We start from the raw sequence: 234496 nt of genomic DNA on the forward strand, positions 1-234496 counted from the left end.
ATTGTGTGTTTCACAGACATGATCTCCTTTGAACTTCCCTACCACGTTAGGCGAGAAGGGCCGTTGTCCGCTTCATCTTATAGAGATAAGACTCGGCTACAGAGAACCCAGGCATCTTTCCAGGAGGGTGCCTCGGGGAGCTTCCGGAGCTGGGATTCAAACCTGGGTCTGTCTGACGCCAAGGCTCGTGCCTGTAGCCATGGGACATAGGTTGGCATTCTGGTTCCTCTCATTGTCCTTCCCGGCAGTGACCTCAGATGCCAGCTTCAGGCAGGAGGCCAAGCTGGAAGTCCTTTGCGTAAACTTGAATCTCTTCTTGGCGACCCCAGAGGATCAAATCCTCCCGACAGCTAGACAGTGAGCTCAGTGTTTTCAAATGCTCCGGCATTTTCCTGAAGCCTGGGCTTTGCTCTGAAGGTTTTGTTGTTGTTGGGCAGCCGTACCTTTGCCTCTACATGAAGCGATTGAAAGGTGGCTGTCACGACAATGTCACTACGGTGATGTAGTCCTTACGCATTGGGCTGCAGCCCACAGGATTGGCACTTCGAAACCACCCACAGCTCCTCGGGAGAAAGACTGGGCTTTCTACTCCTGTAAACAGTCACAATCTCAGAAACCCGCGGGGGGTCACTATGAGTCAGCCTTGACTCAGGCAACCACAGAAAACACAGTGCTGTCATTTGAATGACAAAGAGGGGATACAACAAAATCAGGGCCATCCAGCCCTCTCTGCCTCACAGAGACCCTCCAGCAGTGATTCTCAGCCTTCCTCATGCCGTGACCCTTTAATACAGTTCCTCATGTTGTGGTGACCCCCAACCATAAAGTTATTCTCCTTGCTATTTCATCACTGTCATTTTGCTACTGTGATGAATCAGGAGACCCCTCTGAAAGGGTCACTTGACCTGAACTGCTGCCCTACAGGCTAAAGGTTTCCTGAGGTGCACACCCGTATGAGAGCAGTCAGCTTCAATCTCGCACGGAGCAGTGGTAGGTTTGGACCTCCACATGAGCTGTTAGCAGCAAAAGACTTTACCCCTGCTACCCGTACGGCCCCTGGAGGGGAAACTGGCCAGAGTCAAAGGAGGGTTAGGAACCCCTGTGGCGCAGTGGTTAGGGATCTGGCTGATACCCAAAGGGTGCCCCTGTAAAGACTACCGAGTAGGAGACACTGTGGGGCAGCTCTATCCTGCTCAGAGTGGCTCGCTATAGGGTGTCCACGAGCCTGCAGATCTTTAGGGGGGCAGAGAGCCTCATCCTTCTTCCTCGGAGCAGTTGGTGAGCTAGAACCACCAACATCACTGTTAACAGTCTGTGTTAGTCTGGGTATTTTAGAGAAACAAATACATAGAAACTCATGTATAAGAGAGAGGTTTTTTTTAAATATATATAAAGGTTAAGTGCGCATCAATAAAACATCCCAACCCAGTGCTGCCCAAGCCCACAAGTCCAACATTAACCCATATGTCCAACAACAATCCACAAAGTCCTCCTCCATCTCACAAAACACACACTATGACGCTGACTGCAGGAGGAAAGCCGAGTCAGTGAACATGTAAGCATCTCAGTGCTGGCAGGGGTCTCCACACGGCTGCTCCAGCACCCAGGGCTGCATCGGGATTGGTCCATGTGGCTTCTCCTCAGGGATGTCTTGCAGGAAGTGAGCCTTGCCAGCTGAAGCAGGGAATTGGCAAAGGCAGCTGCACCCTGGTCTGACCATCAAAAAGCAAGAGACCTAAGAACTAGAAAGGTGAGGCTCACTGATCCATTTATCCCTCTGCCCTTCAATTAACCCCATATGTGTTTATCAGCCAGGTTGGCACAATAAACTAACTACCTCACAGTCCAACGCACGTGCCATAGCTTGAGAGCCAGTGCCTAAGATATGATAGAACTTCCTTAGAGTGTCTAAGCAGCCCTAGCAGCCCCTGCCTCATCCCCACCCACCATGGGACACTGCAACCCTGCCTGCATGGGGAGGTCATCTGGACCCTGGGCACGGGGCTGAGTGGCCAGTCTGAGCTTTAGAGCAGATACACAACACTCTCTAAGTCAAGAGTAGGTGATTGGCGTCTGAGCTAGGAGGCTTAGCTCCGCCTCCTTTCCTACTCCAGTCCCCCCAGCCTTACACAAACCACTTCACCCTTCGGGGTCTCAGCTTCCTCCCCCATGGACCAAGCATCTGGCCAACTCCTTCCCACCATGACTCCGGGCTTCCCAAAGACCTCACTCAAACTCCCAGGAAGGAAGCCATCCCCAGCATCTGCTAGACCCACCCTTCCTTGGGCCTCCAGTATTCCCCACCCCAGACTCCCTTCCTGACCCACACTTCACATTCAAGCATATTACCACCGAACTTGCCAACCCAGAGGCGGTACCGAGAAACTCATGTGCTAGGAAAGAGTCTTTGTAACCCAAAAGGACCGAGTGGCTTTGCATCACCGCTTGCAGGGACACGGCTGATGTTTGCAGCAGCGTGGGAGGATGACATGAAGCAAGGCTTGGCCTGATGACCAGGACATTGGCAGCCCTTGCCCTTGGCTACCTCTACCATTCAACCTGGCCTTGAGCTCTTCATCCAGCAGGAGGGACAGGTCCCGAGGAGCTCGGCACCCTTGGCCCCTGCCTCACCTTCAAGCCCAACTGCCGCACACCAAACCTGGCCATGGTGCGGCGTTCTCTCCTGCCCAGCTGGCCTGACAATGAATACAGCCCTTCCCTGGTGATTTGCAGCTGAGATGTGTGGTCAGCTATCCAAAGAAGACAGACTGGGTGGATTCCTAAGGCCAGCCTTGGCTCATCAGGGAAGAGATGTCCTTGTTGCTGACTGAGCTGAGCTCTCAGGGACTGGTCTTCCCTGCTGTCCTCTCCTCTCAGAACAATGAGCAAGAAGGTTTTCAGCAAGAACAGTTAGCAAGAAGCTCACTCGTGGAAGACATCTGCTCAGAATTTCTGTCTCTGCCTTTCTCTGCAGTTTCCCAGAAGGCCGGCATCTGAAACACGGAGGAAGGACCTCTGTGGAAATAATCACCTGATTGAAGACAGGACACAGATTAGGCCTCAGTGTTGACCCCACTTACTCCCCTCCCCCCCGGAGATTGCATTGTGAATGAGCAGGACGTAGACGTGAGTCCTTTCTCCACACCTTCGCATCTTCTCTACTAACCAACCACAGCTTAAAAGAGACCCAGATCTTCAGACTTGCTGACCAGTGACTGGGAGGAATTTGTCATCCCCTAACCCAGGGCTCCTCAAACTTTTTAAACAGGGGGCCAGTTCACTGTCCCTCAGACCCGTTGGAGGGCCAGACTATAGTGTTTTTTTTTAACTATGAACAAATTCCTATGCATACTGCACATATCTTATTTTGAAAAAAAAAAAAAAACGGGGCAAAAACATCCAGCAGGCCATAGTTTGAGGACCCCTGCCCTAATCTAAGGAAGGGGGAAAGATGAGGCTTTCAATTCCCACAAAAAGAGTGATCGTCTCAGAAAGTGACAGGAGCAGTTCTGCCCTGTTGGCATCTACTCGAGGACAGTGAGTTTGTCTGGTTTTGTTCATCTAAGGAAGACCAGAGTCGTGTGCTGGGGTGTCCTTGAGAAGATCCAGGTGTGGGGTGGATGGACCAGGAGATGGATCTCAGGTGGGCTCTCTGATTTATTGTGAAGCGCAGCTTTCTGTGGTCAAGAAGCATTGCCCTCCAGCCGTCTGCAAGGAGCCGGCTCAGGAGGACTGTATCTGCCCTGGGGTGGGGTGTTGAAGACCAGGAATGGACGTGGTTGAAGTGGGTTGGCCTGTGTCTTTGGGTATAGATGGAGCTCTTGTGGGTATGTTTGCCACAGTGGACTGGCTGCGGCTCAAGTGCACTTTCACACCTTCTCCAACTGTCCCCGGGGCCAAACAGTCCTCTCCTGGGCCTGCCAAGCTGGGAATGCTCAGCCCTTTCCGAAGCTTCTCGGGGGTGGAATTTCTGATGTGCCCACATGGATGTCCTGTCACTCACAGCTGGGAACGCCCCTCTTCCTTCCTTCTCCATGCCTTCACTCAGCCCGTGCCCTCCTTCCCCCACGACGGATGAAGAGCAAGAACTCTAGAGTCTGTTTGGCTCCATTACGACCTGGCTCCAGCATTTACGAGCCCAGCGAATCTCCGCAAACCGCCATCTTTTCACGTCTGCTATATACCTCCCCGTGGTCCTTAAATTACCAAGTTGTTGCGTCCAATCAATGAGACAGAAAGCCCTCTGTACAGTCCTGGCCACGCGGTCAGTGCTCCGTGCATGTGACCTGAGCACGGGCACCTTCCTCTTCGTAACTGCCCCCTTGGACTCGCAATTGCCTCGAGGAAGACTTCTTCCATCCTGCCCCTGTCTCTGGAAACATCGGAGAGAGTGAGGGGATAAACGGAGGCAAATACGGTGACCTTCCTCGGCCTTGCCACTGCCCAGGTATTCTCAGGGACCCAGCAATGGCCACTGAGCAGGCTTCTCTCCTATGGCCCCAGCTACTCTGCCTGGTGTTCACTTTGCATCCCCAGCTTCTGTCCACAGTGACTGACAAAAGGGCAAGGCTTACTTGGGCACCTGGAGACCCCTCAAAGGCAGACCAATTGGGTGGCAGCAGCTTCAGACTCCCTGGGAGCCACTGGGAGGTGAAGAGCCAGGCAGCTGGGAGAGATCCTGTTCTGTTTGCTTTTGCAACTGGAGCCAGCATCGCTCCTGGGTGGGGCATGTCTGCCATCTGCTGGCCGTAGACAGCACGGCATCTGCCTGCCCTCTGGAGCCGGGATTCAGGTGGCAGGTCCGAGGGGCCCTTTGGATGCCTGAGCCTAAGGAAGGATCTTCCCCGAGGTCTTCCTCCAATTCTGCCCAATTCTCAGGGCTAAAGGTGACCAGACACGGTCCCGCCCCGTGAGCTCCAATAGAAAGCATCCCCTCTCCCCCACTGCTGGGTGCCCTCCAGACAAGGCAAGACCAAGGCAGGGGTGACAGGCAGTGGTGAGGGTGACACTCAAGGAGCGGTCACAGTGGTCATTAGGATCCTCTCGTGCGCTTTCTGTGGTCACACCCAGAGTGCCAGGACTTCAGGTGGCCCTGCTCAAAAACCCTGGGTCCGGGATCGCCCCTCAGGAGGGTGCCTGCCATTTTCCTGTCGGCCCTCCCACCATCACCCTCCCACCTGGAACAGCAAACAGACTACACACTGGGCTGCTCTCAGGTCCGGCAGAAACAGAACGGGGGTGACCTCGAGGTAATGACACAGGGTCAGTCCCAGGTGACAAACACCTGCTCTTCCCTGGTCTGCATCCTCCCCCCTCTCTATTTCATTTTCCAAACATGCAGGCAAGTGGAAAGACCAAACCAACGAGTTCCCTTCACAGGGTAGGTGCACCGTTTCTTAGCATCACATCCTATTTCTTCTCTCTCTCTGCTTGTTTTCTCCTGTTCGCCAAATCACTTCCAAGGTGAACAGCAGACATGGCCCCTAAAAACTTAAGCAGTAGCATCTCCTGAAAATAAGACTCTTAGCTAGAGAATCATAAGCTGTTCTCACGCCCAAGGAATTCAATGATCAAATATGAGGGGTACATCCCCCAATAAAAAACAAACAGGAAAAGTTCTGCTTGTCGGAGCTTTAGTAGTACATACCCCCCACCCCACACCCACCCCTATGCCCACCCCGCTAGGTAAGTATCGAGCAACTTGCTCTGAGGTAGTGCACCCAGTGGCGTCACCTGGGAAGTTTCTCTCTGGTCATAGTGAATTTTTTCATGAAACCAGTTTTGCTTGAACTTCGTTTTTTGTGATGGCTGATTTAAGAAAAGGGTGTACAGCTGTGAAATTTTGTTTCCTGCTTGGGAAAAATGTCGCAGAAACTGTTGTGATGTTGAATGACAGCTTAGAAGGACAGCGTTATGGGAAAAACTCAAGTGTATGAGTGGTTTTCTCATTTCAAAAAAGGTGAGATGTTGATTGATGACAAACCTAATTCTGAATGTCCATCAACATCCCAAACAGATGAAGATGTTGACTCATAGTACATTTGGAGTTTGTTCCACCAGGTCAGACTGTTAATCAAGTTTTCTATTTAGAGCTTCTGAAAACATAGTGTAGCAGTGTGTGACCAAGAGGCCTGATTTGTGGCAGATGATGCACCTGCTCACGCAGCCATCTCAGTGGGACAGTTTTGGGCAAAAAACAGCACGCCTCTCTTGCCCCCACGCAACTGACTCACCCGACCTTGCTCCGTGAGACTTCTTTTTGTTTCTGCAAATGCAGAAGGACATGGAAGGACAGAAGAGGTGAAGAAAAAGATGAGGGATGAGTTGGAAAACTGTGTCCAAGAATGGAATCACAGATTTGAAAAAAAATTAAGTATAATGGAGAGTACTTTGAAGGTGATAAGGTTGTCTTGTAAATAATAATAATGTTAGCTTTGAGGGGGAAATCCATTTTTCTGGGGGTCCCCCTTCATATTACCTAATCTAAGTCCATATTCAAACAACAGGGGGTCCAGGGGTACACTAAACAACAGTCCGCCCACCCTTTGGGACCCCCGGGAAGCTGACATGGAAGTAGAGTCGAGGAAGCTGCTTGGTAGGGTGCCCCTCCCCATGCCGCGTGGATCCTGTCCGTCATGATTAGACCGGAACGTGTATTCTTAGTGCCATTTGGCGATGCCTCAATGTCTTCCTCTCTTTCCTCCCTATGTTACCTCTGCCCTCGTGCCGGGGCGGCCACGTGCTGGGCTGCGTGGTTTGCAAGGTTGGCAGTTTGAAATCACTAGCAGCTCTCGGGGAGAAAGGTGGGGCTTTCTCCTCCTGTGGGCAGGTAAACAATCACTGAGACAGGCAGTTCTACCCTGCCCAAAGGAGTCTCTATGAGTCAGTATTGCCTCGGGGGCAGCGAGTTGAGCCTATTTTCTAAAATGCCCTAAGAAGGCCTGCGGGAAACAGCTTGTGTTAAAAGAACTTAGCTGCCATCCAGTCAAGTCCGACCGGATGGCGGCTCCACGTGCATCCAGCGTTCAACCACCCTCCCGGGTTTCCATGGCTGTGCTGCTTGGGGGCAGCTGGCCATCTCACTTCAGAGGTGCCTCTAGGGGATCTGAACTTCCAGCCTTTTGGTTAGCAGTTGAGTGCTTCCCATTTGCACCGGCCTGGACTAGAGAAGGCCAGTTCACCAACAGCCTCCATTGACTGGACACCAGCAGGTCACACTGTGCTGATGTCAGCTCTCTGACAGCCATGGCCCCAAGGGGCACCCTAGAATGGCCTGACTCTCTCTTTGGACCTCAGAGGCTGGACAACTTTTGACAAGCCTCCAAGAGAATATCTTTGGGGCCACGCTGCTGTATCTGTCCCGGCTGCTCTGCCATTGTCACATGAAACTAGCCAGAGTCAGGATGTAAGGAAATGGGCAGGGCTGAGATCCCTGGAGACTTTACTTACCAAAAGCCACCTGCTGAATTCGGCCCACGGTCTTGGGTCTAAATGACCCCTGGCCTAAACAGACGGAAAGGCACCAGTTACTAAGAGTGAGGCTCTCTCTTTCTGGTAAGTGCTGTATTCTGAGAGAAACTGAGCAGGTCATCTTTCACATGTTCCACCCATGCGTCTCAAAGGAGGCCCTGGGCCACCCACCACCCTGGGCATGAAGTCTTAGAGACAAACCAGGTACCTGGGACACAGCCTGGTGTGAGCGACAGCAGGCCACTCAACCACTATAAAACTGCTGGGACGAGGACCAGGAAGCACACGAGGGAGGTGCAGTGACAGAATGATGGGGAGGGGTGTTTCTACCAGTGCAGTGGTCTGGGAAGGCTTCCTGGAGGAGGTGGCACGTGAATTGGGACCCAGGGGCATGCATAGGGACAGGGAAGTGAAAGTGCAGAGACTCTGAGGCAGGGGCAGCGTGATGAGGGCTTTTGGCAGCTCTGAGAGGCAGTGCGTGTGGCTAAGCATCATGTGAAGCAGTGGGGACAAGGGGCACGGCCCCTCTAGGGGAGATCTGAGGGCTTCATTAGAGCATAAGCGAATTTCCCTTTTCTTCGATGACCAATTGAACGTCATTGATGACATCACTGGAGCCTTCCCAGGTCTTGTTTCTCCCCAGAGGAGACCTGGTGGCACACAGCTTAAGCATTCAGCTACAAACCCCATCCGAACCTACGTGCTACACCATCGTCAGGAGGTAAACGAGGCCGGGAGTTTCCATAAAGACTGCAGTCTTGGGAAGCCGGCAGGGCAATTCGACTCTGTCTTTGCCGGCAACCCCCCAAAGAGCTAGCTGTCAGCCTCAAGGGACTACCGTCACCTGAGTGTGAATTCTAATCCTTTCCCAGCTGTGTGACATCAGGGAGATGGCCTGACTTCTCTGAGCCTCCGCTTCCTTATGGTCTTCATGAGGTAAACAACAATCTCCATACAAGCTTGCTAGAAACCCACCCCACGGTAACCCGGAAGATAACCAAGAAAGGCCGATGGAGTAGGAGTGTCCTACTCTGTACCACAGGGGGGGGCGGCCATGCGTTGCCATCAGCCACCGCCATGGCAAAGCTGCTGTAAGGATGAAATGCAGCAGGGGTTGGCCCCTCCTGGCCAGCGCTGTAACTGACCGTATTGCCAACCCCCATGCAGACGGTGCAGCAGAACAGAAGGGGGCCTCTCCAAATGGACCCACCGCTTCCTTCCAACACCCCGCTCACAGCTACAAACCCCAGAAAGCTCCCAGTGCCCCCAGTGCTGGTGTGAGGTCCTGAGAAATCTCCCCTCTGGCAAGGCGGAGCTCAAGAAGCACCCTGCTGGTACGGGGCGCCCGGACTCACCTCGCTGTCTTTGTGTTGCTTTCCAGTTCTCCGTGATGTCCTTCCTTGCATCCCTAGACCCAGGTAAGTGTCCTGACCTCCCGGGGGGCCTTCCATCACCCACATCGAGCTCTGAGATGGACGAAAGGGGACCCAAGCACAAGTGTGTGTGTGAGGAGCCTCAGAGTTCAGTTGGCTTAGGGTGTCACAGACCCCTCTGAAATTCGCCCAGAAATGTGTGCACACACAATGCCCAGACTGAGGACCCCAAGGAATGAACTGCTGCTGGAGTTGAACTGCTTCCTCTTACAAGGGGGCCACGGGGCCCAGGAAAGGGGGAAGGTGGCCAATGTCAACCCAGCAGCAAGTGGCTGAGTTTAGTCGAAGGGCCAAGGCAAAGCCAGGCTCTGAGAGAGCTGCCCCTTTGTTGAGAAGCCAGCGCTTCATCAGGAGGTGGGATTAGTGCCCAGCAGGCAGCCCTGGGCTGAGTGCCCACATTGGTCCCCTCCGCCTGCTCATGACTTTACTCAGTACCCCACATATCCACTGCCCACCAGCTCCCAGCCACATCTGCAGTCATACACACACAACACATAGCACACACAAACACACCACACACCATCCACAAACACATCAAAAACACACCGCACATTTGCATCCATCACTGGAAGTACACAACACACACAGTAAATATGTACACAATGCACTACAGATACACAGCACACCTGGCAAACACACTGCACAGTACACACAAGCACAATACAACCAACCCACACACATGCACAACACACCAAACACACAATACATTTAGACCCAACGCAAGACACACAATACGCACAGCACACAACACATTGATAAATGACAGACTTGACAAGCAACAACATGCATAACAAACAGCACACATGAACACGTAAATACAATATCCACACACTCCACAAACATACCAAAAATACAAACTCCAAACTTAAAGCCATCGACTCGAAGCCTACTCATAGCGACCCTATAGGACAGGGGTTGAACTGACCCCGTGACTTTCCAGGACTGTGACTGTTTATGGGAATAGAAAGGCCTGTCTTTCTCCCACAAACACACCCTACACAAACACAGAACACATCCACACAGAGCACATGACAAGCATGCAATTTATGTAGTCAATTGATACACAACACGCACGACAAACACACAATACACAGTACCCACAAATAATACACATCCAACACATACACACACATAGGACACACCAAACACACAGCACACATAGACACAGCACACTTGGTGAATACACACACACACACACACACACACACAGAGTCACAAATGTCTCCCAGATTGCCCTTCTCTCTTCTCTCTGCTCCGTCTGGCACCCACAACCACTCTCCTTCCTCCCAGGTCATCTACCCTTTGTCTCTGACTCTAGTCCAAATCTCTCTTGGCTTCCCTGAACTTATGGAGGGGCCTCACAACTCTAGCAAGGGCCTTGCTGGGACAGAAGGTGCTCAGGGCAGGGTCTGGCATCCCCTTCGGGTATGGCGTGGCCTGGTCACCTGCAGTGGACAGTAGAACCAAGCAGGCAGCACGTACAAACTGGGCGTAAGATCAAACCTTGCATCAAGGATTTATTCCGAGTGAAGACAATAACTGGGCCACATTCGATATGACAGCCAGTACTCTCCCCTTACAAAGCTCTGCATGGGGACGCTGACCTGTGTCCGCTCAAGGAGAGGGGTGCCAGGTCTCAGTCCAGCTCGTGTGCTCAGGGGACACTTGTGGAATCAAAAGTATATGTGTGTGTGTGCCATGTATCTGTCTTTGTGTTTATGTATATGTATATATGTGTATGAATATGAGTGTGTGTTTGGGTATGAGGATGTGTATGATTATGTTTGTGTATGTTTATGAGTATGGGTGTAGGTGTATGTATATTAGTATATCTATGTATATGTGTGTATGCATGTGCATGGTATGACTGTGTATATGTGTATGACTGTGTATATGTATATGTATGTATGTATGTATATAGATATGAATAGTATGTATATGAGTATGTATGTATATGTTTATCTATATGAATATGTGTATGAGCGTGTATATGTGTGTTATGTATATGAGTATGAATAGTGTGTGTATGAGTATGTGTGTATATGTTTATGTATATGAATATGTGTATGAGCATGTGTATGTGTGTATGTATGTATATGAGTATGAATAGTATGTGTATGAGTATGTGTGTACATGTTTATGTATATGAATATGTGTATGAGTGTGTCTATGTATATGAGTATGTGTGTACGAGTATATGTATGTGTATGAGCCTATATGAATGAGTATGTGTGGGGGGGTATGTATATGTTATGTCTATGAGTATATGTATGTGTCAATGTATGAGCATATGTATATGTACAGGTATATTTATGTGACATATATATTTGTAATTATCTATAGTTCTGTGTATGTTTGATATTTATATAGATGATTGACATACATCATCATGGTATGTGGGTTTTGAGAGGACCTGTGGTTTTCCTAAAAGCAAAAGAGAGTGTTCAACTCAATAGCCTACTGCGGTTCCTAGGAAAGCACATTGCAGCGAGCCCCACACTGGCGGCACGCCAGCCTGCCTGTGGGGCGTCCTGACAATCTCCAAAGTCACGGGCTTCTTGAGCCGCCCACGGCCAGTCTCCAGAAGCAAAGGCTCAGGCTCCTTTGGTGGTCTGGGGTTGTGCTCTGGGACCCCAGAGAGACAGAGCTGGAAGCTCTGTGAGTTCACACAGTGGGAGAAGCAGAGGGACCAAAGCTCAAGGAGCCCCACCCTCTTCAAGCCTCTGAAAGCAACCACACCCCTGCCCTATGGGGAACCTTATGAGGAGTAAGAGGCTCTTTCATCCCAACATATGTTCCCAGAGAGTTGTAGTAGAAATCGTTGTGACTGAGTTTATGACACCCCTGGAATTGTGCAGTGAGCAACCTGAACAACTGTAAGAGGTCACCAAAGAGAGAATAAATTCATTCCATAGGTTTATTGCCTGATTAAATAGACCAGATGGACTTGCCCATGAGAGTTATCTGAAAGACCAACTGCAACATCTTGGGTGACAGTGAGTCCCTCTGTCACTAGAAGCTGTCAAGCAGGCTGAAAAAAAATATTCGGTAGGGCCTGGAGAGTACTAATTTAAGCATCTTGAAATTCTAGGCTCTAGAAAATGTCTGCCAGTAGCCACGGATGGTTTGGTGAGGGGATAAAGGTCACCAGAAGCGGGCCACCCCAAAACTCTGGGGTTTCCCAGAGGCCTCCGTCTGAAGAGCAAGGTGCCTTGTAGAAGCTGGGCTCTTCTGCAAAGAGCCAGTTAGGTTTTGAAGACATCCCTGTGATGTGTCTGATTCATGTCACATGGTTGTGCTTTGATGGCATTTGTCCGATCCCTGCTGGCTTTCGACAAGCGTGCAGCTAGAGAAATGCCGCGTCATGTCCACGGTCAGCTGCTTCTTGGGTTGGTCCTGCTGGAGATGGCGTCTGGTGAGAGTCTTGCTGGAGCAGGAGGTGCCCGGGCAATGGTCCCCAGGGGGTGATGGAGGAGGTGGCCATCAAACAGCTCAGCCTCAGCCCGACTCCCCAAAGCAGGTGATGCGACAGCCGCCAGCCTGCAGAAATGCCTCTTCAAAGCTCGTGTGACTCTGCCCAGCAACGCAGGCTAAGCCATCCATCAGCTGCCCTGTCACCTGCCAGTGGGTGTCTCCGCTGGGCTTGCCCCGACAGCCGGATTGGAAGCGTCAAATGCAGGTCGACCGGGCCAGGGTCTGCCGTGGGTCCTTGGGGGAGCCGTCTGTATGGCATGATGGATGACGCCAACAGGGAGGGCATTCCAGGGATGTTTGTTCCGTTCCACACATCTGGCGAGTTCTTCAACTGGAGCAGCGGCGGAGTTTCCTTGGCAGGAACTCTGGAGCTTTTTCCGAGAGGCCCTAGGCACGGACGGTGGGCATCCTGGACCAGGGAGCGGGAGCCAGTGCTGAAGATTCCCGAGCGTGTGTTACAGCTGAAATCCCAAATCCACGGAGTTTCACGACATGCCAACTCACAAGAGGGCCCCGGGCTCACAAAAGGGCCAACTGCACCTGGAGTGGCCTTCTGATGGTGCTAGCCTAGCTGGCGGTGATGCTCTCTGCTTCTGCTTTCGTTTTCAGTGACGTGTAGACAGTGACACCGACATGGCAGGATTTTTGAAAAGGTAAATAAGGTGGTGTGTATACCGTGTTTATGTCGTAGTGTCTGGGACACAGAAAATCAAGCCTAACTCACTGCCATTGAGTCAAAGATTCTAAGACGCGCCATCTCTGGGGACAGAAAGTTTCATCTTCCTCCCATGGAGCAGCGGGTGGTTTCGAGCATCTGACGTTGTGGCCAGCAGCCCAACGCATCAGCCGCTGCACCACCAGTGAGAAGATGCTCAAGACAGATTGGCCCAATGCTGCAGTGATTTGGTGAGCGCTCCTCGTTCTTCCTGATGAAGTCTAGAAACAGACCCCGATAATTCGCCAAATGCCTAAGAAGTGCTTTTTATACCTAAGACAGCGTTTCCCTCCACCGCCCCCCCCCCTCTTTTCTTGATCTCCCTTTTCTGTAGACTGGGTAAAATTTCAAACCATCTGGTTTGAAACCTCCAAGAGGTTCCCCACAGTCTGTGGATGGAGCCAGATCTCTTGCCCAGCTCCGATTCTTCTCCATCCAGGAAAACATTTCTCGGCTCTTAGGAACCTCATCAGGGATCCTCTGTGAAACACTGTTGCTGACTGAAAGGGTGGATCCTCCATTCCACATCCCCGCCTAACACACTCCCCCCAAAACACCTGGACTTAAACCATTTGTCATATATATAGACTGCTAGGATCCACCAGCGGACCTATGGGAGAGAAAAATGGCCATCTGTCCCCATAAAGCTGACAGCTTCGGACAGACAGTGGGTAGTTCCAGTCCAGCTGATGGAGTCACTGTGAGTCAGAAACCCATAACACAGCAACAAGCATGCAGAGCTGACCAGGCACATTCCTCAAGTACAGAGGACCCACATTTCTCATCGCTTCTTGCCTGAATTCTCCACTTACTTGGGCCCGGGGTCTCGAGGGTCAAGCACGCAGCTGCTAACTCAAGGATCAGCCCTCTGAACCCACATGCTGCCCGTGGAAGAAAGACGGGGCAATCTGCTCCCACGAAGACGTACAGTCACGGAAGCCCAATGGGGCAGTGCCTCTCTGTCCTGTCGGGTCGCTCCGAGTCAGACTGGACTTGGTGGCAGCGAGATGTAGGTGGCAGAACAAAGCAGATGGGCCAAGCTCCTTACGAATCCCGAGAAAGCGATGGAGCCATCCGACAGATTCTACAGCCAACTCATGGGTCTCCACACGATGGCAGCCAGGAGAAATCAAACCCCGTGGCTCAGTTCATTGTTACTGCAGAATGCAAAACCATCTCTTCTTAAATTGTCATTTCAGAGGTTGGCAGTTGAGGCTGAGCTCAGCTGGGCAGTTCCAGTCTGGACCAGGCTCAGCTGATCTTGGCTGGGCATGCTCAGTGTTTGCCTGCTGCTGCTGGGTTGACTGGTGACAGCTTTGGCTGCTCTTGGATGGCTCTTCTCAAGGGTTTAAAGTCTCCACTGGGACCCCCAGGTGGTCTCTTTCTTCTTCTCCTGCAGAAAAGGCAAAACTTGTCCACGTGGAAGTTACAGGAGTCCAGGAGAGAGGAAAGACGTATGCACGGTTTTGTAAGGCCCAGGCTGGCCTCTGAAAGCTTGTCTTTCTACCACATACTGTTGGCTAAAGCAAGGCCAAGGCCAGCCCAGGTCCAAGGGGTTGGGAAGTGGACTCTGTCTCCTGGTGAGAGGAGCTGCAAAGTCACGTTGTAAGAGGTGTGGACACAGGGAGGGGTGGAGACTCTAGGCCACGCTGTAATTCAATCCTCCACGTTCTGCACTGGGTTTTCAATCTTCCCAAGCTGCCCCGGGGCTCTGATGTGGAACTTGAGGTTTCCAAGCTTGAACTTGGTCACATTTTCTCCCCGCCCTTTCATCTCCTCCCTTGGCTGGGCTTCCTCCCCATCCAACCCTGCCTGGAGGAGGCCCTTTGAGGGTAGACAACACAGGCAGTCTTATTTGTATAAATCACCACATTCCCTAATGCCTTCCTGCCAGGGCCATAGTACTGGACCTCCCATAGGTCCACAAGACAGGGCTCTCCAATAGTCAGTGGATTGGGAGAGGCAATACCAGCTTTGAATCAGAGAGTGGAGACACCCTCTAATACCTCAAGGCAGTGGTTCTCATCCTGGGGGTCATGATCCCTTTGGGGGTCAAACCACCCTTTCAGAGGGGTCACCTAAGACGATCGGGAAACACAAATATTTCACAGTATATAATTACATAGCATTTTGTGACGAATCACTAGACTTTCATGATGTAAAATTATGTTCAATTTGTCACATTAAAAATACATCCTGCATCTCAGATATTTACATGACGATTCATAACAGGAGAAAAAATGACAGTGATGAAGTAGCAATGAAAATAACTTTCTGGTTGGGGGGGTCACCAAACATGAGGAGCTGTGTGAAAGGGTCATAGCACGGGGATGGTGGAGAATGCTGTACCCTGGGGGTCCCCTCCTTCTGATCGGGAGTAACGAGCTAATGTCTAAGTGTTATATCCCGTTGTAGTTTCCCTGCCAGATGGCAGCCCTCCTCAACAAGACTGGAGGCAAGTCACAATCCTCCAGCAGGCACCGCATCCACCCCCTGTCACCTGAGAAGTCCCAACCTCCCACGGACATAAGACTCCTTCCCATCTCCAGATGCTTGAAGTCTTGAGGCTGAAAGATTGTGATTCTAAGTGGCTGAGGCACAGTTGGCTGGCTTGAGCCTCAACCGGGGAGAAATGATGGAGACAAAGTGTTGGGTGCTTATCTAATGAACACCTGTTGGAAAAGCAAACACCAGGCTGCTAATGAAGAAAGCAAGCAAGAAAGAATGGAAGCGATCACCCCATCACCACACCTCGCTCGCTCCCTCAAATGTCAATGTGACATCTTTCATGTCAAACTCAGGAAAACATCCTCTTTCTCTCTTGCTCCTCTCTCACTTTTCGCTTTATCATGTGTGTGAGATGGCAGGAAACTTTATTTGCTCCCGGAAGACAATGGCCTTATCTTCAACCCAGATCCTCCTCCCTGGCAAGGTGGCCTCCTCCGGGAGCATTTCCCGAGTGGGAGAAGCGGCAGCTCGGAGCAATAATGAGCAAGCAAAGGGAGTCTTCTTGACTTGATACTGTGATAAATGAGGTGACACCTTGGCAAGGAACCAGAGTTGGTGTATTCAAAAAAGAAATGAAAAGAGAGTTCCATTTTAATGGGAAATATGAAACAGCCATTGTGCAAAAAGTCGACTTTTCAAAAGCCAACGAGATAAAGACTATAGCGGAATGACTGAGCGCCGAGGAAGATAATGTGGTTGATAATCAGACGGAGGTGCAGTGCCAGCCTCCAAGCCATCAGCCGCTCTGTGGGAGTCGCCTTTTCAAGTCCGCTATCTGCCTTTGCTCCTGCTTCATTGTCATATGCATCTCTGGCGGCCTTCCTACAGCAGCCCCCGCCACCCTCCAGCCAGATACGGGGAAAAGTCAGCTTAACTTTCTTTCAATCCCCAACTTCTCTCCATGAGCCACAGGGCTGCCAGCGTCGCCCAAAGCCCGGAGACCAAGGAGTCCGAGCCCTGCCTTTTCTCACATCTGTTTGTCCTGCCCAACCGACACGAGGTTGATGACCGTAGGCAGCACAGGATGCTGTCGCCGAGCCAGGCCCTTTCAGAGGGCGTCCTTGGGCAGCTCCTAATGAGCAGGCTGGAGAGTCAGCAGAAGGTTCGCATGGATGCATCCAAGGCGGTGAGAGATGTCAACTGAGGCCGTCTAGCTCGTGTGGTTTCGTGATTATCTAGAGATAATCTGCCTGACTTCATCTTCTGCCACTCATTAGCTGTGTGACCTTGGACAAGTCATTTAACCTGCTTGAGTCCCAGGTTTCTCAACTTAAAACAGAGATGATCCTGGACCTTCCAAATTGTCCTGCGGCTGAACACAGGGCCTGGTCCACAGGAAAGGTTGCATCTGTGTTCGGGGTGATGTCGTGGGTCAATCTGTGATCACTCTTGGCTACAACTTGGGAGTCATTTGGTGCTGTGGCCAAGACGGAAGCGGCCCTGTGCTAGGCCTTCATGAAAGCGAGGCCCGAATGAGCAAAGCCCCGTTGAGAAATATCATCTCTAGAATCAACCAAGAAGACATTCACGTGCCACTGGATCTGACTCTGGGTAGATCACACATAAGACCTGGAAACCTCCTAGACACTGTTCCATGTCTCCCTATTCACAGGTGAGACCATTGAGGCAGTCCGTGGAGACTTTGGACAAGAAGACACAACATGACTTGTCCAAAGTCACAGGTCATGGAAAGCCACTTGACTTAGCCTTTCCATACCCAATAAGGGGCTCTTGAATCTGCCAAAGGCCAACACTGCCCTGCGGGCCTCCCATCCCTCAGAGGAAAATCCAGGATGTTCGACCCTGACCTTGCTCCTCCCACCCATGCCTGACCTGCCCATCTGTCCACCGGTGCACGGGGCAGGGACAATAGGGGATTCCTCCTTCAGGACTTTGAACTCTTAGGGAAAGAAAAGCTTTCTATTAAGGAAACTGTTGGCTTCTTGGGGGCTTGTGGGGGTTTTTATCTTACTGTTCCCTCTTTCCCTCCAGATTGGACCCCTGACAATTATGAGTATAGCGAGGAGTATTACGACCAGGAGGAGAACGCCACCAGTACATTTACCTACTCAGAAAACCCTAATTGGTACTACACAGAGGATGGTTCGTATGAAATCTGATTCTAGAGGTACCTCCCACGAGAGGCAGCACAGGGGGAAGGGAATTGATGCAGGGCCATACGCAAGGGCATCTCTATTCCTGCCTGACCAACACTGCCTGGGAGGTCTCACAGAGACAGTTCCAAGCATCCCTTCAGTTAGACTCCTTCACCCTGCAGCCTGGGGAGGCTCACAGAGACCAACTCTCAAGTGACAGATGACGTGAATGAGGCCCAAAGGGGAACAGACTCGGCCAACGTCCCCCGGTCCTCTCAACCCAGGTCTTCCTTTGGGTTTCCAAGTCGTGTGTGCCTTCCACAGCCTGCCACTGTGAGTCCGGGTCAGGTCAAGTACAAAATCATGCCGGGCTTTGTGTGCAGCTCAAGACTGGAGGCAGCGGACATCAGACGGCGCCATGAGATGCGGCGTGGACTCGCTTACCTTTCTACCTCGGCTCACCTCCATTGCCCTTTCTCCTCTCACACAGCAGAAGCATGCCTAGTGCTGATACGTGTGTGTGGTGGTGGTGGGGGTGTTCACGCACCAGGTGCCTACCACACTCGTGTTTGTGGCTTTGCCACCCAAGCAAGAAAGACAGGGAGGAAAAAGGGAAGCAGGGCCCAAGCAGAGCCATGCTACTATGCCAGGAGAGGAGGAAGGGAGGGAGGCTCTCAGCCACCGGCATCCAAGCTGAGTGAACTGTGCAAAGTGGCCCAGAAGGCAGGGCCAAGATATGGGTTATCGGGGGAACATCAGAAGGGACCATCAAAACAAGAGCCGGGCCCAGGGATCCTGGTCCCTGAACCAAAGAACAATGAGCACGAACAGAAGGATAGAAATTCCCAAAGGGAAGAGCCATTCAGACAGCCATGAAAAGCCAAAGGCGCAGATGAAATACGACAAAAAATCTAACTGAACAAGTAGTTGAAGAAAGATGAAGGGCCACCGGGTCACTTCCTCCTCGCCGTCGATCCCCCTGTCACCCTTTGGTCTTCTCTCCTGATGTTCAGAAAGCTGGCGTTTCACTGGGGGCGGGTGTTCTTTCCTCACTCTTGACCTCCACCCCCCGGGGCCCTGGGAGTAGAGGAGGTCTCCAGGCTTGTGAAATGCCTGCAGCATCAGAACAGCCCCGCAGCACCCCCAGCGAGACAGGGCGGAGGCGTGCACTGATGGCGGGAAGAGGAGTTTCTCAATGAGCAAGGCCCCATCCAAAGCCAGGCCAAGGGGAGACCGCCCGAGGCCTTCCCGGCAGTGCTCCCATGAAGCTGAAGTGGGCTCTCTGCTCTCGGAATTGTAGTTTTCCTCGCTCCCTAAGCACAATGGATGTTCCCGCTGCTTCTCTCCACTCCCTGGCTGCAGAATTTCTCTCGCGCTTGAGGCCACAGATGGAAGCTGGGTGAGCAAGCGGGGCCTCCTGCGCATCGCCAACACTGACTTCTGCCCGTGTGTCTTAGATCCGTGCCAGTCCGACCCTTGTGAGCATGGCGGGGACTGCCTGGTCAGAGGTGACACCTTCAAATGCAGCTGCCCGCCCCTTTTCTCTGGGAAGAGGTGTCAGAATGGTGAGTGCCTTTCCCCCAGAGTCCCTGCTCCCTCTGAAATGGGCAGGAGGCAGCTCTTCCTCTGACCCCTGGGGTTTAGGAAAGGAAGGTCCCTCAGAAAGAGTTGTGGCTGCACCTATGGGGTCGCATATAGCGCATTCCTCCACCTGGTCAATGGCAGCCTCCCTGAATCCTCATCCCAGGTGTGCTACATGGGATCAGCGGGTCCATTCTACGGGTAAGACTGAGGCTAACAACGCATGAGGGCTGGACTCTGCCCAAGGCGGATTCCAAACCCAGGACACTTTTACAGAGTGCTGAGACCAAGAGCAACAAAGCAATCAGACCCTCTGGTGAGATAGCAAGACAGGTCTTAGGGCATAGAGAGGCCAAAGCAGTGAGAGAACGGAAGACCAGAGGACCCAGGCAGGGGACTTGCTCGTGGTCACTCTGCTAGTTAGGGCAGCAGGCATTAGCACCTGGGGCCCACTCCACTTTTCCCTGTCATCCTTCCTTGCGGGAATCCTAATCACAGCTGTCTGCCTCGGGAACTTTTGTGGGCATAGTAGGAATCCAGAGGATAAGGCACAGCACTAGAGCCCTTGTGCACTACTTACACCCCTAGAGAGAACCTGCATTCTGTTCAACCGAACAGCCGTCTCACTGGGGTGAGGAGGTTGTTGTTGATAGGTGCTTTTGCATCGACTCAGGCACATGACTCCTAAAGACCCCAAGTGTGCAGAGAAGAGCCTGTCCACAGACTGCAGCCTTTATGGAGGCAGCCCCGTGGGAGAGACGGGAGGGATGGTGATGGTCCAATGGATATACAAGGTCTTCTGGTTGGCTTCTTTTCTCTGTACACTCTTCGTTGGTTACTCCAACGGCCACCCCTTTAGTTCCTCCAATACATGCTTCGGAGATAAATGTGTTGGAGGAGGCTGTCAGGGTTAACAAAACAGCTGGGAAAAAAAGAATGAGGGTTCACCCTTCCAATCCTCAGATGAAGCATCTATCTGTCAAAGAAACATGAAGTCTATGAGATTCAAAAGCCCAGTCATAGCTTTACTTGTTTATTTAAAATGTAAAGGGTTTTATTTTATAACGACGGGACAGAAAAAACAAGAAGCATGGGGAGAGATGGGGTTGCAATCACCAAGGACCTCACGAGCAGAGCAAAGCCTGGCCTGATGGAATGGAATGTTTCAGGACCATGGACAGGGGTCTCCAGTCATCCACCCACTCTCTCCCTCAAGCATCGTCCTGGTACTGAGCCTATAAGGGAGTCCCTGGATGGTGTACATGGTTAATCTGGGCTGAGCAGTTTGTCAAAAGGTTGGAGGTTCAAGTCCACTCAGAGACACCTTGGAAGGCAAATGCGATGATGCTCTCCTGACAAACACAGCCTTAGAGGCCTGTGGGGCACAGTGAGGGTTTCATGAGTTGGCATTGCCTCTGTGCCTTCATGACTGTGATCTACAGGTATCCATCCCTCTAAGTAAGATGTACCTTCAAATAATGCCTTCCTTCTTTGCTCTCCTTTCTCTGTGCATGTTCTATAGTGAAAAACATGTGCAAGAGCAGCCCCTGCGGCCGGGGTGAGTGCCTCATTACCCAGAGCTCTCCCTACCACAGCTGCGCCTGCAAGCACCCTTACACGGGCTCAAGCTGCACCACCGGTAAGTGCTCCCTTTCATGCCAACTGTTCACTTCCCTGGTCTGTATGTCATGCTGGGCTGCTAAGAATAAGGTCAGTAGTTTAAAGCTCCTAGCCCGCTCCATGGGAGAAGGAGGAGGCTTTCTGCTCCCATTACGATTTACAACCTCAGAAGCCCAGAGGGGCAGCTGTACTCAGTCCTCTATGGCAGTTAGACCCTGCTCCATGGGGTAGCTGTGAATCAGAGTAGACTCAGTGAGTTTGGTGTGGGCGTTCATCAGTATCTTTATTTGGGCTTCTGCATCCTCCTGGGTGGAAGTCTGGATGCATCTGGTGTTGTAATGGGAGCCAAGATGCCCTTTTAAACCAGAACTTTTTAAGATGAATCATCCCCGAAGAGCTTAGTGGCAAATGACTGGCAGGTGTCCATTCCCATCCCAAAAGAGTTGGGGTGGGCCCTGTCTGGGAATCAACAATTATTAAGCCACTGCAACGAAGTAGACACAATCCCAAGAGAGTTATATTCCTCTCATATTTTCTCACCAACACCACAAAGGAGTGTTTCACAGACAAAGAAACTGATGTTCTGAGAGGTTAGATAAATAACCCGTGGCTATTAACCAACTGGCTAAATCATTCATGCCTGGTCCTGGAACTAGCAAGGGGCAGAGTCACATTTCAACCTAAATCAAGAGTGTCTTCAAAAGTCTTGTCCAGCCCGTGACTCTGGTTAATCCTTGTGGAGGGATCTATCTACTCTTTATGGGTGACTGTCACCCATGTTGCTTCATGCGTGCTTGTTCATGTTCTGAGAGTCCATGTGTACATTTACTCGGATGTCAGTGGGTCAGGGTGCCCCTTTGGAGATTCGCCTTTTAAGAAAGGATGAGCGCCAGGAGAGTCATTATCTCCTGGTCATCCTAAATGTAGTTTCTACTCTTGCTGAAGAGCCTGCCTGCCCCCCGTTTGCTATGTCTACAGTCATTCCTGTGTGCAGGCCAAATCCCTGCCAAAACGGTGGTACCTGCTCCCGGCACAGGCGGAGATCCAAGTTCACCTGCACCTGCCCTGACGAGTTCAGGGGGAGATTCTGTGAAATAGGTATGAATCCGCATCGGAAACCCCGGCTTCCAGGGGCCCCTCTGGAATGTGTTTCATTGGCGTTTTGTTGTCAGATTACAGTTCAAGTCCAGTTCCCCAAACGTGGCCACTTCCCACCTAAGGGAAGCAGCTGTGTCTGGCTGCGTGGGGGAGAGAGGAGTAGACTGGGATGACGCACAGGCAAATGGGACACACCAGCTCAGTCACGGGGCTTCAACCTTCCACCAATCCTGGTGTGAGCCAAATGTAAGGAACCCTCCACCCACCTCCTCCTCATTTCATGTTAGATTTACGGGGATCCCATCAGGATACCTTCTTTCCGTGACTTTGCCGTGAAAGATCAGAGGGCTGAAAATGTTAGACGCACTCCTCTCAGCACTTGATAGGCCAGCACTCTGGGGGGCTGTGTGCCAGTGGAGGGGTGTTCCCGCAGCCCTGCCTGCTCTCTCCAAGGTCCTGACGACTGCTATGTTGGTGATGGCTTCGCTTACCGGGGGAAAGTGAGTAAGACAGTCAACCAGCACTCATGCCTTCACTGGAACTCCCACCTCCTCCTGCACGAGAACTACAACGTCTTTATGAAGGACGCTGAGGAGCATGGGATCGGGGAACACAACTTCTGCAGGTAAAAGAGCTTCCTGCCCAACGTCTGGATCCGGCCTCTTTACCGTGTAAGAACCTCGTGTTACCTTTCTCTGCTCCCGGTTGTTGTGGACCAGCTTAGAAATGTGAGTCCAGACTCACACACTCATCCGTTTTCCTTCTAGATGACCCTACTCAGGAGAGTAGAAGTCACACTGCTCCAACAAACAACCCGACCAATGCCAGTAGCTCAAAGACGCCCACGTTCATTTCTTGTCGATGTTAGCATGTGTAGTATGGGGTGACAGGGACCTGGGGCGGCAGAGGGGGGACTCTGCCCTGCAAAGTTACTCAAAGCTGTGGGGGTGGCAAGGAGAGCCCGGAGAACGGAGCAGGGATGGGCACTATTTGGCAGCAAGCTAGAAGCGACCCATGTGTGTGATCTTCACGCACATTTCATTGGTCAGTAGTCACATGGCCTCACACAACTTCTGGGGAGAAATATCTAGGAACCATCAGAACATTTGATGGACATCACAGTCTGACCCAAGGATTTCCAGGTTTCCCCCCAGGAAGGCGACTGTCTTCCCTCTCCCTGGTGATGACTTTAGTTGCATCTTCTGCTTCAGCAGCCTCAAATCTTGCAGATGGCCCATCCCACTACACTTGGGCTAACTGAGGTCAAAGGCATACATGCATGCTTTTATACGAGGGGCCAAGGCTCTTTGCATAGCTTTCAGCAGAAGTGGGGGTTCCCTTGAACGAAGCAGAAGTTACCTTCCACGTCATTCCCCCAAGCTGTTGGCTTTACGAAGCTGTCTTCGCGGTTGCCCTCTATGATGTTGTTCTCGGAGATGCTCAAGCATGGAATTATAAGTTCAGGCCACAGAGCCCCGTTTTCAGCATGCCTCTGTGGATAAGTCACTTTCCTGACAAATACGGGCCTTCAATGGAGGTCTCCTTTGTTTTTAACACCCTCTATGATCTGCTCTGTAGACTTGTGCAAGGCCACGGCACTTCTTCTTTTCATTAGAATTCATGTCTGGAAGTTGAAGGACTTGTCCACAAAACTACAAGCACTCATCTCCCCAGCCCAGGCTTGCTGGTCCATTAGAGAGCTCAATGGCATGTGGTCCCCAGCAGCTGTCTACCATCTTGGTGTGTGCCAATGAGGTCCCGGGGGTGTGCCGAGCCTTGGCACAGATTTTGGTTTTGTTTCTATTTCTTCAGGAATCCAGATGGAGATAAAAAGCCCTGGTGCTTCATCAAAGTGAACAGCGAGAAGGTGAAATGGGAGTATTGTGACGTGCTGGCCTGCCCAGCCCTAGGTGAGGCCACAGCAGCCTGCGGACCCAGGCCATGGGGATGTTGATGCTCCGTAGATGGCTGCTTTGGCATCTCATCCCTCTCTTCTCTACCCCCCAACTGCACCCACTTTACCAATCCTCAACCCAGGGGCAACCCAACTCCCCGACTCCCCTGCTTCCCTCTCGGGATGCTGAGCATGGCCTGGATAGACGTGTAAACTCAGACCAAGTGGCCTACGGTAAAGGCATGTTTTCTAACTCCAAGTCAGGGCCCTCGGCAGGTTGCTACTGATCATTTGCTGTTTGCTAGGCATCCTGCCAGGCCGTGGGCAGACAATGGTGGACAAATGTTCGCTGGGCCCCCACAAGCAGGGAAAGGGCAACATGATCTGAATTCCAGACTCACAGCAGGCTGCCTTGGACCACCTCTGTGTGGGTGCACCCCCTCAACTGAGTCACGGAGATAACCACCCTGGAGAACTCCTCTCCAGGCTTTTGCCTCTCCAGCCCCTCTATCTAGAACACCCCACCCCAGGTGGTTTCTTGTCCAGAGCCAACAATTTCCTGAGACCCAACTAAAATGTGCCCTCCCACCCAGAAAGAAGTCCTTCTTGTCTCCCAAATGAAGTGCTATCTCTTCTACCTTATACTTCCCAGGGAAGAGTCAACCACCCAGCCAGCACTCTGTCCTATGTGTCACGTTTTTCAGGGAAGATAGCTTAGCTCACTGATTATGCTTCACGTAGACACTCTGACCGCTCCACACCTACACACACACACACACACACACACACACACACACAGGAGCTCTGGGGCTACAGGAATTACAAGCACTCTGCTGCTAAGCAAAAGGTGGCCGATGCAAACCCACCAGCCATTCCATGGCAAGGACATGGGCCTGTGGTTTCCATAAAGACATACATCCTTGGAAACCCAGTTCTACACTGTCCTATGAAGTTCCTTTGGGCAAGAGTTGACTCCAGGGCCATGGGGTTTCATTTTGAGTGGCACGATACATAAGCACTTGGCTGCTAACAAAAAGGTTGAGGGTTCAAACCCACTAGCAGCACCATGGGAGAAAGATGGGGCAGTCTGCTTCTGTAAAGATTTTATCTTTAGAACCTCTGTGGGGCAGTTCTGCCCTATGAAGTTGCTGTCAGTTAGAATCAACTTGATAGCAGTGAACATCTATCTGCCTGAAGCACCCAGAATACTACGGGCATGTATGCAAGTACCCCTCTCCAATGTCCAAACTCACTGCCACTGAGACAATGAGCCCCATAGGGACACGGTACGACAGAGTAGAACTACTCCCCGGGATTTCTGAGACTACATTTTCTGGGGATAGCCTCATTATCCTCCTGGGGAGAGGTGGATGGGTTCAAACTTGTGACTCTGCACCTAGCAGCCCCAAACTTAACCCACCATGTCACCAGAGCTCCAAATTCAGGACTAGCTAAGCACGTATACGCCTGTGTTCTAGGAGTGACATGCATTGGAATAAGGAAAAAACAACATGATTAATCCTATAGAGCCGCTGTTCTCAATCTGTGCATCAAGACCCCTTTGGGGGTCAAACAACCCTTTCACAGAGGTCACCCGAGTCATAACAGTGGCAAAATAACAGTGATGAAATAGCAACAAAAATAATCTTATGGTTGCGGGGGTCACTACAACATGCGGAACTGTATTAAAGGGTTGCGGCATTAGGAAGGTTGAGGAACACAGCTATAGACTCACAGTAATCAATTTATTCAGCTAATACTAGCTGAGCACCTACTACGTGCAACATCTGACTCTGGGTTCAGCAGCTTACCAAGTGTCCAGAGCCCAGAGCCTGTGCATGAGAGGCTCTGGACACTTGGTTAGCTGTTGAACCCATAGTCATATGTCGCTATAGGTCTTTGGGGGCGGGGCTGGAGAGAGAGTGGGTAGCTGTGATTGGTCTTGAATGTTGTCCCACAGACATGGTTGATGCAGAGGGAAGCCCCGCGGAGCCCATCGGCCAGCTTCCAGGGTTTGACTCCTGCGGGAAGACTGAGAGGAAGCTGAAGAGGATCTTCGGAGGCTTCAAGAGCGTGGCGGGCAAGCATCCGTGGCAGGCGTCCCTACAGACCTCCCTGCCGCTGACCTACACCATGCCCCAGGGCCACATGTGTGGGGGGGCGCTGATCCACCCGTGCTGGGTGCTCACTGCTGCCCACTGCGCTGAGTATGTCCATTGGAAGCAGAGGCCGGGCGACTCGGATGGATGGGGGTGCTCTCCTTTCCCCATGAACAGCACCTTGGTAGCTCAGGCAGGACCAGGGGAACCTGATTTTAACCCCTTGGACCAACAAATGACTCATTCAAACCAGAGAGAAAATAGCTCCCACGCTTGCCATGTCGCGGGGCTTCTGACTTCGGCACCTCAGGACAACCTGCTGGCACATGGTTCCGACTTTTCTTTGAGTTTCTAATTCCAGTCTCCCCAGTGCCTACACTAGGAAGTGCTCTGAGCCCCAAAGTGTTCATTGTGTTCAAGAGGTTATTGGATTGTCATTCCCATTTCATAATGAGGACCCTGTGTCTTGGAAAAGGTATTCACCTTGCCTAAAATCATGCGCAAAGGAGGTGGGAGAGTAAATGGTGCTCCTAGATCTGCCTGCTTCTAAAGCCCATGCCCTTAACCTCTTCGAAAAGGAAATAATGTGCTCCCCACAATCTGAGGTCATCACTGACGAGCCTGCTGGGTCTGGCACCTTCTAGTCAGCCTGCTGGGGGCGTAAGAAGCAAGTATCCTCTGGGGCGCACCAAGACTTGCTAAGTTCACAGTCCAAGTTGGTCCCTCAAAGCCCGCATTTTGTAAGCAATCTTGAAAGTCTTCTAAGACAATGGTTCTCTGCCTTCCTCATGGTGTGACCCTTTCATATAGTTCTTCACGTTGTGATGACCCCCCAACCATAAAATTATTTTCATTGCTAATCCATCACTGTCATTTTGCTACTGTTATGAATTGGGCGACCCCTGTGAAAGGATCATTCAACCCCCAATAAGGGTCTCAACCCACAAGTTGGGAACCACCGTTCTAATGCATTAAGCAATTTCTCCTGGGAGTCTAGACATCCCCTGAGAGAGGTCAACCATGTAATCATGAGCACCTCCCAACAGTGTTATTTGAGGCGACAGCCGGGTTTTCTCTAGCAAGTCCCAGGGGGTCCTGGTAGGGCACTAGGAATGCGGGAATGTGTGTTATATTTACAGACTGATTCTATTAACTAAGCGAGAAAGCTGTTGACTTACACAATGAGGTTCTTCCAGAGAGATGGAAATAGAGGTGAGGACGCAGAAGGTGTGGTGATTGGCTAAAGTCACAGAACTCCCTTAGCAAGAGCAGCGCTAGGCTTTGGAGGCGGTCGCTTGCTCCCCCGGGCTATCTCCTGAGCATCGCATCTTCCCTTCCAGCATAAAAACCAAACATCTGAGAGTGGTGCTAGGGGCCCAGGACCTGCTGAAGACAGAATTCCACGAGCAGAAATTTGGAGTGGAGAAGATCTTTCAGCACAGCCTATATCATGAGAGAGACGAGATTCCCTACAATGATATTGGCAAGTTCGTCTATGAAAGACCTCCTGGGGGATCTCGTCCTAGGTTTGCTTTCTGGCAGGTGGTACCCTTGCTATTTGGGGGTCTCTTATAGCCTCTGTGAGACAGAGAATTTATTCCAGAGCTTTTTCATTCTTAAAGGTGGGTGTGTAATAAAGGTGGGTTGTAAATAAATGTGCACGCGACTAAAATTGAGAGGAAGCGATGCTAAAAATGTCATCTTGTGAAAAAGACCACAAAACCTTGGTCATGAACCCCCCGCTCTGTCACTTCCTAGCCAAGTTCCCTTCCTGGAGCCTCAGTTCCCCATCATATAAAATGGGGAGGCTGATGCTGATTAATGCCCAAGGGCAGAAACCTCCGCAGCCTACTTCCTCATTCTTGTGTCCTCTCCAACTCTTTACCTGATAGCCTGCTCACCCCTTAGAGACTACTTTAAAGGATTGATTAGCAATTATTTCTAGCGTAGTGATTATTGCCTGAGGTGATTCTAGATGGGTTGCAACAAGCCCCTTCCAACCCAGAAGTTGGTGCCTCTTTGACCAAACAGGGACTTGAGCCCCTTTCTCTCCCTCCACGCAGCTTTGCTCAAGTTAAAGCCGGTGGACGGACACTGTGCTCTGGAATCCAAGTACGTGAAGACAGTATGCTTGCCTGATGGGCCCTTCCCCTCCGGGACTGAGTGCTACATCGCTGGCTGGGGTGTTACAGAAACAGGTAAGTCCGGCGGTGGATGTGTCCTGAGACTCAGGTGTGCTGTTTCAGACCGAGAAGAAACCCAACTGAGTTTGCAAACAAAATATATTTTCAAAAGAAAGACTCTACCTCCATGTTTGCATTCTGGTTTAAATCTTGCCACCTCCAGGAAGTCTTCCTTGATGTTTAAATCGACCCATTTGCTACTCGTGGATTCTTGACCATTATTAGGCATTGTTCCCATATCCATGGAGATCTATGTCCTTCCACAGGTTTGAAAAGAACATGGGCTTGGGAGTCGGATAAACTTGAGTTAGATTCCCCACATTGTAACTTAGACAACAGAGTTCTAGTACTCAAATAATCGTAGCTGCCTCCCAGGTATGAAAACCATGACCACTAGAAATAGCACAATTCTATAGGGACATTAATTAACGAATCATTAATTAATAATCAGCCCCCAGAGGGTATGAGCCAGGTCTCATTTATCTTTTCCTCTCTCACGGTACTTCATACAGAGCTCTACATGTAGAATCTGCACTTAAAATTTTGTGAAATCAAACTGTCGATTCAATTTTTCTGATTTGGCACTAGCTAAAAATAACACTACTTTTCTCAGAGTTCTAAAGTCACTGTGTCTTCTTCTCCAATTGGAATCCTGGTGGCATAGTGGGTTATGTATTGGATTGCTAACCACAAGGTCAGCAGTTTGAACCCACCATCTGCTCTACAGGAGAGATGAGGCTTTCTTTCTGTTTCCATTAAAATTTGCAGTCCCAAAGCCCCACAGTGGCAGCTCTCCTGTGCCCAGAGGGTCACTGAGCTGGGACTGACTCCGTGGCAGGAAGTTTGGTTTGCTTGGGTTTTGTTTTGTTTGCTTTTGGGGGGCCTTTGTTTTTGTTTTCCTTGTTTTTAAAATTTTTTGGTCTCACCCAATTGAATTCAGAAGGATATTTCAAATCTTTTCCAAATCTTCAAATGCACGTCTCCTCAAATGTTGTCCTTCACAATGGAAGGTGAGAATGACTGTAAGTAGATCTATATTCATGAAGTAACTGGGATGTAATATACAGGTTTGACAGAAGGATTTTGAGAAAGGTGATTTCTGGGTCGTTGGACTTGAGGTCAGTCAGAATCCTTGTTTACAGTTTCCTTTGGGGAGCCCTGGGGGAGTAGTGGTAATGCATTGGGCTGCTGATGGCAAGGTCAGCCACTCAGTGGGAGAAAGATGAGGCTCTCTGTTTCCAGCAAGAGTTGACATCTTGGAAACTCACAGGGGCAGTTCTACTCCGTCGTCTGTGGATGCTATGGGTTGTAATCAACTCAATGTCAGGAGTTTGAGGGTTTTTTCCACTATCAAGAACCTAACTCTCTTGACCTCTATTTTGCTCAAGTCTTAGAGGAAAATCTTATGGCGTGCCAGGTCAGAAGGATGCTTTCTTTCATCAATAGACCTCTAAGACGTCCATGTTCAAAGTCAATGACATGTTTTGGCTGAGTTCATTATCTTAAATGGGGAGAGTAGTATGCATGAAGAGGTCAGTGGTCGATCAGATTCTGACCTCCATTTGGGAGCAGTGACTTCAGTCCTAGCCACCGAAGTTCATGAACAGCACCACCATCTGTCAGTGAAGGCAAGGTGTGTTGCCAGGATGCCTATGGTGCTAAGCAGGTCCCAGTGGACCTTCTGAGAAAGGCTCAAAAATTCATTTCAGAAAACGAGCCAGTGAAAATCATATGGCTCACATGGGCTCCAAGCTGTTAGGGGTCATAGGGATGACTCAGAACCAGAGAACATTTTGTTCTCTTGCGTATGGGGCCCATGGGAGCTGAGGTTGGCCTGATGGTAGAAGGGAGAAAATGCCTGCCCTGGTAAGCAGATGATCAACAAGGACCCTAGGACACTTCATCCATCCATCCATTCACCTATCTACCCAGAATCCGTTGTGTCGGCCCTTCTGCTAGGCACAGGAAATTTGGAATTGCTAAGACACCATCCCTGGTCACCAAGACCTCATGGTCTAGCTGGAAGATACAAATGGTTCTGTGTGCTGGTAAGTCTGGAAACGTGGGTTTGGTCAAGGTTGTTACAAAAGGTTCGCTATGCTGCTTGATTACACGTTGACTCCAGCTTTGGGAGATGAGCCTTCCTGCACATTCCCAGGAAAAATCCCTTCCTTCATGCGTGGCCTTCTCCTTCCCACATCTGCCCCTCTCCGTCTCTTTGATTTGGCCAGTATATTGGTATTTTTTTCTGAGTAATACCTGTTTATATCAGAATCTGCTGTGTTACTGTGTACCACATAGATGCTCTCCTCATTTGAATAGTTGGGTTGTTTTTCATATTTGTGTGTGTATGTGTGCTCTTGGTGAAGGATTACACAGCAAATAAAACTCCCATCTGGCAAATTCACCACGACCTGTTCGTGGTCTGAATTAAATTCTTTGCAAGTGTATCAACGTTCTCTTTTGCTGTGTCCCAGTTGCTCAGTTTCTAGGACTCTGGTCTCTCTGCTTCGTTATGTTTGCTTGACAGTCATTGCTGATCGCTTGGTCTCATCATGGAGCTTTCCATGGGACACTGCGTGGGGTGTGCCACCCACTGCTGACTCCTGACCGGGCGAGGAGCGTGCTGCCTCCCACCCTGACACCTTCTTTCCTCCGCCTTGCAGGGGATGGGTCCCGCCAGCTCCTGGACGCCAAAGTCAAGCTGATCGCCAATACTTTGTGCAACTCCCGCCGACTCTACAATCACATGATTGACGACAGCATGATCTGTGCAGGAAACCTTCAGAAGCCTGGGCAGGACAGCTGCCAGGTCAGAGACTCCATTACGCAGGGCACACGTCCCCGTCGAGCTCAGGTGGTAGGCGGATTCCAATGGCCAGAAAAGTAAGGCACAGATGGGGCATCTGTCCTCTGGTCAGTCTGAATCCACATCGGGCCAGGTGGCCCAATGAAATAACAAGAGGGCTGCTTTGTCTGCATGGTCGCACGCAATTCTCATTGCACAATGGTGAGGTAGATGTCCTTCATGTGATTTCAAGAATGCTCAGACGTGTTATCTTGGATGGTGAGTAGAAGAGCTAAAATTAAACTGGGTCTGCTGGGCACTGAAGTCTTAGCTACTTTGCTCAATTGTCCTTAAGTGGGAAGAAGGAGTTTGTGGTCTCAGGACTTGGCTGTAAGTCTGAAAAATTCCAATCCAGGTGCAAAAGGGTGTGGACATGTGTATGTCCAGGTGAATATGTGTGTGAGAGAAAGAGAAAGATTGACTTGACTTAAAAAATAAGTACCCACATCGCTCTGTGCTCTCTGTGGTTATAACCAACCTAGGGTCTGCCTGACAGCGCCCCCTATGCCCAGACTTTGGGGAATTCTGAGCTGTTGAGGCCAGTGATGGACAGGGCTTCATCAGATAAAGTGACCCCAGCACCCCACCCAAGCAGAAACCCATTCCCTCTATCAGAAGAGGTCACAGCAAACAAGAAACATCCTTCTCAGCTTCCAAGGTGCTCGGCAATTTAGACTGCAGCTCTGGTCCTCATGAACCATACATCTGCCACGGAAAACCCTCCCAGGGCACATTCCAAGTCTGCCCATGGGCGGACCCTGCCTGGAAAAGGGCCCAACACTGGGATAGAAATCACAGTCATTCTCTGCAGGGTCTGTGGCTCCACTGGGATCCTCTACCCCTTCCCAAGGAGTCATAGATACCTGCGTCCTAAAACCCCTGGACAACGAGTAAGGCAAGAGATGGCAGGCTTTCCAAACCAATTGCCGTCGGTTTGAAACCTTTACTACATCACGGAAAGTCGTTCTCCACTGCCAGGTGCCCAATCTGTGAGAGTGTAATGTGTCTCAAGATCATCAGGTGGCGGCTTAGCTGAAGAAGAGAAAGCTCCTTACGATAAACTCTCAGCTGCCACGCTCACATCGCAGCCAGTGCGCCCTACTTTGCACCCACGTCCTCGCCACCCTCTTTCTCACCACTGTGAGGGATTACCAGGCCTTATGACCTACTCTTTTCATTGTACAGTCGATCATCTTCATAGGAACCTGCGGAGAGGTGAGCGGCTATTGCCACCCACCGTTAACAGTATGTCCAGCTGAGCCCCAGAGCGCACAGCTAGCAGGTGATGGAGCCTGATCTGGAATTCAGACACTCTAAGCCCGTGAGCCATACTTGCATATAGAAGTCAGGCTGCCTCTAGGCCAATTGTCCCACCCTCCTGGCCCTGTGCATGTCCCGCTGGTTCTAGAAGTGTTCTGTCCATACATTAAACCATGACACAGGTCAGCGGCCAGAACAGGAAAGTCAAAGGCCCTGAGGCTACACAATAGTAATACTTGTAATAGTGGCAATATTAGACTCAAACATGTCGGCAGTCATAAAGATGACAGAGGACTAGAAAACTCTCGTCTATGACACATAAAGCTGTACATGAGTTAGAACTGACTTCATGAAAGCTATCGTCTATCTACCTAACTAGCTAGCTAACTAGCTAACTGCCTATCATCTATCTATCTGCCATCTATCATCTGTCTACCATCTATCTATCTATCTATCTATCTATCTATCTATCTATCTATCTATCTATCTATCATCTATCTATCTATCAAGACTCAGGAGGTAGGAGCATGGGGACTGCCCAGGTCTATCTCGCTGTGTCGCAGTCCTATGGCATTTTTCCCAAACCCTCACTCACTCAGGATGCAAAATCATACTCCTGTCCCCCCTTGAGAGGCCTGGGTCAGGGGACACTGGGGAAGAGCCCTGTCATTTTCCAGCTGCCGGGTGATTCCATCCCAACACACTCGGCATCCCCTTGCAGCCAAGGGAAGCCTCCTTGAATCGGCACTGCCATACACAACTGAACACACACCTCTTTTTCCCTAGGGAGACTCGGGGGGCCCTCTGACCTGCGAGAAGAACGGCACCAACTACGTCTACGGGATCGTGAGCTGGGGCGTGGAATGCGGACAGAAGCCAGGGGTTTACACTCAAGTCTCCAAGTTCCTGAGCTGGATTCAAGCCACCATCCAGAAAGAGACTGGCTTCTAAGGTGGAGTCTTCCACTTCAGAGCCCTCCCTCCTTCGCACCCAAACAAGGCTAGACTCTATGGGCAGGGTGAGACCCTTAGAGCCCCCTGAGGGCCGTGCAGTGGAGTATCCCAGGGCCACTGCTGCCAAGTGCAGGCTCCCCGGACCAGGATTTCTCCTCTTCGCAAAACCCCTCTGCCCCTGGAGGGACAGAGGCAGAAATGATGAATTCTACCTAAAAGGTGTCACGCTTGCTCTCAACAATTGTTCTTATGGAAAATCGGTGTTCAAGAAGACGGGCTGCACTGTGGATATTGGCAGACGTGGAATTACAGACAGAATGTCCAGCCCCAATGGAAGCTGTCGGTACATCTTTATGCCTCTATCCCAGCCACACAAAGCTCCCCAGTAGAAACATGATCCATTCATTTTCATGCGATTTTTTTTTTTTTTGGACAGAGTGGGTGGGAGGTAGCATCCGGGGGTCCATGTTCACAGCTCGCCCAAGCTGAAACCAGGGAAGTGGGTCTCTGCAGCTCTTCTCCCACTCTCTTGAGCGGGGTGGGGTGGGGTGGGGTGGGGGGGTTGCCTCTCAGTACAAAGCCTTCCTCTTTTTGATGTGCAGAATCTCGGTGGCATCAGGGTTGACATCGTCCTGCTGTTTGTCACTAGCGTCCACAGCCTCTGGCCCGCCCTGCAGAAACCAAACAGAACTCCCTGAGTTCAAACTGCGCCCTCTCTACTACCGTCCCGGCACAAATGGTCTAAGCTGCCTCCTCCTTGCTAGCTGCTGTCAAGTCATTTCCAACGCAGGGTGACCCTACACAGGCAGAGTAGAGCTGCTTCATAGGCGTCTCCACGCTGACCTTTCAGAAGCTGTTTGCCAAGCTCTCGGGGGGCAGGTTCGACCCAGCAACCTTACAGCCGAGATTCCAGGGCTGAACCAAGTCCAAGACCCAAGGTCCCCAGGAATGTTGAAATCGTTCACCCTCCTCCTCCCTGCCCCTACGCCAAGAAGAAAGGATTTTCAAGGTGAGCATGAAGAGGCCGCAAAGCCAGTCTCGCATTTAGATGGGGAGTCTTTTTTTCTGAACAAAGCCGAGTCACAGCCCCGACTGCTGGGGCCTGCCAGTCCCCGGCCCTTGCTGCATCTGTAAGGAGCACACAGTCATCACAGCCAGGCCGCCCGGGGCCCAGAGGGATGCCGCCCTGAACGGTTTGCCTCTGCGGAACTGAGGGCTGCCGCTTCAGAGAAAAGCCTGCAGGAAGCTTCACCTGACCGTCACCCCGCATGGTCATCTCAGACCCGAGCAAGCAAGCACCTTGCTCCAGCTGCATTTCACACTTCTTTAGAGCCGGCTGACCTTTGGCCAAAAATAAACTTTGAAAAGAAACAAGGCCTGACCACCTGGGCTCGGGTTTGTGGCTCGCTACTCACGTGAGCGCCGCGGAGAGCCAGACCCCTGGCATTGGCCAGCTCTGCCGCCCGCCGGGCCATCTCCACCCTGTAGGAGCCAGGAGGGGTCCAGCCGACACCTCTGGTCAGGTTCAAGTCCGATTTGTACTTAACCTTGGGGGAAGGAGGGAAGCCGGAGGAAGCGGTCAGAAGGATTGGGGATAGTTTGTCCCATTTTTAAAAAGCAGCCTTGAGAGGGGGACCTTCCGAAAGTTCAACAGGAAAAATGAAATGAAAAGAGATCGGATTTTAACCTAAATGTTCTGAAGCACCGCCACATGGTGCTGCCGATGAAGGCGGGACACAGGGGTCAAATTCATCCTGAGCAGGAGGTCCCTGGCATAGAAGACCCAAGGGGCTTGGAGCCAGGGCAATGTGCTGGCTGTTCAAATCATATGGGCCACAATGGGCTGGAAGGGCTTTGGGGCAGGGGTGGGGGTGGGAAGGAGGCTGGGAAGGGAACTGATTCAAGTCCAGGGTGCTACCGATCCTAACTCGCCAGTGGCCTTGGGGAAGTCCCTTCCTTCCTCTGGGCATAATATTACTCCCGGGAAAGGCACAAAGGCTGGGGCAGGTCACTACTGCGATGCCTCGAAGTAGCACAGCACGGTGACCAGGTCACATGGGGGTTCCCGTCCCAGATCTGCCGCTCGCTAGCTGTGTGAGCTTCAGCCTGGTTCCTCAGGTGATACGTGAGGGCATCATTGGGCTCGTGGTGAGGAAGACATGGCACCAGGCTTATGAAACATTTGGCGTGGAGCCTGGCCCACAGCAGAGACCTGGCCGATGGTGGGGCTGTGTGCCAGACTCCATTCCGGCTCTCAGAGACCGTGTGTTGTAGAGTAGAAAAGGCCCTTCGGCTTCCTGGTGGATTTCTTTGTGGCAGCAGAACCCCGGTCTTTGCTCCCGTGAAGCGGGATTTGGGTTCAAACTGCTGAGCTTTCGGTTAATGACTGGGCACTCCGCCACTGTTCCATCGGGGCTCCTATGGCAGATGGCAGCCCTGGCGATCATGACCCTGGCAGGGGACATGGTTACACGCTGGTGTGTTAACCGCCAGGTTAGCAGTTCAGAATCACCAGCTGCTCCTTGGGAGGCAGAGGGGCCTTTCTACTCTTGTTAAGAGTCACCGTCTCAGAAACCCACAGGTGCAGTTCCACCCTGTCCTCGAGGGTCCCTGTGAGTCCGCATCAGTGTGGCGGTGAGCTTGGGTTTTCTTTGGCTTGGCAGTGAAGCATGAGGTGTCTCGGATTCTATCTCAGACCAAGACTGGAGTGGGATGTGGGGGACCACGGCACCCTCATGAAGAGGCAGGTGGGCGGGGTGGGGGCAGGGGGCGGGAGGACAGGCACTCACATCACTCTGTAGCCGGTGAGCCTTCTGCACGTGCTTCAGGCTCAGCTGCTCTGGGTCGCAGGTGGGCTGGGGCAAGGGCTGCCTGTACTGCACATCGCTGGCCAGCTGCTGGCTCCGCTTGGCGTGGAGGAGGCCAGGCTGGTCTGTGCAACTGTGGAATTGGGACAGGGTCTTGGCGAAGTCCTTCTTGTACACGTTGTCACTCTGGAGTTGGCCGACATGGAAGAAATGCCGCATCTTCGGGTCCTCGTAGATGCTGCGGTGTCCAGTCTGCAGGCCCCGGGCCCGCAGGAAGGCCTCCTTATACCGGAACTGTAGGGCAGGGGAGAGGATTGACCATGGGGGTCCCTCCCTCCCGACCACCCGGGGCTTCTCGGCAGAATGTCCAAGCACAGGGTAAGGGGACAGGCTTCGGATTCTAGTTGACCTGGGTCTGCACTGGCTTTGAGCCAGTGACTGAATCTCTCTGACTCTCCATTCCCTCATCTGTTCAAATGGGAGAATTCCTCTCCACCTCATAAGAGCATCCAACTAGATGGGAGCATGAGCATCATGTCTGGTATGGGTCTGTGCTGCTGGGTGGTCCTGCCATTGCTTCATCGCTAGGTGCCATGGAGTTCGTTTTCCTGCAGAGTGACCCGATGGCCAAGGAAGGAGGCCCTTCCTGCTCTGCCCCACCCCATCGATCATTGTTGGAGCCCATGGACGTGGCCACTGCTCCATCCATCTCAGTGAGAGCCGGCCTCTTTTATGCTGGACTCCTCTCTACCAAGCAGATCTCCTCCTCCAGGTCCCTCCTGAGACCAGGTCCAAAGGACATGAGATGCCTGGTAGCTACTAATATTGTTGATTTTAGGAGCCCGGCCCAGTGGGCTCGACCATCGGAACTGAAGGACCCCAGTTCCATGTTGCTTTTTTTTTTTAATTTCCCTTCCATCAAAGACCACACATGGTCCTAGAACACGTGACTAGTACGTAGGAGAAAGCAACACATCCGATAGCAATCAACCGGCCTTGACCCTGGTCCACAGGTCAGCAGCTAGGATGTTGCAATGCCAAGTTGCTTTTAAGGAGAAGTTTCTAAACCAGTGGTTCTCAACCTTCCTAATGCCATGACCGTTTCATACAGTTCCTCATGTTGTGGTGACTCCACCCCACCCCCCACCAACCATAAAATTACTTTCGTCGCTACACTGTAACTGTCATTTTGCTACTGTTATGATTTGTTATGAATTGGGCGACCCCTGTGAAAGGGTCCTTAAACTCCCAAAGGGGTTACGACCCACAGGTTGAGAACAGCTGTTCTAAATGATTGCTCTGGATCTATGTACTTATCAAAGCGTGGACAGCCAGCAGAGCGTCCATCGATGAGGACAGATGCAGTGCTGAAGGGACAGCTTCCTCTGCGATGATAATGCTACATTGATGGAACAAGTGGCGTATGCTATATATTATTCTGTTTTCATGCCACATTGCTGGAGACAAGCATTCGATTCTCTATTTCACAGATAAAGAAACTTGAACTCGGAGAATTTCATTAACTCATCAAAGATCACACAACCATTTCCTAAGAACCTGAGTCAGGCTAGAGCCAAACATCTTGCTATCCTGTCACCCTGCACTTCTGCTAAAAGAGATCCCTTTACTGCAAATTGACAAGCATTTCCATTGATTTCCAGGTACGCACACATCAACTTCCAAGAGTGACTTTGAACACAACTTCCCTTAATCCAAAATTTCTGGCTACAAGCTTCGCTAATAGGGCCAACCTCTTTCATTTTGCTGAGCAGATAGGTTCAAGTTTTAAGGAACCCAGTGGAGCAGTAGGTTAAGCGCGGGGCTGCTCACCAAAGGTTCAGGCCTACCAACCACTCCAGGAGTCTTCTCGCATAAAGATTTACAGCCTCGGAAATCCCAGGGAGCTGTCCTACTATGCTCTAAGGGCCAGTGTGAGTTGGAATCGAATGGACGGGTTCCCGTTTGGTGCAGAAAGAATGCTGATGGACTCAGTGTACTGAGTTTCCACAGGGCTGGGAAAACCAGGACCAAACTTGTCAGCACCCCCGGGGGAGATGTGCGTCTTACGTCGCTGGCAATCTCTCTAGATGCACGGGCCGTCTGGAATGGAATGGCATCCAGTCTGAAGTCGTAGGCGCCGGCCCGGGTCTGCTCCCATGAGTGTCTGTAGAATTTCTAGATTGGGAGAAACAAAGGCACGAGTAAGCGGGGAGGACATCGCTTTGCCGCTTTTCATGTGGTTGGTGCTCAGCAGAAAAGGATGCAAAACAGGAACCCTTTGCCTTGTAGATCCTCAAAGTGGCATCGCCGAAGGCCATGGGGTCACCCTGGGGAGTCCCCTAGATGCAGAATTGGTGGAGTTGGCCAACGAGGCATCCATAGGCAATCTCTGAGCCCCCAGCCTGTGCATGAGTCCCTGGTCTTGTGGTCTGTGGGGAAAGCTCATTGGCTACCCCCTGTGGCTCTCAGAAGGTCCCTTGTACACGTCTCTGTGTTTCAGGGCCCCAGGCCTGCAGCTGCCAATGCCAGAGCTCAACATTCAAGAACCGTGTTTCTCTGCACGTTTGTAGCCCTGTTGCGGTATATGGAATGCATGTCTTTGGTAGCTCCACAGCCTTCCTGGAAGGCCGCTCAGCAGGGCTGCGAGGCCATGCCCCCATGACCCCCACAAAGCACGCCTCTTCTCACAGGCACCCTGTGGCGGCAGCATGAAGGGAAGAACCTTCACCTGAATTGAATGCATTGTCAAAATCCTGGTCGAGGGCCTGACCCGTGTGTTTCATACCTTCCTCTTTCATTTGTCCCCCTTTCAAGTTGGCCCCACACAGGCTCTGGGGCCTGTCATCATTTCCTCTGAGTCACCAGGAAGAACCGCGGCACTGATACGAGGCATCAGAAACTTTCCTGCCTTCGTGGAGCTAATATATATATATTTTTTTTTTCTTTGCCTCCAAGATAAGGGGACGGTTCCATGAAAGGCACCATCTGGAGCGCCCAGTGGAGGACGGTCCTTTATTCTGCCACTGAGCTGGGGGACAGCGGGAGGGAACAGCCAGATCATATTACCTGCAGCCGACAAAGGGATAGCTCCAGACTTTGACGGCTTTTCACTCCTTCCCACGGGCTGCAGCAAGTCACCTAGCCCTTCACATCCTACCTTATGGTGCCCTCGGAATGGAGGTCAAGACCGGGGCTTCTGTCCTCCAGGGGAGTTGGGGCCATAAGCAGTGGAGAGCTGGCAGACCAGAGGGAAAGCAACGGGTCTCCCCTTACTCATTTCTCAGCCTGGAACTCGTGAAACCAGGAAGTGCCCAAGCCCGACATGGTCACCCTCAGCCTCCTGCATCGTTACCTTGACCGCCCTCACCCTTTCTGAATCCAACATCTCCCACCACAGACCACAAGCCCAACATCGACTAGATTCCAGGTCCCTAAGGATCCTGAACCCCAGATCGATTGCTGGTGTGATCATCTGATCGGTGGATCGCAAACAGGACCAATGGAGTTAGATTTGCCTGGTCATCGCCAGTGGTCAGTAGCTGGGAAGGCAGGACTGAAAGGCCTCTGGGAGGGGAGTAGCATTAGGATACCAACACAACCACCAGCCTCTTAGGTGTCACGCTTCCTATTTTCATGAGTCCACATGTTTGGGAGAACCAGAATCATCACATCCTGGAAAGGGGACACGGTGGCTTTGGGACAGTACTTTCCACACCACCCCAACCTAGATAAACGCATCCGATCTTGCCTCCTCCCACTTTGGTCTCCAATATATGCTAGCTCCCATGTCTACAGGGGTCCACCAGAGACTGGCGCCAGATGAGGGTTCTCCCCAGTGTCTGGGCTCCCTTAGGCTGGGTCACCTCTCCCTGTCTATTTGCTTGCTTGTGCTCACTTCCTCCCTAAGTTCTTTTTTTTTTTTAATTCTGTTGAGGTTTCTGCCTGGCCACCGGGAGTCTTTCAATTCCAAGGGCTCTTTGATTCGGAACCCCGGGTATTCTTCTTCTTGATCACAGTGGGCACAGCTTTGCCCTCAGCCTCACACATTAGAGTCATTTGATTTTTAGTTATTTCAGCTGCCTTGCACATCTCAATGGCTTTCGTTGCCCAGCAAGGTCAGTTTCCCTCCACATCTTCCGCGCAGACCACTTGATCCAATTGTGCGTATCCTCCACGCCCCCCGAAGACGTGCTCTTTCAAAGGAGGTTCAGGAGCGCTCTGGATCCTGTTCCGGGACTCAGCGGAGTGGCATCCCTTCTCACAGGAGAGCTGCTTCTGTCACCAACCTGGGGGGACTGGGCTCCTCACGCCAGACCCCAGTGGAACTGGTGGCTTGATCCCTGTGCCCGTGGCCATGGCTTCGTAGAGTTCCTCCAGTGGAGGCCTCCCCTCTCCCCCATCTTGGGAGCAATAATGAGACCCAGGAATTGTCCAGGCTCTGCTGTGGGGAGGCCCAGCTTTCCCACATGGAGGTCAGCCCACCAGGGCTGCTGTTCTAAAATTATCCTTCTCGCCTCCCTCAAACACATCAAATGGTCATAATAACTCATATTTACAAAGCCCCGTTGCATTCACTACGTGGGATCCCACAGGGCTTTACAAATGCAACAAACTAATACACACACTAACTAGAAGGTGCCTCTGGCCGACCCCAGCGCAGCAGCCAGCTCCGGGGTGAAAAGTAGCAGCTGCTGATCTGCACGGAGCCGCAGGACACAATGGCCAGGCCAGGCCGGGAAGAATGGCCGGACTCTGGGAGGCCCTGTGCTGCCCCAGGCGGACACTCTCAGCCTGTGTTATTCGGATCTGACGGCGGCTTTTGATTTCTCCGCCCTGCTACCTGTTATCCCAGGATCACAGCTTTCCTGGCCGAGCGTCCGCCTATTCGACTACAACCAGGGGCCTCCAACCCCTGCTAACAACAAGCCGGGTTTAGGAGACAGCTTCTCGGTTATGCACGCAAAGGGCACACATCTAAGGGGAACAAAAGGGCTGGAGGCCACAGCTCCCTGCACAAAGGCTGCCTTCGGGCCCGGGCAGCTTCACTAGATGCGGCATCTTTCCAAACGGCAGCCCCATCCCTAGAGCCTCACCCCTCCAAATGGCTAAGAAGAGGGGCTCAGGAAACCAACGGAGCAGGTTCTATACCTGTGGGGGCCACGGGTACCCCCACGGAGCTCTTGGAGGAGTACCCTGAGTCAGAGTCTCATAGCTAGAGGGGGCCCCTCTTGCCACCTAGCCCAGCCTTACAGCCATGTGACAGTTGGGGAAACTGAGGCTCAGAGAGGAAAGCAGCCCTGGGCATGTAGACAGTCTGTTCTACCATTAGCCCACTGGTATTTTCTCCACCCCAAGACCTCCTTCCCAGCACTTAAAAACGAAGCCAAACCAACCCAAACACCCAATTGGAACTAAGCAATGGATCTGGTGGTTGGCTGAGCACCACCATGAATGTCACTGATTTCGTGGGATTGCACAAGGGACTAAAGCAGAATTCAGCAAGGGTGTGTTATCCGGATTTTTAAAAATAAACCAGTAATGAAAAGAGCGCAGGGTGGGGGCAGGTAACTGGACACACAGAGATGCATGCCCGCACACACCACGGGTCCACTTACATCACTCAGGTGAAGCGCGTTCAGGCGAGCTCGGGTGAAGTCGGGGTGGTCGGGGATCAGGGTGTACCTGTGCAGGGACTCGGCATCCCCTGACCTGTACAGACGCTGCAGGTAAGAGAAGGGCCTGGTAAATGTAGAACTCAAAGGGGGAAAGCAAGCTGGTGTGCCCTCCTGCCAAGGGCCTGCAGGAGGGGCTGGCGCCTGGCCCTGCATGAATGGAGGGTGTCCATGGGGCAGGGCCCAGGAGAAGTGGCTGGAGTTAAATCCCACTCCTTGCCATCAAAGCGATTCTAACTCATAGAAGCGACCCTACAGGACAGAGTAGACATGCTCGTTGGGGTTCCTAAGGGTATAAATCTTTATGGGAACAGAAAACCTCATCTTTGCTCCAAGGAGCAGTTGGTGGGTTCCAACAGGTGACCTTTAGGTTAGCAGTCCAAAGGGCTCTGTTGTAATATTCACCAATGTCTACTCCCCCTGTATTTCTGTTCAGGGCAACAGCGATTGGGCGGCCATCATGCAGGATGGTGGCATCAAGGGTTTGGGTGTTGCTGGTAGTTGTCCACTGTGACTCAATATGACCTCATGTGTTTAAAGTTATATGACCTTATGTGTTCGAAGTCAAACTGCTCCAGAGAGTTACCAAGGCCATAACTTTCTGGAAGCAGACCCTGGACTTTGGGTGCCTTCCTAGGTGCCTTTGGGGAGATTCGAACTGTCAACCTTTTGGCTAATAGTTGAGCCCTTTTGTTGCTTATGCCACCCAGAGACTCTGTAACATGATGAATGCAAGGGATGGCACCCAACTGCCTACCTGGAAAATGCTGCACCAGCAAATGTCGGGTTATATATATATTTTTTCCTATAACAGCAACAACAAGGGTGGTTTTTTGTTTGCTTGCTTTTCAATGCTTCTAAGGCACCACAAGCCAACATCGTGGCTCGCCCTACTTAGGTGTCTAAAAGCTACGGGTATTTCAGACAATCTGGGCACTTGACCTGAAGACATGCTTCTTCCCAGTGATGAGGCTGGGGGAGTCGTGGTTCTGGGTTGGGCTTCTGCCTCCCTGAAGGAGAAAGATGAGGCTTTCTCTTCCCGCAAAGAATTACACGCTTGGAAACCCACAAGGGCATTTCCACCCTGTCCTGCGTGGTCACTGCAGGTCACAATCAACTCGATGACGGTAAATGAAAGTCTCAATGTCTTCGTTTAACATTAATCGTCATAAGACACAGCGAACGACTCCTTTGGATGATAAAATACCTTAGCATGTGCTCAGAAAATTCATCTTTTCACCCCAGGATGACACAATTGTCCATGTCAAAGTTTATCTGCTGTGCTCTACTTAGAGGGGTGATTTAAGGGTGTGAGAGGTTTATGAAGTGTGTGAGTGTCCTCTAGTCACTTTAAAAATGATTTCTCGTGAATTCGGGGGCGGTTCACATCGCAGATCCTCCTTTTGGTGTTCAGCGATTTCAGTGACTTATCAAACCCAATTAGCTTATCCCTTTGATGTCTCGTATCCCTCGTGTGGAAGACTATTCTCTCTTTCACCCAAGTTAGTACCTGTCACCCTGTGGCCTACTGCTTCCTTTCCCCTCCTCTAACCTTGGAAAAGAAAAACATAATGTCAGAAATTCTCCCTCATGGCCAGACTCACTATGAGCTCAGCAAGTCTGCCCTGGGCAGCACACGTTCCGGCTCCGTGAGGATGCCAAGCTGTGGTCGCTGCGGGCTCAAAGGTGAATTGCAGGGCAACTTTTTTTTGGGGGGGGGTATAGTGTATTGTTTTATTCCTCAAAATAAATGCAGAAGAGAAGAAACCAAGTTCAATTGCGCTGAGAGTAAAAGCAGAGAGAAGCTTTCAATGCAGCAGTTTCCCTCCCCCCTCCCCCCCCACTAACTCCATCACGTTACACTCTGTCTCACTGCCGTTGGTCAGCAGCTAAAGGGATCTGAGCTTATGTTCAGTAAAGCGCCATCGATAATGCTTAGTACCGTGGTTGCAATGATTGTTGACAAAGTCACAGTAACGGACGGACCTTGACTGTGGATCCTTTATTTATTGGTCCGGGTGCTTGCCAAAAGCTTTTACCTGCTTTCATTTACGGAACCCATTTCAGCAGCCCTGGTGGTCTGGTGTTTAAGGACTTCGGCTGCTGGTCCAAAGGTTGGTGGTTTGAAACCAGCAGCCGCTCTGCGGGAGAAAGACCTGGCAGTCTACGCCCATAAGGGTATTAAAGACTAGGGCACTGTCGTGTCGAGAGAAAAGTCCTCAATGGGACGGAGTGACACAGTGGCTGCGGCGATAGGCTCCAACATAAGGACACTGGTGAGGGTGACGCAGGACTGGGCGGTGCTTTGTTCTGCCGTCCACAGGGTCATTATGAGTCAGGACAGACCCTGGGGCACCTAACAGCAGCAGGACACCTTTAAGGCCAACTCTACCCCATGCTAGAAAATTGCTAGGAGCTAGAATGGACTGAACAGCAGTGTTTGGGGAGTGTTTTTTGTTTGAATTCATCCAATCGTATGGTATTATCAGTACTCTTCCATTTGACATGATGAAATTGGGGTCAGAAAAGATTAAGCCACCTAACTAAGGCCATCCCGGCAGTACATGGTCATGGTCGGGTTTGGGACCACATCTACCCAGAGCAGTGTCTCTGGCAGTGACCACTGACCATCCCCTAATGCGCTTTGAAGACGAGCGAGGAGGAGGAACCCACCTCATTGCAGTGCCTGTAGCTGCTCTTGGCGTGTACCAGCTCTGGGGAGTCGACCACCGCGGTGAACTTGATGCTGTCTGGCTTCTTACGGTACTTGGTCTGGAAGTGACAGGGGCAGCGGTAGTACATTTGTCTGCATGGCGCTCCATCCTACCTCCTGAGGACCAATGTGCCAATGGCATCTCCTTCTCGGTGGGCACATACCGTCAGGGGCTTAGGAACCAAGCTGCCTCTCTGAGGGGCATCTTACACAGGTGCTGGCTCTCGTGAAGGCAGGGACTATAAAGTGTCATGGCTCACCACAGAGAGCTCAAAGGCCAGCAGCAGTCAGCACCCAGTGGCCCTGCTTGCGCGTGGTCAGCGTGGCCATTAAGAAATGGAAGTCAGCAGGGTCACCTGCCCACTGGGGATTCCCGAGCAAAGGTCCAAAGGTCATCAAGGCAGTAGGGAGTTCAGGGCATGCACCTATCCCTGTATAACTTCTAACATGATCGGAAACTACAGAGGGGACCTGGGAGGTACAAATGGCTAATGCGTTTAGCTGCTCTCCCAAAGGCTGCAGATTCAAATCTACCCAGAGACACTTTGGAAGAAAACCCTGTGAAAAATCAGCTGTTGAAAACCCCCGTGGGGAGTAGCTCTCCTCTGTTCCCCCCACCAGGGGCACTGGGAGTTGGGGTCCGCTCAATAGCAAGTGATGGAGAAATCATGTAATCTCCAGACAATGGGCCCTGTGTGTCCATTCAGCAGGTGGGAGGTAAATTTACATCCCCATCCATGAAAGCAATGGGTCCTTTTGGAGACTAATGGTACTCAGTGCATCTTTTGGGAGCCTTCCAATCTACCGTTCACCTCTCATTGCCCAGTTTCCACCGTGTCTTTAGTTCCCCCACAAGGAATTAACTTGGAGGGAAATCGGTTATAGGATTTGCTTGCCAATGGTCCCAGGAAAACACTTGCCATCTGGGAGGCCAGGGGATCCTCTTGGAAACCTGCCCCTCGAGCAAGCTCCCTCTTCAAAAGGAAACCCTGCTTGGCTGCTCTTGCCAGTCCCACAGTAGGAGGCGGGTGATGGTACCTCGCTGATGAGTTCTCCGGCCTTCTTTGCGCTCTCCATCTGCGGGGAACTCAGTGCCAACCAGCCTGCACCCTTCATGCCCATCAGGTCTGCTTTGTAGCGAAACTGCAAAAGAAAACCATTGGCTTTTTATCAAGAAAGGCCCCGGTGCCTACCCAGAAGCCCCTGGCTTGCAAATGCATTTGTCATAATGCTTCGTCCCAACCGCTCTGTTCCAAGCACATCTCAAGTGACCACCTCGGGAATTTAATTGGGGATCGCATCCAAGATGCCAGAAGGACGCGAGCTCCAGGGGATGAGCGAGGTCCTCAGCAGAAGGCGTGCATGGCCGCATGACAGAAGAGCCCAGGGACACTCTCCTCTGAGCATTTGTCGCTCCCGTTCACTTGCTTCTGTCTGGCCACAAGCTGACGGGCTGTCCACCTGCCAACGCAGAACCCTCCACACCGGCTCCGCAAGAAGCAGCGGGTGGGAGTCTGGATGGAATGTTCTATGGCTTGGCGACCACCTCGCTGAAATATGACCCTTTTCTCTCAATGACGCCTAGAGATGATAATCCCTGTGAGGGATATCCCCTCCGCTCTCGTGAAAACCTGTGAGTATACCTGCACTCTGCAATTGTAATGTGTGTGTGTATGTGTATACATGTGTATGTGTGTATATAATATGCATGTATATGTGTGTGAATGTACATATGTAAATGTCTATGCATATGTGTGTATAGATGTGTTAATATATGTCTGTGTGCCTGTTTGCATGTGTGTATGCTTGCATACATGCATGTGTGTATATATGTGTGTATGCGTATGTGTGTGGATCTGTGTGTATAGATGTGTTGGTATATGTATATATGTGTGTGTGCCTATTTGCATGTGTGTATGCCTGTATCATGTGTTTAGGTGTGTGTGTGTATCTGTGTGTATGTACATATCTTTGTATGTAAATATGTGTTATGAATGATAGCGGGAGTAAGGACTCTCAACAGTGGAACAAATTCTGATAAAAACCCAGACCAAGCCCGGTGTGACTGATCCCACCCCACTCATCGTGGTCCAACAGGACAGAGTAGAATGGCTCCTTAAATCTCCCAAGACTATCAGCCCTGATGGGAGCAGACAATGTCACCGTTCACCCCAGGGAACAATGACGGATTTCAGGTGTCAACCTTGTAGTTGACAGCCCACTGTTTAGCCAGCAGTGCCACCGGGGTGCCTTCAAACTTGGATACAGCTGGGTAATCATGAGCGTGCCCTTTCCATCTCCCATGCCTCAGTTTACCTCCTCCTCCCACTGCCAACATTCGTATTAATAAACCTGGGCCCCGCCCTCTGCTCTTTTGTTCTGTCTCCCCTTTAAGCGGGAGACGTCTTGTTCCCCAGGTAAGACAGGAAGCAATGCTGTAAGACAAATGGTCTGATTGGAAGTCCTCTAGCACACGAAACCTCGTTCCTGCTCCTTGATCTGCTCAGCCATCACCCACCACGGGAGCAGTCTGAGAATGCCGTCCCACTCCTCTTGATAGACCACTAAGTCTTTTGCAAGGTGGTGGGGGTAGGGCTGGGGGTGGGGAGAGGGGAGTGGGGGGAGAAGCTTTTGAAGGAAACCTTCCCTTTGAATCTAAATGAAGTTGATGGTGTTTCTCTAATTTAGAGATCAGCCCCGCTGTCACACAAAATATCACCCCAGAAGCCGGCCTCTCCGCCTTTCATTTCGGGATACCCAGCAGTACCTCACAGCCAGCCTCAGAGAGGGCTGCCTTCTGATCTACTGTCTGCCGCTTAATGTCCTTGTGCCCATTCCCCTCTGCTCTCCAGCTGGGGAGGGAGGCTGGCACTGAGGCGCAGGACCAGGTTTCAAAACCCCATGTCAGGGGATGGCTTTTTTAGACAGCAATCTTTCAGCCTACAACCGGCTCCGCTTCTACCTTGCCACTCGGATAAAGAACAGAGAAAATTGGATACATTTCTCAGTCACAGAGAATAATCCTTCACAGCCGGGCCTTGCTCCTTTCAGAAGCTAGATGAAGTGGGGAGCATTCTTTCAACTTGTCCTTTGTGGAGCAGAACAGTGAGACCAGGGTTAGTGAGAGAGCAAGAGGCGCTCCCTTCCCCAAAGAACCGGGCGAGCTGGATAGACTCTCCGCGAAATGGACCCTCCATTGATCCTGCAGCACCCACCCGGCCTAGCTTTGCCTGTTCACTCAGGCCTTGGGCACAACACGCAGGCCTCAGACTTCACCCTAAAGGAGGGGTCGATGGGAGGGGTGCCCAGAAGCAGCAGCTCCCCAAAGATGGCTTCCAAGAAGCCTTCTGCTTTGAGAGATACACGACTGCCCTGTGGGCTCAGCCTGTTCTCAGGCGCAAACAAAGCCTTAGGGCCCGGGGTCACCTTCAGCTTCAAGTGTTGAGGCTCCGAGCTTGGGAGTCGGTCTGAGTTTGAGCTCAGGACTCCTTACAGAGCTCCTCTGGTTCTCAGAGCAGACACCTAGGGCTGCACACAGCAAGCCTTCCCTTAGAGGGCTCAAGAACAGACTAGCTTCAGAGCACCTGTGTCCCCGTTCCAGCCACCTGGGGGAGCCAAAGAGCTCTGAACCAGGAGTCAAGAGAGGGGAGCTAAACTGGGTCCTTGGCCTGGTCACAGCCCTGCCCATTGTGTAGCCGTGGGCACATCAATTAGGTTGTTGGTGCCTGAGTTACTACATCCTCATCCTACCTCCGTATTAATTGAGATAACCTGGGTAAGTAAGTGAATATATATATATATATATATATATATATATATATATATATATATATATATATATATATATATATATATATGACATTGCTGTTGAATCTATTCCAACTCACAGCCTCGCTGTCAGACGGAGGAAAACTGCCCCACCGAGCGTCCCAGGATGCAAGTCTCGGAGAAAGAAACGTAAGAAGAATCGGTGCTGGTGCCGGTGAGGAATATTGAGAGTACCATGGACCGCCAAAAGAGCAAGCAGATCTGTCTCAGAAGAAGTGCAGCCAGAGTGCTCCTGAGAGGCCAGGGTGGCGCGGCTTTGTCTCACCTACTTTGGACATGTTGTCAGGGGAGACGAGTCCCCGGAGAAGGACGTCACACTTGCTAAAGTCGAGGGGCCGTGGAAAAGAGGCAGGCCCTCGACGAGATGCACGGACACCGTGGCTGCAGCCGTGGACTCCGGCCTGGGAAGGATGGCGAGGAGGGCGCAGGACGGGGCAGTGTTCTCTTCAGCTGTGCATAGCGTTGCTGGGGGTCAGACCCAACTAGGAGGCACCTAGCAGCAACCTAACAAGTCTGGACGAAAGCAGGCTGCCACCTCTCTCGGCTGCAGAGCAGCTGGTGCGTCCCAGCCATTAGGGGGGCCACCAAGTACTTGATCACTATGCCACCAAGGCTCAGCACAGGGTAGGAACTCTACAGAGGCCATTGTCCTTGCTATTGCTGATGGGAAGCTACAATGGAAGCCCCACAAGCACAGGCATCTGTGACTCTTGCTGACTGCTGTGTCCCCGGGGCCTAGAACAGTGCCTGGCACACAGTAGATGCCCGTAGGGATGTGTTGAGTGATTCCCACCTACAGAGGGCATGCATAGACCCAGCTAGCAGGTGTGAGGGGAGTCAACGTGGTCAAGGGAGCGAGCAGAGATCTACAGCAGGCTTGTAGGCGGAGGCAGGAGGTGGGGGGCAGCGGTTTGCGTCCCACGAGGTCCCCCTACCTCACTCTGCAGGGCGTGGGCTTTCTTGGCACAGGCCATCTTCAGGTCTTCGGGCAGCGCCGTGAACTCGTGGCACCTTGTCCTGTAGTCGTAGTCGCTGGCCAGGGCCTGAGCCTTCTGAGCGTGGACCAGGTTCACCATGTCTTTGGGCAGGTGGCACTGGGCCTGCGTGCCAGCCGCCTCCCTCCGGTACTGGTGCTCGCTCTGCAGCTGGCCCATCCGCCTGCAGTGCCGGAGCCGGGGGTCATCGCTCACGCTGCGGGCCCCAATGAGCTGCCCTCGCTCCTTCACAAAGTCGTGTCTGTAGAGAAACTGGGGCCGCGGAGGAACACCAGTCAGTGAAGGCGGGTGTGCAATGCACACCCTGGGGTCCCATCCACCTCTTCCCACTGGAGCCCCCAGGAAAACCACTCCCTTCTTCCGCCGCCAATTCCCAGCTGCCTCTGAGTTGATGTTCACTCCTGGGGAACCGCCTTGCCCGTAGGAGTGGAACTGACCCCCTGGGGTTTCAGAGGCAGATCACCAGGCCTTTCTTCTGAGGCATCTCTGGTTAATGCAAACTTTCCACCTTGCAGTTAGTGGCTGAGTGCCCAGTCACGGGTCCCACCCAGGGACTTCTTGGCTGCACTCAGGGAGGGTGGTTATGAGAAAACCAACATGAGACTTGGCCTGTGAGCGTGCCTTCTTCTCCAGGGCAATGGAGACGGGCCCTGTTCTTCCTATCATATTCCAGCCAGAGCCTCGGAGCCAAAGGAAGGACTCCAGGCCCCTTCTGGGTCCTGTGACCACGAGGGTAACAGAGGAATAGGTGCTGTTTCCAATCATACCCAGCAAATCATGACATTCAAAAGACACCCCAAAAAAGCTCACTGTGACCCTACAGAAGAGGGTAGAAATGTCTCTGTGGGTTTGTGAGACTGTCACTATTTATAGGAGCAGAAAGCCCCATCTTTCTCCTTCGGAGCAGCTGGTGGTTTCAAACTGCTGACCTTTCGGCTCACAGCCCAGTGTGTGACCACAACACCACCAGAGCTCCTCGCCCCAAAGATAGGATCCATTTTTCTGAAGCCCACATTTCCTGCAGTCTCTATATGGGAGACAGACAGCCACCTTCATACCCTACAGCTACGGACATCATCGCCAGAGTGGTGCGTGGGACCCAGGCTGGTAAGCTCTCCCACTGTGAGTGTAACTGCTGAGGGCAGAGAGGGAGATGGGCTGGGGACAGCCGCCACCACAGACTCTCTTTCTCATTGTGGGTGGGGTTGACCTTACAAAGGGGGCCGTTTCCTGGGTGTTGCGGTGAGAAACAAAGCGTGGTCTCCTTGTGGTGCTGGGTTGCCATCGGGTCGATTCCAACTCTTAGCGACCCCGAGGTGCTGAGCAGAACAGCAGCGCCGGGGTTTTCAAGGCTGTGGACTTTCAGAAGCAGATTCCTCCTGGGTGGGTTTGAACTGGCAACCTTTCCGTCTGTAGTCGAGTGTTTCACCATTTACACCACCCAGGGACTCTTTAGCTTCCGATGAGTCCAGTCTTTCTTTCCCTCCCTCCATCAAAGTCCCTCATCCATAGTTAATATATTCTGCAGGTGACATCCTGTCTCACATGGTTATAGATTTGCTTTAATTCCAGCAAACCAGTCATAGATGGTGTTTTACATGAAGTTAACAGAAATTAGGCAGGAAGGAAGGTCATAGCATTCCACTCACATCACTGGCGATCTCTCCAGAGGCCCGTGCTGCCTGGAAGGGGAGCGCTTCTGTTGTCAGCTTGTAGCCTTGAGCACGGAAATTATGCCAAGACTCCTTGTATTTCGCCTAAAGTAGGAACACATGTAGATCTTCTTTTAGAAAGGGTGGAAGGGAACAAAGAAAAGGAAATTGCACGAGTCGACAAAGCCTCCCTCCCCCTTTCATGTGCAGTGCGGTGCGGCATTCCTGAATCAATCTCTGACCAGCGAGAGCTGTCTGCTTTGTGGCAGACACCCTCACCAGCACCCGGGAACCTGACAGTGCAGAGGAAGGTCTCACGGGGCGTCTGACATGAGGTGTTGGACACAGTTGCTCTGGACACCGGGAAGGACACTGCCAGGCATGGCCTCGCAGACAGGTGGACGCAGCTTTGGAACACTCCCAAACCCCAAGCTTACATCGCTCAGATTGGCCGCGTTGATCTTTGCTCGGTCAAACTCGGGAAGCCCCAGGGTCGTGGTGTACTGGTGTCTGGCATCTTCTCCGGCTGCTTTATAGAGGCGCTGAGGGGCGGAGACGCAAGGGAGTAAGGGACGCGTGTTTCTGCAGGGCAGAGTCCCTGGTTTGAAACTGGGGAAAGTGCATTTGCAAAAGGCCACTTGAGGAAGGGAGGAACCATAAAGAGTTTGTCCTGGGTCAGGCTGAGTGCTTCCTGGTTCAGTCATGGTGGAGGAGACAAAAGCAGAACAGATCCACATTTGTGAAATGAGTGTGATCCGTCCTGGGAGAAATGATGGGCTGATAGGCTGCTGGGACGTAATCTCTCACCTAGCACACAAGGATTGTGTTATACACATGGCAACAAAATCCCTTTATAGGCATAGTTGGGGCCAACGCCACCCATACCCCCACCCCACCCCTGAAAGACAGAGGTCAGCTGCCTTGTTGTCCATGCGTTGCTCTCCATGGTGCTGGACATAACCCTATCTCCAGCACCAGCCTCCTGAAAGGGCTCTGGGTGCCTCTTCTGAGTCTCCCATTGCAGAGCTTCAGCCCGTCATTTTTTCCTGCTCCAGGTATCATTCTAGTATACCTGCATTTTACAAGTTCTAGGCGATTCCAATGTTTCCTCATTTGGCCATGACCGAACTGGTTCACCATGGTGCAAAGCCCTGGCTGAGTGACAGAAGTAAGGAAAGAACTGGATTCGCTTTGCTCAATTATGGGCCAAGGAAAGAAAAGTAGGTTCATTAATACAATGGTCAACTCATAAAACTTTAGGCTTTTCCTTGATGCTACAACCAAAAGACAACAGGAGGGCCTGGGGAAGCTACTCTGCTTGTCAGGAATTTTTTTCCCCTCCTCACTTGCTACCTATTCAATTCCAATACATGGCAACCCCATGGGTGCTGACCTAGAATCTGTGCTTCCCAAGGTTCCCAGTGGGTGACCCGTAGGGATTAGATGACGAGGTCTTCCTTCCAAGCTGCCCCTGTGTGGACTCAAACCTCTAACATTTCTAATCAGCAGTCAAGCATCTTAATGGTTTGACCATCACAGGCTCCTGCTTGCTGCAAGGGAGCCTCCCAAGTCCCAGCCTGCATCTCTTGTGAGGAGTCGCCCCAGATCCACTCCAGGAGTGAACCCATGCCACGGAAACCTTAGATGTCCTGGTGCAGTGAAAAGCCACCCACTCTAGCAATTAGAGGTTGATCTTTGGGTGGTGAGCCCCCAAAGGCCAAAGGCCATCACAAGGAGCGCCGCTGCTCTCCCAGACTCCAGCTCGCAGAGTAAGAACAAAAGGTGAACTCTGACTTTAATTGATAGGCACTGCGCAAGATCTTCTATCTCTTTGAATCTCTCATCCCAAGTGACCACATCTTACTTTTTTGAGATGGAGTGGGGAGGGGGGTTAGTATTAGTCTAAATATCCAAATCACAACTGACTTCTGAAAGTTAGAGATGGAAGAAGGCTCTTAAATAAAAGCTAAAGAGGATTCATAATTTAATTATCTGCCAACCTCACCTTCCATTTCAAACCTGTCAGAGAGGAAATCAGGACTGGAACCAACAGGACTGGAATGCTTTGATGAGGTTCTTTCATGAGGAAGTGTGAGCTGGCTGGCGAATGAGTAGCCTGACAGACGTTCTCTGTGTTACCAGTCCCTGGACAACCAGGACTCCTCCCTGTAATTCTCAGTCCCAATAACAACGTGGCAACAGGGGCCTAAATGCATTACAGCCAGGGCTTTAATTACTCACCCGGAGTTCTTGCTAAGTGACCGTTTGGACTCATGAGATCTGGGATGGGACCTGAGAATCTGCATGCCTGAGAAGCTCCCCCTAGCTGACCCATGACCCCACTGTTCAGGAACTAGAGTAAACCTTTATCAGATTCGAACTTCTGCAAAAGGTATGCTGGTGGTGCATGCAGTCAGGTTGATTCTGACTCATGGCGACCGCCATGTGACAGCAGCTCGTGGGTTTGAACTTCTGACCTTTTGGTTAGCAGCCCTGTGGCACACCAGAGCTTCTTTTGGGAAAGGTCTGGCTCCACACAGTGGCATTATTTCATTCCAAGCCTTCAGGTCCTCTCCGCCACCCCCATCCCCACCCCACCCTACAGCTAACACACAGTGCTTAACAACCTAGAAGGATTTGGAAAGCCTGTCCCAAAGCCACCAGGATAACTTACCTCATTGGTAATCTGATTGCTGAGCTTGGCATGAAGGAGGCTGGGTGTGTCCGTCACGGCTGTGTACTTGAACAAGTGGGGCTGCTGACGGTATTTACTCTGCATTCACACACAAGAGGAGATCAAGAAGCTCTTTCAATTCGAGTTATAGAGCCATGTTGGGCAAAGGCTAGTCTATCTCTCCAGAATCCAGCCTGTGACCTGCACTTGTGACCTCAGAACGCAATGGGAAGCAGCCGAAGAAAGGACCAGATGCTTGCTGGGAAATGTGATCTGATCAACCTCAGTGGCAGTGAGTCTATTGTGACTCATAACAGCCCAATGGGCCCTACAGCCTAGAGGGCTCCTAAGACTGAGCCTTTATGGGATCAGACTGCCTGTCTTTCTCCCAGAGTGGCTGGCGGGTGTGAACTGGGGGCCTGGCGTGAGCAGCCCAATGCCTCCCCCATCATGGTACCAGGCCTCCTTTTAAAGTTGAGGTTTACGCCTCACCTTTGCTCACAGGTGATGCAGAACTCCTCAGCCCTCATGGTGCAAGCCAAAGAGCTAAGCAACTTTAAAAACACCCACGCCTACCCCGAGGGACTCTACATCATGCGTGGGGCTCAGGCACCTGCATTTGAAAGCTCCAAAGGGAACCTGAAACGTCATGATTTGTTTGGAAAACCACTCGCTCTAGAGCTTTGTTTGGAAAACCAAAGCAGAAAGCGAACATTAAACTCCTACAATACAGCCGATTCCGCCTCCCAAGAGCGCCTCGTCACTTTGTCCGTGAATCCGTGCTGTTGCTGTGTGCGACCTAGGAGCTTCCGGCTGACAGTCGCCCTCCTGGCCAAGCCAGAACTGGCCTCTGGGGGTCCCTAGAGTCTGGCCTCGTTGGGAGCACACCTGAGCCTTCCCCACCCCACCCCCTCCAGTGACACTGATGGGCTCAACTGCAGTCTCTCAGCCACTCGCCAAGTTCTTCACCCCCGGGCCACCTGAGCTCGATAAGAAAACCTAGCTGGTTGTGTTGTTGTTGTTGTTGTTGTCAGGGTTGTTGAGTCACTTCCAACTCATCCTGACTCATGCCCCATACCGCTTCCCCAGTCATCACTAGAGTGAGTCTACGGTTGCGACCACTGTGTCGCTCCATCTTCCTGAGGGTCTTCTGCCTTTTCACGGACCCTTCTACTTCACTCTGGACGCTGTCCTTCTGCAGCGACTAGTCCCCCCTGTAATTAGTCTATGACCAAAGTACGTGAGACAAAGTCGGGTCATCCTCGAGTCTCAGGGGGATTCCAGCTGTCCTTCTTCGGAAACATGTCTGCTGGCGGTCGGCGGTGTGCTCAACATTCTTCAGCGCAACTCGGAGCCAGCCACCCTTCGATGGCCTTCCTGACTGATGCACGCTGACACCGCTCATGCAGGGAGGCCATTGAAAATGCCTTGTCTTGGTCAGGCGCCTCAAAGTGGTACCTTTGCTTTGGGCGCTTCAGAGAGGCCTTTTGCTGCAGATCTGCCTGATGTGATACATGGTTTGATTTCTCCACTGCTGCTCCCATGGGTGGCGATCGCGGATCCAAGGAAAGAGGAACATCCGCAACCTCCATCTTGGCTGCACTCATCACGATGCTGCGCAATTGATCCAACTGGGAGGATTCGGTTTCCTTCATGTTGAGGTGTAATCTCTGCCGAAGGCTATAGTCTTTGCTCGCCTCTCTAAGTGCTTCGAGTACCCTTGGCTTTGGGCAAGCAAGGTGGTGCGAGCTGCGTACCACAAGCTGTCTGTGACCCTTCCTCCAATCCAGGTGCCACATTTCTTCTACATCAGCTTGCCTCGCTCATTTAGGCTGGTCACGCCCCCCGCTCCCCGCCCCCGGCCTTGGCTTGACCATAAATAGAGTGCCCACTGTCCTCCAGGGGCGTGGGTGAGTAAGATCCCCCAGGAGTTCAAAGAGTGCTTTTCTTTGAACCTAAAGGGGATCCTGAGCTTGGAATTCTAAAATCCTGTGTGTGTGTGTGTGTGTGTGTGTGTGTGTGCACGCGCGCGCGTGTGTGCATGTGTGAGTGTGCGTGCATGCGTGTGCGTGCGTGCGTGTGTGTGCGTGCGTGTGTGTGTGCGTGTGTGTGTGTGAATTCAGACATAATCACCAAGCTTACAGCACCTATTTCATGCACGGCCCGAGCACGGCAGCACTTAGATTCAAGCCCATGCTGATAAAAACCAGCCAGGGTGGGGTGCGCGTCCTCCCCGTGTGCGTGCTTCAGAAGCTGAAGCTCAGAGAGGGTTTACGGTCACACCGCACACGAGTGCTGGCCTTCAGCTTTGTGCACCATCAGACGGCTCCAAAGACTGCTGGAAAGAGGCGCATTGCATTGAGTCTGACTCGCGTCTGCAGGTTTTCACTTCTGCCACCTTCGGGTCAAAGATACCCAGAACTATCTTCTGAGGCACCCCCTGAGCTTGAACCCTTAACCTTCCAGCTAGTGCTTAAGTATGTAACTCCTTGCACCACCCAAGGCCTCCATACCCAGTATGTGATTCTTCTCTGTGAACACGGAATTTGATTCCCAGGCTGCAAGGCTGACTTACATGTCGCCCAGGCTGGGACAGGAAAACCAGAGGTCGCACTCCGGCTGTCCAGACAACACTGATGGCCCCACCTCTCCGCGGCAGGCAGACATGCATACATGGCGCCCACCACCCACCCCAGGGCTGCCGGTCACCTCACTGATGAGTTCAGATGCTTTCTTTTTCTCCTCGATCTCCAGTGTTCCTGGGATGACACAGCCCACGCCGCGCAGGAAGTTCAGGTCCGACCGGTACAGGTTCTGTAAGGAACAAGACAGGGACTCAAGAAAGTGAAGGCTCTGAGCAAGAAAGCAGACAGATTCCAAGGGATTCCTGAGCGAACTCAAGGCCAAAGCCACCTCCACGTGATCACAGCCCACTAACACATCAGCCCTCCTCAATCCACGCTCCCGAGGAAGAAGAACACACAGGTTGGCCAGAAGGAAGCCACTCCATTGTCACTTATTTCCGGTATTTTCATATTACTATGGGAGTATTATCAGAAGTCAGTAGTCTTGGGACAAATGTGTAAACCGTTTTCACCGGATCTTCTAAAGCAAAACCAGCAGCGAAAGCGTGGCACCCATTCCCCCGCGTCTAAGAGTGAGCTAAACCGCGAATCAGGGATGATCCGACCAAAGCATGCCTCGGTCTGTATGTGGGGATCTTTGTGTGTGTGCAATTGGAGCTGACAGTTTAAAGGCCCCCCTAAATTCATTCTGTTGTGGAGTGTCCTCCCCTGAAGCCACTGACGTGCCCGTCCCCTGGGCCGGCCGCCTCCTAGGTGCTGTCACAGTGCGAGACAGGGTGAGACAGGCTCTGCTCCGGGACAAACAGGAACCCCTGAGAAGAGCATGGCAGCTCCCAATTCAGGACTCCCTGCAGCTGCTCACAGTTCCTGACAGCTGCTGTCACTGAGTAGACGCCACAGTGCAAAGGCTGGCACTCCGAGAAGATGACAGATACTGGATCTGGGAACCATGGGACGTTCAGGCACTGCCGAACCAGACAGGCTGCTTTCCCACTCATGCCAGAGCGGAAGGCCCAGCACGCGGTGGGGAGTAGGGGGAGAGAGCCCCATATTGCCTTAGAATGGAGGGAGCACACAGGGCTTGTGGTCCTCTGGGCCAACCTGTTTCAGAAAAGCCACGTAAGGAGCTAGCAACCACATCAGTGGAGCGACAGGCTGCAGGCTCCAGGAGGACCCAGCCATGGGTCTTCCTGTCCATTCCCTGCTTCAACATGGAATCCTCCCTGTGGTGAGCCAGGTCCAAAGAATCCTGAACAGTCTCTCCAAGAGGACTCGGCAGCCCAGGAGGGCATGAAGAGGAGCCTCCACTTCCACCAGCGAAAACGCCTGAACATGCAAGACTTCCAGTCCTAGGGGACCTTTGTAAGACACCAGAAAGCAAACCAAAACCGTGTACTTCCGGCTGGTTGTGCGTGTGTCAGAAAAGAACTGCCCCACACGGTTTCCACAGCTTGACCTCTAGGAAACAGGTCACAAGTACTTTTTTCTGAGGCATCTCTGGGTGGGCTTGAACCACCAACCTTTGGGTCAGCATTTCATCATATATGCCATCCAAGGACTCCTGCCAGACACCACCTGAGTTCAAAGCCCTGCACCCCCACCTCTCATTTACAGCCGGGTGATCTTGTAGAAGTGAATACACTTTGGGACTCACTATCACTCACCTATAAAATCAAGATAAGGGTTATCTACGCAGGGCAACCGAGAAGATGAAATGGGATGACGCTTAAAATGTCCCACATGATAGAATATAGGGTAGTGGTGGTGGGGAGTCATTGTGACTAAGGGCTGAGCAATAAGACCGGGCTGGGTTGCCAAAGATCCCAGTTCTACAGTTTTCAACTTGGAATCCCTGCCCCCGAGCCCATGGGAGGCCAATGAACTGGGGCCAAACTTGAGTGGAAACCAGTCCCAGGAAAGACTCCAGGTCTCCTTACCTCGCTCTGCAATTTGTGAGCTCTCTTGGCGCAGCGCAGTCGCAGGTCTTCCACCACGGATGTGTACTGCGGGAGTGGGCGTCTGTAGTCCTGGTCACTGGCCAGCGCCTGAGCCTTCTTGGCATGCGCCAGAGTTACCATGTCCAAAGGCAGATGGAACTGCGCCTTTGAGGGCTCAAAGCCTTTCTTGTAATTCACCTAGGGGGCAGACAAACCAACAGTGTCCATTTCAAAGCTGCTGCTTGCTTCTGTAGTGCAATTGCCCCCGGAAAGCCCAGGAGACATTTCTGGCAGGGCCAGTGTCCCCTGCTTGCAGGGACTGCACATTAAGCCTGGCTAGACTCCAGGTCCTGGAGGCCACTGATTTGGGAGAAGGCTCATGATCTTCACACACCCACACCCACACAAAACCCCCACAAGATTGCTGTGGAGTTCCTTCTAACTCATAGTGACCCTACACAGCAGAGTAGAACTGGCCCACGGAGCTTCCAAAGCTGTCAGCTGACCGGGGGCAGACTATCACCTCTTTCTCCTGTGGAGCCGTGGATGGGATTGAACCCCTGACCTCCTAGTGAGCAGCTAAGCACTGAATGACTGTGCCACCAGGGTTTCTGCGGTTCCCCCAAGTGAGGGGCAATATCAACATTCAGGGGAGAGACATAAAGCGTGATGTCTGTTCCCATCTCATTTTCCAGATGCAAGAAGATGCCGGCTCACCTGGGCTGGGCTTCCGTATTTCTCCCCTGCCCCTGACCTGAGTGGCGATCTTAGACACCTGCGATTCTGCTGTCGTGCCAGCAAACGAAGATCTCATTCAACGTATCCAACAACGTTCTATTAAATCTAGGATGGGCTTGGAGAGCCAGTCCTGCAGAATGGGTAGTGCCCCAACATATTTCAAACCCCAGCTCCACCCCTAGCTAGTCTTTGGAGACGGGCTTTGTCAAGGCCTGTGACCCTCTCAAGGCTTTCCTGGGAAGAAGCTGTCCAACCACTGCTTCTTCTCGCCCTTCTCCTCCTCCATCTTTCTCATTGCCTCTCCGAAGTTCCAGCTGGCCCCTGTAGTCCCTCACCCTCAGCAATGCCTGCTCCCCACTAACACCTATCACAAGACCACGAAGAATCCATGTGCAAGTTCCTCCCCTTGGACCAGGGGTCCAGGACAGACGGGGAAAGAGTGCTAGAAATGGGGAAGGGGAGGCAGAAAACAAAATGGCAGAGAGCACGTGGTGCTGTGGAAAGGATACAGCTAGAGAGGGGGACCACTGTGCTGGCACTGTCTCTTTCTAGCTGACCTTGACTGGGCCTTGGCTAAGGAACGGGTGGAGCCAGGCAGTGTCTCCGGCTCCTTATCAGTAACCCTGAATAAATAACAGAATCAAGCTCGAGTTATTGCTCTGGTTATAGTCAAACGATTGAGTTTGACCCTCCAATGAGACGTGGCATGGAAACGTGTTTAGTTCCTGGTTACCAGTTGGCCGCCGCCCACTCATCTGTGCCAGGAGGCAGCATCTACCCATGGGCACCAGGGACTGGAGGGCTCCAATCCAAGGCCGCAAGCAGGTGCCAACAGAACCAGGGAGGGAACAGAAATAAACACGTGAAGCAAGAAACAGGGGAGGCCACCTGGAGAGGAGGGTCCATCCGCTGAACTGCCTGTCACCTTGGGAAATCCAGTACCCGCTTCTGGCCAGAACTCTAAAACATTTATGCAACGTTTCCATTTGTATGGATTTGCCACAAATTCCATTTCCCTCCCAAGCACTCTGCGGACCTAATGAAATAGATCTGGATGTCAGATCCCTCCTTTCTCGGTCATTGCTCTGCATCCTAGAATGAGCCAACTGGACAGATGGAAAGCACCAACCATTTGCCAACTTCTCACTCCACAGAGGAGGGAGCTGCAGCCCAGGGGAGTTAGAGACAAGGGTCAATGCTACACTGCTGGCACCGGTCATGCCCACATGTGGGAGGACAGAGGTGATGAGGCGCTGAGCCTGGTGTGGTACCCCTTTCCCCGTTCCAGACTTACATCGCTCTGTAGCCAGGTGGCGTGCACCGAGTGTGCCAGGCTGAGGTCATCTTCCAGACTCCGGGAGCCCAGCATCTGGCCTTTCATTCTCTCGAAGGCCTCTCTGTATTTGTACTGCAGGGAAAGAGCGGTTACCATCTGTCTCCTGCAGAGTGGCTGGTGGTTTCAAACTATTGACCTGATGGCCACCAGCCCAGCTCATTCCCAGATAGTCCACCAGGCCCCCTGGAGGCTAACAGAAGTGGTCGAAAACAGACTGGACGGTCACTCGAGAGACAGGCCAATATGTACGTCTGCTCACATTCTGCTAAATTGTGGGTGTTCGGTGCCATGGAGTGCATTCATACGCAAAGCCACCCCATGCACACCAGAATGAAACACTGTGACCTGCACTCACCCACCCACCCCCGGAGGGGGGACGAACAACAGAAATGTGGGTGAAGGGAGATAGCAGCCGGTATGAGATAGGAGATGAATAATCATTTATAATTTATCAAAGGGTCACGAGGGGGCAAGGGGACAAGGGAGAGAAAAAGAGGATCTGATACCAAGGGCTCAAACAGCAAGCAAATGTTTAGAAAATGATGATGGCATACACATAGGCTTGATACAACCAATGTGTGGATTGTTATAAGAGCTGTAAGAGCCCCAATAAAATGATCTAAAAATAAAAATTTAAAAATTAAAAATAGATAAATAAAGGTAAAGAGGGGTGAGGGCAACAGCTCTGAGATGGGAAATGGAAAAGGTGAGTCCTGGGCACAAAGGTTTTGTTCTCTGGACGGTAACTGGGAGAGTGGAAAGAAAAGATGTGCAGAAGACCCCCAAAGGTCCGTCCTTTCCGACGCAAGCCTCCCCACGCCACCGAGAGGCTCAGCTATGAAGTGGCAGGACCTGAGCTCTGGCGGGGCAGGCAGGCGGGTGTGTGCGTGCGTTGTTAGCGCATGGCCCGGCTTTGTGCAAACATCTGGGGGCAGGGTCGTTTCCTCTGTCCAGGTGTGGGGTCACCTGTGTTGGCAGGGCAGTGTTTGGCTTTGTACCCAGAGCGAGGGGGTTTGTGGTTGTCACAGACCTCATCTGATTTCCCTGATGTAGTTCAGAGAGGAGGGGATTTTAGCCACAGGCATCAAATCTGGGTTGGGGGCAAAGGAGCGCAGACGGGTTATTGGGAGACACACTGTTGCTCACATCACTGATGATGTCACCGGAAGCCTTGGCCGCCTGGAAGGGGATGGCGTCCAGCCTCAGTCTGTACCCGCCATCGCGAAGTTTGCTCCAGGATTCTTTATACCGCGTCTGTTGGAAAGACGGGCAGCAGGAAAGACTTTGTGAGACCCACTGCCGCTTAATCTCTGTTTCACCAGACAGGGCTTGTCGTTTTCTTCATGGCTTAGCAGGGACCGCCATAGAGCCGGGGACCACTCAGGGCCGTCCTTGGAGGTAGAGCCACCACCGAGTGGCAGGGCAGCAAGGTCTTGGAAGTCAATGGTAGGTTAGTCTAAGCAGCAGTTTGACTGGGGAAAGGGAAGTCTGTTCTTGCATTTGCAGCGCTCTGTAGGCAAGGTCGGAGCCCTGGTGGCAGAGTGGGTTATGCTTCTGCACTGGGCAGCTAACCACGGGTTGACAGTTCAAACCCACTGCTGTCAGAGGGAGAATGATGGGCTTTCTGCCCCTGCAGAGATTTATAGCCTCAGAACCCTACAGGGACATTCTACTCTGCCCATAGGGTCCCTGGGAGTCAGAATGGACTGGATGGTAGTACATTTTTATTTTGTTTTATTTTATGTATGATTAAGCAAAGTCAAATGTCTCTGTTAAAGAGGGATTATGAAGGGGGAGGCGTGAAGCCCCCAAACAGGACACTGGTCCAACTGCTGTATTATTGATGTGTGTGCACGTGTGCGCGCATCTGGCAAGAAACTGACAGGGTGCAGTCACCGTGTTCCCATCAATGTCCCAATGAACTCTCAGCATCTTCCTTCTCTGACAGGTTTGCACTTCACCAAGGTTCCAGCTTTCAGGGGTTATACTGTACACATTTGAAGATGGTGCTGGCAGAGTACCAAGCCCCACACCTATATTTCCACACACCTGCATTGCTTCCAGGTATTTCCAGCTAGTACCCTCTCCACCGGCCTCACCTCACTGAGATTCATGGCATTGAACTTGGCCAGCAGGACTTCCGGGAGGTCTGCGGTCTGCGTGTAGTGGTGTTTTATATTTTCACCTTGCTCCTTGTACAATCTCTGCGGTGGGAGAGATTGGGATTAGAGCCAGGCAGCCCCCACCCCCAGCCATCAGCCCAGCTGCCACCAGCACACAGCTCCCCGCCAGCGCGGTGACAGGCACCGCTCTCCGCCCAGCTTCTTCCTGCTCAGAACATGACAGGCTGGAGTTTTCCCCGACAGTTACTGCTGCACTTGGAGGGGAGCTGGGGCTGAGACGGGTATCAAATGAGGAAAGGAGTCTTCGGAGTATCTAGCGATCTTGTGATTAGCTCTACGCTGTGTGAATCCCTCGATATTCAGAAGGCATGGGAGAAGGCGGCTTCCACAGGTGACAGCTTCCCCACATAGACTTTCACCCCCACCCCCATCTTCACAATTCCCTGGGTGGCTCTAGGGGTCTGGCTAGCCTAGCAGTTAACTTGTGACATTCTAGTAAACAATGACACCCGGAGTTCTCATCAGCCAAATTCCCCCACCACCCGAGAAGGTTTCCCATCTCAAATCTGATCCTTAGTTTCCAAATCCCTGCATATCCCAGCAGTGCCCCCTAGAGTTGGCTAGTATAGGAAGAAGCAAAAAAAAAGTGTGGGGGTGGGTGGGTGGGGGTGTCACTGCCCTAGGGTTGATCCTGAGTCATGTAAGACAAGGTAGACCTGCCCCTGCAGGTTTCAGAGACTAACTCTTCCCCGGAGTAGAAAGCCTCATCTTTCTCCCAGGAAGAAGCGCAATGTTTCCTTCTTGCATTCAAAAGTTTCTGTCTGACCAGCTACATTTCTACCCCCGCACCCCCCCAAAAATTCCCTCTGAATCTGATGAACCGATTTTTAAACATTAGAAGTTCCTAGATCTACTGTAGCCTTGTAGATCACTCCATCCCCGGTTCTAACCAGCACGTGGGCCATTTCAGAAGGCTGGTGCAAAGGGGACGGCTGTGGTCATTTGCACGATTGAGATGTGGGAGCAAGAATTTTCACACCCTTCTTCTGAGATGTGTAATTCCTCGGCCCCCATGAAAGGAGCCCTGGTGTCGTGGGTCGGGGGTTGGGATTCTACCTGTAAGACCATGGGAGAGAGATGGAGCTTTCTACTCCCACAAAGAGTTACAGTCTTGGAAACCCACTGAGTCAGCATCGACTGGAGGGTAAGGAGTCACCCCCATCGTGGCAAGTTGAATGGTTTGAAGACATTTAAAAGCCCTCCAACACTCTTCTGCATAGCCATGGATTTCTCTCTGCAGAAAGAGCAGGCAGGGCCAATTCCAGCCCTCAAGGTCACTGCCATTCAATTCCATGTTCAACAAAGCCTGACTACGTTTCAGTTACACACCATAGAGGGCATCTGGAAAGTGGTGCCCATCTAAGAGGGATAAATCAGGCCCAGATCATGTTCAAGTCTTAGGGAGTTAGACCAACACCACTTCTTGGGTTCCCAAGAAACCTAAGCCATGCCTTCGACAGTCCAATGACTCAGAATTGCACCTGAAGTGCTAGTTCTGGAGCCAAGACTAAAACCAAAGGCCCGGCCACATATAAATCAATGAGACATGCAAAATAGCAAGTCATGAGCCCTACTGTCAGGGCGGTGGGGTGGCAGAGCCCCACTTGGCTTCCTAGGTGCACTCACACCCCATTTGCCTCCTAATGAAGAAGCATCCCCGCTAAGGTGCGCCTCCACCGGGGCCCGGAAGCCCGTTCATTCGAGGACGACAGAAGGAGCAAGCCCCAGAGCCCCCGGGCTTCAATCGCCGTGTTGAAAGAAGAGCCCACTCCTGCAGTCCTAATGTATACACATTATCACTCACATCCACGGCTTGGGTATAGCTAATTCGGGCCTGGACCATCTCCGGAGTGTCTTTAATACTGGTGAACTTCAAAGCATCGGGATGCTGACGGTACTTCCTCTGTTGAGCAGGGGGAGGAAAAAAATAGATCAAAGCAGTGAGTTTTGTGCTGTTCTTTTCATGCCATTTGAAAGAGGAAAAATCACAGGATGCTGGAGATTAGAGCGAAATTGGGAGCGTAATTATCATTCTGCTTTCTGCAGCTTTATCTCCTCAGCCTCTCCGGGTTACTATTTGTTTCCATTTAAGAATAACCTCAAGTCAATTAACGTGAATGTATTTCTACCTGGTGGAAAGAAAACACCCAGAAATTCGGTGGTTCCGGGTAAAAGACTCCGGGAAAGAGTCTCAGAACAGGGCTCCTTACAGCCGGCTTCGACGCTCCCTCGCATTTGCGTACATGCGTGGCGTGCAGGGCCTACCGGACAGGAAAGACTGCACGGTGACAGTTATCATGGAAGTGGTCGGTTTTCTTTCCCAGAAAGGACACGGCTGGGATGGTCACAGCCTAAACCCTGGCTTTTCACAGGTACACTTCACATCAGAGCCTTACCTGGTTCGCTTAACCTATGTAAACCGAAAACCACGCTCACTGCCCTCTAGTGGATTCCGACTCATATAGCCGCTGTGGGCTTCTGAGACCCGGAACCCGGCTTACGGGGATTAGAAAGCCTGGTCATTCTCCCACCAGGAGGCAAAGATATCAGACAAACAAATGTCTGTAGTAAGTCTGCAACATGTGTCCTGCAAACTGCTAGCCAAAAGGCACCTCCATCTAGGCTCTAGAGCAACGGTTCTCAACCTGTGGGTCTCAACCCCTTTGGGGGTTGAACGACCCTTTCACAGGGGTTGCCCGATTCATAACAGTAGCAAAATGACAGTGATGAAGTAGCAACGGAAATCATTGTATGGTTGGGGGTCCCCACCACATGAGGAACTGTATTACAGGGTGGTGGCATGAGGAAGGTTGAGAACCGCTGCTCTAGAGGCACCTTAAAGGAGCCCTGGTGGCGTGGTGGGTTGCACGTTTGATTGGTAATGGCAAGGCCAGCAGTTCAAACCCACCATCCGTAGGAGAAAGATAAGGCTTTCTGCTCCCATGAAAACTTGCAGGCCTCGAAACCCACAGGGGCAGTTCTACTCTGCCCCCTAGAGTCGGCATGAGTCAGAATGGGCCTAGTGACAGTGGGTGAGAGGTACTTCTCCGGAGAAAGGCGAGGCGAGCCACTTCCAAAACAGCTGCCTTTGAGAACCCAACAGAGTCCGAACTGAGTTAACCACCATTTGTTTGTTTTTTAATGTAACTGATGGCCGTCAGTTAAGAATGCTGCATCAGTCTCAGATCATCAATTGTAACAGATGCCCCCTACGAATTCAAAGTGTTACCCATAGGAGACCTGGGCAGAGGGCTTGACTGTGGGAACTCATTGTATTTTTTGGGCCATTTTTCTGGACGCCAAACACGGCTCTCAAAGACCAGTGTACTTTTTTTTTAAAGGTCCAAGAACACACCACACAAGCCGAGCGCTGCCCAACAACGCTGTCCTGAAACAGGAGGCAGGGGCACGATGCCTTAGGGCCCGACCTGCATGGCCACAAGAAGGCAGGGGCCACATTTGCCAGGAGAAAGACCCTCCCAGGGGAGAGCCTGTCATGTGACAACCATCTTGTGACCAGCCACCACCTCTTGACAGTGTGGTGGGGAGGGCGAGGAACAACTGTGCAGAAGGCCACCCCGGAACTTTTCGGGGTACGCTCCTGTCCCGCATGGCATATTAAAAAGGCAAGTTGGTGGGTAGCAATTGAGCAGTGTTTGATCGTCATTATAATTCATAATGTCATTTGTCACCACTTTGTTTTTGCCCGGGCACTATGGGCCCCTACTGGGGTGTGTTTGGTGTGTGGTTTCCCCCTAATTACCGGCCCTAGCCCGGGTGTGTAGCTCTTTCATGTGGCTTTGCCTTTGGAGTGGAAATTATTTTAATTTTATCCTGGCACACAGCATGCCTCATGCAGCCGGGCCTGGGACTCGCTGTCAAGCATCTCACCTCGCTAATGAGTTCTCCTGCCTTCTTTGCCTGCTCCACGTTCAACGACCCGGTGGCCACCCAGCCAGCGCCTTTCATCCACTTGGCATCTGCCCTGTATTGGTTCTGACAAAGGGGAAAGGGCGGGGGGTGGGAGAAAGACAGACCATTGTCGGTGCACAGGCGTTTAAAGGGCTATTACCGGTGTCCGGCTTCACCGTGGTGCCCGCTGAGCCAGATTGGAGGCTGCTTTTGTCTTAGGGATGTGTGCACAGTCAAAGGTAAATGAATTTCCCCTTTAATTGGGTCCCCCTCCTCCTGGCCAGGGTGGCTTCGGGCTGCACCCAACCCCGTTGGGGTTTATAAGGAGGGGGACTCGAGCTTCTCCCTTGTTAAGGATTCCTTTCCACATTGTCTGCTGGCCCAGAGCCTCCTTGTTTCAAACCACACGCGGGGGGGAGACAAGAACTGAAGCTTCACAACAGAACACAGGAGGGGGACTATTGGAGGGACTGCCACTGGGACAGGGCCTCCGGGGCCTCCCACTGTGACATCCCTTCCCTATGTACCCCTGGGGGACGGGGCTTGGGGAGACGCATTTCTCTTTTTTTTCTGAGCCAGTGCGCAAGTTGTTTTCAGGGGAAGCCATTTAAGTGGACACTGTCATAAAGCCAGCACTGAACTGCTCTGCCCTGAAACAGCCCTGCCAGGATGGAGAGCGACACCGTACCCAGCAGGGAGCAGTCCGGCCACAGCTGACTGCCTCGGTGTCAGCTTCCTCACTTTCAGGGAGGTGAGGACTCCCTGAAGGGAGAAGGGGGCCCGGCGTTTCCATTCGTTGTAACATCATCTAGATGCCAGCAGCGTCAGGAAAGCAATCATAGCCCCTCACAAGCTCACGAAGATGCACTTACACATCCAGAAATAGGTACTTCCTACATAGAAACTATTGCCTTGAAGGATTTGGGGAAATGTTTGCATCCGAACCAACGCCTACACGCAGGCACGTGCACACGCGCACACACACAGGTATACATGGACACACACAAGTCCATACGCTTGCACACACGGGTTACCTCGCTCTGTAGTCCGTACACCTTCTTGGCCCATTCCACCCGCATGTCTGTGGGCAACGCGGTGAAGCGGTGCGATGCTGTCTTGTAGCCCACGCCCGTGGCCAAGTGCTGGGCCTGGCGGGCGTGCGTGAGGTGGGCCATGTCCAGGGAGACGTGGCACTGGGACTTGGCATCCTCAAAACCCTTCCTGTACTCCAGCTCACTCTGCAGCTTGGACATCTGCAGGGAGTGGCTCAGTCTTGAGTCCCCCTGAGCGTCCTTCGCCCCGATGAGCTTCCCGCGGGACTTCTCGTAATCTTCCTTGTACTTCACCTAAGTCGGGAGACACGCACCAGGACCCCTTGGCACCTCCTCCAGGGGTCGCTCGGCTTCCCACCCTCAGGGCTACGACCCAAACAAATCCCAGCATCTGTTCGGAAGGAGGGTCAGTCACAAAGGCTTCCTCTGCTGAACAGCGGAGAGAGTCCCTTTCCACAAAGAGGGCCATGCAATGTGATGACCCACGACTGTCCGTGTCCTCAGCTGCCAGTTGCCCGCTCTGCCCTTCACGCTCTGCTGTAGTAACAGTCTTCTCCCAACTCCCTCAGGAAAGCCTATCGTCTCTCCATATCACTTGGGATCGCTCTTTCCCAGCTTATCTTTAAGTGGCCCAATGCTTGCCAGGAGAGCCACCTTAGAAGTTTTTTTTGGGTGGGGATCTTGGTAGTGTGAGTGTTATAAATACAAAAGTAATCAATCACCCAATGAAAACGACACCAACATCAAATTACAATCATCTAGGGGGAAGGAGCTCCTGGGAGAGGACTGGGGCACACTTTAAATAGAAGCACCAGAAACCCAGCGAGGACAGAATCTCCCAGTGGTAGCTCCACCTCGGTGACCCCCTCCCGACAGGGGAGCGTGCAGCTGCCTGATGGGATCTCCATGACTACCCATCGTGACGGAAGCTGGCCGCCACATCTTTCTCCAGCAGGACCAGCAGTGTCTTGTGTTGTCCACAGGTGGGACCTGACCAGAGCAAAGGGACTGCTGACAGCAGCTGCCGGGCACTACTGACACCAACCAGCGAGGGGGAGCAGCGCGCTGAGCGTGTGCATGGTGCCCTCGCCAGAAGGAGAGCATTCTCATCTCCATGAATGGACAAGAGCCTGAGGCTCAACAAGAAGAACCTGTCCAGACCTTCCCAGACTGGAAATGACAGCGTCCCACAGTCTCTTGTCCAAGTTGGGACTGACTCACCTCGCTGGCCAGATCCCTCCTGGCTTTGGCTGCCAGGAAGGTCAGGGAGTCCAGACGCAGCTCAAACCCTTTTGCCTTCTGGTTCTCCCAGCTGCTCCTGTACCGCTTCTAGGGGGTTTAGGAGGGCGCAGGTCAGTCTCAAGGGAGAAGGCTTTGCTATGCTCTGTAAGTGACCTTTCTAGGACACGGATGAATCACACAGCCTTCTTGTTCCCCTGCCTCGCGGCCTCTTGGCCCAGGGCACCCAGGAAAAGAAGCAGAAATGAAGGCCCAAGTACCTTCTTTTTAGGGAGTCTTCCCCAAAGCTTCAAAGACATGTCAGAGGGGGAATAAGAAGGCTCAGAGGGCAAGCTTTCTGCAAGAGCTGTTCTCCATCCTCTGCACAGGCCCCGCCCAGATGGGCAGCTGTTCTACCTGAGGACCTTGTTCCATCCCAGCCGCTAGCCCATCTGGACCTTCCCCTTGCTCCCCACATGCCCATTCCGGCTCTTGCTTCCACACTCCATGATCACTTTTTTGGAAGGTCCCCCTCCCTTTTGCTGTGTGAATCCATCCCCTTACTGTTGCTCTTCCTGGTTCTGCTCTCCACCCATCATTCAGACCAGGACCCCAGAGACCCGATTGCTGAGCAGAGAGAGAGGCAAGACCACCACCTCCCTAGAAGACCCATGGGGGATACGTTAGGGCCATGAGACTTTTGTATCTCAGCATAATGGCTGCCCCTGCACACACTCCTCCACGTGCTTTGTATAGGAGGGGATTGGGGAGATGAGCTCCATGCAGCCTCCCAGCAACCTAATGATGAAACAGTGACTCAGGTGTTATTCTCGTGGCCAAAGGGTTCTGTTGAGCTAGTGCTTGTCCGAACAAGACAGTAGAGACAAGGGTCACCGCGCGCTCCCTCTGTACCTCACTGAGGTTTGCCGCATTGGCTCGGGCCAGCAGGAAGACGGGCTCCTCCTGGCTGATGGTGTACTGATGGATAGACTGTGCATTTCCTGCCTTGTACGCCACCTGTTGGGAGAGAGGACCGAGTCACAAGCAAGGAGGAGAGGGTGCAGGCGTGTCTTTAGGTTGGCTTGACATGCCTCTGCACTCCAAGTTCATGATCAGTTAAGCATGGATCCTTCCATGCTTTTTCCTTCACAACTTCCCCAGAGATGGATTTGGCATCCCCAGCCTATTCCTGCCGACACCGTCCACCACCACAAACATCTCCCTGTGGGAAGCTTACCGCTCTTGCTCTTCACCGCCACCCACCCCTCCGACCTGAGTCTCCTAAGAGTGGTTTTTCTGCTAACTCTGAATGATGCTAAAGCACCGTTTCTGGCTGCCATCCATGAGAGACATCATTCCTCGTGTCTGGGGCATGCCATTAGGAGGAACACCATGCTTGAGAGAGGAGAGGGCCAGGCAGAAAGAGAAAGCCCCTCACGAAGATGGATGGACACCGTGGCTGCAACAATGTGCGGATGGTACAAGACCAGGCAGCGTTTCCTGCTGTGGCACACACAGTCGGTCGCCGTGTATCGGAACCATCCCTGTGGCGCGGAACCACAACGTCAGCCTCCTTTCTGGGAAGTGCCTTGAAGAATGGAAGCCAGGCAGGCCCTGGCCAGCTCGGTAGCAGCTGTGGCACCTGCTTCAGTCCAGCAAATGGCGCCTGGACATTATGGTGAACATAATGTACGTGAGGCCCTATTGCTCTGCCACCCACATCTGGGCTCAAATGGGCTTGACCTGCACACATTCCGCAGGCAAATGCTTTCCTCCTCCAAGCTACTTCTCTACTGGCGCCAGCATGATGATGACTTTGATAAGAAACAGAAGACGGAGAACGAAGGAACTAGAGAAGTCGGGAAGCAGGAGAGGAATGGAGCCAGCCCTGCCTCCATTCCTGCCCGCCAGGAACATATGGGGCATGGGGGAGGGGGGCTGGGGCTGCCAGTTCCCAGAGACCACCTGGAAGTCTAGAGAAAGCCGTGTCCAGCCTGTTTAAAGAGAAGGTTGTCTGGTTCCTTCATCATGCTTGGGTTCCACCTGCTGTTTTCTGCAGAAGCTCCCAGAGCCGTGACACAGCAGCTGGGCGGAGAAAGGGCAGCGCAGGACTCACCTCGCTCTGTAGCCCCTGGCTCTTCTTGGCATGCTCCAGGTGGGCGCTGTCGGCCACGCTGGTGAACTTCAGCTCATCAACTTTCTGCCTGTAGCCTTTCTGTGTCCAAAGAAAAAGGACCCTCTGCATAAGGATGGGGCTGCCTCATTCCCCACCCAACCCCTAAGCACACAGGTACCCTTACACACACACACACACACACACACACACACACACACACTTTCTGCGGCCCAAGTATGCCAGCGCGGGGCTGTGCCAGCCGATCCTGCAGCCCAAACAGGGCAGTGCAACCCAAGACCGCCTCCCCTGACCAGCCTATTTCAGTCACTTCTCCTCCATGGGGGCTTCAGTGTTCTGTCTCAGTATACACTGTATTTCATTGTGTGCCCCAGATGGGTCCTTTTCCTGACTCTAGATCTGACATGGAGTCTGAGGGAAGTGCGGTGAGGGAGAACACACTTGGGCTGTACAATCGCGAAGACCTAACGATGGAATGCCACCTCCGCCTCTCTCCAGCTTCTCCTTGGCTAGGTCACTCACTAGACCCCAGGTCTTGATTCAGGTGCCCCATGGGGGCCACGGGCCTCGGGGAAAGAGCAGAGCTTCCAATGCCATGCTTTCCACGGGAGCCGGGCCCTGGTGATCCACTGGTTCAGCGCACCTCTGCTTACTGAGAGGTCTGTGGGTTGAACCCACCAGCTGTGCCACCGGAGGAACAGTGACAGCCCAGGAAAACCTGTGGGGCAGTTGGACCCCGTCCTCCCGGGTGACCGTACATCCGCACACAGCCACCACCGGGGCGCAGAGTAAGGACGTCCGCAGCACCGTGACCGACGGGGCTGTGATGACTGAGGCAACACTCGGGGTTAGGGGTGGGGTTTAGCGTCGAAACTCAACCTCACAGATCCCTGAGGCCATGTCCTCAGGTGCCCTTATCTCACAGCTGGAGACGATGGACAGAATTTCACACAGGCTAATTCTGTCCCGGCAGGGACGTCTTGTCCTTTCTAGAGATGCGTTCTCCTGTTTTTTTCCACTGGTGTTGCCAAAGACTCTGGGGAAAGCCACCAAGGAGGACAGCTTGTTGAAGCAAAAGCTTCTCAGGGTAGGGGGGTCAGAGAAGAGCTCACAGCGTGATTCTGACAGCCATCGACTGCTCCCGGCTACCAGTGACTGAGCCAAAAACAATAACAGCCGCTGCTGGGGGCACTGGACACTCCAAATGTCTTCCCTTTAGATAAAAAAAACATTCTAGGGAAAATATTCCAAAGATGCTTCCAATGTCCCATCCTAGCTCTACCATGTCCAACGGAAAAACATCCTCAGCACATACTGGAAGAGAGCCAGGTTGCCCTCCGTGGTTGGCAGTCCCCAGGAATCTCAGACCCTGCATCGCTAAAGTCAAAATACCTGCTCAGAAGCCCAGAATCCACCCTGTACTGGGCACCACAGATATTAAAAAAGGAGGGGGGCGGCAAAGAATTCCCCAAGGAACTTAAAAATGAGGAGGTAGCTGTGGAGTAAGGAATTTGGTCTTTGTCTTGGTTCCTGAGAGATAACCTCTAGAACAGGGGTTCTCAACCTTCCTCACGTCACGAACCTTTCATACAGTTCCTCATGTTGTGGTGACCCCCAACCATAAAATTATTTTTGTTGCTACTTCATCACTGTAATTTTGCTACTGTTATGAATTGGGCAACCCTGTGAAAGGGTCATTCGACCCCCAAAGGGGTCATGACCCACAGGTTGAGAACCGCTGCTCTAGAACATTGAACTCCCAACCAAGGTCTTGGAGAAGACACTAGTCTACAGGACAAGCCACAGCCTCTTCTGCCCTGAGACCAGAAGAACTAGATGGTGCCTGAGTTCCACTACAAACCATTCTGATCAGGGCCATAATAGATGAATCACAAGAGAATGGGAGAAAATTTCAGGAAAAAAAATTAATTCTTAAGAACTCCAGACTTCCTAGACCACCTGAGACCTGGAGGCCTCCCTGAGACCATCAGCCTGAGCCACTCCTTAAACCTTGAACTAGAACTCTCCTCTGAGGTCACCTCTCAATCAAAGTAAGAAGCTGATGCACAAAACAAAGTGTTGTCGGTGCTGTCGGTGAGTATAGGACGCCAGGACGTCAACAATGACTCTAAAGCAAAGAGGAGAAGATAAGGGACCGGGAACTAGAGCTGGCAACGGAGCAACCAGAAGACAATGAAACCGAATATTGACACCTTGTGGGAAACGTAACTAGAGTCACTGAACGGTTCGTGCCACACTGGCCAATGGGAAACAACTTTGCTTTGCTAACTTTGACAGAGAGCATGCCCAAATATGATCGCAAAAACAAAATAAAAAACAATTCAATGTGTCCACAAAGGCTGAAGTATCTCTGACAAGGACCCCGGATCACATGTAAGGGGTTTTGATTCTTGTTGGGTGAGGGGCGGCCGTGTCAGAAAGACCCACTGAGTACTGTCAGTTGGCTTCGGGAGAGCAAAGCAAGATGCAATCGATGCCGTCTATTTAAGGAGGCCCGAGCAAGGCTGTGGACCGGGATGCGCCATGAGCTTCCTGGTGGTGACAGACGGCAGTGCATGTGGAAGGGTAGCTCATTCTGTTTGGGACATGGACACCTCTCCTTATGTATCAGTTCATGTATGTCCTGTTGCTGTAATAAAACGGGAACGGCTCCCCCAGGGCTTCCTATACATTCTATTTGTCTTCCAAGAGAATGATCCAACCCAAGGAAGCAGTAGGATCCGAGAGATCAGAAATGCGGGCATCTGGGCGTATGGCTGGCAGCCCGCACGGATAGAGGAACTCGTAGCCGGCCACTCAGAAGTGTGGATGGTATGTGGCCAGCAGAGCCTGAGTAGCCTGGAGGATGTGTGGGCGCTGGCCTGAGTCCCAGTGGTTGAAGTCAGAGGAGGGGGTTCTGCCTGTGCTGCTACCAGAGGTGGGAGAGAAGCGAGCAGAACCAAGGACGACTTGTTTGGATTTGGACTACGTAGCAGAGAATACGATAGAGACTGGCAGACGTTTGGCTGGCAGATCACCTGCTTGCGTTCCCTCTCACACCTACAGACTGAAGCGGCCCTACCTAGCCCCCAGAAAGCTGGGGTGCTGGTGGTTTCTGTTGAACCACTCCGACTTCAGATGGTCTCAGAGAATCTAGCTCAGGATCCACCAGGGCCATTCTCTTTTCTCAGACTCCCTTAACCATACACTCTAGCCCTAAATACAGCTGAAGAAGCAGGTGGTGCAGAACTACGAACGAATTCTAGAATGTGCTTTGGGCATGCAGAAGGGCCCAGTGGACTCAGAGACACTGGGTACAGATCCCAATTCTGCGGCTTACCCGTTGGTGCCTGGACACTAAGTCTCATCCTCCTCGTGTGAACAACGGGGGTCTTAGAAAACAAATAGCCCCAGCCACCAGGCTGTTGGGAGGAGTCAAGAGCAGGGCATGTGTGACACACACACGAGTCAACAGATGACAGCACTGATTATATGATCACTGCCTGTCACTAAGGGGCATGATGGCTATTATCCTTTGCGAGAGAGATGCTGGCTCAGCCTTCCTGGCCTCAGGACAAGCATCCCCTCTGAAGACAGTAAACGGAGTCCCTGCGTGAAAACTATGTCTGAACAAAATGACCTTCAAGTTCTCTCCTGCCTACCATCCAGTCCAGCTTCATAAAGCTCCAGTGTCGAGCTGGAGGGAACCTTAAAGATTCCTCCAACCAACCTTCTGGTTATGTAGGGGGGGGTAGAGGGGGAGGGACAGCACAGTTCAGTGACTTTGACCCAAGTCATCAGGGAGTCTGGGGCATAGCCACAAGGAGAATGCTGACTTCCAAATATTGAACTCTCCGAGTCAAGACTCGCTCAAGAGGCTAAGTCTCCCCAGGTGTGAGTTGACGAGACAGGAAACCAGCAGCCAACAATTCCAACTCATGACAAACTCGTGGGTGCCAAGGTAGAACTGGGCTCCAATGGGTTCTCACTGGGAGATCACCAGGCCTTTCTTCCAAGGCACCTCTGGGTGAACTCACTTCTCTAAAACTTTGAGTTAGCAGACAAGGGCACCCAGAGATGCCTACTGAATATTGGTGTTGTGTGTCACCCAGTGGATTCCAACTCCTATTGGCCTCCTATGAGGCTGGAATTGCCCCCATGGGGTTCCTGAGGGTGTACTACTTAGGCAAGCAAGTCACTAGATCTTTTTCCCCTGGAGCGGCTGGGTGGCTTCAAACAACTAACCTTTCTGGTACCAACTGAGAGTTTAAGCATTGTGCTGCTGAACTATGGATTACAAACCTTCAAGTTAAATTATTCATTAGATGGAGCTTGTTCCTAAAATAGTCTTACAGTGACCACCCCAGGTCATTGTGAGGGTGTCTGTTACAAGCTAGTGAACTAGGGGGTGAGCTAGAGGTATAAAATGGAAAAGTCCTCTTGTCTGAATCCTACTCAGAATAAGCCAGCATGGAGGGGGTGAGGGGACCATAGGAAAAGATCGCACTGGTGACTCGGGAGCTGAGAAGACCCTGGGACCAGGTGCTTAGGCTCAGGTTACCTCGCTGACCAGCTGACCAGCCTTCTTGGCTTGCTCCAGATTGAGACTCCCCTCGGTCAGCCACCCGACTCCCTTCATCCATGCCAGGTCGGCCTTGTACTGCAGCTGCAAGAGAAAGGGCCACAAGTTCTAACCAGGCACCTAGGTGCAGACAGAGCAGAGTTTAGGAAAGAATTAGGAAAACCCTGCCCCACTCTTCCCTTGTCCTCCTAAGTGCCTCGTCTCCTGGTCTTTTCTGGTCTGTCTGGACCTAGCAGGTACTCACATTCTATCTTAGTACTGAAAACTTCCTGAAAATAGAGCATCTCGTACCTTTATCACCAAGGGTCTTCTTGGCTCACCTGCTAATTTCCCAACATTACTTACTATGGTCACATCTGTTTCCTCTGGACCCCCTATTACAAACACATCTTGATTTTCCCAACAGCGCTGAGCCCCAACTCCTCCCAATCCATCCTCCCTGGGCCAAGAACACCTCCAGCTATTCTTCCCAGACTTTTTAAAGAGTGCCAATGGCTCCTAAAGGTAGTCTCCAGCCTCCCCGCTGAGAGTTATGTAATAGACTCCCACGTAAGCTCAATGCGTTTTGAACGTATTACTGCATGCAGGTATAGGAGGTGCCCAGCCTTGGCGGGCGGGCCCACCTCACTCTGGAGCCCGTAGGCTTTCTTGGCCCAGCTGGTCTTCATGTCTTCAGGCAGCACCGTGAACTTGTGCAGTTTCTTCCTGTAGTCCAGGTCGCTGGCAAGAGCCTGAGCCTTCTTGGCATGCCTGATGTTCACCATGTCCATGGGCAGGTGAAAGTGGGTCTTACTCTCCTCAAAGCCTTTCTTGTACTCAACCTTGAGTGTACAAAAACAAGGCCCAGGTTTGACCACCTGCTCTTGCAGAGGTGTTGGGGAAAACATGGGAAAGATTTCCAGACTTTGGTGAAGAACTGGCAGTGTGGATAAGACTGCACAACGGTCAGAGAGGCAGGACCTGTAAGACAACAAGGGCCCGCAGCTTCCCACCCCCTTGTCTCAAGCAGAAAGGCCTCTCCCGAACCCTACTGTGTGAACTGCAACAGCACTCTAGCCATGGCTCCCGGAAAAGCTTGGGAGGCAGAGTAATAATCTTGGCCTCCAGAGCCAAACTAATCTGAGTTCAAACCTGGACCAGTCCTTTCCTGACGGGTGAATCCTGGGACGTTATGTCTTCCCTCTAAGTGCTTGCTTTCCTCAGAGAACTGTCGTAATAAGTAGATGAAACCGCTGCTGAGCGTGGTTAATACAGAGGCTCGTACAGAACAAGCACTTGATACACATAAGCCAGGGAGATAATGTTGATTAAGATGGTGGCGATGGCGGTGGTGGTAATTGGGGTGGGGATGATGGTGCTGGTGGTGACGATACTGGCAATGATGAGGGTGGCCGTAACTGTGGTGTGGTCCCAGGGAAAGGTTGTGTGCTATTGTAGAAGGAGGGTAGGGTCCTAAGGCAGAGTACTGAGGTCTAATTCTCTATCCTTCCATCACTATGGCTGACTACCATATGACCTTGGACACAGCACAATCTTTCTGACCTCAGGGGCTCCAAGGGCAAATCTGAAACACCTCTGTATTCTCCGCCTAAACTTAAGCTAAACGCTCCATATCGCTTCATGCTTTATGGCCATGCATGCCTTAGGACCTGTTCTGTCGGCACTTTCAATATAGAATCCCAGATGCAGTTGTCTGATTCTATTCAAGACCTGGCTGCTAAGGACTCATCAGGCAACTATATTCAACAGCACCGTCACAACAGAGCATGCCTCCTCTCTCTCTCTCTCTCTCTCTCTCTCTCTCTCTCTCTCTCTCTCTCTCTCTCTCTCTATCTCTCTCTCTCTCACACACACACACACACACACACAGCCCTCACCACCACCCCTACCACCCTCCCACCCCACCACCTCCTCCCTGAGTCCTAGGTAGAAACCCTACACTCGTGTGGTCATTTTTCCTATTCAACATTGGCTGGGAAAGTTGGTTCGAAACTAGCTCTCTCCTTTCTAGCAGAACTCTCTTCTCCAAAGATTTAGGGGAAGCAACATCCAAGCCATGGGACAAAGTTAGCCTCCAGCCACTAGAGCGATTTACAAGCAGCTTCACGCGGATTGACTGGACCCTGCACTGCCTGCTTTTCGTTGAGGAGTCTGAATGCCTCTCAGACTGGTGACCAGGGGATCCACTCAAGACACTGCCACAATAATCACGGGATGATTGTCAGCAACCCTGCCGTGTACAGTCGAGCTAGGGAAGAATCTGTAATGTGTTGTTCATTCTTCTAGCCCCACTATCTTACCCATAATCCTTAGCCAGTCAACGTGTATGATGAAATGAGCCAATAGAGTCGGATACTTTTGTCTCTTGCTCAGTAGATACTGGTCAACCTCAGGACCACACGCCTCATCAGCTTTAACAGAAAGGCTAGGCTTTGGGAAAAATAGACACTGGAAAAGCTGCTCATCTGATCCAGGAAAGGGAGAGGCTTCCGATGGCTGAAAGTGCCCAGCGAGGTAGGCCGAGGGAAAACTCTTAAGGCAACACAACTTTCCATCAAAGGCGGGGAAGGAGAGATGCATTTACCTCGCTGCTCATCTTGGCAACCTGCAGGGAGTGCAGAAGCCTAGAGTCTGTGGTCCCCATGGCTCTGCCTTTTGTTTTCTCGTACTCTTCTTTGTATTTAATCTGGAGAGAGAGAAGAAAGTCTACTGTGAGTGGGAGAGAAACGGCACCGTCTACGGGGCTCTGGTTTGAACAAGTACAAAGGGAATGATGGGAAAAGACACCTCCCCACCTTCCATGAATCCCAACGAAGATTAAAGTGGCCTGATGGTTACAACGCTAACAGTCATTGTTATTTTTTTCTGCAGGACCACTGACGTGTTATGGGCACCGTTGCTGATGCATTTCCAAGTTAATGAGAGAAAACTTACATTGCTGGCAAGCTCCCCCGAGGCTTTGGCACCCAGCAGAGACATGGCATCCAGCTTCATCTCAAAGCCTTTCCCCTTGGTCTTCTCCCAGCCTTCTTTGTACTTCACCTGACAAACAGAAGCACAGGTGAGCCAGAGTCGCTATCCATTTCCTTGCCAAAAGTCGAAGAGGATATTCTTTTTTTTTTTTTAAGAAAAAGCAAAGTCTCTTCATCTGTTTGCAGAACATAATCTTGGCTGCGGTTATCAAATAATAATAGTAATTATCAGCCCAGCTAACTGAGTGCTTGGTGGTGGGACCCAGCAGGGAGGTGGTGATGGGATCAGGCAAAGACAAGAGTCACGTGTTCCTCCGAGCTCAGAGATAAAAACCTAATCATGGGATCACGGACAAATCACTTCTCCTCTTTAGGCCTCAATGTACACCCCCGCCCCCATAAAGTGACTAGCAGATCATCTGCCTAACGTGAGAGTGCATTGCGTCCAGAATAGGAAAGCAGACTCTAAAGTGATAAGTGGAACACAGTCCTAAGGTACGGCTATCCCTGTGGAAAACCATGGAAAACCAAAGGCACAAACCAGTTGCTCTTGAGCCAATTCTGACTTCTGGTCATCCCAGAGGCTTCAGGGTAGAGCTGTGCTCCATGGTGTTTGCATGGCCAGGGCCTTTTGAGAGCTTCTCTCAACATCTCTTGGTGGAGATGAACTGCCAACCTTCTGGCTGTCCCTGCACTACCCAGGGGTCCCTGGTAATAAAGACTACCATTTATTGGCTCCTTCCCAGGAGCCTTGTGCCCATTAATCGTAACTCTATGCATTAAGCCTGAGAGACTAAGAGACCTTAAAGAGCTCACCCAGGGCGCCAGAAGTAACAACTGTCAGTGTTGACACGGAACCCAGGTCCAACCGAAACCAAAGCCCATGCTATTAACTGTGTCTTCACAATACCACCTGAGAGGGGTGATGCTCACCTGTGTACTACCTGCTGTCACAGATCTAGCATGTGTTGTTGTGAGGCGCCGATGCTCACGGTGGCCCTGTGTACAACAGAATGAAGCACGGCCAGGCCCTGCGCCAGGTTCGCAATTGTGCTGATGCATGAGCCCACGGGTGCAGCCACTGTGGCAATGCATTGTCGAGGGACTTCCTCTTTTTCACTGCTCCCCCACTTTAAGGGGCAGGGATGCTATTCTCCAGAGACTGGTCTCCCCTGGCAACACATGCGAAGGACACGAGTACTCATTGTCTCCAATGCGTATTCCGGCTGTACTTCTTCCAAGGCAGATTTGTTTGTTCTTTTGACAGTCCCTGGTGTTTGTAGTATTCTTCACCAGCAACATAATCCAAACGCATAGCTTCCTCTTTGGTCTTCCTCATTCAAAGTTTCTCTTTCACAGGGGAACGAGGCAATTGAAAATACCATCACTTGGGTCAGGCACACCTTTGTCCTCAAAGTAACATCCTTGCTTTTCAACAAAGAGGTCTTACGCAACAGATTTATCCAGTGCCATGCGTCCTTTGATCTCTTGCCTGCTGCTTCTATGAGCTCTGATTGTGGATCCAAGCAAGATAAAATCCTTGACAACTTCAATGTTTTCCCCATTTATCCTGATGTTACCGACTGGTCCAGTAGTGACATTTTTGGTTTTCTTTACATTGATTGTAATCCACACTGAAGGCTTCGATCCTTGACCTTCGTCAGCAAGTCCTTCAAGTCCTCCTCACTTTCAGCGAGCAAAGTTGTGTCATCTGCATACCGCAGGCGATCAGTAATCCTTTCTCCAATCCTGATACTACATTCGTGATCATATAGTCCCGCTTCTCTGAAAATTTGCTCGGCATACATATTGAATCAGTAGCGTGAGAGGATACAACCCTGACACAATAATAGTTGGCAGTTCTGTAATGCTCCATGTAGTAGTTACGCTGCACCAGATTTGGCCTTTACGCCTTCTAGTTTATAACCCGATGTGATCACCCTCCATTTCAACGTGATACCAATTTCCGCATAATGACCTTGTCTTTGGAGCCTAAGCATGTTGATAAGTGAGGAGTGGGTGTAATTCAATATGCCCAGTGCCTCGCCCAACATCCAGCACAGGAGTAGAACCCATAACTCATTGCCATCAAGTTGACTCTGACTCAGCACCTCCACTGTACGACTGAGTTACTTTTTCCCCAACACTATAATCTCTATGAGTACAGGTCCCCAGACTTTTGTCCCCTGGAACCACAGAGGGTCCCAACCATCAGCCTTCTGCTAGCAGTGGGACACTGAACCACAATGCCACCAGAGCAAAGGGCAGGAATTCAAAACAATGTTGGCTCCTTTTGTTCTTCTCCTTGGCCTACAAATCCCACTGAGAATGAGCAGCCAACGCACACGCCTTTTGTGGGTCCAGGAAGAGGCTGGTAATTAAGGTCAATGTTTTCCATACTTACATGTGTTACCCACAGCCAAGCACAGGCCAGAAGTCACCAGGATAATGGTATGCGTGTGTGAGTGTGAGTGTGTGTGTGTGTGTGTGTGTGTGTGTGTGTGTGTGTTCATGCTTTAGCTGCTATAATCAATGTTCCTCCGGGGAAGTACAGAAACGGTGGAATCCACATGTGCAGTCTGATGAGTACTTTGGTGACCGTCTCTCGTGGCTGGAACACTTCTCACTTATCAGGCTAGCCAAGGCGCTTATTTTTTTCCACATCTGTGCATAACCCTGCCACGGGTTCTCACCGGGCTGTGTCCTCACCTCACTAAACAGGTCAGCGTTGCTTTTGGCCTTTACCATCTGAGGTACATCCTGCGGGAGTGTGTAATTCAGCTTGTTTCTCTCATAGTCGGCGCGGTAGTTTACCTGTTGGAGTAGAAATACGTCATGAGTGAATGGCGGGGCTGGGGAGGTGGATGGGCAGGAGGGAAACCTCCAGAAAGCACCCCCCCTCCTTTCCTGAGATGGCGTTTCTAGATTTCCGAATGACACTTGGTGTTTTATCAATGTTGTGAATCAACCAATCGAATGTGTCATATGAAAAGCAAAACAGCCCAACGGCATTCTGAACACTGTGAGTTTGCAAAAGCAACCAACAAGTCTCCGTAGCGAGCTCTCTAACTCGCCTGACTCATACTGAGGGTGGTCCGGGCAAACTCTGAAAACTTGCCACAATACTAAACGTCTCCCTATATGCAGACTAGGTGCTCACAGTAACTCCCTGATGACTGACTATCCTGGGGGAGCCATCTTAAATGAAGCACACCCACAGGACAGCCACACGAAGTTTCGGTTACCTGTGGTAGAATACTATGGAAATGGAAAATGGCAGGCTTCACAGTGTGATGGATGAAACCCGTGTCAGTGAATTGTATGTATAACAAATGTTGACTTGGTAAATTATATTTATATGCACAATGAAACTATTTAAAAACCCTTATCCATTCATTTTAAAGAGAGAGTCACTGAGATAGTGTGTGATTTCTGATTAAAGAATACAGCATCCTTTGAGAAGCAGTCTTGTCCAAAAATTATAGCCTAGTCAACTCTAAACACCCCATGGCTACTGCAAAGGCAGAAGCCAGAGGGATGCCAGCAAAGCACTCTGGGATGCAATTGGCAAAACTCAGGCAGTGGCCAACTGGACCAGACAAACAACCCAGTTTCCTCAACAAGTAATTGAAAGGAAGCCACAACGTGGCATTTGCTTGGATCCCGACTCAAAAATACTTCCAACAAATCATACCATTAGGAGACCATTGACCTTCCGCATTACGAGACAACTGGGCATTGGTGATCACAGGAACGGTTTTTCAGTTTTAGGTGTGATATGTTAAAAAGTGTCAACGTATGGGTCATTTCTTATCATCTTTTAGGGATTCAGACAGAAATATTTATAGATGAAATGATGCAATTCCTGGCATTTCTTCAAAAATAAAATGACAATACAAGTGCATAGGCCTATGGCTAGAGCAAGGGGGTTGATCGTTGTTGAAGCTGCATGGTAGATACACGGGGATTTGTTTTGCTGTGATTTCCATTTCTGAATATATTTGAAGTTCTCCATAATAAAATGCTCTTAAGGAGGAGGAGTTATTTCATGTGTGCAAGTATGTATGTGTGCATATATATGTGTGTGTATGTGTGTATATGCATATATATGTATGTATGTGTGTATATCACATAGACCACCATTAATGAAAGTCAAATCGTTGGGGACCCAGTTGCCCAGGAGCCAAAAGGCAACCACAAGACAACCCGACACGGTTGGGCAGGGGCAGGTAACTTACACGGCTCAGCTGTTGGGCGTTGATTTTGGCCTGAACGAGCTGAGGAGTGCTGCTCACAGAGCTGTACTTCAGCTTGTCGATGCTTTGCCTGTAGTTGACCTGGGCAAAAAGAGACACAAAAAGGTCTCACTTACTCCTTTCGCTCAGATGTGCTTAGCTCCCTAGATGCACCGAATGGCGATTCTCAAACTGACTAGGAAAGAAATCAAAGATTCAGATTGGATTCCAATCAATGTCCCAAGCCCACAGACAGAAAAGCTGAACACTGAGGAGCCGAGTGATGGGAACAGACAGCTGATAATAAGGGTCAGTCGGATGACCAATAAGCATATGCAAAGACCCTTGTCCACATCGTCAATCAGAGGAATGGACATAAAGGCCACCATGATATACTCTTCCACACTCACAAAAACATTGACAGTATCTAAATGTTAGTTAGGGGCTTTCCGGCCACAGAAACTCCCAGGACATTATCGTTAAAAGTGCAAATTGGTACAGTAGCCACTTTGGAAAACCGCTTAGCATCTGGTACACACGCGTGTCCTATGCCTCGGCAATCCTCTGCCAAATGAAATAGATGTGCAAGGAAAACTGGAAGAATGGAGCAGAAAACTCATTCTGATGCGCTTGACAATGCTGCCAAATTGAGCATCACCCAGATGTCGATCGACAGCACAATAGGAAAAGAAAGCATGGTATACAGTGGGATCGACAGCACAATAGAAAAAGAAATCATGGTATACAGTGGGATCGACAGCACAATAGAAAAAGAAATCATGGTATACAGTGGGATACGACATAGAAGTAAAAATGGGAGACTAACTACATGGGGGGAAAAGATGAATTTTATGAACAGTGCTGAAAGAAAGAAGTGAGATATGTGAGTAGACATATGAAATGGTTACATTTATAGAAAGAACAAAGATTCCACAAAACCAAACCGCCTGGCTCAGGGAGGCATCGTTAGGTGGCAAACCTACAGAAAGGAGCAGAGATGGCTTCCCTAACGCTCCGTAGAGTGGTAATCTTTGTGTACAGCGATGAGGTTGGGATGTGGATAAGGTAGAGAAATCCCGTTGGTGAGTAGCTTAAACAAGCAGACATCTATTTTGTCTCTGTTTAGTAGTCTCAGAGTGGGAATCAGGGGCCTGGTTCTGGAGGAAGGCTTCATCTCACTGGGTCAGCGCCAGAGGAAGGTTCTTTTCTCTGAGGTTCTGCTTCCTGGGTTCTTGGAGGTTTTTGTGTCTCAGCCTATAACTTACTCCATGTCTCTTGCTAGCTTCCGTTCTACTCTTTTATAGCTCAGAAGAAATTGAGATATGATCTCAATCCTCTGCTACTCCAGAACAAACCCCTGCTGCCAAGTCCACTGGGACTCACGTGGCCCAAGCAGACCAAGCAGAGCTGCTGCATGGCGCTCCCAAGGCCACCACACACTCCTCCCTCGGAGCTGCCAGCGCACCTTCAAAGTCCAAGCTGGAATTCAAGTCCCAGCAGCCTGCCTCTCAAGACCGCTTTTCAGCTCTACATTCTCAGCCCAATTCAACCGAAGGTAGTCCTTGTTCTCCCCAAACTGCCACTTGCTATTTCATTACGTGACTAAGGGGCTCCCAACAGCCAGAGCCTGCATTGTTTGTACAGGAGAAGACATCCTGGGTGCAAACAAATCATTTACACTTTAGCTTCCAGAAGAGAACCATCCAGAAGAGAAAAAAAGAGTGCTCCTGACACTGGGGTCCAGGGCTCTTCATTAAACGTGGGGATAAAGAACAATATCACTTTGGCTTGAGAGAAGCTTTTGCATGTTCTGAGTTTTGGACGTGGGGGTCTGTCGGGAAAAGTAGGAACTTAAAGTCACTTCAATGTCAACTATTAATGAGATTAGAATGTAGTGGTTTCTTAATGCGTGTATTCAGAGGGATAATCGTTACCTCAAAAAAAAGAGTCTCTCGGCATTCAGAAATATGCTAAATTTAATGTGAGGGAAAGTGTATTTTTAAAAGGCATGTTCCTGCCCGATAATTACACGTTAAGTCTGCTGTGCGGTGCAATTACATCTCTCTGCAGGACATCATTAACAATCCCCATGATTAAGCAAATCAATGGCACATCACAAATGCTTGGCCCTTGCTTCAACCTACATCCTGACGGGCCTCTTTCCTGAGAACAGAGACTTGTTTTAATGCTATTAGTATTTCTACCACCCATCTGAAGGGACTGCTTCCCAAGTAGGGACCCATGCTTGCTCACTCAATGGCATAGTCCTTTGCCCACCAGACGGAAAGAGGAAGCACAGATGTTCCTGTAAATAGATTCTGAGAACTTCGTGAATACCAGCGTCTCAGGACTATATGCGCAGCCTGGGTCTGGCCCAAGCACTGCCAGCCTCGAGCCTACTTCTAATTCCTGTTAATATTTACATTTGGCATTTGGTCGGGTTTAATTCTTACCTCTGACTTCCCCAGGGCATGGGTATTTACTGGTTTGATTCACAGTCTCATGTAAACAAGTCATATTATCAAGGAAATCCGGACATGTAGGAATCTATCCCAACTTGGCTGTGCTGCTGGGCATAGATCACCGAATTCTACCGCAAATGCACACACTTACACTCAGAGGAGGTGCTCTGGAGCCCAGGGTCCCAGGGAATGGAGACCAGGAAGAAAGTCAGTAGGTTAGGCAGTGGTCAAGTCTGATCTTGGGTCACTGCAAGTGGGATGGGTTGATTACCTCACTTAATGTTGCTGGGAAATGGGAAACCGTGTAGGCTACTTTCCACCCTCCGGCTAAGCTGCCTGCTTGCCACCCCTTCCCACCCTCACTCCGGCTCTTCACTGCCTAGCACACTGGCATGGACACTGGCAAAACCCAGCTGAATCCCAAATTGCTCCTGCTCTCGGGGGCCTTACCACGTGGCCAAAGGGAGAAATTGGAAGGCCCATCTGTCAGCAGCAAAAGCCCAAGTCAATTGCAAAAAAAACACCCGTCATCATCAGATATTTTGTTGAATTGGGTACGAAATGATGTAGGAGACAACCCTTCCTGATGCAGAGGTGTGACGTCATGCCGTGCTAAATTACCCCAAGCATGTTTTAAAATAGAGGATGGCTTTTGTCCCCTTTCCTTGTCCTTTCTGTAGTTTCTCAATTTTTTCACAATTTCCTTGCAGCCAGATTTTTGTGACCCAAAAATTATCCACTTAATTAATTGAATCAGTTTTGTTTGGGACACCTAAACTATAATTAAATATCATCACTGCTGTGATCATTAAAGACACATACACTTAGTCCAGACCGGGGGGGGGGGGGGGGGCGGGGGGAGGGGGGGAATTGAGTCAGCATTACCACCTGCTCTCAATTGAATGCCCTTTTACGCTACTCCCTTAAATCCTCACATTGAAACACTGGGCTTCAAGGTCACCATTGTGGACACAGCTCCAGTTAGGGCAAGGCTCCATTCTGAGTGGGAAAGCACCCAACAATATCAGTAGTAAGTCCTTCCACTTGCCACAAGCATATCAGAGGACCCAGCGAACAAGGTAGGTGCCGGCTGACTTATTAATGGTGAACAATTTCACATTTTCCTAGCACATCAAAGATTCTGCTTCTAAGTTTGGCTTAGAGAAACTTCTAAGTCTCTCTCCAAAATTCATAGCGCACAGCCTCTGTCCAAGTTTGCAGCTCCTGACAGGGATGGCATAACTCAGTAAGCAAGGTAAGCACAGGCTTACTTGTGCTTACTAGTCTGCAGGGAGCGATTTTACAGGGGAGTCCCAGTGGGAAGTAAGCACACTGTGATCACTCAGTAGTGAGCTCACTTTGACCTGTGCTCACTTAGTAGTCTGTAGTGGACAATTTGATAAAACCCATGTGAAATTATTCACTACAGATTATTAAGTAAGCACAAGTAAGACTGTGCTTGACCACAGGCCAAAGATAAAAGAAAAAAAAAGAACAGCTATTGTTGCTATGTAACAATGCTTTTCAACATGTCCAGCAGATGGGGCCCACCACACTCCGAAGAGTGAAAATATTTTGAAAATGAAAATCAGAGTTGTCCTAAACATCTCGGAGTGTGGACTCCCAAGTCAAAGAGTTCTTTCCTCAGTCCGTTCCATCACCTACACGTTGCTACATCTTCTTCCCTGTTTTTGTTGCTGAAGGACGACTTAGGAGGGCAGTGAAAGGGAATCAAGCAGAAATTGCTAACGAAAGCGGGCTTACGTCCTTCAAGGGAGCCAGTTTCACGGTGGTTTGATAAGAAGGCGTAAGAGTGGCTGGATAGTTGTAGTCAACGATGTCGTGTTTATAATCCGCCTTATAGGCGATCTGAAACACAAGAAAAAACAAGTGACACTTGCCCCGTACACACAAGTCCTACACTTTCTTTTACTTTGCTTGAATGTGGTCAGGAAGAGCTTAAAAATGACTACAAACAAAATTAATTCTGTTTCATCACCTCCAAAGAAAATTGACTTGTGTTCACACTTTTATCTTGACTTAATTTCAAGTCTTCCCCTTCATTCATCCCAAATGGACTTAACTCTCATTGGGAGCGCATTTACTTCATCTTTCAACTCCTCACTGGTTTTCTCATAAGGGGCACTGACACACAGGTCCACAACGGAAGAGTGTGTTGACTCATCACAAGAACATAAATGCCCAGAGTCTCCAAAGCATTTCGCCCCTGACCCCACCCCCCTTCCACCACCACGGAAAGGCCAAATTTCAGATTCTCCAATAGAGGAAAATTGGCGTTTCTATGTGTTAATAATAAAATCTGTTTCGTTGAAGTATTTTTTACTTTGAAATCCTACAAATCAGATTGGCCAAACCAAAGCCAGGTTACACAGAGAGACACGGCCTCGATCTGTTTCGGCCACCACCTTGAACACTGCCTGGCCACAATAGGTCTTCAGGGAATGCCATGATGGAATAGATGGATGGATGGACCACACCAACCAACTCCAAATCCATCACAAGCGCATTGCAAGCTTTAAGAACTTCAACTAAGAATCAGGTGTACGTGTTTCTCCTGGACTCTCAGAAGTGGAAATAGATAGTTTACTCTTTTGAAAGAGGCTGCCCTTGCTTCTATCGCCAGGCATTTTGAAACTCATACGAGTCAGGCTTCACAATGTAGAACATTGATTTCGAAAAGGAGTGTGGGCAGTGGGGTGAGGGCGGGGGTGGGAGGCAATTAAAAATGTATTGGCTGGATTGTTCCTACCCCCCTCCTGCATCCCAACTGTCCTCAGGACTTGGAACAAAAGAACTCACGTTGCTCGCCAGACTTCCAACCTTCATAGCGTGGAGAGTCCGTCTGTCCATACCAACTCCTTCATAGTGGCCTCTCACGTGGTTCTCATAGTTTTCTTTATATTTGTTCTGCATGAAACACAAAACGTTCAACCGAAGCATTCGCTTCCCAACTAGTTGGCGATAAATTGTCCTCCTTAATGTCCAAAATCTATATAGGAATGGTCCAACAGAATCTCTTAAAGGAGTTAGGGTATCACTGTGTTAAACATAGAAGGCGAAACTACCTTCTGAATTTCTTTTTCTAAGAAAAACCATTTAAATGTTAAGGGAGCCCAAGAAGCTAGAGGGAGATGAGAATGCAAGCATGCGAGAAAAAGATGGGGTCTGATGAGCAAAAATGGAGCAGAACAGACTCAACAGACCCTCAGCGTGAGGGTCCTCTACAAGCCAAGGACCCAAGGGGCACCCAGGCTGCCTACAAAGAAGGAACTGACATGGAACGGACATGTCCTCTACAAAGTTAGAGAACATCAATTGTTGTTCATTTAAGTCCCCCAAGTGTGGTGTTTGGGTCACAGCTTCACTAGGAACTAAGACATGATCTAAGGGAAGACTTTTCCAATGAAGCAGTGAAATCCACTGCCCTAAAAGATCATTGGGTTTGGGGCGGAAGAGACCATTTAAACAATAAACTACTATTGCTATACATCAAACACTATCCGACTTGTCGCAGCTAATCTTCATAAGCCCTCTCCAAGGAGAGCGGAACTGTTATCAACACTATTTTACATAGGAGGCGATAGGGCTTAGACAGCTTAACCAACTTGCCAAAGCCAGCCAGCTGGCTAATGGCAGAGCCAAGTCTGTCAGCTCCAAAGCAGATGCACTAAACCACCATGCTTGTATGAAATAAATTGCCCGCCGAGCCTTATAGTGAGCCTGATAATGCACGACTGTGATGCACTGCTAAGCAGATGTAAAATCATACAATTAGGTACAGGATATACCCTCAGACCCTCTCTGTAAATCCTCACATTGTCCAGTTTTACTCAAGCATATATGCTGTCCATATGGGTGCAGCGATGCAGACATACAAGATGCAACAAGACCGCGCTACCTGTGACCCTGTGAGCTCCTGGTCAGGCATGGAGGGGGAGACGTTGGGGAATGAGATCAAAGGTAGCACTCTGGGCCATCTCACACCAGGCCCATGACACATCATGCGTCCCTGAGATGCACAAGCACATTCCCATAGACGGTCTCTTAGGAGACCTAGCATCTGTGCCCCAAAAATGCCCCAACCAGGCTCAGAGGGAACCACTCACATCGCTGGTGACTTGTGAGATCTTGCTCACACTCCTGAATTGAGGTGTCTCACAGTAGTTTATCCTGTGTCCTCGAGTGCTTTCCAAAACACCAGAAGCACAAGAGGTCCACACCCAAGCCACTCCAAGACTGGACAAGGACGTTTTAAGAAAACTCACGCCCAGATTTTGAAATGGCAGCCAGAGGAGACTGCAAGCAACCCCCGGCGAGTTTCATTTGTAATACTAAGCTATCCGGTCTGTGGTGCCTGTTAGAAACATGTCTTCCTCCCTTTCTAGAGTGTGTGCTGTCAGATTCATACATCTCAAAGGAGTTGAGAAAGTTTGCTTTAGGCTTCCGAATGGTGGTTGCTCTTGGGGGAGTGGCCATGTCTGAGGAAAGGATGGGGGTGGAGTGTCTGCTGTTCCGATCACATCCTGTGGCTGATTCGCTTGTGAAAATTCCTCTCTCAGTACGTGGCTGATGTGCGCACTTCTCTGTATGTGGTTTTTGTTTCCAAGCACAAGCAGGTACTTCATAAAAACCCCAAACAGGAGCTCCCTCCTGGTGACTCCGGGGGCCAGAGAAAAGGATGCTCAGTGGCTGATTTTTCTAACATGCATTGCCAGGTCTTTCTGCCAAGGCACCTCTGAGTGAATGCAGACCTCTGACCTTTCTATCAGCATCAGAGTGCAGTAACCATCTGCACTGAACCAAGCCAAGTGCACTACCACCCAGTGGCTTCTGACTCTTGGCAGCCCCAGATAGAGTCTCCAAAACTGTACATCTTTGCTGGGGGGCAAGCACCTCTCCTCTCCCCCGCTGAGCAGCACCTTTCTCCCTCAGGGTGTCAAGTGCCAACCTTGTTGTTAGCACCAAGGCCTAACCTGCAATGCCACCTGGGATCTTTATTTGCATCGTGGAAAAAACAAAAGCACAACTTGCTGCCAGGGAGTCAATTCCGACTCATAGAGACCCTTTCTGAGATTGTAACTCTTGACGGGAGTAGAAAGGCCTGGCTTTCTCCTGCTGTTTGCATCACAAGTCATCCTAAGTTGATGACCTTTTGTGACCTCTCTTGCTAGCTGACATTACCCTACAACCACAGAGTGTAAAGGAGGATAAGAAATGAGGTCGCTCACACATGCAAAGAGTGTGTTCTAATTTAGAACACGTTGGCTCCCCGGGCTCCCCTGGGTGGCTGGATGAAGATGTGAGGCTCTCGTTATTAAATAGACTCCAAGTCATCGCAGGTAATTGGAGAAGGCACCAGAAGGCCAATTACCATTAATAGAGGGATAACTCATTTGTCTTACTCAATCCACAGAGGGGCAATGGTAAAGTGAAGAGTCCCCTTTGGCCACTTACCAATGGAAATACAACGTGATTTGTTATCCTCACTCATCAAATACATGTGGGAATATGCCTTTTGAAGTCTGCAGAATTTATTACATGTGCATGATACGGTGAACAAAGGAAAGCCCCACACGAAACTGTATCGGCCGTTGAATTCTAATTCTGTAATACGGTTTTAGATTCAGACATTCATTTATACCATAGATGAAAATTTAACATTGGTTAACTGTGAACGTTTCAGGGGCAGGTTGCTATCGATCTGTGTCTGGTCCCAGGGCACGTCTCTACTATGCAGGATGAGACACTTCACTTGCCCACGTGTGTGACAACGAGAGGGCTTGAAGGTCCCCACAGGCCTGTGAGTCTAAAGCAAGGGTCAGCCACCTTTGTCTCTGACTGTCCCGATAGTAAATCTTTTTTACTTTGTGAACTCACACGGTGGCCTCGGCTCAGCTCTGTCTCAGTGGAAGCAGCCACCCAAGCCCAACTCACAGCCATAGAGTTGATGGTGGCCCATAGCCACCCTAGAGGACAGGGTAGAACTGCCCCCCCTCCCCCGGTGAGCTTCCAAGACTGTAACTCTTCACGGGGACAGAAAGCCCTAGTCTTTCTCCCCAAAAGCTGGCTGGTGGTTTCAAATGCTGACCTTGTGGTTAGCACCCCACTACTTAAGCACTACACCACTGAAAAGTCATAGATGGTATGACCACAATTGGATGGGGCTGCATCCCCGTCAGACTTTGTCTCCAGACAGGCTGTGGGCCTGATCAGGCCTTTGGGTCAGACTTTGTCAACCCCTATTCTAGAGCATCAAGATCATCTGGAGTTTACAAAGCAGATGCCAGGCCACCGCATCCACCTGTGACCTCAAACAATTTGAGGCTCCTGCTGAGACTCAGGAAGATGTCACTCCTGGCAAGTCCAAATTAAAGGACCATGAGTAAGGTAAATGTTTGGGGCAAAAGACTGACTTTTAGAGGTTAGCAGAGGAAAAAAATATTTTAGCATACGGGCATATTTACTTCTGAGCTGTAAGCAATGTAGGCGAATCCTTTTAATACTCCTGATTCTTCCCATGGCAAGCAGCGGCCAACTCAGAGGTCTGCCTAGTCCTGATAGCGAATCCAAATGATCTTTATTAAATCTGAGCCATGACTCTGCGCAATGACTCTGTCGTTGGGTGCTATTTCACCAATTCCCACTCACAGAAACCTTATAAGACTGTGTAGACCTGTCCCAAATGCTGGGCAGACAAAACAAACACACTCTCTGGCCGCCAGTGCAGGAGCCCTGGTGGCATAGTGGGCACACACTGGGCTGCTAACCTCAAGGTCAGTAGTTCAGAACCACCAGGTGCTCAGGGGAGAAAGATGAGGCTTTCTACTCCCATAAGGAGTCACGGTTTGGGAAACCCACAGGGGCAGCTGTCCCCTGTGCTACAGGATGACGCTGGGTGGGAAGAGACTCCACAGCAGTGAGTTTGGCTTTGCTTTTGATAGTCACTCCGGTCTCTAAGGTGGGAGGAACTGCCACGGCCGGCAGCCAGAGCCTTTCAGCAGGCTGACTATGACCATCTGAGAAGGACCGCAATCTCACTCTTGAAACGCTCTTGACTTTGATTTGTCACCTTTTCACAATTGCATTGTCATTGTACTTCGATCCACCATCAAACCCACAGAAGCAGCAGTCAAGAAATCAAACGGCATATTGCATTGGGCGACTGCTGAAAAAGGCCTCTCTAACGTGTTGAAAAGCGAAGAGGTCACTGAGAGGACTCAGATATGCCCGACCCAAGCCAGGCTTTGTTCAAGCGCTTCGTGTGCACGAGGAAGCCAGACCACACACATGAAACCCAGTGAAGAATGGATCCCGCTGAATTGTGGCGTTGGAAAATAAAATGGCACGTACCACGGACTACCGGGAGGCAAACAAATCTGCCTGGAAGAACAGCTGGAATAGTCCTTGGATGAGAGAAGTGAGACTTTGTCTCAGGTACCGCAGCTGTGACGTCAGCGTGGAAACGTCACGGGAAAGAGGCAGGGTCCCTCAACAAGATGGATTGACACTGAAACTGTAGCAAGGGGCTCCGACACAGAGGTATGGCCACGGGACAGTGTTTTGTCCTGCTGGACACGGGTTCACTATGAGTTGGAGCTGATTCCAGAGTACCGAACAACAACTATATATTGCCATAAATAAAAGTTGAGCCATCCATGATTTTGGCAACTGTATTAGAGGATCCCTAGTGATACCATGGTGAAGCATTGGGCTGCAAAATGTAAGGTCAGCGGTTCAAAACCACCAGTGGCCCTGAGAGAGAAAGACGGGACTTTCTACTCCTGTAAAGAGTTACAGTCTCAGAAACGCACGGGGCAATTCTGCCCTATCCTATTGGGTCACTAGAAGTCGGCATTGACTCCTTGGCAGTGAGAGACAGCTACTGCCTGACGCATGTGTCTGTCCACAGCCCAAAAAGGTTCTGGAAGGAACTTTTGGACGGTCACAGAAAGAGTGAATTTTATTTAATTCTATCTCTATTATTGAATGCATTTGATGGGGTGTCATTCTCCAGCCCATGTACACAGAGCACGTGCAGTGGTGTACTGCTAAGCAGAGTATGTTTCTGTTTGGCCACCTCGGCGGTGTGGCCACCCACCACCACGCACCTCGCTCACAAGCTTGTTCACACTCTGGGCGCGCTGCAGAGCCAAGTTGTCCTGCGCTGGGAGGGAGTGGAAGTGTGCGGCCCCTCTCATCTTGTTGAAGTCCTGCCTGTACTTGATCTGGAAGAAACACACAAAGGGCCTGCGTCGCTGTCTTCTTGCCCTGTGAGGAAAGGGGACTCCCAAGGCACCCCACTTCCAACGTCAGCCTCGGCTTCTGGACTGTTCCGGTGGAAACTCTTGCATATGAAAGGCTGACAGATCCTTTCTCCACTTTACACTCTTCTGCATGAAAAGCCAGACCGGGAGGGAAGCCCCAGGGGAATCTGCAGCCCTGAGTTTCTACCACGCCCTCCTCCAGCCTGCCCATGAGGACAGACGGTCGGTGGGCTGTCCGTGCCACTCTGTGGCGAGGCGGGGCTGAGCTGGCCCGCGGCTAGTCACCGCAGGGGAAGCAGAAGGCAAAGACCTGACTCAGATGCCTGGACCCGCGGGCTTACTTGTGCTGACTTGCTAATCGAGAGTGAACACTTCCACGTGTTTTGCATCACATCAAAGCTCTGTTTCTAGCTATTTCTCTCTGCCTCACTGCCACCGCTCACAGAAGCAAAGCCTTTTCAAACGTCTCATCTCCAACCGGGATGGAGAACCCGGTCACAAGGCCAGCAGGGGTCTACAGGTGCTCACTTCCTAATCCGCAGTGAGCTTCTTCACGTGTTTCCACCACACTAAGCACACGGGAGCCCACGCTTCCCTTGCTTACTGGTTAAGCTGCCCAGGCACAGCCTTCGCTCCGTCTCTCTGCTCCGCTGACCTGGGGGGGAGGGGGGGGCTGGGGCTGTACTTACGTCGCTCACGAGCTCGTGGGCTTTCTTGGCATTCTGATAGGCTGGCGTTATCATGGCCGGGAAGCTGCCCTTTCCCCGGGGTCCTTCCCACTCTTCTGAGTAGCCCTGCAGGGTCCAGCAACAACGGTGGTCAGGCATGCCCACCCCCGGCTGAGTGGGGTATCAGCCATGATTTCTCACCCTGGCCCTGTTCCTGTTGGACATTTCAGTGGTTACTACAGGGCAGTGAAGATGGCAGACCCTGGAGTCACGGCCACTCAACAGTCAGTACCGGGTTACGTGTTGGGCTGTTAACCACAAGGTCTGTAGTTCAAAACTACCAGTTACTCCGTAGGAGAAAGATGAGGCTTTCTATTCCTATAAACAGTGACAGTGTTGGAAACCCACTGGGCCAGTTCTACACTGTCCTCTAGGGTTGGGATGAGTCAGCATAAACTCCATAGCAGGGCGTTTCTTTTTTCCTGCTGTTGCTATAAACATGGTTGTTTCTACAACATAAATTAAGTCACTCAGCCAGCTTCCCAGGGTCCCCAGGGAGAACAGTTAATGTACTTGGTTTTTAGCTGAACAGTTGGGGGTTCAAGACCACTTCTGGGTGCCTCAGAAGAAATGCCTGGAGATCTACTTCTGAAAATCCATCCCCTGAAAGCCCTGTGGAACAGACTTCTGCTCAGACACCTGTGGGGTCTCCATGTGTCTGAGTGAACCTGATAGCAGCGGAGTTTACAGGAGCCCTGGCAGCCCTGAGGTCAAGCCCTGGGCTAGTCACTGAAAGAAAGGTCAGCCATTTGAATCCACCAACCACTCTGCAGGTGTCAGCAGGTAGCTTCTGCCAAGACATCTCCGCCTTGGAGACGCTTTGCAGCAATTCTGCTCAGTCCTAGGCAGCCGGCATGCACCAAAATGGACTCAGTGGTGATGGAGCATGTATGTGCACTATACCTCATCCTACTGGGGAATTGATAGACTGTAAATAATAAATAGATTACATGATTAATTCATTAACCTAAGTCCAAGTATTTAAATTTTTTTTAAAAGGGCAGTGTGCTCATTAGGAGAGAGAATGTATTCTTTGACATTTAAGGCACTGGAGATATTTATAGATCGCCTGTCTGCCTCTCACTCTCTCCCTCCAACTCCTGCCTTGGTGAGTCCCGCCAAGTCTGATAATAAGATACCATACCAGACTAAGGCCTCTCTGCAGCTGGCGGCCGTACTTTCAAACAACACGCAATGTGCCTGGCACTTACGATGACCAGGAGTGGAAACGTCAATCAAATGTTGTAATGTTCAGGAACCAATTCTGAAGAATCTCTGAGGGGGTGTGTCACCCGTGCACATCTGTAGGCTGAGAGTTATGTAGGAACTCGTGTGTGTGTGTGTGTGTGTGTGTGTGTGTGTGTGACTAATGGCTGTCCAGTGGCACCAGTTAAACCCACTGCCATTGAGTTGATCCCATATAGGGTTCGCAAGACTGTCCATCTTAACAAGAGCAGACAGTCTCATCTTGCTCCCTCAGAGTGCCTGGTGGGTTTGAATCCTCGATCTTGCGATTAGTGGGGTCCAAATAAAAGATGCAGGTCTCAAAAAGGTAAACACCGTGAAAGCGAGTGATCATAAATCCATGTATTTTTAAATAAGACTATTTTTTAAATTGCCTTCAGCCCATAACATATTTGTAATGTGAAATGAGTAAAACCTAGCTTCACTGAGAGACCGTTTAATTAACTTATAATTTAGTAAAATGGACTTTTTGATCCAATGCCAGTATTCTTTCCTCACATCGATTTTGCATATGGGTCGCAATAAACCTTCACATCCATCTTAAGACGTCTATGAGTGAACGACCAACACAGGTCATGAATTTTTCTGAAGAAGTAAGTGTTGTAATGGGTGATATGTTGGGCTGCTAACCACAAGGTCAGCGGTTCAAAACCACCAGCCACTCCTTGCAGCTAGCAATCCAACTCATAATAACCCGCCACGGGGACCCTCCCATATGGCTTCAGAGCTTCATGTTCAAGAAGATTCTTAGAATCTGTTTTCTTAAGAAGGTCTGGTTGAACCCTGTGCAGCAGGCTGGGAAATCTGACTTTCATGGAAGGGCAAAGATAAGCCCCAGCCCAGTTTCTGATTAAACAGCCACAAGCGATACAACTTTCGAAGTGACTCCCTAGAAATCACCTACCTGACTGTTCCTGCCTATGTTTTCCTTCGCCGACATGCCCTCTGCCCCAACGGCAGGGCCAGCCACGCCCTTCATTTCTCTGTGATATTGCTGGTGGTACCGCACCTGTTTGCAGGGAAAGGACAAGCCCAGTGAATTTCACTCTCTGAGCACAAGGGCCAGGAGAGTAAACATGAATGGAAGGTGGAATGTGTTTTTGCCAGGAGCATGTCTTGGACACCAAAGTGCCAGATTATTATCATCCTAAATTGATGGAAACCTAAGAAGATAAATTGCTTCCTGGCTCCAGGAGACATGCAAAAATAGACAGGAAGTTGGAGTCCCCAGGCCCAGGTAACCTCCTCCTTCCTTCGCTAATGCGTCTACATCACCACAGACACTTACATCGCTGGCCAGCTCATTGGCTCGTTTGGCTATCTGATAGGCAGGTGTGATCAGAGCAGGAAAACTGCCTTTCCCCCTCTGCTGTTCAGACTCTTCTGCATATCTCACCTGGAAATGGGAGGGAAAGAGTTAATCATATGTCCCAACCTCACTGTCGACCGGGCAGTCGGAGTGAGATGCGCCTGGAGGGGCCCTGACAGCACTCTGCACATCCCTGCACGCCCTCCTGAGGTTCAGCATCGGCTGCCCTTTGATCTGGCTCCCCAGGACACCCTGCGGCTCTCAGGATGCGACTGTGTGGGCTTTCTTTATCCTTTTACCCCAGGACTGTGTCCAGCACATGAAGGCATCTCACGTGGGACACAGCAGAATACCTATGTTGGGTCAAACGGAGCCCTGGTGGGGCTGTTGCCCTGCGAACCACAAAGACGGCTGATTGCAATTCACCAGCCAATCCAAGAGAGAAAGATACGGCTCTCAGTCCATGGAGACGTACAGCTTCGCAAGCCCCTTTCGAAGGGCATAATGAGTTGGCTTGGAATTCGGCCCAGACAGAGAGTTGGGCAGAGAGTCATGAGGTTCCTGCCCTCAGAAAGCTGCCCACCAGGTTTGAGAAGGGGGACGGGGGCAAGGGGTATATTTTGCTGAGTGCAATATAGGCCAGAAAACAAGCAGATGCAAAGTTGATCTTAAGCAACCCGTGACGTAAACACACGCTCCTGAAAGGGCTGAGCATTGCCGTCCAGGAGAAGACCGCGAAAGATCTGCAACTGCACAGCCGCGGGCACTCTTTTCTCGAGGAGAAGGGCCCTCTCTGCGTGGACAGCTGGCCTGGACAAAGCAGCGGCCATGAAGCACTAGACGCGGTGTAGTACTCGATGCTGACAGCAAGGAAAATGAAGACCGAAGGAACACTATGGAGTTCGGCCTCTCATCCCTCCTCCAAAGAAACCAGAGCGGAGTTTATCATTGTCGAAATGGGGAGCTGCTGAGCTGTACTGGAAGATGGATGCTCCCCATCGATGCCGTCCTCCCCCACAGCGAGAGCTCAGCCGGCCCTTCCTGGGGAGAGGACGAGCTAAATAAAGTTCACTCTGTGCTTCTTCCTCGTCTCCCAGAAGCACCTGTCTCTCTATTAAAATCTCTGATGTCCACAAGAAGAAAAATATCTAAGTCCAGCAAAACTTGCTTCCAAAAGTGAAAGGTAATTAAGGCATTCGCAGGCAAATAAAAGATAAGGGGTTTCGTTACTAGTAGACCTGCCCTGCCTGGCCACCACCCTGACACCCCCCTCCCCCACCCCGCCGCACACACACCCAAAGATAAACTAAAAGAAGTCTTCCAGGCTAATACGAAAGGGCACCAGACACTACTTCAAAACTCTATAACGAAATAAAGATCACATATAATTACAAGTAAATAAAAAGCCGCTCTTGGTTTGGGTGTGTGAATGCGCCTTTTGCTTCCTCTACAACGTAAAAGGCACATACATCAAATGATCCCTCACGAATGCACTGAAAGGGACATACAATGTACACAGGTGTAACTGTGACAGACGCGACACACGGGAAGAGTGAGAGGATCCAATAGAAGTGGGCTTAATGTAGCTACTGCAGCCGGACCGGTATCAATTTCCAACTAGATTTTGATAAACTAAGATCTAATCTTCATGGTAGCTACTAAGAGAATGACTGTGAAATACATTCAAGAGAGAAAAAATAAGGAAGGAAATGTCGCCCTAGAAAAATATGAATCCGATGAAAAAGAAGATAGTCGTGAAGCACCAAAGGGCCCAGGATAGTTAGGGGCGATGGAAAACAAACCGCGGCATGGAAGAAGTGAGTCACCGCTTCAAAGGAAACAGATCAAACTCACCAATGACAGGACAGAGATGTTCATGGTGGGTTAAATATCCGAGGATCAGCTTCTCTGCTGTCGGCCAGAGACTCGTTTTAGCCCAAGGATACAACAAGCTTGAAAGTGACATGATCGGGAAAAGATATTCTGTGCAAATGTTCACCAAGAGAAAGCTGGGGCGGCCATGGGCTAGCTTACGATCCGACCAAACACATTCAAAGTCAAGAAGAGTCACAGCAGATGGATTTACAGCGAAGAACAGTTTACATTGATAAGAGCTCCATCCACCACAAAGATAAAACCATTAAATACGCATGCAGTTCCATAAGAAAAAGAAATTAAGAGCATCCAAGTCGGAAAAGAGGAAAAAAAGGAGTGGGAATGGGCAGCGGTTACTTGGTGGGTGCAGGGTGTTTTAATGTGGTGGTGAGAAAGTGTGACTAGGTATTTTCACAGTCAGAGAATGCCTTCTACATTCTCCCTGTTGTCCACCTCCAGGTAAGGACAGATGCAGAGCCAAGTCTGGGCTTCCGTCAGTTCTTACATCACTTTGAAGCTGTGTCCCTGCCTTGGCCCGCAGCAGCTCAGGGGTATCTGCCACCGTGGTGAACCTGGAGATGCGCTCATTGTGGCCTCTCTTGTATGCCACCTGAGGAAGAGACAGCACAGGGTTAAGACTGCACCCACCTCAGAGCCTCCGCGAGGCTCCCGCCTTTCACCTCTCTTTCAAGGAGGACCCACCATCAGGTTACACACAGCAACGCCGGTGATGAATCTCCACGGCTTGCTTTCTCAGCTCCCCTCGGAAAGTCTCAATGCTAATGTGTCAAGTCCAAGACACTACCATAACAGAGAGGGTAAGTAATTTAGCCGAGGTCGCATCTAGTAGGTGGTAGAGGCAGGATTTAAAACACAGCTGTCTGGCTCCAGAATCTGCCATTTTCATTACCAGGCAGCTTGCCCAGCAAGTTAATTCAAGCCTTAATGCTAAAACAGTCTCAAGGAATCACTTGATATAGCTTTCCGGGAGCCATGAGGCTTTCTCCATACTTCATAGATGTGGCCCAAGCCAGGCACAGTTCTTCCCCCTCCTCTGCGCCCCAGGATATCACACGGAGCAGTCCCTGTTTGTCGCAGAGCAACTCTCTTCTCTCCCTTTCCTGTTTGTTAACGTCATCGACGCAGGTTCAGTGGGTAGTGAATAATGACTGAGGTACTCACCTGGCTGGCCAGCTGGCTAGCTTTCTTGGCTCTTTGATAAGCAGGTGTGATCATGGCCGGAAAGCTCCCCTTCCCCTCCTGTCGCTCGTAGTCTTCGGCATACTCCTGCTGGTGGGAACACACATGGGAATGGGAATTGATTGATTGATTCATTTCATTTCATTGGTTGATCAATTAAACGGCAGTAACAAGCATCACCAGAACCAAGGAAACTGGATTTTCCTGGCTCTTGGAAAATATCTCAATCACTTGGGATACATTTTTAAAGGTGTTATTCAACAAGAAATTTGAGTAACACCCCCAATCCTACAGAAAACATGTAACCAGGTCAAAGTTCCCCTCCAATGCTAACATTACATGCTGCCTCACTGGCTGAGTATCTCAGATGATTTGTTCTCGAATAAGACAGGTCCCTTTAGCATTTGCGTTTGTACGGTTTTCTTCACATGCTCGAAATGAAAAGTCACTAAAGAGCAAGAGTATTTCTTTTGAAAGCAGACCCTTCCTAGACAGGTGCACCTGGTATGGGGTGGGCTAAAAGAGGGCTATATGCAGATAGGGTTTGGAAACCCAGGTTACATTTCCTTTCCTACAGTCAAACAGGTCGACGAGCTATCATGAAGGATCGGTCCCTAGACAGGGACCTCATGCTCAGGAAAGCAGAAGGTCAGGCAAAAGGAGGAAGAGCCTCAGCACACAGGACTGACGCAGTGATCGCCACGGGGAGCTTAAACACAGCAACAGCTGGGAGGAAGGCACAGGACCTGGCAATGTGTCTTTCTGTTGCACATCTAGGGTTACGATGAGTCAGAACCGACTCTGGGCACCTAGCAAAACAAAGACCACAGAAAAGCCTACAAAGGTTTCCAAAACTTCAAAACCAATAGTAAACGAATGGCTAAAGTAATTCCTAGTGTCCTTACCTCACCGAGAGACTTCCGTGCCTCAACCATCCTTACAATTTCAGGATCTGGCGGAGTTCCTGGGAACCACGTAGTCCCTTCCCCATATCCAGTCCAATAGGGTCTCTGTAAAGGAAGCACACACATGCAAATATACAATCTGCCGTTGTGCAGTCTGGGGAAAATGGAAGTTGTCAAAAATGAAATGGCATGCACCATGATCGCTATCCTAGGGATTCGTGAGCTAAAATTGACTGGTATTGGCCATTTTGAGTTGGACAATCCTATGGTTTACTATTCCAGGAATGACCAATTCAAGAGGAATAGCGTCAAATTCATTGTCAAAAAGATTTGTCATGATCTAGTCCAATGCAATGTCTGTGATACTGTGCTAACAGCTATAACTGTACAAGGAAGACCAGTTCATCCAACCGTGCTTCAAATTTACGCAACAACTACTAAAGCCGGTGATGAAGACGTTGAAGAAGTCTACCCACTTCTTCAGCTTGAAAATGAGCAAACACACCATCGATGTGTACTGATAATCACTGTCGGGTGGGACGTGAGAGCTGGGAACAAAGAGGAAGGAACAGAACTGGAAGATACAGCCACGGCGATGGAAATGAAGTTAGGAATCACATGGCTGAATTTTGCAAAACCAATCGCTTTGCATTGCGAAAATTTTTTTATTTTTTTGAGTAACATAAATGGTGGTGACATATGTGAAACTCACTAGGTGGAATATGCATCAATCAAATGAGCTACTTCGAGACACTGGAGAAGCTCAATATCACGATTCAAAACAAGGGAAGGGGCGGACTGTGGAAAAGGCCAGTGGCTCTTCATACACAGATTGAAGCTGAGGAAAATGAAAGCAAGTCCGCAGGAATCAAAATGCAACCTAGATTACTTCCCACCCGATGTGGAGACCAGCTCAAGGGCAGCTCTGATGTATTCAACACTAATGACCAAAGACCAGATGAGTTGGCAGATGGCATCAATAGCACCATAAAGGAAGAAAGGTCTAAAGTCAAAGGTCATTCAAAAGAAAAGATTAGCAAAGTGGTTGTCACAAGAGACATTTGAAACTTGTTCTCGAACATAAAGTAGCAAATCGGAATGGATGAAATTATGAGGGAAAGGGTGAAAAGAACATTTCAAAGATTGCTCATGAAGGCAAATAAAGAAGTATAATGAGATGTGCAAAGACCTGGAATTGGAAAACCAAAGGGAAGACCGCTTGTAGCATAGCCCAGTTCTGAAACAGCTGAAGAAAACTTCATCCTCTAGCTGAAATACTGAAGGATTCTATGGAGCCCTGGTCAGCAGTTCAAACCCACCCGCTGCTCCAAGGAAGAAAGGGGAGGCTATCTATTCCCTTAAAGACCTACAGTCTCCGAAGACTTTGATAGGATTGCTATGAGTTGAAATTCCTTATATGGCAGTGGGTTTGGGTTTTGTTTTGTTTTGTTTTTTTGGAAGAGAGAGTGTATTTATAGGCAAAATTTTGGATGCTGTAAGAAGCATCGAAAGAAGATGGAAGGACTACCCGGAGTCCCTGTACCAAAAAGAATTGGTTGGCATTCGCCTCTGTAAATAGATCATCAGCAACCGGAGGTGTGGAGAGAGACATCCAAGCATCGTCAACCAAAAACAAGTCTCCAGGACCTGACACAATAACAAATTGTTTCACAAGCTTGGTGCAGTGCTGGACACACTCCGCAGTCCATGCTAAGAAATTGGGAAGACAGATGTCTGGCCAAGTGACAGGAAGAGCTCTATATTTAAAGCCATTTCAAAGAAAGGTGACCCAATAGAATGTAAAGAGTATAAAACAATGTCACTAAAACTACCTCCAAGCATAATTCCTGCAGCAATCTATTCCTAGGGAGTTGCCAGAAATCCAAGCTACATTTAGACGAAAATGTGGAAGGATAGAATATCACCGCTGCTGTCAGGCGGATCTTGATACATCAGAGAATTTCAAAATGACGTTTACTTGGGCTCTATTGATGACGCACAGGAATTTGATGGCGTGGATCATTAAAAGATACCAATAGCATTGGGAGGAATCGGAATTCTAGAACATTTGTGTGTACACAATCTGCAATCGTTCCAACGGAACAAAGGGACACGGCGTGGTGTAAAATCAGGGAAGGTGTGAAGCATCGTTGTATCCTGTCACCACACGTGTTCAGTCTGTGTGCTGAGTGAGTGATCTGAGAAGCAGGGGGACAGGAAGAAGACTGGGGCATCGGAATAGAAGGGAGCCCATGAAGAACCTGTGCGTGGTAGCAGCTGACAACCTTCCTGGTGGAAGCCGAGCAGCCTTCAAACACTCGCTGAGGAAGATCAAAGACTACAGCACTCAATGGAAAGAAAACACAAATCCTCACAACTAAACCAAAAGGCAGCATCATGACAAATGGAGTAAAGATCGACTGAATTTTTTTTAAAAAGGTTGACTTAAGTTGACTTGGAACCACAATCGTTTCTCATGGAAGCAGCAGAGAGGAGCTCAACCCACATATTGCCCTTGGACAGTTTGCTGCACAGGGTCTATTAAAGTGTTCAGTCGTGAGGAGGTCCCTTTGAAGGGCTAGCGTGCACCTGGCGCAGGCCATGGTATCTTCAAGCACATCATCTACCTGTGAGAGTCGGACGGTGAGTGAGGGAGACGGCAGAAGAATGGATGCGTTTAGGGTGTGGTGTTGGTGAAGACGAGGGAGCATACTGCGCACTGCCAGAGGAGCCAACCAAGCCTGTCTTGGAGAAAGGACACCCAGAGTGTTTCTTAGAAGCGAGGATGGTGAGACTTGAGACATGCTGTCAGCAGGGGCCAGTCCCTGAGGAAGGACATCGTGTTGGCAAAGCAGAGGGCCGGGGAGACCAGAAAGACCTCAACAAGTGGATTGGCAGCACGGCTGCAAAGGTAGACTCAACATAGCAATGATTCTGAGGATGACTCCGCACCAGAATGCGTCCTGAAGTTGTACTTAGCGCGTTGACGAACAGAACTCACTGATGGCTTCTCACCACAGCTCTGCCTTAAGAGCGCCGCCTTTAGTTTCTCTTTTAATCTTCACACTATCTCTGTGGACTATGAACTGTTTGGAATTTGTCTTTTGCATAATAAAACTCAGGCAAATGATGATTGGGGACTTTGTGTGCAAGGTCTCCCACAGGAAGTGGCGGCTGACCACACTGGACTGATGATGCCCACATGTCAGTTAGGAAAGTAAAACTGAACCCAAGAAACTGAACAGGTTCTTTTGAAAAGTAATGTTGATAGCATGAAGCTCTTTCCTGACCTCCTGTCCATTTCGGGTCTCTTTTTCCAAATCCACTCATAACACGTCTCTCACCTCATTCACCAGTGGTTGGCTGTTGGGTGCAGCTGCCCCGTCCTTGGAGTTCATGTCCCAGTGAAAAACTGACTTAAATCGTTCCCCATCCTCTTGCTCATCAGCCTGCACAATGAAGATAACGTCAGCACTCTTGCCATCGAGAGAGAGAGAATGAATAACGTAGAGTTCGGCTTTGAAATTTCCCTTAGCCTTAAATGCAAAGCATCTTGCGGGCGATACGGCGCGAGCTGTGTGGTTAGTCTCACCGTGATGCCATCTGGAGCCCTTCCCCACCCCTCGAGCAGCGTGCCCCACTCGCCAGGGCAGCTATAAAACACACAGTGACATCTCCGCGAGCTTGTCACACACACGGTATTAGAGCAGCCTCAGAAACTCTCCCGACATCGGAGTAGTGATTCTTGACTTTAGCATCAGGAAGAACACCCGGAGAGCCAGTTAAAATGTTGGCTCCCCAAATTCATAAAGGTGCTCTCCTGTGCTTTATTGGTTCACCTTTGAGATTTCTATCTAGAAGACATCTCAAAGTGATCTTTGTGTATGGTGTCAGTGAGGTAGAGATGGAGGTTCATGAGGATATCCAATGGCAACAGTACAATTTAGTGAATTGCAGGAGTGTCGTTGTCATAATTCAAGTTGTTACGCATGGGAGGCTCCATGTCAGACCCTTGGGTCCTTCTTTAGGGGTCTGTTTGTCTGTCCTGTGTCCCCAGGATACTTGTGTTCATTGTTATTGCTTTTAGAGTAAGTCCGCAACCTGGTAGCCTAGGCACTCCAGTTTTGACCTTCTTCGTGATATTTTGGCTATCTTAGAATCTTTGTATTTTCATATCAATTTTAGAACCATGTTGTTAATTGCTACAGAGAGGGATGATCTAGTCTGTTCTTGTGATTGCATTGGACCTAGAGATCAATTTGATAGGAACAGGCATCTCAAGCATATCTTCAGTTTGCAAACAAACAGGAAACAAATTGCCTCTGATTTAATTGCACTATAATTTATTACAGCTTAAACCCTTAATTTTGACGACAAGGAAATGCGCTCGAGAAAAAGAGTAAACTTGTCACAATCACAGCAGGTTAGCAGATCCAGGGACTCGGATTCCCTACGGACAGCCCTCTCTGTGATTGACCTTCTGGGCTTCCCACCGCTTCATGTATTTCCCATATGCAAATAAAGGATTTGTTTCTTGTTTGTTGGCAAACTGTACAACCCCCTCGCATGTTAGTTACCTATGCGCACTATGTGCAAACGTGTGGAAGTCCTTCCTGTGGGCACCTTACATGTGAAGATACGGCAGAGATTATATAAATTGAGAGATATTTACATGCGTTTGGTCTTGTATTTTGAGACAGGACCTGAACAGGGCATAGATTTGAGGCAGACTCTCTCAGTGGCCCACTGCTGACTTTCTGATCCAGTTATTTCTTTCTTGTGGGGGGCTGTCCTGTGAATTGCAGGCCGTTTAGCGGCGTCCCTGCCACTAACCACTAGATGCCAGTAGCAACCCCATTTCCTGAGACATGATCGTTGAACATGTCTCCAGGCATTGGCCAATGTCCTTGTGGGGTTACAACTATTCTCTGCTCAGAATCCCTGCCTTAAAGAACCAGAAACACATAACCCAAATCAAGACTCTTCCCAACTCCAGCAGGCTGCGTGCGTGGTCCACCCTCCACCGCGCAAAGCAGCTGGTGGGTTAGAACTGCTGACCTTTTAGTTAGCAGCCCAAGCAGTCATCCACTGGGCCACCAGGGCTCCTATGTCTATGGACAGGATTTTTATATGGGTATTCATAGGAATACACACACATATATGCATACATACACATATACAGCATGTGTGCCTGTAGACACATACAAACACAGTGCTACACATACACACGTGCATACAGACACCATGCATGCACAGAGATACACAAATACACTGCTGAAACACACACCATGCATACACATACATACACACACCATGTACACATTTCCACACACAAACTACATGTACACACATCCAAGAACACATAAGTACACAAGACACAGATAGGCAAACAAACTCATTCATGTACATATGATATACATGTACATTTGGATGTGCACACACACATCTATATACAAATACACCACACAATGCACAAGTATACACATGTGTGTGTACATTCATGTACACACACACGTACAGATATACTTGCTCGGTGCGCACACACACAGAGACACACATCCCCACACGTGCACGTAGACACAGACAAATGCACGGACACAGGCTTCCTGGGAAGCCCACGCCGTTGTCTGTGACAGGAAATAGAGGCAGCAGTAATCCTAGCTCCGCTCCGGTCTGGGCCTGTCAGACACAGTTAAAGAAAGTGAGTCCTCTAGGACCCCACCGGGAGGTCCGTGCCGTGAGTGCTGTGCGCCCTGTGTGTGTCCCGCCAGCAGAAGACAGCGTGGGTAGGAGCATGCATCCCTGGTGACGTACGGCCTGTGCGGACGGCACTCAGATGCACAGAACAGCTCCGCACGGGGAACGTGCCCAACGCCGGGTATTACAGAGCACAGGCAGCTGCTTGTTTGTTTTTTTCTGGAGAGTTCACCGCCCTCTAAGTACTTGTGGAAGTGGGCAATTGGACAATTTAGGGTGTAAGCTCTAAAGCCAGGCAGACCTGGATTGGTACCCTCTGCACCAGCTGGGTGGACCTGGGCGAGCTGCTTGACTCTCTGAGCCTCCGATTCCCCAATGGCCATGTGATCATCTTTTGGAAGGTGTGGCGGCCAGTACAGGAGATAACACACAGATGGAGAAAGATGGGGCTCTCTCCCGTGTCAAGAGTTCCAGTCTTGAACCCCACAGGGGCAGTTGTCCCCCACAGGGGCAGTTCTGCTCGGTTCTATCGGCGGTTCTGAATCAGAACTGACTCAATGAAAGTGAGTCTGGTTTTTTTTTAGAACTTTAGGCAGAGGGTGTTGGGGGAGGGGAGGTTACTAGAGAGCTTTCTAACTCCTTCACGATTTTCTAATTTTGGAAAGTTGCGAAAGCTGCCTCCCACAGACCAGCTTCCCTAGGGCAGCGAAGAGAAAGGTTCAATGACATCCTTTTAACGGGGCAGGAGCCCACTCGGCAGCCCGCGGTTCGGCACAATGCTTCCGTTGTTGCTTTCCAAACCAAGTGGGTTGATCCAGGTGGCCTGCGTGTCTGCCTCCCCATCCCATCCTCCCCACAGGCAAAATACGATTTCCAAATAGAAAAACCTTTGATCTCCCCCTACCCTGAAAGGGACGACAAGCTGCCAATCCTCTTAGGCAGCCAGTCCTCAGAGACATTTAAGAGTGGTGGATTAGCTGTTCGCAGTTGCCTTGACCAAAATACCACAGGAAGGCCCTCGTGATGGCTTCTATTGGTATGTCTTGTATTAGGCACCTCGTCTATACAGGATCTCATCTATGCATTGTTACCTGTATCCAGAGCTGGCCGGGCAAAGAGAGTACCTTGGATACAGACACTCAAACTATTGAGGCTGCGTTACCCTGTGCATTGGCCCCTACATGGTGGGAGGCCGCACGGCAAGCCCAAAACCACCCCCAAAAACTCGCAGCCATCAAGTCTGTACTGACTCACAGCGACCCCACAGGACAGAGTAGAACTGCCCCCAGGGTTTCTGAGACCGTCACTGTTCACGGGATCAGAAAGCCCCGTCGGTCTCCGGAGGAGCGGCTGGTGGTTTTGAACTGTCAGCCTTTCGAATCGCAGCCCAACCTGTAACCAATATGCCAGCAATACTTGTTACTTAGATGCACTTAGCATGTGTAGGTGGGGAAAATGGACAAGCTCATTGGTAGACAGAGACTCTTAAACGCATTGTAAGTATATGCGTTAAATGGACTTTCTTGAAAGACTATTTTGAGCAGCAAAATTAAAGTCACTTACCCCAGTGATGGTCTCTGGTGTCTTCCTTGTATTTAGAGTTAATGGAGTATGATAGATACTTGTGAACGTGTTGTTCTTGGGGTTATGGCTACAAAAAATAACATATATATATATATATATACACATATCTGAATCAAAATAGAAATATACTTTATCCAAAATGATTGTGAGACTACTTTTATAAGCACTCACTAAACAACTCACTGCTGATTCTGACTCAGAGCGACCCTCTAGGACAGGGTTGCACTGCCCTGTGGGTTTCTGAGACTGTGACTCTTTGTGGGAGTAGAAAGCCTCATCTTTCTCCCTTGGAGTGGCTGGGGGTTTCAAACTGCTGACTTTGAGGTTAGCAGCCCAAATCATGACCCCTGCATCAGGGGGGCTCCTTTATTAAAAGCACAGCTAGTCTTTAACCAATAAATATAACACTTCACAAACGAGTCAATGATTTTCCAGGCAGAGAGTGTCAATGGGAAAAGGGAGCAACCTGAAGAATTTTGGCATATACAAGCCAGACACCAAATTTAACTGAAAACAACCACTTAAAAGCTTTCTGGACTAGAAACAGAGAAGGTTTTTTGACCTTAGTTAAAATAAAGATATCTACAACTCGCTTCGCCCCTCTGCAGCAGGTCTGTGCTCTGCACAACAGTTACCACTTGAGACACAAAATGACAGCGTTGGAGAGATTGGATCTGTCACTTGAGAGCCATTTTAAATTCCCCATCCCTTCTGTGGGCGACATAACGTGCCGCTTCAGTCTCTTTCAGGGTTGTATGTGAGTGAAAACTTGGTTGGTGGGTGGCAGGGGGAGCATTTCCTGGGTTGACTGCCGCGGTTTCTAATCTGAACTTGGTGGACTACTTGAAGGGAAACCAACAAGACTCCCACGGCTCCAGGGCGGGGACCCAGGACTTACGCGTGACAGTAGGGCTTTTTCTGGTGACTCACAAAGTTGTTCACAGACAGTATCATCTTGCAGACTTCGCAGTGGAAACACGCTTTGTGCCATATCTAGAAATCGCACGGTAAAAAGCCAGCCCAGTTACCTTCGTATTCAGCCCCAGGACGCTTAGCTACTTCAGGGTCAGACATTGTTCTTGGGGGACAACATGGCGATTTAGAGACTGGCTAACATTAAAAATTGTTAGCGAGATGCCATCTTTTATTTGTTCTCTCTCTTTCTTCCAAGATGACAGAGAAGAAGATAAAGGAATGGGCAGGACTGAAGTAACGCAGGAAAAGACACCCTTGTTTCGGGGTTCAGAACCAGCTAGCGAGAAGACGCACTTTCCCTGATAGCCGTTCTCCAAACTCTTAAAGCCAAACTCACTGCCATCGAGTGATGCCCATGCTTAGAAGCCCCTATAGAACAGGCTAGAACTGCCCCCTGTAAGTTTCCTAGACTCGGGTTATGGGAGTAGAAAGCCCCATCTTTCTCCCGTGGAGCTGCAGCTGGTTTTGAACTGAAAACCTTTCAGAGTGCAGCCCAATGCATAACCACTATGCTACCGGGGCACCTATGTTACTCTCAGAGGTCAAGGGACAATCTGCTGACCTGATCTATGCAGCTGATCTTCTCCGCAGGGTAGACCCCATAGCCGCACCGCGAGCAAGCCTGCACGTTCATCTTGAGGTCAAAAGAGGGAAGATACCGATGGACAACGATGGACAACGGGTAAGCTGTTCCACAAGGACCCCCCGGCGAGTTGATGAAGTTTCCAAACCGCCAGTGGCAACAATCCCTGCGTCCACCTTGAACGCTCCGAATCCACTTCCTGCTGTCTTTCGCTGACCTTCTAGTGTGAAGCCGGCAGCTGGGCGGTTTTTAAGGCAGCCACTTACTCCAGGGGCTATTTTGGCAGTTGGCTCCGCACGCACCCGGGAAGGTGGAAGTGTTTCGAGCTGACACGCTCCTCTAAATAGAAACGTGAACTCATAGCAGCAATGTGTTGATGTGGATGACCGAAGCCTGGGGATGACCAAGCAGCCTGTAGTAGTGTGACCCTGGCTGTGATCATCACCCGGAAAAGAACCAGAGGGAGAAGCCAGGCCCTCACCCAACCATCCAACGAGTCATCTGGTTAAGAAAAAAAGGCAGCTCCCCCAAATGTACACAGTAGAATGGGATCCCTTCGCTCCGTCACGCAGTTAAAGAAAACATGGCCATCGAGTTAGAGTGACTCACAACGACAGCCGATCTGCATCGGGTTTCTGAAATCCTGCAAGCAGGCTGCCACGTCTTTCTCGCCAGGAACAGCTGGTGGATTCCAACTGCCAGCCTCTAAGTTAGTGGTGGAACGCTGAAAACACTGCATCTCCAGGGCTCCTCAAACGGTATATACCGTATTTGAATTTTAGCTTTAGCCGAATAATGTGTACACTCACAAAACTCACCGCCAAGTCGATTCCAACTCAGCATCCCCATAGGACACATAAGAACTGTCCCTATGGGTTTCCGTGGCGATCAGTCTTAAGGGGAGCAGAAAGCCTCCACTTTCTCCGGCAGGGGAGCTGGTGGGTTCGAACAGCTGACCTTTTGGTTAGCAGCCCAACCTGTAAACCCACTACACCAGCAAGGGCTCCTGCATGTTTACAAAGAGGGTCTGAAACTGTCTCAAGCTACCAAGTCGTGGTAGCTTTCACTGGAATGAGAAAATCAGAACCAACAAGAACATTCTGATTTGGTCCCTGTGTTGTGTCCTCGGCCGTTCCAAGAAGGTCCTGTTAGCTCAAAGGCCAGGACCAGAGGTCACTGGAAGATAAAATCTCTCTTCTCGGCTCCAGTCCCTCCTGAAATGTCACCTTGTGGCTGGAGTTGCTGCAGTCATCCATGGCGCCCCCAGATGTTATAGAGCACAACTGCCCACGCGGTTTTCGGCTGTCAGCTCAGAAACCGATCACCAGGCCAATGCTTCCACCGAACCACTGGGTGAGTCCAAAGTAATAATCTTTAGGTTAGAAACCAGAGCAAACAGTTTGTGTCTTCTGTCAAGGGCCGTCACCCTGCCCCGCATCCCTCATTCATCACCCTGATTTTAATGTCCTTTGGAGCAGTCATCACTACCGGGCCTGCTAAATTAAAAAAAAATAATAATAAACAAACTCACTGCCATTCGGTCAATGCTGACTCATAGTGACCCCTCGGGCTTTCTGAGACTATGGGAGTAGAAAGCCCAGTCTTGCTCCCAAAGAGCTGCTGGTGGCTGTGAACTGCTGACCAGGAGGATCGCAGCCCAGCATGTAGTGTGGCAGGCTATCTGGTTTGGACCTTTGAGTTCAACTCTGGTTGACCTTTGAGTTCACACTGCTGTCTCCAGGTGGGGTGGAGTGAGAACAGCAGCACTTCCGTGCGCACGCGCGTGCATGTGTGTGTGTGTGTTGTGTGTACAGGGTTGGGAGGGGTGTGTGTGGTATTGGGGTGCTGTGGTATGTGGTGTGCTGTGGTGTGAGTGAGGGATGAGAAAGATGAAGTCATACAGTAAGTGACGGAAGTTGGGTTTCCCCAAGACTGCAGGGGGTACCAGAGGGAGGAAGGAGCCCCAAGCCGAGGCTCTAGGCTCGGCAAGGACTCCGACATTGAAATGCCAGTGGGCAGCAAGGTGGCCACCAACCTGAGCAAATGAAAGCAGTCACCTGTACAGACCAAAGACCAGAAACACACCCCCCTCCCTATAACTTCTAATAAAAGCCCAAAGAGCAAACCCACTACCATTGAGTCGATGCTGTCCCCACAGACCAGAGCAATGCTGCCCTGGATTCCGGAGGCTGTGAATCTTGATAGGAACAGACAGCCTCATCTTTCTCCTGCAGAGCAGCTGGTGGCTTCAAACTGCTGACCTTGTGGTTCGCAGCCCAACATTGCATTACCAGGGGTCCTAAAGACCAGAAGCGTTCCCCAAACGTTTTGCTCGGTATCAATCAGCCTTACCTGGGGAGTGGGGTGGGGTTTCCAGTAATCACTGAGAATAAAATCCTCCACCCCTAACCCTGAGGGATGCGGCATCAGGGTCAGACAAGAAGAGAGAAGTTGGGGGGGGGGGGCGGACTTATCTTCTCCATCTAAGATTGTGATCATGAACCCTGCTGCTAATGGCTTCTTGGCCACAACATGTAAAAAATATTAGTGGAATGGTGTTCATTGTCATCTGTACCCTTGCTTCTGCTTTTTGGGCATCACTTATTGTGAGGAGACACAGCCTCTGTAACTAGAAATGGGGTCATTTATGGACTAGAAGTGAACTCATTGCTGCCCTGCTGGGGGCAAAATAAGCTCAGTCCTCACCTGCTTACCTGACAAGGTGGTCAGTATGCCCATGACCTTCCCCCCTACACAGTCATGGCCCAAATAGCCAGTGTGCCCCTCGTACCCCATTGTCTCAGTGATTAGATCAAGCCTAAGCTGATCTCACTACATTCCCATCGTGGCTTTCAGGGTTAATTCAGAAAGCGTCTATCTTAGCCCAGAAACCAGTATCAGAGGCAAGAAGCTTATTGGCCAAGACTATACTCGGAAGTATAACTTCAGGGAGGAGCAGAGAAGGCTTCTGTGCCCCCTGGGAATAGATGTCTTGTTGGGTGTTTACTACCCCCACCGCCACCCGCCACCCCTACCCTGTGGAGGGGCGGGGGCCCAGGTTCTACCACATCCCAGGCCTGAACATCAACAGGGAAACGAAAGGGCAGCAGAAGGCACTGCTGGGTTGGGCCCATGGGAGATTGTCCAGGGTCCATACAGAGCTCGCTGTCACTACAGAGGTGGGGCTGCAACAGGGAGGCAAAGGCTTTGAGACAGGTGTGACTGAGTGGCTCAAACTTGGCACCTGGGAGGTGTCTTTTACGCCGTCCAATCAGCAGAGAGGCCAGCATTTGGAGTTCACGGTGGTGAACCAGAGCCAGATCACCTAGAGTTTTATCTGCCCTTCCCCTGCAGGCTTCTACCAATCCCAGCCCCCATTGCCCTGGATTCTTCCAAGTCTTGACTCCTAAGAAACTTGTCAGCAATGACATAGCCAGGGCCTCTGCCTCGCCCAAATGATTAATAAGCACAGCATGCAGATACTGCCTTTCCTCGTAGGCCTTAAATGTAGCACTCATCACTTCTCTCTTGAACTTGTGTGTGGATGGTGGTGCCAGTCGGTGGAGATATTTTTGTGCCTCACTTCTGTCATCCAGGGTCTGAGCTAATGCTTTCTGAATCATTTCCAGTATCTGCCCGGGCAGTGGATGTGAAGTGCTTTTGAAATAACAGAGAGATGATGAGTTGGGGATGAGGGAAAAGCGACGGACGCGTCACTCTGTCACTGTGGCCTGGGTTGGTTTGAGATGTTGCTCCCCCTTAGGGGGTCGATGCCTGCTTCGTTCAGGCTTCTTGCATGTAGGTAGTTTTCCTAGGAGGTATTCCCACAGAGAATAAATGAGGCTTTGAGGTGAGCGAGGTGGGGCAAGAAGAAAACTTAATAAAGGGTATATTCTGAGCGAAGTAATGCCAGGGACAAGTAAAGCCTTGCTGGGGAGTTAGATAAGTCCTGTAGGATGTGCTTGAGAATTGTCCCACTGGAAAACCAGAGCCTGGGCAGCACTTTGAGCGTTGATTCGTCATGAAGGTTTACCCTAAGAAGCATCAACTACCCTGCCCCTCCACGATGCACCTGCCCGCACAGAATACAAGAACATCTGCAGTTTCAGAGACGCTCGGAGTTGGGGAAGCACAGAGTCACTGCCATGGGAGCCTGAGGAAGAACTGAACATACACCCAGAGCAAAAATCCAGTGAGCCAACGTAATGTAGCATGGGGTATTCCAAGAGTGGGTCACTCATGATAACGGGCTGAAGGGCAGGGTTAAGGAATATGTTGACATGAGATTCACCATGAACTCCCACTGCCCACTTGCGGTAGTTACAGAATTTCTTATCAACTTGAAGATATATAATCGTGTAGGGCTGGTATGCAACCTGGCAATCAGGTTCACAGCCTGATGGTGCCTCCTGGTGGGCATGGCCTTCTCATAAGGAGGGTCCTGGGAACTCCCCCAACCTCTCTCTCTGCCTTCACCTTCTTCCTGGCTGACCCTGGTTGCCGAGAGCCCTTTAGATGCATCCGCTACCCACCGGCCTGTGATCTTCCTGCATTCTACATCATGGCATGTGGCTGCGTGAGTCTGAAGAGGGACTTATATGGACCAGTATCTGACTGATCAGCCTCAGTTGGACTGGGCTGGGATGTTTTACTGATATGTAACTGCTTCTTGATATAAAGTTCTTTCTTGCACCTCTGAGTGTCACTGGATTTGTTTCTCTAGTCAACCCGCCTAACACGCCACTCTTCCAGGTGGACATGTCGGATTCCACCCAATCCTCACAGGCTCCTTCCACGGCTGCCTCACTGTCCAACGCTGCTTCCAGAAGATGGAATGAAGATTTCATAAAGCAACGCCATGTCTCTCTAGTCTCACTTCCTCAGCTCAGAACTCCCCACCCCTCCCTCACCCTCACCTCTTAGACCTTACAGGTGTCACATAGGGTTAGATATGGACAGACTGAAGTTCCCTGGCACCCACTGATGGGGAGGGGGTGACTTTGAAGGGAAGTTCTTTCTTGCAGGGGTCGACGAGCTCTGTGTACTACCTTCTAGTGATGGCAAGTCAGCAAATATCTTCTCGCCCTTTGCTCTGGGAAGCTCTGGACTACCTACCGGCCATGCTTCAGCCCAGGATGTTAAGTGGCCTGCCTAGTCACATAAATTGGACCCAGGGCTATAGCTCAGGAACATTATAGATTTTGCCACCCCTCACACTTTAAGTGTGGTTCAAGGGTTGAGAGTACTGTTTGTGCTGGAGATGTGGTTGTGATGGTGGTGCTGTCCGTCTAAGAACGAGGTTGGCAGCCTCTTGCCATGAAGGATCAGAACTGTAACTTGTCTAGGCCTTGTGGACCACATGTGGTCTTGAAGGCATGCTCTCCTTTGTTACAGCCTGTTAGAAAAGGAAAGGCCAACTTTAAAAGCCATGCTTTTCTAAGCCCTGACTGCCAGGGGGACAGGAGCCAGTGGAATATCCAGACTGGATCTCTTGGGGTGGGAAAGGAGGAAGTAGAATGAATACAAAGCCATTCCTTGGAGCCCAGAAATGACCATCCTAACTGCTGAAGGCCACAGCTTCGGATGAGAAAATAGTCCTTGGATCAGGGGTATAAAGACATATCCAATCAGGAAAGAGAAATCACATGGAAAAGTTAATATAAAAAACCCTATTATCATAACCAGGCATTGGATTATCAAGAGATGGGCTAGAAAGTAAAGAAAATTTTAAAAATATAATCTAATGTGCTGTCCATAGAGCTAAGAGGGCAAACTAAGATTCTTCCTTCCACCGATCCAATCCCTTTCTGAGCTACAAACCCTGTTGGAAACGGCATACAAGGGTAGTGCCGGTCAGACGCTCTGGACATGGGCCCTCTAGAAGTTTCTGGAAATCTACCCTAGATGGTGCCAGAGAACTGTTCGTGGGATTAGGCTCCCTGAGCATCAGGAAAGAGGAAATGCCCCAGAAAGATGCTATCTTTCTGTAGACTGCTGTGACCAACAAGTTAGTTACAACAGCCTCCTGACCAGAGGAGTGGGCTGGAGAGGTCTAGCAGGGTTGGCCCAGGAGACTCCCAACACAAGTCCATCCAAACAGTGAGGACGTGGGTGGGCGTGGGGTGGATCTTTCTGGAAGGACAGGGAAGGCTGAGGTGGTAAACTTGCGACTATCAAAGGCGCTTTGAGAGCGTTCTTCTAGAGATTCCGGTGTGACTGCGTTAATTAGTTGCCTGTGTTCTTGGGAAGTCTCTGTTGGGAGTCCAGCAGAAAAAGCCTTGGAGGAATGGGGGGAGGAAGAGCTAGGAAGGGTGCACGCCCCACCCGGCTTTCTTCTCGGCCCGCCCATATCCCGCCCCCAACGCGGGAGGGCGCTGAAGGCGATTTCCCCGGAAAGATCCCCGCGTGCCCGGGCTGGCCGCCGAGCTGGCGGTGCGCCACGCTGGAGCTGCCGCGCGTGCGAAGTTAGCATCCTCGCGCCCGTACGCCCGGGGTGGGGGTGGGGGGCAACCCCGCGAGCGGCAGCAACGACGCGGAGGTAACGGGCGCGGAGCCGCCCGACGGCGGGGAACGGGCCGGCTGCGGGCACGGGTGTGGCCAGGGTGGGGAGAACCTTCTAGTAAAATCTAGTTCTGAGAACCCCGCCCCCCCTCCCCCCGAGGCCCAGATCCAGGGGCCCCGCCCGGGACGACGGTTCTGCAGCGCGCGCTCTGCAGCTGGCGGGGCCCGGGCGGCGGCGTCACGCTTCCGGAGACCGCGCGCCCCGGCGGGCTGACCTGGGCTGGCGGGCGACCGGCCCTGGGGGCGTGCCCGCCGCGCCAGCCTCTCCTTTCGCTTTGCTCCGCTGCAGGTGCCCCAGATCCCCGCGCGACGGCGACACGCACGGCTGCCAGCGCGCGCCGCCCACGGGCTCAGGAACGGTAACTGCTAACCATCCCCTCCCCCGCCCGCTGGGCCGCGCGCCCCACGCTTGCCACCGCCCCAGGGCGCAGCTGCGGGCCGCCAGGGCGGGAAGGCGCCGGGACGGCCGCCCTGCAACTTCTAGAAAAGCTCTGCTCGTCCCCGGCACCGCTGGCTTTGCTGTGCATGCCGCCGTACCCCCTCTGCCAGCCAGCCCCGGGCAAGGAGGGCCCTGCTAGAAAAGGAAGGATGCTTTGCCGCATCTGGCTCTGATCAGACGGGCTGGGTGGCAGAGGGTGGCAGAGCGGAAGGATCTGGCCGTATCTGTGCCTGCCAGTTAGGTGGGAACTGGGCGAATCGCGGACTGGCAGTGGCTGTGGACACGGAGAGAGGTGATGGTAGGCACAGTCGTCTTGTCAAGGTGCCCTTGCTGGGCTCGTGGAGGGTGGGGGGGTAAACGCTGGCGAAAATTCGGCCTGTGGACTCTCAGACCTAGAGAAGCCCTTTACCATTGTACCCAGTTCGGTGGCTCCCCGAACCAGACTCACCGCCATTAAATGGCGTCCGACTCATGGCGATCTTATGTATGGGACTGGAACTACTTTATGGGAGTAGAACCCTCGCCATGTCCTGAGAAGGGACCCGTGGATTTGACCTTGTGGTTAGCCCGCAGCCCTTGACCACATAAGGTTCCTCCTTCTTTGGCAGATCGTGGGGCAGCACCTTTGCTTGTGGATGGCTGGATTAATCATACCCCCACCCTTGTCTCCTGAACACCTGGGCTGGTGATAAAACCTGGACTTTTGCTCATCCACGGGCTATTTCCGCCTTTATGGCTCCGTAATAAGCCAGTCTAACAGCAACCTTGGTATAACCACGCAGGCCCCCAAACCTGGCTTCATAGTCTTACTTGCTGAACCCACATACCACATAGTGTGTGGTGTGAGGCAGGTTCCTTAACTTGTCTGAGGAAGTCTCCTGGCAGTGCTGTGGACGCAGGACGGAGCCTCTAGCTGTAGAGGTAAGAGGCGGAGGTCGACAGCTCTTCCGTTTGAGTCCTTTGGGAAGATGGCCTTGACTTGGGCCTGACGTGTGGCCCAAATTCTATTTTGTGGCGCTTTTCAGGGGCAACAGCTGCAGTAAGTTTGGAAAAATCAGCCAGCCGTTTTCAGACAGTGGCTGGGAAGTGATAGCTTTAGACCCAGCCATTCCGGTCGCCCCGCTCTGGGGACAGCAATTAAGCAAGTTTAGGGGGAGAAAACTCACTATAGGATTTTTTTTTGTTGCAGTGTCTCTGAGAGCTGTTTAAACTGTAGGTGTGACTCCAAACGATGGGTGCAGGTTGACAGTTGATGATCTTTGCTCCTGGTGACCGTACCGGGCTGAGAATGGGAATGTGTGCTGGGCGTTTAGAATGGGCCATCTCACAGGGTTCTCTTGATGCCTACAGGCGCCTGTGACGTGGACCCATTTTACACAGGAGGACTCTGAGCCTTTGAGTCCTCTCTCTGAGGGCCCCATGGCTATTTGGCCCCTAGTTTATCTGGTCACCATGCCCCACTGGGTCCCAGTGGTTCTGTTGCTGGCATTGCACCAGCAGCGATACTTTCTTTAAAATGCATTTCAGTTCTAACGTTCAGGGCTTCTTCCCGAGCACCGGCTGTGTCTGGGCCTGTCCTGTGGCTGATGTAGAAAAATGATTATGCTAAAACTCTCGGTCTGCCAACAGTTCCAGTTGAGACTAACAGTAATGATGGTGGCAGTAACTGATGAGTGGCACCGGCAGTGCTCTGTGGGCATCGTGTTAGCTTATTGAACAGTCGACTCAGCAGTCCCCTTCGGATAGCTGTTCTCTGCAGCGGGGGCCTCGAGAAGAGGAAGAGGGCAGACGCAGGGCAGTGGGGCCGGCACACAGCCTCCAGGCACCATGGTAGCTGAGGCCGGCCCAGACATTCTTGGAGAGCATTGAGAATCCAATCTTGATTCTCCAGGCAACTTCTTTCTTGGCTGAGAAAATGTGAGCAGGATCAGGCTCCCCACTCGGTCATGCCTCCTCCCTCGGGTTCTGCATGCCCTTTGGAGATTTCCAGAAATCAGACTGCTCCTGTGAGCTCTAAGAGTCACTGCAGGTGCACAGGTCTTCCAGGTGTCAAAGGGTAAGGTTCCAGCAGACGTTTTAGAAATTTGCCCTGGTAGGTACGTGGGGGAAGAACTTCTGCTCCCCATCCTCCCCGGGAGAACTCAACCGCCACCCAGAGAGAGGCCGTAGGTCCCCAAGACGCCACCTTTGGCCTAGCGTTGTAGGGGAAAGCTCTTTAAAACCTACCCCTTAAACATGAACTTGTCTCTGTAGCCAAGTTCAAATGCCTGGGAAGGATGAGGAATTAAACTGAGCCAGGGGCACTTCCCTCTGACGTGAGGAGCCCTCCCGCACCCCCTTTACCCCGTTGGTTACCCGGGGGGTTGTGGACAGACAACGTTCCCTGACTCCTGGGGCCACTGCCAGGTCCCCTAGAGTGGCTGAGATCAGCTCTCTCGCAGCTCTTGACACTGTCCTCGATGTCAGGGAGCCTCTGGTGGTGCAGTGGGTTAAGCATTGGGCTGCTAACTGATGGGAGTTGGCGTAAACTGGACAGCCAAGGATGGGTTGGTTGGTTTGATCAATGACTGGAGCCGTGGTAACATAGTGGTTATGTCTTGGACAGCTCACCACAAGGTCAGCCGTTCAAAACCACCAGTCACTCCATGGAAGAGAGCCAAGGCTTGCTTCTGCTGTAAAGACTTACAGTCTTGGAAATCTAGAGACAGTTCTACCCTGTCTTATCGGATCCCTGTGAGTCAGACCTCACAATGCAAGTTCATGTCAGGTTGTGGTCACAGTCTAGCCCCTGCTCCTAGCACCAGGCCTGGTGCGCGAGACGTTGAGCAGATGTTCACAGGAGGGAGGCAGAAACGGAGGGAAGCCCCCAAACTCGAGCACAGCCCAGCAATAAAAAAAAAACAGCGGGGCTTCTCAGGAGAGGCTGTTGTCAGGGTTACCTGGTTCTTTCAGTGGTCGTATTGCTTTCTGCTCCGATACCCTGCAGGTAGCCCGAATGGTGTACTTTAGCAAACAGCTCTCGACTCTAACACACCCTGTAAAAATCGGCTGCCTTTTTCTGGTGGCTGTTGGAGCCCTGGAACACTAACAGCCGTCCGCACGCTCAATGGAGGGGACAGAATAAACCGGTGGGCGTTTTCTGGGTGTCTTGCCTTGTGTGGGGCTCGTCTGCAGATGAGGGTCATGTCTGTTTAGGACAAGCCGCTTCGGTTCTAATCCAGAGGTTCACCTCCTGCCTGGAAGCAGGGTGGGTGGTGGTGATGGGACGGGAAATCAGGTCCCGAAACGAGAGAGCCGCCTGTCTTCTGGAGTCACTGGCCAGACCGGCTGTGGGACCCTCCTTTCTCCCTCCCCACTGCCCAGCTCACCGGCAGGTAAGCTGGAGAGTCACGTGGCCATGCCACGCGGACCTTGCGGCCACAGTTCAGCACTCTGCCTCTGTGGGCACCCCTCGAATAGGACTGCCCTTCTCTTTCTGTTTCTCGCTAATAAACTTTGACACGCGGCCCCAGGGCCTTGCACCAAGTGAATGTGTCACCGAATTGTGAGTGCTAGATTAGACACTCCCTGCGGAAAGTACCTTTGGGTTCTTTTCGTGAATTTTTGTTCTGTGTGAATTAGGTGTGTGTGCGGGGAGGGGGGGTGAATGACTTTTGTTTCCCTCCTGCCTGTAGACTGAGTCCATGGCATGATGCTGAGACGATCATTGGGATTCAGACACTTGGAGGAACGTGTGTGTGTGTGTGTGTGTGTGTGTGTCTCGGGAGGGGGTCACCCTGGAGCCTCACGATGCCACACAGTTCACCTTAGGCTTCACCCAAACCCCTGTCGTGTCATCGAGTTTTATTTCTAAGTGTAATAAGGAGCGGTGGAGGCCCCGATGTTAGACGGGGTTCACTAGAGAAACAAAGCTAGGACACTAAAAATTTTATATATATATATATAGATAGATAGATAGATAGATTGATAGATTTATAACATAAGAAATAAACAGTTGATTGATCCATAAAGAAGTACAAATGGCTCAGTGCAACTCACTCCCGTGAGACAGCTAGTACACTGGCAGTCCTTCAAGTCTTGAGGACCGCCGGGAAGTCCTCTGTAGAGCAAAGCAGGTCTTGAAGGAACCTCAAACTACAGCGACACAGTCCCCGGGGCAGGTGTCCCACAGGTAGAGTAGGTTGCAAATGGAGGCCCAGAACAAGCGAGGCAGCTGCACACTTCGTCAGATGATCAAAGAGCAAGAGAGGTGCGGCTCGCTGAGCCGTTTATCTCTCCGCCCTTTGATTAATCCCACATGTGTTCATTGGCCAGGTTGGCACAACAAACCTACCTATCACACACACCCCAACCCCCCTCTTCTGATGTGTTAATTTTTACCTCCTCCCAGATGGCAGAGAATCCAGATTCTATCATGAAGGAAGCCGGAGACTCAGCACAAGGAGATGAAATTGATGCCAAGCCAGACCGGTCCTCCTTTTCCCTGTTGTAAGTCACCTTCCTTGCCAAAGTCTACCTTTGGTCAGAGTCCCTGGGCCTCTTAGGCCTGCCCAGCCGCGGCCATGACCACTCACCATGGGGGAGGGGCGATTCAAAGGAGGAGGCTTGGGGGACCTAACGAGATACATTTTGGTAAATCACGAGTTTTGTTAAATCGCTTCTGACCCTACCACATGGAGCCCTGGGTGGTGCAGTGGTGATGAGTCGGGCTGTGATCCTCACAGTCGGCAGTTCAAAATGACCAGCTGCTCCGCGCGTGAGAGAGAGACTGGGCTTTCTACTCCCGTAACCAGTGACAGTCTCACAAACCCACCAGGATTGCCTTGGCACTGGCTCGAGGGCCGTGGGTGTGAACGTCGCACAATTAAGAAGTTGGAACTACAGCGTTTAAGGAGCTCTACCGCCAACCCCCCCCCCCCATTCTGACTCCTGGCACCTCCATGTGTGTCATACTCATGCTGGGCTCCGTCTGTTTTCTGGGAAGTAAATCACCAGGCCTTTCTTCTGAGGTAGACTCTAGTTGCCAGCCTTTCAGTCAGCAGCCGCGTACCTTAATCATTTCACCTACCCCAGGAATCCTTTAGTGGGATTCAAGGCATGGAATCTATTCCACTTCAGAGCGACCCTAGAGGCGGCAGAGCTGCCCCCTCTGGGTTTCTGAGTAAACCTCTACAGGAGCAGACAGCTTCATCTTTGCTCCGGAGGAGTGACAGGTGAGTTCCAACCGCCAACCCGGCCACCAGCGCTCATTTGTAATGGCTAGGTGGGGCTTTTAAAAAAATAATTAACGGAGAGAGAAAACGTGGTCACATAGCCAGACGCTCTGTAATCACCCTTTCTAAGAAAGGTTGGAAAGCAAAAACAAAAATGGTGTAAAACCAGGAAGCTTGAGCTCTGAACCTCCCCAGTAGAAAAAAAATAGAAGTCAGAATCAGACACAGCCCCGGTGATTCAGAGGCGGGAGGAAGCCTGCCCAAGAAGGGCGAGAAAGGCAACAGACGCTTGTCTGTCCTGAAAGGGTGAACTGACAACTCACGCTGCACACCTGCCTGGGCCCTGAGGCTTAATCGAATACCACAGAGGACAGTGGCATTCCGTCCCCTGGCATACCTGGGCAGAGCACAAGCCTGCCTTGGAGGGAGGTGCCTTTGGGTGGGCCTGTGTGATACACTTGGCTGAGCCTGTGTAGGGAAATTTAGCACAGGAGAGGGGAGGCACACTCACCGAGGCTGGAAAGAAACACAGCTTGCTCCTCGGCTCTCCAGACTGAGAGGGAAAAATGATAGTGGCCCCGGGCCCCCGCTGTGCTGCTCAGGTTCAGTGAACAGCTCGGGCAGGCAGAGCATCCTGGGTAGTGCCTCCTCCCTCCCTCCTGTTTTGCTCCTTAACCCGCCCTCCTGAAAACCGACGGGGACCCCGGCATGGAATAGCATTTAACTTGTTCTTGCCATCAATCCCTGTGAGTTGGCGTCGACTTGGTGGCAGTGGGTTTGATTTTGTTGTTGTTGTTGTTGTTTGTCATCAATCCCTGCTATTGCTACACGACTCTGTCACCCTTGAATCTTCAAGCACGACAGCAAGTGCACGGATAGTACTATTACATTCTGTTAGCAACTGACCAACAGACAAACCTAAATTTTAGAAAATCACGCCCCAGAAACAGCAGGCAATTTCAGTGCATAGGAGAAAACGGGGAAAGGTGGCACAGGCGAGTGACCTGCATGCAGACAGACCCGTGAGTTAACCCGGTTCAGAAATAGGAGCTTCAGTTACTTTAAGTGGATGGAGGGAAAAGTTGACACAACTACTACCCAAAAAAACCCACAGGAGAAAGGGTGGAAGAACACAGGAAAGCCTTACAAGAACAATCTGACCCATACGTGAAAAACTGGGAATAATTCAGCAACTCCAAAGAGAAATCCTGACGTCAGACGCTAAGAAGTAGAAAATGGTAACATCTGGAAGAACTGAACCGTGGAACTGAAACTGGACGCAGGAGTGGGCATAACGATAAATCGCTGAAAACCAAAATACAAGCAGAACAGTCTATTTTTTTTAAGATGACGATAGGACGTTACCAAGAGGACAGCTTATAGTCAATAAACATTCCAGAAAAGAGAGGAAGAAATTAATCCAAGAAATGTGTCAAGAAGACTTCCAGGCATCATGACAGAGCAGAAAGCAACCACTCAAGAAGTCCAAAGACCTCAAACAGAACTGACCCCCAAAGGAAATCACCACCGCACGTCATGGCCAGACTGCCTGGCAGCCAAGAGAAGGGATCCTGGGAGGGACAGGAGGAGAGGGGAGGGGGGAAAAAGAGAAAAGTGACTTTATGAACAACAAATACTACGTGTCTCCAGGATGATGTCAATATCGCGGATTTTGCTTTCTCATTGTTTGTTGTTGCAAGTGCTCAGGAGCCGCTCCTGTGTAGAGACAGCAAGCGTTTTGTTAGAGTACCGTCGTCTAAAAGGGCTCAACTCCTTCTGAACTTGCCCCCTTTGGGGCTCGGGCGCCCTTTCACAGGGTCGCCCAATTCATAACAGCAGCAAAATGAGTGATGAAGTAGCCACGAAAATAATTCTATGGTTGGGGGCTCACAGGAACTGTATGAAAGGGTTGTGGCGTGAGGAAGGTTGAGAACCACTGTGCTAATTATGCCAGTTTGGGGTTTTTTTAGTTAAGGAGCAACCTTTTCTAATGCAAAAATTTAAAAAGGAGAGATAATTAGTATACACATCACTGTTGGATGCCTCACTGGCTTTTCACAGAATCTTTTGGTCAAGATCTGAGAGCAGGAAAGGAATCTCATTCTCTGGGAGAAGGTCTGTCCTTGGTCTCTCGGGACTCCCAGTCAGCCACCATAGGCCTGCCTTCTGTGAGTACAAGTCCGATACCTGGTGTCACTTCAAGAAATGTGCAAAGGGGCCTCGCTGAAAAGGGCCCTGGCGATACAGTGGTTAGAGTCGTCAGCCGCCACTCCAGGGGTCAGGGTGGGAAAGAGGTGATCTGATTCCATGAAGATTGGAGCGTTGGAGACCCAACCGGGGGGGGGGGGGGGGGGCTCTACCCTCTCCTGCTGGATCACAGTCAGGGTGAATTTGAAAGCACTGAGCAACGGGTCATCTTGTAGCTGAGCCTAACCTGACTTGGTGGGAGTAAAAGGAAGAAAAGGGGGCGCTTCACGCAAAGCCTACCCGTGTGTTTTCTCCTCTAGACTCGGAATATTCTAAGACGTAGGATATGTGCGCATTTGGGTGGTGCTGAGAGTTAGCATGTAGAGCCCGGCCAGAGGCATGTAAATGGAAAGGCCTTTACCGCTCCATTCAGTCCCCTCTCATTGACTGACACACCTAGGTTGGAAAGATCAGACCATTACGTGAAAATGAGGGTGGCCGCGTCAGATCACAGAATGGAGAACGATTGATTCCATCACTACATAACTGCCAAATGACACCATCACAAAACTGCCAAGCCACGGGGAACCGTGGCCCAGCCAGGTGGACACACCACCACCACCACAGCTGACAGCATTCCCACCTCCCACCGCTGCTTTCGTTGCTGCCAAATTGGCATCCTTGTTGCTCAGAATACTCAACTCGGTGTTTTGTTTGTTTATTTGTTTGTTTTATTTTTAATCGTTTTATTAGGGGCTCATACAACTCTTACCACAATCCATACATACATCAATTGCGTAAAGCACATGTGTACATTCATTGCCCTCCTCATTCTCAAAACATCTGCTCTCCACCCAAGCCCCTGGCATCAGCTCCTTATTTTCCCTCTCCCTTCCCCACTCCCCCTCCCTCATGAACCCTTGATAATTTACAAATTATTATTTTGTCATATCTTGCACTGCCCAACATCTCCCTTCACCCATTGTTCTGTTGTCTGCCCCCCAGGGAGGAGGTTATATGTAGATCCTTGTAATCAGTTCCCCCTTTCCACCCCACCCTCCCTCCACCCTTCTCGCCACTCTCACCACTGGTCCTGAAGGGATCATGTGTCCTGTGTTCCCAGTTCCTATCTGTACCAGTGTACATCCTCTGGTCTAGCCATATTTGTAAAGTAGAATTGGGATCATGATAGTGGGGGAAGGGAGGAAGGAGTCATTTAGGAACTAGAGGAAAGTTGTATGTTTCATTGTTGCTACATTGCACCCTCACTGGCTCGTCTCCTCCCCGAGACCCTTTTGTAAGGGGATGTCCAGTGGCCTACAAGTGGACTTCGGGTCTCCATTCCGCACTCCCCCCTCATTTACTATGATATGATTTTTTGTTCTAATGATACCTGATCCCTTCGGCACCTCGTGATCACACAGGCTGGTGTGCTCCTTCCATGTGGGCTTTGTTGCTTCTGAGTTAGATGGCCACTTGCTTACCTTCAAGCCTTTAAGACCCCAGACGCTATATCTTTTGATAGCCGGACACTATCATCTTTCTTCGTCACATTTGCTTATGCACCCATTTGTCTTCAGTGATTGTGTCGGGAAGGTGAGCATCATAGAATGACAATTTAATAGAAGAAAGTATTCTTGGAATAAGGGAGTACTTTAGTAGAGGCCCAATATCCATCTGCTACCTGAATACTAAACCTACAAATACATGCACATAGATCTATTTCCCCATCCTCATGTAAATATATTTGCATATGTTCATGCCTTTATTTAGACCTCTATAAATGTCCTTTGCCTCCTAGCTCTTTGCTCTATTTCCCTTGACTTTCCTCTTGTCCCACTATCATGCTCAGTCTTCATTTGGGTTTCAGTAATTCCTCTTGGTTACATTACCCTTGATCACGCTCTACCAGGCCTCCTACACCCTCACCACTGATTTGGATCAATTGTTGTTCCCTTGTCCCTGGGTTTCGACAAGGTGTTTTGTTGTTCTTGACCATTGTGATCTGTGCAATGTGTCCCATAACCAGAGAGCTGATCCACTGAGAGTGCTTTTGGAAAATGGCCCATTGGAAACCTTGAAATGCAGTGAGAGCATTTGGGAGGCAAGCCAGGCTCTCAAAGAGGCAAGGTCATAGAAGATCTATTATCACCCCCTCCCATTCTACCATAGACGTGAATCTGAAACATTCCGATGTTGGCCCTAATGTTGCATTTCCAGTATGCTGCCACCTCATGAGAGTCAGGTCTGCAGAAACCGCCACAGAGGCTCAGAGGTTGTGTAGTACTGACCAAAAGCCATCTTCCGTACCACAGAGAAGTGCTGCCAAGGGCCCGTACTGGCCTCCCCATTTTGATAGGCTGGTGCTCGTTGATGCAGACACCAGGTCAGTCCACTATTTTAGGGTCTTCCTCCCTTCCACGGACCTCGACCATTTTCCAGGGGCTAGTCTCCAACGTACTTGAGACGAAGTGTCCCATCTCTGCTTCTGAGGAGCACGCTGGCTGTACTTTCGGCAAGACAGATGTTTGTTCTTCTGTCGTGCACAGTGCTATTAATATTCACCGGCACCTCAATTCAAATGCCTCCACTCCCCGTCTTCCATCTGCAGTGTCCCGCTCTCAAGAGCAGGTGGGGCTGTTGGAAATACCGCAGCACGGAGTCAGGTGGACCAGAGACCCACAGTGGCATCATTGTCCTTTAACCCTGTGAGGAGGTCATGGGCGGGCAGTGTGCCCGGTGCGGGACGTTTGTTGATTTCCGGATTGCTGCTTCCGTGTGACTGAATACATGGGAAAGAGAAGCGCTGTTTTAATTGACCTTTTCTTAGACGCCCTAGGGGTCTCCACACTATGGAAGCGTTAGGCTGAAGGAGGAGAAGCTGGCGACAGGCCTGGGAATTGGGGGGTGCGCTCTCAGGCAGATGAATCGTAGGAAAAAAATACAATGAATGTGGTCATTAAGTCCCTGAAGCTGTGTCAGCACCTTGGGAAGACCTCTGTTTGAGGACCACTGCCATAAAGATCCAGTCATCATTTTGCAAACGAATAATGAGGGGTCTTTAGAAAGTATGTAGAAATTTTCCATTATCTTTTCATTCAGTTTTCCCACAAACTCTTGGGACCCCCCCCTCCCGAACATGTAATCATATGGCATGGTACTTGCACCCCTTGGAAATACTGAACCGAGACACCTACCTACCTGTGGTCACGGTACCTCTTTGCAGTATGGCTGGAGTTGACTCAAAGCTTCACATTTTCAAAATACACAGTAAAGTCCCAGCAAAATACTGAAATTCCACTTTCCGAAATGCTTGCTTTTGCTGTCTGGATTGTAAGACATTGAATTACTAACAAAATTGAGCTATAATTCATGGAAGCTTCATGTCACGCTTCCAGGTTGTGAAAGATTGTCATCTTCTCCTATTCTTGGCATCTGACTCAGCGTAGCGGTTACCCGTTGGGCTGCTAACTGCAAGATCAGTAGTTCAAAACCACCAGCCGTTCACAGGAGGAAAATGAGGCTTTCTACTCCTGTAAAGGATCGTTGCATAGGAAACCCATAGGGGAAGTTCAGCCCCATTCTATAGGGTCGCCATGAGTCAGAATTGACTTGAAGGCAGTGAGTTTCCTCAACTCCACCCCTGTGCGAGATAGTCCACTAGCCGTTTCTCAGGGATGCCGTCCATTGGAAGACAATTCCACTCAGCTGGGTGACTGTCCGTGACATTTACAGTTTCCTCATCATTATTGAGCAGTATCCCCTGAATCTAAAAGGCTCGCTCTCAGATATCCTGTGTGTTCACAAATTCATTCATTCTTGCATGAAATCTTTATGGAGCAGCAGACAGTAACGTCCTTGCACGTAGTCACATACTGAGGACGTGACGGATCCAGGCTTTGAACCCGGATTCACCTGCCTCTGCCACTCCTCTCTGTGGCCGCCCTTGTGTGTGTGCCAGAACCTGTGTTGGGGTCTGGGTGACACACACAATCCTGAGCAGAGTAATCAGCTTGGTTCCGGTCTCAGAACTTATGGTCCTGGAGGAAAGGCAGAGAGGGAGCAGACGCTGCAGGAAAGAGGATCCGTAAGAAGGGCCGGAGAGGGTACTGTGGGTGCAAAGTAAACAAATGCACGTTGTTCATCCCCCTGGGAGGGGGTTATAGGTTGATCCTTGTGATTGATTCCTCCTTTCTCCCCTACCCTTCCCTAATCCTCCTGGTATCTCTCCTCTCCTTGCTGGCCGTGTGTGGGGGTGGGGGTGGGGGGGGCGTATCTATCCCGGAGTCCCTGTGCTGCGGACTCTGGTCTAATCCGGTACGTTTCCCCATGGCGGGTTTCTCCGCAGTAGATTGCCAAACTTTTCTTCCAAGGCACCTTGTCGTGGACTCTCACCTCCAACCGTCTTCTGTCAAGGGGTGTTGACCATTTGTACCACGAAAGGGCTCTGGGGCTCAGTGGCCCCAAATGATTCCTAATCCTCTTGAGTCAGCTTGACTCAGTGACAATAGGTTCTGGTCGTACTTTCTTGGCTTTTCTGCCTCGCCGCCACTAGATGGCAGGACAGCATCATTTTCATTTCCAGTCCACAGGCCCTGCCTGGGAAGCAGGATTTAGATTTAGAGCTTGGGTTTTGGAATTCCTTTGTTTTCCTGATTTTCTAATGACTGAAAATATTTGGGAAACACAGAAAGGCAATTAGGAGACATATTTATGATATTATTTTTAAATTGTGGGATGGTTTGGGCTTCTAAAAATTACTTAGAGGAACAACCAACCAACATGCCACTCGGAGTTTCTCCCTCCCCAGAGGAAAGAACCCAGAAAGACAGGTCAAACCCTGTGCCTGATGCCGACTTGTGGTGACCCGGCAGGACGTGGTAGAACTGCCCTGTGCGTGTCTGAGGCTGTGGCTCTACAGGAGCAGAAAGTCCTGTCTTTCTCCCAGGGGAGCAGCTGGTGCTTTTGAACTGCTGAAAAGTGAAGACAATCGAGAGGCACTTAGGAACTCTTCATCCAGTGGACCCATGGACCTCGCCCCCCGATGTTCCCTCTGTCCGTGTGAACATCTGTCTCCGCCCTGAGACCAGAGTGAGGTGGTGCCTGGGTAGTCTGGGAGAGGAAAGAATTGTGGTATAAACATCAAAATTATTTTTTGAAAGACCAAGCTAACAGATCAGATGGAGATTAGTGGGACCCCCAAAACCACGTGCCTGAGTCACCCTTCTGATATGAAATTGAGCTCACTCCTCTGGCTCTTTTTCCAGCATACACGGGTCTACAGGTAACCATGAAAACCCCCGGTGGTGTCATTGCTATAGACTGGGGCTGCGATCCATGTGGTCGGTGGTTTAAAACCACCAGCAGCTCTGAGGGAGAAAGACGAGACTTAATAAGAGTTACAGTTTGGGAAACCCACAACGGCAGGGCTACCCTGTCCCCTAGGGTCCCTCTGAGCCAGAATCAATGTAATGGCAATGCTTGAGGCGGTCTTTTTAATAGAAAAGTAGGAGAAAAGGCTTGATGATCTCTTCTAAAGATCCACCAATGCAAGTCACAGGTAGGCCAGTAATCCAGGTCCCAAGTGACTGGGGCGAGGGAGGATGCTGGGCAGCATGTTGTTGCCTCACACGTAGGGGTGCTTGAGTTGGGGGCCGACCAGAAGTAGACACACACTACGAAACCTGATTGGCTCCTTCCCAAGTGCACATATGGCCTGCAGCATTGCCTCTTCACCCGTCTGTGCTGGAGCTCATGACGTCTGTCCTGCCAAGTGTCCACCTTGGCGAGTCTGCACCTACGCAGCTAGAACTGCAAAGTGTGGACAGAATGCTTGCGTCAGAATGAGGCCGGGGTATGCTAACCGTTGCGAATGCCAGGCCCTGCCGTCATCAGCAGACATATGGCGTAACACAGACGGAGAGATTTCTCCTGAGGATCACTCAACGGCCGTGGCGGCACTACATGGCCAGAGAGCAGTCAGAAACCCAAGCCCAGTTCAGCGGAGGATGTGGAACAAGGGCTGTCTTTGCTGACCGCAGACGGACCCGGCTGAAAGAGTACCAGAAAGATGTTTACCTTGTTTTATGCACTGTGGCAACGTCCCTGGCTGTGTGGGTGGTGATAGATGGTGGGTGACATGTGAGAAGGACGGGGATTCCAGAGCAGGTCGTTGTGGTCACGAGGAACCTGTACACAGACCAAGAGACAGTTCAAACAGAAAAGGGGACGGCACGTGGTTTAAAATCAGGACCAGTGTGCATCAGTTTCATCCTTTCATGGTACTTAGTCTGCGTGCTGAGTAAGTGCTCTGAGCAGCTGGCCTGGGTGAAGAAGGAAAACTGCACCCGGATTGGAGGGGGAAGACCCATGAGCAATCTGGGATACGCAGGTGACACCACCTGGCGTCCTGAAAGTGAAGCGGACTTGAACCCCTTACTGTCCCAGTCCCATCCTGAAGTTCCTTTCCGTGTGGATTATACCTCAATGTAAGGAAAAGAAAAATCCTCACAGCCGGACCCATACACAGCAGCCTGATAAACGGAGAAGACTTTGGTGCCGTCAATTAGGTCATTTTACGCAAATCCACAATTAGCACCCAGGGGGAAGCAGCAGTCAAGAAATCAAATGACACGCGGCGTTGGGCAAATACGCTGCAAAGAACTTCCGTAAAGTGTTCAAAAGCAAAGCGGTCACTTGGAGCACTGAGGTGCCCCTGATCTGCACCCAATATTTGCAGTCACTGCATATATCTGAGGACGTGAAAGCGGGAAAATGAACAAGAAGTGACGAGTTGGGGTTTGGACAGACTGGAATACATCCTGGAGGAAATACAGCCAGACAGCTCCTGAGAAGCACGGTGTCAAGACGCCGATGTGCACACTTTGGACATCTTATCAAAGGGACTGTTCTTGGACAAGGACATCGTGCTTGGTCAAGTAGAAGATCCGTCGGGGGGTGGGGGGACCCTCAAGCATGGATTGACCCAGTGTCTGCAACAATGGGCTCAAACTCTTGGCACAGAGGTGCAAGAGTGGACAGTGTTTCTTTCTGTCCTACATGGGTGACTGGGAGACATAGCATCTCCCTGCTCATTCTTGCTGGGGGCCAGTGGGTCAGTTCCTCTTCCTTGGGATCTCAGATGACAGAGAGAACTGCCTGAGTGTTTTCTTGGCTGTAATCTTTGTAGAATGGGCTTTCCCTTGGGGGGGGGATCAAAGCTACCAGCCTTCTCAGTTCCCAGCCAAGTGTTAAACCTTCATTCCACCCGGGCTCCCAACTAAATCTAACAGGCTGTTTAAAAATAATTCTGTTCTTTTTTTTTTTTTAATGGGAAAGAGGGAAATGTGGAGACTGATACTCTTTGGGGGAAGGGAATTGATTCTTATCTAAGTTGAGTTTGTATCCCCATGTTGGGTGTGTGTTCATGACCAGAATTTCAGAAGACAACACAGAGCTAAGTTTCTCTCTCATTGAAGACCCGAGGTTGGCAAGCCAGGGGGCAGATTTGCCCAGGGGCCCAGTGCAGTCACTCACTCAGCTTCGCACCTTTCCTTGACTGGGAAACCCAGCATTTGATTCACAGGTGTTTGGCGTTTACCTGTTGGAGTTTTCCTAGTTGTAGGCAGAGGGCCCAGCTGGGAAAGTTCAGGAACGGTAACTGCTGCAGCAGGTGCTGCTTTCAGGATCATTGGATGTGATTATAGACCTCCTGCAAAATCTCAGAGACTTGGCATGGCTCTGTAGGTTTTTACTGATCCTTTGTACTATTTAGCTTCAGGAACCTTATGAAGGGGGGTGGGGGTGGGGGTGGGGGTGGGAAACAGCCTAATGAACTGGCACTGTTTGATGACGTGCAGACGCCCTGGCTAATTTTAAAGGCCGTTTGCATCTCTTGCGGTTCACTGTGTGCCATTCTGCAGCCAAGGCCGTGGCCTCGGCACTCCTTGTAAAACTCATTGTCTAAGTCGTGGTTCTCAACCTGGGGGTTGTGACCCCTTTGGGGTTCGAATGATCCTCTGACAGGGGTCACCCGATTCATAACAGTAGCAGAATGACAGTGATGAGAATCATTTTATGGTTGGGGGGGGGCACCACCACAGGAGGAACTGTCTGAAAGGGCCATGGCATAAGGGAGGCGGAGACCCACTGTTTACTAAACGCAGTGTTTTATTCTGTGGATGCCTGGCCGCAGCCTCAGCCCTTCCCCTGCATGCTACAAAGTTAAGGGAATGCCCAGCTCTCTTGCTTTACTATGGAAGATGGTGCTTTCTGTGTTCACCCTGGTTTCGTTTTCCCGTGGACTCCGTGCTCGGAGTTGGGAGCCTGGCTGGAGGGGCGCAGCCTGGGAACCACACATTCTTGCCAGTCAGCAGAGGGGCCGGAGGGCAGTGTGACCTCCCTCCCCAGCCCTATGGAAGGGTTCCGTGGAAAACTCCAGTGCACAGCTCGCTGGTGATCCAGTCAGTCGCAGGCCTTCAGGGCCAGCAGCTGTGGGGGTCCCCTGCCCCCTCCTGAGCCCCAGGATGCTGAGTTTCTGTTCTTTCCGAGAAGACGGAGGTTGGCTCCCCCTCATCTCCATCGCCGCCGGGGGGAGCCTAGTTCGGATGCACCCAGGGATGCTTTGGGATGGAGACTCTCCCTACGGCCTTCCCGCCCTCCTCTCCCCTCTGCCTCGCCCTGGACCTCGGTATGTTAGGGCTGTGGGGATGCCCTCTGGGGAGATGCTGAGACCATGAATGAATCATTGCAGACGTATTTGGACAACGCGGCTACGGATCCCAGACCTCTGGGTCCGAAAGGAGCAGCCAGGAGGAAGCGGGCGCCTGGTGGCGTGTTTACCGTCCTGCTGGTGACTGTCTGCAAAGAGACGGTGCTCCTGGCAGCCCCGGTCAGGGAGTTGCTCACCAGGGTGGATGGCAAAGGGTTGCCCGCACTTGCTGGTGTCTGTCTGCCTCTTGCTCCCCGCATTTTGTTTCTATTTTTGTTTGTAAAGTAGGCAGAGGTTATTTTTGTCCTGTAATGTTTTCTGGAGCCATGGTGGTGTGTGTGGTGGTTACACATTGGGCTGCTAACCACAAGGTGAGCAGTTCAAACCTTCTAGCCACTCCGAGGGAGTTAAAGGAGGCTTTCTACTCCTATAAAGGGTCACGGTCTTAGAAACCCACAAGGGCAGGTCTACCCTGCACAGAGTCGCTCTGAGTCAGAATGGGCAGCGATTTGGTTTTAATTTTTTTTGCTGGGGGGGGATTAATATAATGTTTTCTGATATTTTTCTTTTTATTTTGGCAGATGCCGTTTTCTTGGTTTTTGTTTTTTTAATCCTATAATGTTTTCTGGGGTTTTTGGAGGTGGGAGGAGCAGTGGGGAAAGTAGCAGGGTATTTTTCAACCCTGTAATGTTTTCTGATTCTCTTTTCGGTAAAGTGGGCAAGAATATCTTTTTTATCTCACAGTGTTTGGGGTTTGAATTGCCCCAGGGCCTTCAGGGACTTGTGTTTAGTGCGAGTCACCGACAGAGCTTGGCCAACATCCCTGCCTTTCTCCTCTGCTGGGATTAAAAGGACACGTTGCCCCCTCCCACCCTGCCACCGCCCCCACCCCACCTCCGCGGTGAGGTTCCAAAGATGGGAGGATGCTCTGCTTTCTTGCGGAGCTCCGAGGCTCATGTGAGCAGAGATGGCAGCTTGACTGCACGCGTCTGCAGGGTAAGGGAGAGGGGACCCCTGCACCCGCGTGAGGACATGGAACACCCGGAACACGGGGATAGTTGGGAGGCTCCGGATTATTCCGCCTGCTTCTGTAGACGGTGCTCCTGTTGCCATTGACGACACACCCATGGGTCGCACTTTCTAAATCCTTCCACCAGGAGGCGTGGGGACCCGCGTGACCCGTACCCGGCACGGTGGCTTAGTGGCCAGCGTTCCGCATTTCCCTGACGTCAGCAGGCCCCTGTGCAGGACAGGTGCTTTTTCCGAAGTAGAACTCGGCTGACGGTGAAACTGGCACTTCCATCGTGTTTCTTCTCTGCAGCAGGGGTGGCCTTGGGGGGAGGTCTAGCGGAAGGCAGGGGTTAGCACCATCACGTGGGCCAAGGCAGAGAACCCTAAGAGGTGACACGGCAAGTGGGAGGCTTTGGGTCTAACAGAAAACAACGCAGGCCAGCTTTTACGCGCTGTCGTTCCCTGCCTGTCATCTCTAGTTGGCAGAGTGAACGGGAGCCTGCCTGTTAGGCAGTCAAGCGGAGCATGCTCTGAATCGACAGCTGCTTGTGGAGAACTGGGGGCCCATCAGGCTGGTGGTGAACGGCGTGCTGGCCCCACCTAGGTCACCGAACTCTGCCAGCGCAGGGTGCTGAGATGGCACGCGTTCTGTGCTCTGCCCGCACACCTGTTCCTACTGCTCAAGACCTTTGTAGGGTGGGGTAGAGCTGCCTTGTGGATTCCCAAGGCTGTAAATCTTCATGGGGGCAGAAAGCCTCGTCTTTGCCCCAGGCAGCCCTGGGTGGGTTTGAACGGCTGACCTGGAGGCTAGTAGCCCAACATGTAAGCTCCCGGGCTCCACGATTTACGTGTGTGTATGTGTGTTGTGTACATCTCCCCGTGTAATAATACGTCTCACAATGGAACAGTAATGATGATGATTCATTCATAACATCTTCAGAAATATCTGAGGTGGTTCCTCTCCCTACCACGTGTCAGGTTCATGAGAAATGCTTGCCTTCCTGGCTCTGTGCCTGGTGGCATAGTTCTGTTGTATTGGGCTACCGATGGCGGGCTCACCTGTTCAAACCCGGCAGCCACTGCGCGGGACAAAGCATGATTCAATTCCCATAAAACGTTACCGTCTCAAACGCACAGGACCGGTTCTAGCCTGTCCGATAAGGTTGCTCATGGGCATGTACTCGATGGCAGTGAGTCTGGTGTTTTAGAGCTTGGTGCCTGACAGGGCATCCTGGTGGCGCAGAGTACTCAGCTTCAGGCTGAGCTAATGGACTGATAGGAACCCACCAGGCACACCCCTCAGAAAGAGGAGCCCGTCTGCTTCCCTGAAGAGTTGCAGCCGTGGAAACCCGCAAGGGCAGCTCTGCTCTGCCCTGTACAGTGGCCGTGAGTTGAATCTCCTGAAGCTCCAAAGGCTTTTCTTTCTGCCTGTCCTGTCGGGGGTCTGTGTGACCACAAGTCTCACATGTTTCAGGAAGGTCATAGGGACCTGGTGCAGCCACTTGTAGAAAATCTTCTCCCCAGGGATGGTCAGCTGAAGACCTCTCTAATCTGGATGCTGGAAAGCTGCTTATCCTCCACTGCGCCCTGCCCCACCTCCCCCTGCCTGGCTGAGCTGCAGATGCACGAGCTGCTGATTCATGAGCAAAACCTCTTGGGAGCTGGTGAGGCCCTCTTTTGGGTCTGATAGCAATTGTTTAGCTCGTGACTTGCTTGGCTCCAGTCATTGATTTCCAAACAAATAGTAACTCTTTAGTAGCTGCTAGGACTGGGCCCAGAGAGCAGCCCACTGAAATGTGGGCAGTGAGTTACCGCTCACACCCAGGGGCAGCGGGTTGTCACAAACAAGGGAGAAAGAATAATGATGGCCGTCCAGGCACAGAGGCATTCCCTGGGAGCGCTGGGGTTGTGTGTGTGCGTGTGGTTACACTCCTCAGGTTTTATGTTCAGGTCAGCTGTCACCCACCGCTGGGGGACAGCCTGCTGGTTTCACGGTCCTAAATTCCATGCCTGCGACCTGGATACGCTCACTGCACTGCTCCCGGGGTGCCTTCAGGAAGGCCTGCTTGCTAAGACCTGCTTGTTCAACCTTCTGCCAGGGCCGAGTGCCCCCTAGGAGAGGTGCCAGACAGGGAGGCAAGCCCAAGCTCCGTGCTGCCCCACCAACCCCTCTCCATCACCACTACCACTGCTGAGTGTGAATACCCTTGCCTTAGGTATTTCCAGTGGGCTCTGAAAACAGCCCCCCAAAGCTAATGCCACCAAGTTGGTTCTGACTCTCAGTGACCCTATTGGACAGGGGAGAACTGCCCTGGTGGGTTTCTCGTGAGATGGTCACTTTTGACGGGGGTAGAAAGCCTTGTCTTCTGCAGAGCGGCTGGTTCCCAAACTGCCGACCTTGAAGTCCGTAGCTCAACGTGTCACCACCATGCCATGGGGCTCCTGCTGAAATAACCAGGGGGCCCCAAATCAGGATGGGGGACAGCAAAGAAAGGGCCGAGCCAAGAGGCCACCTGCAAACTTGAGAGCTTGTGACCGTCTGCAGGGAAGTGCCGAGGCCTGGCCTGAGGTCCTCACCCTGGAGGTGAGACCCGGGGATCTGAATTCTACCTCATAGTCCAGGGAACTTGGCTGTAGGTGAGAAACCCAGATCAAAGAGCCTTGGTGCTAGACCTCAGAGTGCGTCCTGGCTCTGCCATTTTCTAAGGAGGACTGGTGGCACTATTAGGTAAATGTTGGACGGCTAACCACAGGGTTGAGGGTTCAAAACCACCAGCCACTCTTTGGGAGAAAGATGAGGCTGCCTGCTCCCATAAAGAATTATAGCCTTAGGAACTACATAGGGTCTCTTTTTGTCAGAATCAAGTCCCTGGCAGACTTTGGTCCCTTTCCAGCTGTGTGACCTGGGACAAGGTAAATCGTCTTCGTAAAGCAGGGTAACTCCTCATAAAATTGTTCTAAAAAGTAAGATAATATACATAATGCAGTAAGTGGTCAAAAAGAAACCGTACTATTGTTACTGAATTATATATAAGGAGGCTTACCAAATGATCGTGTCCGAATTTGGGGTTTCAAGTAAGTCACATTGCTAAGACAGGTGATCAGACTTCCTCCTGCCCCTTTCCTTTCCCATCTTCCTCCCACTCCAGTCTGCTGCCTTGTGCCCAGCCCTCGACTCGCCATGACACAGGTCATCATTGGTACGTAGAGACAACGGAAACCCAAGTAAGAATAGCATTTATCTGTCACTCTGCTCCCTGCCATTGAATCGGTTCCAACTCAGTACCCTCTAAGACAGGGTGGAACTGCCCCCTGTGAGTTTCTGAGACTGTAACCCTTCAAGCTGGTAGAAAGCCTCCTCTTTCTCTCAAGGGGCAACTGATGGTTTCAAACTGCAGACCTTGTGGTTCATAGACCAAGGCGTAACCACAACACCACAAGGGCTCCGATTCCTATCAGCCCTGTCAATCGACTTACAACAGATGAGCCCTTAAAGTCCCGGCGGCACACGGTTCTGCTTTCACACATATGGGATCCCCATGAGTTGGAATGGTGAGGGGCAACTGGTTTGACGTGCCACATGCTGTTCTGAGTGTGGTGTGGATATGAACTCGTACCGTCGGGAACTGAAGCACAGAGAGGACACATAACCTGCCCAGCTACGGGGCAGTGTGAGATTCAAGTCCAGGTCATCCCGTGCTGGGATCCGTGAATTTATCCACCACCGTATCCATCCAGAGTCTCCGTATACAAGGATAAGCAAATCAAAAAATAGCTTATTTCCTCAAAAGGCAGTCTACTCACCTCTGTTTTCTTCTACACTTCCCACTACCTAGCGAGAATGTCCTATCAGACTGCTTCCTGGGTGTCTGATGTGTTTCACAATACTGTCTGGTTCTGATCAAAGACCCCTCCCTCTGGGGTTCAATCAGGAAGGGAACCCTGAACTTTCTGCCGTCCCCCGCGCTCATTGTTTGGGAAGGGAGTGACTTGGCAGATGATCTGACTGCCTTTGGCTCTTTTAACTGAGGCGTGATTTTCAGTATTAAGGTTCAGAAGGACAAATGCAAATTGAAATAAAGGAGGAAGAAGGAAGAAAGAGAAGAAAACCGATCATTCCCCAAACATTTCTGAATAGCGTTCAGTCTCACATACAGAAATACAAGACGCAATAGCCCTATGTTCCTTCCTTCCCCTCCTAAGTGCGGCCCTGGAGCCTGAGGCTCTGTTCACAGCTCTGCGGCAGCCTTGTAGCATCCATGGACCAAACAGGTACACTGGTCACAAACCCTTCCCTCACCCACCTCTGAAGTGCCTGGTGGTCCACAAACGGTGCAAGCAGCTAAGCGCTCGCTGATCTGCACCACGGGTAAATGAGCAGGGGTCCAGGGACTGGCCCCTGAGATTCCCCGATTGCGGTAACAGGTACTTAGAACAGAATAGTGTGTATAATATAATAAAAATTGGCCTTCTCTCGCCTGCTCTCGTCTCGGCCCCCACCCTCTAGGACATGCCGACGATGTTAGGTGCCATCTAGGAGACTTTCAACGCATAGCCTGCCATGTAACAGAAGCTGTGGGGTAGTGGATTTCACATTGGGTTACTAACTGCAAGGTTAGCAGTTCAAAACCACCAGCCGTTCCACGAGAGAAAAATGAGGTTTCTACTCGCGTGAAGAGTTAACGGTCTTTAAAACCCACCGGGGCAGTTCTACCTTGTCTTAGAGCAGCTGTTCTCAACCTTCCTAATGCCATGACCCTGTCCCACAGTTCCTCATCTTGCGGTGGCCCCCAACCATAAAATTATTTTCATTGATATTTCATATATTATTTTGCTACTGTTATAAATCAGGCGACCCCTGTGAAAGGGTCGTTCAACCCACCCCCCCAAAGGGGTCGCAACCCACAGGTTGAGAAGCGCTGTCCTATGGGATCATTAGGAGTTGGCTCTGACTCCATGTAGGGAGTTTGAGTTTTGCTCGGTGCCCTCCGGGCTACAGTCCTCACAGGAACAGGTCCCCAGCCCTTTCTGCCGTGAGGCTGACAGGTGGGCTTAAAACTGAGCCTTTCGGTTCACAGCCAAGTACTAAGTGCTTCACCATTGGGCTCTCAGGGCTCCTCTCCTAAACCTAGGTGAGCACTTTTAATGTTATGCCGTAGTAACATCAGGAGGCCTGGTGGCTTAGTGGTTACACATTGGGCTGCTAACTACAAGGTCAGCAGTTCAAAACCACTTGCCGCTTGGGAGAAAGATGGGGCTTTCCACTCCCATTAAGAGTTACAGTCTCAGAAACTCACTGCCCTATCATTGTTGCTGTGAGTCAGAATATAGACTTGATGGGAGTGGGTCAGTTTGGGGTGTTTGGGGCAATAAAATTATGCCTATTCTGTATCAACAAACTCATCACTCAACATTTAGCATGCATGACAGTAGTAAAGGACCTTTGGTCTATTTTGCATATTAATGACATACATCTGGCAGGAATACATGTTGAGGTGCCAGGCAGGAGTGACACTGGCAACACTGGTGGCTAGATGGGTTTAAAGTATCAACCTGGCTGGGCCGTGAGTCTCAGTGCTTCAGCCATTATGCAGTATGTCATGTGCCAGTTACGTAAATGATGTAGTCATCCTCCACTTTGTGATGTGATGTGATCATCCTCCATTTTTTATAACACGGACTTTTCAATTAAGGACCCAGTCTTTGGAATCTAGCCATGGTGCTAAGTGAGGAGCGGATGTACCATGTGTTAGGCCAGATTGATTAGAGAACAAGCCCCGGGACACTCATATGTATAAGAAAGAGCTTTATATCAGAGAGTAATTGTATATTAAGAAAACATTGAACCCTAGTGCAGATTAAATTCATAAGTGTGATATTAGCCCATATGTCAGATACTAGTCCATAAATTCCTCTTCAGACTCATGTAGAAGCCACGTGCCATGATGCAGAATGCAGAAAGATCACAGGCAAAGTCATGTGGATCCAATGGCCTAAGACACATCTCCAAGGCTCTGGCTGCTATCAGCGTGGCTCAAAGTGGCTCGTCAATGGGAAGGTGAAGCTGAGAGGGGCAGGCGGCCTCCAGAGAGCCATCTATCTGGGTCGCCCTCCAATCAAGCTGCGGCCTGATTGACTGGCTAAACTGCATTCACGTGTTCCTCCAGGAGCCATGTTGGCACCAAAAACCTAACTAGCACAAATGAACATGTACTTATGACTCACTGGATGTGTGTGCCTGCGACTGGAACATTACTGTGTGCTCTGCCGCCTCCCGATTGGCCTGTTATCTTTGTCCCTCGGGCCACATGATTGAGCATGCCCCCCAACAATTCCCATATCAGCCACCGTGTGAGGGGCTGACCCTCTTTCTCCACTCTCCTTCCCAAATTCACTCTTCCAGGGAAGAGGCATGATCAGTATTGTCTGGAGATTAGCTATTATCCACCCATCACTGAGGGCCACACACCCAGGTGCAGGATGGGAAATCACTACCAATATGGGGGTGCTCATGGCCACCACAAAGGGAGAATGGGGCTGAAGGGGAGATGATCCCCAGGAGAGAGTACACCCCCCCCCACCAATCCCTCACAGCCATTAGGCAGCAGACTAATCTCTGACTCATTCTGGCGGAGTGTATGTGGTGTGGACTGTGGACTCTTTTCTTCCCCACCTGGTGTTTTTTCTACCTGGTGCTTCCTGGTTACCTGTCCTCTGATTTGTCTGTCTCAGGCATGTGCTTTAAACTAAGCATCAGTTTTACTTTCCCAAAGTGCAGAGCACTGGTTTTAATTGCAGTGGTGTGCTTAATAAGTGATTTCCCCCTCCTATCTCCACATATTTTATTTTAAACAGTGTTATTGGGACATGAGCCACATAGCTACAGTCAGCAGTTCACTCCCATTGACAAGAGTTGTACAGTCATCACCACAATCAACTTTAGAACCTTTTCTTCCTTCTTGTACTCTTTGTTATTTGCTCCCCGTTTCCCCCAACCTCCCCTGCCACACACCCCACCCCCAAGGAACTCCGAATCTAGTTGCTGCCTCTATTATATGTGTGTGTGTGTGTGTGTGTAGGGGGAGGGTTCCTCATAAACAGATCAGTTGTTTGTTTGTTTTTTAGATTTTGGACAAATTGAGGGAAAGATGGCAGATGAACCGCATAGTCTAGAATTTTCTTTTAATTAAGAAGTTTACGTGTGGCTACTATTCTGTTTTATCACTAGTGACTCTAAGGACAAGAACTACTATCCAGTCCACTCTGACGCAGGGTGACCCACGGGGCAGGTCGAACTTCCCCTGTGGGTTTCTAGGACCGCCGCTCTTTATGGGAGTGGAAAACCTCCTCTTCCTCCTTCGGAGAGTTGGTGACTTGCAACTGCTGAATGGTTGGTATCCCAACATGTAAGCACCACGCCACCGGGGCGCCTGAGATAGGCACCAATCTCTTACGCAAAGTCAATCAAAACTTAACAAAAACACATGCGGACCATATGTGGTGCCCTTCGCGGTTGAGAGAGATGTAGCCAAAAATAAAGGTGCCGTGTTCAATTCTAACACATGGAATTAAGCGTAGTACAGACAGCTCTGCGCCCGCCGCCTGTCGCTTCTGCAGGGACCTCCGCTGTTGACGAGGACCCACTTCGAAGGCCCTGAAGCCAGTCATCTCCACGTGAGCAGCACGTCTCCGGTAAACTCATCACCGTTCCAAACCCATCTCTCCGTGAGGGGTCTGTATTCTCCATCGTGTGCAGTGCACTGGCACGATACAGGGCCTAGGCAAAGTGCCACCGGACATGCACCCAAGAAGCAGAGCAGTGCCGTGACATTACAAGAAAGGGATGGACGGCTTGATGCATTGCTGTCTGCACCTGTGGTTGTCTGCCGTTTCCAGAGAAGCGAACTCAGCCTGAGGACCACCGTAAACCAAGAAAAGGCATGAACGGGAAGCCCTGGCTGTAGCTATACCAGCAGGCTCCGAAACCTTGCCCCATTGTGCAAGATGCCTTTGATCTCGGATTGAAATGTGGCTTTGATGTGGGTGGGCGCGGTGTAAAACAAGCAACGTGCAAGCTACCTGCAGCGCAACTGTGGCAGGTGACCAGTAAGGCCCTGGGCAGCAGTACACTATGACTGCAGTTTGGCAAGGGTGGGGGCAGGGGCGTCAAAAGTGACGTCCCGATGGAGCCCTTCGCCCCGGCATCGCTCAAGGGTCGCTTTGTGCGTGCAGTTCTCCCAGCGTGGGCTCTTCCTGGAAAGATGCGTTCCAGGGGATGGCCTTGTCCATGTCTCACCAGCATGCTCTGGTCTGGAAAGATGTGGCTCACAGAATTGTTTCGGTTAGATGGGAAAGTGGATTTGGGTTGATTGTTCTCCAGAAAGAAGAAGCAGGTTATTAAATGTACCTTTTAAAACTGGTTCAAATAAGAGGCGGGACAGGTAAGGGAACCCCCTCCCCCAGTCCCCTGCTGCGAGGCCAGAGGTCAGCATCCCTTCAGGGTGAAATGGAGTGTGCTTTTCGCAGCCCTGAAAGGGGTTTTCTGTGCGCTGTGCATCGTCGTTCTCCTTACGGGTTGGCTTTTGACCAGCTCACACGCCAGGTCCTACTCTGAGAAAAAACAGCCTTTCCTGCGCTCCGTGGACAGATAACGGAATGTGCCCACGAACCTCTGGAAGTCTCCTGGCATCAGAGCCTGCTCCTCTTAGGAAGGACGCTTGCCTGGTTTTGTTCCTCCGTGATCATTTGGGATTAGTTAGCAGCTTAGGGGAGGTTCAAAAGAACCCCCCCATTAAAAAAAACCCCAAACGAAGTTTGTTTACTGTGGCCCATGGTTGTTTTGAAATCGCCCATAGTACAGAACACAGAAGTAGGGTTTGTTGTCTCGTGGAGAGCTGCAGGGTGTACAGTAAGACCTCGGCCCATCTAGACTTCATGCCGTCCTGGGGTCATTGGGTGGCCGAAAGTTGGCTCTAAGATGCAACTCCTGCCCTGAAGTGGGGGTGGGTGTTAAAGACTCTCCTTCCTGTTTCCCCTCCTCTCACCGCATTTCCGGGAGGGTTGCAGAGGGTGCTTGATGAAGCCCATCCTGAAGCTGCCCTTGTTGAGAGTCAGCAGGACCGTGTTAAGAAAGATCACCAACTTCCTCACACGCTGGAAGCCAGGAGAGGAGTAAACCCCATCTCCGAATCTCAGTGTCTAAGACGGTGTTTGTTCCAAGCACTGAGGCAGAGCCGCTCGGAGACCAGGCCACAGGGGTCATGCCTCAGCTGGAACTGGAGCTTGGCTCTCTGCAAACGCTGCGGCGTGGCTCTGCGCACAGGTGACGGCTTTCAGAAGCCCCTGGCCCATCCGTGGCAGGTGCACGTAGGTTTCCTAACACTTTCCCATGCCTTCTCCCCTTTGGAGACTCTGAGAAGTCTCAGGACACTGCCCACCCCACTAGGCACATTCAGTTCCGTACCTGTAGAGAGAGACGACTCTCAAGATGCACCACTCCGTGGACTTCCTCAGGAAGGTCTGTCAGCCGTGGTGTCAGGCACACAGGGGGGCCTCTCTGGAGACTAATGACCGGAGACTCCAGTCTCTCTAGAGACGCCAGACCTGCCTTTGTCTGGGAGCTCATCACCTGACTGCATCCATCCGGAGACTCCCCGTTGTCAGTGTGTAGCATGACGCCTCCTGGGCTTGGGCCTGCTGCGCCAGCCACACCGTGACTTTGAGCCAAGCACCTAACTGCTTGGTCCTCTCTGGGTGGATGTGGGAGGAGCCAAGGAGAACATGCCGGTGAGAGCTTCCACAAGGCCCCCAGCCCGTAGGGTGGTGGGATGGCGGCTGAGAGTTGGCATTGGGTTGAGAACTCCCCGGAGGTCTGTATTGGCCGTGGTGGGAACAGCAGACTCCCTGGTGGTGCAGTGGTGAGTGGGGTCATCTGCTAACCAGAGAATCAGCCGACAGCTCCCTGGAAGACAGATGGGGCGATCTGCTTCCGTGATGATCACAGCTTTGAAAATCACCCCGTGGGGCAGTCACCTTCTGCCCTAATGGGGTCTGTGGGTGGCAGAGTCCACTTGATGGCCCCAGGAAGCCTGCCTGCCAGAAGCAGACCTCCAGGCCTTTTCTCCCTCGGTGCTCCTGGGTGGGTTCAAGGCCCCTACCTTTAAAAGCTGCCAGTCAAGTGCAAGCTGTTTGTTCCACCAGGGACCTCCCCAGCCCATGGTAAGCACTGCTAATTGTGCATTCTAGTTGCCACCTGTAAAAAGGGGCATGGCTATGCCACCTCTCAACACCTCCCAAGGGCCCTCTTGTCCCTCCCACAGCACACCCTCTACGTACTTAACGCACTGCAGCAGCCAAACAGCCCGTGATGGTGGGGTTTACCAGGGAAATTGCCAGGTTTCCATGCAGGTGAGAAAGGTTCAGCATGCATTCAGTCAGCACGGTTTTTCTCTGCCGGGCCCACAGCCAGACCTCTCTCTGGCCCTCGGCCTCAGGGGCTGCCCTCGGTCCTGCTTGGGCAATGTTACAAAGCTCTTTTAGGGCTGCCGATAAATTCCCAAAGGGTATGCTCCTCTGCACTAAGCCTTAACCCAAAGGCTCAGCTCCATCTCTGTGGGTCAGCAAACTTCGCTCCCCTAATTAAGGCCCAGAGGCACCCCACTCCACAAACTGCCCTCCTGCCCCCAAACACTCAGCTTCACTTGCTCTGTAGGCTAGCAGGTCCACCGCTCTGTCTCCTGGTTCTACTGCTGCTGCTTTTCTGCAGCTCAGAGCTGACTCCCGGATCAAGGAGGTTCAGTGCACAGGGATCTTAGGGTCCAAAAGACAGGCTCCGCTCCTGGACCATCCCATTTGTTGGTCATGAAATCCCCCTTCATCTGAGATGGCTGGTTGTCTACCCAGCACAATTTTCTGGATGTCCATCCTGTTAATCACTCAAAGCTGAATCATAAAATCCAATCAGAATTACGCCCCCCCCCCCACACACACACCCGCCTTCTTACCCAGCCCCATCAGGAAAGCCAAAGTTACTTGGAGGAAGCAGTAAAGACAAGGCATGAAGAAAGAGCTCCATGAGAGAAGTGAGCACATTGCACGTCTGGGTCCAAAGATGGTGTGTGCAGATGAAAGACTGCCCAGAGGACTCCGTCGATAAGGAAGGGCCATTGGCAGGGCAGCAGCAATGGAGTAAGTCCTACTTCTCCCCCTGTGGCCAGCATGGCGAGAGCCGCACAGACTCACTCCCCTGAGAGTCTAGAGGACCTGGGCATGGGAGGGGACAAGTTTAGGAAACAGGAAGTGCCGGCTGCCACCAAGTTTCTAATCTATTTCTCCAACAATTTCATCATGCTTTTACCAACTGGGCATAGTTGGTAGTTCCGTTTTCCAGATGAGGAAGGTGGCACTCTGCTCAGGGCCGGGGTTGCAGGAGCAGATGGGCCAAGCTTTGACCAAGTCCGTGGGTTGTTGTGCTAGCCACCGGGGGCAGGGAGGAGGCTGTTTATATAGCGCCACATACCTTTTGGGGTTTGCGCCTAGGTCTGGAAGGTTAGGGTCACAGCTTCATGGGACATTGCAGTGTGGCCCAAGACTGTGTTCGGTATACTGGTACCTCCTCCTTTGTGCCCTCGTGCCCGGGGTCATCATTGCTGCCCACTTTTACACTCTGGTGACCAGTGCATTCGGATTGCAGGTTTGCTCTACTTCAGGCTGCAGAAGTTGCTTCAATTTCTTCCTCGTTGGCCTTCGTGATGGGGGTGAGGATTTGAATGGTAGTCATATACTGGTCTTCCTGATAAGCATGGTATTATCACTGATAGTTTCAGTTTTATCCCATCAAACAACTGGTGGTTTCGAACAGCTGGCCTTCTGGGTAGCAGCCCAGGGTATCACCACTACATCCCCAGGGTGCCCGTCCCATGCTACTGACCCCATTCACGTAGAATAGCGGTTCTCAACCTTCCTAACGCCACGACTCTTTCATACAGTTCCTCATGTTGTGAGGACCCCCAACCATAAAATTATTTTTGTTGCTACTTCATCACTGTCATTTTGCTACTGTTACGAATTGGGGGACCCCTGTGAAAGGGTCGTTCAGGACCCCCAGGTGTAGAATGGCTGACGTAGCGGGTGAAGTGCATTGCACTTTAAACGTAGCGGTAGGGCACCTGAAGGCTAGATCTCAGGGCTCATCTGTCATGTGGATCGTCCTTTCAGGGATTCTGAGAACAAAAATTAAAAAATGAGATACACCCTGAGAGCCACATCTGCAGAGAACATGAGGTTCTTGAAGATATGTCCGTTAAATCTGCATGAGGTCATGCTGCAGCAGGGTGGCTTCTAATCCAGTATGAGGGGTTTCTTCTGAACAAGAAGAGGCACACAGGGACCAAGGCCATGTAAAGACTGAGGCAGAGTCTTGGGTGCTGCCTCCACAACATGCTAAGGGACATCCAAAATCAGCCAGGGCCGGCATCCTGATGTCAGACACCACGCCCCCAGACAGGAGCTGATATGGACCGGTATTGGCCATTTGTAATCAGAAAGTCATCTGGCTTACTCTTCCGGGGATGATTCGGTCACAGGAATTGCATTGCATTCATTAAAGGTCAAAGGGGCATTCCAAGAGCTATCCTGCACAGGGATATCATATCCTGTGCTGGGATCATGTCTGTCCTGTAAGGAAATCCAGTCCGTGCAAGTGTTCAGATTTGTGCACAACACAAAGCAAGGTTTCGCCCATCGTGCCCAGTGCTAGGATTGTGACAGCTCTCGTGGGAAACAGTTCATTCTGTAACAGTTCTGTGACCAGCGTGTGTGGCTTTAGGAGATTCATTTTCGAGAAGGAATATCGGAAGTTGACACCCCTCAGTAATCTGTAACCATTTCCAGGGGCTAAGAGTAGGGGACTACACAGTTTCGTTTTACACTGTCGCTATCCCATGCCTGTGCACTGACATCCCGCTGATGTGGATGAATCTCTAGGACCTTGTTCCTTTTAGATTTGACAGCCATCTGTGTGTGGCTGGTCACCCTCCATCACCGCTGCACCGGCAAACTTTCTTGGGAGCCTCCATTCCTAGTAAAATCCAGAGGCCATGACTGTAGAAACTCCTTCCATCGCCCCTGACCAGCTCTGTATTTCCCCAGGAAGAAGAAGAAAGCCGAGCCAATGCCGCCTGTCCAGGTCTCCCAGGGCCCGGAGGGGGTGCCATCCCACGAGTACAACATGACCTTTAAGAAGATGGGCACATGTATCATCATCAATAATAAGAACTTCGATAAAACAACAGGTAGGCGACAGAGGCATGGCCTGGCCCTTCGGGTTCCCTTCCATTTCCTTCTGCTTATGTCCAATTGGGCATTCCCCTCCGAGCCAGGACGCCAGCGCTCCCATTGGGAGCCAACACTACTCATTGCATTTGCATTGAGACAGGCTAAGGAGAAAAGGGAGGCTGTGGAGCTGTTTGCCTCTGACGGATTGAGTTGTGAAGATGGGGCTCACTTTTGGGGGCATGTGAGTGGCTCTACCCTTTGAGTGGGCTTTGTTTTGCTTTTCGTTTCATTTGCTCCTTTAAAATGTGGCTTTGGAAGGCTTTCCTTGTCCCCAGAGCATACCCGTGGAGCTGCATGAGAAAGCATTCGTAGCCCACCAGTTGCTTTCCAGGATCCCTGGTAGCGGAGTGGTGATTGCACAGGGTTGCTAGCTGCAACGTCAGCAGTTCGAAACCACCAGCTGCTCCTCGGGGGAAAGATGGGACTGCCTACTTGGGTAGCGACTTACAGTCTCAAACTCACAGGGGCAGTCCTCACCTGTTCTCGAGGGTCACCCTAAGTCAGAATCGACTCGAAGGCAGTCCGCTGGAGTTGCTTCCCATGAGGAACCGTGGCGGCATCATGGTTTCTCACTGGGCAGCTAACTGCAAGGACAGCAGTTTGAAACCACCAGCCATTCCATGGGAGAAAGACAAGACTTTCTACTCCTGCAAAGAGTTACAGTCTCAGAAACCCACAGGGGCAGCTCTAGGGCGCGTCTAGGGTGGCTCTGGGTCAGAATTGACCTGAAGTCAAGAGAGTTTGGTGTTGGTTTGTTTTCAGGGAGTTGGGGTCTAGTTGTTGCTCATTGGGCTGCTATCCAGAAGGTCAGCAGGTTGAACCTACCAGTCACTCCTCAGGAGAAAGACGAGACTTTCTATCCTGTAAAGAGTGTCAGTCTCAGAAACCCCTGGGGACAGTTCTACCCTGTCCTGTGGGGTCTCCATGAGTCAGAACTGACTCGGTGGGGTGAGTTCTTTTCCAATTGACTCTGACTCGGGGTGATCCATACTTGGGGTACCAGTGCAGAATGAGCTATGCTCCGTGGGGTTTCCAGCGGCTGGTTTGGGAAAGTGGATATCCATCCACACCATGCTTTCTGCCCAAGGTTCCCAGGGGTGAACTTGAATCTCCAGTGTTTCTGTTTAGTAGCCGGGCATGCGTGCAGCTCTCGAGAATGCCTGGCGGCACCTGCATGGCAGGGTTGGACCACTGACTTGCTGCTTCATTCCCTCAGGGATGGACCCCCGGCACGGGACTGACAAAGATGCCGAGGCCCTTTTCAAGTGCTTCCAAAGCCTGGGCTTTAAAGTGGCCGTCAGCAACAACTGCTCTTGTGACAAGATGGAGGACTTGCTTAAACAAGGTATTCATGTGTATGCAGCCTGCCTCTGTCTTGTGTGTGCGCGCGGAGGAGCAGTACCTACACCGGCCTCGTGGGGGCGCCCTGGAGAGGAAGAGGGAGGGATTCCAGCGTGGGAAGGCTTTCCTTCTCACCAGTCCATCCATACCTGTCTTGAGTAGCAGGACTCTTTGAGGAAATTTAGCTACCTCCATCAGAAGCTGGCTCTTTAAATGATAGCCGGAGAAATAAGGTCTGTGTTCAGAATGCGCTCCGTTTCAAAAGGGTAGCTCCGAGGGAAGGAACAAGTCTAAAGCATTCTGTCCAGAGTGGAGTTTAAATGTCAACTCTTCCCTCTTTGCAGTGGATGCAGGGTGGAGGATGCATGGATGGTGGATGGATGGATGGATGGATGATGCATGGATGGATGGATAGATGATGCATGGATGGATGGATGGATGGATGGATAGATGATGCATGGATGGATGATGCATGGATGGATGCATGGATGGATGATGGATGATGCATGGATGGATGATGCATGCATGGATGGATGATGCATGCATGGATGGATGGATGATGCATGGATGAATGGATAGATGATGCATAGATGGATGGATGGATGGATGGAGGATGGATGGATGGATAGATAATGCATGGATAGATGGATGGATGGATGGTGCATGCATGGATGGATGGATGGATGGATGATGCATGCATGCATGGATAGATGGATGGATGATGCATGGATGGATGAATGATGCATGGATGGATGATGGATGATGCATGGATGGATGGATGGATGATGCATGCATGGATTGATGGATGATGCAAGGATGGATCATGGATGGATGGATGACCTGTTGATCACACCCCATGTGTACCCGGAAGAAACACCAGCACGTTCAAAGCTATCAAACCCATCACTGTGGTTCTCCAAGGTTCTCACCTGCCCTTGGTGGCAACTTGAGAACAGTCATCCTCACAGTGTGCTGTGAAGTCTGTGCTGACTCCTAGTGGCCCTATGGGACAGTGGAGAATTACCCACCTGATAGTTTCCTGGGCTGTCCCCTCTGCAGAGGAGCCCTGGTGGCTTCATGGTTATGCGTCTGACTGCTAACTGTAAGGTCCGCAGTTCAAAACTACCAGCCAGCTGCATGGGAGAAAGACAGGGCTTTCTGTTTCCCTAACTGAAACTCAGAGAGGCAGATCCCGCCCTGGTCTGACAGGGCCGCTGAGACTCAACGGCAGTGAGTTAGGCTTTGTGTAAGCGGTTCTCCAGTTCTAATGTCCCTGTGGAGCTACAAGCGGGTCTGGACCACCAGCTTTCCCCTGAGCAGCCGGGTGCTTTAACCACTGTGCCCCAAACCCAACCCAGTGCCATCCAGTCAGTTCCAACTCATAGGGATCTTGTAACACTGCTCTCTGGGGTTTCTGAGGCTGTCAGTCTGTCTGGAAGAAGACACCCGCCTCTTTCCCCCTGGGAGCCCCTGGTGCGTTCAAACAGTGGACCGGCAGTTAGCGCCTCAGCCTAAGCAGCGACCTCCCTGCACCTCGAGGATTCTTGTGCCAACATGATGCCCCCTGGAATAATCCCCCTGCACTTCTGAAATCCACTTATTTTTTCACAAAGCATGTTCCCACAATCATTTCATTAGACCGTCGGCCCCAATCTTGCCGCTTTGGAAAACGGCATCGTCTCGCCCGGTTTATCAACGCAGGGGGCACGCTGGAGGATGGGTGGCCTACAGTGAGCAGGGACAGAACAGACATGTGAGAGCTGGTCTTGCACGGCTGTGCATGTCTTACTGCATGGCACTGCCTGGTGGAGACCCTGTAGGGAGCAGGGGGGTTCAGGGCAAGTGCTTGAAAAGAGTGGCCGCAGTGAAGTCCAGTCCCTCCCAAGAAACCCGTCCCCCTGCTTCTGCTTCTGCTCCTGCTCCTCCCTCCCCCTCCCCCATCTACGTTTCCCACCATCACAGAAAGCCGTGAGGCTGGAAGGGGACTGCACACCCGGGGGCCTTGGAGTCTGGCATTCTGACCGTTCCATGTCCGACCGTCTTGCTTGCAGCCGCGGAAGAGGATCACACGGATTCTGCCTGCTTTGTCTGCATCCTCCTAAGCCACGGAGAAGCGAACTGCATTTATGGAACAGATGGAATGGTCCCTATCAAGGTCTTGACCTCCTACTTCCGGGGCGACAGATGCAGAACGCTTTTAGGGAAGCCCAAGCTCTTCTTCATCCAGGTACTTGCTGCCCAGCGCCAGTGCAGTTGACAGTGCGGGGAGGGGGGTTGTTTTTTAATTTGAAGAGCTGCTTGTATCTGCTTTGGGTCTGGAGGGAGGAGTGGAATCCTGGGGCCTGGGTCATTCTGCATTTACCTTTCTGAGGGACCATCTAGCTTAGTCCCCGGCTGCTACCCTCGGGCTCTGTAATATTAGCCGTCCGAGTGGGTATGCAGCGGCATCTCATGGTTTGGACGGGTGCTTCCTAGAGACTAAGGATGCTGAGCATCTTCCTGTGGGCGTGTTAGTCGTGGGGGTGTTTCCTATGAGGAGCATTTGATTTGCTTTGCCTAGTGATTCAGCAGAGCATTCATTCATTCATTTCATTCATTCACCTGTTCATTACGTAACCCAGCTCCCATCACTCAGCCAGCAGCGTCATGGGCCAGAGCCCTGAATGAGGCACACGTGTCTTCTCCCACACCAAGGACCATCTCTACTTTGGTTTTAGGCGTGCCGGGGGACCGAGTTTGATGACGGGGTCCAGGCCGACTCAAGCACTGTGGGAGACACCGATCCTGATTCCCAGTACAAGATCCCAGTGGAGGCTGACTTTCTCATCGCTTATTCCACTGTCCCAGGTATCCAGTCAAGGCCACAGCCTGCTAACCGTACCACCCAGCCCAACAGCAAAACGCTGGTGGTTCTGGCCGCTGCCGCAGATAGGCACGCACACAGTGGCTGAAGCCCACGTGGAGGTAGTTCAGATATCAGAGCCAGGTCCCAGTGAACTGAAATCAGGGTGTTGGTAAGACTGTGTTCCTTTCTGGAAACACGAGTGCAGAATCCATTGCCTGCCCTCTTCTAGCGCCTAGAGGCAGTCTGCATTGGCATGTGGTCGTCATCACTGCCGTCTTCAACCGTCCTTCTTTATAATCTCTCTCTCTCTCTCTCTCTCTCTCACACACACACACACACACACACACACACACGAAAGGCTCTCCACATTCAAAGAACCCTGTGACTGGTTTGCGTAATGCAGAATCATCTCCGCATCCTGAGGCCCACACCCCTAGTCAAATCTGCCAAGTCCATTTGAATACGTAAAGAAACGCTCTGGGCTCCAAGATGATGAGCCTGCAGACATCTTTGGGGAAGGGGGTTGGGGGGCGGTGACCAAGCGGGCAGGCATGCTTTTCCCTACTGTAGGCATGTGTTCACTTTTCTTCCCCGGAAGAGCTGTGTTCTCCCGTTACCCTGATTGCTCCGGTGAATGATCAGAATGAGCATTTCTCACAAGTTTGCTGCTGCTCGGTGCTGCCGCGTCGGTTCCAGTTCGCGGAGACGCCCCATGTGCCACAGAATGAAAGGCCACTCGGTCCTGCCCTGTCCTCACAACCCCTGCGGCGCTGTGGCCCGATGTTGCAGCCTCTGTGTCAGTCCATCTCGTGCAAAGGGTCTTGAGTTTACAGGAGGCTTTTCAGACCACCCACATTGCGTCATCCTGAACCCCCTCCCACCCCGCACCCCCGGCAGATAGCTAGGGAGAATGTTACTGCCACCCTGGTTTCACAGCTAGGGGGAACATTACAGGTGGGTGAACTTAGATGAGGTGCCCAAGGTCAGAGAGTGGCCTCAGGACACCATAAAGAGTGGCACTGACCAGAATTCCCAACTGGAGCCCCTTCTGTTTTTACCCTTGTTTACCAAGCGCCATGTTTACCCAAAGGGGTCCGTTCAAGTTCTTAAGTCCGTAAGCACTGCCCCCATCTAAGAATTCCTGCAGCTACTGTAGGAATTTGGTCAAGTGCTTGATATAAAGTACTGGTTCTAGTACACGGGTCAGTGGGTTTGGAAGGCAACTTGGGCAGGATACACAGATGGGATTTGGTGAGACTCTTAATAACTTCTTAAGATATAAGGGCCCATCGAGTCCATTCAGAGTAGAACTGCCCCCTTGGGTTTCCTGGGCTGTAAATCTCTGTGAGAGCCTCACCTCTCTTCCAAGGAACCACTGGTGGTTTCGAACTGCTAACCTCACAGAGAGCAGCACAACGTGTAGTCCACGACCCTACTCAGGAGCCATTTAAGGGTCTTAGAAGATTAGGCCATTATTCGATCTGCTCATGAAGGAGCCCGGGACACGTGCCCCACTGTTTACTGAAGCGCTGGAGGTTCAAGTCTTCCCAGAGGTGTCGCAGAACAGCTCTGGGAAGTCTCTCAACGCTCCCCTGCAGGTTTGTTTGACTTTTCTCTCATCTTGGGTTACAAAGTAGCATTCATCCTCCAAGAAAGATGGTGAGGAATCCCAGAGTTCTAGACTAGGTTCTGCAGCATTCCTTGGGGACATTCCATGTGCCGAGGTAGTTCACAAGCCCCCAGGTGCCTCCATCAAAACTGATAGAGCGCGCTGCCACCTCCCCCCACACCGACCTGGTGGGGCTGCAAGTTCCAGGAGTCTACGCCGGAGCGGGGTTCCATGCCTTTCTGGAGGGCCTTAATGGCACCCCCCTAAGTCTAGGACGCTTGCACCCCAAGCTCCTCAAGCTGATTTGCATGCAGAGTAGCGTGGAAGCGGTTCAGAAAAGTAGGTGTGAAGGCCCCCAGCTGCTGCTCAGTGCTGATCTGCGATCCTCCCTTTCTCTCCCACTAAAGGCTACTACTCATGGAGGAGCCCGGGAAGAGGTTCCTGGTTTGTGCAGGCCCTCTGCTCCGTCCTGAACGAGCACGGGAAAACCCTGGAGATCATGCAGATCCTCACCAGGGTGAACTGCAAGGTGGCCCGGGACTTTGAATCCCATTCAAACAACCCCACCTTCCACTCGAAGAAGCAGATCCCGTGCATCATGTCCATGCTCACCAAAGAAGTCTACTTCAGCAAGAAACGCCACCCCGACGGTGCCATCTAGCCTAGAAGCTACATCCGCATCCATCATCTCCTGAGTCAGATCTATTTGTGGAGGCTCTTAAATTAGCCGAAATTTCTACAGGATTATCGTTTTAGGGACGTGGGTCAATCAAACGGAAGACAGTCTAGTGCTGTCTTAATGTCTCTGATTTTTCTGTTTCAGCCACCTTTCGTTTCCCCTAGCAGATGACTTAGCAGTGCTCTCCCAACATGAGAGAACGTTTGTGTTTCTTCTACCTTGTTGTCACTCTTGGAACGTAACGACAGTGACCTCCTGAGTTGCTGTGTGCCTGTGCGCGCTCAGATAGGCGTTGGCCTCAGTAGAAAATCAAATCCATATCTGTACCTGGCCAGAAAAACATCAAGCACTCAACAAAGAGCAGTTGAGGGGCTAGTCACACGCCTCTGTTTCAGGACATGAGTGTGTTTTGAAGGCTTTGCTTATTTATTTATTATTGGCTGAGGACAAAATGCACCGATAAGAAAAGAAAAGAGGTATCAGTTGGGATCAAGTCGAGAAAACCCAAACCACTGTAGGTGTTTCACCAGGAGCTTGATTTACCTAGATGACACAAGAAGAGCTAGACAGCATAAAGCTGTCGCTATGCCTCTGGCTATGAGGCTCAGACAAGAAGGAGTTGACACCAGTTCCCAGGGTCCAGAGGTTGAGACCATCCACAGGAGCTCGCCCTGTGGGAGAGGTTTCCCAGTGGCCGGTAGGACTCAGGAGGGAAATGTGGGAAATGGCGCCATTCAGGGACAAAGCCACTGCCTGCACTGATGAAGCCAGTACTAAATTCAGATGTGGAGAAATGCCCTGTTTCTGCCCTCTGGTCTCTACCAGCACGTTTACATCCCACTCTTCTCTGGAAACCAGCTGGCAGAACAAGAGCTCGAGGCCTGGGAGAAGGAGTGGACATAATAAGCTTGACATAATGTGAATGTAAATGATCCATATAGTCATTTTAGTCACCAAGTTGCCATGCAATCTAGGTATTTCTCCTGTGTGCAAAATAATCTCCTTTCGCCTAAAAACATACTTGAAACTATTTAGATTATTCCAAGCCGCCTTTTGAATAAAACTGTGACAGGTAGAGGAATTTTATGGCAAAGGTTCTTGCACTTTGTTCCCAAAAGGGTGTTATCTTTGGAATTCTTCACGAAGCCCTATTGTATGTTGCCTAATTGGTTCATCAGTTAACATTCCTATTCATTGACTAGGTTGCTTAATTGTTAACCTCCATTTCCTTTTGAAGTTATTGGTGGCAATAAGGAAGTGAAACACAGACAGAAACCAACTAACTTCACCCGAACTCGCCGTGATCATTTTTCTTTGCAAGCTGTAATAAAGGAATCGGTACATAATCATTCAGGAATGGCTAGCCCTTCCTCACATGGGAAGCATTACCCCACAAATCTGTGATCATTGACAATCAATAAAGCCATCTGAAGACCTGTTTAGGAGACGCGACCCTGGTTTCTTACCGCCTGACGTGCACCGTGGGTCGAGACCTAAGTGGCGATCGTGAATTCAGCAGCAAGTGCCCTTTGACCCCTCAGAGTTTTTTGGGTGTTCTCTTCAAAGGGACCGTGCTGTTCATGGTTCCTGCCACAAACGTGCAGCCCCCGGGGGATGCACACTATTAAGACACGCTTAGCTACTAACTGGAAGGCCAGACGTGTGGCTCCACCCAGAGACGCCCCGGGAGAAAGGTCTAGGGATCTACTTCAGTGAAACAGCAGCCATTGAAAACCCTGTGGAGCACAGCCCGGCCCCATTTCATGGGGAGGCCCGAGGCAGTGCTGACTCAGTGACAACTGGTTGGGTTGTCTGTCATGGAGGAAAATGATACACAAGTGTATCGCAATCTGAAGTAAAAGGTCACAGCTCTTCCCCTGGTATGCACCTTCAAACAAGACCAATGATCTTGTCAGGGTTCATTTTTACAAGGGGGTACCCCCCCCAAAAATAGCTTTTTTTCCAAAGCTCTGTATTTCAATTTTTTTTACACAACCTTATCACCTTTGTAGTACTCCCCACAACACTCAATACATTTGTCAAATCTGATTCCACTCTTGGAAACATTTTTCAAACTCGTCTGTTTGGATGGATGACAGCACCTCCCTTGCTTTTTTTTTTCATTACTTCTACTTCATTCAATCATTGTCCTTTCATGTCCCCCCTTCATCTGAGGAAACAAAAGGAGGTCACATGGAGCGAGGTCAGGTGAGTAAGATGTGCGGGACATGAGAGGCATGCTGTTTATTGCCCAAAAGTGGTGCACTGACGTGGCTGGGTGAGCAGGTGCATTGTCATCCTGGCAAAAACAGTCCCCCGTCTCCCACGAATCAAGCCTTGTTTGTCACAATCTTTTCAGAACCTCTAAATATAAAGTTTGATTAGCAGTCTGACCTGGTGGAACAAACACCAAATGCACGATCGCCCTCACATCAGAAAAACAAATGAGCATCATCTTGATTTTTGACTTCACCTGATGAGCTTTTTTGGGGGGGGGGCGAGGTGAGGATGTTTTCCACTGATTTGGTTGATGTTTTTCAGTTGTAAGAATAACACCATGTCTCATCACCAGTAATGCCCTAGGGGGAAAACGTCTGGGTCACTTCAAAGCTGTTCTTTCAAAGCACAACATGTTCCCACCTGAGACTGTCGTTCCTGGTCAGTAAGAACCCGAGGCACAAAGTCTGCAGCGACCTTTCTCATTCCCAAATGTTCTGTAAAAATTCACTGAACCGAGCTCCATGATAGCCCAGATAGCTTCCCCGTCTCTTCAGTGGTCCCTTGTCAGTCTTCCAGCACATGTACTTGAATTTTGACAGGGAAATTGACGGGCGTCCAGAACGCTCTTTGCCATCAACGGGCATTTCACCTTTTCTGAAATGAGAAAACCACTTGAGTTTTTCCCATAGCGCTGTCTTGTAAACTCTGTTCAACATCACAACAGTTTCCGTGGCATTTTCCCCAAGCAGGAATAAAAATTTCACAGCTGCATGCTGTTCTCTTCAATTGGCTATTATAAAAAAAGAGGTGTGGGCAAAACTGATTTTACTAATGCATTCACTGTGTCCATAGAGAACCTTCCCCAGCGATGCCACTGAGTGCACTAACTCAGAGTGAGTTGCTCCATGCTTGCCTAGCAGGAACAATGCATACGACTAAGAACGCTCCCCTCCACTCAGCACAATTCCAGGTCTGGGGGGCACCCCTTGTATTCTTAATTCTAAGTTCCTTACACTAGAGATAGTTATTGTCTTTCATTGCTGAGAGACCAGGAGCTTATCAGAAATAGACTCATGGGCCCTGGCTACTGGACCTGAATATGAAATTAATCAAACGCCCACTGTAAGAAGGGCGTGGAAGGCTGTGTCTGACATGACTTCACACAGGGAAGGACGAATCAAACTCTAGACTACCTAAGAACCAATCCATAGGGGACGGAGGTCAGGCATGCTTCCTCCCTTCTAGAAGTGGGTGAACTTAGATGATGTCTTAAAGTCAGAGATCTCAGGACATCATAAAAAAGTGGCTCAGACCACAGCCAATTCTAATACCAACCGCCCCATCCCTCTCTGCTTCTCTGGGTTTGATAATTTATTACAATACAGAGGTCACACGTAACTCAGACTGTACTCATGATTCAGACGTTTACTGGGGAAGCTACCAGGTTACAATTTAGGATATGAAATACTCCGGATACAGTTCATTTATGCATGTTTCTGTCTGAGCCGCTCAGCCATAGGCCTCTTGACTGCTGCCCTGCTCACACAATGCTTCAAGTTCTGTTGGCACTGCTAATAAATGTCCAGTGAGCAATCTTCTCCACTGTAAGCCTCTGCCCAAAGGTGATCAGCTCCAGCTCCAGGGGTGGCAAACGTTCCCCAGATTAAGTTCAAGCACCTTTCTATAAGAGTGGATCCCCTGGCCAAACCAAAGGCACTCAGCTTTCTTTGTTCCACGGATGGGAAGCCCACCGCTCTCATGTCCTCTTGCCACCACTCCCCCATGTCACAATTCTGTCTCCTAGATTGAGGAGGATTTGTGTGTGAGGATCTCGGGGTCTAAATGACATGCTCTGTTCCTAGGCCTGATTTCTTGATTGCAGTGAGATTGCCCACCCAAGCCCCATTCCAGATGAGTCTTCTGAAATGACTCATTTTGATAACCCAGGATATTGGCAAAATCGACTGATCCCCATATTAGTGTTCCAAGTTTTCAGAATCACAGCCCTGTTGAGCATTGCTCCTAACTGAATCATAGAATCCTATCAGCATGCCCTCCCATTTTTCGTTAACCCAGATCCATCCGGAAAGGAGGAAGTACACCCAATCTGCATGGTTCTCACCCAAAGACTATAGCTAGAAAAGCCATGTCTGCCAGCTCCCTGCATCACACCCGCCTATTCATTAATGTGCCACTACAGTCCGGGAGGCCCCAGCTCCAAGGTGAGGAGTAAGTGCAGCCTGACTGCCTCGTTTATGCCTGAAAAGCATGGCTGAAAGAGGTTACACATTCTGAAGCTTCAAGGAAGACAGGCTTCCACGAATGCATTGCATGGAGCCGATCCTGACTCGTCCATAGGCCCCTCGAGTCGATCCTGATTCGTCCATAGGCCCCTCATGGAGTCGATCCTGACTCGTCCCTAGATCCCTCGTGGAGTCGATTCTGACTCGTCCATAGGCCCCTTGTGGAGCCGATCCTGACTCGTCCATAGGCCCCTCATGGAGTCGATCCTGACTCGTCCCTAGGTCCCTCGTGGAGCCGATCCTGACTCGTCCATAGGCCCCTCGTGGAGTCGATCCTGACTCATCCATAGGCCCCTCATGGAGTCGATCCTGACTCGTCCATAGGCCCCTCATGGAGCCGATCCTGACTCGTCCATAGGCCCCTCATGGAGTCGATCCTGACTCGTCCATAGGCCCCTCGTGGAGCCGATCCTGACTTGTCCATAGGCCCCTCATGGAGTCGATCCTGACTCGTCCCTAGGTCCTTCATGGAGTCGATCCTGACTTGTCCATAGGCTCCTCGTGGAGCCGATCCTGACTCGTCCATAGGCCCCTCATGGAGTCAATCCTGACTCGTCCCTAGATCCCTCGTGGAGCCGATCCTGACTCGTCCATAGACCCCTCATGGAGTCGATCCTGACTCATCCATAGGCCCCTCATGGAGTCGATCCTGACTCGTCCATAGGCCCCTCATGGAGCCGATCCTGACTCGTCCATAGGCCCCTCATGGAGTCGATCCTGACTCATCCATAGGCCCCTCGTGGAGCCGATCCTGACTTGTCCATAGGCCCCTCATGGAGTCGATCCTGACTCGTCCCTAGGTCCTTCGTGGAGTCGATCCTGACTCGTCCATAGGCTCCTCGTGGAGCCGATCCTGATTCGTCCATAGGCCCCTCATGGAGTCAATCCTGACTCGTCCCTAGATCCCTCGTGGAGCCGATCCTGACTCGTCCATAGGCCCCTCGTGGAGTCGATCCTGACTCATCCCTAGATCCCTCGTGCAGCCGATCCTGACTTGTCCCTAGATCCCTCGTGGAGTCAATCCTGACTCATCCATAGGTCCCTCATGGAGTCGATCCTGACTCGTCCATGGGTCCCTCGTGGAGTCGATTCTGACTCGTCCATAGGTCCCTCATGGAGTCGATCCTGACTCGTCCATGGCTCGTCATAGTCAATCCTGGCTCGTTCATAGCCCCTTTAAAGCCATGGTTCAGGCAGGGAGAAGGGTCTCAGGTGATCCGGGCATTTTGGACACAACGTTCCTGTGAAGCCAACACTGCTGTAAGTATGCCACCTAGAAAAACTACATGAGGCCCCCAGTTTACACGGCATTGTTTCCAGGTTTGATGCCTTTTTCCACTGAAAGCCGCCTGTGGAGAGAGGTTGCTGGAAGTGTTTCCACATTCTCCCAAGTGTCCCAGACTGAATCGCAGCCTTGGCAGTGCCTTCATCCACGGGGGATTAAGGGAGCCCTTCCTTGCATATTTCCATTGGCAGCAAGAGCTGTTGGGCTTTGAAGTCGGCGCATGTGTATGTCACACCACCCCCTACGGTCCTCCACCTGTCCTCACAGCCTGCTGGACCCCCAGAAAGTTCTCTCTCTCCACTGGCATGCCCTCAGGCCATGGATCACATTTGATAGACGACAGGGCTTTATCCTGGACCAGATGGCAAATCATTCTTGTTGATGTATAAATCATGAGTACAAGCCCAGCAGGGACCTGTCTGGATGGCCCGGCTACCAGCTCCGCGCCCCTGTGGCCATGGAAACCCCGCGAGCTTCTAGGCTGGAACCTAAGCGACTGAAGGGACATCAGCAGCCTCGGGGAAAAGCCAAGGCCAGTAGACAGGCAGGTTCGGCGTGCATTTTAGTTCACTCAACACCACGAATGTTTCTGGCATACCCTTTTCTGATGCATTCGTTTTAAAATGAACAGCCAAAGGATGTGCCAAGTATTTCCATGCAGGAAGCGCATGGAGTTCGGGCTGCAGATTTCTAAGGCTGCGCATTTCTTGAGGGTTCCTGGCCTGCCCCGGGCAGATGGCACGCATGCAGGTCAGGACGGATTTGATGACGAGCCGCGGGCGTATGTGACCCGATAGGTTTGCTCTAAATTGTAACTTCCAGCTGAAGTGGTGCACGCCAGCATGCAGGGAGCAAATCCTCCCACTTTATCTGAGGATCCGGAGTTGGCAGAGGCTTTACAACGAAGTTCTGCTTCTGACATGAGTTCTAACCCCAACCCTGCCATTGGCCTACTGACTACTCTTGGAACCTTGGGAAATCCTGGTGCAGCTGATACTGTTCGTCCAGCCCCTGTGAGTAGTGATGTTGCAGAGATTGAACGAGGTAGTACATGTGGAAAGCTTAGCAATGCTAGCTAGCACGGAGTCCTTAATAAATGCTAGGTATCAGAGTCGATAAGACTGCCAGTGAGAGGCTGAAGGCAAGACTGGAATGGAAGACGCTGCATTTGCTCTTCCCTCTAGGCCGCTTTCCTTGAGTGTGTCTTCCAGTCTGTGTCTTTTAAAGTAAGGGCTCCCAGGGCCCAGAAATCAACCCAAAGGCTGATTTATTCCTCAGTTACAGAGGATATAGCCAGAATGCACCTTAGGAGCCAGGGTGTCAAGACATGGCCTCTCATACTTGGACCATGTTATCAGGAAAGTCCACTCCCTGGAGACGGAGAGCGTGCTCAGTAAAGGATAGGGAAAGCAAACACCGCCATTGAGTCCATGCTGAGTCATGTCGACCCTGTAGAAAGGACAGGGTGGAACTGCCCATGAGTTTCTGAGACTAACTGTTTGTGGGAGAAGAAAGCCCCATCTTTCTCTTCAGGAGCTGGCTGGTGTTTTCAAACCGCTGACCTTGCGGTTAGCAGCACACCCTGTAATCACTAAGCCACAGGGCTCCTTGGTAAAGTAGAAGGGCGGCAAAAAAGGGAAGATACACAACTAGAGGGGTTGACACAGTGACTGGAACAATGGGCTCCTTGTGAGGATGGCACTAGACGGGCCGTGCTTGGTTCTGCTGTAGTAGGGTCGCTATGAGTCGGGACCCACTCGATGGCACCTGGCAACAAACAGTAACACTACCTGTCCCGGGTCCCTGGGGTCCACACTCAGCTGCTCGCCGAACAGCTGGAGATTGGAGTCCACCCTGAAAGCACCTGAAAAGAGAGGCCTGGCGATTGATTCGTTCCCGAAAACATCATCATCCACTGACAACCCTGCAGAGCCCACCCCCTAACCTGTCCCACTTGGGGTCACTTTGAGTCAAGTGGTTATCCAGATTAGTTTTGTTTGTGAAGATCAGGCACTGCACCCGGGTTGAGAGTCAAACAATGACCATGAAATGATGCCTGCCTGTGAAGAGGCAAACAGATCGTTCCGGAACCTAACCCGCCGGATGCTGTAGCAGAGCTGTGTATCCATTGCCTGGGGAAACAGAAGAGGGAGTGTGCCCTCCCTGGGGAACAGGAGAGGGTCTCCGGGAAATAGCGAATCCTCTTCCATGGCCGCCTCAAGAAGGCAGCAAAGAGGCAGGATGCCATTAAGGACAGGAAGGTGGCCTTCCCTGCGGTGGTTCTCAAGCTTTAGAATCGGGTGCCTGAAACTGCTGGAGGACCCCTGGGGAAGCACAGGCCTGCGCCCCACGGGGGCCCTTTGTGATTCTCTAGGAGTGTTAGCAAAGACCTCATTTTAAGGGGCTAGAAACCCCCATCGGTGCCTGCCTGGGCTGCCAGCCAGCAAGGCTGCCCCAGAGCAGATGGCCTGAGAGTCCGACTCCAGGGGGCTTAAAGCCAAGCACTCTCCCCACTGGAACTTCCAGAGGGGAGGGGGACCGTCCAGCCCAGCACTTGCCTTTGAGGATCCTGGGATGTAAGGGGAGGATTGGGACAGAAGATAGCATGCAGCAGGTGGGCCCAGGTGCGCTGGCCTCTCCTCCAGGTGCCATCAGCAGAAGCACCTCTTCCCATCCCCTGCAACCACTTAAGCAATCGTTTCTAGTTGATGAGCCACTCGTGGTCCATTTGTCCGCCCCCACCCCGCCTCCAGTGCTTCCACGGTGCCGCCATGCAAAATGCTCCCTCCAACACTCCGGGCAAGTTAAAGGGAACTTTCTGTCTACATCTCCTCTCTCATTAATATTATCTAGATTCGCGTTAAAGAAGGCAGGGAGTCACTAATTATCGAGAGAATGCATTCTTGTTAGGGCGTAGGACCAAACTCCTAAAAGTCGAATTAGGGATTCGGCGCCCCGGCAAATTGTCTTTTCTAAAGCCGCCAGCTGTCTGAAGTGCCCACAGGTTTTAAGCACGGGATCAAAGACAAATTCTTTTTCCTTTGTCTCACTAATTACGATTTTGCTTGGCTCCGTGAGGCTGGCTTTTCTCGTGAGACATTTGCCAGCATACATTACCTGCACAAATATTTACAGACCCATGAAGCGCAGCGGGGGGCACCAAAAAAGATGCGGGCACTTTTCAATGACACATTCTATTCGGCGGGGCCTGTTCGAGCAGGAGCTCTTCGTCCCTTCGGCTGAGCCAATGTGTTTAAAGAACGTTGTCCTCCATTGATTCAGTGTTTACTTCGCTGGCAGTGGCCACTGAAATCTTTGCTCGGGAACCTTCTGGGTGCTATTTTTTTTCAAGGTTAAAAATAAGTTTTCTAAGAATATGTGTGCATCTTATGGATTGCTAGACTGTCAACATGTTAAATCTCCCAAGCCACCCATGTGGAGTTGGAGAAGGTCTCTCCAAACCCCAGGATCATTAGAGAGTGAAATCGAACATGCTAGAACATTTGAACAGCAAACCACAGGGCTCTCAGGCCCCGGACATTCTTCTTGTCTTGCTAGCAGGCCGGTGAAGAACCAGAGCGCTGAAGGCGTGGACGAGGGGCTGAAAGACGGGCTGCGGGCTTCAAGGTCTGCACTTTGAAATCCCCAGCCGCTCCATGGAGAAAGACAGAGCTTCTATCCCAGTCAACAGTTACCGTCTTGGGAACTCACAGGGGGCAGTTCCGCGCTGTCCTATAGCAACCCGATGGCAGTGAGTTTTTTTTCAGTTTGTTTTGTTTTGAAGTGGAGAGCCAGCTCGGGAGTCGCACAGTCCCCCCACATTCGAATCCCAGCTTTGCACATCCAAACTCTGTGACTCTGAGGAGTTGCTTTCCCCTAGTGACCTCTGCTTCCCTCTGCCAACCGGGAACACATCCGGGGCCAGCCACAAAGGGTCTGGTTAGGAGCAGACAGACTCCTGAGTGTGAAGACACACACACATGTGGCCGCTTGAGCTTTGGCAGCCAGCCTGACTTCAAATTTGGGGAACAGAACGGACATTAGGAAATCAAAAAGGAGGGACACATGAATTCTAAGAGGCAGAAGAGGTTCCTTTTGAGGGTCACCGGGGGAGGGTTGCCTAATAAGCAAAGTAAGCAAGCACCGGTTCACTGGCTCCTCTGTGGGAAGCATGTTCACGTGATGAGAAATGCGGAACCAGTCGCTACAGATGGACAAGTTAAGCACAAGTAAACCGTGCTGACCTGGTTTCCGGCTTCTCCATTCTTGACAGGAGAAAAAAAAACCAAACAAACTCACTTCCAGGGAGTCGTTGGTGAGTCACAGTGACCCCACAGGACAGGGTAGAATGGCCCCTGGGAGTTTCAGACACTAACTCTAAGGGTAGTAGGAAGCCCTGTCTCTCTCTGGAGGAGTCCCTGGCGGTTACAAACTGCTGACCTTGTGGTTAGCAGCCCAATGTGTAACCACTACGCCACCAGGTCTCCTCTCGGCCCTTGCCGGGGATGGTCGATTTGAAAAGAGGTGTTTGCAGACTAAGGCAGACGGGGAGAAAGAAAAGTCTAGCCATCCACTTCGGAAACTGAGCCCAAGAAAAGCTGTGAGGGGGTGGGGGGCGCGACAGAACATCGCCAGAGACAGTGCTGGAAGACAGGGGCCCTGGATGGGAAAGGCACTCAAACTACACAGCCACGGTCCCATCAGGAAGAGGGCTTGGGACCAGGCCGTTTCATTCTGTTGTGTTTGCAAAGGGTCACCATGAGGGGGCGCTGGCTGGCTGGCAAATGACAGGAAGAAATGTCCTTGACAAAACTGAAGTGCCATCCAATTAGAGGATCCAGGGTGTCGGTGTCGGTGAGTCTGGAACTCAACCCGCCAAAGAAATCTGAATTCAGAAGACTCTGTGTCCGGTGTGTCAGAGAAATGATCCCAAATACACAAAGCCCTGATCCATATTCTGAGCGAACCGTGTTGACAGGGGGAGCCCCCACTTGTCCTGGAGGATACATGAGACCCAAAGAGAAATAAACTTCCAAAGTTATATATTTTTTTCAATGAAGAGAGGAATTGAACGATATACCACCTTCTTGGCATTGGGAATTGTTTCAGAGCCTTGAGTTCTGAGCACCCGTTTGCGGGAGGCTGTGGATGACAGTGAAAACCCCAAACCATTTATATTTAATTGCTTCTGATCATTAACCAAACTCAGAACACTCAATGCTATGGAATCGATTCTGACTCTGCCCCTCAGCAACCCTGTGGGGCAGAATGGAACAGTCTCTCTGGGTTTCTGAGACTGGAACTGTTCACGAGTAGCAAGCCTCTGCTTTCTCCTCGACACCCAAGAACATGCATCACCTTGCCCTCTAGCAGGTGACATTGGCAAGTGGGTTGCCATCATCATTTTCAAAACATTTTCTTTCTACCTGAGCCCTTGGTATCAGCTTCTCATTTTTCCTCCTTCCTCCCTCTCCCACCTTCCCTCATAAACCCTTGATAATTTATATTAAAAAAAATTCATGTCTTAGACTGACCGATGTCTCCCTTCACCCACTTTTCTGTTGTCCATCCCCCTGGGAGGGGGTTATAGGTAGATCATTGTGATCGGTTCCCCTTTTATGGCCCCCACCTTCCCCTTACTCTCCTGGTATGGCTATTCTCAATATTGATCCTGAGGGGGTTATCTATCCTGGATTCGCTGTGTTTCCAGCTCTTATCTGTACCCAAGTACATGCTCTGGTCTAGCCAGACTTGTAAGCTAGAATCAGACATCCCCTTACAGAACGGTCACAGGGAGGAGATGAGCCAGTCAGGGTGCAGTATAGCACTGATGAAACACACAACTTTCCTCTAGCTCTTTAATGCTTCCTCACCCACCCACCCAACCCCCACTATCATGACCCCAATTCCTGGAACCAACCTTGCAAGCTCTTCTGTCTAACACAGTGTATGTGTCCCAGTCATGGCCCTGTTCCTGCTCCTGTGGTCCCCCCTGTACCTGTGATGTATTGATCTGCCCCCATCGTGTGTTTGTCTTCTTTAACGAGCCTCGCGACTGGGAGCCTTGGACACCACTGTGAGCTGGGGCTGAAGGCCTCTGTGTCTCTCTTCTTCTCTTTGAAGGCCTGACGAGTGCCTCCGTGAGTTATAGTTTCCCTTAGCGTCTCCTTCACACCCCAAAACAGAGCATAGCAGGGCTCAACGCAGGCCCAGCCCTTCTAGAACTTAGATTTTAGCATGCAAGACAAATATGTAGTATGTCACATGGTGCGAAGTCTTGTAAATTAAGATGAAATAGAGCAAGAGCTCTGGAATCATGTAGTGAGAGGAGCAGGCTGTTGGATTGGGGCTGGGCTCTAGTCTAAACAGATTACTTCTGAGGGGAAACCTGAAGGGAGATACTGAAGAAATAAAGTTCCCTAGAGTGGGAAGAGTAGGGACAAAGGCCCTTAGGCAGCCACCCCAGGGTAAATTTGCAAACCACCAAGAAAACCAGTACAGCAGAGCAGAGTGCTGTGGAAAGAGGGCTTTCGGCCATGGTGAGAACCATGGATTTCACTCAACTGCAATGGGAATCCCCACCCCCACCCCAAGACAAAGGGCGCAAGAATAAAACACATTACTAAACGGGAGATGCAATCTGATTGATGGGCTTTGCCTCGTTGCTGAAATTCGTGGTTCTTCAACATGCATGTGGAGCACACTCTCTTCTCTGGATCCCGGAAATGAAAGATGGTTCTTCCTGTGTCTCTATAAAGCTTAATGGACAAATGAGTCGGGCAAGTCTGAAACAGAGCAGCAGAAAAGCCTCCTCGCTGGCCAGCAGGGCACCTGGGGACCTGGCATGCCAGCAGCTCTGCCTATATACCCTCTCTGTGGGATGACCTTTTAGCAAAGAGGCTGGTGGTGAGCCCCCACTGTGTAGGAGTCTGTCCTGCCATGCGTAGTAGCCATTCCTCTACACCACTCTTGCTATTGTGAGCCACCCTGCCTGCCTTCCCTGCTAGCCCTGGTCCTAGGGGTGAAGAAGCCAGCCAGACAGGTAATAATCGGATTTAGCATTAGGGGGAAGGAAATGCAGACAAAAGAAACGCCGTCTCCCCTTCCCTAGTCCCTGCTTGGCAGTGGCTCTCTCAGACCACACATTAGCACCCTCTCCACCCTATTTGCATGCTCCCACCCAACCCTGTGGTGGGAGTTACAGAGAAATGCATAGAAGGACCATACGTAACGAACTCCACTTCACAACATTACCTTTTATTCTGTTTCTCAGATTCCAGAAAACCTTCGTTTCAGGTCTTGTCGGTCAGGACCCCAGCCCATGACCTCGAGGGAAGCTTCTGCTCCCTCTCCATATTCCATAAGATTTAGAAACTGGGACCAACTGCTCTTCTGGAATCATTTAAATAAAGCTTCTCAGTTCAGTCTTCTGCGGATGCAAGGGTCCTCCTTGAGTATCTATGGTGATCTTGGCTTTTACAAATGAATCGAAGTCCCAAAGCAAACACTGCTGTAGATGTGTTGGGAGGGATGGTTATGGGGCCGCATCTGACTTCCTCCAGCTTCAGGGAGGAGATGGAGCATCCAACTGCACCCCTCTGCAAGGCCCGTTATTGCAAGGCAGAGGCCCCTCCATCTCCTTCCTTCTTTGGCCCTCCTCTGATCCTGAGTCCCTCCCAGGCAGTCTACTTGTCTGCGGGTTCAATAAACCATTGTGGCGGCTACACAGAACTCACCGTCAAGGTCCACAATGACAAGGACCTAGGAGGGATGCTAACCCTACCACAAGTCAGGATAAAACATATTCTGAAGGATATAGTCTTACATCCACAGCAGCACCGCTTCTCAGTCAGAAGCCAAGTCTCTCTGGGCCTCCGCATCTCAGTCATTTGGCCTCTTAGCCTCTGGATCCCTGGGGCCAGGCATCCTACCTGTCACCCTCAGTGACACAGCTTCCCTGCTCTGGTCCCCACGTTACCCCATCTTCACAATTGTGCTTATATTTCAGCCGGCCCCTCAAGTTCCATCCACTGTGTCAATCCATCTCATTGAAGGGAATTTCTCTTTTTTTGCTGACCCTGTCTTTAACCAAACCTGATGTCCTTCTCCAGCAACTAATCCCTCCTCACACTATGACCCCATGTGTCATTCCAAATCTCACCGCCCTGACCTCTAAGGAGCATTCTGATTGTACCTCTTCCAACAACATGTGTTTGTCTTCCTGGAAGTCCACTGTGTTATTCTGGGTACATTGAGAAACAAATCCATAGAAACTCATGTATAAGAGAGAGTTTTATATAAAGGCTAAGTGCACATCAAGAAAACATCCCAACCCAGTGCTGCCCCCAAGCCCACAAGTCCAACATTAGCCCATCTGTCCGACACCAATCCACATAGTCCTCCTCCATCTCACAAAAAACACACTATGATGCTGACTGCAGGAGGAAAGCTGAATCAGTGAATATGTGAGCATCTCAGAGCTGGCAGGAGTCACTATACAGCTGCTCCAGCATCCAGGGCTGCAACAGGGTAGGTTCATGGGGCTTCTCCTTGGGGATGTCTTGCAGGAAGTGAGCCTTGCCAGTTGAAGCAGGGAACTGGCTAAGGTAGCTGCACCCTGGTGCGACCATCACAAAGCAAGAGACCCAAGTACTCAAAAGGTGAGGCTCACCGAGCCATTTATCCCTCTACCCTTCAATTAACCCCACATGTGTTTATCAGTCAGGTTGGCACAAAAAACTAACTACCTCATCCACAGTCTATTCAGTCATCTCTGTCAGCACCATAATTCAAAGGCAACACTTCCTCCATTTTCTTTATTCATTGTGCATCTTTCCTCTCCATATGAGGTCATTGGAAATACCACGGCTTGCTTCAGGGACACATTAGTCCTCTAAGCGACTTCTTGGCTCTGTATTGCTTTAAAGAGGTCTGTCACAGCCCATTTGCCCAATGGAATACATCCCTCTGCCTAATTTGTCTACTTTAGGAACTCTGATGAAACCTGTCTACCATGAGTGACTTGCTGAGAAGGGAAACACGAGTGGCCCGACTTCCATGGTCGTAGCCATAGAAGAACAAACAACTCTATCTTGGTAGGAACCCAGCCAGAACGCTCCTTAGAAGCAACGACGGTCAGACTGTCTCACGTCCTTTGCACATGTATCAGGAGGGGCCTATCCCTGAAGAACAGCTTCCTGCAGGGTAAAACAGAGGGCCAGTATAAAAGCAGAGCCTCGATGAGATGGAGTGACACGGTGGCAGCCACAACGTGCTTACACATAGTGATGGGACAGATGGTGCAGGATGCAGCGGCAGAGATTCATTGGTGGTGAGGAGGGTGTTTGAGGCAGAATCCGCTCTCTGGCATCTAACAACCACAAGAGAGATGGCCTCCCTGAGGCCAGGGACCAAGCTCAGCTGACTTTGAAATTATTTTTTTAATTGAAGGGTTGAGTCACTTTATTGCACAAAGGAGAGTTAATACTGGAGAGAGTTGATGGGTCTTGCCCAGGTGTCTACTAGAGGCATTAAAAGCTCAGCTTCTTCTGGTGACGTCTCAGAAGGCTTCTAGCAACCATTCTCTCTAGCTGAGGAGCCCCCTGAACTCTGAGTATGAGCAGGGCAATCAACAGAAACTGTTTCTCTCTCTCTTTTAAAAAAAAAATTATTAGACACTGACCTAGAGGAACAGCCAGGGAAATACATTCCAAAGGAAATTGTTCCCCTGGATAGCAAGCAAAACCTGTCCAGTGCAGGAAGCCAACAATAAAATCATCGTTGCTCCATGCCTGACGTCTAATGAGATTTGTTAAATCAAGGAGCCGGTGCGCTCTCTACCCTCCAAAAGGTGCAGAAGGGACCAAATGAGCAGCAGCCCAAGACGTTGGAATAACCCTGGTTGCCTGTTCACGTGGAGCAAGCGCTGTGCTCAGTGACTTTTATGTGCATGCCTCCTTCACACGGCACACATGTTGGCGCGATCAGCAGTCCCCAGTCCATTCCGCAGAAGAGGAAAGAGACTCGGAGATAACTTCTGGGTTAACTAGTAACTTGCAAAGGCCACCCGTTGACGACATCGCAGAATGGAATCAAGTTCAGAATCCTGAATAGGGGACAATAAAGATTACAATTCTGAACTTTGTTTCCGACGGGGACAATCAGCAAAACAAACCAGCTGCTGTCGAGTCGGATGCGTGGTGACTCTGTCTTCGAGAAAAATGGTGCTCCCTAGTGTTTTCTGGGGCTGGTTGGTCGGAAGTAGACCAGTGGATCACCAGGGTTGGTGGGTTGGTTTTTTTTCTTCTAAAGTTTATCTCTTTGTTGTTGCTGCTGGGAGTCTGCACAGCAAGATTCACTGCCACCGACCCCTGTGGGTTTCTGGGAGTGTTAAATGTGGACAGGAGGCAGAACAGTTTGTTCTGTTAAATTGGCATTCCATGATGCTCACATTCCCAACACGATCCCTGAAGACAAAACAGGTGCATAAGCAAATGTGGTGAAGAAAGCTGATGGTGCCAGGCTACTATCAAAAGATACAGCGTCTGGCATTTTAAAGGCTTGAAGATAAACAAGCGGCCATCAAGCTGAGAAACAACAAAGCCCACATGGAAGAAATACACCAGCCTGTGTGATCACAAGGTGTCAAAGGGGTCATGGATCAGGCATCAAAGAACAAAAAAATCATATGATTGTAAATGAGGGGGAGTGCAGAGTGGAGACCCAAAGCCCATTTGTAGGCAACTGGACACCCCCTTAGAGAAGGGTCGTGGGGAGAAGACCAGCCAGTAAGGGTGCAGTGTAGCAACGATGAAACATACAACTTTCCTCTACTTCTTTAATGCTTCCTTCCCCCCACACTCCATCCACTACAATTCTACCTTACAAATCTGGCTAGACCAGAGGATGTACACTAGTACAGATAGGAACTTGAAACACAGGGAATCCAGGACAGATGATCCCTTCAGGACCAGTGGTGAGAGTGGCTACTGGAAGGGTAGAGGGAGGGTGGGGTAGAAAGGAGGAACTGATCACAAGGATCTACCTATAACCCCCTCCCTGGGGCATGGACAACAGAAAAAGTGGGTGAAAGAAGACATTGGACAGTGTAAGACATGACAAAATAATAATTTATAAATTAGCAAGGGTTCATGTGGGGGTTGGAAGGGAGGGGGGAAACCGAGGAGCTGATACCAGGGGCTCAAGTAGAAAGCAAATGTTTTGAGAACGATGATGACACCAAATGTACAAATGTGCTTGACACAATGGATGCATGTATAGATTGTGATAAGAGTTGTACGAGCCCCCATTAAAATGATTTAATAAAGAAAACATGTTGACAGGGGTAGAAATCTCAGTCTTTCTCCAGGTGTGTGGTTTCTAACTGCTGACCATCTGGATCATAGCCCAAGGAGTAACCACTGAACCACCAGGGCTCCTGTGCACAGTCAGGTATAAGCAATTCAACAGTTCTGGTGAGTGAAGTTAAGTAATGCAGATTATCTTCTTAATGTTATGCAACCCTTCGTACCCTCCTCTTCTGAGTTGTCTACTACATTAGCATCAACTCACCGGGCCCTGCAGTTCCTCTCAAGTTGCTGCTGTTACCTTGATCCCATATAGATAGTTCTGAGAAGCAGGCTTTGAACCCCTTCTTCCTGGCTCAGTCATCGCCAAATGAAGCGAAACAGGAAAGCACCTGAATTTGTAAAATGTGGGTGAGCCGGAACACTAACTGGAATGGGAAAAGCATGGATCGATGCCCTCCTAGAAACGTCTCCCTCTCAGAAAAGAAGCTTGCAGTGTTGCATAGCAACCAAATCTGTTGAATAGCAGAATCGAAACAATGACGCCCAGCTCAAAGACAGCTGCCGTATGTGCAGCGCTGAATGGGTGTGTTGAATGGGTTGTTCTCCAAAGTCCTGGCAATAATCCATCATCCCGAATCAGGCTCCCGGAGGGGTACCATGGGCCTCTTCCGGTCTCGATTCCAGGATTTGGACGGTCATTTTCCTCATTCCACTTCACCCAAAAGTTCCAGATTTGGGTCTTTTCTGATTTCACTTGGTCTGTCATGACAGAGCCGGGTTTAAACTCATTTGCAATCCTGCTTAAAAGAGCTCAATGCTTAATAAGGCAGACAGACTTAAAAAGAAAAAAACTAGTGGAGCTAAATTATGATCTGTTTTAAGATGACTTCGGGGGATATTTTTAACTTAAGGTGTAAACACTATCTCTGGGCACGTACTTCAGGTGGTTCTTTTGAGCAGGGCTTTGAACCAGTTCAAACTGGCTGACCTTTGTGCTAACCGCCGAGAAACTAAGCACTGACTGGGCCACCAGGGTTCCTGAAAGGTGCCACAACAAGATAAAATCAGGAACCAGTTCCTCCTTTTCCCGCGCAAACTATTATAAAAATGAAACCCTTGGTGGCCAGATAGCCGCTCCGCAGATGGCCCTTCTGGACCGCCTGCTTCTTTGCAGTAGCTGGTGGGTGGGTATGGAGCCTGGGTGGCACGGTGGGTTAGACGTTAGGTTGCCAACTGAAAAGCCAGCAGTTCAAACCCACCAGCCACTCCCTAGGAGAAAGATGAGACTACCCACTCCCTAAAAGATACGGGGTCTCAGAAACCCTGTATAGGGCCACGGAGAATCTACGGATCAGAATGGACTCTTGGCAGAGGGGTTTGTTTGTATTTGGGGATCGGTGAGTGGTGGTGCAGAAGAGCATCCCAGTGTCACTGTTCTGATGATGGCATCTCCACTAGGGATGAATAAACACCTCTTCCTGGAAGCCCGTGGCAGGTGTTAGACTACTTGGCATATCTTTCCGGGCTTTTGCTTCCTCACTTGATACAAAAGGCTCCCTTCTCCTCTTCCCAGGGTGGCATCAGTAAGACGTCCATGGATAGGAGGCTAAGGAATGGCCGGGTACTGATCACTGCAGGAAGGCAAGGCGTGGCCGAAGGGTTCTCAATAACAGCCATTGTATCCGTGGTCCAAAGTCTGGCCGGCTTTCTTTTTAATTATTAATGAGTTTGCTTTCATATGTTGGTGCTAGACAACAGGAGTGTCAAGGGCAGCTCTGTGCCAAGCCGCAAGAAAAATAAAAGTCCTGGACTTCCCCTTGAACACCAGCTTCCACTTCAACGTGGGGCAAGCATAAAATTTGTCCAAAGGTAGTGGTTAAGGAACTTCCTATGGTTTGGAATTCTAACAGAGCTTGTGCACGTTGCTCATCCTGGAGGCTGGAGGGCGGAGTGAGCAGAGGTGAATCCAGAGGACTTAGGGACCGGGCACTTTGCAGACAACTGAACCAGCGATTGCCTGGATTCCAGTAAGTATTGCTCGGTGCTGCCTCTTTGGGTTTTCATGGTTTGGGGGGGATAGGCAAGCTTCAATGAGCAAAGCTTCCATTAGAGAGGCTTCCCTCGTGTGTTGCTGACTATGGAGTCAAGAGGAAGGGGATTCTTGGCAGCACATCCATCGAATCACAAATGGTATTATGACGAACAGGTTAGGCGATGGCTGTGAGCAGATTCTCTTGAATGAGTCCGCAGGGCTCCGTCAGCAAGCTGTTTTGCTTTTGTGAGGGGCAGTTTATGGTTTGGATTGGGGGGAGGTGGAGTGGGAAAGGGCAATGACAAGGAAGACACAATCCGAACTTTCAGATGCTTTCCGTCTTCTTTCTCAGGAAGGAAGAAGAGCACAGGGGGTAAGAGCCTGACCCTCAAGTCAGACTACCTGGGTGAGAGTTCTGTCTCTGCTGCTGTCTAATTATGTGACCAAAGGCAAGTTCTTAACCTCTCTGTGAGCAGGAATTATATCATTGTATAAATAGTCTGAGCACCGTATTAGTGCTCATGAGGATCAAACGTGATTCTACATACAAATATATAACCAAGAATATCTATAGGCTTCAAAAAGTCCATGAAAAAACCCATTTCTTGTTAAATCCATTTTTTCCACAAACTTTATGAAGCTGCTTATGTGTGTGTCTCCATTAAATATTCTAGACTTCAATAAGTGTTAACCCTTGTTATGCAATCATAGAATATCTGAGCTGGAAAAGACATTTATAAACTAAGTACTTTGGGTTGGATTATCTCAGTTGGTGCTTCTGGCAATCTTATGAGGTTCGTAATACTATCAGCTCCGTTTTACAGGCCAAGAAATGGAAGTGTAAGAGAGGTATTCTAAGGTGTCCAGGCATAGTATATGGTTTCGTGTTGGGCTGCAATCATCAGGGACAGCAGTTCAAAACCACCAGCCACCCCTCGGGAGAAAGTTACAGTCTCAGAAACCCACAGACGCAGGTCTACCGTGTCCTATCGGGTCACTAAGAGTCGGCATCGACTCGACAGCGGGGAGTGCTTTGAAGCATGGTACAGCAACAGCTACGAGGACGCCACAGGCCCGGGCAGTGTTCCGGTCCATTGAGCATAAGGGTCTTTATGAATCGGTTCTGACTCAACAGCAGCACTGTCAGCAATGACAAGATCACATCATTCATAAATGATGGAGATGAAATTTAAACCCTGATTTCAGAGTGTATTTTCACGCTAAACCACAACATGCCGGTGTCTCTTCGCCGCCTCATCTGATAGTGGGTTGCAAAACAGGGAGTGGTGGGTCCCACTTGTGACATTGGAGCCCTTCACAGACATCGGGAGAACTGGGGTGCCCCCCAAAGTACATTCTGCTGTCCTCCCTATACAAGCAGCAGGATGCTGTGGAAGGTTGGGGGCTCTAGCGGAGGACCAAGGTGCAAGCCCGGTGGGCAGTCCCTGTTCCTCTCTCATATACAGCATCTCATTTGTACAAAGAACTATCTCATAGGCAGGTTCTGAGACATGAAAGACAAAACGCATGTCCACTTCTTTCATAAATGGTAAAGAACTTAGGAATAGTTCATATTTTACCAAGACAAAATGAGTTTTGGCTTTTCAACCAAGAGCAGCTAAAACTAACTCGTCATAAACAGACTAGCCTTAAAATGCCTCATCCATGGCTACTTCCTTCTACACAGGCCTCCAACATGGCCCTTGAATACCATCACTTGCCAGGTTGAATGTCACATGAGAGGGCCGCCAACCCCCACCATGGGTAAATGGAGATGAGAGTGCTACTCAGAAAACCCCCAGTTCCTAAGCCCCTGAAATTGGAAAGAACCTCATGGACTTGATAGTGTCTGTGGTGGGTAGGTGTAACGGATTACACTTTAACTGTTCACGCAGCTCAGGAGTTGAACCCATCAGCCACTCGCTGAGAGAATATTCCTGTCTCAGAAACACAAAAGGACAGTTCTGCTCTGCCCTACAGTGCCGGTACGCATGGCGATTGACTCTACGCCAGTGTTGTTTGCCAACAGGTAGTAGTTTCTAGTCCTCCGTCTTTTGTATCAAGGCTCTCCCCGTGGACAGAAGCATCAGACTGGAGGATGCCCTAGCACCTGTCCCAGGCATTCCGCTCACTGCATCCAGCCGAGTGTGACCATCGCCTTCATTCAGGGACACCAGGTCGGCGGCACACCCTTTCAAAAGGACGTCTTACGGCCCCGTGAAACGTTTGCAATTCATTCACGGAACCACAGTTGCTAGGCTAAAGGAAGTCTCACCAGAGTCAACAGTCCTCAAGTCAGGGAAGGCGTGGTCTCAGGGTCCGGAAAAACGCCCCCTGGTCCTCCATAACCCCTACATGCTCCTTGCAAGTCACCAAAGTTCAGCGTGAGATCTTGTGGGCTTGACGGTAAGAATGTCATCTCTGCTTTAACGGCTATGTGAAGGAGCAGGACACTGGCGTGAGTCAATTGCCTTACAGGAGCATCGAGTGGCTTTGTGCTGGAGAGAGGGAAAACTCGGGAGGAAAGAAATCCCACCACGCAGCTTGGCATGGTAACAGGCCTTTGCCTCCCTCCCATTTGGCGGTGATTCTCCTGGAGCCTCTCTGTTCCGTGTCTTCCTCCTATTTTGCGAGTCTTGCTAATGGAGCCTGGGGGCGGGGGGGGGGGGGCGCAGCCATGAAAACCTAGGCAAAGTGACCACCTAAGAAGCCTAACAGGGGAGCGCCCCTTCATCGAATACGTTTGCTGTAAGATGGCCAACTCGCTCTGGGATCTGGTGTTGTTCATGGGAGTGCCAGCGGACGTGTCCCGGACAGACCTCTGTCTCTCAGGTTCAAGCCCAAAGTGCCGGCCTCCACCTGCAGAGCCCAGTCACCGGGACCTTGATCTTGCACTAGAGACCGGCAGTTTCTGGCACCGAGAAGGGCTTATCTTGATTCCTCTTGGCTAGCACCCATTGGGCGCTCCAGGGGAGGACTACATGGCCCTTTGCTGCTGTGAAGTTTCACCGTCTTGGAAAACTCAAGAGGATCACACAGATTTGGAATAAGCTCAAGAGCAATGGGTTCTGGAACAAATCTGAACTTGGACTTTCCTCTGTGTTACCTTTCCCTGGGGGCTCTCTTATCAGAGCCACTGGTGAAGTAGAGACAGAGAAAGTCCAGGGAAGTCTGCTCCTTAATCATCTTTGCAATATTTCTATAGAACTTCCTCTTTGATGGGCAGGAGCTGCTTGAACATGCCCTCAAGACTGTAATGACAAAAAAAAAAAAAAAAAATCCAAAAGAAAGAAAAAGAGGCCCCCACCCCACGACTCCATTACTCAGTACCCCATCAATGAGTGGGGACCCCGGGGGTGCAGTGCTTAACCGCTTGGCTGCTCACCTAGCGCTCCTCTGTGGGACAAAGATGTGGCAGTCTGCTTCTGTTTAGGTTGCCAGTTTGCTTTGGCATCGATTTGCAGTCCTGAGAATTATACAGGGTCAATATGGGTTGGAGCAGACGTGATGCCACTGGGTTTGGGAATCTGTGTATCCGTTTTGGGCAGAACTAGCTAACTAACACTTAGTTTTTCTTTTCCACAGGTGAGAGCAGTCCCTCATAATGGAACCCAAACCTCAGAAGAGTCCAGGTACTCCAGGTATATCATCTCAAAAAGAATCTTTTTAAATTAAAAGTGACAATTTCCATCTAGGAAACCAGAGTACGGAAGATAAGGGTGACATTCTGGGACAGTGATTCTTGGTTTGAAGAAGTAGCAGAGGCTGTTACATTCCATTGTTTATTTCATAAGCACTCGCCTGTCTAGCTATTTTAATGAGTCACATATTCCATTTGTTGCTTAGAGATGGTGCTAATGACAAACGGTGCCCCAGAAAAGTCTGGGGAGTGTTTCCTTCACTTTATATAAAACTCGTACTTGAAAAGCAACTGTCTAAATCAGGTTCATTGTGAAGGCTGTTGTTGTATACTGTCAACTCAATTCCGACTTAGCGTGGAACTACCCATAGGGCCATGGTGGGAGTCAAACAATTTAAGAACCAATTCACTGCCCTAATGATCATTTCCAGTAAAACAAATTATATCCTGAATGGTAATGTATTGTTTCATACAGTTCATGCTTAAATAACAACAATAAAGAGGCACACAAAGCTAGACTATGCTATACGAAGGCGTTTTAAAATATTAATGAAAAATAATACCTGACAAAAAGTAATAAAACTCTTGAAACATTTCCACGTCACTTCTTGATTGGCGTCTTCACCTGCAATAGCTTTTACTTTGATCCGAGCCTCAACCGCTGTGTGGTTTATCCTTCACCACCTTTTCACTGTGGGAGCAGGATCCCATTCTTTGAGATGTAGGCCAATTAGACAATGGTCGTTGTGGCTGACGTTTTAGAACCAGGCAACGTCTCTTTTCTGGATGCATTCTGTTCATCTTTGCAACCCCCTTTCCACTTCTGCTGAACTTAACAGCAACCGGTCTTCTAATATTTTCAGCTCTTTGAGCTCTTTCAGAAGGAAATGCATAACACACTCATAGTATCTTGGGGTGTCACCCAAAGCTGAAATGAATGACAACCTGCCACCCTCTGGTGATGTGATGTGTAACTTTTTCTCTTTACGTTATATGTTTGTTTGCTGATTTAACAAACGCAAGGGGATGAAAATGTAGCATTTCCTCAAAAGTGTAATAAGTTTTATGAAATGAATAAATACATATTGCAAGCAGAGTTCCATCTACTCTTACACCTATGGACGAAGCGAACATGACTACGGGCGCTTAGAAAGCGTTGTTGCGCTGATGAATGTTAATAAAAAAGAAAAAAGCAAGAAAGATCAATTGCTGCCCAGCCACACACCTTAGGGAGAACCCTGATTATTACAAGTGCCGTTTCACAACCAGTTCGTCAAACTCAATAAGAATTAGGGATCAGTGCTGCTGAACCAGTGGGAACCAGCTGAATCCCACAGGGATGCCATGCGGTTTCCAAAGCCGTAAATCTTTACCGGAACACACTGCCAGATCTATTTGCCCATGAGGAGGTTCGAGCTCTTGAACCGCTGATCTCTTGGTTAGCAATCCAGTGCTTAACCTCTGTACCAGCAGGGCTCCTGGGGAGAGTTACACAAAGGATGTTTTCCAACCGCTTTTTCTCATGTCTACATCGCGCATAGTAAATGGGTACTGTGAAGAGTCAGTGTTTAGGATGGAACATCTCAAAAGTTAAATTGTCCGATTCAACGGAAAAGTGCGTACAGGGCATTTCTTATGAGTAAATCCCTGTGTGACACATTGCAGGGACAGGTCAGAGATAGGGAAACACTGCCTATCTACAGAAGTGTGTAGACCTAGATGGAGGATATTGAGAAACAAAAGCTTCACACGTTGATATTGTTCTATAGTCAAGGTTTCTGGGATTTTGTCCTAATGCTCCCTGACCTACCCTCCTACCAAAGGCCACGCATGTCCTCCCTATTGTATGCTTGGCAGCCCCATGCCTTTGGGTACAAGGGGCATGAGATCTATGTGTGTGTGCAGGAAACCGTGGCATTGGATACGTGGACTGGATTCTCCAATACAAATGTCTGAACTCTTTCATAACCTGAGGGGATCATGGGTGTATTTGTGGTCAGCTGTTGCCTGGACAGTCCTGTGTGTGTGTGTCAGGCGGGGGGATTGGTTTGCTCCTTTTGCTGCTAAGTAGCTTTTCATTTTTACAATATTCCATTTCTGTCTTTGAAATTGGAAGGCCAGGATGCCCTCTGGAAGTAAGGCGATCCCCGGAGAAAGGCATCATGGTTGGTTAAGTCGAGGGTGCGTGGGAAAGGGGAAGCCCTTCAAAGAGAGAGATGGGCCCAGTGACTGCAACAACAGGCTCAAACCTAACAACAATCATGAGACTGGTGCAGGCCAGGCAGTGCGTCATTCTGTTGTGCACGTGGTCGCTATGAGTTGACAACTGACTAACAACAACCGTGTGTTCTATTTTATGGATGTCTGACAGGGGTCCATCCACTCACCTGCTGATGAGCAGCTACATTTCTTTCAGTCTTTGGTTTCAAGGACCTTCTTGTACAAATCTTTGTACGGGCATGGGCTCGCTCCCCACTAACAGTGGAATGACTCAAACTTTTAAGTGACTGTCAAACTAATTTCTAAAGGAGTCGTGCTATTTTACATTCCTACCAACTCTGTATGAGAATTCTTGGTCCTTGCTAACATTGAGTATGGTCATTCAGTACAGCTAGTCAATGAGTTCTATAGTCGTATCACACGTTATTCCCTAACAACTAATAACATTGAGAGTTCTTTTCTGCACTTCTTTGATAGCTGTAGATCTTCTTTGGTTAAAAATCTGTAAAACATTGTTTTTTTTACATTGGGCTTTGTGGTAGTTATGTAATCTGGTGTCAATTTGGGACTTAAAAGGATTAAGAGTAAAGAGGTGGAGTCTAGTCTGTCAACTGGGTCATAGCCAATGAGGCCTCTGTGTGGGCATGGCCTTCTCCTGAGAATTCTGGGAACTCCTGTATTTCCTCCGTGGAGGCAAAAGACACTTCCTTCTTGCGACTCACTCTGTTGGAGTCTTTCTCTCTATACTCTGTGAGATGATGCTGTACTGACAAGACGCGTGGAACTACACAGTGCCCTGAGATGGAGGAGCCACATGGACCGACCCTGATGCAATCGGACCTCTTGAGCCAGAGAAGCCATGTAGAGACTCTTGCCAGTGCTGAGATGCTTATAACATCACTGGATCCAGAAGACTTCCAACCCACTGGCTTGTAATCTTCCTGCGTTCAGTGTCATTACATGTGTTTCGTGAGTCTAAAGAGGACTCTATAGATTAGTTTCAGACATATGGGCTAATATCAGACTTATGGACTTGATCTGGACTGGGCGGGGATGTTTTCTCTACATTCAATTGCTCTTGTATCTAAACCTCGTTCTTATTCACATCTGAGTCTCCATGAATGTGTTTCTCTAGTCTACCCAGACCGACACAGGCTTTTGCATATTCTTCTTTTTGAATTTTGAGTCTGCTGGATAACTTGCTACTGTTGAGACTTTGATTTCCTATCGGACAGAAAAGAACTGCCCCAAGTGCTTTCCAAGGTTGTAGACCTTTACGAAAGTCGACTGCCACATCCAACTCCCATGGGGTGACTGGTGGGTTTGAATCGAAGGACTTTCTGATAACTGGCGTGCTTAATCACTGCACCACCAGAGCTCTGCTTTATGCTGGACACAGACCTTGAGTGGGACCATGATTGGCAACATTTCCCCTAGTATTTGGCTTTTATTTTCAATATCTGATCAGTATGTACTGAGGACCAACTTTTTTTGTTTTTAATTTGAACTCCAGTTTACCAATTTGTTTATGGATTGTACATTGGATGGTATTTCTTAGATATATTTTTCTCTGATGTTCCTTCTAAAAATGTATAGCTTTGAGGAGTGTGAGCTGTTTTGAGTTAATTATTGTCTACAAGTGGAAGATCCAAATTCTTCTTCCTGCTTGATAGATGACTATCCAGTTGTTCCAGCAGTTTCTTCATCTGACTCTTCTTTTTCCATTACATTGCTTTGGCCCCTTTGTAAAGATTCCATTATCCATATCTGCTTGGGTTTATTTATAGACTCTATTTGTTCCATTTATCTATTTGTCTCTCTTTATGTCAATACCATGCTGCTTTGATTCCTGTCTCTTTTTAATAATTCTTAAATCAGGGACAACTGGCCATCTTTTATTCTTTTATCCAAGCTGCTTTGACTATTCTAGGTACTTTTCATTTTCCTAGGCATTTTAAAACCAACTTGTCTATTTCTTAAAAAAAAACAACTCAAAGATTTCACTGGCCTTTTAGGTTTGCATAGATCTATTGAAAATTGTGAAAGAATTAGCTTTTGAACAGTATTAAGTCTTCCAACCCACGAATAAAGTATGTTGCTCCATTTATTTAAATGAAAAGCCAAATAATTCATTTCTCTCATCAATCATTTATAGTTTTCAGTGTACATTTATGTATGTATTTGTGTTGGATTTTACCTTAGTGGTTAGCATTGGGCAGTTCCAACACATCAACTGCTCCACACGAGGAAGGCGAGACTTCACACGAGGAAGGCGAGACTTCACACGAGGAAGGCGAGACTTCACACGAGGAAGGCGAGACTTTCTGTTCCCATCAAGAAGTGCATCCCAGAAAGTCTTCTGCGGCAGGTCCTATGCTGGCTTGTTAGGAGTCAGCATAACTCGATGGCAGTGGGTTCAGATCTTGGGGCTTTTTATTTCATCATTTGAATGTTATTAATTTATCTATTGGTCTGTCACGGATGTCCTTGATCAGATTGAGGACGCGCGGTGCCACTCTGAGTTTGGTGAGCATTTTCAGGAGGAAGTGTGATGCCTACAGACTGAGATGGGAACGAGTCCCTCCTCTTCAATTTCTTTGGGAAGAGTTCATGTACAACTGGTATTAATTTGCCTTTGACTGCTTGGTGGAACTCATCAGTGAAGCCACGGGCTTTAAACTTCTCTTGTCCTAAGATTTTTAACTCTACTTTGGATATCTCTAATGGATAAAAAGTTGTCAGGCTCTCTCTTGTTAGTTTGTGTCTTTTCAGGAATTTCTCCATTTCGTGTAAGTTTTCAAAATATGTTCTAATAAAAAGTTGTGCATAATATGTACTGTATTTTAATATCAGTAGACTTATACCTTTGATTATTAATTTTGATTATTTGCCTCCCCCCCCTCAATTTTTCCTGCTCAGCTTGGCTAGAAGCGGCTTATAACTTTTATACATCTTTTTAAAAGAGTCACTTTTGGTTTCATCTTACCTTTTGTTTTTCTGTTTTCTATTTTATTGAGTTCCACCTTTGTCTTTATTATTTCCTTACTTCTACTTACTGCAGGCTTAATTTTCTCTTAGTTCCCAGGTTCTTCAGTGGAAGCCAACTAATTGACTTGAGACCTATCTTCTAATATAGATGCTTCATGCTGTCAATTCCCCTCAAAGTTCCACTTTAGTGGCATCTCACAAACCGTCCATGTTGTCATCTCTTTTTCATCCATTCCTCACATCGTCTCATTTTACCTGTGGGTTTCTCCTTTGAGCCATGGTTTATTTATATTTTATAAATTTTTTTCAGAGACTTTTCCATGTTAATTCCATGGTATTCTGAAGCCATGCTTTGCATGACTTGAATCCTTTAAAATGTATTGAAGTGTGTTTTGTGGCCCAGAATAAGGTCTGTCTTGGTCAATGCTGCATGCGCATTTGAGTAGACTGTGTACTCCGCTATTGTTTCCAGTACTGATTGCTTCATAAACTCAGATGACTCTGATCAGCGGGTCCTCGGGTCTTTCTCACTACAATGTCTGGGGATACTTCGTGCTCTACAAATCCTATCAGAGCTTTTGTATCTGGGAGCTGGGAACACTCTAGAACATTTCCTTTCACTAAGATCATGCTGTGATAGTTTATTGTGCCAACCTGCCCAATAGGAACACGTGGGATTAATCAGGCCACAGTTTGATTGGAGGGCAAAGAGATAAATGGCTCTTCAGGGCCCACCCCTCCTCTCTTTATTTCTGGTGATCGGAGCATGCTGGAGCATGCTGCTGCTTTAGCTAGTTCTCTGCCTCAACCTCTGGGCTACACTACCTGTGGGCCAAGTCAACCCGTGGATCCTGTTGCTACAGCTTGAGGCTCCTGTGAGAGCTGCTTTGCCATGCTACTGGTGCGTACGTTGCTTGACCTTGAGGCTAGTGGATCCTGTCACCTTGCATTACTTGCATTTGATATCCCATCTGGGTCTATTTTGCTAAACTTCTGGGCTACTGACGGTTGGTGACCTGCTCTGCTGTTTGCTGCCTGTGGGAACACTCTGCTTGCCTTGCCTGCAGGAGGGCTCTGCCATCTGCTTCCTTGACCCTGGACCCAGTAGCCCATGTGAGTTGAAAGATTTCCATTAACTGTTCCATGGAAGTGAGTTGAACTGAGTCCTCTGTACTGCTGTGTGGACTAATTAGCTGTTACATTCCTTCATGCTGTAATCATAAGTGTCCTGGTTTTGTTTCTCTAGAGAATCCTGCCTAACACACACACTTATCTACCAAAATGTCACCTGAGGCTTCTGAATCTATATATTTTACAAGATTTCTACCTTTGCCAAATTCTTAGTTAGATGCCACCCAGCAGGACCTTGGTCTTTTCAGGCACCACATATACAATGACTAAGGAGGCCCAAAGAAGAATCGGCGCCTTTGAATGATGGTGCTGGTAACGTGTATTGACTGTCACGGCCTGTCAGTAGAACAAGCAAATCTGTCTTTTAGGAAGTACAGCCAGAAAGCTCCTTAGAATCAAGGATGATGAGACTGCTCTCTCACATGTTGAGCATTTTATCAGGAGGGTCCAGTCCCTGAAGGATATCGTGCTTGGTAAAGTAGAGGGTCCGTGAAAAAGAGGAAGAGTAGCAGTCAAGGTGGATGGACGTGTTGGCTGCAAAGGTGGGCTCCAGCAGCAGTGATGGTGAAGGTGGCTTAGGCCAGAGCAGTGCTCCATTCTGCTGCACCAAGGGTGGCTCAGAACCAGTCAGGTGGTATCTCACAATGATGAGAGGAAGCACCTGTCTTAGAGGCAGACTAGAGACCTGCTTAAGAATAAACAAGTAACAAAGGCTGGCATCCTCCCGATTAGGAAGAATGCCTAATCTTCATTGAGTCCTGGCATTGGTGTGCCAGGCCTCGTACTAAGACCTTCTCATGCATTCGCTCCTTGCGTCCTCGGCATGAACCTCTGAGGTCAATGCTACTGTCCACACTGTACAGACAAGGGAAGCAAGGCCACTTCAGTGATTCAAGGTGTCCTATAAGGATTTGTGAAATCAAGGAACGCATGTCCTTGGCCAAGGCTACCCTGTTTTTCATGAAGGAACTGACACTCCCGGGATGAATCTTGTTTCCTACATTGTTTCCTTTGCCTTTCTTTTCTCTGTTTTAAACCTCTCCTTCTCTCGGTCTTTAACTTTTCGTTTTGGGGCAAGTAGAAGTTCTGTGGGAGAAGAGAGGCTGAAAGCAGCTGCCTAAGAATTATTGGACACTAGCAAAATGGTCATAGGGACCCCGGTGGCGTAGTGGGTTACTTGTTGGGCTGCTAACCGAAAGGTCAGCAGTTCAAAACCACCAGCCCTGGGAGATAGAGGAAACTTCCTGTTCTAACTCCTAAGAGTTACATTCCTGGAAGCTCCAATGAGGTTGCTGTGAGCTGTAATCGACACAACTGCCGTGGGGGGTGGGAGCAAACCTGTCCCAACTGTGGTATTGCTAGTCGCTGCAAATGCAAAGCAGCGTATGGTAACTTTGCATGTGTCCAAGCAGATCTGTGTTCCTTAGTGGTTTCCAGAGCTAATTTTGGAGGAAGGTTTCTTCGGAGGAACTGCTGGGAGGACTCCACCCTCCGAACGTTTGGCAATTGGGATGCGTTAACTGTGCCGCCCAGGAACCCAATAATTTCTGTGTCTTCACCTGACAAAGAAGCTCTAATTCTTTGGCACAGATGGGTTTTCCAAGGCCAAAGACAAGGCAGAACTATGGCCTGGATGTGACGCAAAGCCAAGGCTTCCAAAGATTATATACATATTGAACGAGACTGTGATTTTCTAATACTGACGGTACTACACCCTTCTTGCTAACGTTTTTTGCAATATAAGATGGGATCCGAGCCGCTTAGCGGATGGTTTTGATTTTATTCACTGTGCAGATTTATCCTGCTCCTGTGGCTGGAGCTGTGACAGGAGGGAGCCAAGTTTTGCTTGCTTCTAAAGAGTCCCGGGAAAATCCTGAAGCAGGAGCAGCGGGGAGAGCGAGGGGAGGCTGAGTGGAGGTCTGCTTGGGGTGGCCAGGAGGAGCGATGGAGGCCACAGTGGGTGAATTCAAGGCCCACATACTTGTCCCATGTGTTTCCAGGATATTAAAGATGCACCTTTTCTTTGTCTCAGGTTCCCACTCAGCCCCCCCCCCACCATAACTGAGTAGCCTGAAGACCTTTGTTCTCGCACACACACACACACACACACGCACACACAATGTTTTCCGACTACAGCTGTTCTTTTTCCCAGACTCACTCGTCACAAACTCATTTTCTTTCCACTAGGCAAACCATTTCCGTTTTATTTTGAAAATGAAGTCTGCAAGCAAGATTACTTCATTAAATCACCGCCCCTGCCGTTTTTCTTCTCTGCGGTGAGTATTCGCCACCTCTAAGGAGCCCCCTGGCCACCATGAGCGCATGCTATGCATCCTCCCCCTCACGCCCCCATGCCCACCCCACTCCCACCCCCACCCCAGACATTTAACTCAGACGCAAAACCTTTGCCTTTTTTTCAGGGCTCTTGGAAAAAGCGGTTTTTCATCCTGTCGAAGGGCAAGGAATCGGGCTTTCGTCTTGTCTATTACAAAGACCATCAGCAACGAGGGGCCATTGAACTTGACCAGTGCGTATCCTCCCTGGAAGCGTGTTCACAATAACCCGGGGAACAAGGCAGGGAGGGGCACGTCCGGGACAGCTGGAACTTAGACCAGCGCTGCAGGAAACCACAGGCTTCACGCCTCTTGCCACGTATGCTACCCACGAATGCCCAAACACTGCGAAGCGTGTGCACATGTATTCCGTATTCCACATCCTATCCATAACTTTCCATAGCGGATAAAGCATCCTGGTAGGGAAGCCTGGATTCACTTCCTTTACTTTCCATGTGACTGAGGGAGAGGGCAGCTGATGATGTCATGAAGCCAGCGTAGATTTCTTCATTTGGAAATACCTTTTCTCTTTAAGAGATGATGAAGCCAAAAACATAGGATGCAAAAGCGATCATTTCTGGAACCAAGAATCAGGCTAACATAGACATGCTTGAAGTAAAATTCAAGCTGTGTAGATTTTTTTGAGAGCCTTTTCAATCCGGGAGTCAACCAGAGCCAAACGTCTTTTCTTAAAATGGTGCGACCATCCATCCTCAAAGGATTCAAGTAGCTCGTATGTTTTGCTCCGTTTGAACCCTCCTGTAAAACGTCAGCTCCATTCCCGTGCCCATTTTGTGTTTCAACTGCCTACAGAAACTCCAGCGTCGAGGTTGGCATAAGCAGCCATGAAAAAATGCACGCTGTCCAGAAGATGTTTAAATGCCACCCTGAGGAGGTGATGTTCATCCGAACCGCCAGCAGGGACTACTTCCTCATCGCCCATAACAGGTGAGGTGCAAACCACGACGGAGCGCGCTGTGGGAACGGAGTCCAGATTTTTAAACCAACCCTTTACACAAACGCAACTGTCAACCTGGTCCACCTTGGCACTCTCCACAATCTATGCCAATACCCTGAAAAGTCACCACCGCCCTGGTGAAAGAAACCAAGGTTCCCCCCCCCTTCCCAGGGTCCGAAAAAGAACTTTTCTCAACCCCCCTCAGCCAGAGACACACAGAAAAGCGACATTTATTAGGGAGGGGTTATGCCCATCTTAGAAAGAGCATCCCATTTTTAAGAGAGGCTTCTGCCCTCAAAGGTGCCTGGTAGACTCTTGAAATGTGATTGATTATCTGCTTGACAAAGTGGAGAGGGGGGCATGACAGAGGCATCAGCTAATGTTGAATCCAGGATAAAGTGGGGGAGCGCCTTGATCTGTTAAGATCACTCAGAACACACAAAAGGCTTTCTTGAATTTGCCATCTGAGTCAACTTGGGGTGGGGGGGGTGGGGAGAAAAGATTTGTATGCATTCAGTTCAAGTACATTCTTCCTGGATGCCTGCCTTACCTCAGAGGTAGCACACCTGGGCGGCAGCACAGACCTGCTGCTGTCAGGATAAAGGGGCTGGAGGTTAAAACCTGCTTAAAGAACATAAAGAAATCAGTGTCAAAACCCGGAGCCTCAAACCCTGTGATTACGACTCTTATTTTCTCCTTTCTTTCCCATTTCTCACGGAGGCGACCTGAGGGTTCATTCTAGTCTGCAGGTGTGGAGGTGGGGGAACAGTGGGTCACACAAGCGACTCAGAGAAAAATAAAACTCATTTCCCTGGTACCTGCTGCCACTGCCTCCTCAACGCTTCATCAAAGAACGCTTCTCTGGCTCCAAAGGAGTGCAGGTGCCATTGTTGGCGCCTGCGGCTCACGGTCTGTTCCCGTTAACAGGGAGAAGGTCCAAGACTGGGTCTCCGCCATGACCTCACTCTGCTGGGACAGGACTGCGGCGCATCTCCATCTCGGACACAGTGCCAGGACGGACACCACTCTCTTCCTCAGACCAACAATGGTCGCTGCCCCCGCCCCCGCCCCCTTTAGCAACTGGCATTAATATAAGGAATAAATAAGTGAAAGAATGAACGTGATTATTACTTTTATGATGAACAGTCGGGGAAAGAAAAAAAAAAACCCCAAACGCTTGTGCTTTGAGAGAAACTAAAATACAGACACAGACACTTCGATTGATTGGCCTGTGTAGGAAGTGAGACTTTTCTATGTAATATATATAAATATATAGTCAATGAGAGTTGAAGCGGTGTATTTCTCCTCGCTGCTGCTGAAGGTGCAGTTTTAAGACTGACGATCAAGGCTAAGGGACCCTGGTGGGATAGTGGCTATGCCTTGACCGCCATCCGTAGGGGTCACTGTGAGGCAGCATTGACTCGATGGCAGTGTTTTGTTGTTTCTTGTCTTCTTCTCCCTTTTTGTTGGCTTGTGATTAAGAATGTCTCTTTAACCTAAATGTGGAAGCTTTAAGTTTCTAATTTCCTTCAGAAGGGCCCTTGCTCATTGACACGCATTCTGTGTTAGAGCAGACTGTTTGGAACTGAAACGTTGGTCTCCAGGGATGGCTTTGGATATGTTATCTAGTTTGTTCTGTGCTTACTGCAGAAGCGACGGGGAAGGAGCAGACGTCAGGGATTTGTTTAGAAGTAGAATTGAGTGGCTGGAGCACAGAGGAAGGGGTGCAGAGGGAAAAATGGTTAAAAAAGACAGATTGAGGGGAAAATCTGGGTTCTCTGTGGGCTAGGCTGAGCAAGATCTCAAGGGCTTGGTGAGAGACTAGATCAATTCAAGCCTTTGGGAGACTATACTGGTGAGAGACTGGTGCCAGGAGCCCAGAGGGGGAGGGTGGTGAGTGATCAACTGGGCTCTGGCTGAACTACTAATTTTTCATACCAGGAGTGTCTCGCACTGAATGATACACGACCTTCTTCAGACTCCAGCCCGCTCCTTGATCCTGCTACTACACCGGAGGCTGACAGCTCCGCTTCAAGCGCCTGTTTTCCAAACACGGTAATTGGGTCTCTCCCTGTCCCCCTCTCTTCATAACACGCTAGCCCATTATCAGTTGGCTATCACCACATTGCCTACCTCCCTGTCTGAATATGTCTTAGGCCCAGCACTTCCCTATATTTAGTCTGTTTCCCATATCACAGGAGAGCCTTACTACTCATACCTAACCTGCTTTGGAATGCATCACGCGTTCTCGATGTCCCTGGATGTGCATCTGGGTGTACTGGGCTGAGAGCCCTTTGGCTAAATGAAAGTTTGCCTGGCAACCTGTTCCTTCACGCAGAATACAGATGACCTCTCTAAGAAGATCCTCAACACACTAGCTGATTTCTTGCCACACCATCTGTACACCTCGCGGTGAAAGGCAGAGCTTCCTAGTCATTTCCTGCATTTCTCTGATCAGTCGGCTTCCCCTTACATAAGTGGAGGAATGGAATCCATTTGGGGAGTAGATTCAATGCTATGTGTGGGTGTTCTTTGTACTATACCCTCGACTTTCTTGGATTTGCTTTCTCTCTACTTTGGACGTCGTTCATTCATGGACTGGGTTTGGGGGCGCTTGTTGGTTGGTTGCTCCCCCTACAGAGGTGCTACTGCATCCCTTCCAGACATAGCCTTTCACTCGCCCCTCCCCTTGGGTACCAAGCACATCTTAAGGCGGCACAGCCTCCTGGTTCATCTAGTTGACAGGGCACCCGATGATTTTAAAAGCTTCCTGTAGCCAATCAAATCCCCCAGGTCAAACACCTCATCTCAGTTATCCATGGAATGAGTTCCAAAGGTGGCTGAAATTGGGATGGGAAGCTCATCCTTTTGAACAAATGCCTCCAGCCTGCCACTCCTGATACTCTCCCGCCCCGCCACCCCCAACCAGAGCGAACACTGTGGGTCTTCTTGCCTTTCTACACGATGTATTTGGATCCAGTGATTTTTCAACCTGCTTGAGTTAAGAGTTTCTGGATTTTTGTTGCTTGTTGTCAATGAAATTATGTGGTGGCCTACCCAACATGGACTGGGTCCCTGAGCTTGGAGCTTGAAAAATGGATGTAGCTTAAATGCATCCATTTAAAATAATAATAATAATAATAATAAGCTTCTTTTGAGGACTTCCTAGAGAATATGCAGGGTCTTTAAAAGAAAAAGGGAAAACCTACTCCAAGATATTGGAAGAATTAAATGGTGCTTCTAACAATTTTCCTGCCATGTCACACAGTTCTGTTAATGGGGTATCATATCTCTTGGGGACGGGAAGAGAATAATCGGTTAAGCCTAGATCACCTTGAAGCCTATAGTTCATGCGATCACATAACCGGCACTACCAAATTACATTCCTATGAGAATACAAGTCTGTGAGCAGCACCCAAAAGAGGAATGCTGAGTAGGAAGAGGAAAGACCTATTCCCTTGATTACGAGCTAATGACTTTCTCAGGTGGCACTGGATGCTAACTGAAGCAAGATGGGGGCAGGGAGTGTGAACTCTGACAGAATTTAGTGACTTAGAGGGGAAAAAAACCACATGTTCGGCGTTATAGCTCCAATGGTGGAGAATCGGGTACTTTGACATTTATGGCAACAGTGGTGACCCAGGACAGGAGGCAAGTTCAAGTTGTGTGGTTACATCCTTTCAAGGATGTTGACCTTGGAAGAGCCTCCCATCTGCCTAGTCTAGCTAATCAGTTGTGACATTTCCAGAAAGCGTGCGGCTTCATTCTGTCTCTTGCAAAGACAACGAAAAGCGCTGATTCTGTCTTCATCTCGTTTCTTCAGCATGTTGTGGGAAAAGGCTCCCCAGGAGGAAAGCAAGCTCCTCTTCCACAAGATTTCTCTTCTGAGACCACAGAAGATATGACAGAAGAGAATTATTATCTCAGTCCCCAAAATGTCCTTTTAGAGGTAAATCGTTCCGTCCGTTAATGAATTATGTAGTCTTCCAACAAATAGGTACAAAGCGCCTACCAGGTACTCTTCCAGAGACACTTTGCCAAGATCAGAGGGTCTCAGAGGGGAGTCAGACCCCGAGGGAGTCCTCACGGAGCTGACGCGTGAATAGGAGACAACCATCCCATGAGCAGAGGGCTCCATGCTGAGAGACGCTCACACGATTTCAGCAGCAGGAACTAGAAGGGGGCAGAGGAGGGGACTGATACCCAGCCAGGACCACCAGCGAGGAAAAGGCAGGGGATGACATTTGACTTCATTTGGACGAAAGGCAGAATGTGGACCTGGTTGTTAATGAGAGACATTCTGAGCAATAAGGAAATTATGGGCAAAATTCTTGGGGGAACAATGTGTGATACATATCAGTCAGTCTATTGATGAACTGAAAGCTCTCACCGAGGGGTTTGGGTGTGCTTGGGACTGTCTGTACTTTACTAGGTGTGGCAGCTTCAGTAATGGACCAGCCTTCAGAGTCCACAGTTTTATTGAAGGTCACATGATCATGCTACACACGCAGCAAGGTCAAAGTTCTTGGCGAGTACTAGAAAAAGGGCACATTTCCTTTCTCCTTAGGAGGCAGGGAAGACTTTGGAGAAGAAATGGCATTTGAAATGTCCATGGTGCAAAGTTCAGTTGGCTGGCAACGGAAAGCAAAATGAAAAAGAGCCAGACCATGGCGGGCCCCAAATACTCAGCTGACTTAACTTTATTGGCAGCATCAACCAAAACCCAACTCCTTGCCACTAAGTCCATTCCAACTCATAGCGACCCTAGAAGACAGAGTGAAACTGCCCCTTGGGGTTCCCAAAACTCTTTATGGAGGAGAAAGCATCCTCCTTCCCCTACGGGGAGTGGCAGGTGGTTTCAAGTTTCTGACTTTGGTTAATAGCCCAACGCATAAGACACCCACCGTGCCACCAGGCTCTTTGTGGGCAACCTGGAGGCAGTGAACTATCTCCAAGTACCATTAACCCCAGTAGCCCTGGTGGCACCATAGTGAAGACATCAGCTCATCACCCAAAGACCAGCAATCCCAGTCCAACAGCAACACCATGGGGCAAAGAGAGGGCAGTCTGTTGTCAAAGGGAATGCCTACGACCACCTCTGGAGACGCTTTTCTCGGTCCTAGAAGGGATACCATGAGTTGGAATTGATTGGATGGCAATGGGTAGCAGTTGGCCAGCATCTATATTTGAAGTGGAGAGAATGAAATTGGGAGGACTGAATATAAAAATGGGTGGGGGGGGGCGGGGAGAAAGCTCCCTGTAGAATTTCTTAAGCTAAGTGTTTTTGTTTGTTTGTTTTTTAAACAAGGTAGTGACATGTGCTAACACTAAAGAGTCCTGGGGTCAGAGTCATTCTGAAAACACCAAATACGTTCTACAAACTACCTTCAATAGGCCTCTTCACTGCAGAATTCTCAGATCTTTTAGTTTGCAGTGATGAATTATAAGCAGCCCAACAGGATACAAAATACAACATATCCCAATCGCCTTTGTCCCCAGCACCCAACTTTCTCTGAAACTGCCTTTCACTAGTGTTCCCTAGGCCCCTGACGGCAACTAGTCCCTTGTCAAAGACATGCCAAGTGACATCAATTAAACATTTCCATTTGCTAGGTATTCATCAGATTCTAGTAAGGGAGGCCATAGTAAGCTGAAAGCAAACCAATAAACAAGGACAACATGCACACAGGAAGCTCAAGGTATAAATAGTCCAGCAGGAGCTATAGTGGTCAGAGAAGGTGAGAGACTTCAGTCAAGCAGACACACGATTTCAGTAGGCAGAAGAGAAAGGGGCCTCCCGGGGGGAAAGGAAACAGCATGACCATGGGCACGAGAATGATAGTGTGTCAGGGGAGCAGTGAGGAGATTCGTCTGGTTGGGGTAAAGTGTGCCAATCTCAGGTTCACGATGAATTTGTTGTGACAGAAAAGATGAGTTGAGGGCAGTATTTTCTATAGACCCGTACAGTCCCCTGAAGCAACTCAGGCTACCTGTGAACAGAGCAGCCTAGGCCTGGCTGTACTTGGGCTGTGCCTATGACCTACCAAGGATATGTGCTGCTGCAGCAGGGATGAGAGGGGCAAAGAGTTGGGGCATGTTCTATCTGCCTAGGGAAGAAACAGAAAGGTAAAGGTAAAGAGTCCGATAGAAAACTTGTATCAGGTGCATGGGGTTCCTGGAGAAGAAAGTGGACGTTGGGTCTGCCAGAAACTTGGCTGGTTCCAGTACATAAGGTTGGTTGATATTCCCAGAATGCACACCACTGTTCGTCCAGTAGAAGGCGTGCTTGCTGCTTCAGAGCCCGGGATCATACTGTAAGGAGTAGTAAATGGAATAAAAGGGTATCTGGCTTATTGGTGGGCTGCGTCCTTAATTCTGTCCCTCTTGTTTACAGTTGGATAGAGCTATTGAGTCCAGTTATTCTGATGAACCCACTGAACCTGGTAGTCCAGACAAGGTCTTGAAGAGAACTGAGTATCTTTACATGTCAATGAAATCCTGGTAAGAAAAATGCCTAGATGTATATTGTTATCATTATTAACTAAGATAATGTAATCTGATGATAAAAGAACTACTGCCAATTCGTTTAAAGTAGCTGATATACTAGTGCAAAGCAATACTACACACCAAGTCTGACACATTATTTAGTCACCTCCAAGCAAGAAAGAGCCCCAAACGTTTCCCCATGGACAGAACGCCATTAGTGAGATCCTCAGAATATTTTCCGTCTCCTGGGGAAGCTCTTTTCTGTTTTAAATTATGTCTCTCGCACTCTCACCTCTGTCTTCCGAGCCCTCTCCATGAAAAGGGCTATTTTGATTCCATATCCATTTTCAGAAGGAACGCTTAGTGGATTTGATTCTCACCGTGGCTGTCATTCTAATGCTTGGACGGGCTTCAAGACCTTGCTAGCTTGCCTGTTGCTGTTAGCTACTTCGTAATACAGATTTACACACAGGGGGAAGTTGTGAGTGGGCATGCTTTGAAAGCTTTGTTTTCACTTTTTAATTTGCTAGTGTTCTCAAAGAGACCGCTGACCAGTCCGTGGAGAGCAAAGAGAAATCCCCGGCCCTTCCAGAAACACCGAAGGAGGGGCTTCAGCTACAAGAACAAGGCTCTGGAAATGATTTATGTCTTTCATCCGCCAAGTCAGAAACACAGGCCACAAATGACAAAAGGGAGCTGGCCTCACTCACAGTCGTGCAGTTGTCTATATTAATCAAGTAAAAAAAATCTCATTTCTAAAAACGTTATGGGTCCTAAGAGCAAGGCATGCTTCCTCTTTCACTCAGTACTCAAATTTTAAAGCCTCCCCTCGCAAAAAAAATTTCAAAAGTTGGCCAAGAATATGACCAGTTTCCCTGTTGACTGTGGTCAATGACAATGAAAAAAAAAGAGCTGAAAGTCAAGTGGTCCCCTGGAATGTCAGTGGCATTTTCAATTACCTGGTTTTTTTCCCGTTAATCTTGGTTAGTCTTTGGGGTTCTAGAACCTTGAATTCAATCTGATCTGAATAGCCTGTCTCCCAGACTTCGCTGTGTGCATAACTGTAGGCATGAACATTGCTTAGGTTTAAAGATTAGAAGAGAATGAATGTGCAGATTTAAAAAGTAATAACAAGAGCATTTGATGAGATTGTTTGAAATTTTAGCTCTTCTCGGTGTTTTTGGCTGTAAAATCATGCCCAGAAGAGAAATATGCAAATTAACCTGGCATTATGTAAACGGTTTGCTCTCTCTGGGGTCCCTTTCCTGTCGTCTACCACCCACTACCACATCTTCAGGAAAGAGGACACTAAGAAGTTATTTTCAGGAACTTAAATGTTCAGTTTCTTTAAATGTTTAGGCCAATATTCTGAGTGGAAAATATAATCTCATATATGTGTGCTCGGAATCCAGGAAGTCACGTCCTGCTTATATACCCAAAAGAATCGGGGCAGGGTCTCAAGCCAAGGGCCCATCAACGGCTGAATGGATAAGATATGACAAAACATACCACAGGATATTATTTTGCCAGAAGAAGAAATGAAATCTTAGGACATGCTGTGACATCAATGGACTTTGATGATGAATGAAAAAGGCCAAACAGGACAGGACAAACATCGCACGATCCCATATATATGAACTTTCTAGAATAGACAAACACAGAGACCAAAAGTAGATCATTGGGTACCACTGGATGGGGGAGTAGTGAGTTATTGCTTAATAGGTACAGAGCCTCTGGGTGGGGTGATGGAAAAGTTTCAGAAACAAACAACGATGATGATTGTACAGAACTATGAGTACCTTTGGAAATAGTTAACAAGGCAAACTTCACGTTGTCTGTGTTTTACCATAATTTAAGAAAAAGATGAGATAAAAAATGAACTCTGTTCAGAAAGTACAGTTTAGACTCGGGCCCTTTACTTGATGTGACTCCTTCAAATGTGTTTTCTTGCAGTAACATCACTGATGCAAGCCAAGTGGAGACACTGGATGTAGTCCTCTCTCCTCCTGACATCATAAATTATCTGGCTTTGATTGAGGCTGCGGGACGGATATGGTAGGTCCGAGATTTGAGTGCCATTGATTCTAAATGGGGTTGAAAGGAAATGAATTATGTCTTGAACACTCCATTGGGTGACACAGATGCAGTATTGCTGTCATCACAGAGGTGGCAAATGAGAATCAGAAAGCAAGACTATGGCTCCGTGGGAGGGTTCAGCCAGGAGGGAATGGGTAGAAGAAGTTCCAAAGTCTAGGAAACAGCCAGTTTTTGATATCTTAACCTCAAAGGAGTACAAATGGTCCAAGGAATTCGTTTCCAGTCCACGCACAATGAGTCCTTGGTGAATGAGCAGAGGCAACAAACATCAACAGTCCAAAAGGAGAAAACTTACTAGGGTCTGTGGTTCAGGAAAAAACAGCTAAAATCCTGCATAAAAGGCTCAGATACAAAATACTGTGCAACAGAGATGAATCTTAAAGCAATCTTTTTCTACTTGATTCTATGTTCTCCCAAGGAGCTGGAGACCCATTTTGATGGAGATGACATTTCTGGAGGGGAGCCAGTTCTTTCGTGTAAATAACAATGGGTTGTGTTACACACCTGTTTAGTTGTCCGGTGCTGTTATCACAGAACTACCATAAACGGGAGACCTTAACAACCAGAAACTGATTTTCTCACAGTTTAAGGGACCAGAAACCCAAATCCAGGACTTCAGCTCTGGGGGAAGACACTCTCTCAGTGTATTCTAAAAGAAGGTCCTTGAATCTTTGAGCTTCTGCCCTGGGCCATCTTCTCAAGGCTTGTCCTCCCTACCCAGCCGTCGCTACTAGCTAGCTTGTGACTCAAATTGTGGTTTACATCATTCCTTCCTAATTAATATAGTAAAGACAACTCGTTCCCAAGTGAGATTATAACCACAGGCATAGAAGTTAGAATTTGCAACACATATTTCTGGGGTTGGGCAGGGCTGGGGAAGAGATAATTCAATCTATAACATAGCCAATCATCTTGTCAATCCTCAGAGGACGGGAAGCACAATCTTCCATTTTCCCAAATTTCTCACAATCTAAGGCTCAATAAATAACTGGACCACGCACTGTCCTGTGCCTAAACTTGCCCATTTCCTAATTCAATTATTTATTAAATATTCATGATGTACTCACTTCCAACAAATAGTACTCTTGTTGACTTGGAGTTACGGGGTTATTAAGACTTATTTTTTTCTTTTAATTAATTCATTTTATTGGGGGCTTATACAACTCTAATCACAATGCACACATCCATCCATCCATATGTCAAGCACTTTTGTACATTTGTTTCCTTCATCATTCTCAAAACATTCGCTTTCTACTTGAGCCCCTGGTATTCGCTCCTAATTTTTCCCCTCTCTCCTTGCACCCCCTCCCCATGAATTCTTGATAATTTATAAACTATTATTATTTTTTCATATCTTACACTGTCCAATGTCTCCCTTCACCCACCCACTTCTCTGCTGTACGTCCCCCAGGGAGGGGGTTATATGTAGATCCTTGTAATCTGTACCCCCTTTCTTCCTCACCTTCCCTCCACCCTCCGGGTCTCCCCACTCTCATGACTGGTATTGAGGGGTTCATCCGCCCTGGATTCCCTGTGTTTTCACTTCCTAAGTGTACCAGTGGACATCCTCTGTTTCAGCCAGATTTGTAAGGTAGAATTGGGATCATGATAGTGGAGGGGAGGAAGCATTCAAGAACTAGAGGAAAGTGGTATGTTTCATCATTGCTACACTGCACCCTGACTGGCTCCTCTCCTCATCTGCAAGGGGATGTCCAATTGTCCACAGATGGCCCCTGTGTCCCCACTCTGCAAGAAGCAAAGAGCATGGCACTGCACCTAAGGGAATCTTGTGGACTGGTAGAAAAGATGGCCACACAGTGAGGAAACATACAATGCATACTATTTCAAAATACTTACACGAGGGCTTTACACGGTGCACTAGGCGGCCAGGGGCAGTGGAGATTAATTGCAGCAGAGAGTGTGGACAGTAGGAGGTTTTTGTACACCCACCTGAGCTGAACTTTGGAGATAGGAGCAGGTTCCGGAGGGAGTGGTAGAGGTGAGGGTGTCCTAGCTAGCAAATGGGGCCAGGTGGAGTACACAGTAGCTAAGAAAACTGCTGCCAGCGGCAACAGTGGGATGGAAAGAGGAGCCTGTACACTGCGGTCTCACCCTTGTGTTGGATGATGTATCTCATTGCAGTGTAGCCCAGTGGGTAGGCCCCCCGCGCCTGGGGTGCTTGTTTTGCCACGGAGACCACCTTTTGGCTGTGAACGACCTGGAGCCCCAGAGCCTGGAGGAGGTGTCCTTGTTTCTCAGTCGGTCCATCCACAAGGAGGTGAGTCCTACCTTCCAGTCCTGGTCCGGGAAAGTCAGGGCCAGAAGGAGCAAGTTCAAAGTCTTAGATGGAGTCTGAACAGTGCTCTGAAGACAGATGGGACACCTCTTTGGCCACCAAGTGGCAATGATAGAATGTTATGCTGAGATCCTTTCAGAATTCGTTCGTGTCACGTAGTGTTTGGAAAGCACACCAGGCAAGGAGATCGACGCTCTGAGTGGAGAACTTCAGAAGCAGCCTGATATGGGAAAGCGATCTTACCTGGGAACGTGACCAGCTCAGGTCAAGTCTCAGCTGCTTTACCCACTTGGGCTAATAATAGTGGGGTTGATGGCAGTAGCTCAAAGCGTTGGGGGACTGCCAAGGGAGACGATGTCGGCAACATGAGTAAATGATTGTTGTGTTCCTTCTGCTACTACTGGTCGAGGGATACTGGACAGGTTTCGATTTCTAAGTTATCAGTTCCCTCACGGTCATCAGTTGGAACCACCAGCCACTCTGTAGGAGAAGCAGCGTCAGTCTGATTCTGTGAAGATTCCCTCCATGCAACCCAACGGGCAGTATCGCTCTGTCTGACGTGGCTGCAGTGACTCCGAATTTACAGCAGGAGGTTTGGGTCTGGGTGCTTCTGGCATCACGCAGGAATCTTGTTGGTCAGACAAATTGTGCTAGTGCTGCCGCGTAACTGGGGAAACCCAGAGAGGATAGGTGAGTTATTGAATATTCATCACCAGTTAGTGGCAGAGCAAGGACTAAACCTAGTTATCATCCGTTCACCTTGTATCCAACACCTACTCTATGCTGGGTACCGCGGTAGCTTCTCCAGCTGCAAAGGTCGTCTCAGCCTCAGCGCAGGGAGCTCGCGAAGCAGCAGGTGAAGGAGGTGTGTTAGAAGCTGGCTTCGGCACAGCTCATCGGCTACCCAAGTCACCATTGGTTTCTTCTTTCCCTGCCTTGTAGTTCATCAAAGGATGCTCTTCAAAAACAGCTTCCAAGAACATGAACGAAGAACAAACACTCCCAAAGATCATCTTTAGTCATCTCCTCTTCTTCTTTCTTGTGTTTTAGAAAGTAAAACTCACCATCAGACGGATCCCAAATTCGGAGAAGTTCCATGCGATTGCCTGTATGTGCCCATCAAAATACCAGACTACTGCCCCGTTTCATCTGGATAACCCCGAACTGCAGTGGATGCCAAAGAGAAGTCCGGCCATCAGAAAGGGCCAGCAGAAAGAAGATGGAGAATAACAAGCTAGGGATCTGGCATAGCAGAGAAGGGAGGAAGCCAGCTCTGTACCAGACTCGGCCCCTCACTGTCATGTCATCTGGGAATACCCCTCTGAATTTCAGCATCTCTGCCCTGACAGTGGTCCTTCTCTGATTATACACCTGGGAGATGGGAAGGATGAAATAGGTTTCATGGAACTCTGGAACACAGTGCTGTAAACCCTTATTTTCTCAAAGCTTAGATGGGTTCGTTCCTCAGCCCGAATCCAGTGTGTTCGGTTGAGGTTGTGGTGCACATAATTCTTTCTTTGTTCAGGAGCCAACAGTTAGAAATATTCATTCCAGGGAGACAGATTCCCAAGAGAGATGTGCTATCATCGTGCCCTTCCCAAGAACCTCCTGCCTCCTCACTCCCATGTTCACAGCGATAAGACAGAGTGGACCGTCTTTCGCTTGTTTTACTTAAGGACCCTTGGCTTACTTTAGAAGTTGAAACAGTTTGAGGTCATAGCTAGCAAAGATCTGCATACCCCATAAGTCATGAGAGAAGTATTTAGCCCTTCTACGTTGGAAAGAGCTTTAAATTCATTAACAAATAGATCCCAGAAAGCTAATAGAATTCTCTTTCCTTCCTAAATAGGAAAACTAAGGCAGAAAGCACTCAGATCAGGAAAAGGAGCCTGGTGGTGTAGTGGTTACAAGTTGCAACTGTAAGGTCAACTACTAACCGCAAGGTCAGCAATTCGAGGCCACCAGTGGCCACATGGGAGAAAGATGAGATTGTCAACTCCTGTAAATAGTTAACAGTCTTGTAACCCCACAGGGGCAGTGCTACCCTGTCCTGTGGTGTTGCTATTAGTCAGAATGGACTCAGCAGCAGTGTGTTTGTTTAAGATCAGGAAAGGTTAGAGGAAAAGCAGGCTTTGGAAATCGTATTTGAGCATGGCCTCATTTCGCACTGGAAGAAAGCGAGGCCTTGGAAGACGGATGTCAATGCCTTCTTGGTGACGGGAACTTTCATGGTGATTTAGTGGCAGGACCAAGACTCTGAAGCTAGCTCTGAGGAGAAGCTATCTCATTCTATATTTAGATATAGATTTTAAGAATGCCTCAGACAGAGAAAAAACATTCAAATGCTGTGCATAGTCTGTTTTCAGAAAATGTGTAAGGTGATTCTGATGACTTCATGCAATCGAACACTTCACAGATGTGAAAATATCTTGCATGAACTTTTATGAAGCGATGTGGTCATGGTGTGTTAAAAGTCATAGAAGCAAGCGGCAGTGCCATAGGTAAAAGCATCTGCCCTTTGAATATTTTTGCCAAAAAATGATTGATGTGTGTGCATATATATGTACATGATTTCCTTGACTCTAATACCTCATGGAGCTGTGAGGTTTAAACAGTGTACACTCACCACTTAGCAATTGCCTGCCATGTAGTAAACCAAAACACACCACAACCCACTCCATCAAGTCAATGCCGACTCATAGCAACTCTGTAGGACAGGTACAACTGCCCCTGGGCGTTTACAAGACTGTAACTCTTGGCAGGTGTAGAAAGCCCCATGTGTCTGCCAGGCATGTAATAAGTACTACATATTAGCTATGCTCCTGCTCCTGTTAGCTATGTTAGCTATGCCAAATTCTTCAGAGCAAGCATCTTTGAGAAGTAGGTTTGGGATTGATTCTGGGGGGGGAGCAATAGTCCTATAATATTTGGGTTTGGGGGGTTTGCTTTGCTTTTGTTTTTTTAATGAGTATATGTCATTTTTAAAAAGGAAAATCAATAAAGATTTAAGGTGTTTTTTTAACTCACAAATTAGAAAGCAAGCCACCTATGTGAGAGAATTAAGAAATGATCAAGGCAGAAACAACTGGTCACCAACCATGTGAGTAGGCATACCACTCGGAGGCCGAGACTTGGGGCCTGTTTTGCCTAGAATGCCAGCCAGCAGTGCCACAAGGAGGTGTAGAATGAGAGGTGGTGAAGCTGAGCCTCCAGGGCCTTCCGTTATCCCACTGAGGCCGGAGGACTTGAATCACTTAGCTGGCTCCCAGCAGTGCTGGGAAAGAGGGCAGGAGTCCTCAGGTCTGACTCACACTCTTTCTGGTCCACCACAATGATAGTAGAAAGGCCGCTCCTGGCCCTCTTTGAATGCCAGAGATTTCTGCCTACAGCAGAATCATCCTGGCTACTTGTGAGATCTTTTTTCCAGGGACTTCTCCCACATCTGGGTGGAATTCCCCAAAGGAAGTCTTGGCACATTCCAAGTTCCTTTTAACTGAAAGCGGCTGATGCCATAGGTCTGATGTGGGGTCCTGGAATCTGCATTCTAATGACCAACACCTCTTCATCATCACCTGTCTGCTAGATTGGACCCCAGACATCTGCTGTGAAGCATCATCTGTGGGTCCCATGGAGAGGCTCCTGAGTCTTTTGAATGTCTGAAGAGCACGGAGTTTACCTGTGGGCATTTTTAAGGGAGGAGAGTCCGTAGTTTTCCATCGATTCTGAAAGAGGCCAATGACTCCCCACTTTTTTCTCCAAAAATAGATAATGATCCTAAGGGGAGAGACCTGGCCTTCATTCATTGTTCTCTGCAACTTGGGAGAGCACCCTAACTAGGGAGGGAAAGAACAGTCCTAATGTGTTGGCCCCAGGCCACCACCATTAGCAGGTTGAAGGGCAGAAGGTGCTGGGGTGGAGAACGAGTCTGGGGGGTTGGGCTTCGGAGAAAGATTTCTCTCCATCAAAGTCTCTTCATCCTAGTTCTAGTTTCTTGTGCCTCACCTTATTGTGAGTCAAAGTTGGGAGGCTCCCCTTTCCCAAGTTTCTAGCCCTCCAGCCAGTTGGTCTCCTAACAATGGTCGTTCGTAGCCCCAGGGAAAGTTGGGAAATAAACTGCTAATCACTGGACTGATACCAGATCCCAGCTCTGGGGGGTCCTGTTCTCTGCCATCGCTAAGGGGGCTGTAAGACAGCCTACTGAGAGGTGAGGGCAGGCACCAGCCCCTACGTGGGGTTAATGGAAAGACGTATGCCTCATACCTGACTCATTGAACTACAGGTAGGAAGGTTGGAAGGACCCTTCTTACCCTGCCCACCCATAACCACATCCACAAACCTGCTTGTCGTGCATAATGCCACTGATGACCTTTTCCCTTCAAAAACTGTCCTTGATGTTCATGCCAGCCCAATTCATGTGATGGCTGTGGGTGTGGAGAGAGGAGGGTGGGCCGGAGGGGGTGCCCTGTACGGAGGACCCAATTTGTAATTGAGAATGGATTAGAGCTGTTCTTGGCCATCTCATCCTAGACCTGGAGCTGGTGTAGCTCATCAGTGTTGCTGGGGAAGAACCCCCAGCCCACCACATCAGCGTGGGGAAACCTCGCCTGGGTAGGAGAGCAGGTGATACAGCTTGTTCTAATTGTGGACACACTAAAAGTAAGAGGCCATGAGGATGGGTCTGAATGGTTTATGAATAAAGTACATGAGCTTCAGACCAGGAACTAGGAAAAGAGCATTGATCTTGGGCGCTCACTTATCCTGGTGGTGGTGGTTATGGTGGTAGCTGCTTGCCTCTTCGTTTGCAAGTTTACTCTGGATAGGCCAGACTGCCAGAAAAGTGATTTGGGGCCACATACAATCACAAGAAAAATTAGTGAACAATACATCCGATTGCGTGGTAATAGAAAGCTTCAGAAAGCAAGAACGTGGTGGGATGGAGTGCTAGTCCGAACTCACATTTACTGAGATCTTCTATGAGCCAGACGCGGTTCCTGACACGGTACTGAGTGCTCAGGTCAGCTCTGCCCGTAAGTCTGGGAATATCAATAACCCCAATTTTCAGATGGGAAAACCAAAGCGAAAAGGAGTTAGAGAATTTGTGCCAGCTGTAACTAGAATGACAGAGTCATTCTTAGAACCCAGAATGACTGGCTCTGGAGACCACAAAGCTGACTATACACCATACTCAAAAGCTTCTTGAAAGAGGGGGCGACTTGAATTCTGGGAGATGACAATCCAGCAAGGAGTAGTGTATGAACAGCAGCGATTCCTGTCCACAGGTCTAATTCCATTAATTGAAGCATTCGCTGTAATATCCATTCATTCTGGGCTGCTAGCTTAGGGGACTCACCAACATCCACACAGGATGGCCAGGAACTAGGAGAATTCAATGGAGGCTCCTATGGTGACTGGCTAACTTGTTTTATATCCCTTCTCCCAGTGTCCATTTGGCTCCATATTAAATTCAAGTTAACAAGAAAGTAATGGGCATTTCCTATGACAAAGACATTAATTAGTCTTGTCCTCTGGAAGGGAGAGGAGTAATGTAGAATTCTTCAGTTTGCGAGAACTCCTTATCACACGCGGTAGTACTAATATCTACATAGATCACTTCAAAGCGAGTCGGGTTACCCTAAACCCTTTGGTCCAATCTAGTTGGTTTGGGACAAGCTTCTTGGGAGGGGTGATTATTGGGGGACAGTTGTGATTTCACACCTTAAAGAATGCTGATAAGTAAATGATATATGTTGATGAAATAATTGAATCTTACGTGCCAAGTGCCAGTTTAATCCTGATTAAAGACCAGTCCAGCGCCCCCGTTGCCCATTTATCAGCATATAACTGTTAAGGACAAAAAAAAATTATGAACGGTCTTTTATAATTTATTCATCCTGTTCACTTCAGTCCCTTTAATTTTCTCTATCAACACTTTTGAGGATCTCCTGGGTACAGGACATAGTGCTAATAAGCAATGACGATGTTACAAGGAATAAAATATGTTCCCTGTCCTCTAGGATGTAACAGCCTAATTAAGGATATGATCCTGAAAAATTGCTAAGGGATAAAATTCTCCCTCATAGAAATGAAACATATACCCAAATAAAAGCTTGCCCCCCAAATGTTCATAGCATCAGCTCTTCCTAATATCCAAACGGTAAAAACAACTCACATATCCACTTATAAACAACACCCTCCCTCCATGGTGTTATTCAGTTCTAACTCCTAGTGACCCCGTGCTCTGCAGAATGGAACACTGTCCAGTCCTGCCCCATCCCCCCATTATTGTGTTTGAACCCCTTGTTGCAGCCACTGGGTCAGGCCATCTCATGAGAGATCCATCCTCTTTTCCCCAGCGCCTCCACTTTGGCAAGCATGACGCCGCTCTCCAGAGACTGGTCTCTCCTGAGAACATGTCCAAAGTATGTGAGATGAAGTCACACCATTTCACTTCCAAAGGGCACTCGGCTGTACTTCTTCCAAGACAGTTGTTTATTCTTCTGGGCGTCCACAGTACTTTGGACATCCTTTTCTGTAGAGTGGAGTATTTATCTAAGCACAAAAAGCATGAAATGATGCTACATGGTGCACCGTGGGTCAACCTTGAAAACAGTACAAACAGGGAAAGAAGCCAGACACAAGAGACAGCACAGTCCATGAATCCAGTTTTAGAAAAAGTCAAGAGTAAGCAAGGATGCTCCTGTGAGGACTAAGGTGTCTCTGACCTGAGCCATGGTATTTCCCTTCTCCTCATATGCATGTCAAAGCTGGATGTCAAGTAAGGAGGAACAAAGGAAAATTGGTGGCTTTGAGGTCTGGTGCTGGCAAAGAGTACTGAAAGTACCATGAGATGTGCCATGATCATGGAAGAAGTGCAGCCAGAATGTTCCAGAGAGGCAAGGATGGTGAGACTCCATCTCACGCCTTTGGGGGCATGTTCTCAGGAGTAAGCAGCCCCCGGAGAAGGACCCCATGCTCGGTAAAGTAGAAGGGCAGCGAAAAAGAGGACCCTTGGTGAGATGGCTTGCCACCATGGCCACAGAGGTGGGCCCCCATATAAGAACAATTGTGAGGATGGCACAGAACTTGGCAGTGTTGCTCTCCTCTCCTGGCAGAATTCAAGTTCTCATTTGTGTTTTCGCATCACTTTGCATTCATTCAGAAGCCCTGGTAGCGTTGTGAGTTGCACGGGGGGTTGCCAACTGCGAGGTCAGCAGTTCGATTCTAACAGTGGCTCCGCAAGAAAAAGATGAGAAAGATGTACAGCCTCATAAATATGCAGGGGCCATTCTCCTGTGTCCCACGGGGCTGCTGTGAGTCAGCATCCAAACCTAGTCAGGTTATTGGTCAATGAATCTGTTATCTGGCAATAAGTCTCTGGGTTCTTTGAGGGCAGAGCTTAAGTCTGAAGCCGCTGTTATTTTATTGGGGTCTGGATGCAGAGTGGTTACGCAATGGGATGCTAACCACACGCTTGGCAGTTAGAAACGATCAGCCACTCCTTGGCAGAAAGACTGGCTTTCCACTCTGGTAAGCAGTTTCAGTCTTGGAAATCCACAGTTTGACCCTGCCATATAGGGTCACTGTGAGCCAGAATTCACTCAGTACCAGTGACTTTGTATCTTTTTTACATGAGTGCTCAGAATAATAATCATAATAATAAATGAACATGAAATACAAAGTTATGATTCCACAAAGCCCACAGTATACCAAGTCTCCACCGGTTTGGGTTACGAAGAAGTGCTCTTTGGCCTGTATGATCCAGAGACTCTAGGGATGACAGAGTCTGGCATTTGTTAGACGCCTGACAAAGGTCCTCCACTTTTCTTTTGAGTAGATAAACTAAGTGTTCAGTGCAGCCTAATATAGAATTGGGGCATAGAAGCTATATAAGATAGCTTCAAGGAATGGAAAAGTGTCTGTAGTAGTCTGGGTACTTTAGAGAAACAAATCCACAGAAACTCAATTATAAGAGAGAGTTTTATATAAAGGGTAAGTGCGCATCAAGAAAACATCCCAACCCAGTGCTGCCCAAGCCCACAAGTCCAACATTAACCCATTAACCCACATGTCTGACACCCATCCACAAAGTCCTCCTCCATCTCACAAAACACACGCCATGACGCCAACTGCAGGAGAAAAGCCGAGTCAGTGAATGTGTAAGCATCTCAGCGCTGTTAGGGGTCTCCACACGGCTGCTCCAGCACCCAGGGCTGCATCAGGGTAAGTCCATGCGGCTTCTCCTCAGGGATGTCTTGCAGGAAGTGAGCCTTGCCAGCTGAAGCAGGGAACTGGCTAAGGCAGCTAGCTACACCTTGATCCACTCATCACAAAGCAAGAGAACTAGAAAGAGAGGTTGATCAAGCTATTTATCCCTCTGCCCTTCAATTAACCCCACATGTGTTTACCGGGCAGGTTGGCACAATAAACTTTAACTATATTTGTGTCTAAGATTTTCTGAGCATCGACTCAAAAACACGAGGCAATGCAATAGGAGCTTTGTACATGGTATCACATTTAATCTTCTTAATGAATCTTCAAGGTAAATATTTATCAGCCTCATTTTACAGATAAGGAAAGTAGAACCCCACCCCATCCATGGATTCAAGCCTTTGTAGCCCCTCTGACCTCCTACTTAGTTGAAGCCTGAACTTAGGCCTGGAACATTCACCTCACCTCTCTGGGCATCAGTTGCTGCATCTGAAAATGGGAATAATGTTGTCTGTTTAGTCAAAAGACAAAATCATCTTTTAAGGAACCCGCCCAACCCTAAACTGGAAACCAGATTCTCAGTCTGTGGGTCTCACCCCTTTTGGGGGTCGAACGACCCTTTCATAGGGGGTGCCTAAGACCATCGGAAAACATATTTTTGATGGCCTTAGGAACCAAGACACCGCTCCTCTATCCGTCTCCAGGCAGGTCTGCCCACATGGGGATATGCCCGCACATGAGTACCTGGCATGAAGACTGTTAGCCATGCTACACCATGCTTCAAGACAACATTTCATTTATTTGCCATTAGAAATAAATAGTTCACAATATAGAATTACATATTGTTTTTGTGATGAATCACTATGCTTTCATTATGTTCAATTTGTAACCATGAAAACACATCCTGCCTGTCATATATTTACATGGGGATTCATAACAGTAGCAAAATGACAGTGATGAAGCAGCAACAAAAATAATTTTATCAAAAGATATAGTGTCGGGGGTCTTAAAAACTTGAAGGTAAACAAGCAGCCATCTAGCTCAGAAGCAACAAAGCCAACATGGAAGAAGCACACCAGCCTGTGTAATTACAAGGCGCAGAAGGGATCAGTTATCAGGCATCAAAGAACAAAAAAATCCTATCATTGTGAATGAGGGGGAGTGCGGAGTGGAGATCTAAAGCCCATCTGTAGGCAACTGGACATCCCCCTACGGAAGGGTAGCAGGGAGGAGACGAGCCAGTCAGGGTACAGTGTAGCAATGATGAAAGATACAACTTCCCTCTAGTTCCTAAATGTTCCCCCCCCCTACACCCACTATCATGATCCCAATTCTACCTTACAAATTTGGCTAGACCAGAGGATGTGCACTGGTACAGATAGGAACTGGAAACACGGAATCCAAGGAGGATGATCCCTTCAGGACCAGTGGTGAGAGTGTTGATACTGGAGGGTGAAGAGAAGGTGGGGTAGAAAGGGGGAACAGATTACAAGGAGCTACATAGAACCTTCTCCCTGGGGGATGGACAACTGAAAAGAGGGTGAAGGGAGACGTCGGACAGTGTAAGCTATGACAAAATAATAATTTCTAAATTATCAAGGATTCATGAGGGAGGGGGAAGTGGAGAGGGAAGGAGGAAAATGAGGGGCTGATGCCAGGGGTTTACGAGGAAAGCAGTTATTTTAAGAATGACGATGGTAACCAATGTACAATTGTGCTTTACACCATTGATGTATGTATGGATTGTGGTAAGAGTTGTATGAGCCCCTAATAAAACGATTAAAACAAAGCAAAGGAAATAATGTTATGGTTGGGGGGGTCACCACCACATGAGGAGCTGTATGAAAGGCTCGCGGCATGAGGAAGGTTGAGGACCGCTGCCCTGAACCCATTGGGGTGATGGATCATCATGGCCTGCTCTGGGTGTTCACTGTATTGTTTTGTTTTGTTTTTCTGCCAAGGCCGATAAGCTTCATTTGTTTTGTTTGTGATATCCTGATGTCAACCTAAAATCAACGTGGTTTCCAACACCTCACTTTTCTTCCCGTTTGACAATGGTACTTTGTTCCCCTTTTGTCCGTTAACAGCTAATATTCCTTTTCCTTAAATAACTTGGGCCTTATTCCTTTCTTTTTTTTTAAGAACAGTAATGGGAGATGGGCCGGTCAATGAATAGCAGGCTTATTCCTACGTATCTTCCGCTGGATGACCGCCGTAGGTGGTGTGTGCTCTATACAGGCACATTTCCCAAGAGTCTTTGGAGGGGTGTCCTTCTTTGAGGGTTTCGTTTGGAAGTCTACATGGCTTTGAATTTCACCATGCTTCACCCAGAGGTCAGTTTGTGGTCAGTGTCACCATTCCTACCATTGCTGTCACTTCACGCCTCATTTCCTCATGAATCTATTGGTATTTTCTCCCCTCCATGTCTTCCTCCCAGGCTGTTCACCGTCTCATGTCTCTGAGTCCGTTTGCTAATAAAACTCCTCCTTCTGACTTGTGTCAGCATTATCAGAGGGTTTCTAGCCCCAGAGGCTTGAGTTCTATCATCTTTCCAAGCAATGAGTGGTTTTCAAGCTAGACTCTAATGTAGAAATGACATGACCTGTGAAGTCACTCCCTCCTCAATCTCTGCTGAATGGAACCTTCCAATAGGCTGACCATGTGGCTTCAGTGGTCTCAAAGTGATTTGGTTTTATACTCAGCTCCTTGTCCACTGGATCCTTTCAGTCTCCGAGTCATTACTTCTATGACCGTTGCTGTTTTGAAGGGTCTGCATTTGCTTTGATCCATCTGCAATCGCAAAGAGCCGATCAGCCTGCCACTTTACAGCATCCATGCTGGCCCTTCAAGGGTGGAGCCCCCCGAGGTGGGAGGATGTGTGCCTAGAGTGTGGGGTCGGAGGGAATCGCTTTACCAGGCAGTGTTCATCAGGTGATGCTGTGACTTCTTGCTCCACCCTGCACCAGCCTAGCTGGGTGTCAGTTAGCAAAAACCCACATGAAAGCTTTGGAAAGATTCTGGATCTCATGACCACTTGGGGAAAAAGTAAGGTGTTCTGAAATTTCATAACAATCACTCCATTCCCTCTGAGCTATATGTACCTGCAGAGGGTGTGATGAGGAGATAGGGAAGTATGTTCCTTATACTCTCGCCTGGAGGACCCAACACTCACATTGCTGCCTTGAGTGAAAGTCCAACCAAGCTCCCTCCGTAGTGCGTGCGGTCTGAGTCCTGGGTAGGCAGGGGCAGTGGACAGAGAACAAGCCAAGCACAGTGGGAGTCAGCCTACCGGGCCCTCAAGGGAGCCTCACGGTGCAGTGCTTACTAACCCGAGTGATTTCAATTCAGCACAAACCCGTGCTAAAAACCACAGGAAAGGATATGCAGACAGTGATTTCTTGAAAAATGTCTAGTAGGTGAGAGGAACTGGGTAGCATTTTCCCATATGCTCCCTGATTTCCATTTCAGATCTGGAAATAAAGCCAATTCCATCACCGTAGCAGCAATGAATAATATGCCTATGTGTTCCGTTCCTGTATGGATTCTCTCCCAGAATTAGCATTTGCTGAGAAATCGAAAGCTATACTGAAAACCTATAGTCCAACACCTTGAATTCCCACTATGTGCAAGACACACCGGTATATAAGCCAAGGTTAGCTACCACCTTCCTTCCTCCGGGTGCACCTGGCACTGCAGCTGGTGAACATGGGTACCCAGCTGATTATGCACATGCTGACAGTTCAGAGAAAGCAAATCCATGTCTAAGCCCAAATCCTAGTCTCAAGGATTCATCAATGACCAAGCACAAATCAATGACCAAGCACAGACTGGAAATGAAAATAAGATCAAAGCATGAGGGGGCTTCAAACGTTCATGGGGGGAGAATTACATGTTTTATTTTCCATTAACTTTTTATAAAACCCTTGCTTTAAATGCCTCTTAACTTTGGTAAGAAGGAGTCATGGTGTTACATGGGTTAAAGCACTCAGCTGCTAACTGAAAGGCCGGCAGCTCAGACCCACCTGCTGCCCCATGGGAGGCAGATGTGGCAGGCTATGGCTTCATCAATGTTGCTGTTGTCGTTAGGTGCCATTGAACCAGTTCTGAATCATGACAACCCAGGTGGTTCTGGTCCTGCGCCATCCTCGCAATTGTTTGTTGGAGCCCATTGATGCAGCCACGAGGTGTGTCAAAACATCTTGTCGACGACCGTACTCTTTTTCACTGCCTCTCCATGTTACCTAGCATGTCCTTCTCTAGGGACTGGTCTTTGCTGATAACACGTCCAAGTCTCCCCCGCATTGCTTCTAAGGAGCGCTCGGGCAGTGCTTGTTCGTTAGGCAGTCCGTGGCAGTCCTCGCTGTCCTGAGGCGCTAGGAGTCAGAATTGACTCCATGGCAGCGGGTTTGCTTTGTTGTTGTTGTTTGGTTTCCGATCCTTTCCATGTCCTTTGCCAACACATAGTTCAACTGCATCGATCCTGCTTCAGCCTTCCTTACTCAGTGAACAGCTTTCACCTGCAGCCGAGGCCACGGAGAATAGCATGGCTTGGATGAGGTGCACCTCGCTCCTCAAAGCTACATCCTTCCATTTCGACACTTGCAACATTGTAAAGAGGTCTGGGTAGCAGATTTATCCAGCGATTTATTTGTCCTTTGATCTCTTAACTGGTGGCTTCCGTGAACATTGCTTGCGGATCCGAGCAAGCCAACATCCTTGACAGCGTCCATCTTTTCTCCATTTATCATGATGTCACCTACTTGTCCAGTTGGAGGGCTGGGGTTTCCTTGACGTTGCGTTGTTATCCAACGCAACCGAAGGCCTTGGGAAGTCTCTGAGATAGTATAGTTCTGCTCTGTCTTACAAGATCACTAGGAGTTGGAATTGACTAAATGCAAATGCGCTTGATTAGCCTTGGGAAATCCTCCATAGTTTTAGTCCCAACTACTTGGCAGGCAAGTTATCCATTTAAGAATATCCATTTAAGAATAATCATGTGCACAACATAGATTTCCAGCACTTGCAGTATTCCACATACTATTAATGAATAAATAGTAATGCTGCTTTAATGATGTTTATGTTTTGGTAATATAATCATTTTAAACTTAGCAATTTCACTTGAGCCTAGCCAAAAGACTGACGATCATTCAATCACAGAAATTATAATAGATCTGCTTCTCATATAAACTTCAGAGGATCTCTATATTTTCTGCCAATTTTCTCTTAGCAGCAATTTCTTTAAAAAATACTTTTATTGGGAGCTCTTATATCTCGTATCACAATCCATACATTCATCCAGTGTGTCAAGCACATTTGCACATATGCTGCCGCCATCATTTTCAAAGCATTCTCTTCATACTTGAGCCCCTAATATCAGCTCCCCATTTCTTCCCCTCCCTCCCTCACCCACCCTCCCTCATGAACCCTTGATAAGTTATAGATTATTATTATTTTTATTTTATATCATCCTCCGTCGCCCCTCACCCACTTTTCCATTATTCATCTCCCTGGGAGAGGGTTATATGTTGATCCTTGTGATCAATTCCCTCTTTCTTCTCCCATCCTCCCCTAATCCTCCTGGTATCTCTACTCTCATTGTTGGCCCTGAGGGGGTTCATCTATCCTGGATTCCCTGTGTTTCAGACTCTTATCTGTAGCAGTGTGCATGCTCTGGTCTAATCTGATTTGTAAGGTAGAATTGAGGTCATGATAGTGGCGTGAAGGAGGCACCAAAGAACTAGAGGAAAGTTGTGTTTCATGAGTGCTATACTGTACCCTGACTGGCTCAGGGGATGTCCAACTGTCTACAGATGGGCATTGGGTCTCCACTCCATGGTCCCCCTCTCTGCCCTTCACACTGGGTATGATTTTGTTCTGGGTCTTAGATGCTTCATACCTGATCCCATAAATACCTCGTGATCACACAGGCTGGTGTGCTTCTTCCATGTGGGCTTTGTTTCTTCTGAGATAGATGGCTGCTTGTTTACCTGCAAGCCTTTAAGACCCCAGACCTTAACAGCAATTTTTATCAATCCACACCAAATTGGAAATAAACCATTCTTGATGATATTCATACAAACTATGGAATTAGATCTTTAGCTACAAAATGCATGGTGCAGTTATGCTAAAATGAAGTATGACTATGCTAGTATGTATCTTTAAGTCAATCGTTTAAATTTGACGACAGACTGACTGTGCTGACAACATCCAAATCTCTTTCGTGGACTTGCTGTTGTTCCGAAGGTCTTACTGGATAATAGTTTCTGGTGCCAGCATCCTCTGTGCTCTCCCCTTCTCACAAAGGTCATCTTGAGAATACCTGAGTTCTGCCCTGAAATATTGCAATCCCACATGGGTATCGGTGTAAAGTCCCCAACTATTTTTTGCTTCATCATTTTCTTGCATTTATGCATCAGACATGTCCTGGCAACATCTTGGAGCTCTCAAGAACTTGTGAATTCAGCATCCAAGTGATAAAATGGACCACTTAGAAAAGGGAAGAAAAAAAATGCTTAAGCCTGCTGTGTCCATTGATCAAAAAAACCCAAATCGACAACTCTTCTCAAAATTCACTGCCAGAAAATCAGTTATGACTCAAAGCAAAGTTCCCATGTGGGTTCCCAAGACTGTAAGTCTTTCCCGGGATAGAAAGCCTCAACTTTCTCCTGCGGAGCTGATGGTGGTTTCCAACACACAACCCTGACTACACCAACAGCGCTCCTTTCCTAGGACCCTATGTAGGCTTTCCGACGTTGTCAGTCTTTACCAGAATAGAGCCTCATTTTTTCCTGTGGGGTCACTGGTGGGTTTGAATCACTGATCTTGTAGTTACCAGTCCAATGTTTACCAGACAGCACCACGAGGGCATTTGTAAAAAGAGTTAGTAAGCAAGTAAAGGGGCCAGTGAACTCAACAGTGGGTCCCCAAGTCAGTGGAGTGCAGGTGAACAGCAAGAGATCTGCATTTAGTCTGGCCTGACCCATTGGGACCCTGTACATCCTTAGGTGACTGGCATGTTCTCGAGTCCCACCCCTTGTCCATTTTAAGGGACCCTCATGGCAGAGTGGTCTTGAGTCGGGCTGCTCACTGTGGGCAGCAGTTTGAAATCACCAGTCACCATAAGGAGAAGGACGGGGCAGTTCAAAATCTCCATCATTCTACCCCCTAAAGAGTTACAGTCTCAGAAACCCAAAGGGGCAGTTGTGTCCTTCCCTATAAGGCTGCTAAGAGTTGACATTGACTCAATGTCAGTGGAGAGCGAGTGAGCTTGGATCTCTGAGAGAAGTCCGCTTTAGTTTGCAGCACAACCAGGATGAACAATTCATTTTTGTGACAATGGTTTGGCTGGTAGTGACACTCATCTTCGGAATCTAGAACTATTTACTTTCTAGTACCGACAAGTCCAACACTGGTTTTGGAAAACCATTAAAAGTCATATTTCTCCCTTGATCTGTTTTCAATGGCCAGAATTGGAATCTTGGCTAACTCCAAAATTATAATATTGTGAAATTCATAGGATTATAATCTAATCCTCTTGATATAATGAGGCCAGAGGACTAGGGTGCTAGATTGTTTTCAAATTATTCCAAGCTCGTGTCTCTTTATTTTTATAATTCATTCCTCAACCATGAACATAATACATTACAAAATATTTCCAAAACTTAGAGCGGGTCAAAATCAGACCATCAGACTAGAACCCATTGAATTTCCTTCGCCTCTTTTTAATAATTTGGGGGAGCTTTATTCACTGGGGCTTGTTTTAACTTGCTAAAAATTCTAGATTTGACTTTGTGCGGGAACGACTTAGTTCATATGAGACAAATACCCGTGGTGACAACTGCCCCTCACCAGCAGACCAGGAAAAGACTTCTTCATGGGATTCTGAAGGCCTGGTTTATTCCCAAGTTTTCAAAGCTAAGAGAAGGGCTGAAGGCCCAAAGGAGTTAAGTGAATTGTTCATTTGTTTTCCAGAAAGCTCACACCAGTGAAGGAGAAAATGGTACTTCTACAGTTTCCTGTCCGGTACCTGAAGCCCAGCAGGTCAGAGGCATTGAGGCCACTCAGGTGCAAATATGATGGACGACTCTCTGACATTCTGTCCCAACAAGATGCAAAGTATCCCAAAGGTTGTGGATACCAAGAGCCCATAAGAAGAAGCACTTGGACATTTGCATTGTGGCTATTTAAGTGGTTAGGGTACCTAGGGGGTGTGGCTACTTCCAAATACCTTATCTTCTGAGAACACAAAATAAATGTGCACTGAGTCTAAGACACTCTTTCCCATGTTGATCCCCCACTCATTCATGATTTGTGAAAAATATGTAGGATCTATCTGTGATGAGTGTGTGGGTGCAGGGGTGGTGGTGGGACTTTGCGCTTATGTGATTTTCTCCTTCTGCAAATGTTGTTTTCCTCATAACGGAGCAGGGATCCAATCTCACATGCATGGCTGCTTCAATCCACCGCCTTTAAAAAGTCAGAGAGCTTCGGGTTCTTAGTCTAACATGGCTAAGGGGCATGCTGTGTTTTCATGCTCCATGGCAGGGGGATGCTGTGTTTTCAGGAACATCGATAGGAAATGCAAACCAACTTCTTTCTGAATTATGCATTCTTCAAATCCCACTTTATTTTTATTTTTAGTTGGTATTCACTTTTAACTTGGTATATAATACCGAGTGTGAGAAAAATAATAAACCTGATTTCTTTTAGGTGGCATTTGTGAGAAAAAGCCTGAGCGTTAACAGAGGAGAAAATGCATTTCAGTGTCTCTTCATCCATAATAATCACGTAGAGTTGAAATGAGGAACAGCAAGGGTATGAAATGAGTTACAGCAAGGGCATGAAATTAATGGGGGAAAATTGTCTAGAGGGGCTGAAATTGAATGCAGGTTTTCTGGGGGTGTTTTTAAACATTACAATAATCTTTCTATTAACTCCACTAGGGAGCTGCTATTGCTTAGATCAGTGATTCCCACGGGCTCAAGTAGAAAGTAAATGTTTTGAGAATGATGAGAGCAACAAATGTATAAATGTGCTTGACACAATGGATGGGTGGAAGGATGGATGGATTATGATAAGAGCTGTATGAGTCCCCAATAAAATGATTTTAAAAAAGAAAAGAAAGAATCCTCTCTGGTAAGCTTTTCCAAAAGTACCAATACGTATCCCTCCTTAGACCAAACCAAACCCAAATCTCTGGAAATGGGGTTGGAGCAGCAACACACATTAAAAAATAATACCCAGGTGATTCTAATAAGCATTGGGGTGGAGAATCGCTGATTTACATGTTCTGGAGAGTCTCACCCATGAAACAGGAATGATCTGGAAGGAGGTGTCCTTGAAGTTGCCCTTGCAGAATGTCTACCAGTAGGTCGCACTTGTTAAAAACCTAGCCAGAAGGCAGTCCTGGTTAAGAAGCCAGGTCAATGCCCATTGAACTCCAAAAGGAACCTTTGAAGGTGGGAACTTTTCTTAAACATATGTACAAATGTGTTTGATACAATTGATATATGGAATGTTATAAGAGCGGTAAGAGCCCCCAATAAAATGATTTTTTTAAGACAATGAAACACAAAAGGAATAATGGTTAGAATGCAAAAAAAGTATTACCATGATTGTATTCTTTTGGACAGAGCTGGCATTCAAACTTGGGGCCTGATATTTGGAAGGTGCACTCTGTTATGGAAAGCCTGAGATATGGGGTGGGGGTGGTAGAAGCGGGAATCACAGAAGAAAAAGATTTTTCTTTCTCAAGGTCCTCTTTGCCTCAAAAGTTAGAAAGTTGTGAAGACCAGCCTCTCTGTACCAGTAGCTAAATCGATCTGCATTTCAGGCCACTGGGACTTTGGAAAGGACAAATGAATTTAATGTCATAGCAACGTGATCTTTAGCAAGTTAAACACCCTAAATGTCAAGTGTCCTCATCGGTGAAACGGGGCTCAGGTGGAAAGGCAAGGAAAATCAAGTGCCCCTGTGTTCATGTTCTCTGTCTCAGCTTGGCTGTGGGCGATATTGGAATGTGGAGGGTAGTTCTCCAGCAGTTATTTTTTGAGGGTCCCCTCCCCGTATGTGGAGCCGTAGAACTAAGCCCTACACTAATGAAGATCCTGTCTGCATCGGATCAGAGATGAAGTATGGTTGAGAATGCTTACCAAAAAATGTAGCCATTGTTCCAAGTACCTGCCCATGCCTTGACTATTTCCCGGGGTCTCTAGAATGCACTAAAAGGGGGTTGAACATATCACTGAATGTGGCTGAAGAATGACTAAAATTGGGCATCGTCTTCTCAGCAGCCAGAAAGAGCGCTGCTCCCTTTGAGATACTGGCTTCTGGAGACTAGCCGGGTTTTAAAATGTTTATATCCCATGTCCTCATGCCCCAAAAGGCTTAATAAAGATTCTGGTTGGAATTAGATTTACAATACAGTGATGGGACATTTCATTTTTCCTGAGATGCAGCATAATCCCCACAAAGGATTGCATTTCATCTGTGTAAATATCTACAATGTTCAGATGTCTGTCCCGACTCCAGGGAATTGCAAATGATTGCGGCTGATCTCTGGCCTCCCAAGTGCTCAGAGATGTGTTTATGAACGACGTTCAGTATTATTATTTTCAAGCCCTGCAATGAAAAGTGAGAGCCTCAGCAGGCAGCTGCTTGGGCATTCCATAACCCAGAGACCAGTCCCTGGGGAGGGTCATCATACCTGGTACAGTAGAACGCCCACCAAAAAGCTAAAGACCTTCCAGGAGAAGGCCTGACACATCATGGCAAGGCTAGCACAGCCCAGGGCAGTGTTTTGTCCTGCTGTACATGAGGTGGCCACTGTGAGTCAGAACCAACTCAGGGACCCCGAGCAACAACAGAAGCAGGCTCGTGTCAATAAAACTGGACTCTTGTTTGAGGGACATGGCTGCCCATCACGTCCTGTAAAACCAGAAAGGTGTGCCGCTCATCCTTGTGCTGGACTAGGGAAACAGAACTAAGAAGGCTACTTTCAAAGAGCAGAATGGCCACCCCGTTCACGTCACCACTAGATCAGCCATCCTAGATAGGTTTCCCCTGTGATTTCCTCTTTCTAAAGGAAGGGCAAACCTAAGACCCGAGTCATATGTCAAAGGTCAGAACAGAAGGACAGCTCTGCAAATAATTCTTGAATGAAATAAGGATTTCAGTCACTTGAACTTGAACTTTATGACGTTAAATATCAGTTTTAGCAGAAGTTGCTTGATTCATAACCCACCAAAAAAATCTTTCATATAGCAGAGACTGCGGGGCCAATAGGACGCTACGTTATGTCTCCCCACGCACAGGAGCCAGCATTCCGCATGGCACAATGCCCAGCATAGGGATAGCAAGTGACGCAGCTCACCTGGGGCATGTCTTTGGAGCTCAAGGAAAACTTGGTTCTTTCCACTGGAGGACTGCAACTTATTCCCAATAGTGGGAATCGGGAGGCCAAATCTAAACAAGCAAAACGAAAATCACAGATGCAAAGTAGAACCACCATCTAACATGCAAATGAAGTCAGGCCCATGGCTTTAGGACCTAAAAACTTCAGATTATATACAAACACCGTAATTCCAGACCAGAAGTCTGGAACACACAGGCAAACCCTCAATGGACTGTTTTCATCTTCATCCAAACCCAGCACTCATTACTTCACTGGAGTTCGTCATCCTTATAAGTGATCCAGAATGACCGTCCATCCATCTGTCCTGGAAGCCAAATGCCAAGCCAATAAGGATCAAAGGCAGAAGAGCTCACAGAGTTCCAAGAGTGGGCAGCATCAAAACTACGGAAGTTTCTGGATAGGCAAGAGAATGAGGAAATGATACTTACATAATGATGGGATGCGGCCAGCACTGAGATTACAGGAAAGATGGAATTCCTTTGTGGAATTTTCAGCAAGCAGGAATTCCAAGTATCCCAACAACAACAAATATATGTAGATTCATAAAGGTGAAGTGTCCCCAGAAAGGGCATGCAAATACCACTCTCCAGGCATTAGGTCCCCAGGCCTATTAGGCAGCATTGGCCCCATGCCCAAGATCCCTTAGAGGGGGATCAGCGCAGCATCTGCATGGCCTGGGGATGCTGCCAGACGGAGACAGACTGAATATACCAGGATTCCTCAGGACAAAGGCTTGGGGGAACTTTCTCAACGGCATTCTGTAAAGACAGAGCGTGGCTGGAGAAGACTGGAGCGAACATTCTAGAACTCTGACTTCAGCAGCCTCTGCTATGCATCTAGTCTGTCCATCGATTACAATTCACAAGCATCCATGAAGCGAGGACTGAAAATCAGTCCACTTTGTAGAAGCAACTGAGACGTAAAGAAGCTAAATAACTGGATGGTACTCAGAGTGCAGAAAGCAGATGGCGTACTGCATTGGGCAGGTCAGGTGTTAAAGGTCAAAGGTGTCACTTGGAGGACTAAGGCGCCCGTGACCCAAGCTATGGTTTTATCAATCACCTCGCCTGCATGTGAACCCTGGACAATGAGTAAGGAAGCCTGAAGAGGAATGGATACATTTCAAGTACGGTGCTTGCAAAGAACATGAGATATACCAGGAGCTGGCAGGAGAATGACGCCATCTGTCTTGAAGAACGTAGAGCCAGAATGCTCCCTGGAAGCCAGGAGGACGTGACTGTCTCACCTCCTTTGGGCATATTTTTAGGAGAGAACCGTGCCTGGAAAAGGGCATCACGCTTGGTAAAGAGGTTTCATCGAAAAAGAGGAAGACCCTCCCCTTAGCTGGCGTGACACCGGTACGGCAAACGTAGACTCCAATGAGACGACAATGGCGAGGGCGCGGGGCCGGGGGGGCTTCCTTCTGCTGCACAGAGGGTCGCTATGAGCTGGGACCGCCTCCACTGCCCCTAAGAGCAACATGTAAGAACAAGACATAAGGTGCGAGAATGCCTGAGCCCCTGGCTCTTTTCTTTAGGGTTTCATTGAACTTTCCTTTCTTGCACGGTCAGCCTGCAGTCACCTGTGGCTCCCACTTTGATTTCCCCGGTACAGTAGTTTCCTATCCAATTCATTTCCCCGTAGAGAAAGCCATCTAATCATTCAGAGCGGATTATTGGGCATCGAGGAACTTTAAACCCCAAGCACTAAAAACAAGAGCCCAGGCCATTTCCTTCTGCTCTCTGAGTGTCCAGTCCTTCGCCCCAATTCTTTCTGGAAATGAAAAAATTTGTGTTTAAAGATCATCCCCCAACTCTTGAAGACATGGGCCTTCCCCACCCCCCTCCCCCGACAACTCCCCACTTGGAGACAGCAGTGAGCGACACAGGGGGGTCCGGTGGGGCTGCTCCGCCCCGTCAGGCCCTCCGAGGTCAATCATGTTTTCTGATAGACTTCATTTGGTTTGAACTTAAATACATATGAGGATTTCTTCAAGAAAAAAATGTTTAATCCACGACTATAAAAACATTTTATAGTCTTTATTGAAGACTGTATAATAAAAGCCTTAGGATGTTGTTGTTGTTGTTGATTTACTGTGTGTTTGTTGTTGTTGATTTACTGTGTGTTTGTTGTTGTTTTGCCTTGGGTTATTCCTAGGTGCCTACTTTTCAGGTACAATGGCTGTTTCATCTTCCAGCACATGGAAGTCCGTGGACTTAAACCAGTGTCAAGGCGCCGGGGATTTGCAATCTGCAAAGTTTCCGTGTACTTATTTTGAAGGAGGAGGACCCTCACTTCTTCCCCTTGTCCGTGTGGGGCATGTGTAAGCTCTTCCGGACGTTCCTACGGGTGGAACTCAAGTTGCTTCATGCAAGTATGGCCTTTCTTGATGGAGGGTAATCCAGCCACCTGGTCAAACCCGTTTCCAATGTTCTTGTACCTGATTCAAACTGTGAGTGACAGTAAGCTGTGCGTCCATCACATGGCAGTGACCCAGACTTCACAAGGCAGCTTGTGATAGAGACCGACCACAGGACAGCGGACTACTACTTCCCTAATCCAGCTACTGCCTTCGTCACACTTCATTTGCAGGAGCAGTATCTATCAAAGGAGCCCTGATGGGATAGTGGTTACGAGTTGGGCTGCTAACTGCGAGGTCAGGAGTTCAAAACTGCCAGCCACTCCTCAGGAGGAAGAGGCTCTCTACTCCCGTAAAGGGTGACAGTCTTGGAAACTCATAGGGGCACTTCTACCCTGCCCTATAGGGTCGCTATGAGTCGGCATGGACTTAACGGCGCTGAGTTTGGTTGGGGTTTGGCATGTACAAGTACATTCTGAAATTGCCAGCGGATAATGTTCCCTGGGACCCATCCGACTGATACCTTTTGGGATATCCGATTGTGTGTCCTAAGTGTGGAAGGAACTATTTTCTCTTTCAACGTTTGTACACACATATGTCTGGGATGTGTCAGGAAGCTCATCAAAGCCCACATGCACGGCTGATGACAGAAGTGATACTAAGCTGCTACAATCTGTCGTCATTCAAATTCCTAAATGTCCACTCCTGGAGACACTGGTGTCGTCAGTCCATGGGCTTTCTTTACTTTCATTAGCCGAGGACCTGGAAAGGCTTGGAGATGATGCTCGAGAAAGCCTGGACTATTGTTCTCGCCCACAGAGCAAGCTCCGCCCAGAAGCTTCGTGAAGAGTTAGTCTGGTGAGCGACCTGAACACCCTACAGCGGACGATTTCTGCATGACTTGGGAAGAGATGTAGGCAAAAGCTTTGTTTCAAAAGACGGTCTTTTTACATCATCGGGTTGCCTTCTCCTCTTCTTCTTCCTCCTCTTTCTTCTCTTCCTGCCCCCCTTCTGATTCTGTTTCTCTTCTTCCCTGCCTCCTCCTCCTTCCGCGTCCTCTACGTCCCTTTTCCTCATCTCTTTCTTCTCCTTATTTCCCACGTCCTCTGCTCCTCTTCCTCCTCTCGGTTCATTTAGGTCCTATATTCCGTTCCTCTCTCCGCTGACAACTTCCTGTCCTGGAGTGGACAGGACACCTGCCAGGTTACTGTTTTCAAGAACTGTTTTTGAGCAGGTAAGTATCAACAGAGGTGACTGGGCAGGACTGGGCAGCGTTTCTTTCTGCTGGGCATACGGCCGCTGTGGGTCAGAAAGGCACCCAGCTACAACAGCAGCAAGCATCAGCTGCCAGCTGAGGCGAGATTCAGCACTTTGGAACCCAGGGACCACACTCTCCATAGTCCTGGTGGGTGCTGGTTGGGAAGAAATTCTTTTTCCCACTTTTAAAGGGGAGATGATATATATGGTGTCCTAGAGTGGACCTTTTCAGTCCCAGATCCTTGTCCAGACTTTAGCAAGTGAACCTAATTCCAGCTCCTCATCCCACTTACCCCCCCACACCCCCATGTCAGGATACCAGGAAAAGGCCAGTGGACAGCAGTCCCCTGAGTGCCACCAAATTCGAGGTTATCACACACAGGAACCGAAAGTCGGCCATAGGACTCCCAGGCAGCCCCCGTGGAAATCTGCTCCCCAAAGGAAGGGAGGGCCTGGGGGGGGGGGGGAGCAGAACTTTTGACGTATCCTGTGGGGAATGGGAGAGGAGCCAGACCCGTTTAAGAGGTTGTAACACGGGCCAAGCTATTTACAAGCCAGTCTGTTCTTTCTTTTATCTGTGAAGCAAACCAGCTGCCTCGTTTGTCTCGACATTATAATCGGAGCAGGGAGACGGCAGTTGGTTAACAACATCCTCTCTCCCCAAGGCAGGAAATAATGAAAAATTGTCTCTACCAACCCTTTTAGGGATAGAGAAAAGGAAGTGTTGTCTTGTGAATTCTGGCTTCTGAGATGAGTCGAAACAACAGTAGCTTTTGGATGCTGGCTGTGCCTGTACCCATTTTCTTTTCTTTTTTAATCATTTCATTGGGAGCTCTTAGAAATCTTCTAACACTCCACAATTCAATTAGATCAAGTGGACCCATCTTCTTCGTCGTGGACGAAGTTGTCGAGAGAATAACCACAGAAATGGACCTTGACAAAGCATAGGTCTATCCTCTCCTACTCTCACTAGGGACCAGGCCTCTGTCTTGGACTCCTGGCCCTCTGGCCATCCTGAGCCTAGTGATGGAATCCTGAGTCCACAGAAGAGAGTGGGCTGCAAAAGACCATTTTCCTGAGCAGAAAATGAGTAGTTCCATGTAAGTTCTAGACTAAGTAGTTCAAAGCTCACAGAGAAATTCCATTATCTTTCATTCTATTTTTCCATAAATGTTTTGAAGCCCCTAAGTTTCAACTCCCAATGCTCATAAAATCTTTCCTTCTTACAGATGGAACTGGGACCATCATTTTCCACATCCTACCTGCAAAAGAACAGCAGACACCGCAGTATAGTGTCAGCCAGCAAGAATCCCCAGAGACTGCATACACCCACCAAAGTCTGTTCATGCCTTGCACCACTCTATTGAACCAGGAAAACACAGCTCTGAAATAGAAGTCAGTATTTGGCAATTGATATAACATATAGACCATACCAATTATTTGTATTAGCACATTTATCAAGTTGAATAATCTGCATGTGTGGGTTTGCTCGGCTCCTGTGTATGCACCGTGCCCTGGGAATGCTGAAGAATAAATGTGTTATGCTCATCCACTTACCTTTACAATTAAGGTAAGCATTTTCCATTTAAGCCGATGATAAGGGATCGGATCTTACACTGAACTCTCTCCACGGTCCTCATCCTAAGCCAGAGGCAGTTCTGTTTAGGTTCGAGCCAGAGGAAATAAATAATACATAACAATAAGCTAAACAGCCAAATTTGCTCTCAGCATTTTGTCACCTGACAGTTCAAATTGTAGAGGAAATCAATGATGATTAGCACAAACAATTCCATGACATTCAAACCCCAGAAAAGCGTGGAAGGTTCTGAGACTGTAACTGCTGCCCTGACAGGCTCATGGAATGACAGAGACGTGACTGCAGAGATCTGCTAGGCTCGGGTTCTAGACGAGGAAACACAGACCCAGAGACGTGAGTTCATGTGCCCAAGATCACAAATGCAGTGGTAGAACCAGACCTGGATTGTAGTTTGGGGCTATGAAGTTAAGAGCTTTCACTGTTACATGCGGTACTTAAGCAAGACCTCTGGTCAAAGGCTTGAACTAATGACAAGTTGCGTGATGGCGATACGGGTAGTTTTCCCACGGGGTGAGTCACTTGTCCCTGAATTATCATAAAGTGGCGCTGATGTCCCCGGCTCATGGGCTGATTCCACCTCGCTTTACCGGGGAACTGGCAACATCCTCTCTTGGCTTGGCTGGTGGCCTTTCCAACAAATCCAAAGGATGCCGGCATCTAAAAGGCCAGGCTCTGGGGTGGAGAAATGCTCCGCCCCCTCATGTTCATGGTCAGCGGATCCCTAAGACCTGCCATACGTCGCTGTATCTGCTCCTGCGTGGGCGGCTATGGCAAAGATTCCCTTGCTGCTCAGAGAGGCTGCCACTGGGCTCTCCCAGTGTGGGATCTGACCTCAGCGCCTCGTCTCCCCCAAACCTCAGTCTCACGGATTCACAGAGTAACTGAAGAGTCCATGCGTGTCAGACTGGAGCTGGGCTTCTGTCTTCCCATTTGAGAGTGGATCAAATGTGCTGCCTTGTCACCCGATGCACTCCTCTAAACAAATGTTATTGACCCTCTGACCGAAAACAACATATATGGGGTACTCCCCCCCCAAGCTTGGAATTTTTCTTTTCAAAGCTATGTATTTATTTTACAAAACAACCTTATCACCTTCAAAGTACTCTCCATTACACCCAATACATTTGTCAAATCTGCGATTCCATTCTTGGAAACATTTTCCACACTCATCTGTTTGGATGGCTGCCAGCACCTCCCTCGTGTCTTTCTTCACCGCTTTTACTTTGTCAAAGCGCTGTCCTTTCATGGCCCTCTCCACTCTAGGAAACAAAAAGAAGTACCACGGAGTGAGGTCAGGTGCATGGGGCAAGAGAGGCATGGCGTCTTTTGCCCAAAATGGGTGCTCTGAGATGGCTGCGTGAGCAGGTGCATTATTGTGCCACAAATTGGGACTTTTTTGTCGCACACTGTCACACAATCATTTCAGAACCTCTACACAGAAAACTGGATTAACAGTCTGACCTGGTGGGATGAACTCCAAACGCACCATCTCCGCATATCGAAACAAACCAAAACAAATGAGCATCAGGTTTTGGGGGTACCCCGTTGTATATAAAATAACTCTCAGTCCATCTCTAGACCTAGATACCCAACTGCTCATTGATTGTGAGTGAGCTCCAGGCAGCTAAAAATGAACACAACTAAGCTGAGCTTGCTGAGTGTGTCCCACATGAATGTAGAGACCATCTCCAAGCGATCTGACGAACTAGACACTGACGTCTAAATGCCAGATGAATTGGGAGACAGCATCAGGGACCTCAAATGGGAAGAAAGCAGCAGGTTGTTGAAAACTCGAAGCTAGAAAAGACCAAAGTGAATGTCTGAAGAGACTCTGGCAAATGCTGTTGAATGCAGAGTAGCCAAGGGAAGTGAAAAACGGCGATGTAAAGGAGCTGAGCAGGAGACTGACTTCACAGGGCGGTTCAAGAAGAAAGTCGAGAATCATAATGAAATATGCAAAGACCTAGAGTTCAAAAGCCAAAAAAGTAAAAACATGCACAGCATCTCTCAAGCTGAGAAAAGTGAAGAAAAGGACCAAGCCTCCAGTTGAAATATCGAAGGATTCTGTTGGCAAAATATGGAATGATGCAGGAAGCACCACATGGGTTAATCCTCCAACGAATCCCTGCTGAGCGTGGTCCAAGGGTGTGAGTAGCCGTGCTGTCCATCAGAGAGCAGGGTAAAGTTGATTGCAGAAGATACAGTTACCTTAAGAGCTAACATCTTGTTACCTGTCTCCATTTTCAAGTTATTTCAGTTTGTAATATTTTCTGCTTTCCTTGTTTGACAGTTTTGTTCACATACAATTCAAATGTCATACAATTCAATAGTTAAATCATATTAAGAAGAATTATACAATTTTCACCACAAATCAATTTTAAAGCATTTTCTTCCTTCGACTCCAGTGATGCCGGATGCAGGAAGATCCTGGTTGGTGGGTGCAAAGTCTTGTGGATCCACTGGTGGTGAATGCATCTCCTGGGCTCTGACTTCCATCAGCGTGGCTTGTCAACAGGAAAGTGAAGCAGAGGGAGAGTGGCCCACTTCTAGGGAGAAAGAGAGGGAGTTCCCAGAATCCTCATGAGAAGGCCATGCTCACCAATAGGCATTACCAGCCTCTGACCTGATTGACAGACTAAACACACTTTTACTCCATTTATTATGTTGACATGAAATTATGTAACTACCACGCAGCCCAATTTGTAACCACTATACCACCAGGACTCCATGTATATGGGTACACATCCCTATATATACTGATAGGTATATGTAGATAAACTAAAACGTTTTCGAGTTCCTAGCATTAAATATTGAGTTGCTTAAGAGGCTAGCACCAATCACATCAAGCACTGACCGTAGCTGTCATGTCGTCCCGGAAGCAGATGTGTAGCCAATGGTCCCGAACACTTTCCCCAACTGGTCCTGTGTCACAGCCAGGGTGACGTGACCACATCCACCTGTTTCCTCTCCTCCAGAGATTACAAATAATGACACAAGAACATTGCATTGAACATTTAACGATCATGAACTATCTCACCTATTTTTGATCAGACATTTATTTAAAATGTTAATACAGAAGGGGCTCATGTTTGGTCAAGTGGAGGGACAGAGAAAAAGAGGAAGGTCCTCGGGGAGATGGACTGGCACCGTGGCTGTGACAGTGGGCTCAGGCATGGGGATGATGGTGAGGACGGCGCGGGACATGCTGTGTTTCCTTCTGTTGGGCACAGGGTGGCTGTGGGTTAGACCTGACTTGATGGCGCCGGACAACAACATGCATAAATTATGACGACAGCACCTGGAACGAGGTGAACAGCCTTAACGTAAAAGTTTCTTGGCTGAGTATTCTTCTACGGCATCTGAAGAGTTGAGTTCTTTAAAATACTATGCTCTTATAATGGACTTTTAGAGAAAAATTTTGAAATTTACCAGAAATTATGTCTTTCTAGGCTGTCCTGATTTCAGATGGTATGTCCCTCTGTCGGTCTTTATGTAAGTTGAAACAAATGTTTGTTAATCTAATGTTTGTCTTTGTACACAGTACATAGTGTACTTTCCAATGCATAAAACAATTCAAGGGTGGGGTGAGGGGTAAAGAGGAGCTGATGTCAAGGAGTTCAAGACGGAAGAGAATGTTTTGAAACAGATTATGGTAGCAATTATACGTTACTGCTTGATGTGATTGAACCATGGGACGGTATGATATCCTTATTAACTACCAATAAAATGGTTTGGGAAAAGTTAAATTTAAAAAGTTTATAAAGATTAAAGAAACACTTCCAGATATACTAAAGCATCTCTGACATACTAACACAGGAATCATAATCATATTTGGATGCTTATGACAAGGCCATGTTCACTCATTCTTACGAACCATTGCATGTAGCTGGAGCTTCGACTACAACAGGTTTTGCAGAGAGGACTGCACATAAATAAATTGGATAGTCACCACTTGGGGACAGTCTACACAGGATACAGAGATAAAGAAGACCCCAATACATTATCTGTTTCATCCTCCAGCTTTCTGAGATTTTTTTTAATAACACGTACCACTTAAAAAATCCATCTAACTGGATGATTTGCATTTGATATATTCATATCCAACATCACAGGTTACATTTTTTCTTACTTTTATTGGGGGCTCTTACATCTCTTATCACAATTCATACATTCATCCAGTGTGTCAAGCACATTTGCACATATGCTGCCATCATTTTCAAAGCATTGTCTTCCCACTTGAGCCCTTGAGATCAGCTCCCCATTTCCCCCTTCCCTCCCATGCCCCCTCCCTCAAGAACCCTTGATAGGTTATAGATTATTATTTTCATCTTACATCATCCTCCGTTGCCCCTCACCCACTTTTTCATTATTTATCCCATCTCCCTGGGAGGTTATAAGTTGATTCTTGTGACCAATTCTCCCTTTCTTCCCCCATTCTCCCCTAATCCTTCTGGTATCTTTACTCTCATAGGGGTTTATCTATCCTGGATTCCCTGTGTTGCGGGCTCTTATCTGTAGCAGTGTGCACATTCTGGTCTAATCCAATCTGTAAGATAGAATTGAGGTCATGATAGTTGGGGGAAGAAAGAACCAAAGAACTAGAGAAAAGTTGTGTTTCATTGGTGCTATACTGCACCCTGACTGGCTCATCTCTTCCCTGTGACCCCTCTGTAAGGGGATGTCCAATTGTCCACAGATGAGCATTGGGTCTCTACTCCATGCACCCCCCTCCAACCTATTCACATTGGGTATGATTTTGTTCTGGATCTTAGATGCCTGATACCTGACCCCATCAACACCTCATGATCACACAGGCTGGTGTGCTTCTTCCATGTGGGCTTTGTTGCTTCTGAACCAGATGGCCACTTGTTTATCTTCAAGACTATAAGACCCCAGATGCTATATCTTTTGATAGCCGGGCACCATCAACTTTCTTCACCACATTTGCTTATGCACCCATTTTGTCTTCAGCGATTGTGTCAGGAAGGTGAGCATCACAGAATGAGGGGCTACTTTTATAAATGACAGAGTTCCTCAGGATTGGAGGGTACTCTACCCTGACATTTAAAAGCTCTTATCTGAACTACTCAATCCCAACTTATAAATATGGTATTTATTTTGCTTGCTTTCTGTAATCTGAGACAGAAGTCTGTCTGACTTGTGCTGCATGATACCACACCCACACCATGACACTTGGAGTGCCACTAAAAACTTTAGATCCATCTTATTATTCATTAATTCAAATCATTGTCATTGGACGAAACTCCTAGACATGTCATTAAACATCATCAATTTCTGACAGATGTGATATCAAATCAAGGTCCAAGTCTACAAAATTGACCGTTTGGTTGAGATTAGAATCTTGCATTCTAGAATGTCCATTTACTTTCACTTTCGGTGTATTCTTTGAAGGCAGTTTGGTAAATGACACACGATGCTATCAAGTAGGCTCCGACTCAGCTTGACCAACCCTGGGCGCAGCAGCAGGAGACAGGTCCTGCTCCATCCCACAGTTCCCGTTATGTATGAACCCATTGCTGCAGCCACTGTGTCAATGGAAACCACAGTGTGACTTCTCTTCACACCACCTCTCCCGACTACCAAGTCACCTCAGCAAGGACGGTGAGGCTGTCATCAGAGACAGAACAACAAGACCCAGCGGGAGGATGCAGGAGAAAGAGGAGGCTTTCTACCACCTCAAAAAGTGACAGCCTCGAAAATCCACCGGGGACACTTCTATCACGTCCTTAGACCGGTGGTTCTCAACCTGTGGGTCACGACCCCTTTGGGGGTTTAATGACCCTTTCACAGGGGTCGCCCGATTCATAACAGTAGCAAAATGACAGGGATGAAATAGCAACGAAAATAATTTTATGATTGGGGGGAGGGTCACTACAACATGAGGAACTGTAGGAAAGGGTCGCAGCATGAGGAAGGTTGAGAACGGCTATCCAATAGGGTCACCATGAGTCAGAACTGACTTGATGGCCGTGAGCTTTTTCATGGTGAGCATGTGAGAGCGATGAGGGTGTGTTCTGTGGAAAAGCATGTGGCGGGTGCTCAAGAAGTTAAACATAGTGGTACCAGGTGACCCAGCACTGCCACCCCAAGGTAGATACCCCAAAGAATTAAAAACAGGTCCACACAAAAACTGGTGCACAACTGCTCACAGCAGCAATGACTCATAGCAACCAAGGAATATAAACAACCCAACTGTCCACCAACGGATAAATAAACAAGTCAGGTATATTCTGACAATGGGCTGTTTCGGCCATCATCAAAGAACGAAGCGCTGCCTGCTACAGCAACTTAGAAAACATGGCGCCCCATGCAAGAAGCTAGTCTCACGTTGTGCGATTCCATTTACATGAAACATCTGGAAGAGGCAAATCTGTAGAGAGCAAAAATAGATGAGTGGTAGCTGGCAGGGTGACAAATGGCCTTAGTACTTCCTTTCAGATTGTGGTGAGGGTCAGACTTTACGACTAGACTAAAATTCATTGGGTTGTATAGTCTGTGAATTACATCTCAATACAACTGTAGGAAAACAAACAAACAAATAAATAAAGCAGAGTTCAGCTCCGTTTCCATGGATGCAAACCAACCAACCAACCAACCAACCAACCACCCACCCACCCAACCAATCAACCAAATTCCCTGTCACCGAGTCCTTGAAAGACACCAATAAAAGACAATTTGGCCGATTTAACAAAACAAGGTTTTTTTGGCCTCTTTTTCCTTTCCAGACACTGTAGCTTTTAGTTAATTTACAATTTTATCTGCATATCTCATGTGCTATGTAATCAGAACACAAGCCTCCACGGGAAGTTCCTGGCAGTTCTTTCAAACAATCTTCAAAAACAGCTCCGTAACATTATCAAATTCTGTACGAAAGTCCTGCTTTGATGCCGTTTTATGAAGTTGAGCTCCTGCTTTCCATTTGGAAATCGCAGGAGGGTTTAAACAGAGAATGTAATTTCACCACCACTTTTTCCCCCATGTCCATTTGGAGCAAAGCAAATCATATTCTTAGGTGTTTTTAGATGGCTAGGTAAACTACTCTAATTCTGTGTGTAATCTACTTTAATTCTTCAGGGATTTAAACCCAGAAAATGCGGTCCTAAACCTAGCAGCAGCACTTCCATAAATTTGATTTAAATGAAATATAGGTTTTTAAAGACCAGGCCAATTGGTCACTCAGGAATTGCTGACAGAGTACTGTTTCCAAATTAGCTTTGCATATGCCATTGATACATGTGTGGGACCTATGGTAGTGTGGTGGCTCCGTGTTGGGCTGTGATCCACATGGTCAGCAGTTGGCAATCACCAGATGTGGGGAGAAAGGCTGGGCTTCATACCGCCACGAACAGTGGCAGCCTGGGAAACCCACAGGGGAGGGGGGGGTGTCACTGAGTCAGCATTGACACCAGGCAGTGAGGTTTTTGTTTGGTTTTTACACACATGCTCCCATTCTGGCCCCCCAATGAGATCACCCAATTCCAGCCCACCCCGCGCTCTACTTTTGCAAGATATAAAACCATACAAATGTATCTATTAAGTATGTCCCATACATTAATGTTTCCCCAGACCCAGAAGCAAACTGTCAGTTCCTCAAAGGCAAGGATCTGACCTTCAGACGCCCTTAATTATAATAGTGTTAACTCAAGTCTTGGCCTAAGTGCTCTGCGCATCAAGCTTCTCTCTCTCTCTTTCTCTCTCTCTCTCTGTGTGTGTGTGTGTGTGTGTGTGTGTGTGTGTGTGTGTTACGTGATACATCTGATATCCAGGTATGGAACAAGCCAGCTGCTTTGTCAGAGACAGATGTGGCAGTCTGCTTGCTTCCTTGTGCTCAGAGTCTGAGAAAGCTTACGGGACACTTCTGCCCTAGAACGTCACTAGGAGTCAGAATTGTCTCCATGGCATTGGGTATGTGTCACACACATGCACACACACTCACACACACACTTCATTTCCAACACAAAATACATGTTGACTATCCCTAAATCTTTAGGAAACCTGATTTTCTTCGGAATAACCAACCTCCAAATGCGTTGGTGTGGCTATTGAAGTCAGCATCGCCTCGGTGACAGTGAGTTTTGGTTTTGAAGTTCTTTGCCTTTGTCCCCCACCTAGCCTTCCCCCACTGACACACCAACGTTCTCAAAGCTCCTCTTCCACACGTGATGCCTTGTATGTCACAGACGCCACGGCTCCAGGTCTTTGCTGGCCACGGCTTGCTCTTCCTTCATGAGGTAGCTCCAGGTCAAGACTGAACTTGGTGCAGCGCAGTCAGTCTCCCCTTGGCAGCGCCTGATGTGAGAGGAGGCCGCCTCGTAGGGTGCGTAGCTTAGTGGTAGACCATTTCTCCTGACTCCCCGGCTCTCTGCTTCTCTCCTCACACTGGGTCATCTCGCAGTCAGAGCCCTGCTGGTGTAGTGGGTCACATACGGGGCTGCTAACCACACGGTCAGCCATTCAAAGCCACCAGCCACTCCTCGGCAGGAAGAGGAGGCTTCCTACTCCTGAAAAGATTCACCGTCTCAGAAACCCACGGGGCAGGTCTACTCGATACTGTAGGGTCCCTGTGAGTCGGAGCGACTCAGTGGAGTAAGTTTGAGGTTTGGAGTCAATTCTTAGAACATAAGATGCCCTTTTCACTGCTTACTCAAGATCCAAGCAAGTCCTTACCTTCGTTACTTGCGCTAGGCCCTAAAAGGCACTAGAACATCATTGAGGGGAATAAGGGCCGTGTTTAATATTGACAGTACACTGGGAAAGCAAGGTCTCAAGGGAGCCTTTGTTTTGTTGCTTCAGATAAACTGGTACCGATTATTGAGGGATCCAGAAGTGCATTAAAATATAGTCTTTTAAATTTAGATATTTATCTGAGTTATTCTGTCACCCCTGCCACCTCTGTTTTCCCTCCCAATTCAGCAGGGCTGCCTACTTCTGTACCCAAAGCTCCAGTTGCTCCGAGACCTTCGGTTCCAGCCACCCTGCCTCCTGGGATCCCCTTAATTAGCTGTCCCTGTGCTCCCTGGTTTGAAGTCCTGGCTGAAGAAGCAGCAGCATTCCATTTCCCGTTTCCTACTTGCTCTCTCGGTGCTACTTGTCACAGAACGTGTTATCTCTGTGTGTCAAGTCTGCCGGGACACAGCGACCATCAAAGTTGTTGAGTAAATTAAAAAGCTCTTGCACTTGAAAAATAATTAGATACTTATGCTTCCACGTGAAGCAAAATCACAGTCGTAGCAATATTGCATTTGGAAAGTCACTTTGGATTTGTCAAAACAGCAAAAGAACACAGTGAGAACCGAGGAATCAGGAGCAGGGTGGAGGAAAAGCAAGAGATGTGCTCAATGTGTGCCAGGTGCGGAGGCATCTCCGAGGCTCAAGGGCGCAGGGACAGGAATGTGCAGGGTCAGTCTTAGAAAGCAGTAGCTCATTTTTCTGCCTCCCGCACTGCTCCTGGGTTGCCTAGCTCTGGTCCTGCTATGACCCTTTAAGGAAACAATCTTTTTGTGTTATGCTTGTTGCCAAAACAACCACAACACACACAAATGCTTTATAAATTAGTCCTTGTTTATAAACAAACGGAACTGAGGAATCAGGGGGAAATGTGTTATTATGGAAAAGGGATATGGCTACTTTGGGAAGTTCGGGTAGACACTACGAAAAAAGAAAGATGAAATCATATCGGTATGTTGGAGTGATTAGCATGCTAGAATCTTGTTTGAGTTAGAAATCATCCTACTATTTATTAATAATGATTGATTTCAGTTTTAGCTGATTTCAAATAACTCTTTACATCATCATTTTAAGATCAAAACTATGTGAATAGGAACAAAATAAGCAGCCATGGTACAAGCCAATGTGACTGCTGTTACAAGATCGATCATTTGGGGAGTTGGGGCCTGACGATGATCCTTTTCCTAATTCCTTAATCTGGTACTGATCAAATAAGGAATTGGTCTACAGGGATCGAACTCAAATAATCAAATCAAGTAGTCACCTAAATTAGTTGTTCTGACAGCCAAGTTTCCTCGTTAGTGCATTATTAAATGTAGATAAGTGATAGTGTCTGGGTCTTAAAGGCTTGAGGGTGAATAAGCGGCCATCTAGCTCAGAAGCAACAAAGCCCACATGGAAGAAGCACACCAGACTGTGCGATCATGAGGTATCAAAGGGATCAGGTGTAAGGCATCATCACACACAAAAAAAATCTTACCATAGTGAATGAAGGGGGAAGTGCAGAGTGCAGACCCAAAGCCCATTTGTCGGCCACTGGAGATCCCCTTGCAGAGGGGTCTAGGGGAGGAGATGAGTCAGTCAGGGTGCGAGGTAGCACCGATGAAGAATACAGCTTTCCTCCAGTTCCTGGATGCTTCCGCCCCCCTGCCCCACTACCATGTTCCCAATTCTACCTTGAAAGTCTGGATAGAGCAGAGGTTGTACACTGGTGCAGATAGGAGCTGGAGGCACGGGGAATCCAGGGTACATGATACCTTCAGGACCAGGGGTGTGAGGGGCGATACTGGGAGAGTAAAGGGGGAGTAAATTGGAAAGGGGGGACTGATTACAAGGATCTACATGTGACCTCCTCCCTGGGGGACAGACAACAGAAAAGGGGGGGAAGGGGAGACGCCGGATAGGGCAAGATATGACAAAATAATAATTTATAAATTATCAAGGGCTCATAGGGAGGGAGGAGCGGGGAGGGAGGGGAAAATAGAGGACCTGATGCAAAGGGCTTAAGTAGAGAGCAAATGCTTCTAAATTGATTAGGGCAAAGAAAGTACAGATGTGCTTTATACAATTGATGTATGTATATGTATGGATTGTGATAAGAGTTGTGTGAGCCCCTAATAAAATGTTATAAATAAATAAATAAGTAAATAAATAAATAAATAAATAAATAAATAAATATAGATAAGTGATTGATGACTGAGATGTAAAAGGCACGGACATTAAAATGGTTTTCCTGCAACACCCAAATCATAAGAACCTCAAATCAGCCTGTTGTGTATCACTGTACCCAGTAACACAATGGTAAACACTGAAAAGAGGCTTGCTGAAGAAATATAATGGGCAACATTGCAATCTGCAATGTCTAACCATATACCTGTAACATTTCCCCCTCCGCTGCTTTCTCTTCTATATACCTTTTTGTTCAAAGGTTTAAGAGCTGTCATTCATCTTTGTAGGTTGGTAGTAGATTTCTTCTCTTTTCCTTTCTCTTTAAAATTGAAAATTTTTATCCACAAAAGTGTTAAGTACTAAAATCTCAAAATCAAACTTACTGCCATGGAGTTGATGTCAGACTGGCAGTGACCCCACTGGACAGGGCAGAACTGCCTGTGAGTTTCTGAGACTGTCACTGTTTATGGGAGTAGAAAGCTCCGTCTGTCTCCCATGGAGCGGTTGGTGGTTCGAACTGCTGACAAGGTGGATCACAGTCCAGTGTGTAACCTGACGCCACCAGGGTCCCCTCTGGTATTAGAATGAAGAACTTGGCATGCAGCTCTCAAAAGAAGCTCATCAAATTTGGCTGTAAATGTGGCTTGTTTATAAAAGCTATTTGATACAGTGCTTAAGTGAAAATTTGCATGTCTGCGTGAATAGCGCGGTGGGGGTGATCATTCCAAGCTGTCAGTAGTGGTTAGATTTATGTAGAAATATGCCTTGTCACAGATAATAAAAAGGCTTCTCTAAAATAACAAGTGCGATTTCCAAAGTCAAAAGTTCAAAATCTCAAAAATCTTCTTAATGAGAAATAACCGTACTATTTATTTCTTCTAGTAGTATTTAGACCCTAAATTATTTGACATCACCCCCACACTAAAAATGTTTGTCTTTGTAGATATAAAGAAAAAAACTTGTAATTTTAATGAAAAATACTATAGTCTGTCAATTCACAACTTAAGATTTTAGTGTCTAAACCCAAGCAAGTTCAAATATTTAAAATGTGTTCTCTAAGTTGACTGAGAACGGGGCTAACGTGGGTCTACTTCTTCCTGTCAATGTGATTCCTACAGCCAAGGACCTCACAACAAAGTAAAAGACAAGCTGACCACAGGCAAAGGCATGGGGGATAGCAGCCCCCTGGAGAGGAAAACGGGTGGAGTGAAATTTCTTTATATAGTTCTTTTATTCGTATCGCTGTTAACTCCCGCCCAATGATCGGTGGGACTATACAAGTAGGGGTCACCGACCCCTGGCTGGGAGAAGGAGCCGTCTCAGGCAGAGAGAGAAAGCCCAGGACTGTCGAGAGAGGAGCATGCTCTAGCTCGGTCTGAAGCGGCAGAGCCTGACATCACAGGCACCGGAGACTATCAAAGGAGCCAGGCCCACCTCAGAGGCCGGGGTGAGGAAAACACGAGACAGAACCGAGAAGCAGCACTGAGATACAGAACGGCAAGGCAGAGTGATAGCAGGGATCCTGGTCCACCGAGGCCAAGGCCATGGGACCACCTGGCTGAGTGGTTAAGTACCAGAGGGCGACTTGGCCGCTGGCTGAGGAGAGGTGTTGCTGTGGATTAATGATTGCATCTTTACTGTTTACTGATCCTGGCTCTTGGTAAGCTGCCAATTCCCCCAATGGACCTCCTTAATTGAGTATTGTTTGTGGCTACTATAAGGAATTACTGAAGACAACACAGAAGTAGAATGTCGTGGGAGGAATCCTTGGTGTCACATCAGAATAGGGAGAGAAGGATGCAGTGTGTAGGCATGTCTGACCCTTGCCTTGTGATGAGGGAAGCCAGAGAAGGTCGTTGTGTTAGGTCAGGTTGACTAGAGAAACAAACCCAGAGACACTCACATATGTACAAGGGATCCTTAAATCAAGAAGTAATTATATATCAAGAAAACAACCTAGTCCAGTCCAACGCAAGTCCATCAGTCCGGTAATAGTCCATAAGTCCCTCTTCAGACTCCCTTAGTTGCATGCAATGATGGAGACTGCAGGATTTCAAATTTCCAACCTCCTAAACTATAAACGAGTAAACTTGTTCGGAAGACAGCAATCTGGCCAACACACTTGAGGCGATCCATATTTCTGCTCCTTGCAAAGAAAGGCAACCAAAAAGAATGTGGAAACGATTGAACAATAGTAAAATCATATGCAAAT

The 234496-nt window shown here is 49.4% G+C and overlaps 4 protein-coding genes across 5 annotated transcripts; 3 read left to right on the forward strand and 1 right to left on the reverse strand.

Annotated features, from left to right (window-relative positions):
- Window positions 1–8860: 8860 nt before the first annotated feature.
- Window positions 8861–33230, forward strand: HABP2 (hyaluronan binding protein 2). The gene is made up of 12 exons (XM_075534570.1): window positions 8861–8888; window positions 17593–17703; window positions 19154–19261; window positions 20800–20916; window positions 21876–21995; window positions 22449–22620; window positions 23808–23905; window positions 25850–26096; window positions 27329–27471; window positions 28052–28186; window positions 30838–30983; window positions 33066–33230. Exons 1-12 carry the CDS (start codon window positions 8861–8863, stop codon window positions 33228–33230), a joined length of 1590 nt encoding a protein of 529 aa, XP_075390685.1.
- Window positions 33231–33801: 571 nt separating this feature from the next.
- Window positions 33802–109356, reverse strand: NRAP (nebulin related anchoring protein). The gene is made up of 43 exons (XM_075533669.1): window positions 109285–109356; window positions 108646–108740; window positions 107727–107814; window positions 103811–103915; window positions 100467–100571; window positions 99544–99648; window positions 98867–98971; window positions 96466–96573; window positions 96082–96186; window positions 93894–93998; window positions 93049–93165; window positions 89648–89673; window positions 89047–89125; window positions 87740–87847; window positions 86684–86788; window positions 82461–82559; window positions 80932–81036; window positions 78185–78292; window positions 77835–77936; window positions 75874–76071; window positions 75230–75334; window positions 70651–70749; window positions 69447–69551; window positions 68538–68645; window positions 67299–67610; window positions 66244–66348; window positions 64157–64255; window positions 62269–62373; window positions 61316–61423; window positions 60128–60241; window positions 58096–58293; window positions 56283–56387; window positions 53574–53672; window positions 51337–51441; window positions 50897–51004; window positions 49188–49499; window positions 45463–45567; window positions 44385–44483; window positions 41655–41759; window positions 38107–38214; window positions 36022–36333; window positions 34648–34779; window positions 33802–33903 (listed from the first exon to the last, which is right to left on the reverse strand). The coding sequence occupies exons 1-43, from the start codon at window positions 109354–109356 to the stop codon at window positions 33802–33804; spliced, it is 5190 nt and encodes a 1729-aa protein (XP_075389784.1).
- A 6335-nt stretch (window positions 109357–115691) lies between these two features.
- CASP7 (caspase 7) lies at window positions 115692–154667 on the forward strand. Of its 2 annotated transcripts, XM_075534453.1 has the most exons (8): window positions 115692–115769; window positions 116156–116225; window positions 120696–120793; window positions 146576–146718; window positions 147978–148106; window positions 150154–150329; window positions 150820–150949; window positions 152964–154667. In XM_075534453.1, the coding sequence occupies exons 3-8, from the start codon at window positions 120696–120698 to the stop codon at window positions 153215–153217; spliced, it is 930 nt and encodes a 309-aa protein (XP_075390568.1). In that variant the 5' UTR covers window positions 115692–115769; window positions 116156–116225; the 3' UTR covers window positions 153218–154667. The 2 variants fall into 2 exon arrangements, with proteins under 2 accessions (XP_075390568.1, XP_075390569.1); XM_075534454.1 differs by lacking the exons at window positions 115692–115769; window positions 116156–116225 and adding an exon at window positions 116699–117226.
- A 21321-nt stretch (window positions 154668–175988) lies between these two features.
- On the forward strand, window positions 175989–197763 carry PLEKHS1 (pleckstrin homology domain containing S1). Its single transcript, XM_075533466.1, has 10 exons — window positions 175989–176016; window positions 184551–184639; window positions 184784–184890; window positions 185510–185644; window positions 186582–186702; window positions 189478–189603; window positions 192684–192877; window positions 194094–194195; window positions 196380–196515; window positions 197584–197763. The coding sequence occupies exons 1-10, from the start codon at window positions 175989–175991 to the stop codon at window positions 197761–197763; spliced, it is 1218 nt and encodes a 405-aa protein (XP_075389581.1).
- The last annotated feature ends 36733 nt before the right edge of the window (window positions 197764–234496 follow it).

The sequence above is a fragment of the Tenrec ecaudatus genome, chromosome 16 (assembly GCF_050624435.1).
Source record: "Tenrec ecaudatus isolate mTenEca1 chromosome 16, mTenEca1.hap1, whole genome shotgun sequence".
NCBI classification, from domain to species: domain Eukaryota; kingdom Metazoa; phylum Chordata; class Mammalia; order Afrosoricida; family Tenrecidae; genus Tenrec; species Tenrec ecaudatus.

Bases quoted from the DNA above. Each gene is read 5' to 3' on its own strand.
- HABP2 (XM_075534570.1), top strand. From the start codon at position 8,861: ATGTCCTTCCTTGCATCCCTAGACCCAG. The intron at 17,704-19,153 runs GTTCGTATGAAA...CGTGTGTCTTAG, and splicing joins TTGGTACTACACAGAGGATG to ATCCGTGCCAGTCCGACCCT. The intron at 20,917-21,875 runs GTAAGTGCTCCC...CTATGTCTACAG, and splicing joins GGGCTCAAGCTGCACCACCG to TCATTCCTGTGTGCAGGCCA.
- NRAP (XM_075533669.1), bottom strand. From the start codon at position 109,356: ATGAACGTGCAGGCTTGCTCGCGGTGCGGCTATGGGGTCTACCCTGCG. The intron at 103,916-107,726 runs GTAAGTGACTTT...TTCATTGTGCAG, and splicing joins CACCAGAGACCATCACTGGG to GCTGATGAGCAAGAGGATGG. The intron at 64,256-66,243 runs GTGAGATGCTTG...CCTGCTCAACAG, and splicing joins CAGGAGAACTCATTAGCGAG to AGGAAGTACCGTCAGCATCC.
- CASP7 (XM_075534453.1), top strand. From the start codon at position 120,696: ATGGCAGAGAATCCAGATTCTATCATGAAGGAAGCCGGAGACTCAGCA. The intron at 146,719-147,977 runs GTAGGCGACAGA...TCATTCCCTCAG, and splicing joins GAACTTCGATAAAACAACAG to GGATGGACCCCCGGCACGGG. The intron at 150,330-150,819 runs GTACTTGCTGCC...CTTTGGTTTTAG, and splicing joins CCAAGCTCTTCTTCATCCAG to GCGTGCCGGGGGACCGAGTT.
- PLEKHS1 (XM_075533466.1), top strand. From the start codon at position 175,989: ATGGAACCCAAACCTCAGAAGAGTCCAG. The intron at 192,878-194,093 runs GTAAAAAAAATC...GTTTTCTTGCAG, and splicing joins CAGTTGTCTATATTAATCAA to TAACATCACTGATGCAAGCC. The intron at 196,516-197,583 runs GTGAGTCCTACC...CTTGTGTTTTAG, and splicing joins GTCGGTCCATCCACAAGGAG to AAAGTAAAACTCACCATCAG.